Raw genomic sequence first — 246,753 nt, 5'->3', positions numbered from 1 at the left:
TTTCAGGATGACTGTTGGACCTGAGTATGATTACACTTTAAAAATAATAGGGAAAAAACCCCAACCAGATTTAGTTTGAACTGGATCTGAGTGTTTCCAGAATTATAACTGCAGCAATGCGAGGACAACAATTCTATTTTGCAGAATTTGTGATCTGGATGAATCATCATAGTCCACTAAGAGTGTCAGATAGCCATGCCAATATTTAGATACATCTCTAAAGCCAGATCTTATCATCTCCCCATGTCTAATAATTCCACCTTTGTTTTATCATGTTAAAATCCCATTTCTTTCTCTCTTTATTTACACAAATTTATGCAAGATGCATATCTGAGTATAGGAACTAATTTCTGGCAAAGGGCAGGACTTGTTGCAGAGATTTTATTATGGATCCACCCTGACATCATTTGCTGGTAGGACCTCATCTGAACAACAAAGTCAAGATGCTCATATTTTTTATACATCCACCATTTGTAGCTTAAAACAGAAATTCTGTTTGTCTAATCTTCCACGTGTGAGGTATACAGAAAGTGGAGTTATAGGGAAAAAATCTGTAAAATAACAGAGCCCAGAAAAAAAGTGCTTGTCATGAAGCAGAGCTGAAATACTGCAGTGTATTGACAGCGAGCCTTGTGGCAGAAATGTTTGGGTGTGTGGATATCAGAGAGGAAGGTCAGGAAAAGCAGTCTGTTTACTAAACCAGGTCTTTGCTGGGTTTTGGTGCAGCTGCTGACATTTAAGAACAACAGCCTTAGGTAGAGAGCCTCCCGTATGCTTTGGCAGGTAACTGAAAGCTCTGTTTGTCTCACAGCATGGTGAACTCCTCATAGGTGCACTCCACGATGGAGATTTCTTTGTGGGAGTCCATGGTCAATCGTTGTCCAATGTGTTTATGTCGCCAAGCACAGACGAAAACAAACACAAAAATCCATTAATGTCGGGTTTTTTTAGTGTAAACAAATCAACAGGGGATTGAGAAACGACACAAAAAGTTAGTAAACACTAACGTGTCTCAAAGAAAATGCCAATATGAAAACATCCTAAAGAAAAACTGTGATGATATGTTCCCTATCTGAGCTGTCTCCTCTCACAACACCTGCTTCTTCTGGGGAGTTCTACATGTTTGGTGGAAGCAAGATTTTTACTGAGTTGTATTAGTTTGTTTCCCACAAACAGGCTGATGGAAAAAGAGAGCAGAAAAAGGCTTTCCAGGCAAGTAATGAACACAGTTTTTTCTTAAAGAGCAACTCTGATTTGTATCTTTTCCCCTTCCCCCATCCCTGTTCTTATATTTGCCACTTTTCCCTCCTGTGGTATGTTTGCTGTTGTTCTGGCTTTCAAGTTATTGCAGGAAATGTTACTTGCAGAATTGAAAGAAAGCTGTTGCCTCAGACTGATCTCAGTCTATTCCTGGTATCCCTTAACTCACTAATGCAGAGTGGTTTAGAGGTGTTTCATTATTGTGTTTTACAGCCCTATTTCTTATGCTACACTCATTATTCCGTGACAGGTTCTTCACTCCAGAGTGATTTACTGAGAGATTGTGCTAATAAGTTATCTGGAAAAATTACATGATTTGACTTTGAGGATGGTATATGTTGTTTATCCTCCACGTGCAAAACCAGATAATACTTAAATAGATATTAAGATTCAAGATTTAAAACTCCTTTCTGAAGCATAATTTCCACTGAACTCAAAGGAATTTTGCTTGAGAAAGACCCCAGGTTTTGGCCAACAACATACCTTCCTTTGAGGAAATATAATGTTTAGTATACAGGAAAGTTTTTATTATCCTGCTATCAGTTTAATTATTGAATTTCTTTCCTTATTTTTTTTTTTTAATATTGCTATGAATTCTGCTAAAGTCTTCAAGGACTTACCCAGTTTCTTCTCATAATGTCACCAGTTCTCCTCAGTAATGTAAACTGAAAAATCACCACTAGTTCTTGTACTGTTGGTGTTATTTAACCAAAATTGTTACAGCCAACACTACTGTTCTTACTCCAAGGTGGTGTTGCAAGCAGAGGCTCTGTTGCCTGTGCTTGGGTCAGGGACTCCCACAGTGCCCAGGATCCAGGCAATCAGTAAGGAAGGGACTTCCAGCTCATCTGCACTTCCTCTAACAGAATATGACACCGGGGACCAGGTGAGTGGTGGCTTTTGCTCTAAAAAAAAAAGCATTTATTTTATTCCAGAAGGCAAAGTATTGGGTGGCTGTCACAGCTCTCTCCAGAGATGAGCTGGGTAGGCTGCAGTGCTGTGGGTAGCTGGGAAGGGACCTTAACAGGGCTTCTGCAGGTCTGCTTTTGTTTAAGCCTAGCAGCTAGCACTGTACAGCAAAATGTCCCTAGCTCAGTGCAGGGTTCCCCTCCTCATATTTTTTCTCTTGAGACATGTTTGGTTTATGAGGGACCTTATTCCTGTAGTACATAAGGCATTGTCTCTCCTCTAACCCTGGGGCATGCTGTTCAGGGACATGCTGTCCCTCAAGACCCTCTTTCTCCCAGTCCTATTGCATCCATGTTGCTGCTTAGGCCCATAGATGTTTCTTTTCTTTCTTTGTTTTCTCTTCAGCTCAGTGCAATGGTGAGCTCCAGAAAGAGCCTCAGTTGTTCTATTGATTCCTGATGTGCAATTACATCTAACCTTTTCATGCACAGCATTATACTTGGTAACAAAGTGGATGCTAAATGCTTTGGTATATTCTCCCCTTTGTCCTCCAGTGAGGACAGCAGCACTTTGAGCAAATCTCCAGCAAGACATTTTGCACCCTCTACTAATCTCAGGCCACTTGGTAAGATGCTGCTAATCTCCAGTTACATCAAGGAGGGCTGATGGAGTTTATACAAGCTCAGTGCCCATATTCTGCTACAGATTTTTTGTTTTGTTTTATTTCTTAAGTAATCTTGGGTTTTTAGGGCAGAAAAATTATTTTGTAATACTGTCAAGACAAACATACTCTTTCAATTTTGTAATAACTCATTTGCCTAGTATATACTGACCCTTAGTGGTAAGTTGAGATTTTAATTGCATTGCCAAGTTCCTTAATTTTGCTTCTCTCTTTGGCCCAACTGTTCAGAAAATGGCAGGAATATTTGCTGTGCATCAGGGTAGTCTATCTATGTAAATAGCCCACAATGTCTTCAACAGACATTAACAGGCATGTGAAAATAATGATGACAGGTGTTATTAGCTCTTCTGAAGGAAGGGCTGTGGTAAGCAGGAGTGTCGAAAGGTTATTCCAAAATGCAAAACAAAAACGTTGTCATTGAGAAGCAATACTCTCCACATAATGAGAAACAAATAAGAACTCAGTATCTGGCACTAACGAACACCTCAAGCTAACTGTGGAATGGGTATTAATTAGGTTTCCAAAATAGCATCTTTCTGAAAAGCAGCTGAGGTGTAATATTGCTCCTTATTAATCAAAGCAATGGGACAATGTGAACCCTGCAAAAAATAAATGGTTTGCAGATGGCTGTGTGCATCTTTAATAATGACAGAAGAACACAAGTTACAGCTTTAAATGCCAGGGAGCCTTTCTGCATCTTCTCCTTTTCAGAGAGTGATATTTGCAGTTTTCAAGGCAGTGAGGAAAGTGTGTTGGTTTCTTATTACATTTTCCCTGCAGCATAAATTCTGTTGATGTGCTTCCCTAATCATGCTAATTATACTGCCATATGTTGCTCTCATCTTTCTTTTTCTCTCCTAATGGGACATAGATTCTCTCTTTTGAATATGTCATTTGTTTATTACATTTATCAAGGGTTTTAACATTATATGGGACTTTTAATTGCTTTTTTAAACACTCAGCAGATTGAATATTAAAAACAGACATGAAGGTCAATTATAAATAATATTTAAATTGCACATGACATTTTTATTCTCTAATTTCACTGGAAATATCAACTCTGTAGCCATGCTCCTGTACCTACTATTTACTTGAAAACACACATGTCCTTCAGAACTATTCTGGCTGCAGTCACAATTCTGTCTACCCCAAACCACCTTGTGCTTAGCAAAATAGGGGTCTTTCCCAGATGGGAATGCTAAAATAAAGAGGCATTGTGCATCATATTAAACGCTTGACACAAATATGCTGCTGTTAATTTTGGTTGTGAACTACTGAAGTACCCCAAGTGATACAGGTGAGTGTTCATTTCTGACTGGTAAGAAAAATACAATTCTCTCTCAAAGCTGAGCAGCTTTAAAAAACCAGGAAGAATAATTTCAATGAATGAATTTAAGATGGCCTAAAGTTGAGTAGTGTTTTGTGCAGAGATATTAGACCCCCAGAGTACCCTCCACTGCAGAAAACAATCAGTAAACCAGTTGAATACAGAGAAAGCAAGAGACAACCAAATACTATTCAACGACCAAATAATTTCTGTTATAATGACATTATCTCTCCTGGATTTCATGGAAATGCACCATAGGTGAATTCGACCCTTTGGCTCACCGAATTTGGATTGAGATAATCACATCAGGCTTTATATAAATAATAGCAAATACTTTCGTATTACTTGATATTTGTTCATGGTATTATTATACAAGTTCTAAAGTCCTTCTTGCAGGTTCAGGAGTGTTGATTGTAGGTCCTATATGGTGATGAGACAGCTTTATAACTACAGCCTAAATAAAAATGAAACAACATCTATTCTGCTTAACTGGTCCATCTTAAAGTCAAGATTGTATCTACCATTTTGATTTAGACCATCTTATTTAGGTATAATTTTATATTACTTCAGGTTTGTAATAATGACCTATATAGGATGTTGCAAATGCATAAAACTCATCTGCTTTTAAGTTCATATACTACGTAATGTGTCAGAAAATCTTATTTGGTTAAGATATTATCTATCTAAGCTCATCTAATGTAAAGTTCTGTAACAATTCTCCCCACAAAGGCTATAAGCAAAAGACTTGCCCAAATACAAAGGAAGTATTGTGCAGCAAAGTTAAGTCTAAAACAGTTAAAATCCCATTTTTTAATAAGATATTTTTCCCATTTATAACTCCATATTTATGACTTGCTTCTTTATTCTCCAGGGAATACTTAGACATTCACAGTTTGATAAAACTTCTGAATGTTTGCCCTGGGACATGGAAAAGGAGTCTCTGGAGACCCATTAAATACTTAAATGACCAGGAAAGGAAAATTATTCCAGGGAAGCAGCCTAAATATTTGCATAGTGTTTGACAGAGGGCACTCTCTTTTAGTCATAGTATTAAATACCATTTCCACTAATTTTTCCATACCATTTTTCAAGGATGTGATTTTTCAAAACATGATTTAACAGGGATGCACTCCCCTCTCAGACAAACCTGTGTTTGCTAAACTACTGTAAACACAAATCTCTTTAAGCTGCTGTTGAAGAATGTCAGGTATACTTACATTTTCGTCTTTCTCATATAATAACTCTATAGTCTGTTAAAGATATCCATTTTAGACACTTACTACTAGTGATCTTGATTTGTTAATTTCAAAGCATTTGGGTCACACTAGTGGCTTGTTTGACTTCTGGCATCTCTGCAATAGAAGAAAGTCCTTTGTGCATGTGCTGGAAAAAAGGAACTGCAAAGAACGAGGTATAAAGTAGTTGTCTTGATTTATTCCCATCGTGTACCTAGTCAGGATTTGATACATGTTTGAATCAATGGGATTCTTTCCATTTATTTCCAGTCAGAGTAGGAAGGGACCCTGTTTAATCCCAGTTACACTTGTAAGGTAAAATATATGCAGGTATCTTCCCCAGAAATGCCAAAGCAGTGGAAGGGATTCAAAGGGTTTATTTCGGAGGCAAAGACATTAAAACTTACAAACTTCTTGGCACTGCAAGACAGCACCAGGCCTCAGAGGAAAAGGCAAACCTCCCATTCGCTCACAGGCTTTATCATTGTTGGCCCCCCCGACTCTCCCCTGGCCACAGCAGCCCTGTAGCATTTCTGTAAATGTTCTCTCTCTCCTCTCACATATCAGGGAGAGAGGTTGAGAACTTCTCTTGAGGAGAAAGCATTGAAACTGCCTTTGAGAGAGAGCTGCCCTTCAGGTAGAAAGCCTTCCTAAGCAAAAACTCTATCTCCTAGTAACAAAATCTTCCAGAAAAAAAAAGGGCATTTTATACTCACAACACTGAACTTGGATTATAAAATTTACACCAGGTCATGGAGGTGCCACTGAAAGTCGTACTCTTCCTGACGACCTGTTGCTAACAAGAACAGTCTCAGTGGTTCCTTCAATTTCAACCCACAGTAAGATTTTTTTTGTGTGTAAAAAATGTACTATTGGTTGTTTTTCTTCATGCGAGGGCTGTTTTAGCCATAAAGGCTAAGAATTCAAGACTCGCTTAAAGGTACTGTTTTCAAGTGTGCTATGAGGATGTAAGTGATTTTGTATGGCAAACTGATACAGTTACAGAAAAAGTGTGGAGTCCCAAGTGGGTGAAAGGGTTGGAAACAACCATATGTGCTCTGTCACTTCTCAAAGACAATCTTACACAAATGAGCAAACATGCTTCAGGAAAGCAGATTTGTAACTAACACTCAGGAGCTTCACAATCCTTGCCCTCAAATCAAATTTATTTGGGAAGATCATCATAGGAAATATGGACATATATAGCAGAATAAAACACACAGTTGTAGATTGCCGTGTTGAAAATTAAATTAAAAAAATACTGGCTAGATCATAACCTATAACAATATTACATAATATATCTCTCAGATATCTCAAGATAAAAATGCAAAATAAAACTTTTGAGGACTCATCTATAGCTACAGCTCCTCAGTGTGCTCAGTGCAGGGTACATGCCCATAATGCTGTGGGAGAGATGCATATACAAACACCATTTCTTATGGCCCCATGCAGTGTTTTGGTAAAGCAGCCTTACAGGTTTCAGAGATAAACTACCACTCAGGGAGAGGCTCTCTCAAGAAACCTTTCTGCCATCCAAACACAAATTTTACCCCATGTCAAAGCCTTAAGTAACACATGTTGGCTGTATCAGTCTTCTCCACCAAAGAAAATTTCTCCTCATCCAAACAACACACCAAGCTTTGGGTCATGGCCAGGTAAAAACTTGCTAAGAATAAAGGAAAGAAGGAAGAAAGAAAGAGAATCAGCTGGCATTAACAAAAAACTAAGCACTCTTTTCGTATTTCAGTAACATCTACCACAGTGATTAAAACTGAATACAAATGAGCAAATAGGATTATTTATACAAAAATCACACTTCCAAATTAATGAATGAATTCTGCAGGCAATGTCTGGCTCCTGTGAGATTAGGAGTTCCTTCTAGCTTCTGCAGTGGGAGATCTTGGGGCCAGCTATGACAACAGGACACTGAGACCCCCACAGGATGTTTCAAGTTCTCTGCAGAATCTGTTATATTTTCTGCTTGTATTTCTAGGTGAAAATTTTTGCAGAGTAATAAATCACAATGGGATAGAGACACAGGAAAAAAAGTCAAGTTCAACTATGGTAAAAGTCTGGAATTGAAAATACAATATAAAGATTGTTCCAGACTTTCAGTCTCAGTGAATCATAAATTACAATGTTGAAAAACAGTCAGTAACAAACAAATACCTAACTGGCCTAGTTTTTAAAGATAGCAGTCATCTCTTGTTCTTTTCAAATTTGATGGGAACTGTAGATGCTCAACTTATCTGAAACAAGGTCCCAAGTTCTCCAATCTTAATGAAAAAGATTTTCCACTGCCACGGCATATGGCAACTTACAATTAGAAATGTCTGATATGACCATTATGTTCCTTCTCTTGTCATAAGGACAATAAGAAGCCATAAGATGGTTTACATTTTATTACAAAGGAAAAAAAAAGAGTCCAACATTCCGAAAAAGGATGCAAAGGTGCACAGAGTGGTCCAGGCTACTAATAATTTGCTCAAACACTAGCAGAGAATATATAAATTCTTAACTCTTAGCAAAAAATATTGATTGCATTATAACATATATGATACAATTTCATTTGTTAACATTTCATTCATTAACTTCACTGTACAGAAATTTGTCCATGCTAAATACAAGCCCTGGACCAGATACACAAAACAATTTAAATGCATTTTTTACATCCTATATGCACAAACATTTCTTAAGTTAAGACTATGCATACTACTTATGCATAGCACGCATATGGCTTACATATTCAATGACAGGAATCCCACCTTTTGGCATGCTCTTATCCCACGGCTCAGAGTTTACACTGTTCCCAGCTCAGTTTTGATTGCTCCGCTGTCAGAAAAGAGACAGTCAACAGGTATGAACATGTAAGGGTCCCTCAGTCCAGGGTGATTATTTTACAACTCCTTCTTCAATTGGGACAAAGCGTGCCCTTTTTGAAGTTGAGCCTGATGCCTGTTGAGCTCTACTCAGACCCCTGAAACAGCAGATGAATGACACGTAGATCTCAATCACTCTCTGCCCAGAGAGGAGTGCCACTGCCCCATGAGTCCTCTTCAGAGCAGACCATGGCTGATTATAAAGACTTTTTGGTCAGTGAGATAATAACCACAGGGTTCAAAAATGAGAGCTGGGAGAGCAGCAACCTGAGCCACCCAAGAGCCTACAACTTGAAGGGGAGCCTGGAAGTTTCCTGGCAGGTTCCAGCAGAGGGAAATGAGGTTGGCTGCAGCCACACAGGACACCCAGACAAGTCTGGAGGAGTCATGTGCAGCTTGAGGGAAGTGGAGATGAAAATGGAGTTTCTTTCTGGGCTCCTTCTGAGGCTTCTTGCAAAGGTGACTGCCCATGTGCTCTGTTTTTGCCACCCCTCAGAAAGAAACTGGCAAAGATTTTGCAGGATGCATGTTGTTGACTTTGCATGTGAGATAAATCATAATATAAGGCCTCAGTGTCACCTTCCAATTCTGTCTGAGAGGCAACACATTATTTTGCTGAAGTGAAGTAATTTTCATGTATTCCTGTTGCTGTCTCTTCTACCCTATAAAACAATAAGCACCAGCTTCATGGTAGGGCTGACAACATTGCTGATGTCTTCCAAAATACTCAGATATTTCAAATACTTCTCTGCTCAACACCAGTTCTGTCCATATGGCAGCCACCACAGTGGAGAAAAATCATCATCTATGCAGGCTGGTCAGTGTAACTCTGCAACTTTTCTGTACAGTCTACACACATTTATTTCCAGATATTTTAAGGAAACTAACAAGTAAGACTTTTATGTTGCATGCAGTATGATTGCATGAACAAGTATTTAGAAACACATTTCATTTTGACTTTCCATTTTCACTGGATGCCAGCAGCAGTGACATGTAACAGCAATCCCAGGCAGATGATAAATGTCGCGTTTTCACATATCTCATGGTTAACTGGAAATGTTTGATGCCAGTGATGCAACAAAGCAAGGTCCAACTTTGGCTGAAAAAATTATTTTGGCTAATTTAAGAAAGCAGAATAGAAGAGGAAATAGCAACAATAAATACAACCGAAATCTTGCAAGTTGTTAAGTGCCTTGAGTTACCAGCTCAGTTTTACATTTTACACTTTTGAACATTTTGTCCATTCACTTTCCACAGAAACAGGATGATCCAAGAACAAGTTGACAGATAACGGCCTCTGAGAGCACGAGGTAGGAACAGCTAGAGTGCTTCTTTTCTCCTGCAAGAGAGGTTAAATGAAAATTCATAAACAATAAATTTTTGATACTACAATTTCAGTATTTCATAGGATGGTTTATTGCATGATCATTCTGTCTGACATTAAGGATTGAGAGATGTAAAAGTACAGTTTTTCCCTTTTTTATATTGAATGGTTTTATACCTCATATAAAGTGGGGTATACTGTGTCCCCATTTCAAAATTTTCTAATAAAACCACAACTGAGATGGAACAAAGAGGTTAATAATAGCACTAAACAAGCCTTTATGGTGGAAAACTCCCCCCATTATAAGAAAGAAATGACCAAATTACCTGTCCTGCCTGAAATGTCAGAAGCTTTTAAGAAATAGAAAATCTAGTTTTGTATCAGTGCTTCTTTCTGCTCTGTGGCTTTTACCATATCTTCTGGCTTCTTACAGTGTTTAGGTTCACCTGGAAGATAAACAAATGTGACTGGAAACCTGAGTGAGGAAGTTAACCAAGAGAATCTGCACAGCTGTAGACAGACAGAATCTTGTTCTTTAAGACTTTTTTAAGGTTAAAATGAGGTTTCAATCACTGCTTTCTTTAATTGTTTTCTCACCACAGTAAGCATCAGATTGAATCAACTAATCATGGTTTATCTACGAGGCAAAAGACAGAACGAAATCAATAGATCACATCATGAAAAAAACATGAGTGTTAATAAAGTGGGTTTGGTTTTGGTTTATTTTTTTCTTCTGCCTTACTGAAAGTCAAAATTCACCCTCTGTAGAGAAGTGCTGTTTAAATCCTCTTTTAATGTAGACTTTCAAATCAGAGTAAGCTGAGATAATGAAAGATGCAGTGTCAAGTTCTAAGAATTCAATTAATTCAATCAAATTGGAGGAATGACACAGACCAACACAAGCAGTTTTCAAACACAAGTGATACAACATGAATTTCGAACCAACAATCATAATATTAAGCTGTTGCTTAAACTATTCCTTCAGTAACTTTGAATGAACACAGCTGAGGAAATTACACACTGAGATGGTAGGCATGGGGACAGTGTAGCAAACTTACAGTGTTATTTACTATAATTAATTACTATACTACATATAGTAATTTCTCAATTTTATCCAGTTAATCCAAGTGATCCCACAAGAGAATAGGAACATTGAACTGAAAATGTGAAAAAGGAAGAGCATAGAAGCCTCAAAACTTGAAAAGATGAACTGGGAGAAGCATAAAATTTATAAAAATAAAAATAGAGAGGGGAATATTTTTGAAAGCCAGAAAACAAAGGTACAAGTAGCCAAAAAGAAAGTAGGTGATGCGTGATCTGAAAGGGAAATTGAAAGCTGATGGCGAGTTGAAGAAGAGGCTGAGAGTTTAGAAAAGAGAATGAGAAGAGAGGAAACTCAAGAGAACAAGAATGAGGAAAGAAAAAAATTAATACCTATGTATCTACCATGGCTTCACTGTAAACAAGTAAGAATTGCTACTGATTTTACCCTTGTTTCATTGCCTTGAATGGTGGCAGAGTTGGTGCTGTCCACACTGTAATGCAGCCACCAGCAGATGGGCCATATCCCCCCAGGCAGCATCCTACACCATCCCCCTTATTCTACATAAATTTAGTGTAGGTGAAATACAGACTACCAATATTCCAAAGACTTTTAAAAGTCTCAAAATTAGACTAACATGAATTAGAACCAGATCTTTCATCCTGTGGCTGTTTTTGAAGGGATTTACTAAAACTTTATTATCATTATCCATAAAAACAAAAAAGGGGGGGAGGAAGTATGAAAGTAAAATCTATTGATCTAAATATTTAAATTTTATACTTAATGTAGAGTAGTTTTCGGAGTGGGATAGAAGTGGTTTGAGGAGGCCTTTAAAACAAAATCTTTGTACATTTAGATTTCATAAAACTTAATATAAACTCAAGATATACAGCTTTCTTCCTCTTAGTTCATCAGGTTTTTTGTGTGATAAAATCTGCCCTTTAAATGGTTGCTTATGGCTGTTATCTTATAAACCCCATCCTTTTCATAAACACATTTGCTTTTTTAATCTAACCTTCCCTCCATCCTTATCCCATGCATGAACACAGATGCCTTCCCTCAGTACCAGGATCCTATTGTCCCGTTGAGCCATGCACTGTGCCCAAGGAATGCTCACTTATCAAGGCAGCACAGCACTCTGTGCCCGCTCTGCACAGCTGCAAAGGGTTCCCCCCTCGGCTGAGCCCCACGGAGCCACTGCGGCACTGAATGGTCAGTAAGCTTTTGCGTGGCATGGATGATGAGCTGATGCCACCTGCATTCCCATAAATCAAACTGGCATGTTGTTGGTGTGGATCTGTCCACTGCTATTTAACCTGGTTACTCTCCAGAGGCTCTCAGTTACTGCCTGCTGATGACGTTGAATGTTTCACACACCTGATGTGACTGGGCAGTCCTCTGCTGTCATACAGAGCGAAATTACTGGTAATCTGTTTTCTCACAGATTTATTATCTCCCTTGCATTTTGATATTAAGGATTAGTGTGGCTATCACTACAGGTGAGAAGTTAAAAGTGTGCCAATTAGCATTTATAAATCATTGAAATGTGGAGTCATTTAATTAAACATAAGCAGTTTTTAAAATTAATGTTCTAATTAATAAATCACTCAAGAGAAAAAGAAAATTATCTCTTAAACCCCACCTTATAATAGTTTCACTTAATCTTGTACCATTCAATTAAATGAAAATGGGATGATGGAAAGGACAAAGGTATTGTGGAGAAAAACAACATTCAGTCACAACTGCAGTGCTTCTTACAGTGATCCTCCAGTTCTCCCTTTGCACTGACCAGGACCCAGGGCAGAGCTATTCCTGTTACTAATTACTACTAATCTACAAGACTACACCTTAAAAGAGATGTGATACGAGGCGAGTAAAACAGTCCCTTTTTAATTTTTTTAAATGGGGAATGCCCTAATTATACATATCCAAACATTCATTGACAGTGCCCAAGAACGCAGACACATCATTCTCCCATGTTCCCCATCTCTGTTATAATTGAATCACTTACTCACAAAAAACTTAACTGAATTTTCTGTGTTTTATAAAAGACAGAGCAATGACAGCTAAAATATGACATTTCGACATGAATAACCATGTTTCTTTTCCTCTTCCTTCCTATCTCATTCTCCCACTCCCAGCACCCACAGGTGCTCACTTCCCCACCCCAGGAGTCAGCAAGTGCTCTGGACATCACTTTAGCCTTGTACCCCCCCATCCGCAGTACAGAAAGTACACAGGTAGAAGAGTCTAGCATGGAGAGTGCCAATAATGTCCTGATAGATGTACAGTGTCTCTTAGAATACTCAAATAACTCTAATTCGTGAAACAGATTAAAAATGTAAGGTCATATGTATGCTGCCTTCTGCTTGTTTGAAGTGACATTCCATTGAAAATGTCTGACCTGTCTAGATCCACTGGCCACCAGCAAGAGTGAAAAGTGGGGATGCTACCCATGCTATATGTCCATTCTGCCCTGAGTGCTACTGCATCATGCACAACACACTCACCCTTGACCATCCCAAACATAGCTTATACTGAAAAAAGGAGGGGCGAGTGAGAAAACACAGGCTGCTCTGCTGTTTGAGGCTATGAGGCTTCTACATACACTGCAGTAACAAAACTTCTTCAATAATACTAAGTACCTACATTTAGACAACCACAATGCTTAATGGCTTCCCTCCACTTAGAATGATATTCAAGCATTTTACCACTGTGAAAGAGAAATTGAAACATTTTAGCCTGACTTTTCCCTTTGGTATGGAATATTGTCAACTCTTCCAGTACTAACTGCCCGCATAGACTTTCTTTTCTGTTGTCTCTTACATGATGGCACAGTTTCTGCAGCTGCTGAAATCCAATATTAATTTAATACTTTCTCAAAGAGCCAGGACCTGGGTCTCACCATGAGTTTGTAGAAAGTCTGGCTGCTTCAGGCCAGTGTCAGTAATGCAACTCACATCAGCATTGTGATGCATTACAGCTGCTCTGTTTTGCTGTGTAACCTATATTTGTAGTGTTCTTTCAGTATATTTTGCATCACTCTGACAAAACAGAAATCCCATGGTATGAGCAGTAGCCTCTACTTTTTACACATTTTCACCAGCAGGAAAGCTTTACAAGCACAGTTTGTAAAGGACTTGACATAGATGATTAGTTTCAGTGAAGAAACCTGCATTTCTATACTAAAACTTTCTGTGGCAATCAGCAGCAATGCGTGCTGCCAAACCTACAAGATGTGCAGATGTAAGTTGGGGGATCCCAGTAAGGGAGCATTGGCTCATCACTCAGCCTCTGTAGTTGCCTAAAGAATAAAAAAGAATGCTTCTTTTACGATGTGATTAATCCTGATGCAGTTATGTCTCCTGCTATACGTCCCTGTTTACTGCTGAGCAATGTCCTCTGTGTATGTGCCCTGGCTTTTAGTTCAGGACCTTATCAATACTATTTTTCTTCACAAAATAGTTAAATTAAACTCTTATTTCTGTTTCATTATTAATCTGAACTCTTTTTGAATATTGCCATCTCTAGTGAATGAACATCCTTGGATTAGTGTAATTTATGTTAATAAATCTTTTTCACTATCTGCAAGAAAAAAAGATTCCAAATTATAGTTACCTTTGGAAATATACTATTAAAAATTTAATTGCTTCTTATCCTTTTCATAAATTTTGCAGTTTGAAGTTTTAAAATACAAGGCATTCTCTAGAAAATTACCCTCATTAAAAAACAAATGAAATTAGCATGTTCTCAGATAAGAAGTCTCTGTTCTCATTGGAGAGGTGGAATGTAAAGATTGACAAGGTAACAGAGTGAACTAATTGCATGCTGAGTTGTATCTGATCTCTCAAATAGCATTTTTGTTGGTCAGCCATCTAAAGACCCACAAGGACAGCTATACCACCACTGCCTTCTGCACAGTCTGCAGTTTTCCCAACTGTGTTCCTCATCCAGGAGATGAAGAACTTTCCTAAGGCACTTTAATTTCAATTTGGGCTTTAATACAAAAACTAGTGTAAAAAATACTTGTCAAAAGATTAAAATGTCAGTTATTAGACAGCTTCAAATGCTGTGAAAATAATTTTAGTGTAAATATTTTGATATAGGACCCTAAATTAACCATCTGTTATTTCTGATGGAAAAGAACTGCCAACAATAAAAGCATGGAGCCCTGGAATACAGAACTCTAGAATAAGTGGGTGTTCTCCATAAAAAGCGTTTATGAGAAACATACCAAGTCATATACTCATGTCTAAGCTAAGCCTTACAAGCACTTCAGTGTTGCTGCTCAGACAATGCCATACTTCTGGCACAATATTGCAAGGCTTACTGTCATAAAAGCATTAATGAGATTAGCATTTTAATGAAAAGTCAGGAATAGAAGTGTCTTTATATGTCTTGTCTTATAAACCTGATATCTCAAAGCTTATTCTAACTATAAGCAAACTCAGAAAATAAAATGAAAATGCACAGTGTCTTTCTCTTCCTTTGATAACATCTATTCCTATTGCTTGGGCATCTTTTTCTTGATACTGTATTGCAATTACCAGATACTAAACATAGTCATCTTGCGATAATATACTTACACACTAAAAACATATTCTGACATTTTAGGGATTTTCTGGCTGCTCCACTTGTCCTGCAGCTACAGTCAGGAGACTGATCCTCCTGATTAAGAGAATGACACAGTCCCATGACTACTACAGTTAGCAAATTCCATCTACCTTAACTCTAAGATTCACATTTAGTACAAAGGATGTGGTTTACAACATAGCAATCATATTAGGTGCCTAAACTAAGGGGAGTATATTTTAATAACATAATTACCTATTCAAAGAGAGAATGTTTGGATAGCTCTATTTTGAAAGTTTTACCTTATTCTCCAGTAGCAAAGGGCTATTTAATTGCAAATATGCATCTTTAAATTACTCCAAAATCATTCTTCCGGTTCAACTAAAGTATGTTATGTAAAAACTTTTCCAGTGGATACTAAACAGCTGATATCAAGAAGTTGATATTTGTTTATATCAAACAGCTTCTTGATGGTTTTAGGACGCTCATACTTTTACACATGCCCAAAGAAACTGTCTTATGCTGGTGGTTTGTACAACACCTTATTTCAATATTTTACATTACTGTTGATGTTTGACAGGGAGATACCAGACACTGCTGCAGCTTCGCCCTGGGCAGCTTCATTAGACTGGCTGGTGCTGTGTGATGAAGCATTACCATTCAGTGGGTCTGTATTCTGTGTTTCTTGCTGGGCATCGGTGAGATCTTTCTGGTTCGGATCAGAGTTAGTGCATTTTTCTGAGTTGGATTCATCACTCAGAGAAGTGTCGAAAGAGACTACTTGTAGGACGATGGATCTGGGAGGACAGGTTGTACCATCACTTCCCTGACTACTCTCATTTTGTATCCTTGTTGTCTCTTCCTGTAACTGTGCATCTGTGGAATTTCTGCTTTGGTCTTTTTCCTGTTCATCAACATTTTTCACAAGTTCTTCTACAAAGAGGGAACAAAATAGGTGAATTAGATAAGAAGGATATGCCACAGTTTTTTGATTTCAGAGTAGTGACAGATAGAGCTGCACATGGGAACACTGTGAACATGAGGGCATGCCCACTGCTGTGTTTAATACGGCTCAGATTCTGCTTCTGCTTGCACTACTGCAACTGAACCATAGCTGTCCTCTTTCTGGTTTGATGTACTTCTATTTTTGGCCATAATACAGAGTAAGGAGCATCATCAGACACACGGTAACCTGAAGGATGGAAGCAGGAGGACCCCATGCTGCAGGCATGTCCCCCTGCAGGAGTGTTTACCACTACAGGACTAGGAAGTGTAGAGCTCATCAGTTCTGCAAGAGAGAGAGGGCATGGAGGGGAGCACCTTGGTCAGGATGCACATTCATCAGAATTGAAGGGAAGCCCTGAAGGAAATGGGCCTGTCAGCCTGGAAAAGTCCAAAGCATCAGCTGATACAGAGTTTCAGCTGGAACAAGTTATAGGGGTTACATGTGCTATCCAGTACTGCTACCATTATGCCCAATGGGGGAAATTGCACTTCAGGGGACAGCAGCAACCCAAAAAAATAATGTTTGTGGAAGGCTCTACTCCTTGCTGTATTGCAGAGATTTGGAGAACAGAAAAATGAAATGGCCCAGAGTAAAAGGAGACAGAACAGAATAGAACAGCACAGGGAGATAGTACAAGGAGTAACTAAAAGATGAAAAAAACCCAGAGAATGGAAAACTTGTGATGGCAGTTGAAGAGTCCAACAAAAAAAAAAATGTACCATCTTCATGGAGGGCCTATTTCTCTTGCTATTATAACCTGTATTTCATAAATTTAGATTTTAAAATCAGTATACTCCTATAGAATATACCAAACACTATCAATTTAAAAAATGAAAGCAATTGCAGTTTGAACAACACTTGCACAAAGCAGCTGCATGATATTGCATAAAATTTCTAACTTGGATGTGCACACTGTATTAAGAAAGGAAATCAAGCATTGGGATACTTATTGAGTTCAACTGGCAGCTCCCAGAAACTCTGATTTTGAGTGACCAGTCCAAATCCAGACCAGAAGTGATTGCACATGACAACTCAAAGATAGCCCAAACTGTAAGCATATTTTTACCACATTAGTATTTGGCACCACCTCACTTTTCTGAATCCAGAGAAAAGTTCCCCCTGAATTCAGAGAAAAGTTCTGTGAAACAGGATGGAAAGGAACACCTCCAAACCTGATCTGATGCACAGAAGCACGGAATAGCTAAATAATTTCTTTCTTTTGTCAGTTATACTTTCTAGCATATTTTTTAAAAAAATCAAGAACTTTAAAATTTGAGCAATTTCTAATTTGTTAAGCCATTTTCCCCCAACTTTAGAGACCTGCTTGTTTTGGATTTCAAATCCTCTAAAACTTGGACAGGTACACTTTTTTCTATAGATTTCAATGCAGTTCTTACAAAGAAGAGGTTGGGCTAAACCCACTAAGAAATATGCACTGATAAGTTATACTAGTAGTGTAAGAGAAATGGAGCTGGCATAATGTTTGATCCCCACTGCTGCACAGTAAGAATTGTAATAAATACCATGGTAGCATCTACTTCCAGACAGCTACTAATGGCCAGGACCCTCCGAGAGCAACGGCAAGGCACTGGGCTGCTGAGAAGAGCAAGCTCCTCTTTCCCTATGGGCACATGTTGTCATGGCCAGCCAGAAATGGAAATGGGGTATATGAAGTGAACAAGGTAACCTGGCATTTACAACATTGCCAGTATTCAGTAAGAGTAAATATATGAATATGGTACATAGGATTAAAAAACCATCCATCTTGGCCCTAAGAAAAATTCCTCTATTTTTTTAATTTTTTGGGGGGGGAGGAAGGGAAGGGGGGCCTGGGTCAGTTAGGCACTAAACAGCTTAGGGATTATCATATCCATTCAGATGAAGGCAGGCAGAAGTGTATTGTTCAGTGCAGTGAACTCAGGGTATGTATTACTGTTGTTTTCTCTGTTTTAACTCAGTAACTAAGTGCCAGAAGCCAGGAATGTTTACATATATTCAACTGTTTGGTAATGTTTTCTTTACAAGAATCCAAGCAAATTCAGAAAAAATTGTGTCAATTGGCTTCTCCTAACTTATCTGTTAGGGGTGACTCCATCTTATTCCTCTCTTCTGTATTTCTGTGCCATTTCTGAACTCCAGCCTTAAATCACAGTCTTTTATGAGAAGGAACAATGGCATTTGACACATAAACATGATAGAAGTGGTGCAGTTCTTCCCTTGTGTTTAGGCTGGGCTGTTGGCAAAATAATTGTTATGCATTGCTTTGTTTGGAAAACTGGCAGCACTCGTAAGGCAACAGCCAAACTTCAGAATAGTTGAAAAATGCTGGTATTCTAGCACTGTGCTGTAGGGCTCTGTGGTCTCCAAAGTGAGAGTGCTCTGCTGCTGCAGAAGCTCTGGAGAGTCTGCATTATCAGCTATAACACTGCTTGCCACCAGCTCTGCTCTGTTACCGCCTGTGTCTGCAGCAACACTTTCAGGACATGGTCTAAGGGGTGAGGAAGCTTTTCTACATTTTTGAACTTTCTCTTCTGTCCATCATCTTTCTTTTCCTCATCTTTCTGTGAGGAAATAGAGCATTCAACTACTATCACCTGCACAGTACAGGGTTTATAAATCACTTTTCTATTTACAGCAGCTGCATCACTTGAGCATGTACTGACTTAACAAGAGTGGAGAGGAAGAACAAAAGCCATGTGTAATTAGGACATCTCGAACCAGCAGTGACTGCTGCAGCACTAAACTCCAGTAAAACAAGTATCTGCTGAATCACATTGCTATTTTCATTGGCTGTGTTTAAAAATAAGCTACCATAACTTACCCTTACAGAAAGACATAATGACATGGAAGTTTTAACAATTAGAAAACTACAAATTAATGAGGAAAGTTGTTCATCTTCACTAAGAATTAAATTATTTGAGGACTCTGTGAAAGAAGAATGCTGCTGGATATTACGGACTCTCTGTGTATATTACCCCAAACTTTGATTTCTAGTTTTGTCTGCCTTCTTTTTTCCTGTAAAAAAAAATTCCAGGAAGCAGTGACAAACAACCAAAACCAGGACAACATGGGAAGGAACTGCAACATTCAAAAAGACATGTTCGCACATCAGCCATTTTAAAGAGAAGGAGAAGACACCAGCACAAAGCATAAAAATTCTGCAGAAAATGAGAGGACTTATCCTGTTGCCTCTGGAATTTCCAAGTAAGTTTAAAGACATGTCCGAGAGTTCCCAAACAACTGTGGTTTTTCCCAACTAATCTGCCATTTTCAAACTCAATAAAATACAGCTTTATTTAGACACTGATTCCTTCTCCTTTCAACTCCCCCCACAAGTTTCATCACAGATATAGGAGTATATAAAACCAGTGCAAACCATGTAATCCAGTGGCACTTAATGTTATAGCATTATGTCATATAGAAAAAGTAGCAAAGACTTAATTAGCTATCAAAACTTTTCACTAAAGGATTTGATTAAAAATAATTTGTGAGTTTATGGTTTCCTAAGGTTGCTACCTCTGCTTTATACTTCTCTTTTGCAGTTTAGCTGTAAGCACAGGGGCTTGAATGCTGGAACTTTCAGTACAGGGAATGGAAGGGACATGCAGAAGGGACATGGATTGTCATGTGCAGAGGTGGGCCAGCTCTCCATTGTGTACTCCAGGGAGATATAAAACAGGTTCCATTATTAGGTCAGTTATCATTCTTTAGTCTGCAATTTACCAGATATTGTCAATCCTGAATGTTTCTTCCTACTCTTAGCTCAGCCTGTTCATTGCACATACTCAGACAATGCTCCTTTTCTCACTGATCTTAACACATTTCTGAATTAGCTCAAAAACTGCTTATGACCTAAGCATTTTAGCGCTGTAATTAAAATCACTGTCACTGATAGTAGCCTCCTGAATTGATTTTTCTCCAACAGATTCAAACAGTCCATTAGGGTAGATTTCATGTGCCAAACTGTCAGTCAGTTTCTGTGACTGTCACACACATCCTCCCACTGCCCACCCTTCCTAGCGACTGCTAAATCACATTAACATGCTATCAGATCATCACTCTCGGATTTTCACATTTCAGCAGCTGCTGCTCTCTTCCTATTAGTGAGTCTGCAGAGAAAATCTTTCAGACAAAATGGAACTGAACCCCGTGGTTATTGTGACTGGAAGTATGCAGGACTGAAAGTGCCCGAGGGGGGCCTGCAGGTACTATGCAGAGGTCTTTCAGAGGAGACATTTGTTATTCAAAATTGCTGCCCATGGGTGAAAAAAAAGCTGATCTCTACTCCAAAGATGCAATAGTTGTCATTTTTTCATATTTTTGCTATCAAAATGAGGCAGAGGATAGTGTGAGAGACTCGTTCAACCTCATATTTCTCATCCCACCTGGATGAGGTCAGTCATCCCAGGCACACATTTTCAAGCCTTGCAGCCCAGTGCACTGCCAAAGGGTGTTGAGGACGTTTGTCACTGATTACTTTCCACACAAATAATGCAACCTTTGGTCAGGTCCTGTAATACTTAATTCTTTAGAAGAGTCACATAAGTATAAAATGAGAACAAGTAACACTGTTGTTATATTATCCTGAAGATGAATGACACACTTCAATGATGGGCCCATTTGACTGGCAGCTGAACACTTGGTGTGCATGCTGCATTCCCTCATGTTATTATATGATCTCAGGGGAGTGTCCTAAGCTGCCTGTGTCTCTTTCTGTTCACTGTAAACTGAAAATAATTATACTTATTTAATCCCTGTAACTATTTACAATGATATCTACTGAAGAGATGGTAAGCATGATTACTAGTCCATACACTTACAATCTGTTAAGAGTACCTGAGCTTGCTTTATTAGTAAACTTTTGGAACACTTTTATAGAACAATCTAAGCATGAAGAAACAAAAATTGTAAGCATAGGGAATAAACACTGTATTTTTAAAATATTAAATAATTGTGTTACAATCTCTCTGTGTTCTAAGAACTGCACCATAAAGGATCTTACATGATAGTTAAATCTTTCCCCACGAGTTTTGCGTTTCTTATAGCTTTCTCAGTAGGCCTATAACTTTCAGACCTTAAAATCTACTTATCAAACATCTTCTCTAATGAAAGAACCTCTCAGATTCATCTGAGCAAATTTACTGTCTATTTGCTACAACTACCATAATTGCAAACAGCAGCACCCATCAACAGTATGTGATGAAAAAAGTGCAAGATGGAACAATATCTTTATCACTGTGCTGAGTTGAACAAAGACAGATTATCTGGTGATTGGGGTTTGGAATATTAATTAAACATCAAGGCTTTCAAATTAGAATCCAAATGTTTGATCATTATGGTAATTCCCTGTTAACAGCATTCCCTGAAAGGCCTGAGAAACATTCCTCTAATTCTCCAGTGGTGAAAGGTTGAAGACCCTTAGGCTATAGAGCACTGAGCTCCTCTGCATCAATTATACAAGACATGGCCCTTTTAGCAAAGTGGAGCCATCCTATTTATTGAGCCTTCTGTTAAGGAAGCTTTCAAATAGCTGTCTAGGTAGATAAATGCTTTCCTTACTAAAACAGGACTTCCCAAAAACAAAGCATGCTGTTCCTTGCACAAGCTGCTTACTCTGAATCAACACTCAACAGCAACTGTCTTTTCAGGGAGAGGTAGCACCACCATCTCCTGGAAAGCTGCCCTGTCAACAACACTGTCAGTGGGGATTGGTCTTCTGCTCTGGATTGTCTGGGCATAAGAGTCAGATCATCTTCTCCAGCCCTTGCTAAAGAAGCCTTTGCTCCAGTTGAACCACCTCCCAAACAGTGCTACACGAGTAGCCTTATCCCGAAAATGTGAGAAGCTGGAATGAGTTCAGGTCATCCTCAGGAAATTATATGGATTGTTGCTAGTTTCCTTTCTATATTCCTTGTGCATCTCTAGTACCACATCTTATAGAGCCAACTTTTCCTGAGCCTCTGAGCTAATCTGGGAACAATATCTAGTGTTTGCAGAGCCCATCGACAAGAATGCAGATGGTTCTTCTAACAGCACAACTTCTGTTTGTCACAGTCAGTTCAGGAAGTGTGTTTGAAGATCTACACTAACAGCCAGCCTGCTTACTATCACAGCACACTATTCTAGTACATGTGACCTCCTCAGTGTGCTCAGCAATTTGTGATTTGTCATAGATTATCTAGCTAGGAACAACAACAGCAATAACAATACTCTTTTCACTCTGGCTTATCCCTGGCATCTCTTCTTCAGTATGTGCTCCTACTAACCTATGAATAAAGCACAACTCCATACATATGCCCAGAGCAACCTAAAGACTTTTCATAAAGTAATAGAGTCAGAGAAGGTAAAATGAGATCCAGAAAGGATGAGTCTAATCATCTGAAGTTCAAGGTCTCAGGTTATTCACTTACAAGTTTAGTCTAACTTGATTGTAATCTGAAAAGAATTTCAAGTGGCAAAGCGATATATTGCCATATTTTTTATTCTTTGCTAGATGTTCATTTTGCACAGTCTGATTAAGGATTTTCAGACTTTGCAGGTTACAGCTTCAGAGCAGATATACTGGACGAGCTAGGGAAGATTCCCTCTCCCATTATTGACAAGAACTTGTGTGCAACCTCAGATAATGCTCTATAGATGGTTGCATTCACCTAGAGAAAAACTCCTTTCCAGCAGTCCTTAAGGCCCACATATGGACTACAGACCCAGATGTTCCATTCCAAATGAATGAAAAATGTAATAACTTTCACAAAACATATATATTCCCCCCCAACTTTTATGAAAAAAACCCCCACTATCTGTTTACTAACAAAATATAAATGTGTACTCAAAAGCATTTGCATTATTTGCAAGGTTCTTCTTAGAGTCTAACCAGGCACCCTGGAAGTTTCTATGTTGCGCTTCAGTCAACTGCAGATGTTGCTGCAAGTAATCTCTTTATGGGAGCAGATTTCTATTAATCTCTTCCTTATACAGAGGTTAAAAAGAACAGATTCAGCCACAATCACACAGAGACAATACTGTTCATCAGGCTCTGACCTCAACACCAGCTATTTTCATTTACCCACTAGCTTTCCTAATGTACATTTTATTGTAATTCCATAATTCTTTTCAGGAAATACTTAGACATACTTCATTAGTCAATTTGATGGAAGGAAAGAAGTTTAGGACAACCACAATCTCAACAAAGTCCATGGAGTCTTGAACATTAACATCCTTGTTTTTCACAGTAGAAATCATGCCCAGAGTTTCAGGATTTTGCTTGGCCTCACATTAATATTGACTGCATAGAGAAACAATCTTACCCAGAAGAATTCTTAAGTCTCTTGCTGTGAGAAGCTTTGTGTTTTCAACGGCTGTCAAAAGCCCAGTAAAACTGGGCTAAATATATTAGTAATTTATAGAGCACTACAAGGCACTAGGAATGAAGGAGAAACAACAGTGCTCATTGATAGCACTGTACACCTCCAAAACAATACACCAAAAAGCTGATGTACCAGAATCAATCTGGTTAGTTACGTGTAACTGGAAATGGTAAACTTCCAGATAACAAGTTCTTCATTCTTCCATATTGAAGGACCTTGCTTGTCACTAGCTCAGGGCTCCTTGATTTCTGCAGGCTATAGCTAAGTGGCCTTGGACACTCTGATGGTCTGCTGTTATTATTGATCACTGTAAATTAGCAGCTTTCTCCTTTCGACCAGTCAGTATTTGGGCAAGTAGTTGGGCAAGACCAAAGGAGACAATTGGTTTTATGAAGCTACTCATGAAGAAGGGGCAATATTGGTCAAGTCTTCTCCTCAGCTGCGTCTTCTATCTAACTCTCAAGTCTTTGTCACAATAGATATATGGAAGTTTGTTCTTAATATTCTCCTAATGAGAATATTCATTTGCAATTTAGCACTAAATCAGATTTTGTCACTGTTCAGCACTGTTTTTCTGCCTTGTCTGGCACCTCTGAGAAAAAAACATGTTGATTGGGATGATGGGATGAAAAACAAGGTTGGCACTGGGTTTCAGGATATCATTCCCAGCCGTCAGTATAAGGTCATGTACAGCAAGACCAGTCTCAGCAGTGAAATGTTATGCTGAAATATTCCAGGTACTTACTCAGAAACAACATAGACTGTGGACAACATATTCCCAAATGGCATTCACTTAACCTGGATCAAAGCTATAAATTCTGTTCAACAATTATCACAAAACATTTCACTTAGATAACTGTAACTCCAGAAAATTTTCAGGTATGGCTTATGAACTAAGATGCTTGATGCAGGTTTGGCTTTATTAACTGTCTACTGGCAAATGAAGAGTCCCTTTTTGCCTTGTTTGGGCATAATACATGCAGTGATTGCTCAAATCTTTAGATCCACTGGGTCATTTAAATAATTGCCTACAGCATAGTCCAAAGAAGCCTGCAATACTGAATTTTGTTCCATACATTGGGGAACAAATAGCATTTCTAATAGCAAAGTACAACTTTCACATTTCTAAAGAAATGTGGTGGCACACACTACTTTGAATTGTTGATTTTGGCATTTAAAGCAGATGTCAGTATCAGTTACAATTAAATGTGCAAGAATGCACATTTATAAACCAAATCTCTAAAGATAAGCTGAGCAGCACAAAGCCTTATTGTACAGGTTATAGATTTACTCTCATACTCTAACCACCTACATCTCCTGAGAGAGCAAAACAAGGCCATCTAAACAATCATTAAGACATAAAATATATGAATACAAGACAACTATGTATTTTTACGGGTTAAATGAAATTAAAAAATGCAAGTAGGTGAGATCTTAGGGAGTAACCTATAAAAACATTTCACCTTAATATATCATACCTTCTGCTGCTAATTCTTTCCATCTTTCTTTGTTTGCTTGAATGATCTTCATCAAGTTGTCCTTAAAGCTCCTTAGGTCTACAGTTGCTAGAGAATTTTCTGCGTGAGTCCCTCCATCACCTGTGCTTTTAAAACCAGGTCGTCTTTGTGCTTCAGCATTGCTTACTACTCCCAAACTATTTTGACTGTACAAGGGAAAAAACCCAAATTATGAACACAGTCAGGCAATTTTAATAATATACAAACAGATAATCTGAATCAAGTTGCTTAGGAACTAACTTGAAATAATAGTTTTAACTAAAGAGTGCCTAAGACACAAGATGTCTTACCAACATTTACAAATAGTTTTCCATTAAGCAGGAAATAGTTTCAGTGAGAACTTCCCAAGAAGAGCTAACTGTAATTTCTGTGTGCTCCAGAGATGTTGAATGGGATAGAATGGAAAGAGTAGACTATAATCCTAACGTTTTCCAGGCACCACTGCACCACTCATGGTGTCCACTCAGTAGTGTTTGTGCAACTGTCCTGACTCAACTTTTCTGTATCATGCTATAGGCTCTCCATTCTCTTCGTAAGTGTGGCTCTTGATTCCATACTAATTAAAAGTCCCTTTAACCTCCACTTCACACAAGGAAGTTTTACTGGATGATAAGTCTTTGTTGATCTACGACTCAGTCATGAACATCAACCAAAAGTGAAGCACAGAGCTGCTAATCATTTGCAGCTGCTAATGCCTCATTTGTGAAGAAGTATGTAAGCAAATTTATTATCAATAATACCTTTGTTTAACACTGCTTCCCAAAAGACTAAAAACACTGTCATAGATACCTACTTCTAGTAATTTCTACTTACTTCTAGTAGTCAAAATAAAGAGGTACGTTCACCATTTTGTTACTAAAAGTTAACTAATGCCCAGCGAATGAAAAATTGCCCAGCAGATTCATCATATTAATAACCTCAGTGAAAGCTCAAGTTACAGTTTTTAAGTGAAAAAAAATGTGGTAACAGAGCAAGTATTTGTAAGGGCAGTATCTGACTATCCAACAACGCTTTCAGCACAGAGTCACTCAGATTATGCTGTCTGTCATAGCTAGTTTGTTTTATATACAACTTCTACCATGATGAAAAATCATGAGCTTGATGTGCAACACCCCCCCTTCCCATATCACTTATTTAGTTCTTTCAAGTGGAATATAAGTGCCACCAGTTCTGTCTCAAGTGTATACATGAAATAATACTAACATGGAGAAGTGAAGTGGGCAAGTGACTTGCCACATAATAAAGAACAGAAAAAACCTGAAACCACCTTCATCATCACCTCCACTTCCGATTGTCTCTCCCAAACACAAGAATGACTTTTGGTACTGTCAAATAAAATAATACTGAAAATGGTTTAAGACAAGAGACCCAGGAATTTCAATAATCTACTGCAAAGATTATATTAAAAAAGTAGAAAATCGATTTCTTATTTTATATGTGTTTATTCTGATCGCTATTGTGGTTCTGCCTTTTTATGCACACAATCATTCAGTCAATGGAGTAATAGCACATTGCAAATACAATGTAGCACCACAGGGTGGCAATACCGTACAGCTATTTATGTTACCTTCCTAACTGCTAAAATAATTGAGATAACTCTGAGAATTACATTATTAAGTGACCTTATGTTAGTTAGTTCAATAACTAAGCAGTGTATTCATACCTGGGGGTCCCAAATGCAGGACTTTCAGATTTTGATGCTTCCTCTATAAGAGGCATAACAATTTTCTCCATTGAGTCCGTGAGAAGAGAAAATGTTGGTTCTACAATGAAATCAATGAAACCTAAAGAAGAAAAAGAGAGAAAATCAGATTTTACATTTCCACAAGTCTCAAATCTAAAAATAAATACTTGCTATCAGGCTGATTTTCTAACTGTAGTCCCAATTCAATATACTAGATACCACTAGTATAATCTTGAACAAAAAAGCACAACTGAAACAAAAACCACCTAAAGCTGTATAGATATAACTAGATATTAATAATTACAGCTTTTCGTTCTTTTTTCTTGTAGATTTTATGCACTGCAAAATACATCAACCATTTGAAATGAATATTAATTATTGAATAGAAGGGAAGCTACTGTTGAGCCAGAGCACTAGAAGTCACGCTGTCTCTTTTACCATTCAGAGCTTCTTGCCAAGGAGTTAATATTTCAAATTGCTGTTTATTATTCTGTGGAGGTAAAGTGTTATTTCACAGTGTGTAGGAGGGTTCTGTCAAATCAGTGAAGAGAACAAGTAATATCCTTAGGAGACAGCATTTATCCCACAGTTCTGAGATGTCAGCTCCGAACAATGTCTTTTACATTTTAAAGTGCTCATCACGATACGGAATGACACAGTGAGAGAATGAAGCATTATTCTCTCCTGAGCACTTAATAGAAAAAAAATATGTTAAAACATGAGCTAGCAACAGATTTCCAGATGTCTTCATACTCTAACCATGCAATACAGCACAAAGGTTAGCAACAGTGATTCAGTCTAGAATTCAGCTTCTCTCCTGCAGTAGGTATGATGCTCAAGCATGTTGCCTTTAAAATCCCAGGGAAATGGAATGAAGGACATCATGAGTGACAGAATGCAGTGGTCCTTGTCAATTCAGGGAGGCTTGACCCTGTGTAGTTTGACCCTGACACGCTGACAGGCATAACTGCAGTCCAGAGATCTGATATGTGAATTAGCTTTTAGTTGAGACGCATCTACAAACTGGTACCAGGCTTTCAGATTATAGTAGAGACAGACCTGCAAGTTCCTGATAATCAGTTTGAGGACATGATCTACCAGACTCTAAAGTGTGTACAGTAGAAGCTAGGCTCATGTGCAGTACTTTGGTTAATCCCTCTCTTACCCCTCCCTGGCATCACATGTAACGAAATTACGTCACATTCTTTTGAGATAAGGAGATTTCTGCTGTAAGAGTATAGGAATTTGGTAAAGAGAGAGGTGCAAAAAATACCTTCTATATAATGGAATTTTGAACAATTAAAATTCAAAAAGAGATAAAAGAGTATATGAAATGTTTGTGTGAATTTAGATGCTCCTAACACACAAGAAAAAGAAAAACACAACTTGTCGTTACCTATTTGGGACTGAGCGACCAAAGTGGACTTGCGGTCACAGAGTGGGGAAAACTGAAGACCTAAAGCAGCTTCCTTGTCTCCCTGCAAACAACAGTGTTTAATATTACAAGCATATATTTGATAGGAGGACAGAGAGACAAAGGAATTTGAATGTTCTTATTATTTATTCAGTTACTTTGTTAACTTATATTCCTAAGTAAAAACAAGTCACAGACAAATCTTCCAATTTTCATTAAAAGTAGTAATCTAAATTCTAACTTACTTTTGACAATTTTCATATAAAGGAACTTACTGCAATCAAGTTCTCCTTAATACCAAGGCATCTGCCAGTGAAATGTAACATATATGAAGTCCTTCAACATTCACAGGTTAGTTCTGCTATCTCAGGTGTAATAGACCTGGACATACTTCAACATGTTTGTAATAGTATGCCAAATGCAGAATGTTTCCTTCTATTACACTGGTTCATCCAACATGTAAAATTCCTTCAATGGATTTACTCAGGTCAAGGGTATGAACTGACTTGAACTTAGTACCAGGCATGTCTCTCTGCTGCAGAAGCCATAAAAAAAGTATAAGTTCAGTTTCACTACAAAGATGATTTGCACAACCCAGTTCTGAAAACATTTCAACATTTAACTCATTAGAAGAGTATTTTTTGTTGCAACAGTCAACAGGAGGGTGTGTCTCCGTTTTCAGCACAGTAGATCAACCGTTTTACAAAAGCTCATAAAAAAAGTCTAGTGGCACAAAAAAAGCCCTGAAGAGACATCTTCCAAAGGAGGTTGTAATTTGTGTTTCTGGACAAACCTGGTCTCCAGAAACACTGCCATTATAGACATAGGAAAACTTGGACTTTCAAGTAAAATGAACTTACATTTGTTAGGGAGAGTGCTGTTTCATGATCATTCAGTGGGGAGCAGTATATGAACAGGCCATTTTCTAAAGATCTTGTCAGAAACTGATGGATGAAGGGGGTAGTATCGACCTTCCTTTGTCTTTTTATCATGTATCATTGAACAATATTTGAGGAAGGTTTAGAACCATATTACCAATAAAACCAATTCAGCCACAGGAACAGATGTAGTTTGCAGATTGCATTTCATGTGAAAGTGGAGAGTTTTATTACTATGGCTATTAAATTTTACACACAAGTGTTAATAATTTGATATCAGAGCATGGAAGAACACATGAACCCTTGCTACTAGGAGAAGTGCTAGCAGCATGGCTATGTAAATACAGGAGCCAGATTGTAGTATAATACAAACTGGGGTAGGTCTTACAATTTCAGTCATTGTTGGATACAGAATTTCTAAAGTAATATTAATTTTGTAATCTTTCCTTCACTAGGTATTAAAAAAGAGAAATTCTCACACTAGTAATGAATGAGTTTGAATTTTTTTTGTTTTCAAGTAGCTCTTTACCCCAATTATGACTTACTTTGCGATTAATAAAATAGTAATTAATACTTAAATGTCATGTAAGTCCAAGCCTATTGTAAATTGTAATAATGAACACAGAACTAATACTTAAATTAATTGTTAAAATTTAATGAGATTTAAGATTAAGATACAGATCAAAAACAGTAAAAAAATTTTTTTGTCTAGGTGCTGAACTCACTTTTAACTCTCTTTTAGTGTTTTTGGATCTAATCAGACTGAGAGAAGAATGCTACAGGAGCTGTGATTTTTTTTTTACTTGAACTATATATTTCTTCACTTTTAAGGGTCTGAGATGGGTGGCTGTATTTCTATTTTAAACAAGTAACTCAGATTTTCCTTGGCATTATAACACACTTTCTGTAGTTGTTGCTTAAACTTGAAGTGTTGTTCAGCTTTTTTCCTGTAAGTTAACAGTGGTACATATTTTAACCATTAGCTGTATTTAACAAAGTTTTTATTAATGTGAATGTTCATTTTTTGCTGATGATCACTGTTTTAAAAGCTGTCTATGAAAGCATTGGATTTGTATCAGCTGTTTCAGACTCTGCTGTTTTTCCTGTAAGGCAGTAGAAGTAGTTGAATACTAGCTTTAAAGAAAAGAAGAGAAGGAATCAGTGGGTTTTATATACATTTGGACTACTTTACCTTGGCTGACACACATTTGAAAATTCCAGAGATTTCTGTCACAGAGGCTCAGATCAACAGACCAGAGGCTGCACAACAAGCCAGTGCATCTAGGAACGTGCACCTACTGCTTCTGCACTGCTCAGTGCATTTATATAGGTACAGTTGCTTCATGACACTTTAAAAGTGTTGGACCTACTCCTCACACACTGTTCTTAGCAGTACATATAAAGAGTGATTCAGTTTCTTGTATGTTCCTCTGCAGCCTAGAAGACTTTCATATTTTACTGCTGAGTTGCAGACATACATACATGGTTGCATGTTCTATTGTTAAATGCTTTCTCAAGTCTTTTAGCAGCTTATTTGGGAACCAGTTACTTCTAATGAATGGATAAAAGATTAACTAAAACATTAGCTGATCCTATGCATTCAATGATCAGTGTGGTACTGTTTACTGCTAATGCTACCTCCACTTGACTGGACACATTGCCTCACTGTCCCATGGGCTCTGTCTAGTCTGTCTCTCTATGTCTAAAATGTTTTTACAGTTGGTCATTTTATGATCTTTTTTTCTGGGGTAATCTGCTCCTCCTTTTTGCTCTCAAGTTCGAAATCCTCACAATTTACATTTACAAAAGCAAACACAAACTCATGACTCTACTCATTATTTCCACAAAACTCAGTCCATTCATTATTTAGATTAAGGCACCAGCTCTCCAGTCTGCTTCCCCAGTGCAAAGCCCATAGTCAAGGATGCCCTGATGCTCCCTATTGAGAACTTGTGTAAAGAATCTCCATGAACTGAGCAAGAACCTTATAAGGTAGATGGGCCTAATAAACTCGTGGTTTAACACACTGTCTTTTTATTCTCTGATTCTTTTTTCCAGTGTGACCTATCTGATTTGAAAATGTCATCATATAGCACAATTAAGACAATCAAGCTGAGCAAGACACACACTGTTCCCTTATCTGTATTAACCATTTTTAAAACCTGTGCATAACTACAGAAACTGTATAATACCTAAACTGGATTTTGATTATCAATTATACTTCAGTAACTGTTATGTTGACAATGTGTGTGGTCACAAATATTGGTTACAGGGAGATATGTTTGTTTTCACCTGCTGAGGGGAGTTAAAAAATGACAGCAGTGACACCAACATCTACTGGGTTTTCTCTTTGAATCCAGTACCTCACAGAAATGAAAAGACTTTCACAAAGGTGTGTCTCTATTTTTGGTTTAGGATGTATGGCCACAGTGTTAACAGGATGGTACTGTCTAACCTCTGGTTTTAGACCAGGCTATTATGAAAGCAACACCTTCACATCTATGTGGCATATGGATGTCAAATACTAGGAAGGAAAAAAATACTAGCAAGGAAAAGAAATGTGAAATGGAGACAACTTTTTGCCTTCTCTGAACATGAATTCTTCCTATTTTCCCTTATCCTACCCTGCTGGTGCTTTTTTTTTAACACAAAGCATATATAAATCTCTGTTACAGAATGCAAACAGCTTGACAAGTTATATTATACTTGAAAGAAAAAAAACCACTACAACACTCAGAATTCTGATATCAGCTGAAATAGATATAAAGCTATAACCATTTCATCTTATTCACACACACAAAAGTTGAATTAATGTCAGTGGTATGTATGAAAAGTAAAGAATATATGCTACTGACTATACTTGTCAATCACAACCAACAGCAACCTCACTGGTAGACTTATGGAAATATTTAGCTGCATAAGCATTGCTTCTTGAACTAGATTTATTAAAGGATTTTAAAAATGGCACCTGTCGAAAAAATTCTTCCATCAGGGCCATGGTCCACCGGTAGTGCAGTTCCCAGGATTTTGCTGGATGGCTTATGTCTGCTGCATGTAGAATCAAAGACATGGCTTTGGCTTTGTCTACCCTGTCAATTCAAGGACATGCTCCAATTATCTCAAAACAAAAGCAACTATTTAAATTCTTTTCTTGCATATGAGCTCATTGAAAGACTACAGATAATGAAGAGAATGGAAAATAACCTACCCCTGTGTCTGCTGTAGAGTGTGTCGCATCGTTTTAATTTGTTGAAAGTGACCTGACATATCTGTAGACAAGACCATCTCAATGACCAAGCTACGCAACTCCCTGAGAATAATTAAAAGCAAAATGACTGATTAAAATTCATTTATTCTACGTATGGTACATTTGTTTAAGTGGCACTTGTTAATTTATAACTTTCAAAACAACATCATGGGGTTTATTACGTTTTAAAAAGCATTTAAATAAATTATTAACAACTTGAACATTGTATCCTAAAGGGATTCTGTGAAAGCAATGTACCTCAGAAAATGTACTCTTCAATCATTATTTCAGAGTCACACTGTTTTGTAACTCCTATTTGCTAGTGCATAAACCAATATTACATCCAGTTCTCTCACCCATTATAAGTCTTTCCTTATTTTGTCCAGCAGTAGAGTATTCAAAAAACCACTTGGTCTCTGGCTTACCACCACAAAAGAGGATACATTTGTGTCTTTTATTACTGCGCTTATATTAATGAAGAGTGTGTGTGTGTCACATTAAACCTAGGAAGAAGGCTGTGGAAACACTCAGAAGAGCAAGAGGTATTATATCTGAAACATTATCAATATTATATCACTATAAGATCATTACGACAAACTACCTTCCCTCTCAAAAATACTGTAATGCCTATTTAATGGTTCAGAACAAGTTCAGGACTTATAATTTATCTCTATCTTGGTATTATGGTCAGAGTTGGCTTGTCCGTCAGCTTTCTATTAAATGACCATGAAACCAGTAAACTATGAATCATGAATAATGTAAGAAAGTGTATTAATTCTGATTACATATTAAATTAAATTGAATTAATTTTGTCAATAATAATTACTGACTTTGAAAATTCAGTTTCCTTGATGTAGAAGGATTATATATAGACCATGCAGGAGTCCACTGGGTCTATATTTGCATACTTTTTAATGGCCTAGAAGGACTTACGTGCAAGTATTGCTTGTACATATGTGGGGAACAATTCACCACATTAAAACTTTGATTATGTAGCATATACCTTCATGAATACACCCCCAATCTTAAGGATGTCCAAGTATCAATTACAACAGTAGAATCCCATTTTAGTAATTTTCACTGACCTTTTATATTGTATTCATATCTTTGATATACTTAACATGTAGTTTTTTCAAAGGACTATGTTCTAAGGAGGTAATTTGCAGTTTTCTTTAGGGCTGCTACAATACTTTGTTATAAAGATTATCAAGACTGCTTTCAAGCCAAATTAATTACATATTTAAGCAGATATTCCTCATTATGTATTTATTCCTGATTTGCTTTGATGTAACTGGATAAAGACTCAATCCTCTCGCTTCTATTCAACAATATGAAGCCATAGCAACTTGTGTTTAGAAAATGCCCTACCTTATCTGACCTCATAATAATTTTGCACCCCAGCTGCTCCTCCTCCACGTTGCTTTGAAACTGTACCTTTCAAACACAGTCAAACCCATTAAAAAAAAAAACCACAAAACAAAAACCAAAAAAAAACCAACAACAAAACATAAAAACCAAACCAAACAAAAAAACATCAAAACAAACAAAAACCTGCTAATACTACATGAAAACTGATGGCTTTGCATTATTAAACCCTGTTGTTTGTAAGACTGAAATAATTAGCACTTCTCCTTTCTATGGAAGATTTTCCTAGGAACTTTAAATGTCTGAACTTTTAAACAGTGATCAGAAATAAGTTCACACCTACTCACAAAACACCTCATTCCAACTACACAAGACACACAGAGAAGTAAAACACTGTTTTCAGTTTACTCATATTGTCATGGCAGTGGAAAAACCCTAATTCTTACCTCCATCACCTGAATAAGGATCAAACAATGTAGCACTGCCCTCTCACGCACTTGTGAAGATTTTAGGCCACTAAAAAGCTGCTTAACAGCAAAGGAGAGACTGTCCACCTACAGTTGTTTCCTGCCTGCACCCACATCCATGATAATTAGAGAGAGAGAAAACTGAAACCTGACTGGAAAATGTTAAATAAAATTCTACTAGAGCTAAAAATGCTTTGTCTACTAGCATTGCACAGGAGATTACTCTTGGACTGATACCATTACCAAATTGCTTCCCAGGGAAAAAAAAGACTGTCTCAACTTCCGTATTGAAGAAGACCTGAGCTGGTCTTGTAGGTAACTCATGGACAGAAATCTCTCCCCATGATCATCAGGCAGTCAAGAGCTACAAGCATCAGGGTAATATAGTCAGCATTGCTCCTGCTATCTTGGCAAAAAGATATGCAGATATTGTCTTACTATGAAGAGAAGTGGTAACAGTATTCACGTATAGCACAGAATGTTTTTTTGGGCCCCAAATCCGAAGATTACTGGTTTTGAGTATACCATCTCTGCTTTACTTAAGCAATTGTCATGTCCTGTGCTGTCATGCTACCTTAACCTTCCTATAGCCATAAGTCCTATGGATAGGATACTGTAAAAAGACACAGATACAAGACTACGTGAAAAAATTACATGAACAATGGTGTAATGAAGAAACTAGGAGTGGCTCATGAATTTCTTGGAAAAGTAGTTAACCTGTAAACAGAAACCTGGACAAATGTTTGTGATGAAGACATTTAGTCAGTTGGAAATTAATAAAAGAAACACAGAAACAGACTAAGATGAGCAAAAGCAAGTTGGGAACTGAAGAATGAACTGAAGGTTCATCTTCAAGTTACAGGAATCCGCACACAGAAGAATCCCAAGGGAATTTGTGAAAGAAATGCTATTCTTTGTGCATTACATATAATATATATTGTTTTATTAGTCTTTTTTGTATCATTGTATGCCTTCTGACTGGAATGGTTTAAGACATTAATACTGCCTCACCACCTATAACTGTTGACATTAATGCATGTGGTGCTAGGACACTAGAAGTCTGGTAAATCAAAGGAGAAAGGGAGACAAACAAGTATCCCTCTTTAGTTTTTTAGGGGCACTAAGTGAGAGAAACAAGACAATATCAATGATTAGGACATAATTTCAGAGCTGAGAAAAGACTGAGAAATTACTGTGAATGTCCCATGCATTACCCATGAAGGACATCATCCTCAGAATGCTGGCAGTGTTTCCCTGCTCAGACCCAAAGCCTATGTTTTAAACTTAATTAAAGTTGTCAGTTTATTAGTACATTTATCTTCTTAAAGTTAACATGCAGAAGAGAAATGTAATACTATAAAGTCATTCTCTGTCATTTTGCTTCATCTTGCTGAAATAATTAGCAGAACCTCCATTTAAATAGTCAGCAGTGTTAAATTTTTTAAAAATTAAATCCCTGCACCTAAGAAAATAGACATGACAGTAGAAGAGAAATTAATCAGTGCCAGGAAGTACATCAAAAAGTTGAACAAATTATCATTTCAATTTACTGCCAACTTGATGCAGTGCAAACTTCAAAACTGTTAGTTTAACAGCATGAATTTCAGTATAGATCCAAAAAGCTCACTACAGTAGTAATTACAAAATTGAAGAGCTTCTGTTAAGTGGCTAACAGATCCATCACTGCACCAATGAACAACTGCATCTCATGACAGGGTTACAGGAATTTCTGGGTATTAGAAATGAATACCAGGAAACTATAATTTCCATGACTGCCGCTCTAAATTGAAGTCTCAGACGTGAACAGGTTGTGCAGGTTGGCACAGACTGGCATTTTGGAATTTACTATTTGCTTGAAAGTACAGACTGTAATTGCTTAGCCAAGTGACAAAACACAGAACTGAGTGTTCTGGTTTAGTTGCTTGAGCTTATTAGTCAATTAATAGGTCTCTTCTAAGTTGTACTGAATAGGCCCAAAAAGAGATGATAAATTCTAGTTTCTCTGGTTGCCATATCTCACCAACTTCAAACTGTCTGCATATAATAGGATCTGTGTGGCCACTTTATAAAAACAAAATTTGCAAAATTAAAATAAAATCCTCTAGAAAAACACAATTGGGTTACAGTGGGAGAAAACTATGGGAGAAAAGCAAGTGTAAACAGAGTCAGTGTCCGATCAAGCAACATCCAAAAGAACATGGTAGTTTAACACAGGTTAAAAAACCACAGAGAAATGAAATGCAACAAAAGCTAGACAAAATGGTCCATAACTGAACTGAGAAAACAACTATGGGAAACCCAGACCAAACAATCTACGCAGCGAAGAGTGTGCTTCACAAAGTGGAGAGAGCCTGTCACATTTCCCCTTTATTCTGTTTGCAGTCCACCTCAGCAGTATGTATAAACATCACACACCTGGAAACCGCAGGCTCCTCTTTCCATTGGCAACTATTTTGTTTCCAACCTATTACTCTTTTTCTCAGTGATATAACAAATGGGAATGACTGGGATAAACTCTACTAGCTGGCAGCCAGATTTCTGTCAGCTGGAATCAGTGTATTTTGCTTCACGGATTCCCAAACTATAATAATTTATGGTGACCTCCAGTGACAAAGAAGTCAGGACTAGGGATGCACATAAGTGTTTGTAAGCCATCCTTGGCACAATCTTGAACTGAAGTTCAACTGAAGAAGACCTGCTCCTTTCTACCTGAAGGAGTCGTGCCCTGTCTGGCGGGACACAATATGAAACAGCACCACTTCAAAAAAAATACTCAAGGCAACAAGCCTGAAGATTTGAAAATAATTTTCTCTCTAAAATGCTGGTTTTAAAAGACAGAATACCAGCTTCTGATGGCTATCTACTGGCACAATGACTGTCTCCACACTCAATAGTTAGGACAAGCAAAAATATGGTCACATAGACCTAGTAGCCCCAAAATTATCAGGCCCAAAATAGTTTTAGAAGAAGAAGGCTCGCTCATGTTGGCAATGAAAATATAGGTGTATAGACAGTTATTGCTGAAGTTTACAATTTACTTCTGGAGGTATTTCTCCAGAACTAAATTTACAGAACAAAAGTTCTGATAACTAAATCCAAATGAGTATCCTCTGAGAATAATTTTTTTAAAAGAATGAAAACCTGTATGCTTCCTCTCTCACTTTGTATTAAATAAAAAATTAACAATATTTTTAATATTGTGTTTTAGAAACAGGTACAGAAAAAGAATAAATTGCAAACCAAAAGGGCCAGAAGACTTACACTCAGTAAATGCTTTACTTAGGAGTGTTCTCGTCACATAGATAAGTAAAATCATGTAAATCTACCCTGTAAAACAGTCCTTCATCTGTAAATATACAACACACCAAAATTTGATCTGACATTCCCTCATAAATGTATGGTTTCATGAAAATATAAATTAAGCAGAGTATAGTTTTGTTATTCATGGTAGCACCATTCACAGCGCAAGACTTCCTGGAAGCAGAACATCTCTCTGGCTTTACAGTCCACCTGTTTGAAAGGGTTTTTTTAGGATCCCTGAATAATAGCTATGTTTACAGAAACACAGAGAAGACTTATATTTTGAATGTTATATGTATCAAACAATGATATACAAAGATAACATGTCCTTTTGAATAATGGGAAAGTCTTAGTCTAACACTTGTTCATTTTAGCCTTACATGTCTTAGTATTTGTGATATATCAATTATGATCCTTACTCTTTCAGCTGGGTAAATTTTCTTCAAGAATTACACTAAAATTAAGAAGAAAAAGAAGAGCTTTCTGTAGCACTTCTGGGCCTTTACCTTATTATTTCTGGACTCCCCACATAATAAATTTTTTACTGCTTAACCAAGATGTGACTACGGTGAAATCCCAGGGGCAATAGTGCTCAAGTTGGCAGTAGTGTGACTCGGCACTGTGGTTTTAACCCACTGTTAGACAAAGGTAACCCAGCTCCAGAGCAGCACTGTGGTTTTCCTGAAGATCTATCTCACCTGAGACACTGTCCACACAGTCCAGCACTGTGTCTCATAAATGTACAATCTCACTTGGAAAATTTGATTTTGTTTGGAGTCTCCCAAACAATATTTCTTAGTACTGCAGCAGCCTTCCCTAGGCTCTAAATATCCATTACTCTTTTCAGTGACAATGTCGTTTCCTGTAATTTGAACTCTTAAAATAGACTCCACGGGGAAGGCTTGGTGGTTTTTTTTATTTATAAATACTGGAATTATGTTTGAATGTCACTGCAAGTCTTACCTCCAGTCATCTTTGTTTAAATTACCCAGGATGTTCATCTCTTCTTCTTGCATGAGTCTATAAGCAGCACTTACATGATGATTTTCAAGAACAGAACGATCATTGTACAATATAGCAACATCTGACCTAGTGTTGAAAAAAAAAGGTAGATTTGGTAATAGTGTCCTAATGATGGCACTGTAAAATGTAGACCTATGTATTCTCTATGAGAATTATTGACTATATATGTGTATATATATACATATATATCAAACTATGTTTATTTGTTCCTATTGTATTGAATACTGATAAATTTTCCATCTTAGATGCATAAAAAATTGTCATTATACCATTGTATATACTATTTGTGAGAAAGTCATATTTTTAAATGTGTGATGTTTTATTTATATGATCTAAGTGGGACAAAAATTTGGGAGATCTTTGAGCTTCTTGACTGTAGACAGGACAACAGGACAACAGAACAACAGAAATGATCCAGTTAGGCTACCCAAGAGTAAACTTTGGCAATACAACCATTTAAAATACAATGCCTTCACCAACAGCATGGGTGTTAAGAAGTTACTACTCTTGTTTTCGGAGATGTGCTTTGGCCCATGTTGCTCATTATCAGAGGGAGTTGTAAATAATAAAATATTAAAAAGTTTCAATTTCATATGTTTTAAACAGACACCATCTTTTGTCAGAAACACAGCCAAACTTTGAGCTGAAATTTGATTGTGTTCAAATGCTTCCTAAAGAAAGACCCATACCATAATGATAGCACACTTGACACTATCCTTTCCCTCTTAATTAAAGACTAACGTACAATTCCAAAATTACATTGAAATTTTCACAAATTTCAATGCAGTGTGGATTTATCGTACTTAGTTTAAAACATGATTAATTCTTGGGGAATTTATTTCCCCAAGACCTGACCTGACCTGCTAAGCAACCTCAGGTCTCTCCTCTTTGCTACACTTCCATTCTGATAAAACTGTTACTGAATATTTCAACTGAAAAGTCTGTACTAGAAGAAAGGTGTGATGATTTAGCAGTGCAGCTCCCTCTGACATAAATAAGCTATATTGAACCTCTTGTTCTGTTGAGCAATATTATATATTGTCATATATGGTACTAAGGTATCTAAAGAATTAAAATAGGATTGGAAACTTTATTTAGAGGGAATGAACCATAACCTGCTAAAACTCAACATGTTTACATCCATAATCCAACTGAAATTGTGGGAAAATCTGTATTATGCCAATCACATATGTTTAAGAAGCACACTTTGATGGACATAGCTACTTATGGATAGGTTTAAGAGGTACTAAGATTTGCTATGATTCTGGCAGCAATTCCATCAACTTTTCTCAGAAGCTTGGAATTACAGCCCTGGGATGCCACATCAGGGCCAACTTACACTAAGAGAGAAGAATGAGCTACATTACAAAACAAATACCTGTTTGCAAGTAAAATTCAAAGGCTAACAGCTTAATTAATTTTCCACTCTTGCAATACTGCAGAGGAAAATATTAAGGACAAAAATAGAAAAGTAATATAAACTTGGAACTACAAACTGGTTTATTTTTAGCCAGATTGTGCTGAGAGAGAAAAGAATTGTGTCCTTACTTCAGCTGCAAATCTAGAATTTGTTCATTACTGAAGGGCACATCTTGGAGTACAAGTATGTTACAGATTTAATTTAAATGTTACCTTTGGGCACTTTATCCATATCAGTGAGTGTGAGGATGCTTCCACTCAAAGTATTTATTTTTCTAGCACTGAGCTGTTTTATTAGAATATGCCAGTGTGATGCTGAATTTATTTTTTTTTAAGACCAGCTAAAGCAAACTCCTCAACTGAGGATACTAAAATCAAAGTACAGCCTAGTGTAAGAGAAAAATAAGATGCTTTGAATTAGGTTAAGTATCAGGTGTACCATTTATCACTTAGTAATGTATTGGTCAGGGATTTTCCTTCAGTAAGCTGAAAATATTTTAATGGGAAGAGATATATGCTGTTGTACAGGACCAGCAGCTAGAATGATATGCTGCACCTACATGAGAATACAGCTAGCCTAACTTTCAAACTGGATTCCTCTCCAGATTTCTTTTTCATGCCTACTGCAGATGCTGTCAAAACATGCTAGGAGAGGGCTCATGGTAGGTATTTCTAAAGCTGTAATTGAAGGTTTCTCCCTCTGCACCAGGACTTCGTAAGTTTAATATACAAAATGAAACAAAATGTAGCACCTGAAGTATGTCTAGGCACATGCTGAAAGAGAGGTAGTATTTTTATGGGGACACAGTAGAAGAAATTTTTTACTCAGAAATATCAGAATTTAAGTGAACAAATAGAGGGGTGAGAGGTTTTCAAGTCCATGTTCTGAATATTTTTGAAATTTCTCTTGACATATCAGCTCCAAAATAGAATGATTTCAAATGTTATGGAGCTATCTCCTTACTTTTCCACTGTCTGTCCATATGAATGGTCTCATTAACTGTACAGAGGTCAAGGAAGCAATCATAAAATCAGGCATGACCTGGCTACTTCCTGGTTTTACTAGTAAGAGATATGAAACAGCTCAGACCAATGAACAGTGAACTCCAGATATGACTCTTAAGAGATCACTTTGCTTACCTTGTCTGAATATGAAAATTGTTTGTGGTCCCAGTATGTTCATAATCATGGACGGCAGCTGCAAAGATCATTGCTAAAATTTCCAGTTCTGTGAGCCAGTGCTGGTAAGTGAAAAACAAATCCTAGTCACACTTACTGTAACAGCCTAACTCAGATTAAACAGTACAGTACTGAAAATATTTTGCACTACCTTTAACTTAAATAAATTTTCCACTTGTCTTATTCCAGGCAACTATATATCCATAACACTTCAGTATTATACAGTAAAATAAGTCCTTGTACTTGTTATCATTTCTCTGAGACCAAGTTAACATCCATTTGGTCACTAGCAAAGTAAATATTGGCAGCTGAAAATATAAGAAGTTATCAAGAGAATTATATGGTGTACTTTGCAACTGCTATCAGTATCCAATCTGTTATCCCACACATGACACTTGCCAAATTATGCCATATTAATCTAAAAGCTTGATATGAAGTTAAGGTTATAATTTATCTTTTAGTAAACTATATATACAGTTCATAAAAATTCAACATACAACATCAGCATTAACTATACTTTGCCAGTGTACATGGTACTAAAATTAGGCCCATGGGAGACTTTTCTGTTCTAAATTTTATCATAGTTTGTACTGATTAAAAAAAAAGGGTGCATGCAGTTACACAGAACAAAAGGTAATACAGGTCATGTATACAAAATAATGCAGACCCTGGAGTTTTGTGCCCTTTTATAACTTGCTAACTGAGGCTGTTCTGTATCACTCAGTTTGTAAAATAACCTCTATTATCTTCTTTTAATTTCTGTTTCTTGAATGCTAAATCATCCTTGAGGATAAAATTTACTCCATCTAAAAATGGGGGCAGAAAAATCATATCATAATTAACCCCCACAGTCACAGGACTGATTAAGTCAAATACCAGAATATATTTCAGATGTTTTTGGCATAAAAGTAAGCTTCTATTCTAAAGGATCAAAGAATGATCTCAAGTTTATGCACCCGAATATGCACATACATGTGTATGAGTGTATACGAGATATATAAGCTGCCAGATGTAGTAAAAGTTGCCAATAGTAGCACTTCTTTCGAAGAAGAAGAAAGGGAACCGTCAAGATTCATAAGTAATTTGAGAATAATAAAATAGGCCATTCAGCAACAAAATAAGACTGCTGAGGAACAAGTACTGCCTGTTGGTGAAGCAGTACAGATTTTAAAAGGTCACAACACAGTAAAGAGAATGTACTGTAAGCAGTTCTAAAAATGGAAATGATGACCTTCATAGTATTGTGTGTCAGAAGAAACCAGGCCATGACAAGTCCTGGCTTTCACAATATTTTCAACATACCAAATAGAATAGAAACACAGAAATTATTAGTAACTAAACATAAACTTTTTCTTTTAGATGTCTTTTTAAGGTCAGCTTTTCCAGCAACCAAAATAGTTGCTACACAATGCATTTACAAGTAGAAGAACATTCCTTACAAACAATATCTATGGGTGACGCAGAGACTTCATACAGTAGCATATACAGACACAAGCTGTACAGTCAAAATTGAGATCAGTATTCAAATCAGAGAATCAGAGTACTTTAGCTGAAGCATTTCTAAGGAAGTAGGAAAAAGTTCTTAGAGAGACAGTTAACAAGTGTTTTTACTCAAAGGAAGAGGTAAAAACAGGTATCTGGAAGTCTGCAAGACTGTGAAGAGTTGAAACCTGTTCCCTCTCAAAAGATACTACAACATGCAGGTGTAATGCCTAATGTAAAATATCTCTTCTATTGAGAACTGTTTTCCAGTGTTATAAATTGCTTATAAGTAAATAGATACATTTCAACTCAGCTCTGTTTGAAACTAATTGTTTTACAACAATGGATTAAAAACTGAGTAAGAAATGGAGTCTCAAAATTCACTTATTGACAGTAAGCTTCTTTACTTTGAGCAATACAGGTACGTGGGAGGAGAAAAGAGATGGTGGGAAGATGATCGATGACTCAAAAGTTCTTTACGAGATGTATTCCCTGGGACTTGGATTCTTAAATCTTTATAAAGATGAAAACTTCATAAATGCAACCTTGAGTTATACATTTCAGTCATATCATCTGGGATTTAATCTCTTGGGAAGGTTAATAAACTCTGTGCCATCTGTGATATCTAACTTTCTAGCACATTGATCTGAGGTGGCTGGATCTTGTTTCTTAAGAGAGACAGCAACTTTTGAAAAATATAATGATAATTTTATTTCTTTAACTGTGACTCTGAATATGTGTTATTCTTCACCGGAATCTTTCTAAGGGTTTGTGGAGAAGCATAAACTCTGACCAGCCAAATTTTTTGGCAGTTGCTGAAATATGGCTGTTTTCCAGCTGCCTATAAAAATACAAAACACATGACCTCAACAACATGAATTGTGAAACAGATTTTCTAAAACCCAGCTTTTTGAAACATTTGCTTCAGTATGTCTTTTGGAAATGAACAAAGAAGACAGCAAATCTTTGCAAGTTTTTGGAGTCAGTATGATTTCCTGATACAATAAAAGCCAATTAACTTCAAATTGCACATCAACCTGCAAAAAAAAAAAAAAAAAGACAAACACCACTGGAATTTGATCTAGAATTGCATCAAATTGACTCCAATCCAGGTATTTGCCAGAAATACTGCAGAGTTAAAAGAGGTGCAGAATGGACGTGCTCTGAAAATTATCAGCTTGAGAAGCAAATTTCAAATTGTTAATGAGTAGGGTTCTGGAGAGTAAACCAGGCAACAGGGAAAAAAAAAAGTTAAATAGAAAAGTCGCATGATACTGATGCATTCTCAAATTGCAAGAGATATTTGGGACAGAAATACTTTACAAGCTGCAGAATCACTAGGCCCTCTTTCAAACACCAAGTTCCATAAATGTTCCCTCTGCCTAGCAAGCTATATCTGTTTGAAGGCACTCTTGACTAAGTGTTGTCCTGTTTTATCATAGAATCGTAGAGTCATAGAATGGTTAGGGTTGGAAAGTTCCAATCCCCCCTGCCATGGGCAGGGAAATATTGCAATTCAGTATCATAATCTGGCAATTAAAATGTGAATTAAAACTGGCCTAATTTTATAGAAATATTTTGTAGAGGTTTTGTAGCATTAATGAGGTTTTACAGCAGCAAAGTCTAAACTTTTTTGAAAATAGTTGTCCAAATCACATCAAAGTGCAGTTAAAAGATTAAGATGCTAATAATGTAAAACTAGTGTTGGTGAGGTCTTTCTCATACTTGTGTGCACTCAGTGAAATAGCAGATATTCAAATATGAAACAGATTCCTTCATTGAGTGTTCAGAGACACACAAAGTGTGTTGCAAAGCTGTTTAATCAATGGCAAAACATCCAAATTGGCTAGGACAGCTTTGGAAGCTGGAACCTTGTTCTGGCATCGCAAAGAAAATCTGAATGCTATCATGTTTTTTGAAGGGCAGAGGGGCACAGATACAATGGGCAAAAGGGATGTTTATAGTATATAACAAAACACAGGGATTTTCCTCCCTGTTAAATTGCTGACCCAGGTGTATATCTGCAACAAAGACATGTCTCACATCACTTAACTTTTGCTGTTAACTTTACAGTAGAAGACAAGGGTAGGTTAGGAACCATGATTTAATCTCTTCAATATTTTTCTTTCATTAAAATACTATTTTGATAGATCAATATTGTATACAAAAACTTTGGTTTGGACTCATCTTGGCAAGAGCTGTCTAGGCTCTGCTTCAGCCTGATATGAAAGTCATTTTTTTCAAGAAAACATCTCAATGTGAGTAGGAATCTTGGCTGGGGAATACTCAGAGCTTAATTCAGGAAGTAGCATTGGAGTTAAAACGTAGCTTTAAAAACCCGATACTTAGAAGCAAATTACTTCCTTCAAACAGTAGAATAAAAACCTGCAATGCCTAGGGACGACTTCTTGCCCCCACTACAGCCAAAGGCAAAGTTTTAAGCGAGAAAAGGCTTAACATAAGCGACTTACTGACATTTATTTTGTATATATATGAGCACAAACATCTAGAATCAGTCCTAAATTTTTCCTTTCCAAAGTCTTACGGAATTGTTTCATAGCTCTGCAAACAGAAATCAGATACTATCTCTTTCAAGTAGTTTTGTTTGTTGGTTTGGGTTTGTCTTCTTTTTTTTTGTAAACAAGTGTATTCACAGTGAAGACGAATCATCAAAAGGCCATTGATAGCAATGTCCCTTCTCTTTCAGTCAGTGTTTACTTCTGCCTAGCAAGCTGATAGGGAGGAGACTCCCACTGCTGGTATTAAATATAAGTGTTTAGAAATAAAAATGCTTGCACAGACTCATTTCAGTCCCCAAATAAATAATAAAAAATACTGTGACATCGCAAGACAAATGCAATATCCTGCCTACTATAGGCATATACAGTATACAAGAGTAGTCCTAAAAAAGGCAGTAATCTAAAAGAAAAAGCAGTTGCAGAGTGCATGACTGGGCCAGATGGGACTTTGAGTAGCTTGGTCGAGTGGAGGGTGTCCCTGTCCATGGCAGGGCAGTTGGAACTAGATTATCTTTAAGGTCTCTTCCAACCCAAAACATTCTATGCTGCTATAATTCTAAGCCTGCACTGATTCAGTACATCTTTCAACAGCCAGGACCTCAGCAGATACTAAAGCTTCCTTGCCTGATCACACCTCCCATGCTGTGATGTGAAAGTAAAAATTTCTCACCTGCCCACTCCTGCAAATCTATCTATTCTAATATGATATATAATACCCAAGTCCAGGCGACAAAAAGAAACAAGATTTAAGAAGGATTTTTTCCCTCCCTTTTCCCTCCACATAGGGAGAGCTTCAGCTCAGAAAATCTGTTAAAATGACAAAGTTCACAGCCTGAATGGTAGTTTGGAATCTCTATCTGCACAATTTTCAAGGGAGATTTTTCCTTAAGAAAAGACATATGCACACATTTATCCAAAACAGTAGAGTCTGAGAAAAAAAGTAAATTGAACTTCACAATATTTCTTACCATGATACCAGTGTGAATCATTATGTAATGCACAGTTTGAGTAACGTCAGCTGCATGGACCAAATTGTGATATGGATTTTTGTATTTGCTGTAACCAACTTCAAGAGCTTCAGCAAATGAAATAAGATTGGGAACAGGGATCTAGGGAGAATAAAACATTAAAATAACTGTTTTTTTCCTGCAACAGCTGCAAAAGTCAATCATGCAATAAATAAACCACAAGTAATATACTACAGAATGTAGTTAGCAAACAACAAAAGAAAAAATTCAAATGTAAAGGTCAAATATCATACATGCATCAGTGAGTCTTCATCCAATTTTTGTAGATGTTATATCCCTCTACATACACCATGCACAAGAGACTGCAGAGCTATCAACCAAATGGTTTTCAAGACATGCCTGTCTGTCTATACCGGGATAGATTGCTCATATAATACAGGCATGACAGATAGGAGTCTAAAAATAGGATTATCTCCTTTTCTTCACCAGTTTTACTTGCTTGAGGCAAGGTTTCCTTTAATCTCATAAAATGACTTTCCTTCCTCCAGGCAATATGTGAAGTACAGGTACTATCTAGTCCCACTTATTTTCCCATTGTGCTGGTTTTGGCAGGGATAGAGTTAATTTTCTTCATAGTAGATACTATCAGACTATGTTTTGGATTAGTGCTGGAAAGAGTCTTGATAACATGTTTTAGTTACAGTTGAGCAAAGGTTATTCTGAGTCAAGGCCTTTTCTGCTCCCCATCTCACCCCACCACTGAGTAGGCTGGGGGTGCACAAGAAGCTGGGAAGGGACACAGCCAGGACAGCAGGCCCAGCTGACCCAAGGGATACCCCAAGGATGTGGTGTCAGGGTCAGCAGCACAAAGCAGGGGAGGCCACCTGGGGGGCTGTTGCCTGGGGACTGGCTGGGCATAGGTCAGTTGTGGTGAGCAATTGTTTTCATTTGCATCATTTCTTCTTGGGTTTTATATCTCTCTTGGTTATTTTCATTAATTTTCTATATTATTATTGAGAACATCATTCTCATATTATCGTTATTAAACTGTACTTATCACAACCCACAAATTTTCTCACTTTCACGCCTTCAATTCTCTTCTTCCATCCTGCTGGGGAGAGAAGTGAGCTTTTTTGGTGGCCAGGGTTAAAACACATCACCCATATAATGAAATTACATTTGCCTTAAGAATTTTTTCTTTATTTAAAAGCCCTGTAAGGTAAACACTGGAACTGAGAATGGGCTTAAACCCACTCTGCCGGTAACATTGTGTACTTCGGGTCTGTGTTGTTAATGGTAGCCCGGGTGTGGTTCTGACTTCAAGCATGGGAAGCTTGTTGTTACAATTAAAAGATTCAGAACAACTTCAGGGTGAAGCAGTCTTTTCAAAAGGACATGGAGTTTTGCAGTGGAGAGATTCTGAAAGTATAAGAAAACTTTCATTTGGTTCTATCATAATGATAAATTTGGCATTTTGATCCATATTTTTATCTCACCCTTTCAAAACTGGTTATAAGTACTCCATATTGTATTGTAAACCCCCGCAAACACCATGGAAAACCAGTTTTCTCTTTATATATCCCTTCAAGATGGTTAGGAGAGGAAGGTTCATCTGAAGCCCCTCGACAGTAGTGAGCAACATACTATGATCTAGACCATGAAAAAAGTACTTGAGACTGACTACAGTTTTCTGCATTATTAGTAATCTTTGTTCCAGGAAGCTGGGTCACTGATTCAGTCCTGCTGAGTAAATAGGCTGTATACATAATCTATTTATGTAGTGCTTACAAATGACATGACAAGCCATTTTTTGGCTTGCAGAAGTTCCATTTGGTAGAACAATTGGAATATTACAATATTTGATGTGCCATATTCTTTGCATTGCCTTGTACAATAAAAAAAGTCCAACTTATGCTGTCATCCTTGCATTTTAAATTTGACATATATATATTTTTGCATGCATTATTTTATTTGTGGCTAGTTCCTGACCTTGAAACGGCTCAAAAGGTCATATCGGGTAAACAGCTCATACATCATAAATTTCAGACTGTGCTCTCCACTTGCTTCATTTAGGGTAAATACGTCAAAAGACCATTTATCAACATCCTGTAGATGAGGGGAAAAGAAAAAACAAAACACAAAAAACCAAAAACCATAACATTTCCATCTGCTTAAATAGGTTCCAGTTGATTATTAGAAAAGATATTTTGGAGGTTTTTTTGAGGGAAGGAGGAGAGTTTGTTGGGTTTTTTATTGTCTAATTCTTTCAAACTCCTACTGTAGCTAAAACATTAATGACTATTTCAATATTAATGAGGAAAACAGTTGTACCAGTTATGAATAAAATACTTGTAACATGACCTAGGCAACTTTGCATGCTTTGAGTCAAAGGTCTTAATCTTTCAAATTTAACTTTCTGAGTACAAATCATATAAAGAACCTTATGGAGCAATGGGAATACCAACCTTTAAATAAGTCATTAACACTGATGTCATTAACCCTAAAGAAATTTGAGAATAATGTAACAGTGTTTGACTTTTAGGGGAAAAGCTGAGGTTCTCAATTCTCAAGAAATACCAGCTTTTAATTGCTCACATAGACATAGGAACTCAGCTCTCCATAAAAGATTGTCTTTTATGTGAACTGAAGCAATACCTTAAATTCAGAGCAAATATTGTACTTCTTCCACAAGCTTTGGATTCTTTTGTTAGTTCTATCCCAATACTATCTCCTTTTTCTTTCCTGAAAAGGAAAAAATTACTCCTGTCTGAGACACTGATTACCATACCACTGGGAGCTGATAAAACTACACCTCACATTTCTATAAAAATGTCTATACAAATTTCATCCTATTGTTCTAATAATGTCTAAATGAAATCACAATTAAACAGAATCATATGCTGGTTTTGAATTTTTAACTACTAATTTCTCTGTTCTGTGTGTTAAGTTCTGTAGTATGGCTAGGGTATGCTCAGTAGAAAAATAACTTCATTTCACCCTAAAAGTCACTAAACATAAGTACAAATACATTCAAATTCCACAATGATTAGACTTATTTCACCTTAAATGTGACTATCACTTCTGATGGGTATGCCAAACCAACCATGCTTGAAGTTCTTCGATACATCCTAAAGAAAACAAATAAAATATCAAGACATAGCACTCCTATAAAAAGTACCAGAACAATTGATCTTCTTTTAATTCATTTTTCAGAGCTTTTGAAATAACATTAAGCTATTAATTGGTCTGATCCCAAAGATTACATAAATCTTTTTATGAACTTATGAGAAAAGCACCTCTTTTATGTTAGAGCAGTCTTTGGTACAATTTACTGCAGAAGTTGCAAAGCCTTTGAGTTCATCCCCAGAATTTTCCACCCTTCAGGAGATTTTACAAATTTAGAGGTTTCACCTGGATTTCTACATACAAATATAAAGTGATTGCAGAAACTCAAGCATATACCTGTCTCAGAGATTTGGTTCAGGTTCATACGATCTCTTAAAGAATCTTCAATGGCAGACACTGTGGTTAAATGCTGCACTTGCTGCGATAAGAAAACCAAACTCTCACCTTTCTACAAAAATCCCAGCCTGTACAGCATGCACAATGCTTCGGAATTTGGGCTTTTCTTCAGATCTCCTCTTTGCTATTCCCATTTCTCTTGTGAATGTAGAAGCTAACCAGTCCCGCACTTCCAGCGGGACCGAATCCGACTGGATGTCAGAGAGTTCATCCTCAGTGTCCAAAAGTTTCCTACAAAAAGATTAATACAAAGTAACCAACAAGATCTCAGACCAAAGCAAAGAGGAGTACAGAGAGGTGAACAGCCAACAAAACTTGATTTCAGAGGAGCCGAGGTAGTCCGTAAATTGACTCAGCACATTACTAAATGTCTTCTCTGGTAGAGGCCAAAGGGAAGCTGCACACAGCAGATCTCTTCTCTCTCCCACTGGTCATGTTCCAGAAGGTAAAAGATATTAAAATGGAAGATATTCAACTGAAGGCAAAAGAAGATTTTTCGACAAAGTTATCAAAGCTTTGGTGGATTGAAGTGTAAACAATGAGCTATAAAATCTAAAAGATTGACTTACAGGAATGTCTATAGAAAGAGGGGTTGCTGCTATAACCAAGAACACCAGTGGTCCACCCAAAATGGTGCAAAAGTTGTTTTGATACTTAGATGCAAAGTAAATGATATTACATAGCAATGCTATGGTGAATGCATGCCAGTGAAGACCCTGTATACATGCTTGTCTTTTTATTGCAGTGCAATAAAAGTATTAAAGAGAATTAATTCCTTTAATAAAGAGAACTCCTTCTGTGTGGAGATCTGTATTCCTATTAAAAGCATGGTAACAAAATCATAGCAATAAAGATATTATACAAGATTGGATTGCAAGTCAGCTTTCACAGTTCTAAGCAGTTCAAAAAGCTAGAAAAACTTAGGTATAGATCTTGCAAAATAGAAAAAGTATTAAAAAGAAACTTCACTTAAACAAAACTGACTTGAAGGTCATCAGTTTATTTAGAAGAAACATGTAACTAAATATTCTCTTAAAACAGACTCAACACTTCCAATCCACACTTCTATAAACCTTTTTCTTGCTGTTATTTGCCCATATCACTCAGACTGCTGAGATTTTCCAAGAACCTAATCCCTTATTTAGTCAGCTGTCAAGTTTTCTTTCACACAATTATGAAAGAAATCCCAGAGTTAGGATGACCTGAACACATGCAAAGCATGCCACTCTTCTAAAATGTTTTGTGGAAAGTGGTACCAACTGAATTGCAGATACTATTTGATTATATAAATCTATTTCTCCAGTGCTGCCGTTCTGAAACTCCTCGAGTTTGTGTGAATTGGACATAAAGCAATGATGGACAAAATATTGTTGAGTGTGATTTTTTTATGAAACAATCCGCTTGTCAAGGTAAAACATGGGCCTCTTCTCCTGAGTGAACAGGATTACTGGGAAAAAAATTTGGTGGGAATTCAGCTAACATATTTGTGGATGGATATTTGGGAGAGGAAAGTTATCACTTTCCTATCCATTTTCATGTTTACACCTCTGCCATTGTCTTTTCTTTCTACCCTTAGCAAAACTGTTAACTCCTTTCCCTATTTATGCACTCTCTCCTCATATTAGTTTGATGTCTCTTTCACACCTTTCACTTTCTCTATTTCTCTTACAGGTTTTCAAAACCTGACCAAATCAAGGTCTTCTCTGGCACATACAGAGATTAAGCAGCAACACAGATGTTTAAGAAAAGCCTGAATACGGTGCAGTTCAAAGGAATCCCTATATAAATCTAATGCTATCTGAGGGATTATAGGACAATGCCTAGTAGGAAGCATGAAGTCAGAAGATTCATATAAATTATTGGTGAACAGTGAGCATAGTGTAGTTGTGTACATCTGCTCTGTTCTCAGTTTCAGCAGGTCATTTGGCTAGCAGGCTATTTTGTAAGGTTTTAAAACTGGATCTAAAAAAAATTCCATAAAATGCACCCCTCATCCTCCCCCAGGTTACTGAAAGATCAGCAGAAACTTTCCTATTTTTCAGAGACATAGAATTATCAGTCTAGGAAAGTTCTTTAACATGGAGTGCAAGAAGAGCAGAGTGGAGAAGAATTATGAAATTTTCTGAAAGTGGGACACAGGTCAAAAATCAGTAATTTAAATTGGAGGAGCAGGACTTGTGTAGAGGAAAGAATTTGGGCAAATTATCTTGCAAAACTGATTGAAGGCTGAGATTGTGCATAGGCCAAAGGATATAAATTGGCTTTATTCCCTACATTAAAAACAATGCTATAGTCCACTGAAATCCATACCAGTCTAACACCATTATTATATATCCCTGCAGAAATCAGTACATTTATATTTCTGAGGAATATTTGACATTTGATATATTTTTAGTACAGTAAGGGATAAACCTTATAATCCCTAAAACATATTTTTGTAACTATTCCAACTGTTACTCAAATTAGATGAAAACATTCCAGCAATAAAAGGACCATGGGCATTAGGCTGCCTCATGGCATGCAGCAGGGATATTCCACATCACCTGTGCAGCATAAAGCAGAGCTCTACATCAGTTTGCTACAGCCTGATGCAGACCTGAATTTGGGACCAAGTCCTGAGCTCTGCAGATATGAGCCACTGCAGTACAAATTAGGGCCAGCAAGACACACTGAAGTTTATCTAATAATTTTAACCATTCACCTGTAAAGTAGGAGGATTATTCAGTCTGTAAATGACAGTAACAGAACTTACTTCATGAAGACAGATCTGAGAAAACAGTATTTGTAAAAAGGGTTTATTTAATCAGTTATTTTCCACTGCTCTCTGACAAGAGATGACTGAACAACATGCCAAGGGGGAGAGAGAGTTTCAGTGTCTCTGCTTCCAACTTCAACAGTAGGAAAGTAACTGCAATATAGAATTACGTTGCAAGTACAAAATCTTGCAGCTCCCTCAACACATAAGCTTAACAACTTCTCAAAAAGAATTAGTTTCTTTGAGAAGCCTAACTGGAACTACATTCAAGGAGAGGAAACAAGGGCTAGTCATTCATCTCACAACTGTCTATTTTCTAGACTTTCCTGACCTTTTGAAGAATAAGAATTATATTGGGGAAAATTACTCATGGCATATGCATTGCTAGAAATGGCCTTTGAACAATTTCACTAATGACTGCCATTCTTTTGTAATTACAGGGACAGGGCTCCTATATGGGTCTACACATCTGAAAAAATTGATGGTTCCATCAAATTCCCCAATTTGATGGAAATTTTATGTAGGAAGGAAAATAAATTAGACTATATATTGCTTCATACAAAATATGCTTAATTATAAAAAATTCTTAGAATCCAATTTCAACTAATTTCACAGCTTCCAGCTTTTGTCAACTTTTATTCATCTATTTTTACTTTGATTATAAAATACAGTCTTTCCATTATATTTCCATGGCTCTAGATATATAAGTACTGTGAAATACATCTAATTGTTCACCTTTTACTCACTGATTGTGAAAGCATTTCTTTAACCTGGGGATACCTCACTGCAGCCTTTCAGTACTTAAAGGGGGCTTAGAAAAAAGAGGGAGAGCATCTTCTTACACAGTCAGATAGTGCTAGAACAAGAGGGAACATTTTAAACTAAAAGAGGAGAGATTTAGATTAGATGTCAGGAAGAAATTCTTTACTGCAAGGGTGGTGTAGCAGTGGAACAGGTTACTCAGAGAAGATGTGGATGCCCCACCCTAGACATGTCCAAGGTCAGTCTGGATGGAGCTCCGAGCAACGTGGTCTGATGGAAGGTGCCCCTGCAAATGGGAGGAGGGTTGGAAGCAGATGATCTTTAAGGTTCCTTACAACCCAACCCAACACATTTTATGATTCTATACCTTTAAAAAAAAAAAAAAAAAGGATGGAGATGAAATAAAATCAGAAAAGCAGAAGACAGGATCAAAACAAAGACACACAGTTAAACCACTGAACTTCCTATCAAATATTACAAGGATTTTTGCAAGATTTTGGAATATAATTTATAATTGTATATAGCAAAATGTAATTTGTAAATTGCAATATAATTTTGTGACATTCTCCAATATGTAAACTCCTACATAGGTTCAAAAATGTCGCTCTGTAAATTAGTGGACAAGCGACCATAGCTGTCAAACACAAGGCTAGAATCTCTAGCTTAGAAAATATTTGGAATGGAGTGACTGCAAGACCCAAAGTCTCATCTCCAAATCAATCATCCCGAAGATCAGAGATTGTGGGCATTTAAAAGCTACATAGTTGTTCCACAAAATCAGTCTTCAAGTAAAACTCACTGAGATAAACTCTGTTTAACTGGGAGGCATGAACTCAAATATCCTAGTTCTATTAAATAAATATACGTTGCCTTGGAGGTTTTTGATTTTTTTAATTTTTGTAGATTTTAGAAGTAGCTGTATTTAATATATTCCTCACCCTTTAGCACAGTAGTTACACATACCCAACCCTATTACCCCATTCCATATCAATTCCCCCTAAATTCCAGTCACATATTTAGTCTCTTTTTCAAGGTAGGCCTTCATTCTGTTTAAGAACATCTGCACCCTGGCCTGGACAACAAGATATCACCAGGGCAAAGCAACCTTCAAACCCAGAACTTTGGAAAGCTTCCAAGGACTGTACGTGCTCCAAAGAAGATGAAGATGAGAAAGAGGGGGTTCCAAAACTCCCCCAGACTCAATTCCCGAGGGGCAGAACGGGGCAAAGGCCGGGGGTTGGACAAACACGGATTGGATAGACATCATTACAAAAATTGTAACACCTGAGTCAGGGAGTGCACACATGGTTTGTATTCCCAGAGCCTGAGAGGCTTCATTAAAACCTTCCCTTATCTTACCTCCTACTTAAATTGCCCTGGAGTTTTTTTCATCCTGAGTCTTTTAGGCAAAAATATATACTAATATATACCAAGGCACACACACCAATTTTTCTTCCATAAAGCTAAGGAACACCCAAAAATGCTAAGAAACGAAACAAAAAGGCTGTAACAAAATGTGCCACAGAAAGTACATTTTTTCAACATGAAGTCAGAATTTCAGGGTTACATACATTTATTTTGCTCATATATCATTAGCCTGTTAAGTAGATGCAATATGAGGAAGAGATACGCGTGGGAAGGAGAGGGGGAGGCTGGGTTATTTAGTTCTATTCATTCCATGAGTAGAACTTCCATTGACAGTTGTGGGAATAAGTAAGACATGGCCCATGGCATTTCAGCTTAGCAATCAATTAATATTGCAGTCATAGTAACTAATAACTTGATCTTCTTGTCACAGTACTGTGGTTTTTGCCAAGAATAATTTTTCAAAATTCAAGCAGTGATAATTTCTTGCTCTCTTTTCATTTAATCAGAATTTTAAATATAGTAATGGACTAGTCAGAAGTATATTGCTTTTCCCTTAGGAATATATCAGATGTACTACCGAGAAAAAGAAAGAAAAGAAAATTAAAAAAAATAAAATTAGATAATAGCTATGGGGGAAAAAAATCCATCAGTGCTGATCAGTCATGCTGCCTAACAGAGGTGGTAAAAGATTTCCAGAGGAGAGATTGAGAAGGAGGTATTAGCTCTTTGCTGATTAGTGAATTAATCAAGCCCTTAAGAGCGAATTGAGGAAAGTCCTCTTCTAGGTTTAAATGCAGAAGAATTTATAGCCTAAATAGTCAGTCCACATTTTTACAAGTTGTTTAGTTCTATTATCTCACTATCTTCCTGAATGAGCATAAATCAATATATTTAATCAATATTTACATCCTCTATAGTCCATTACAATTTCTACAATTAAAAGACTCTCTTGACTCCCACCGAGGATAAGCAAATTTCAAAAATGAATGAGGTGCATTTTTAGTACATAGAGGTCTTTCTAAAGGAAATTATGAATTTACCAACATGTTGTACCCATAAAATTAGCACATTCTTAGAAGAATTGTCCTCATATGAAGAATTACCAATCAATTAAATAAATGGAAAATAGTCTGGATGAAATATAGGTATTACAACAGAAGACAAGTAATGTAGGAAGGACCATTGTTACTGGAAATGTTCACTTGTTGACATGTACTGCCTATTTGGAAATACAGAGGTATATACCAAAGACAAACAACATCTTTAGTTTTAGGTCAGGATACTCATGCCTAAAAACAATATCACTTTTCAGGAGTACAGCTATGAGCCAATGTATTTACTTTTACTTTTCTCTTCTTTTCTGTTTTTTTTTTTATTTGGCTGCTTTAACGCGGTACTCTTAGAGTTCAATAGGGCTGAGACTAACTCGGGGCATGATTCAGAACTAAAATAACAGCAGTAACTTTGAGACAGAAAAGGCATGCCCTCCATTTATTAAATATGCTAAGTGAGCTGAGGAGTTTTAGTCAGAATTTAATAGATTTTCAGCGATTTTAAGTGTATTTTTTTGTATAACTTTAATACTGTTGTAAGCTTTCCTCAGAAAAAAACCCCAAACCTTTAGCTTAATACTAAAGATTTCAAAGGCTTATTTTAAGCTTTTATAAGGGTGAAATACACGGTACTAATCTCAACACAATAAGCTTTTTCTCAATAGCAGCTTTTAAAAAAGCAGCAATTGTAGGTGCCCTTAATGGATAAACTGAATGGTTTACTTCAAATGGTACATTTGTTACTGACAACTTCAGGCAAAGTACATTTAACCGCAGGCTGGCTGTGGAGGACAGCAATACACACTCACAGCAAACTTGACTGAATATTCAAGATTATAATTTAACTTCATGCTTAAATAATTGCCACTTCAAATCTCTCCTCAACTAAGTCATCTCAGAGAGGAATCATATAGACCATATTTTACATCTGGCAAATTACTACCAAATAGGGCATCCCATTCTGCCTGTTTTATCCTTGTATCATTAGGCAGAATATTTTCTTTAATATTCATAGATTTTGCCAAAAACAGTAATTTTGAGGAGAAATATTTTCTAGATCCTTCAAAATAAATTGCATCATTAACCGAAGGCCCCACTGTTCAGGTAGGAAGACTAAAAATATATTTTTAAAAGCTTTAAAAAATATCTACGTCTCTTTGATGTAAAAGAATTTAACTTTCTCAATCCTTGCACCATCTAAGAGATTTGCAGTGTGATAATCTCTGCTGGTTAATCTCAGTAGATAACAGTGTCTGCACTGGCACAATTTCTTCCATAACCAGAGCCTTACAGTCAGTGAAACTATGTGAATTAAAAAACCCGCTACATCTCGTATGCTACAGCTGAGAATAGAATGTGAATGGCCCTGCAAAACCAAGTAACAGATTCCTGCTGTGAGATGCTCAGTAGCAACTTATGTAGCGCTAGCTTAGAGCCTCACAACACTGATAATAAAATACAGCTTATGAAAATTAAAAGAAACATGAAAGGAGGAGCCTTTACTGACTTTTGCTCCCATTTAAAATAAGAACAAGCTGCTAAACATATATTGATACCTTGAAGAGAGTGAAAGAAAGCACAGGGTTATCAAATAAGTATCCCAGCTTATTATTTTTTGAGATATCAATTCCTAGCCTAATATGGAGTAGCCGCCATGGACTCAGGTTCTGTTGCAGTATTGAAAAACTTGAAAATACCAGGGAACAGCCTTCTCCAGCTTGCAAACATAACCAAAACTGAGAGCTGGCCAATAGCAGGCTATACTGACTCCTCACCTCAGCAGCTCCCGGAAACAGCAGAATTTCATTTAGTTGTTGGCCTCTTGCTAAGCTCCATTCACACCTCCACAACACAGAGCTCTCTGAGCACCAGTATCCAGTCAAGTATTTGCTCCTTAGAATCTTCTTCCTTGGACTCCACACAACAAAGATACACATGTGCATGATTTATAGCCTAAATAGTCAGTCCACATTTTTACAAGTTGTTTAGTTCTGTTATCTCACTATCTTCCTTGTCACGAATATTTCTGTGGTGCACTTCAAGGCTCACGCAGACATTTGGTGGCATGAAACGACAAAAGTCTTTGTCTTGCAGTTTAAACTATTTCCTTTTTGGATGTTTGAGGATGTTTGTCCCTATTTAAATAAATATCTGAAATATCTGGAGCATTACTGGAGTAGTACACTGGGAATTCAGTGTAGTCCAAGGTGTTCATTACAACAGCAAAGTTTGGATTTAATGACCTCCTTTTTAGCTAACATTATACATATCACAGTGTGTACTTTTTTTTCTAAATAAAAACTTTTTATCAAGAAGAACTGTGTTTGCCATGATAATATCATTGAAACACCTGCACTATTTCCAGAGCTCTCATGCAAACATATATTGTTATAATGCCACTTACCCTTAATGACATTTCCCTTCACTTCATGAACCTATGTTTGTTATTTTGTCTTGTTGAATCAAAGATGCTCAAAGCAATTGCCAGCTATATACAACAGAGCTACTTCATACATTACTGAAACACAGTCTCATCTAAGTCAAAAGTTCCCAAGGGGTTAAAGGTTTTCTAGAAGGGCATTATACAGCCTGAAACAAACTAAAAGCCCCATATGGAACTTAAACTGCTCAGATAAAAATCCTCCTGAAATCAAGTGTATTTTCTAAAACATTAAAGCATTAAAAAATAAGACATAATTGGAATAAAATATTCTGATTTTACTCAGAACAACCTAAAAGTATTCTCCACAAGAATTTTTTTTTTTTTAATTTATCTTTGGAATACATACATTTTTAAAATCTTGTAATTTCCATCTAGATTTTATTAGATTTATTTTCTTCTTACTTAGCATGAATGAAGAGTTGTGTTTACAAGGAACGGAACAGCTGTCATGACTGAATTATCAGGCTGTATTTATTTCCTGTCTGAATCTAAATATCCTTCTTCCATTGCCTTGAGCCAAGTGGAAGGTACTAACAGAGAAAATTCTTCAAGATTTGTCAGAATTATTTATAACACCTATTAAGTTTGAACTTCTTCCACAGAGCAGATCCGCTGAGGGGCTGAAACTGTGAGAGTTTCACCGGTTATTTTTCAGCTGACAATAAACCTCTGCTTCAGCTACCAAAGTGTTAGATCTCTTTCATGGGAGCGTTTAGTGCACCTTACAATTATTCAGCACTGACAGATGCAGCAGTCCTGAAAAGGACCTGTTAAACAAGCTTATTAAGTGACATGGGGCCACAGATAATGAAGCTCACGGGAAAGCAGCACTTCTCTGGTACCTGATGTCTGTGCTTTCCAGCTTTCCGTCAACTCAGAACTTTTTATATGGGATATTGACAGCCACTGGCCCAAAACAATTTTTCCTCATTTTGGAAGGTTATCCCTGCTGCCTATCCCTGTTTCTAAGAACACTATTCTCTTCTTCTCTGGACTTCATAAATAGAATCTGTTGTGTTGTTTCTCTGCCTTTTCTCCAACCCAGCTATATACAGTTTTAGAAAGCTCAAGTACGGAAACAAGTATATGTACATAGTTATAAAAAATGCTCAGATAAATGACTATAGCATAGAAAAACATGGCAGCAGACAAAGGGAGTCAGAGGACCTGAAAAAAATGTTTCATCCTCTGCTAAAGGGTGTGAATTCTACAGCTACTTCCAGCTGATTGTTGCACTATAAATAAAGATTCAATATGCCATCAGCTTACGCGTTTGCATGTACTTCTATGTGCATGCACAACTTTATAGTATGATACAGGATTTCAAGAAACTCAAAGTAACAGTATACAGGGGGAAAAATGGGTGTCTTCTACAGTAAGAAATTGGAACTGATCACTGGAAAAAACTCAGGCTTATAAAGAAAAGTGTTTTTTCCAGAACAGTGCCTGAGATTTAATTTTTAAGTAGCACAAATGGTTTCCCAGAGCTGTGGAACAGACTGGGCTCTTCCTTGATCCTTGGCTACAGTATTGAACATCCTCAGTGAGATATGTGATACTTAGGTCTCTTTATTGACTTTAGTTTTGACTTGTCTTTTTGCTTTTTTCATCTCTGTTGCTGTGAAGAATTGCAGAAGGTCCTTTTGAAATAGGTGAGCAACCATTGGCGGGAGCATTTATTATCCTGTGTAACAGGATATGCATCATAACAGAAACATGAGTTAGGATGCTTATAATGAACCCTCTGTTGCTATTCCTATTCTGTCTGTAGAGATATTTAAGAGAGCTTTCCCTCAGCTGATATTGAAGTCTGTCTCCTAGAAAGGTGAGAAAGAAGAGACCACCGCAGACAGGATTAAATTTTAGACTGCTGGTTGAAGCTGTGGTCTTCCTCTGCTTGGATACCTAAGCAATGGGTCAGTAAATTCATCAGGACAAAGTCCAGGGCTCAAGAATGGGATTAAAATAGAAAGCATGGGTATTTTCATGTGAGTTGCAGACACTGACTGAACAGCAAATCATATGTAAGAAACTCACTGAAGTCATTTGAACTTTGTGATGTATAAAATTACATGTTCAGGCTCAGCAGGAATAGGCCGTTTTGCTTCTGATCTAAACTATTATTTCTAATCTACTAGAGAGACCAGTTAACTCAGTTCCAGGCTCCCACAGAGGTAGCTCTGTGCAGGACAAAGAACCTGTATTCTTTGGTGGGAACAAGGACAAATGCAACCACACAAGCTAATTCAGCCTCCACTGGCACTTGGCTCAATGATACGCTGCTTTTGTTCCTTTATGGCCTCTATTATGGTAATATGAGCCAAAAGAGAAGTTTGTCGATAATTTTAATATACGTAATATATTTAGATAGATAGATAGACAGATAGACAGATAGATAGATAGATAGATAGATAGATAGATAGATAAAAAATCTGGCACCCTAAGGACCTGTACCAATTGAACTATAAATATGACTGCAAACTAATGTAAATTCACAAATTAACCCTTGATTTTATATAAAAGAAGCTGGAATAACTTTACCAGCAAAAATGACATAAGTATACCAATAGTGGCATATTAATTACCAATATTTTAAAATATTTACCTTAAATTCATTCAGTTCATCTTCATAACACATGTGAGGCCTTTGGAAGTCACTGAGGTACCTATTGTTTTTCAAATTGGGATCAAGTTGAAAGTGTCCCCTAGAACATGCAGCTGGGAGGATGATCAGAAAAGTTTTCCATGTCACCTTAGCCTGTTTAGTCAGCTTTTTACAGAATTGGATATGCATGCACTCCAAGAGCAGCACACCAGTATCAGTGATCCTGCCAACCTAGTCTGTCATATAATCTCTGAAAATGGATCACTAGCACCAGCTTCATTTGCTATTGTTTTCATTCTTCTGTTTTCAAATGGGTAGGCTTTCTACTGCCCCAATAGCAAATGCTCCAAACTCTGGACTAGCAAGTTTTAGTGTGTAAATCACAAGAATCAGAAAAATGTTGAAGCAGTACTTCAAGCATGATATCAACTATGTAGATTTGTAAGGGGAGGGAGGGCTGGGAACACAACACAGAGAGACAGTGTTAGGTCCATGAAATAAGTCTTAAATGCAGTATAGAACTGAGACATACACTGCACACTCCAACAGTATTGCAGTTTTGGCAGACATCTTTACAAGACCTTTCTGCTTAGAAAAAAAACTTGAAGAGATCAGCAAGCAGAAAGAAATGCTGTAAGTTAGCTATTTAACTTCAATATAGTACATATCTTGAAATTTTTTCAAGAAGCCAAATACTTAGGATTTCTAATTTAATTGAGGTCAACCCATGGTATAGATGATTACCATTCATACTGGCAGTAAAAATGATCATAAACAAAGCATGAAACAATATAAAATAAATCACAGCTTTTCAAGAATGTATGTATTTACTGACCAGATTATAGTATTCTGACTCATTTCTTTGAGCATTTCTCCCCAGGCAACAATTACATCTGACCTTTGAAACTTACTTGCTTTAACCTTGTGACTAAAAGATCTAAGAGCCACATAAGCTTCTTCTGATGTGCACAGACCTTCAGCTCATGTCAGTTACAATTGCATGCAAAAACCAAATTTCTAAAATGCAGTTCACAACATCTTTTCCTTTTTGGTTTTTCCCTTTCACTTACCTGGTTTCATCAATATAAACAGCTTCCAGAACAGATGCTGCATATTCAATATTCTTTTTTAAATCCACCACATTAATGTCACCCTTCTCCAGCTGCTTTACCAAGCATCTTAATCTGTGGGGAAAAAAAAAAAAATCAGTGTGATACTTTTATCAAACTTGATTGACTTCATTTTCTGTTTGAAATATTGGAACCAGCACAACAGCCAATGCAGAGGCAAGAGACCATCACTCCATCTCTTGTCTTAAGGCTAGTTTAGTTTTTCTAGTTTTAGAATGGACAAAACAATGACTGGTTGTATGTTTTTATAACTTGCTAAATTTGTAAGATCTATTAAGAAAAGGCATATGCATTCCAGAAAGTCAGAGGGGACTCATTAACCACCATCAGAGTACTTTCCTATTCATTTCTGACATTACTACTATGCCTGAGTCTCTAATTTTGTTTTAAATAAAAAATAAAAGTTTGCATATTGTCTTACTATATTTTTTCTGTGCTTAGGTGGTTAATTATATTTTTTTCATATTCACTGTATACTTATTTTGCTTCATTTAGATATCTTTTACTTTTTTTAGGCATCCAGTATGTTTTTGCTGCAGAATTTGTATTCCTATTAGTGTGAGATAATGTGGAAGTCTGTTGTTTCTGTGTTTACAAAAAACTCATCATTAGGCAGTGCCTATGTCACCCGAAAAATTCAGATTTTCCCAAGTGTGCTGTTACTTTTAGTTTTGAGAACTTTGTTTTACAGTACAAACATGGATACGCCCAAACGGGATTTCGTAATGTATCAACTCATGACTCTGTAGCAATAGACTTGTACAGATAAACTCCTTGAATATCAGATCTTTCCTAAATTCTCTGTTGACAAGAAGAGACTTCTGACACTTCTCAATTTAACCATACAGAGTGGTCAAAGCACTGGAGTGAAATGAAAACCTTATTGATAACTGTACAGAGCTGTGACTTAATGGGTATTTTCCTTCTTTCTGTTCTGCATCTCTCAGTAGAAACAATCTACAGTTTCGTATCATATACAATAAAGATTTCTGTAATTAAGAATTCATCATTATTTTAACATAACTTTCATTAAATAAACTTTTTTATGTGCATGAAAAAAATTGTGAAACAAGTTTTTAGTTAAAAAGTTTATTGAAATTGAGTCAGCATTAAGCTGACTACTTTCAGAAAAGATCACAGTCATGATTTATGAATGAGCATATAGAAAATTTGGAATATGCTACCTGTTTATATATATGTATATATAAACACCATATATTATTTTTATTGAGTCCAATATTTGATTGGACCTAATTAAAATGTATAATTTACAAAAATGCAGTGATATTCAAAACAAATATAAATTTGGAAAGTATTGTTCTGTCATAAAACCACTTTCATGTTTTTCTTCATATTTCGTTGGCTAAGTACAATTATGTTCAAGCCTGTAAGGATAATTTTAGCAAATGGAGTTTCAAAACGAGCCTCTTCAGTTCTCTAAAGCCTTAATTCAAATTAGCATAGAAAATGAAACAAACAAGGCTCTTAGCAACCTTATTTTACAGTCTTTTACACAGTGCATGGAATGGGAAATGTAGTGTTAAAACATTTTATCAGAGAAAGGAAGTGGGTGCATGAAATACTCTGGGAACGCATCTCCTACACACAAATAACCACATGCATGGGAGACAGTCCCAGTACATAACTTCTTCCACTTCAGAGGTACCTATGGACTGAAGAAGCTTATTCATAGACACTCACCTCTCAGTACCCAACACACACACTGTTACTGTTCTGGGATGTCTGCTCCTCAGTCATACACACAAACACACATGCAGCCCCTCCTGAGCACCAATGCCAAAATGCTCACGTGAGTCTGGCAGCATCATTGCCACTACTTGCAAATAGCCATAGGGTGTTTCTGCCACTTGCACTGTTCCCTCCATGTTTGACTGAGCACGTCTCTGAATCAAACTTTCCAAAGTAAATTTGAAAATGTGTTTTCAAATATACAAAAATACACAAAAAAAATTGTAACACTTCACAGCAGGGGGCCAGGCTCTGGTAGAACAATATTAGTTCAAAACAGCTTCGAATTCTATGATTTCCAGTGGTTCCACACTTTCTCAGAGCAGTGACCAGATGGCAAGTATTTGAAATTACTTTTGTGCTTGCAGGAGGAAAGGAGTCCCTGGGGGAGCCTTTAAGCTGCTCTGACGTTGCAGTAGCTCACTGTATAGGTGACAGCTAACAGATGTAATGTGCCCTGTAGGTATAGCTCAAATTCTAGGAGAAGTGCAGAGCACAGTCACAGACTGAGTGATCTGGAAAAGCTGCTCAAGCAAAGTTAAAGTGATTCTGAAGATACTACAGAATCACAAAAGGACACAATCTGTGTCACCAGTGAGCTTATGACCTCATGCATCCACACTTTGTATAGATGTCCTCAAGAGTTCTTAGCTGCAGATCTACCATAGAACCAAGGGATAATTTTGGTTAGAAGGGACCCCCAGCTGATAAAAGGTCTTGATCAAAACAGGGTTAACCTCAAAGACAGCTATAACTTCAAAGTTACATAAAATTATTGAGAGATATTTCTGCTCAAGCTCTGAAGGCACAGATTTCAAAAACGCTTTGGACAACCAGTTTCAGTGGTGAACCAGCCACATCAGATATTTTCCCAATATCTGACTGGAATGTCTACTTCAGAAGTTACAAAAATGGACTTCCAACACAGCAAAATTAAGCAGATTATAACAGTATATGAATGGTCTGAATATACCCAAGATCTTACACATTAAAGTGAAATAGCCACAGAGTTTAGGAGCTGACATTTCAGTAATGAAACAAATACTTTAGCAAAGAATAAATGTGTCAATTTATAAGACAAAGCAACAAGTGTTAAAATACTCATACCCCAGTATTCCACAGGACAGAGAAACTTGTAAAAAGGACAAGGAAAAGTAACAAAAAAGAATTATTGCTCCAGTTGTATTGGGCAGGACTTTGTTTATCTGTTTGTTTTCTTTAAGTGTGATAAATTGAAAATAAACATTAGAGGTACTATTAGAAATGCTACTTAAAATTGGAACTAATTGTATTACCCTGCCTGTGAACTGTGCTACTAAGAAATAATAGACAAAAAGAAAAAATAACTAAGAAATAATAGCAACAAGAAAAAACTGGAGGGGCTATTTTATGAAATAGAAAAATTGATTATTTGAACTGCTTTAAGGTACAAAGAAAATTGTATGCAGAATTAATGTTATATAACATTGAAAAAAGAAATTTGCATAGTAAAAAGGAACATTATTTCTCTCAGGATACCTGAAAATTGCATCTTACAACTAGCAGCCCCAATTTTCAAGGGAGAAAGAGACATCTGCAATTAATAAAAGCAGTGGGTGGAGAACCATCTTCTGTCATCTTGGGTAAACACCACTTACAGTGCTGTGGTGTCCGTGCTTTTACAGGCTCCTGCCTCTCTTTAACAGTGCCATCTGTGAGGTTACCAGGACCTGTGTTTCCCTGGTCCTCACCTCTGTGCAGCTGATGCCAGTCCAACTGTGGGCAATAGGCTTTGAGGTCCACCCAGCAACACAGGAAAATCAGAGGTAACAAGGTTTTTGCTGGGAGATGAAGTAGCATGTTCCTGATTAACAATATCAAAATCACAACTCAGTTGTTCCCAATTTCCTCATTGCAATTCTCCCAAGCTTGAATTAAAGTTTTCCTAAATCTAATGTAACTTTCTGGGATTGTACTAAATTTACCGAGGATAGATTTGGTGATTTTATGTTATTTGAGAAAACTTCCTATGACAGTTTCTGTAACTATTAAAAAAAAAAAAAACATAGTTAAGGAATCAGATATCAAAAATCACTTTTTGCAATGTCTTCACGAAAAACTGGTTTTTTCTATGGAATCAAGCAAAGTTCAATGAGACAAATTTTTGGAAATACTAAATAATTGTCTTAAACACAGGCTAAAATGACAACAAAGAAAGGTGCAGGGTAGAGGATTACTTAAGAAGAGAGATCTTAAAGTAGAGAGGCAGACTAGTTGGACAGTTTCAATCTCAGATTAAATTTAAAGGTTGCTGCCTCTGTTTCCAAGGGAAAATAAATTACTAGTGATCACTGCTATAAATGAGAGTCAAAGGTTCAGCTTATGAGCCTTCAAGAACAAGCAGAGGAAAATTCAGCCTGAAGTTAATTTCTGAACCTGAGAAAAAGACCATTTATCTGTTTTCTCCAAACTGTCTTTATTTGCCACGTCAGTCTCCCCACCACCAAGCACTGCAAAAATACAGCTTTCTAACTTGCACATCTGGACTTCACTTAAGACTGTTTTGGAAACTTTGTACAAAAACAAAGCTGGCTTTTGTCACAGATCCTATTAAAGGGGAAGTGAAATAAACTGTAAAAAGTAAATTGTAAACTAACCCTGCTTCCTACTATATTTTGAAATTAGTGAAAGTCACTGTTGAAGATGGGCAATGAATACACAGGTAACTCTTTGAAAGTAATAAACACATGCTAATGCTAATTAGAGAGAAATAGTTATTAATATTACTATTCAGCAATCACGATGCCAGTTAAAAAAATTATGTGTTGGTTAAATCAACTCCAAGTTGTAAATCATTAATCATTATGTTCCCATGAACTAGTTGAGAAAAGCCTAGTTGTGACAATCGTGACAATGTGTGAAAACGTTTAAGAGCAGAAAAAAAAAATTACTTTCTGTAAACAAGTGTTTCATGTTCTGTTTGGACTATTTAATATTGAATAATAAAATAAAGTGGATAAGTGTAAACGTTATTATAAAAGTTATTTGGCTCTCTAAATGAACATTACAAGGTAAAAATGGGATGATATGTAATGTGAAATTAAAATTAAAGAGGAGAGTAACCATATTCTGACAATATGATGAATTAATTTAAATACCACTAGTTTTTCAAAACTTTGGGGAAGAGGAGAATTTTCCTCTAAAACTATTTAGAATTAAAACCAGAAACCAGTTTTGCTACCAGTAGTGATTCTTTTAATAATCAGTTGAATAATTTTCACCTGTAGAAAGCACTCCTCACCCAGCAGTTCCTCAGCTTTCAAAGGCAGACGTTACGTCTTCATTTAAACACGAACACTCAAAAAAAAGGACAATTCCACCAATTGTTTTGCATACCTACATACTTGAGAATTAGGAAAGTATTAGCTCAGTTGGTTAGAGCCTGGTGCTGATAATGTCAAGGTTGTGGGTTCCATCCCTCTATGGGCCATTCACTTAAGAGTTGAACTCAGTGATGCCTGTGGGTCCCTTACAACTTAGAATATTCTGTGATTTGAATATGAAGAAATTCAAAATGGGAACAGCAAATCCTAATCTTGGAAAAAGTCCCAGCAAATTAAACATACCACTATTCACTTGAATTCTAAAATTCCCCACATGAATTGCCCAAAATCCATTTTTTTTTTAATGCGAATCGGTATCATTTGTATTTTACACTTTTCTATTAAGAACATGCATATATAAAATAAATCTTTACCTAAACACAGCATTCCCTCCAACAAATACTTTAAAACAATGTAAATAAGGAATAAAAAAATGTAGTAAGAAAAATCAACCATGCACAAAGTCCATGCTCTCACTTTTTCAAGTAAAAAATTAAATATACAGATTACAAAAAATCTTTGATTATTCTTGTGTTTTCTGCAAGATGGAAGAAAATACTGATTATGAAAAATTCCAAATACAGTTGTATTTGGAATATGGCTATAAAACACTAGACTTGATCACACAAAATGATGAGAGATACTTGAAAAACATACATAACATGGTAGTAAAGATTCAGGACTGTTCTCATTGGGTTGCCACTCCTGTTTCCCTGCTCCTACCTGCAGTTACCAAGTGGCCAACTGTCATGGCTTCAAAATGGCTAACCTTTACTCCAAGGTTTTTTACATTATGGTAGGGGAAAACGAGCTCATTTAGGGACATTTTGCCAGGCAAGACAAGGCCAGCATATCAGTGGGGAGTAAGGGTTAGAACTGACAGCTCTTGACTCAGATCTTGATGTGTGTTTTACTTCTCTGAAATCATAAAAAATGCAGTTACCTAATATTTCTTCTAATTAGAGGTGCTCTCAATAAATTCTGATACTGAGAAGTGCAAGATATATCACATTTTCAGTGCTAGAAATGTGTTTTATAAAATTACTTCTCAGTCGTTGCTGTGTCTGAGCATATGCACAGGAAGCCTTATGGCTGCTGAGGGCTTCATGAATCACATGTATTTCATGATTATTTTAAGCCTATGAGTGGTACAGGCTGATCTGCAATTATGATTCAGTCATTAGAAAATAAATATTGAATGTGCTGGTAATTCAGCCAACATTTTGATATACCAAAACTTCAATCTCATATTGAAGAATTAAAATACAAGTTGTGCAGCTATATAACAACACTGGAAATTACATTTTCTTAATGATAAAACTCTGCATTTTCATGGTGATAGAATTGCCTTGGTTGTTGAAATATTGATCATTTTTATGCAAGATGGAGTGGTTTTCCTTCAGGGAGGCATTCTCTAATAGGCATCAATTCATTTTACCTTACTTATCCTATAAATTTATTATTTACCAATCTAATACTGTATAAATATTATCCTTTGTGTCTCATTTAGTAACAGGTTCAAGTATGTATAAAACATTTAGTAAAAATTCATAAGTTTTCTTTAGCATCTAGCTAGAATCACAAAATGCCATGGAGTTTTACACAGTTTCCATGTGAAACCATAAATCCATCCAAGCTCTCCAGAGCATTTTTGAATTTTTGCATAATTCTCAACAAACCTAATCAAATAAATTGCAAATGCCTGAGAAGCCTTGACCTCATTAATACTAAAGGTCTTCTATTTGCAGGCCTGTAACGTTTCACCATCCTCCATCATCTCCACCTGCTGCTCTAGAGAGACATTCCAGAGAAGGAGGCTCACCTGGGATCCTGCTGCTGCTGCCCTTCCCTGTTGTTCCTCTTGCCTCCCCAAGTTACTCATCCTTCCCTGAAAGTAACTTTCACTATTAGATTTAATATATGTCATCATCATGAATTCTCACATGTGAATTTCTCTCACCTCCCTTTCTTCACACCCAAGCTGCAGAATGAAACCCATCTCAGGCAAGCTTTGAGTATCTTTCAAACTTCTCCCTCACTTCTACTAAAGAACCACCATCAATACTAATTTGGGTCCCCGTTCAACTTCTTTCCAGGTCAAAGCTTAATGAAAATCTTCAAACTTCAAATTCCTTAGTATGTACATACATTCAGATGTTTTATCTGTTTTCTGTTAGATCTAACGAGTAATCAACTAGTCTTTTCTTATCCTAAATTCTATGACTGTTTCTATTGCCTCAATGTCCATGTCCATTATCTGACATTCCCATTTCACAATCAATCCATGAAAGTAGAGACAAATAATAAAAATCTATAGGGCTGATTTATATATTGCAAATTATTATTCTAATGGCTTTCGCTGAATATTTAATTGGCATTTAATCTGATAGGTTCCCATGACTTCTATATACATTATTTAGAGTTCTAGCTAAAGCTATTTCATCTTGAATTTGCCAAATACTTCAAGATGTCTAAGTCTTCATCATAAACTAGCTGAATCCATTATCAACAACAAGCTGGGAAATAAAATGCAAACCCATAAATCATGCAGCAAAAATCATGCTTGAAGAAGATGGCAGACCTTCAGTATGTTTAACTTGTTGGAGCTAATGTGATAAGCACACAGAAAAGGCACATAAGCCCTTATTTCCCATAGTTCCTTAAAAAGCTTTATTTTTCCTGCAAACAGCAGCTTTGAGCACTGTGATCGAAGAAGCTCCTAAAAGGCAGAATAGTCCCTTCACTCCTTGGGACTAGAAAATGTGGGTTGACAAATGCTGGTACTCATCCTTTGAAAACAGCATGTGAAGAGGTACAAAGTCCTTTTAGAAACTTTAAGAACAAGCTATCATAAAAAAGTCAACAGATGTTCTTTGATTTAAAACTGCATTAACCAGAATTGATAACTTTGTACTGAAAATATTTTCTCTACTAATACTAAGAAAACATGTTGCTGTCATTGCTTTTGAAAGTCTCTTTGGTTCAATTTCTGCAGTTGATAAGGACAGAAGATTGGTAAGTGTTCAACACTAAAAATAATATCATTGCCCAGTGATCAAAGAATCAACTATGACAACATGAGTATCCTTTCCTCTATTTGAAAAAGTCACACATGAGCAAAAAAACCAGGAATATTAAAATAACACCAGTTTACTCCATTATTTCTCTGTGGAATCAAACTACAGTAAATACTATATAATCTGTATATAATTAACATTTTTGTTTTCCCAAGATAAAATTAGATCCAAGACAGAATTTCTTTGCTGCGTACCACAGTTCAATATACATAAATGTGGCCAAGCCTTAATATTTCTGGTAACTGTTAAATTAGTTTAATTAATAGTTACAGATTTTTTTGATGCATCAAGCTGTAGAATCTGTATCCTGGTAAGTAATCTGGATCCTCTGTGCTTATTTACAAACGATTTTTTTCTTTTTTCAAGAAGTTATTGCCCCCCTGGCCTCCTATCTGATAGTACATGTGCATGGGTAACAATGTCTTCAACCTGTACAGTCAAAACAATCTCATCTACCTTCAAGACACTTTACATTAGTTCAGCTGGACTCTCTACATGCAATTAGATTAGGGGCCATCCGATGAATCAGGGTAGTTGGTTCAGCTGGACTAACTGGTCAACATGACTACCAAGATAACTGTATTTGGATCCAAGCTGTAACTCATCATTTGATTCAGAAGTCCTACTTTTTCTACTTATAATTAAATTCTTGAAGTACTAGAGCATTAAAATTTTACTTTTAATATATAATCACACCTTCTAGATGGGATGACAGAGCAAATTTATCTTAAATTTTGTTTCTAATGTGTATCCTGGGTTCTGAGGAACAAAGTACAGGTTTGTATTTTGGGGATAAAACTGTGAAATGTAAAAAACCCAAATATTTGCATTATGAACTACTATAGACTATTGCACAAAATATTAAAATAATTTGTTATGTTAGTCTGCCTAAAATGTTGTAGAAAAAATACCATCACCTTAATTCAGATGTACTTTTACTGAATAATTAACATCTTCGACAAATCTATTTTCACTAAAAGAAGTTTTGATTCAAAAGACAGAGCAAGACATAAATGCTTTAGCACAACAGCTGTAGTAATTACAGTACAATTTTGCTGTAAAATCATTACCATCTGAGTGGTTCTGAAGAAAGGATATAGTACATGTAATGTATATGACATTGTAAAACTGTGAATAGGGTTTTTATTTAAAACCGCAATACTGCAATTAAAATGTAAAAAAAAAAAAAAAATTAGGAGATGCTAGAATTCAGCACTCTATGTGTGAAACTAACTTCTGACATTTGGAATTGTTAAAAATAAATGTTCTGCTGAAGAATTGCCAAATAAAGTACTTCAAAGTAGGTCTTGGTAATAAGAAGTAGAACATTAGAGTGGCTTAAACACACTTGAGAACTGTAGAAATGTTTTAAAGAAGAAAGAATAAAGCAGGTGAACTTTTTCCTTATATTCTTTAAGAATGGTCATAAATAGGATGAGATGTAACATGGCTATTCTTATTGACACATGAGACCTTGATTTAGGATTTGTCTACACACGAAATTAAATTTGAGTTAAGGTGAAATAAGAAACTGAAATTCTCTGTCCTTGAATAGCTCCATCTTTGAATACTTCAGGATTAGTAGAAGTAAACAGAAAAAAAGTCCCCAGAGCTCATCGGGAAGAATATTTCAAAAAAAGTAATTCTTGAACAATATTATGTTAATTCCATTATCTAGCATACATGGTGTATATGCATATTGGTGTTCTGGAAACACTTGTGACAGGAATTGTAGCAAACCAAATAAAAAATCATTTGTAGTCAATGCTGGTATGTAGCTGCCATTTTCCTCAGCCTGCAAAGTGCCTGGCACGTCAATAATAGAGGGTTCAGGATTTTTAGGCCTGGGAAGATAAACTGAATTAGAGGCCATTTCTTAGTTGCTGCAGTTTTCTTTGCCATAACTCACCCTAAACATAAGAGTTTCTGCTACAAGGCTGCAAACTTTCTTGTAGAAAGAATGTTCTTGAATTAGTTATCACTCAGTACTAAGGACCAACATCATTGTACAAGTAGTGCTGCTAACTAGAGCATCAGATCCAGCATCCTATCCTAAGGCAAAGTACATGGATTGTGCCTTATAAAGCACCTCTCATATACTTTTGGGGAAAAAAAACCCAAACAACCTAAAATAGTTCTCAGAATTTCTGTCCAACACAATGGACATCTTTCTTAGTTGCTAAGTGATATGCTGCCCCATTACTTTCTAAAAAAGGCCCACACTGATCTCAAAATTAATCACATAACTAAATTCATTGGGTTATATTTAACTACTTGTGAAAATGCTTCAAAATGTTCTGTTTGTTATACACGCAATACAAGAAAGTGATTTTAGCTGGGAAATTACTGGGCTTCTAGAAAGCATTTGTTTATAAGAAAACTTCAAACCCAGCTTCAATAGCATAAAATTCTGTCCTTGATGTCTGTCCCTTTCTAGGACTCAGAAATTAAAATCTGACTTCTTCAAAGTGATGACAGTACAACATCCCTAAATGTACTTCTGCAGGGATGTGAAATCCAGCCTCGAAAGTTCAGCTCTCTTATGGTCATGACTAACATAACTGCCAAATTTTGCTTCGTTTTTCATACGTCTACGGAATGAATCACTAGTCTTCAGTTTCTCTGCAAAGCCTTGACATTCCTTTCAAGAACCTGGCTACATTTTCCTTTCAAAATAGAAAACTAGTAAGTTCTTGATTCAATGTTACAAGATAATGTTTGTTGACACACTTACTGAGGAAGAACTCTGTGTGTATAAAAAAACAAAATAGGCAGTAAACCAGTTTGTTAGCAAGTGTAACTACATACTATGATTTGCTTGTCATATTCTCAAACAATACATTGTTTTGTTTTCTCTTGCTTTTCATATCCTTTACTGTAGCATATTTTTAATTGGAATTCTCAGTTTTGAAATCAAGTTATTCACTTTAATCTGAAGTAACATTCCTCAGAGAAGGAAGCCGGCAGTTTGCCCACAGAAAACAAGCCAGTTTTATTACAGTAGTGAACAGTCCCAGCAGTGATCACAAGGGAGTGTTTACCTGAATAAAGACCACAGAGAAATTCTATAGCAAAGTATACAGCAGTTTAATTTCCTAAAATTAATGCAAATGAGAAAGTGTCTTGTTCAGTAGTCTCCTACCAATATATTGCTTTCACCTGCAGATATCAACATGATGTCTTGAATATGCAATGCAGGATATTCTTGAATGGATAATGGAGAAAGGGAGACTAAGTGCAATGCTAATTAACAGTTTAGTTCTGGAGAATGTGGTTTTGCATGTATGCCTTAATCAAGCAAACCTCAAAAATAAGAGCTCAGAGTTAATGAGAGTGTTTACAGCCTCTTTGATTGTGATCATTGGCATAAAAGGTCTCTAAGATTTTATTGCCGTAACAGATTGAGAATAGTCATGTCAGAGTACAATTTCACTCTGGAAAGATAATGTGCAAATGACAATGAATCAGATGGATATCACCTTTTTGGGCAGCCAACACCCTCTCCTAGTTCAGCAAATGACAGCAACTGCTGAAGACTGTCTCTGTGCTTATATGGCTTGAACAGCAGCGTAAGGACCCTGGCTGGCTATCTGCTCTGCAGTGTTCAATAACACTCCATTTGACCATACTAGGAAGTGAGCCTTCTAAGCCATTTTATATATATCCCAGCTCATTATTTCTGTGGGTTTTGAGGTTTCTTAATGCCATATTTCATGATTATTGATGACTAAAAGTTCAATTGTAAGCACTTGTGGACTCTATACGATTTTTGAATTTATTTAAAGATTCATGGACATAATTCAGAAAACCGTTTGAGAGATTTCAGCATCAACATTATCCAGAGATTTCCATTTTGTGAAGTAACACAAAGAAAGAGGAAAAAAACCCCACATTTCTTACCATTGAGAGGATACACCTAAAAAAAATACAGAAAAGAAAATCAATTGCAAAACACTCAAATGAAAGGTAATTGAAAACATAGCTGAAAACTTTGGTCCAGCTTATTAAAAACTTGGTAGTGCTGAAGTTATTAAAAGTAATTTCATCTATTAAAAAAATATATACACATTGAAGTAAAAAGGGCACACTCCCCATGATGTTGGGGAATAAGACCAAGCAATGAAGAAATCTAAATCTATCTTTTTAACGTATAAGGCAAATGCAAAAGTTGTTAAAATTTGGATTTCCTTCCTTTTTAGAAAACCTGTGATGAAATGCCTGATTGATTAACTGGGAACATGCAAGAAAGTTAGGTAAAACATCTCCTCTAAAATAAAAAGCCGAGGAACATGAATGAAATGTGAACAAGACAGAGTATAGACACTGACATTTAATACAGTAACTACACTAATACTTCATATTTTTATGAAGAAACTTGCTCAAGGCTCAGTAACATTCAATTAAAGTGAGATATGCAGGAATAGCTAACAGTAACAAAAAAGCAGGCATATGTGCACCCAAAATAAAAAGATACGATCCATGGCTTAACTGTTCGGAGAACAAAGCAGTATAAGTAGTTTGTATAATTAATCTTCAGTTTTTATTATCTTTGAATTTTGCTGCCTGACAAATGTGATTCTAACTCTGCATATATCAGAATAGATCTTAAAAACCTGCTAATGTTCTACTCGTGCATACACGTTAATGTATTTTAAATGAAGAAAAAATGTAAGTAAAAAGCAACATAATAATTTTCCTCCTGTAGATTCTAGATCAGGTATTAAAGCAAGGCATTGGTATTATGGTGAATTGGATTTAATGTGCAGTTAATCCAGGGAGTAATTTAAAGTATGCTTTGCCACAAAATACCTGTTTTTTACTCTTGTTTTCAAAATGCACTAGTATTTAAATACTTGATTAGGCTTTTCATGCACTGTGATTCTTATTGTGAGGTCACATCAGCTGTATTTAGTTTAAATTTTAATCCAGAATAGTTAACCTCAGACTCTTCTCTGGAAAACCTTTACTGAAGTTCAAATGGGAGGATCATTAAATGAACACAAAACAGCAGAGTAAGATATTCTTACAGAACAAAGAAATAAACCTTACCAAAATGATCTCATGAAATGACAACAATAACTCTCAAAGAGGATTCATCAAAATAAAATCTATTTTGTGTTAATAGAGTTGGAGTTGCTTACTCAATCACAGGTATTCTGCTAGATTCTGATCTATTGAAACAGAGATCTTGGCACCTGCACCACAAATATGATTACAGAAATGACATTAAAATTTACTAAACTTTCACAACTTCATTTATACTATCTAGTTGTCTGACATGGATTGAAATTATTTTTGCAGTAGGAGGAATTAATTAATTTCATTCAGAGGCAGAATAGCTTGACACGCAGATACATATTTGATTATACTTGATGTGAGCCCCCCAAATCTGACAACGTACAATTTAATCATAGGAATAATTCCTTTGAGAGAAGGATTTCTGGCTTTTACTCCAGTGACTTACCTCCTCTTATCACACCAGACTATCCTAACATTTTAAGGCTGAAAATCCAGGCTGTGATTCTTTTCCATTAATTACCTTAACCTCACAAGTCTAGCTGCATTGTGCTCCTAGAGTCCCTTTTCTTCAGAAGCCTATGAAAGCTTCCAAGCTAAGAGATGCAATTTTTTTTTTAGACACCAGTACTCAGTGTTTCATTTATCTCAAGGATACATAAATACAAGCGCAAAGATTACAGCAATAAAACCTGTACCTTTTAATCTGCTTTACCATTCATCTTTCCATTCATTTCCAGCTGCCTCCAGCTCTGACCAAGCATAGGCACTTCTCTGCTCTCTCCACCTGTTCCTGTAATGGCTCATGGATGCCCCCCATCCACTTTCATGTTCTAGTTGTGCTCTTTAACCTCTTTAGCATTCCCTCTAATCTTAGCGCCAGGCATGTGAAATACAAACTTTGCCCCCATAGGCTTCCTTCACTTAGGTCCCTTGACACTTGTGCTCTAAACTGAGCCTGATCCTTTCTGGTTTTATTTCTTGATGTTTGGTTGAGGGGTTTTTTTCCTGCCATTCAACTCCCTTCACTCAAACAGGCATGCCAAAAAGGTGAACTGAGGACTACCATCATTAGGAGGTGGAACTCTCCCTCACCTTGCCTTTCATCTACAAAATATACTACCCATAGCTGTATAGCTCCCATTGTGAAGAATTTTATTAATGCACAGCTGCAGTTTAAGTTTAGAATGCACCATTTGATCAAACTTTTTCAAAGGTTTACCTGTAATGCTAGGAAAGAAACACACTTGCAAGTATATAGCAGTCAAGTCACTAGGCTAGGCAGCTTCCTACAGATTTGTCTTATGAGTCCTATTCTAATGATGATGCAGGTATTCATTTTCAACATTTAATTGATGCAAAACAAGTAAAGATGAATCTCCCTTTGTACTGTAAGACTGAAGGCAACTGTTTCCTAATCCCAATCACTCTACAATATAATGCTGATGTCAGTAATAGTGTTAGTCATCACACATTAGAATTTTAGGTGGCATGAATCTCACAGAACACAGAGGAGTTACATTAGTTTAAAGAGCACATATGTTTTCCAATGTTTTGGTATAATGGCACGAAAAAACAAAATGAGTGTTTTCTAAGTGAAGAGTATCTGCATTGATTTTTATTTTTTTTTTAGTTCACCATATATTCAAAATTTCATTACAAAGCCATTGAACAACTTCAGTTATGAAGACAGAGTAATTTGGAAATACACGAATACCTCATACATGTAATAAAAATGCATGGATTAACAGTTCACGAAGGATATTTTACTGCTGTCACCAGTGATGCACAATTCATGCTTTAAATGCACTTAGTTCATTTGCAATGCTCTTCAGAAACATTTCAGTCCTGAAAAATTCTAAGGCAGCTGAGCCAAGCAACTGGTGTCAGCAAGGTAGGACTCTGGGACTTGCAAGACACAACAGCTCTCCCACGCACAGAAGGATTCATTACACAAGTATTTCTCAAACAACATGACTACCAAGCTGTCTCTTACTATATCCATAGCTACATATCCTGGAACTTGTGACTTAGCCCTAAACTTCGTTGGGAAGAACCTTTCCTTCCCTCATCCTTTCATCTTGTTATATACCAAGAATCAGCTTGATGAAGATAGTTGGTTTCTGTTGAAATGTTTGGTAGCCTCTTCCAAGCTCCAAATTATAAATTTGGCACATGCCAGAATGATTTTAAAATTACATTAAGTATTCTAAAAGGAAAACACATAACTTCTAAAAAAAATAATTATTTGATTTTGCAAGCTTTTTATGCATGCTTCATTAAACTCCAACAGATTTCTACTAGCAGAAGGCTTAAAAATTATTTTAAACTACCAGTATAGGTGTCTTAAGAAACAATCCAAATTTTCCTTTCATTGGTAGTGGAATAAATGCTACCTTAAGCCTCAATGTGTTTTTCGGTAGCAGCCCTTATAACACTGTAAATTTAACACATGCTAGGCCTTGATGTGCTTTGGAAATTATAATTACTTTTTCTTCAGATTTTCTCCAGTGTTTTCTTGTGATAAATAAGGTTGGGTTTGAGTTGCCTTTCTCAATCTTGTCAGCACTTCCCAGTCCCACATTTGTAGAAGTGTGGCACTCTTCCAAAACATATTGTCTCATAAATCTTATTAAACAGAAAAATCTTTAAACAGTATTTTGCAGACCTACATCAGTGAATGAACATGGAAACTTTTCTTATATAAATAGTATTATAGGAACTCCATAAAAGTCAGTTAAGAGGTTTTTCAGACCTTTTAGAGATTTTTAATTTTAAAAAGAAACTAAGATAAATATGTCATGATAATCCTGCTCACGATGCTTACAGATTCTCTATTTATTAGACCTGTCATTGCATTTAACTAGCTGCTCACAATAATTAAAGAGATAAACCCTGCTGTAAAATGGATTAATGGTATTGCATTCTCTCTATTAATAAAAATAAAGTCCCAGCAGTTCCTTTACTGTTTGATTAGACAGTATAATTATGTGGTCTGTAAGCTCATTTACAACATCCTCCTATAGAACTGGACTGTTTTTATTTAGGTTTTAGATTTAGCTATCCTTCTAAAATTTAAAATAAGAATGTCTAATTTTGCAATAATGTTGCAGACGTTCTCCTAAAGTCCCAAATTCTATTACATATTCAGATTTAACATAATCTCAATATTTCACATTTATGTTTACAATTAATGCCATAGGCATCCATATCACTTCATACAGAAAACAAAAGCACAAAAGTTTTGCAGACCTTTCAATATATCCCAGGAAGAAAACAAAAAAGCTATTTCCAAACAATGTAGATTTTATTAAGTAGGCTATGAGTGTGGATGTTTTTCTCAAGCAAAATTTCACTGGAAATTGTACAGTATCAGAAAACCTTTTGGGTATGAATAATGGGCATTTTCTTATGAAAAGCAAGCCTGCATTTTGCCAAAAAGCTTTTATCAGTAGAGCACAGAACAGTGGAAGCATTATGCTGTCACATTACTTTTTTCTGAATGTTCAGAGCGGTACATGACAGAACAGCTTTATGTTTTCAGCAGTTGATTCTCACATGCATCATCTGATAAGGATCATCTGATAAGAACTGTTCTGTTGCTCTGCATCAGCAAGTACACTAGACCTCTGCTTAGCTGACGTAACTATAGATCAGCCAATTCCTGAAGGCCTGTTTTATCAGGGGAACTCTCAGCAGCCCAACAACAAACCATACTCTGATCCTAGTTCCTAGTCTTAACGATTTTTGAATCTGCTTCACTCATGGACTCTCAGAGTAGGACACCAGAATGGAACAAGGATACCCAACTATGAAAATAAGCATTTTAACTTGTGATTCTGCCCTTTCTTTGTGTGCGTAATTAAGGCAATTAACTCATTTTTTTTCAGAAAGGAGCAGGTAATAAAGCGCTGACAGAGAAGGAGGAACAAAAATCATATATGTAAAAATTCTCAAGAAAAATAAATGAACCTATTAAGTTCCTAATTATGTTCTAATCAATAAATTATTATCAACATTATTTTAAATCACTGTGAACATGTCTTCAGCTCCAACAAAGGGTGGCAAATTCCATATTTTTTAAGATCAGACCACCTAGTAAGAGCTATTTGCACATAAATATATGTATTATAACTATAATATCTAAGCTAGCTCCACTTTCAAGAGAAAAGAATAATTACCTACTTATATCAATAGATTTGAAATTTAATCTAGTGATCCAGTTGACTCTATGGAGCCAGCTAGACCAGACAGAAAATTGCCATCTCAGAACAGGAGAGATGTCTTGTGCAGGACACTTTTGTCTTCTACAAAAGTACCTGATCTAAAGATTTGCTCACTGCAATAGATTGGGATTTCTGCATTTTATACCTCTTTCTCAGAACTACAATAAATATTACTTATTATATTTAGCAAGTATTATTTCCATACTAACAATGTAGGTTTAGAAGTCAAGCTTTCTAGATCAGATGACTGGATGGATTAAAAAAAGACAAAGCTTCTGGAGAACTGGAGCATATTGTGTCTACGAGATAGAAGATGTAAAGGTTCCTCAAGGCAGAATGTAGATTTTTGTTATTGTTTTGTTCAGTCATTTTCTGACTGAATGATAGAAAATTTCAGCTTCAGTTCTTTGTCTTTCAGGAGGCACACGTCAATTGAAAATATCTATAAATGTCAGAAAGAAACACTGCTTGAACATTAAACTGCTTGAAGAATCATACCTCAAAAGGTCCCTTGAACTTTAACCTGTCTATCAATACAGATAGCTGGCCATTGGTACCAGCTGGAGAGCTCACAAAGCTGAAAATGTCTGGGACCTGTTCAACAAAAAAAAAAACATGAAGAAAACTACTGCCACAGTAAAAGAATAATTTTATTTTCATGCCTTTTGTTTGAGATGTATTTCTACATATTACTGTACAGGACACACTTCCAAGGAATTGCATATACCTGGTGTACTGGAGGAATTGGCTTCCTCCCATTGACCCAACAAACAGTGCCAGATGTCACTCTGCTGCCTGTGTGCTTTCTCAAATGAGGTCAAGGGAAAGGAGCCAACCTACAGAGCAATTCAGTCTATCTTCATATTGGAAGTTTGGCATACATTTCAGCTCTGATATTATGTTAAAAGAAAACCTTAAACAAGACTTGGAAAAGTATTTAAAAAATGGGTAATCAACCATAGAAATGGGGGGAAGAAAGAGCAGCATTGATAATAAAACTATCATGTACCACAAACCAATGCCCATCTCAAGCAAGGAAATGGATAAATAATAACAGAAAGGTCCCTCTTATACTGATTTTGCTCTAAACTCTCAGCATTTAAAGCCATGCAAACAGTTCAAACTGCAACATTTGTATGTTTGAAAGTCATCTCATTGGAAATGCTTTATGTCTGTTTTTCTGTCTTGTTCTCTGAAATAGAAGAAAAAGCAATATAGGCACAGAACTGTGGAGGGGATTACAAGTTGATTAAATGTACACAGAATACAATAAAAGAGATAGATTTTCCATTTCCAACAGCCAAAAAAACCAAATCAACTTCTTAAAAAAGCTGCTTAAGTCATCTGTGAAGCTTTCTATATAGTAAAGAATTGAATTATGGTTTCCTGTTCCGTTATTTGTTGTCTTTGGTCACTACCCAGGTGCATGGAAAAGTTTTCAAAGTAATGTTTATCCCTGAAAAAAGAAAATTCTTGATAGCTACAAACTGGCTAGCTCCTTTAGAAGGAAGAAGAGGATTTGCTTAATGTGGTTCTGGCACACAAAACATAAATCTGGTCTCAGAAATAAATGCTACATATTCTAGTCCTTTGCTTCTTTCACAAATTATATGCTGCCAGAATTGACAGAAGATTTTACAATCCCCAAAATGCAACGCCTTCTGTGTAAAAATATACATCCTCATTTTCAGTTATCAGCTTTAAAAGTTGTGTGGTTTTGCTTCTTTAGTACTGTGAACAAGACAAATTCTGAATGGCATACCGTTTATTAAAGTCCCTGTCAAGAACAGAATCTGCATAGCCAGAATGTGAGGCTGGAGACCTCAGTTATGTACATTTTACCCACAACAGTAAGCAATTTCGGGTACAAGCAGTTCCATTAGCATCCAGAGGAAGACAATGTAAATACAGATTTGTACAACTTGGCCTCAGAACAAAACAAAAACAAAAACGGGAGCGTAGTTTCTGATCGGTCATTGTATATATTAAATTCACATTATGCCCAGAAACAGCAGGCTCAAATCAGTTATCTAAGACAGGCATCCCCCGCCATTGGATGCCCTGGAGTATCTCACCTGATCGCCAGCTGCTGCTCCAGGAGAGCACAGGTGTCCTGATGGTCCTGTGTCATATCTGCCAGCCCTGGGTGGATGTCTCAGGCACCCTTAGGTGTCTCAAATGGCACTAGATATTTGTATTCAAGTGACTGATGTAAGCCTAGCCTGCCAATTCTTTACAGGTAAAGCAGACAGAAGATATTCAGTTCAGAAATCACTGAAATCTACTCAAAGATAAACAGGAGAAGGGTTACATTTCTTCAGAGACAGAGAGTGTGTGGGATGGTGCTACTGCTGCAGTATGACATAAAAAGCCTGGTCTCGTACGTGTGTTGTAAGGAGAACAGAAAAAAGAGAGAAAGCCAGAGAGACAGAGAAAGCACACATATACTGCAGTCTTCTGAGATATTTTGTATGATTTTTCACCTTTTGTGACTGATTATAACCTGGTTTAGCAAAGGAGGCCTCATCATTTACTACTGTGCCCAGATTTTACCTCACTTCTCAGTCAAGCGTGACACCTAAGTAACATTCATAGGAAAGCAACAGACACTCTTAACACCACCGTTTTTTACACCACCAGAATGGTATTAAAGGAGCACAGATTAAATCCCCTTCCACTGCTGGGTAAATGATGTACTGGCCATAACATAAATGGGAACTAAATCACTCAGGTACAATGTATGGTAATATTTTTGTTGTTCTCCTTTGAGGTCAACTATGTTCTGCAGTCCTAGCTTGGACTCTATCCTCCTAATCCAATTTATTAGTCACTAGATCTGACTACCAGGTTACCCAGGGAACATGTGAATGCTCCAGTGTAAGAATATTCCTCCTCCCCTTTCCTGTCTCCCAGCACTAAATCTTCCTAGTCGCTTCCCTTGCCCTTCCAAACCGAGGACACACTGTGGTTGCCTGGGGAGAGGCTGGCTGAGATGTTTTTTCTCATTCAGCTGTATGAGCTGGTACCTGCACCCAGCAAACAGGACTGACATTGCTGCTTATACAAATGAAGCTGGAATTCAGTCTCTCACCTCTCTTTCTCATGGCATCAGCTCATTCGACCCTAAAGTCCCTTCAGATAATATCCAAATATTTTTATGTGAGGACAGAAAAGGAGCTAAAGAACAAACTTGTTTAAATCTGATGGTTATCTTAAAGACAATTTTCAGAAATGAGCTAATAATAAAAAGCTAGATAAAATTATAATATCTTAAAAGATAGTTTATCAGCATATCCCATTTAAAAAACCCAAACACAATAATGAAAAAATAGTTTATCATGATCAATAACAATTTTTAAGCTCTACAATTCTATGTGAGGTCTAAAGCATTTAATTTACAAAACAAGAATCTATTTAGAGAGTTCAAATTGTACAAGTAAGATGGATACTGGACATTTGAGACATATATATTTTTATATTAACCTAACACTTATAGTTGGAGAAAAAGAATCAGCACCTGACAAGAAACAGCTGAATTATCATTTAAATGGCTAAATACCAGAATTCTGACTTAGTGAATCTGCATCTGCATTCCCACTCTAACTAGGACCACATGGAGTTCAAAAAGTCTGTCTGAGAGGAGATACCCATATTAACTTCCTTAATTACAGTTTCAATTATACGAAAGTACAGACTATAATTAAGGTATGATATACCACAGGGCAATAAGAGGAGCTTATTAAACCAATCACAGTAACTTTCCTAGGCAGATTCTGTATGTAGATTTTACAGCCACCTCAACAGTCTCTCTGCTATTTGTCATGATCATAGTACAAATACTATCCTTAAAGGGATCAGTAATAATTATGACCTTTCCATTTAAAGAGGTTCTGAAAATCATTAGAAATGTATGAACACCATTATGCAGGCATGAATGGACTCAGGGCCATTGCACACAACATCCTTATACATAAAGTCTTAGTATCTTTTTCTTTTTTAAAGAAAACACAATTTGTTAACACAATTTCACTTCATCTACTACAAACTAGAAAACTAATCTGTTCAGGCTGTGGAAAACATCTGTCATATGTATGCAAGTAATTAATGTAGTAGCTCTATATGTCCACACAGAGCCATTATTCTGGTTTTGAGATTCTCATCAAAGAAGATGGCAGTTCTGTTCTTTTACCTCTTTTCATTCAACACTGTAAAAAATGAGACACAACCATCTTACACTGCTTTAGAGAGCATCCAGCTACTACAAGTTCTTTGATTTGTTTCTGGCCTATGGCATGACTATTGCCATATAGAAGTTTTCTCCTAAAAAGTCATTATAAAATTAATATAAATAAACAATTCCTGCTATCTTTATACAACCTATTCCACTAAAATTAGACTACTCGCTTTATATTTTAGGAAACCATCAAAACACATAAAGAGACAATAAGACGGGTCAAAAAAATGGCCTGGCAATAACTGAGACACTTGTTTCAGCTCTTTTAAAATCCCAGTGACCTTCTGATACTTCTTACCCACTGAAATACCACAGAAGTACCACTGGCCCCACACAGCACAGCATCTGGGGTAGCTGCACAGAAAAGACCAGAACACGGCTGTCCCAGAAAAAATTGTTCAGCCTGCACTTCTGAGAACACTGGCATTGGCTCTGGTGCAAACCCTATAATTGTAATATTTACAATTTTCCAAAGGAAAGAAGTCCTATCTGTTAAATCAGAAAGCCTCATTTGTGAACAATGGAAAATACTACTAAACTGTACTTTTCAAATAATGCCAGCTATTTTGCTGTAGAATTGCACAGCATACCATAACACGTCACTGAAGCCTAAAATAGAACCTTCCCAGAAACCCAAGTGCCCCATAATACTAATTTTAAGAGATTCCAAAGTTATTCCAAGCAAATGGTTTTATCTAAATTTGGCTATTAACCCCTATAGTCAAACTAAATTTGAAAAACATTGTATGTTTGCAGTAAACATAAGAAACAACATGGAATAATTTGTTTTCTCTGTGCATCACATGAGCTGTATCTCACTGTATGTCAGCTAAAAGGTAGAGCTAAAGGTTAAAAAGATATTCTTTTCTTCTCTTGTGATTCTACATTGGCACAAAACTCTCAATAACTATACAAACCCTTATCACTAAATGATCTCTGAAAAAGATTCTCCATAGAAATATATCTCTGAGAGGTTAAAAAGCCAATTGTCAGTCACATAAGATCAAAGGGCTCGTTCAGGGCTCATCTACCAGTCCAGTATATTCATTTTATATGTTTTGCTTATGTACTTGATTCTGCACTTCACTACTGGCATTAGTGAAATTTTATCATAATAACAGGTACAAAAAGAAATAGAAATAAAAGACAGGGGAAAAAAACAGGTGCATCAGCAGAGGAGCATAAAAGTAGTAAAAATGTATGAAAGTTCCTATGACTTTTCCTATTTTCTAAGAAAAAACTGAAAAGATCAAAGACTCATCCCAATGTTTCCTGAGACAGGAGTAACTGCCACTGCTTAGTTAATAGTTAATAACTGTTCTGCCACTTTCTACATAGTTTCTGCTGAGAGATGCATTTATTCATTTACTATGGCTGAGACTGTTGGATTGTCTAGAAGACTGTTCAATTCAGTTGGGACAGGGCAGCTGCAAAGGCCTTAGAGTGCTGAATTCTCATGAGTCCTCACAGAGGAATTCCCTTAAGGTCAGGGACAATCATACCCTGCACATTCCCCAGCCAGAAGAATTTCATAACAGGAAGGTAAGATACGAAAAATTATGTTGGGAACAAGAGAAAAAAACCTAATGTCCATATCTTGTATTTGCTAAGCAAGGACATTCAGTGCAAGGGAAATTTTTATCCTTCTTGTCTTCGCATCATGCAATATTTATCAATTTGAACAAGAAGAGGTTGTGACATTAAAACTATGAATCTGACTGATGATTTTCAAATAGGAAGACATAAACCTGTTTTGTGTTTGGTTTCAATTTAGAAAGTATTTATGTGAATGTGAAAAACAGAGATAAAAATATGGTGATTTTAGGTTACTTAGCACTTTTAGAAATAGTCTATATTTTTACAGGAATGTCAAATCTGATTTCTGAATTTTCCAAAATCAAAAGTAAGTTTGGACTTAAAAGATGGTTTAAAAAAAAAAAAAGGCAAGCACATGCTCATATAGGAAACATATGCTATATGAAAGAAACCATTTTGTTGAAAACTTTCATAAAAATAGAAATCTAAGAAATGGTTTGAAAGAAACACATTTAGACGAAATCTGTAATTTATCACATATCATTTAGAGTTACAAGTAAAAGGCTCAACAGAATCAGCAACAAGCTATTTGATCTCCTTTTATAACCTACATGTTCTGCTCTGTCATCACCCTAAAAATGTCACCTTGGAAAGGGTTACTTTATTGTCAATATAATATGAAAAATGAAAATCTTTTAAAAATTTTACAGAATTCTACCGATTTCATATCCCCAGGTAAAAAAAGTAAGAGGTTTTTTTTAACTTTCTGCAATTTCACAGAATCACAGAATATTCTGGGTTGGAAAGGACCCACAAGGACCATTGAGGCTAACTCTTAAGTGAATGGCCCTTACCGGGGATAGAACTCATGACCTTGGCTTTACTAGCACCAAGTTTTAACCAACTGATCTAATTGCAGGGTCAATTAAAAGCTTCTATACCTACTTGCCTTATGTATTCAGTCTTGAGCAAAATGCATCAATGCATATAAATGTAGTATTTATATGCATATCACATTTTATAATGAATACATGATTAAGAGTTTCTTTGTTAAATATATATGAACAGTAGTTTATCTAAGCTTTCTTAATCTCTTTTCCTTTTAATTGTTGGACATTTAAAAATAAAAATTTATCCACTAGAAGTGGTCGAATTCCAAGGTATCCAATCAAAGCAAGGAGTAACTTAAGTATAAACCTGTTGGTCAGAGATGCATGAATCACTATGATAATTTATGACAATGTATTTAATTTTTTGTGAGTTGACTTCTTCATTTTTGTAAATATGGATTATTGGCATAAAAATTAGCTGTGCTAAAATGTTAAGACACAATGCAGAAGAGCCTGGTAATGTGGGGTTGTATTTAGTAGAAAATATTATATTTTCATAACACTTTCTATCCAAGGATATTGTGACATTTTATAAACAAGCTGAAACTTTCACAACAAATTTTATCTCTGATCTACAAATAGGGATACTGAGGAATATGAGAAGAGAGGTACCAGGGGTCATGGGAAATAGGACACAACTTTCTTGGCTCACAGGCTTATTTTTGCCACTCTGTGCCTTGTGTTTCTCCTGTCTGCTGAAAAACCAGCAGGTAGTTACATCACCCAAAACTACAGCCTCCAGACACCACAGTGACTGACCACTGAAAACCACCAGCCTGGCCAAACCTAACTTTTAAACAAAGCTCAAAATGTTTCCTACAAGTTCCAGTCCTGATGTTTGCATTTTAGCCTTTAAATCATCATTCTACAGTACTCTCTATTTTGTTTAGTATGGTTGTACTACTCTCTAACTTAAAAAAACATAAATAACAGTTTCAGATGAGTTGATTGCTCCAAATCTATGAGATGGTTAAATGAGAATAAAGAGCTAATTTAAAATGCCACAAGACATTGCAAAATGCAAATATTTCATTATTTAGGAAGTTACATAATTTACGTATTTTCTTTCCTTTCCCAATAGCTCAGGCAAATGACAAAAACTGGTCATTTTTTAACTGTTACAATACAATGGATCCATATTTGCAGGGAACTAACTTATTTGCTGAAAGAAGAAACCACCATACTAATATTAGTTATGACAAAAATGAGAAAAAAGGTTGAAATTTTGAGTAAGGCACTTGATTGTAGCCATTATTCACCCCAAAAGGGTATTGCTTAATGCAGATTTCTTCCAGTGAAATCAAAGATCAATGAACATAGAAAGTGCACCCACTTGCAAAAAAATTGTCATTTTTGCTTTGACTTTGCTCATTGTCTTTTTGCTTTTCTATAAAATGCAGTAGTACAAGTAGCTCAAGTAAGAAAATTTGTTACTCAATGCAAAGAAATTTGAAGGATATCAAATGTATATGTCAATAATCTTATTGGAAACAGTGGTATATTTTCATTCAATATATTCATAATATTGAATAATCTGCCATAAATCTACTAAGTCAGTCTTTCACTGTAAGAAAAATACCTTCACCATCTTTCCTAATTCTTAAATTAAAGCTAGATGATACTAGAGTGCCAAAATACATAATCAGTATGATAAGAAAAGTATTGATTTTCAGCTGCATCATGTTCAAAATGATCATGAGGTGGCGTTTCAGTTCTCAACAAATTCATGTAACCAGTGATAGCTCTCCAATATTGTAAAATTCAAATTACATTCATGAAAACTGGGGTCATTTGAAGACCATTTGGAAAATATCCTTGTTTCCATGGGACATTTAGCCGTGCAACTCAGTGCTGCCATTTGTTACCAAACTGACTTTTCTTGCTAGTAAAATAAGCAAGGATAGCAGGATTTTTTTTCATCTACAAATCATTTTATAAGTATTATGTTCAAAAACACAATAATACTTAACATTTCATTCTGCTCTAACCACATGAGAATAATTTTCTAATGTTTCAAAAGTTCTTCCACAGGATGAGATACATACTTCAGTATCACTAAATGACACATATCCTAATTTTGTTTCATCTTCTTTTCTAAATTTGTCTCTGTTACACAATGATTGAATTCCCATTGCCAGTTCTACTGCTTCTTAGCAAACAGCAACACTAGGGGACCATTACTGCCTATGATTTATTAAGTACTTCAACTGGTTGCCATATTTTGGGGTAGATGTTCAGAGATGTATTGATGCAAAGATTTCATAATGTAGAAAGCAATTTTGTTATGTAGAAATGGAATTGCTTTGCAAGCCACTGGGAGAGAGACCACATACAATATTAAAAAACGTCTGAGAAAGAAAGAGCCAGTTTGCTGGACAGTTTTACAGACAAGAATGGAGGGATGGTGTTTCCTATGTGCAATATTTACAGTGTTTAAAATTATTTACTACTAACCTCGAGAGCATTCTCAAGACATAATTTTAAAAACATTTATTTTCCTTGTAGTATTTACATGCCAATGATAGGAACTCCACTGAAAAGTACTCATGAAGAAACTCAGATTATTTAGCTACATTTTTCTTTTGTAAAGTATCCACAATTTATTTCTCTCAAATCTTGTCCCCATCTATAAATAAACTCCACAGAACCAAACTGAAATATCTATCTTATTTAACTATGATCTTGAAAAGTTTTTGTGCCTAAAATAGATATTTTTCAGCTCAGTTAAGAACTGTGAACTGCTCAGTTAAGAACTGCTTGTACAAAATCCTCATCTGCTGCGCAGATGGGGAAACTCCACTCACAAGCAATGGTAAAGGCATATGAAGCCACCAGTGAAAAAGTAGTTTCCTGAAACTATCAGAAGCCTAGGGATGAACATTCAAAGCATAAGCAGATGCCTTTTGCCTTCTTTTCTCTAATTCCATCTGCCCAGATGCTAAACACATTTTTTCTGCTATGTCAGAGGTGCATATTGCTTGACAGAGAAGTTCAACATTACCAAATGTTCAACTTAAATCCATAACTTCTTTCTGACATGTAAATCAGAGCAGCTATCAGCAAGCTAAAGACAGAATCAGTCCTTCCATCAGCAGGTTCTTTAAGCATGTAACTGTAAAGTCATGACCAGTCCATTTAAAACAACAGCCTACTTCCACGTTTAAACTTCACAGACCTGAGTGTTAGAACAGAGAGCTGAGCTTACCTACTCTTATGACTTGCATAAAATTTTGCAGCTGCTCTTGTCTAAACTAAACAATAATCACCTACTCTTTCCAGCCTATCTCCTCCCCCACTAATTTTTTTCAAGCAGTGATACAATGTGGATTTTCTTGGTAACGTTCTGCAGAGCCCTGGGAGACAGAGCACAGAACCCTGTCAGCTACTGACCACAGACTCCAACACACACGCTGGCACACAAATGGACCTGGTGGCATGGCGCAAGAACCTAACGGAAAACCTTGTCTGCTTTCCATTTGCAAATCAGAACTGTACCTCAGTGCCCTCTCACTAGACCCCCACGTAAAAGGATTTACAGAATCAAGTAGAATGACACAAATGTCTTGATTTTGAGAGCTACCCAAGAAAAATCAGTGGTGATTGTTATTTTACATCCCTTTCTGAACTATAAAAATACCGTGCTGTAACTGTACAATATTTGATTGAATTATTCAGAATATGATAGGAGAACTATATGCAGATTTTGGAATATTTTTAATTTTTTCAGAATTTTTTTGTACAACTTGAACTTTTGGAGGATTCATTTCAAAAACTGCAGCATTTAAACTTCATTGATTTACAATTTATGGTGCAATGGCTTTTGCCCAGTTGTGTTTTTTCATTATCACAGAAGAAATAGCCAAGCTTTTTCAACACAATGTTACATTATTTTCCAGAAAGAGAACCACTGCACTTCTTCCAGATGTTCATGCCCCCCAATTCAGTAAGCATGATGCATTCTCTTTTGTAAGTATGTTTCATGGCACTGTATCAGCTAAAGTACGTGTATTATCCCTGTGAAACAGGGATAAAGCCAGTTCTTTAGCTATTGAGAGACTTTTTAAAAATAATAACACTGAATTACATTATCTCCATCCTTGAACGCCGAGAGTGGACCCATTTCTTCCAAACTCAGCTGAACAATACTCTGCAAAAATCTCATCAAAGTGGGCCCTGCTTTGGGGGCCAGGGTAGAGAAGACCTCCAGAGGTTCTTTCCAACCTGAATTATTCTACACTTCTATGATCTGCAAGCCAATAAAGGCCATTAAAAAAGTATTTCGTCATGACTATCAGATCAGTTGCTAGATTTTCCTTTCTCACACTGCAGTTACCTTTACTGAGGGAAAATCATAACAACAAGCTACAATAACTACAACAAGCTTGGAATCTTGAGAAAGAAAATATGAAACACCTATTTATCCACTTAATTGAATGAAGTTAAAGATGTTTTAGCTAATGATAACTAAGAGTATGGGTTAATTTCTAGTTATCAGTCACAGTGGACTCCTTAAATCACCATGTGGTTCTTACTAGCTTCTGAAGACTTTAAAGAAAGATGTATGAATTTTGCTCACATGAGTATCCAGCTGGGTAAATGCTTTGGGTCTTCATGAGTTTTAGATGTTGTATCAAACATATTTTCTTAACTAAAGCAACATTGGTCTCTTCCCTTCTCTTTTCCTTTCCTCAGCCTTTCTAGTGAAATACTATTCATTTATGAATTCAGCAGCAAAACCTGACATCATATGCTTTTATTTCCGTTCCTGGTAACATAAGCACATCTACACTGGGTCACAATAGAAGTCCCTCTAGCTCAGTATGCAGCTTCGAAAATGGCCAAAAGCAGATGTCCAGGGAAGAGAAAAAGAGCATAAATAGTATACAGTGATATTGGATACTCTCCTAGCCTCTGGCCATGTAGGGATCAAGGACTCCCTGACACAGAGACGGTTTCCAAAGGACTAGAAATGTATAACTCTTTTATGCAGTTTTTCAGTCTCCTTCTGCACCCATGTAAACTTCTGGCATCCACAATGGCCTTTGGCAAGCAATCCCTCAGTATATCATGATGTTGTGTAAAGAACCATTTACCATTTATTTATAAAATATCATGATGATCTCTTTTTTCTTTCTTGCTCATTTTGTTTCTTGCTCCCAGTTATTCTGAACATATTTATAATTCACATTTTGAAACCCTCTTGGCACTATATACAAGAGCAAAATACTTTTCCTTTTTAACCCACAGTCACCTATGCAAGTTACCAAAAGGTTTTATCTACAGAATACAGAACTGTGTGTAACACATTTAAGAGGGTTTGTTTTTGATTTTTTTGCACTTAGCTTTCAGAGAAGGGTATAAAGCTCACTACACTATCCTACAAACTGTATTCCTACCAGAAAACTGTATGTTCCTTTCTATTATAAGAAATGAGCTAGGATACCCTTAAAAAAATGAAGGTTTTATGTCTGTCTTGTGTGTGTCAGGAACACCTCTCCCATAAAGATCTAGTTGCTCTTTTAAGTCTGCCTTTCATTTGTCTACTTCCTTTAGTCCCAAAGTAGTTCCCTTATACTTTTTTCAGATGCCATCTTCTTGAAGAAACTACTTTGTTGTCCATACAGGCACTGTGGTGACTGCTACAGCCAGTGCCCTACCGAGGCAATCCCTCCATGCTACACACTTTCATCAGGTTAAGAATTAAGAATCTAGCCAGAGGGTATCCCTTCTGCATCCAAGGAAGTATTGACTGAGGTATCCATGCCTAATAAGAAGTGATCAAATACATCAGAGATTTGCATAAACCCTAAGTCCATTTGTGAAAGCTCACTAGGTCCAAGAACTATGTAGACAACAAATCCCACTGCCCAGCTGCTTGAATTACTCCAGTACTAAGATAATTTACTTCTCTGCGTGCTCTGAAGGTAATATTTACAGAGGATTTCTAGGCATTGAGGTGGTTCAAATGTAGCTGGGAAAGGCATGGTCTTAAATTAGCTGATTACTATAAATGCCAGGATACAAACAGATATATCCAAATATTCCCTTAAGTCTATAACTACCTCTAAGCTTGGCTGATGATTGAAGTCAGTCCAATATAAGCACTTCCAGAAAGCAAGGTGTTTAGATTTTCTCTGTTGTTAAACACAATAATCATCATGAACAGATTTACATAGGAAAGAGTTTCATAGGTACCAATGAGGGCTCCAACTATGCCTATGTAGGAAATAGAAAAAAAAAAACCCAAAACCAGAAACTCCAAAAGCCTGCCAGTATACTGACAATATACATATCTAATAGCAACTGGAGACCTGAGAAAGGTAAATGTTATTGCTGAAGGAAGTAAATTGTAATGCTGGTGGCTATCAACAAGTCATTTGAACTTGTATGTCCCTAGTAATGCAGAAAATGCATTAAGAGAATAACATACTGATTACCTGGGGAATTATGGAAACATCAACAATTTACCTTTTGGTTGTTATAAGGACTGAACCAAGTAATCTCAAGTGCCCTGTTGAAGGAATACTAAAACAAGTAGATTAATTAAGTAGAGTAGAAATTATATCTCCGGATTTCCAGAAAGATTTAGACACTGGAATACCTGGAAATGTAATTCAAATTGGCTCACATAGGAGATAGTTTTGGGATTGAAAATTGGCATGAAAACCATAAACAGAGAAACATCAGGATGAGATGTTGCATTTTTGCTAATATCGAGGACTAGAACTTTTTTTTTTAACTTATTATTTAATAAGGGAATGACATTAATGGAATTTTCAGATTTCAAGTCAGGTGAGAACAAAGAGGATTTAAAAAGTATTGCAAATGCACAGAAAACACCACTATGAAAATAATTTCATAGCACTGGAGGCTAGGAAAAATGTGAGAGAATGTATTTCAATATGCATTTCAAGGGGAAAAAGAGATGAAAATAAGCACTATTAAGATAGTGCCAAGATAGGAGACCAAATATTCATGCTAGCATGTAATTAAAAAGAATCTTATAATTTGGAGATATTTAACTACATCTTGGAAACAAAAGAGAAGCATTACTTCTCATGTTACTTTGGTATAAGAAAAAATGGAATAAAGTTTTCCTATAAGAAAGCAAAGCCATGGAAAGTAGAAATTGCTCAAAGAGAGCATTAACTGGGAGCTTTAAAAACTCAATTGAAGAGGAAAGTTAAAAATAATTAAATATAGATTGGTTCACATATGACTAGACTCACAGCATCTGCAAATATTTTAAGATCATAAACAAAAAGTAGAATGGCTATTCAGTATGAGACTCTCATATTAATAGTCTGAAATTAAACATGGAAAAATTGAGGCTGAGTATCAGAAAAGCTTCCTGGCAGTGAAACAAACTGGGCTCCCAGGGGAAACAATGGAATCTACATAGCTTTAAACTCTTAAAACTAGACTAGACAATAACAATCAGTGTAGGGGAATATTTTTGTATTGGCAAAAGATAGGCTTGCATGACTTGACACTGGTAGGTCACTGCCATCTCTGTTTTCCATAATTCTGTGAAGAAATATATAACTCCCCCCTGCAGACAATCACAGATCCCCAAAAAAAGACCTGTCTTCAAATGAAAAGGTTTTAGTTATTCAAATGAAATTCAAAAAAATCATTCAGTACATCGGGCAGAGACTGAGATCATGTCTGTTGTGCTCTACAGCTTGTTGCTGTATTTAGATAGAAAAAAAAATTTATTTTAGGTGAAGTGGGATAGCCTATGTTCTGCTGATTTGATGTATTAGCTTGTAAGCTAAGTATGCTGCCAAATAATACTATTACGTGTTTTGTGAATTTAAGTTGTCATGGTGACTACAGTTGGTCTACAGGTGTCTTTTTCTCATTTCAAATCTAAAGAGATATTTCTAATAAAGCCAATGGGAAAATGTTTTTAGCTTAAAGTTTAACCCTCCTGTTAAATATTTCCTCTTAATAATACGCCAAAACTTTTAAAACCCTCTTGATACTCATTCCTTTCTGCACACATTGTTTTCTTTACAAACAGAACATTTCATGTTTAGTGCCAATTACTGATCTTGCTTAACTTCCATATAAACCTGACTGACGTCAGCGAGAACTCACAGGTGTAACTGTGCACAGAGCAGCAACTCGAAGTCAGCTGGAGTGAGCTGGGGTGTGCTACATACTAATAGGCCATTAAATATCATCATTATCCCAATTCAGAATGTTTTAACAAGCTGTACAATTTATTGATATGCCTTTGCAGGTACTTACTTTCCCAATTTAAGTCTCTGAGTTTACTTTCAAGAAACAAGCTTATCTTGTTTGCCCTAAACGAGAAAAAAAAAATGCCTGGAGCAAAGTCATTCTGCCTGTTATTTATGTCACAAAGAAACAAAAGTTAATATTCATTTACTGGCTAATCTTTGTAACATGGAAACGTTTTGCTTTCCAAAATTAGGTGGTTGATTCAGGGTGAGTTATAAAAACCTCCTGTTTGTTTGAGAAACAAATCTGAGCTGGCAAAATATTTAAAGCAGTGTTCAGCAACTATCATGAAACAGGATTACAGAAAAAACAAATCACATAACAGGAGTATATATTCCTTAAAAGGAAAAAAGTTATTTAATAAGAAAGAGCTTTACATTATGAGGACAATTAGGAGGTAGAGTGTTGTTGCAATACAGTGATTTTTCTACCTTTTAAAACTGTTGTAATTAACTCTGACATATTAAAATAGTATTACTGGTGGAAAAAGTAATAGTGAGAAAGTGCTAATAAATCCAAGGAAAACATGATACTTATTTGTGAAGCAGAAGGTTTGATGGCTCTGTAGTTAAGAAAGCCTTGTGGCTTTTAGAGCTCTGTTTATATTTCCAATACACTATGCAAACTTGCTTCAGCTAAAAAAAAAGTGCAGGAATGAAACCAGGGGGAACAGGCTATACTGTGAACAACAGTTCTGTGATACAACCACTACAGGGTCATGAATGGCCAAGAAATGTGCAGTCCATCTTCCAGATTTCTTTCGCTGTACACCTCTCTGCACAGGACAACATAAACTTAGCCCGTCATTTAGGGGTGAAAGTAGAATTTAAATGGTAATAGGCCTACTTCTGACTCTAATTTCATTGCAAATTGGCATTTCAGAGTTCTCAGCATGAGTAAATACACAAGGGGAGTTAAATAAGTGATGCAGAACTGATAAAGCTTATCTACAGGGACCAATCCTTGAGATAATTTCCTAGCCTTTACTATTAAAAATACAGTGCATCTATGTAAATTATTGACTATAATGATTAATCTGGTATATCAGGGCCAACATTTGCACAACTGTTTTACATAGAACTGCTCTCTATCCTTTCTAGCAGATTTAATTTCAGATTTCACCAAATGAGGGTAAAATGAGTGATATCCAGTGCAGTGACCATACTATATTCTCTCGTCATCCACATGGTCCCTTCAGTTTCTTTGGAAGGGACCTGGTAGGGCGGACACAAGGTGAGTCACTTCAGCAACCTGAAGGAAATGAAAGCACTCTTCACAACCGAGGTAAACAAAAAAATGGAATGGAGCTTTCCCAGCTCACCTGCCTAGACTGACTCACCTCTTGGCTACTGCTGCATCCTGCTGTGACCAGGAGGGGAAGGAAACAAAAGCCAAGAAGACCTCAGTGTAGTGTAGGTGTAGCCTGAGACTTTACTCTTAATAGCACCACAAGGTGTTATTCCAGTCTCAGTAGAATAACATAAATAAAATAGGCTGTTTCTTACCAAAGTTATTCCTATAACAGCACACAGACAGGCTGTGTTTTTCTAAGCACAGCATGATCCCTCATTACATCACAGGGAAGAAGCTCACTCACAGGTAAGAAGCTCACTTGGCATTCTCTGTGTGTGCGTGCGTGTGTGGGTGTGTGTGTGTGTGTGGGTGTGTGTGTACAACGAAGGTCCCGTGCATGTTGTGACCAAATAGTTGTTTTCTTTTGGGGAATTATGTACCTTCCAAATTTGTATGACAACAAAACAATACACTAAGAAACCAGGAGGTGTTTCTGGTTTATGGGCCACCCAGTTTGATACCTCATCATTTTCACATTTACCCATTATAGCAAGCTTGTATATATTCTCAGAAGTCTGCTTACTTCCAGCAACAGGTCCAAATTACTGTAGTTTTTTTGTTCAGTTCGTCTTTACACAAGGACTCAGAGAGGAGATGCCAATAAGTTTAGATACAGTCAGAAACTATATCTTGAAAGGAAACACAACACTTTGAAAAGGCCTTTGCACAAGGTCATACCTAACGTCAGAATGAGAAAATAGTGCATTAGCTGAGTAATCTTTGTGATCTCAGCAGAGGAAAACTTGTCAGTGAATGTTTTTAATGCTAGTCTTGACATGTTTCTTTTCCGTACCTATATTTGTATAAAGATTGTTTAACTAAACATTAGAGTCCTGAGACGTGCTCACATGCAGGACTGTCTCTGTGTATGCTGTAGCTTAGACTAGCTACTAAGCCATTTCTGCCACGAAAATAAAAGGTAACACTAAGAAATATAGTAGATTGACAAAGTTGTGGCAAAAGAGAAATTGATAAATAGATATACTGTAAGGAAAAAACCCCTAATATTAACAGAACGTAGAAAACTTTAAGCAGAGCAACAAGACTTAAAATATGGACATAAAGCTGATTAAAATCAATGTGATCAAAGGGACACTTACAGTGAAGTTTATATAAATTATGTAAGAAACAGCAGAAGGAGGCTGTCGTACAAATTTTCCTATAAGAAGTCTTTTTTAGTATATGAACCATCTTAACCCAGTGGCAGGAGGAGAGGGTGTTTTGAAGTATGGGCAAATCTACAAGTAAATCTGCTTCTTTATCCATTTTGTACCTTTCTTGTCTATTCTGGGAAAATTTCAAAACTGCTGACAGGCCCAGCATGGAAAATCATTACTTAGTAGAGTTTCTCATGCAGCTGTTTTCTTACCTGTGCATGCACTAATGATCAAACAGAGTTCTTGCCCACACTTCTTTGAAGAGGGCTGCATAGCACTAGAGGCAACTTGGTAATGTTATATGAACTATTTGCAATCTTGCACCCTTCATGAGCAGATATTAGCTCAAACATAAAAAGAAGAAAGGTAGTGGAATCAAAATCTTCAGAAAGCATTAAGTCAAAAAATATCTACTTTTAAAATTGTTTATCATAATGTTGTTCATAATGCTGTGAATGATATTATTTCTAAAAGCGTATCTGAAGACACAATCGACACTTGAAAACCTCAATAACAAACCGACAACTGAACATGAACACCCATGTTTAATGCAGAATAAGAAGTAAAGAAGAGAGTTTCAGGCATGTTTTTAGGATAATCAATTCTTAGGTCACAACCTTAGTCCAGACACGGTAAGACTTAGAGATAACAAAGCCCACACTCCACACCTGTTCATTCACTATTTTTTGAGTACTGAGCAATCAGTAGCTTTAAATGAAACTAGAATTCTACTTGAGTGCTACTTTGAACACATAAAATGAATGTTTTTCTCTCCTTTTTCAGAATATATCAGAATCCCAAGGGACCCTGGGCACACTCAAATCTGAATAATAAACAAAATATAAAGATGGTGAGGAACAGCCGGGGCTCCAAAAGCTTTGTGATTTCTCTAAAATATGCAGTTTCACAGAATTAGATACATCAGTCAATCAAACCCTTTTTATAGAATGTGGTTTAAGAATACTTCATTGGAAGGAAGGAAAATTAAATATTTTATATATATATCAAAAAGTAATATGATCTAAACAAACTGCGGGCTGATCATGAGTTCTGTGTCAGACAGAAATTAATTCCCAGACTACAAGGCTAAAATGTCATAAGAACATATTCCTTCCCTATTAGATTTTTTTAAAGAAATCCAAGTTCCCCTTTTTCATTAAACAGAAACTGTACTGAATCAATTTTATGAATACTTGTACTCTACTTTCACAGCAACTAAATAATTAAGAGTTTATATATTATGGCAGACACATTTTACACAGATGAGAATGGAAGACTAACAGTCAAGAAAAATAACAGAGAAAAGGTTACAAAAGGAATTTTCCCATGAGCTTTTTGCTCCCTGCATGCTATAAACCTTCTCATCTGAGAAAACTCAGATGGTCACATCATACCAAAAATTACCATGTGAAGTGGGGGTAGGATAGTGACTTTGCCAAGCAAAGACACTGTTTGTGCACTCTTGTTCCCTTGAAGACAGTACTGGGTTTGCATAGTAAAACAGACTTTAGAGGTTTTCCTTGAAGTAACTGCTGAGAAAGAAGAAAGAACTTTATGAACTCAAACAGAGAGAAGCATAACTAAAACTAATACTAAAAGAAGAATCAAGTATTTCTTCTCATTTTTCTGATTCATATACTCCCTGAGAATGCATGATATTTTTGTTGTTTAGCAGAAGTCCCTGGGTATATTTTATTTTCTTTTTTTGCTTCTCTTTAACAGCAAATTTTTAATACCTTTTTGGCATGACCAGAACAGACTGTGGAAATATTTAATAGCACTGGTTTATGTTTCACTTTGTTCTATTTCTACAAAGGTTTTAGGGGAAAAAAAAAAAGGAGGAATGTTTGCTTCTGCAGCAAAAATAAATAGGTAACTACTGTTTTATGAAAGCTGTGCATGGCAGGACTTCAGTTGTAAGGTATCAAAAGAGAAAAACTTGGCTCAAAAAATGGGCCAGCATTTCAAATTTCTGCTTTCTGGACTAACTGCACTATATTGTCCATGGAGCTGTCAGGAAGAAAGCAATCTGAATACATGCTAAAATTGTGCTGGCATCAAAATTAAGATGTTTTTCTCTTTATTTTTTTTTCATATGCATGTAAATAAAGCCCAGAATATATGAGGACTTTTAATTTGCTTTACCAAGCAGATTCTTACTCAGCTTTTTGCAGCAGGTGTAGCTCTAATTCTTTTGACAATGTTGAATTTTTGCCCTGAGCTTCAGGTCTGCAGGAACCAAGAATCTCATAGACAAATCGCTAACAAAAGCACCCTGGAGAACAATGTGACTATCTTGGAAAGTCCCCCTAGCATAGCTGCTTTGGAATTTCAAACCCAACCCAGCTGGCACAGAGGAGCTGTGAAGACAGAGTCCCTCTCTGTGCTGGACAGAATCCCCTGGGGACTGTGCTTAACAACGCTAGCAAGCTAAAAACCCAGTCTATTAGAAGAAAAATTTGAGATAAATTTGAGATAAAAATTCATGAAGTCAGTAAAAGATACAATGCAGATGACAAAATGATCTCTCTGTCACATTTCAAGTACCAGGGAACCTGAGAACCACTTTACAGTAAAATCACCAGGATTTGGTTCACATGGAAAACAGAATTTTGCCTAGCTTTAGAAATAGCTCTACTTTTCTGCCTAAAATAAGAGAAAATACTTTAAAACAAAAAGTATTAGCCTGGGAAAACCATCTAGCCTGGTTTGCCCAGGTTACAAATGAAGGAGACAGGTCTTTATAACCAAAGTGCAAAGTTTCAGGAAACTTTCACCCAGCTGCATTTTGCAATTTCTATTACTTCTACTGCATTTATATCTTCATTGTCTTTATTTCCCACTTGAATTGTATTATTGCCCAGAGGCCTGTCTGCATGTAATAGTTTATTCTCCTTCTGAAATACTCACTCCCCCCCACCTAGCAGTGAGCTGCATTAGCACTGAACACAGCACAGCCACAGTATTTGGCTCCTATTAAGCCTGCAGATGGGGCACCATTATGTTAGCAGATTATGACTTCCCATTCAAGAAATGGCATTCAAAGGATATAAATTTGTTTAAAGTTAAGATATTTTTCATTTCCCTTGAAACACTATTTTATTACTACTTGTTTTCCTGTGCTATTCCAGCTCATATTCACATTAGTGGCTTGTTTCTGTAAACGGTCTCCAGCTTGCTAAATTTTTATTGCTGAATATTTTGATTAGGAGACAGAGCATCTCATCTCTAAAGCAGAATAGAAACAATAGCTTGTATACTCTTTAAATGAGACAAAGTTTCCCTGTCCACTTCAATCAGTTTATCACACCAGAAATTACTGTACTTTGCATAATGTTTCATAAATATTGAAAAAGAAGCACCTTACTTATATCTACACAGCATTTAAAACTCATGGATAAAAAATTTTCCAGGAAAAGATAAATTTACACTACTTTTCATATAAGAAACTATTTTTATACATCTACATTTTCACTTACCCTTTCAAAAACTCACTTTACCCAAGGTCAGATACTGTCAAAGATTTCCATACTGGGACTCCAGCTTAAAAAACTACAGTGTTTTGAGATGCCCATCTCCAAAAGGGCAATAAAAAGGAAGGTTATTTATTTGTGTTGAGAGGTATTAAAAAGAACAAAAGCTCTGAAAATAAAGACTACAGACATTCCTAGCCAATTCTATATGTAACTCCAGAGAGAGATTACTTATTTTAATTATGACTTGACACATTTTAAATTAAAATGCAGTGATAAAAATAATCTATGATTCTCCATAATATATATATGTATATAAATTTCAAGTTCTGAACTTGAAAGTTCAGAATGTCTTTCAAGTTCTCAATGTCTTTACAGTTTTTTGTAAAGCTACATTTCCCACTTTTATTTACTGCCAGGGACACAAATTTCTGCAGGAGTTACTGAGGGGTAGGCAGTAGAGGTTTATTTTGGAAGGAAATGTGAAATATATTCAATAGCCAGAAGGTCCTCACAGAAATCACCTGTCAGCTTCCTCTGCTGTTCCTAGAGTATATGACTCTAACAGAGATAATCCTAGAGGTCTCTGGGATCAGATGAGGGCTCAGCAAGTAACTCCTTTATATGAACAGAGTTACTGATCTATGTTTAATTTTCTGTAGGTTCAATCTTTTCACTCATGGTCAACAGGGTACCACTTCTATACCTTGGTAATGTCCTACCTTATGGCTATCCACATGTTTATAATCAAATATCTACGAAGAGTGCTATACCTATGAACATTTCTTTAGTTGCCTCCAGGGGATCCGTCAAGATTAAGAAAAAATTTTAAAACCTCAGAGTTCCTATGTCTTCCAGGTTTTCATTCCAAAAGCTTATTGGCTCTCTCATATCTTCCTCCTCACATCTTGTATCTGATGCCAGTATTAGATACTGGAACATTTTTCAATTTTTCTTGAAATTCATTGTTCTACAAACAATTCTAAAGAAACATTTTCAAAATCCTTAAGGAGTACTTTTCCTTTACACCTTTGAAAATCTCATATTCACACAGCTCAGTAGAAACATAGTACCAAAATGTCTGAAATAAGCCAAATATTCTCAAAGCAGAAAATGGAAAGAACTCCTAAAAATTAGTAAGTACATTTTACACAAAATGAAGTGCACATTTCTAAGCCTGATTTATGAATTCCTAACAATGGCTTTTAACTTTTATCTTGCAGATTTATAACTTTTTCTTATCCTAAAAGGCAACTTTACTTTCCAATATCTATGATTTTGTTGGTTTCTGCTCAAATTAGGAACACTTTTAAATTTAAGTCTTAAATATCAAAACTTCATTGACAAATTTTAAATTACACAAAATAGACCTCTGTTATAAGATTTCCAGGAGGCAAACCTCTTGTTGCTAGAACTGCAAGTCAGTAGTCAAGTTTAATGACCACTTTGGAGAAAAGAAAGACTGTCACAATTTTGCCTAGCCTTAATTTACATCTTGAACATTGAACAAATTAAAAACAAATAAACAAACAAAACCACAAATCCCTCTTCCTACAGTTGACAGCAGGTTTATCTAGCCAGAGCTAAAAAAATTAAATCTATATTTTTGAAGCTGCAATAATCTGCTTCATGATGTCAGAGAGAAATTTGGGATCAAAGACAGTTTTATTTACCATGAAACATTGTTTGCATACTTTTTAAAAACGTATGTCAAACAAAACACGTTGCTATTTGGACATTATGTTGCACACATGCTATTTCTTGATGCAATTTGGGTCTGTCTGGTCAGATTTCAGGTTTGGCAATACTGGAACATTCTGGATTTTCAAAGTATTGTTTTGAAAGTGGTAGAATGGTAGTCCTTGTAAGAGCTTTTTATCACTTTGTCAGAAGCATTTCATAAGGATTCATATCATTGATATGAATAGCTAATATCTATAGCTGACATACTGGAATATAGTCCCCAGGAATTGGTGCCTGTGTTACTAAGCTGAGTAGATGCTTGGAATTTCCACACCAATGGAGTAAAACTGCTCCACGAGTCCAGTGAAGGGCCACAAGATGATTAAGGGACTGAAGCATCTCTCTTGCAAGGTCAGATGCAGAGCCTAATTAATATTTGTGATATTGTGTTCCCAACTGCCACTTAATGATAAATATCTGACTTTTAATATCCTTACCATTACACTGGAATCTTTAAATTGTAAAGGTTCATATTTTTTCTGCAGTAAAACTGCAATCCTCAAAGAACTCTCTCAAATGCTGAAGAATGCCTGACACGTGTTGCAATGGATGTGACAGTCTACTGAATCCCCACAAAGTATCTTCAGTGATGTTCTGTTCACAAGCTGAGCATCATTATTAAAGGACTTGAAACTCCCTCAGGCCCTCATGAAATTAATCTGTGAAGGGTGTCTGGGAATTTTGTGTTGGAGTTTACAGAACAATTACATTCGGACTTTTACATATGGAAGAAATTAAAACTACTTCTTGTTTAGAATTTTTGCTCACCGCTTCTTCTACCAGAAAGTCCAGCAGAGGACAAATAAAGAGCTACTCACATGAAGGCCCACACTAACGACAAGCTGCTCTCTTGGAGACTGGTGGTAGAGAATCTCTTTGCTTGCGAACGGAATTTTACCATGTCCAAGAAAGAATTCTTCACCGGTGGGTAAAGCTATCCATCTAGGCACAGCTGTGCGCAGTACATCCAACACTGTAAGGATTTTCCTGGAGAGCTTCCACATAGATGTCAAGCAACTTTTCTCATAAGATTTTTGGAAGGATTTTTAATCATCTAGGATAAAAGATGGCTGGTTCAGCTGGTGCTGACAAATATACTGACATCTGCTATACCTCCTCCTGAAAATTCTTTTCTGAGGGAATGAGATCTGTAACAGACTGAGTAATAGGAGAAATAAATATATCTTTCATGGTCTTTGTGGTGAAACCTTATGGAGTTTTGAGGTATCCCACTTCAAGAGCTGAAGTCCAGACAGAAGGATTCCTGTAAGCAGGAAATTAAGAATGTCGCTTGCAGGGAACTTCAGAGAGGCAGGATCCATGTGGCTTGAAGTGTAAAATCTCTCTGTTGCCTTGCAAATCTGATGAGTATTGCAAAAAAACTAGATCCTTTGGAGAGTACCAGGGTAGGCACCAAGAAACTACATAAAAGAGTCCAAAATCACTGTGTGTGTTTTACAAATTGGTGTTGATTGTCACATGGTGTTAGAAGGCTGGATAATAAAGTCACAGAATCACAGAATATTCTGAGTTGGAAGGAGGATCTGAAAGAATTGATTTTTGCTCTTGGAGCAGTGAAAAATTCCTAAAGCCATTTCTCATTTTTTTAAATTATTGCATACTGTGAAACTGTAATATTCAGATTCCTTCTGCAGTATATCATCTGATATTGAAGCACTGCAACATGTATATGATAAGGCAACATTAACAATAGTGTACTATTTCTCAATTGATTTTCACAAAGAGCAGCATCAGTCTCGAGAGATATGTAGCATCTGTCTCAGCAGTTGAACTAAAGCTTCTGTAGAGCTATGTGATAGAGTTTTAAAATTAAACTATTAGCATTAAAGGAATGTTATCTTGCAAACTGAATCAACAACCATAGTATATACCATGCTTACTCAAACTTTTGACTGTATGCTTTTTAAAGAGAAAAATTTATGAATACATTCAGGTTGCTGACATTTTCTTTACCTTCTAACTTCTCACAAATATGACCCTTTTTTATGTCAATGCTATGTTATCATCACTCCGTGTACTGCAGGTATTTAATGTTTTCTTTTCCATTACTAGGAGAATTGAAGTAAAAATAACTCTGTGTTGAAACCAAATCGGGGTTGGATAAAATGTTTATTTACCCTGTATTAACTGGTACTGTGAAACCCTAAGTGTCAAGTACAGTGTTTTCTTATCTGCAGTTTCCTTGATTTCCTTAGACTTACAGTGACTACTAATGGACAAAATTATTTGCAGGACCACATTTTTGCTTAACTAGAGAAACACCATCAAAGGATAATCAGGAAAAAATATGGCTATAATGAAATCAATCCCTTTTACCAAACCAATTTGCAAGTTTCTATAAGTGCATACTTGACAATCTCAGAAGGCCACTTCACTTGGAAGTTTCAAACATCTGTGCTGCAGCCTACAAAATACCACATTAATGGATCTGTTCAGGACTCACACAACATCTTGGGACAGTGATGATAGCAATCCAATTAATCCAGTCACTCTATATTCTATGAATATTCTCTATATAAAATAAGGAGAGTTTTCCATATGAATACCTCCCCCCTTCTTATTTTAAACAAACACTTGTAGAACAGCAGGTGTGCTTTTAAACATCTAAACATGAAGAAATTTAATGTATGTAATCCACACTGTCTGTCTACTGGTTTGTATTTCACTTAATTTCATAAGACACCTCTCTAGAGAATCTTCAGCATGGTTAATTAATTTTGCTTTCATTTTTGAATTTATGCACAGCTTCTTTGCTAGCACAATAGATACAAATTTGCATCTGGTGTGTTAGCCCATGCTATGCTGAGCTGGAGTCACATTCCATCATTAAATGAGAGGTGGTAACTCATGGCTTTATTGCCCATGTGAGCAGTTGTTCCAGTGCCAAGTTAAACACTAATTTCAACCTCCTTTGACAATTATTTAAACTAATTTATTTGACTGCACTATAATGAAGGAGAAGTTACTGCTACTGGGCTTCCTCTGGGAGATGATTCTCAACAGCAAAGACACAGTAACCCCCATGTAGTCTTCCCAGTCTTTTGACTAGAGACCTGGCTCTACGCTTTTGCTGACACTCAGTACTGCAGCCCTGATCTACTTTCTCCACCCGGTAGGTGAGCTTTAATACATACTAATTTGCAATGTGTGCTATAAGGTATGGTTAGGCACCGCTACAGTCTTCAGGTCATATGAATATGGTTGTGTAGTAGTAATCTAATGAAGCTTGGAGATAAACTGAATTGGCCTGCTAAATTCATCTATTGATAATAATAACAGAGGCAGGTCTTTGCATTGCTATTTCAGATGCTACAGAGGAGAAAAATCACAGTGGGTGGAAAGTAAAATGAGGACAACACCACTATCTCCTCTTCAGTCTGCATCTGGTGAGTCTTGGCCCATAAAATCATCTTGACACAGGGGACATCCACCCTGATGTTGATAACCAGACTCTGTATTCCTGCCAAAGAAAGCTGCACAGATGTACCACTCAATCCGGGAAATGTCTGCCAAGGAAGTCCCTCCATAGTTCAGGAGAGCAGCAGGAGAGCATGTTTTGAACATGAAATTTCCTGGAACAATGGGCTTCATAAACAAGATGAATATGAAGCATGGAGTGAGGAAATTAGCTAACTAGGGAAGACTGCACTTAGATCAGCAGCCACATAAGACCAGTCACTGCCTACTCACACGTCAGACAGTGTTCTGGTTTCACTGCAAGTCCTCTATCCACCAAGATCCCAGATCTTCTATTAAGAGAGGTGTTTCCTGCTGGTGAGAAAATTCACACCTCACTCTTCTGCTAGGAGGAGTCAGTGCAAGATGTCAAAAAACATTCTTCTGCCTGAGGCACGTGATCAATTCTCGCTTGTTGCTGTTCACCCTTGGTCACTGATGGCACTGCCAGACACAATCCTCAGAGCCATGAAGCAATCAGCAGCACAGCAAGCATTCTAAGTCCTACTAAAGTCCCAGAAGAGATAAATAAATATGCAGACAAATGGCGTCAGGCAAAATGACTGGAAATATACAGAGCCTTTGGGAAGATGTAGCTTTATTAAATGACTACCACAGAGACCAAATGAAGCAAATTAACAGAATATTACCAAGATGAGGAAGTACAGAAAATGCCAAAAGCACAGAAAGATAATGAGACAAGAGCTCTGAGGTTTTTTTTGGTGAAGTAATAAGGCAGAGCACATAAAGTATATAGGAAGGACAATTGTTTCAAAAAGTAGAAATATTCACAGAAGGAGAGGGATAAGGGGCCAATATTTTAGTTTTATGCACAATAATAAAAATATGACAGGAAAGTGCAAAAAAAATCTACTTAAAATGTTGAAATCTTTGGAGGTTACAGGTACAGGAAAAGGAAGGAAAAAGGAAGGAGCAGAAGAAATACAGTACAAATGGGAATTAAATCAGAGAGGCTGAGGCATAAAATGAATGAAACCAGCATGGACTTACATAGGTAAAGCCTGATGAAATTCACTGTTATATGCTTAAGGAACTAACTGAATCTTCCTCTCAGTCATTAGTTAGAGCTTCACGAACTAATAGAGAAGGTTTGTTAGAGGGATGAGGAAAGGCACATAGTACCTATCTTTGAGGAGGTAAAGAAGAACCTGGGAAATATATCTGTCCATTTACTTGAGATTCACCGAAAGAAACAAATCTCATAGCTAATAAATCCGTTCATAAGAGCATACATGTTTAAAAATAATCAAATACAGCCAAAATGAATTTGTCCAAAGCAAATCATGTCTAAATGCTTTTATTTTCTTCTTTGCTTAACTAAGTGGTCTAATGTGTAAGGAGGAAGTGCTTATGTAATATATTGATTTTAATAAATTCTTTCATGCTGTCCTAATGAGACACTCTCATAAAGAAAGAAAGTAAATACAACTTTGATCAATTACCTAAGATTAGGATATGTCTGGTTGAATAAATAATTAAGAATGTTTCACTGCTAAAGAAGGAACACATTTCAGACTATGTACCATAAGACACCAGCTCACATATTCTCTTATATAAAGAAATAAAGCTCAGTGGTAAGATATTGTGGAAGTCACCAGAATGGATAAAGCTGCAGGCACCTAGGAGGTTAGGTAAATATTTCATTTGGAGTAATGCACCTTACTAGACAATATAACATCTAAAATACATAATTGAAAAATATTATAGAAGGAAGATGGAGACATTGATAAAGCAGCAGCAACGCAGAAAGTAATGTGGAAACTATATTGAAAATGACAACATGAGTATGGATGGATGATAGCACAAAAATGCAAGTCTTGCTAAGGTGATTTTAAAGAAATTTCTGTATACAATAAGATATTTTTCCAACAACTAGGCCCTAAATAATTTGTGGTTGGAATAATCCATCTATTTGAGGAATCACAGTTTGAACAAAGATGTGGATATACCACAGACTGAAAAGGAAAACAATAATAAACCGTAGAAATTTAAGAAACACCACCTGGAGGACAAAATTCATAGAATGGAATCATAGAATAACCTGAGTTGGAAGGGACCCACAAGGATCATCATGTCTAACTCCTGATTCTGCACAGGACAACTCCAAAAATCACTCCATATGCCTAAAAGCATTGTCCAAACACCTTTTGAACTCTGTCAGGCTTGGTGCTGTGACCACTTCCCTGGAGAACCTGTTCCAGTGCCCAACTACCCCCTGGGTGAAGAACCTTTTTCTAATATCCAACCTAAACCTCCCCTGACACAACTTCAGACCATTCCCTCAGGTCTTTTCTCTGGTCACCACAGAGAAGAGATCAGTGCCCACCCCTCCTCTTCCCCTCACAAGGAAGTTGTAACTGCAATGAGGTGTCCCCTCAGTCTCCTCTTCTCCAGGCTGAACAGACCAAGTGACCTCAGCCTCTCCTCATACAGCTTCTCCTCAAGGTCCTTGACCATCTTTGTTGCCCTCCTTTGGACACCCTCTAACAGCTTAATATCTTTCCTATATTGTGGTACCCAAAACTGCCACAATATTCAAGGTGAGGCAGCCTCAAAATTGATGAGAAGCTATTCCTCCATAAACTTAGGAAATTAACTTTTCAAACAGGGCATGTTTTTACAGCATGTCTCATTGTAGCGTACAGATATTGGGAGAATATGCAGAGAAGCTGAGTCAGGGCATGGAAGCAGTCAGGAGCAGAATGGAGTTTAGACTGTGCCAAGGCACAGACCTCAGGATTCCTAAGAAAACCTTTACATAGTCTGGTTTTACATCAGGTAATAGAATCATTAAAGCTGTTTTTCACATTCCAAGAGGATGGAATGTAAAAAGGGAGACCTGGTAACACAACAGTACATTTTAATTTAGGCCCTGAAGGGGCAATCATTCTGGCTAGATCAGTCTTGCTGAAAATTGTTTAAAATCTATACGCACTCTTATAGGAACTCAGTAATTTGTTTCTATTCAAAAGAACAGCAAAATACTGTTAATTATTTAAAAACAACATCACGGTTATTCAGTTACAATATTAATTTAATTTTAATTTCTATGAAACATGTTATAGTGCTGAAATACTTTCTCCAGCATTAAACTATTAATTCAGTTCACAACAATGTTTAAACAATTACTTGTAATTGACCATTATCAGTAGAGAAGGTTAGTGCAATACATTAGTTCTACACCAATGCATCTTACCTGTTTTACATAAAACAAAAGTTCTAGTCTGTGTCTATCCAAAGCTGCAAGAAAACATTACTAGTTTGCAGATGAGATGTTAACAGGACCTGTTATTCTGGTGGTGAAAGCTAGATTTTCTAGAGTTAAGGAGTTAATAATTTAAGGAAGATCAGCTCAGCACAAACTGCTTCACCGTTAATGCCACCAGGAAATCAAACTAATTTTCTGAAAAAATGCAAACATTTACCCATAAAGTCTATAGCAATCACCACGACATGGCAAGAGCAACACTCTTTAAGGTCTGAACCTGGACTGGAAACCTTTGAGCTTCAACATGCAGAATGACCATACACAAGAATAGAATCAAAGAATCAAATAATCATTTAGGTTGGAAAAGACCTTTAAGATCATCGAGTCTAACTGTAAACCTAACACTACCAAGTCCCACTAAATCATCTCTCTAATTGCCACCTAAGTTCAGAACTAGACTTAATTTCTCTGTGTTGGGCAACATTTCAAATACCAGACGAAGGTCTGGATGAAAGTTGTATTTCTGATGATCAGTAAATTGCTTTACTTAATTTTTGTAAACTGAAAAAACCCACAACCCCAGCAGAATCTGCTCCATGAGTGGATTTTTCAGATCCCTTAAAGTACCTTAAATAGTCAGGCATTTCTAACAATGAGGAATACAACAAAGCTCACTCATGCCAGTTGGAAAATGACTCAACAACTGATATTGTAATGTTTATTGAATTCATCATTAACCTTGTAAAAGTTTGCTTGGGAATAGTACAAAACAGCACACCAGCAGTGTCCCAAGAAGACCATCAGGCCAACATCAAATATTTAATATACTTCACTGGTGTCACTATCTGTAGTCTACCTACAGATAACATGAAGTAATCACGACAATTTATGTTTTAGTGTATTAAGGGATAAGTAAGCACGTAAAACTGCAAATGACCATATTCTCATTAATTTCTTTGTCAGCTCACCACCTGTTTATCTTTACATTTCCACATTACTCATTATAGTCTGTTACTCATTCTCTTCCTCTTTTAATTTTGCTTTAACTTCTTTATTTTCCTCTTTTCCTTTTTTGTCTTCTTTTTTTTTTGCTTCACATTATTCATTTTTATTTGCTTCATAAAGTTTCTCATCATCTTCCCTTTCTCAATTCCAAAAACTCCTATCCAGCTCCTAAGTGTTCCTCTGCCACTAAAGCCACTCAGTTTTGTATGGGTTTATATATTTACATATTCCCCACAATCAACAACAAGTTCAATTCTGACACTGACATCCTTTATTTAAAAATCTGACTCTTCATCTGCAGCTCTGAGCATCCATCTAGAGCGAAAGGGCCAGATAACAGCAGCTGTTAGAATAGAAGCATGAGTGTAAATAATGTGTGAGGATGGGATACACAAATCTCTCTGAAAGGGTGCTTTCACAAAACTGTTTACATTAAAGAGGAAAATAACCATCAGCCACATTAAAGATTATGAATTATAAAGAGACTTGTGACTTGGAAAAAAGGTATAGATGAAGTACAGAAATTTGAGGTAGCAGGGAGAGACCTTGGAATGGAAGCAGCAATACTCAAAACCTTTTTGACAGTTGCAGAAGTTACCATCCAGTCATCCCAAGCCCTGCATTGGTGCAAGCTTGTGGGGCACCTCAGTGGCTCCCAAGGCAGCAATGGGCACACACAGCACTGGAGAAACCATGTCTCCATTGCAAGGTTTGTGGAGGTAAGGGGATGAGATTTTTCAGACTTAACTCACAATGTAAACGTACCCTAACTTGCTTACTCCATGCCCCATCATCTGACTTGTCCCCTTTTCTATGTCCCTTCCAACTCAAAATCACCAGCTATTTCTTCAGCCTTTCCCAAAACCCAGGTCTCTTCCCCTCCCACTACCAGTATGCAGTTATCACCTCAATTTAAAGCCAGCAAGGCTTGACTCCTCCTCAATTTGTAACTATAAACTGATCTTCACTTTCAGCATCAGCTACATGCCTGACTTTCCCTCTCCTTAACTCACTGAACATCCATCCATGGCAATCCCCCTGAGTTATCTTCTCCTTCTGATGACATTACTAATATTTTTCCCTTTTTATTAATCTATTATCAAAGTGCACTAACAGTCACTATCAGTACACCACTTAGCATAAAAGGGTCTCAGTCTGGACCGATCTTACTAAATAGTAACAGTAAATAAACTAGTAATAGACAATATTGGATTTACTCTTATTATGGTAAAGCATAATATTCAAGATTAATAAATTGAGGGCATGCTTTTTTATAATAGCATAATGATTTAGAAATATCCATGCTCAGAATGCACTTCTTAGAGTAATTTACTATGGATGAAATTTTTACAAATATTTCATCAATAAATCATATTTCCACAATTTTCAATTTCTTTGCTTGCTCAAACATTCCTGACTTATGTCTGCTAATATTATAGTCATAATTTCAAAGCAATGGAAAATATTTCTTTTTCTAAATTTCCATGCACATATCTTGTTAAAAATAAAAATTTTCTTAAGTCTCCCCAACACAACATAATATCTTGCAGAGACATACAGAGAAGATGAAAGTGAGTTATGTTTGATACAAGAAGAAAATCTACATTTGTCTGGTTAGTTTTACATTGGATAGGCTAATTTTACCCTGAGACCACAATACATAAATGAAAAGCCAGGATTTTATCAACATGTAACTACAAATTTATGTATACTAGTTAAGATGTTAATTAAGGGTAACATAACTGAACTGCTTGTATTAGTCAAGTAATTATTTCTAGATGATCCTGTATTATTCATGAAGCCCTTTGTATTCACCCCTCTTTCCTGCTGAATTTCAGGTTTCCAGTGTCTGAATAGAAACAGATTGCCAAAAAAGAATATAAAGTCAAGTGGTACCAATTTAAATGTAGTGTTGCAATGGCCAACTAAGTTCTTATCAGAGAACATACCAACAAATTCATTTTTGCACACTAGTAGCTGAGTTCAGAAAATCACAAGTTTATGCCAATGCAGCCTACACAGTTGTCTATAAAGGTGACCCAAATTCACATTTTTAAAACAACTTTAAAATCATTCTTGAGTGGATAACTCAGAAAATAATTTGGTATAATAGTTTCAAAATTTTATGAAAACTATTTCTCAGTCCTTATTTTGGTTTTGCTGTTTCTTCATGATTTTGTCATTATTGTCTCATAAGGAAGCACGGTCATGTCAGAAAGTTTGAAATATTTAAAATATAAATTCTTTTTAATGTCTTGCCAATTCCTGTTTTCACCTTCAGATTAATTTGAAAAGTAAATCATATAATTATTATTCTTACGTGGGTAGACAGTTTCCATCACTTTTTTCTATTATGTGCATTCAAATGTACATAAAAGGAGAAATTTTGAAGAATTAAAATGAATGCTTGCAAGTGTAAGCTTGTTTAATGGAAAATTAAACATTTCAGAAGTTGAGATTCCCATAGTATCCAGTAATAAACAGAATATTTTTTTGGATTGTTCCTTACTGTTCTCCCTTGGTTTGGAAAACTATTTGAAATTACATTATCCAATAGGTCCTTAAGGGTGAGCCAAAATATCATAAATACAGAATGTACTGAAATACTAAGTCTACGACAGGAAAAAAAAAAAAGAAATCTTTTAAATGTCATGTCTTCCTGACATACTCTGTTCTCATTCTCCTATTTACTTCTTCAATCTGCCTCCAGAATATTTTAACTACACTCCAGAATAAAATATACTTTCATTCTTGACTTTTCAGAGAAAGGTAGAAGAAAAAAAAATTTCCTCACCAGGGAAAAAATTCATTCAGCCTCAGATCTCGAATTCAGTTTCTTTGCTGTCTGTTGACCTTCTTGTTTTCTAGGATGTCCAAGAGAGTCACTGCCTGCTTTTGAAATTTCTCTGGTACCTTCTTCATTGCTCTCTCCTTTCAAAGCAGTACTACCACAAAGCCAGGTAACAGCTGTGCAGTTACTGCTCATCACTCCTGCTTCTTCAGGAACAGAAGTTACACTCTTTTCTTCTTAACTCTTCTGAAAAGCAACCAGCTACACATCATCTGCTGCTGCTCATCTGCTACTATCTGAAAAACTACCTCCTTGTTGAGGCATAACCTGACTTCCCCGAGATTGTCCTTCCAAACCATGCAAATGACACTTTTATTCCTTATGGAATTAAACTAAAATAATCCTTGTGGATGACACTATTGATCTCTGAATGCACATCAATTCTCACTTTAACGTTTCCTCTTCAGATGGCTACAATGAAAGTTAGTGTTAAACAAGTAGGTGTTAAAGAAGTTCTTGATTAAGTAGGAACAAAGTAAAGGGAAAGTTGTTAGAAAAGGCTTAAGATACATAGGCAATATTGTTTTTCTTATGGTCCGTTCCCATATAAAACAAAATGCATTTCACCTAAATAAACAAACATGCCCTCATTAATCAACTGTCTTAAGTCAGCAAGTTTAGTAGACCAAAATCTACAAAAAAAAAAAACAAAAAACCAGCAATCATTCTTGTCCATCAAAACCTTTTGTTTTCAGCCATTGAAAGGCCCAGAACAACTGGTCCTTTCATAAGTCTGTTCTCAAAACCAGTAAGGATTTCCCCCATCACAGGTGGGGGATCTAGTAATCTAGCATTACTGGCATGGATATAAACATTCTTCTAATTTCCCATCTCAATCTGGTTATGGCCAAGCTACCTCTGTCATAAACCGTGCTATGCTATAACATAGTACCAATTCATTTAATTCATTTAATTAAGGTTGTTCTTGCTAAAATTTCTAAAATGTACTTATTCACTTTCTTCTGGTATGATTAATGCATTGAATACTAACATATGCAAGGCTGTTCAAACATATCTGAACAGTTTTAAGTTACAAAAGCAACTGTAAGACACTTCCTTTTCTTTTGCATTTCTAACATGCTTGGTTCTGCCTCCTTTCAATCTAACTATTGAATAAAAGTGTATCATCTGTCTGAAAACTGGATTCTCCCTGTTTTTCCCCCTACTGTCTCTCCTGCCCTCTTAATTAACAAAATACCACCTGCTGTCCATTTTTTTATATTCCTTTACATTTTATCTTTCTTTCCACTATCTTCTAGAAGTCTCATAGCTGTCAAAACCAGTGTATTTTATTAGTCTGAATTTCTAAGAACTTTTCAGATGCTTCATAACGTTCTGGATACTTCTCAAAAATGTCTTCCCTTATTGTTCTGATCAAATTCCCTTTTCATAGCTTCTCATCAGGGTAGGAGCACATGCTCCTGTCCTCTCAGTTCTCCTCCTAAAGTCCAATTTTTTATTATTGCTTTTTTACACTACCCTCTTTCTCAATGGCATCTGTAAGTCAGCTCTTCTGAGGTACTGCCATTTTAAAAAAAAATATTGATTGTTTAAATCAGCAAAACTATGTAATATTTTGGGGCATTTACCCATCAGTGTAAGCCATTAAAACCACAGAGGAAGAAGTAGAAGGAAGTACATAGGCAGAAAATTCCTTTAGCAACCTCACTAACAGGATGGTCATGACTATGAACTATGTGTAGCTTTGCAGAAGTTGCAGCAAACTTTGCCATTAGGGCAAGAGGCAATCAAGAAACAGACTGATCTCAGGGTCTTCTTGTGACACTGTGTTTTTATATTCCAGCCTCTTCATAGAGCAAGAAGCAAAGGACAACTGCATCGTCTCTTCCTTGCCCACCTTCCTCCTACACCACAGGAATAAATTGTCATTCATTAAATTAATATGCTACAATGATTTACAATTAAGTTATCACTAGCAAAAATTAAATATAATGTATATGCAGCGTAATTGCAGTGTGCAATTCAACATAAACACCTCAAAATTTCCTATATATCTGCTTATTCCCTACATAATTTATAAAGATGATGGTAATTTGGAGACACTTGAAGGCCTCTACAAATAAAGGGAGAAAACATCCTTTTTAAAAAAAAAAAACTTCTAAGCAGCTAAAATCTCCTACTTTCCAGGTTGCCCACAGGCATATAATTCTTTTCTTGTTTACTGAGTAAGTTGCTTCCTCTTCATATGTTATTATGATTTGGTACCTTTTCTACAGACAAATTGAAAAGGTGTCAACAGATTCTATACCTATGCAAAAAACAAATATTCCTGTTCAGTATATGTTACATTGAAGCCAGAGGATAAAGAGGGTAAGGTAGATCTCACAAATATGGAAAAAAAATAAGGCATTGGCATAGTACGAGGATGTATCTCTTGTACTTGTTAAAACTGCTGAATATATTGAGCATTCAAGAGAGGAAAAAAAAAGTAAGAAAAGAAAGGAAAAGCTATGTAAGGGCATTACGTTGATGGTTATTTTTTGCTAGAAAATATTTGTCAGTATATTTTTTCAAGAGGAAAAGAGTCTCTGACAAAAACTTATAAGATCTAGAAGTCACAGAATATGCTGCTTCTATATTTTATTATTATTTAATCTATTTATTATTAAAACTCAAAAGTTATTGATATGGATTATTCTTTACCACAAATTACAGTAGTATAAACATTTTCTGGAAATTAGGTCTTTGTAAACTTTTACAATATACTGTACACTATGTAATAGCTCTATGGTGGTGAAATTATCATGCTGGAATAGTGGGCCATGCCAGTGGATTACAGTAAGCAATGGCATTTAGGTTTTAGACCTGATCTTAGTATCAAATAAAATAATTAATCAGCTATATATATATTTTAAAGGTCTGGAAGCAAGAGACCAAAGGACTGGACTGGATCATTTTCTTAGTAAAGGAGAACTCAAAGTTACAGAGAGATCCAGTCAAGTTACTTGTGTTAATACAATATTGATACATATTCATTAACATACATTTCTTAACAAAGATACTGGAACAACAGCAACAATACAATAACCTCTTCTCTTAGGCAGACACTATAGAGAAGATAACAACAGAGCTCCTGGAGGAGCAGGAAAACTGTTTTTCACCTTTATCCTTTCTCTGGCTTTCAGCACCATAACCCCTTATTTTCCTGTTCCTACTGCTCTAAGGGAAAACCCTTGATCCAAAATTGCATGAAACCACAGAAAATGGGCAGAACAAAGGAGAGGTATTTTGAAGGTAATGCATTAATATTTTTTAAACACATTAAGAGCCTTAAATCAAAGACATTATACAGCAAAGACAAATTCTTTGTTATTATCCAGCTGTCATTGATCTGGAAATCTCAAAGCCCACAGGTTTCTTGAACTAATTCCAGGCTTTCTTGGATCCTACCAAGGCAGAGATACTCAAAGAACAACTTGTCTTCTGACACTTTGATCCTTTTGCTTCCATTCACAGACAAGACCAGGAAGACCAAAATCATACAACCCAACCCATTCCCTAAAGACTGAAGCAGAGTGCAGAAAAATGTTAGCTTCAGTATAACCTTTGATTAATCACTGTGTAGATTCTTATGTTAACAGAATTCATAGAAATTTGAAACTAAAACACCTATTATGTCATCCAATCTAAGCAGTTGGCAGAGAAGGACTTGTTCTTTAAAGTATATTTTGGATGGTTTTATTCAGTTCAATTTTAAATGTAGGAGCTATGCAGCTCCCACTGCTTTCTTTGATAAAGCTGATTTATTTATTGTTTGAATTAATTTCACCATCTCTAGTCATAGCAAATGCGCTCAAGATGCTGTTCTTAATAAAAATATGGAATGTCCTCAGTAATTTATGTTAGCTTTAAATAGCCAGTGAATATCCAAGCTACAAGTTCTGTTGAAATATATCTTTGCATATAGCAGACTCTTCTTTTTATATTAATGAATGCAGGAATCTCTAAGTACTTGGCAGTCATTTCTGATGCAATTAAAAAATGTTATCCAAATTGATGTGCTTTAGTAATCAGTAAAATGTGATTCGTAAGCTTGGCTTTTTCTTTACACAGTTATATTTCTGAATGAATTTTTTAGTTATTCCCAAGCACTACTGGGTAGCAAGTACCAAAATTACACTTGGTTCCCAACTTTTTTTTAAATTTTTATTTCTTCATGAATTCAGAATTTAAAAAAAAAAAAAATGTAAATAAGTCAGAAATATCTTCTTGTTATTGAGTTTTCCATCTTGAAACATAATACCTATCCTACTCTTCTGTAGAGTATTAGTAATATTGAAAGAATTATTTAGGATAGATACTTAACCTAATTTTTACATTACTGGTAGGGCAACTCAAGTAAAAGTACAGATCTACCGTAAATGTAACTAGGCTAAGTAGAAAGAAACTCATAGGTACTTACTAAGTTCTAACATAGTTCCCAAGACCTGGGTTTTAGAGTAACTATAATTAGTGTTGGCTATAGTCAAAACATGGGTAAATATAAATATATAAAAAACTTTGGTAATTTTATATTTTCTTTTTTTTTTTCAAGGAAAATGTTTGATAGACTGCTGACTCAGTTACCTAGACATAAGATTTGTGCCCAGTAAAACCATTTCACCTACATGGACAGAAAATAACAGGATTAAAAGGACTGAGGCTAAGTCTTCATAATTCTTGCATAAGAACACTTTTTCACTAGAGAAATATTTTCTGAAGTCATAAGGAAAATGAACACACATTAAAAAAACCCAGCTCTTTAATTCAGTAGGATAGCATCTGTATTTACTGCACGATACAATCTTTATGACATACAGAGATTGTCTTTCTGTTTGAGCTGCCTAAAATATTATGCTGGTCGCGACCTTGGAAACGTTTCTTAAGCATTTACTGTAGTATTACAGAGATCTTTTGCCAGAAGAGTCACTGAAGAGCCATGGACTCTTTGGGGGCTTTCCATATTAGGGGTTTTCTTGCTCTGGATTAAGCATGCCAGCAGTATTTAGTTGCCGTTCTGTATTTAGAACTGATTTGCAGGAATGGATTTGGTAAGAAATGTTGAAACTTCTTGTATTTCATTGAGTTAAGTTCACTCCCACAAGACAATTTAGGGAAACATCTGTTAAGAAAGCTCTTGCAGACTATCCAGTACTACACCAGCTACAGCAGATTTCTACAGCAGATTACCAAACACATCAGGAAATATGCATTTATTCACCTGCAATTTTAATAGCCCCAAAAGACTGTGAAGAACGTGCATTTCAAAGATTTTGTTTTTTTTAAATTACAGCTTATGGGATAATTATCACAGATCCCTGAAAATAGTTATTGATGTTTAAACAGAAATATATTCAATTAAACGATTAAATTTAAAAAAAAAAAAGATATCCCTTGAGGAAAATATCCAATGTCTCTTAACTGCCAGTCATAAGCTTTCTGTGAAAAAAGTTTTTAGCTCCTCTTTATTAAAGTACAAAATGTTTAATTTAATTTACTATATAAATTGCCTAGCAAATACACACAGGACATTCAAATTTAAGGTTAAGAGTTAAGTCATTTCTCTTACATAGTAACCTTCTAATGTCCAGATTCTCTTTCTGCACTGTAACTGTAACACTACTGAAAGATTTCTCCACATGTAACATTAGTAGGACATAATCCTGGCACAACTACCTGACTGAACTTACTCTGGAGCTGAAATACCAACTCTTACTGCACTTCCATAATATATGACATCAGTAGTGGTGATCCAATAAATAACAATCTTGTATCTGCTCTGGGACCATTTATAATCTTATATTTATTTGTATATCAACACTGTGGTTACAATGTCCTACTAATCTCCCCCAGTAAGAGTTGGGGTTTTGTCAAAGATGTCAACAGCCATAAGCAGAAGTGTGAACTATTGGGGGTTTATTTAATCTTACAGCAACTGCGTCCTTATTCATAGTAGTTTGAGAAACATTATTTCCCACTCAAGGTGGCTTGGTCTGAAGCTAGGACTTGACAAAGGAAAGAAAGGGGTCTCTCAAGGTAGAAAGCACAACTAAATTTGATCTAATCCTGATCTGTAAATGAATTTTAAAATTTACTTCAAAATATAAAATAATCAGAAATATGTTTCATAGATGAAATTAATATATGTAGGACGCTGTGAAGAACCACCTCACTAAAATTCCAACTTATTGCTCTTTAAACTTGAACCCTCCTATCAGAAGTGACTTACAGATTAATTATACTTTAAGCACTTGTCTGCATGTCCCAGCAAGCAAGCTACTTTATTCTGAAAGATGTAGCGTTTCAAGTATTAAAACTCTACCATCCAGACATAAACCAACCAAGAACCATGTTCCACTATTAAAGTTTTACAATTCCAGAATACACTGAGAGACTTTAGAGCTGTAGGAAAATAGAACACACAAAAAAAAGTTTTCAAAAGCTACTCTGCTTCTCTTTCATAATAAAGACAATCCCACACAAAACTTTAGAGAATGCAGATGACAGAGAGGAGAAGAAAAATAACTTCTACGAAGTCTCAGTACAAGTGGAAAAAAATATATTCTGAGAATCAAAATCACCTAATATGTTACTAGACTGTGCAATATTAAACTCTTCATCTTCAACAAGTTTTTGTGCATTTGCATACAAACTTAAAGTTAACAAATAGGACGTAGGGACTGAAGTTCATAACATTTTCAGTTCAAAGTAATAGTAGCATCACTTACCTAAAAATTGGTCTTTGGAGATGCTTTTTCTTGATTGTAACACAATCATCCATTTAAAGTGGGGAAAAAGACTTCTTCCAGCAAATAACTCCAAAAAAACCCAGTGAGTAATCAGAAAACTTGTTCTTAGCTACTGTGCTGCAGAGAGCACACAGAATGGTATTTTGGTCCTGGGGGAAGCCTCCCTCCCTCTTTCTGACAGTGGAGCAGAAAAGGGCCATAGAGGCCACATAAGCAAGGCACAGCCGTGCACTACCAAGCAGGCTGCGCAAAACTGGAGTTAAGTTGATTGAAGCACAGAATTGTACTGGATTCCTTTCAACTGTGCAAGAAAAGGGGGGAGCTTTGCCAAGTGCTACCCAGGTAAAAATATGTTAGATTATTCCAGCCATGACAGTACTTCTTACACATACTGGTCGAAGTCTTAAATGCAGAGTCACTCTCTCTCTCTCTCTCTCTAAAACACACTGTTCCGAGGCTCAACTTTTTTTCTTCAAAATAAAAGTTGTGCAGCTGTTTCAGCATTCCCATGCGAGTACCTTCAGAAAATTTGTTCTGGTAAAAAAACTGTATACAAATTAATGAAGACGGATGGATCTGGTCTGTGAGGTTGGCTCTACTTCAAGAGATTGTAATTATTTTACAATCTGGCTTTTATTCACTAAGGATGATGTGTGGATATAACTATGCAAATTAAAGCACTGCTTATAATTTTTAGCATACATAACCTAATAACCTAGAATTGGCTGGAGCAGAATATGGTGTTTGCAGCTGGTAGGACCACAACTACATGAAACAAACCAATGCTACATCAGTGAGGAAAACAAAAATGACCAAGTTCAGATAGTGACAGTAGCAAACAGTTACTGTTTGCAAGATAAGGTTTCAAGAGAGATCCAAACTGAAAAGCTTGCTCTGACATCACGCTGACATAAATCAGGAAGAATTCAACCGCAGCGAACTCAGGCTGTAAACAAAGCAATAAAGCAGAAGCGGCTGACCATGGCTCTCAGTGAACTGGGAGTCATGAGGGGTTCAGGTGAGACACAGTTGGGCACGTCAAAGGGCCCATTACAAAGCTGTGCTGGCACAGGTCTTGACGGGAAACATGGAACTCAGCCAGAGCAGCAGCAAACTAGCAGCAAGCCATCACTGTGTGCAGCTGCACACTCTGGAACCGTGTGCCCCCTTCCTGCTGAGGGTGGAAAGATCCTGCCGAGTTTCTTCCCTATGTCCCAGCACTGGAGCTCCTTTACAGCTTCTTGCAAAGCACTGTGTGTGTGGAGTTCCTGATTTGGGACAAGTAGGATCAGGATGGTTGGGATTCTTCTCCAATTCCATTAGTGGTTGGAGGGAGAGGAGAAGAGGAGTAGATTTACACAGTTAAGTGAATAACACTGGCATCATCAAATTAAGTTTGAGGGACAGTGTAAGGGTACAGAAAAGGCCAGATAAGGAACATTGGGATGTGTCAGGCTATATATGACCATGAAAGTTTCCATTATATTATGTACAAATTATTATTAAATTAATGATATTTTCACAAAATAATGCTATATAACAAACAGAGAGATGCTAAATATTGCATTAATATGTATTTTCACAAAGGAAAACCTAGCAGTTTAGTGTTTTCTATTGGAACAAGCAAAATCTCTTCCTAGAGTTAATATATACTGCTTATACAACAAAGTGATGGTATCAAGTTTGGTTAGTCTAATAGAATCCTGCAAGTGATCCCCACACTTTATACAACTATTTCCTCGACACGACAGTGGAGTAACTATCTAAAGGGAAGATTATCAGACTGTCATCACCAGTTATTTTGTGTCAGTTCAGTTTCATATTCCCCCAGTATTCATTCCTATTTCTTTGAGAAGTAGAGAGGAATACATCTGCATCAGGAAAACAATTATCTTTATCAGATTACAACTAGTTTTATCCAAGATCTTGAAGGATCTGAAGATCTTTCTTCAACAGTATGCAAAGTGTTGTCATATTTTTAAAGATCTTCCTGTAGTCATGATCTTACTTGTTCTTGCCTGCCAAGGTTTACTATTTCCTTCATGTAGTTTTCTTGCTCTGGGTTTTCAGCATTTCAAAATAATTTGCTGCTTTTTGAAGTGTGCTCACTCACTGATAATACAGAAAGCTGAAAATCACTTTTCCTTTCTGTTTCACATTACGGGTATATATTGTTATACTGCTGTTATTTAGAGGGATTATCTGTAGCTCGGGGTAAAATTCTGAAAGTTACAAGAAAGAAAAAAAAAATCTCCAAATTCTCAGCAAAAGCTATACCAAATATGTGTTTCCACTGAACTCCCCAACCTTTTATCTAGCAGTTTATTGGTCTTGAAACTAGAACACATCTTAAAAGTATATTTTTCTGGGCCTAGTCCAATGCACATTATTGTTCATGGGACTTCCATTCAAGTATGGCACTGTAAAAAGTATCATTTGGGGGAGTTGAAATTCCTGCAGTGCAATTACTTTGACTACAAGGAATTTTTGAGCTGTCAAAAAAAAAAAAAGGACATGGAACGAAAATGTCAATAGGAAACAGTAACAGAATTTCAGGACTTTACTTGAAATTGCATTAGTTTTCATCTTCCAAAGAGCCATGTTTGACCATTTGTTCTATTCAACACAACAACTACCCACTGACTTCTTCTTTATAATATTGAGAAATCAAGTCTACATATTAAATAAGTATTCACACAAACCCTTCAGCAGAGGGCATTACAGAAAGATATGATAGATCAACTCAACTCAGGCCTGAAGCCTGAGTTCAGTGGAAAAATCACATGAATAAAATTCCCCAGCATGTAACTTTTTGCAGATTGCAGTATTAGAGCCCATTAGTCAATTGTAGGCTATACCTGTACCTTCTACACAGAATGCACTGAAGAGGTGCATTTGAATTATAATGAGGAAGTCTTTTGCTTGATAGCATTATAGTAATTTTAAAAGTCCTCTATAGGTAAGCTTCATCATATTTCTTACTTCAGACTAATCCTTTTAGGAATAATTAGAATGGTAGAAGCCTATTTAAGTGATGCCCTAGAGATATCTTATTTAATTTGCCAACATTGGATGAAACTCAAGCAGAAAACACCTGAATTTGTTTTTCTCAATTTATTTTCCAATTATTGTTGTTATTGTTTGCCCATTGCAGCCAATGACCACTGCTCATTCTATGTAATGCAACCTATTTTATTTCATCTCCCATGCATAAGTTAGTGCGAACAAAGACTTTTTGAACCAAAAGCCTGTAGTGATTTAATGCTCTCAGAACCTGAGTTTCCCAAACTTCAGGGTTTATAGCTAATAGTTAAGTAAGATAGTTAAGTAATTTGATATTTAATACTATGTCTCAAGACAAAAGACTACATATGAGGTAGAACTAAAAACATTTTATTCTGCTTGTTTTAATGCCACATATTTCTTAGTGATCTGTAGCTCTTTGCCAGAAGTCTAGAAATGTAATTATTTTTCCTAGTTTAATTTCAAAGCTGTGGGCAATTAAGAGGTAAATTTAAGAACCAGTAATCTGTATGTGTCAGACAGTTGATATTTTCTACTTTCTAGCTAAAATATCTACTGCTATGAAGATATGTGTAGGCGTTGCTGGTTGGGGTTAAGAGCTCTTTTACCTCTGTAGAAAGATAGATAGGTGGGAGGACCAAAAGAAAGGGAAGATAAAGAAATTACAAATGCATGATCAACCACATATGGGAAAAAGAAATTACCTTTATGAAAACGCTGAAATATTGGTGAGAGAAATAACGGGTAAACCATACTGTCAGAGTAGTAGTTCTGTCAAAGTGTACAGATAATTTATCTAAGCATCTTGCTGTCTGAAGGCCAGCACTATTCGATGTTTTCTTCAATAGTTTGGATGGAGATAGGTGATATGCTTATTCCAGAAAAATATTAAGCCAGTAAGCTTTTCTTAATGTCTTTGACAAACTGCAGAAATGTTCAGGGAAAAAAAAGTATGTAAAAAATACCAACTTCTACACACAAATGGGAATAATTGCTGGCCCATTGGGTAGGCAGCATTTCTTCAGAAAATGCACGGGAAGTAGCAGTGAATCATACACTAAACAAACTATCAGTCTTACAAAAACCAAGCATGATCCTGGGAAATACAAAAAGAAGTATTGTCCAGAAGAGCAACCTCTCATTCTCTGTATTCCTAGGGCTCACCTGAGGCACTGCTTCTTGTTTTGAGGCAACACAATTCAGCTGACACATACAGGACTAAACCTTGATGAAACAGAAATCTAGAAAATATCTCGTATGAGTAAAGGCAGAAAGTCACACTTAATCCAACCTAAAGAAAAGGAAAAGGAAACGTAATTAAAAATATTACAGATTATAAATATAGCTGTGTAATTTATGGAAACAGATTATTTTACTTATTCCTGTGGGCAAGAAATAATAAACTGCAAAAAAGCTTATAGGGCTGAAAGTTGTGGTAATAAAGATTGAACAGTGAAAAGAATACTTATCAATGGAAAGTAATAAACACATTAATTGCTGAGGGAATCTGTTCTTGGAATCACAAGGAGTAGGTTTCTAAGGGTAGATTTTTTTAAAAGACTATATAAACACACTTTAGAAATTATTAGCCTTGCCTTGGAGGAGAAAATAGAGTAAATAGTCTCTAAATACAGCATCCAACCTCATCGTTCTAAAATCCTTTGGTAGCCAACTGCTACTATCAGCTTCTAACTGAACCTGCCATTTACTTTGAGATATTTGTGTGCATGAAACCATTTACCAATCAACTGTACCATTTAGGCTTTTCAATTTTTCACTTATTTGCCATTCATCCAAACTTCGAACTTTGGTCCTTAATTCTGGCAACAAAGTGTGACACTTAAAGCTTTCATCCATTAAATGCCATAATTTCTGTCTTGCTTCCATAGTAAAGCAAGGGGTCAGAGGCTTTCCCCTATTGAGCAATAAGAGAACAAGTGGAGAGCTAAGTTTCATGCATCCATTTATTTTCTGCACTAATTAAGTAGATTAAAAAAAAAAGACTTCATACTTCTACATCCTCCTCTTCTTAGAGGTCTGAAATATAAAAATCTAAGGTAGGATTTATGACAAGAATGTTATTTTACTTTTGGGTACAATATCTTGTACCAGTTCACTGCTTTGGAAATTTGTAAAGTAATTAAATCATTAACTAAAGCATGAAGAGGAAACCTTTTACAGTAGGAAGTCAATGTATGTTGTCCAACTCCTAACAAGATTTTTATTGAAATATTGAAAATTGCTGGATGCTGGATTAAATTTAATCCATAAAGGCTGTATACAGTGCAAGGATTCAAACTTGATGTATAAGAAACTGGAGGGGATTATGTGAAATCTATCTATACTATCACTATCACTTCAGCAATAGCGTCCTCCAAGGTTCTATGTAAGACAGAATAGCTTCCATAGCCTTTTCATTAGAATGAGAGGATAAGTCCCTCAGCATGCCTTTTACCAGTTTCTAATCTCCATGCAGAGTCTCCAAATCTAACTGTCTATATCAAGTTAATAAAATTGTCCAGGTGTCTGATGTCCCCAGAAACAGGTTAAACGCTAGAGGAGATGCTGTGATTGCCTGCCATACAAAAGGTAGTGTTTATCACAAGCATGTCATGCTTAATATATAATACTACCTGTTAGACCCATGTTTGTGTAATGGTTTAAGAGCTAAATTATGGGTGCCCACATTCTTCATATAGATACTGTCAAGGATCAGGCTGAGTGCTTTTTTACCCAGCTGCCACACCAGGTTTGCATTAAGCTTACTGCACTCTGAGCAGTGTAGGACAGCCTCAATTTGGTTCTTCGTGTTGACGTCAGCAAAACCCACTCTCAAACTTAACCTACTGACTTCTCCAAGCTTGAAAAACTAGACAATACTGAAGAGAATTGTGACTCATTAAGAATGCAGAGAGAAAAGCTGGCAAATGTCACTAGATTATTGTAGTACATGTGGTAAAGCTCTGTGAAAACAGTTGTGCAGGCCTTCAAGTCCTGGCTTTCTGTTTTACCTCTCCTAAGTAAGAATATTTATAAAATTATTTTATTCTCTCTTACTTTCCCTGTTTACATGCACACACAAATTGAGCGGAGACTTACGTCAACACTGTCTTGCAGGAGATTAATTTCCCTGCTAAGACTCTCCTGCTCAGACTGGAACACAGGAACTTGGCTTAAGAAACTTCCCAGTCCTTTACTTGTGCTTTTATATTTTACTACATCTTAAAAGTTCTAGTAAAACTCAAGCAAATAACAAAAATAAACAACAACATTGGAAGTTTTGGAAATAAAAAAAATTACAAATACCAATGTCTCATGAAACATTAATTTTCCTGATTAATAAAACTCCTCTGAAGAAAATGACCAGTATCACAATTGTATTTCAGTGGATTCTGCACAATATTACTAGGATTTTATATCCTACATCTTCAGTGAAGAAGAGGGGATGAGAAGGAAAGGAAGGGAGGGGAAACAAGAAGACAGAAATTCCTTTGGGATATATGATGCTAAACTAGCACTGAGATACACAAGTCAAAACATGGAATTCTTTGGGTTTGAGCCAGTGCAATATTATTATTGGCCACAGTTGATGGAATTTCAATCTGTATTGGAAAACACTGTAATTGATGTGCCATGTGTTTTCTAAATGTATACATATAATGGCAACTATATATTGGACAATAGAGAAAATACCGACTAAGCATATTGCTCTTTAAGGTGGAAAAGGGTAATAAAATCTGCAGGATTTAGTACAGATGGGCTACAGAAAATCAAAAAAAAATAATGGCTAAACACTTTAAAGGTAATGATTAAAATGTGTCTTAGTGTAACTGTTTGGTACAATACTTAAAGATAGCAAAAAAAAAAGTTTATAAATTCAAAATTGTCTAGAAAAGAAAACAGGAACAACTGTGTCATATGTTAAGCAAAGTTATTGGACAATGGTAAAAAAAAGAAAATTGTTCTGCTAACCTGCAGTTCCTAATGGAAAATATATGGGCACTTAATAGGACAGAGGCTATGCTATAAGGAATAAAAAGAGATATGCTAGGCTGCATTAATTTTCTCTGTATACAATAGTTCTCATCTGGAAGTCTGGAATAAAGAGGCAAGAATCTATCATAACTACCTCTTCACTACACAGATTTTTACTCTTAACTGATGTTCACATCTGGGTTTAGATTTCTGTGTAGGTGGCAGAGTTTTAAAACTTTATTTTTTTGAAAAATTTTTTTTTTTCATTTTAGATTTTGAAAATATTTTGCCCTGTCTTTCATCATGGTCTTCAAGATCAGATATTTCATAGTTTTCTGATACTCACTTCATTTTCATTGCTTAAAATACCCTGGTCTATGCACAGTTACTGAGATTTTCTGGTTGTCATAATTAGATTTCTGATATCCAGTTTGACTGACACAAAACTATCTGGAATTATAAACACATGCATTTCCCTAGGGAATTAGCAGTATCTGAGACTCGTTGACATGTCTTTTATATCAACTGTTCTTTGGTCACATTACCATTATCCATTGGGTAGGTACAAAAAAAGCTGCAACAGCAAAAACTCTACAGGTCATTTCATATCATCTTACAAAACTATTTCTCTGAAATAGCAACACTAATAATACCCAATCTTTGCTTTCTGATTGTGAAATATTGCCTTTAAATTACAGTTTCCCCATAGATGTCTTGAAATCTGACATTCATCATTTTAAAGTCTTACAAATAGTGATAAATTAAATTCTCAGTTCAGCTCTATCCTCACATATGTAACATGGCCACAGACAAAAAATGTCTTGTGCATGAGTCAGAAATCTATTATTCTAACACAACAACATTTTGATCATTCTCGTCTTTCTATTACAAAGATATTCACAAAATGTAATGCATACAGCAATGATCTCAATTTTTTTTCTTTCTATCTAGATTCTATTATGGCCTTTGGAATACACAGTACTGTCTTTAAAAGATAATAAGACTCACAGAATTCATTTTTTATTTTATATATAAGTTATCTACATTATTTTCCTTCTTATACCAGCTCATCATTTCCCCAGCACCCCACACACTTTTTCCCAAGTCTCTATTTACTGTGATGACAGTTTTCCAAGCGTGCCAAGTATATGTGTACTCATGACAGAAGACTAGCAGGAAGTTTATCTCTTCTAGCAAAACTTTACAGAGACTCAGAAGGAAACTCATCCTGTTATTTGGCAAGAGCATTTCCAGAGAAGTAAAGCAACAAGCAAAGGAGAAATATAAATGTTTTGTATATCAAATATTTCTCTCTCTCCCAACCACATGAAGTTAATTCTTAGTATTACTAAGCTATATAAAACAATGCTCTCCTGGTAACTGTAGTCTAGATATGAGAGAACTCCAAAACTATTTCAAATGTATCAGCTCACTTGATTTTAAAAGTATGTGTGCAACACCATAAAAGAATCCTTCAGCCTCTTGCAAGAGAAAGTAGGTACAATTATACAAGTGTGCGAAATACAGTATATTTCCCACTGAAAACACTGGTAATAATCCTAATGATAATGAAGAAGGGTTCACTAGTGTGTTCACGTTCAGGAGTCCTTTGGATAAATTTTGACAGTCAGCTAATCTACAGTGACCTTATCAGTACATCACTTACCTAGTCAAAAATTTTAAAAGTAAAAATGGTGCTCAAAAACCTTTCAGTGCTTATACTTTTTATCAAGGGTCAAAAGTTTTCCAGCAATATGAAATAAAAAGAACCTGACGAGAGAATGTGAAACACACCAAACATTACAGTTTATGAAAAAGGAAGGAATCATGGTTTCCTTCAAGGTATCTGCTTAGATTTTTTTCCACTTGCCTTTCTTCTTGGAAATACATCTTTCTTCATTCATACATTTAGAACCTCATTTCAGAAAAACATAATTTCAAAACTTCACTAGAAACACAAGCTAAAAGAAATGGAACATGCATTGATTTTATGCCACTATCTGTCTGAACTTCAGGCTGAGGCAGATTAATTTTGCTAGTTAAATTCTCCAACATGTTTGAATGTGAGTACAATGTACTTGGCTTCATTATTCATGTAGTTATTCTATATATGAATTTAGCATACATGTAACAGGATGGGCTCCCAGCCCCAGAGAATGCACTGTTTTGTTTATCCACTAAAAAGACAAAGCACTCACCAGGGCATTTTTAAACTCCTTATCTATCTGGTCTGTGTATAGTCCGACCAAAGAAGGAGTTATTTTTTATACTACATCTTAAAATTGAACTAAAAGAAACAAAGAACAGAATTTTTAAAACTTTTTTAAATTTTTTAAGTCTGTATACTGATGTCTTTCATGGAACTATTAAACTTCTCATGAGTTACTCCTGAATGTAAGTTAAAACACAATATTTAGTAAGAAAAAGGTTTTCCAGTATCTGAAAACCCCTTAACAACATCTGGAAAATAATTTTAATTACATGTAGATTAAAACTGGCTACTGTGTAATATTTTATGTTATCTAAACTGAAGACTGGGTGTATTCTCTCTCCTTCCAAAAGATGCCAATTTTGTAGCTCTTACTAGGATTTTACCACTCAGTTCCACTCATTCCCTAATGGAAGGAGTTTTGCTTCACACGCTATCTCACATTTTCTTTGAAACCTGTCAAAAAAATAAAGCTAAATTATGTTATTTGTTATGATTCTGAACTATGTTATGTGGGTACCTTCTGACTACAATCATATACCATCAGCTGGCCATTTCAACTACATGATTGAAACACAATTCAGATGAGAATCACTTATGCAAAGATGTGAGATTCTTCTGTTGTGTCTGAGGAGCTTCATGGTTCCCCTTAGTCAGCACACTTAAATATTGTGCACTTTAATCATTTATTATTTACAAATTCTCATGACAAAAGCAAAAGTTGTCATTGCATTGTGCAATACAGTGGTCATTTTGACATTAATTTCTTCTTTGACCAGTACATTTCACACTATTTGTTTCCTTTCTCCTACCTATTAAATGTTTGACAGTAGTAATTAATTTCTAATCTCATTTTTATAAGCAATAAAATCCCCCAATATTTAGTATGTTCCCTTTAATATAAAATGCATATCTTAACAGCTTTTGAATACCACTGCCATGAGCACAGTAAGTCTCTTCTATTATACAGATTATTGTCAAGCAGTAAAGCATAATGAGACCAATTTTAAATTAATTATATAAATAGCCAAGTGGAAAATTTTTAATTATCTTTTGCAGAATTTATTATTAAGAAGAGAGATCCATACATTCATTAAAGCAAACTGCTACTATCCTGACAAGACAAACTAGAACTTGAATTAGTATATCCAAGATAACAACATCCAATCCAGACAAACAATGTGTAACAGATACTACCACGTGTATCACAAACTCATGTTTTCACTGAAGCCCAGTATGTTGCCCTGGGGAATGCTAAGCATTTAGTGGCTCTGTTATTATCAGATTTTACTTTGTCTACTGCTCTATGTTTTTGAATATTCAGACCAGACACTTGGTACAAGAATTAAACCCATGCATATAGAAAAAAAGAACATAAGACGTACTGGTGATGTAAGCAGCCCCAACCAGTCACAATGGCTGCAGCTGAGCTGCAGTTGAGCACACTTAACACCATCAATTCATAGGATAATCGTAGAACTGTTTAGGTTGGCAAAGACCTCTAATATCATTGAGTTCAACTGTAAACACTGCCAAGTCCACCACTAGACCATGTTCCTAAATACTATACCTTCGTGTCTTTTAAATCCCTCCAGAGATGGTGATTCCACCGCTTCCCTTGGCAGCCTGTTCCAATGCTTGACCACCCTTTCAGTGAGGAAACTTTTCCTAATATTCAATCTAAACCACTCCTGATGCCACTTGAGATCATTTCAACTCATCAAGTAATCGGCTTGTTACTTGGGAGAAGAGACCAACACCCACCCCACCACAACCTCCTTTCAGGTAGGTGTACAAAGCAACAAGGTCTCCCCTGAGCCTCCTTGTCTCCAGGCTAAAAGACTGCAGCTCCCTCAGCCCTTCTTCATCAGACTCATTTTCTAAACTCTTCACCATCTTCATTACCCTTCTCTGGACACAGTCCAACACCTCAAAGTCTTTCTTGTAGGGAGGGGTCCAAAACTGAACACGGGATTTGAAGTGCAGCCTCAGCAGTGCTCAGTACAGGGGGACAATCACTTCACCAGTCCTGCTGGCTACACTATTCCCAGTACAGGTCAGGATGCCATTGGCCTTCTCAGTCACCTGGGCATGCTGCTGGCTCATGTTCAGCTGGCTGTTAACCAGCACCCCTGGGTCCTTTTCCACTGGATAGCTTTCCAGTCACTCCGCCCCAGCCTGTAGTGCTGCATGGGGTTGTAATTGTAATTCAATAAAACTAATCGGCACAGCTAAACAAAATTCGATTAATTCAGTATTCCCCACCATGAGTTGTAGAAGTCTGATCTTGTAAATTTTGGAAAACAGATCACGTTTCCTTCACACTGGAGAGAAGTTGTTATAACATCAGTCCCACTGATGTCAGTAGCATTCAGTACATGACTAACTCACCCTCAGCGTGGTCCTCAAAGAGTAGATGTAGTTATAGTCATTAAATATGCTGTATGTGGTAAATCATACTCCCAGCAAACAGACCTATCAAGTTATGGTAGGTCTTAACTAATCAGGACATCTGCAGTAGAAAATAAGGAACTACTTCTATTCCTTTAAAGAAACAGGTTTTGAGGCTCATGAAATAAACCTGTGGGAAAACACACTCTTCACTGAATTTTAACATTTTTCACCCCCCAAGAGCCCTGAACTTGGATATGACCTATATTCTTCCAGATATATTAGCAAAGCTCAGTGCAGCTTTTCAAATGAGGAATTACACCCCTTTAAGTAACAGCAATATTAGCCATGGAGACACTAAACATCCCTCCATACAGCCTGATGGCAGTACTAGTACTATTCAGAAACACAAATGTTAGAGAACAGCCTCTTGTACTATCTCACAGCCCTTAGCAGGGCACTTAGCATGGTATATTTTCCAAGCCATAGTCTGAGATAACCAGGCATGGGTCAATCAACCCTTTAGTAGCTGATGTTCACCTGACAGTGCCCTGTGACTCACTGCAAACTACACAGATTGAGCTTGCACCCTTTATTCTGATACTGCTGTTCACTTTCTTAAGGCTCATTGCTTGAACTTCTTGTGTTAAGTCTTGTGTTCAGCTCGAGACAACTGCTCCTATTCTTCAGTTTTATTTGAAGTAACTCACAAAATTTATTGTGAGGCCACTATAGTATATTAAAGACTTTAAATTCAGTGACATAGAATGATTCTGGTTTGGTTCAGTGAAATGACTTCATCCTAAAGATACAATTTAAGTCACATGTAAAATGAAATGAGTTTGTTATAATTAATGACTCTATGACAGGTGCTAAAATATAATTGTTCATTTAACAGCCTTTCTTAAAGAGTGTTTGAGGCATTTATGAACCTGGCTTTCACCCTGACTCTATACAACCAAGCATCTGTGCCCACATGTTATATGTCAGTAAAATGTCAATTACGACTACAAATTTTTCTCACTTGGATCAGTGAAATGCTATTTAATTATCATCTATCCAGATTAGTTATATGAATTCTTCCATTATACTCTTTGACCTTCAGGAAATGCTTCTTTTAAATCTTTAAAAACCATGATTAAGAAAAACATTTCATAAAGCGTATAGCCTAAGGAAAATGTAATGGGCCACTGAGGTCAATTCTGCCAAGGCTGTTTTGGTGTGATCATTTTTACAAAAGAAACACAGGGAAGACCATAGAAATGCCAGGAACATTTCTATCAAAACCAAGTTGTTTTCTGTTTCTGATAGTGTCTGGCTTTCCTATCCCTGTGGAAACATTGGTTTGGATTTCTCTGGTTTGGGGAACCATATCTTCAGGGAGGGGTTCAGCAGGAGTTCAAACAGTGACTGTGTTGTGCAGAAGCTCATGTTACATATCCATGGAGGAATAAGGATCTGGAATAATTACGAATTAGACTTCTGAGTGGCTCAAGGTATCAAAAGCAAGAAACATGACTGCAAGAAGGGAGCCATTGAAAACTCCCAGAGAGCTGAGGCTTCTTGGAAACATCAGGAATAATAATTGCAGATTAGAAAAATGCTTCATTGGCCTCTTCCAGCAATGGCTGCCAGCCATGAGGAAATAAGACAGAAGGTAGCTTTATTTCTTAGAATTACTGGTTCTGATGCACTTCACATCTCAGCACTTTCCTGTTAGATCAGACAATGACACTAACTATGAAACTGTATTTGCAGATTCTGAAAAAAATTGCATTCCATCTAAAACTGAAAATTTCAAAACTGCAAACACATATTCTTGAAAAGGGTAAAAAAGTGGGAGACTTAATCACTCATTAACATAAACACACAGTCTGACTCTCTGAAAACAAAAACAAACCAAAACAAATTATGATGGTAGTGTGGGACAAACATCTCAGAATGATATGGCTGAAAGACTGTATTAGTTCTTCACAAGTTGGATTTGCAAATAAAGAACATTTTGCACTTCAGGTTGACATTGTGAACACTAAAAAGGGTACAAAACCTCTCAAGAATAACACTGTCGTGGACATGTGGAGCTCAAAATCAGGTACATAAGTAGCATTTAGCAACCAACAGAAACAGTACAAGCCAAGACAACGATCAGTGTTTGGAAAGAGATGCACAAACTGCAGAAGTCAGATCCCTGTGACAGTGTTCACAAGTGCTAGCAGAGATTATATTCCCAGCATGATACTTTACCTGTTTTCATAACAGCAGGATACTGTTGATTTTTCTTCAACTTTCTGATTACCTCCTGGATCCTTTCCTGTGGTATTGCAATGCAGCTAGTTTTTCCCCATACTGTGTTTGTACAGCTGATTACTGTCACCTTAATGTGGCAAAAGTCTGGCAACTTTAATGCATTTTTGGACAAGTATCATATTGAATTCTAATTTTGCTCTCACTGTATCTGCAGATCCTGCGGTAAAGTAACAATACTACAAATTAAAGAACCAAAATGCACCTGTGTCAGAGGTACATGCCATCTCTTCAGAGCCAGCGGAAACACCTTTCTATTCTGAGAAAAGACCTCTGATAACTTTGCCAAATATACTTTCCAGCCACCTTATGATTCTTAGAAAGTTGCTCCAAGCCCTAAAAGCAGTTATATGGATATGTTTCTCAAGGAACCAGAGAACAAAAGAAGTGATGAAGCAAGTCACTGTATTCATTCCAAGTGACCACAGCAGTGGAAAAACTACGTCTAAAAGACAAAGCTACCACAGAGCAAACAGATCACACTTGCACTCTAATTTCAACCAAGTAGTATCAAAAGCATACCTTCAAATTTGCAGGAAAATATCCTTCTACTAGTAACTGTTTTAAGGAAGGATCCTTCCTTGGACTCCACCTAAATTGATGTTGACAACTATAATTTAAATATAAATTGGATAAAAACCAATTTAATCAACTACAAAACCACCTACAGAACCTACATTCATTGTCAGAGGTAAGTACACTATCCTCACAGTTTTTCTTACCTTAATATAAAGTTATGATGTTGAAGTGATGTTTGAATGCATAGGAGACAGCTTTGATTCTAACCTACAGAGATTTAGCTTGTTATTGCTAATACTATGCAAAGTCTTGTACGCTTATGCCATATTGATGGTAGAAGCTGATCACTTCATGGAACGTCCTTAGTTAAGTGAAGTGAGTGGTATTTAAAATAGATTAATGGCAAAAATAACTCAGTTATTTTTCCTTCTTGTATGAACGTAAACGGTGTGGACTGATTGATAAGACTCCGGGCTGGGACCTAAGAGCACTGAACCTTTCATGAGTCCATTGACTTATCTTGGACAGGTCACTTTTAACTCAGACTAAGTTCAACATTGAGCACTGATAAAATTTCTTCCCTTCAAAAGGTGTTTTCATTTTTATGGACTAAAAGTCTTTGCAAGAACTAGGTATTTTTTTCTACCCCTTTTTTTTTTCCAGTATCAAGTAAATTTTCATTTTAGTGATTTGATAGCAACATCTTCTTCTGAAACCCCTTTCCTATGCAGTCATATCTAACAGTATCTTTTTTGTCCCTCATATATCAGGTGCCCCAGCCTCATAGAGATCTTGTTAATTTCTGGATATGTAACTCAATATTTCTTACTAGCACTTGCCATAAATTCAGTATGTCCTCTGGTATAAGCTTTAAAGAACTGCTTTAAAGTGACAAAAAGCAAATATCTACTTGTTCTCAAGGTTTCTGCTTTGTTACAAAACCATACTTACTATTTGGAATACTGCAGCAATTTCCTGCTGGTACTTTGATCCAAGAACATTATGAGCTATGCAGGTGGTTTCTGTCACACTGTCATTCATATTTTTGACAGATTTTGAGTCTGCATAATATTCCCTGATAAAATTCTTAATGTTATCTGTGCCAGGAAAGGAAAACTTATGTTCTGCCAGCTTGCTGACAAACTCAATCTATGATATCAGACGTTTGCTCAGTCAGTAATGCAAATAAACCTTCAAGTCACAGTGGGAAACACTAAAGAACCTTGAAGAAGGCCACTGCACTTGACCAGGCTGACTCACTAAACCACAGGGTCACACGTAATTTGTTGCATATACATAATCTTAGTTTTTACTAAAAAACAGCTTTAGTCCAGTCTGAATATCACAATACACAAAATATCCATTTATTTTCCTGGTGTAAAAGTACTGAAATATCCACACTTTGACACAGTCCTCCCAGACAGACTGAATATATTCACTCGTTCTAAGGCTGAAACCTGCTTTGAAATGCTGTTTTGTCCTAATATAATTAATCAGCAGAAATCTAGAGGATAATATGAGTTTGGGCCATTCCCACAGCAATCAGTTCTATGGAGTTTTAGGTCTTTTCTATTCACTTCCATGGAAGTAATTTCCTCCTCCCCTTCTGCCACTCTTAAAACTTCTTTTGTTACATAACATTTGATTCCTCCACTTTTAGTAGTATTCCAGGATGAGATATGTTTTGGGAAGGCTTTGATCCTAACACACAACAATACAAGGTTACTTTCAGCTAGAGTTGAATGCCTGAAAATAAGGGAAATAAAAGCAGCTCTTTGTGCCTAACCTCCCTGAGTATGAACAGAGTTCAGATGACATGCAAAAATAAATGCTGAAATACTAAATAACAGCATTTAGTTGTTAGGTAAAGACTTTTCACTAACATAGCAATCATTCATGACAACTTGGAAAAAATTTTGATGTACTGTAAAATTTTTAAACAATTTATTTTAAACATTTGTTTGCTGTGATACTACCAAATTTTGCAGTGGTAGATAAAGACAGCAGTGTGTAGTTGCCATACAAACAGAACAAAAATCTCACTGCTACCCCAAAGATCTCACAACATATGTTATGTGAGAAATGAGTACATTGATATGTTACCAAGTCTGAATTTTGTTTTAAACTTCCAGCAATGACTGGTGAGAATGCATCCCACAGTAGTTTACTTATAGGCAGAATTAATTATGCTTTGAGTCATTTTTATAAGGTTCAAAATACAGAGAAATTACAACTCTACCTTGTTAAAATAACATTCTTTGGTTATAGATAATTGCCGGAGAGCACCTAAAGGAGTGAAGCTACAGGTGATTTGCTTAAAAATGGATAAAAAAATATGCAAATGGAATACTAAACATAACTACTGTATCTCCAATGTCCCAGTCTAGGCAAGGAATAAATGCTGGGAGTCCTCGTTGATGGTAAGTTGAGTATGAGCCAGCAGTGCCCTGGCAGCCAAGAGGGCCAACTGTGTCCTGGGAGGCATCAGGCAAAGCATCACCAGCCAGGTGAGAGAGAGGATTGTCCTGCTCAGCATTGGTGTGGCCTCACCATTAATACTGTGGCAGTTTTGGGCACTGCAAAATAAGAAAAAAATATTAAGTTCTTAGAGACCATCTAAAGGAGGGCAACAGAGATGGTGAAGGGCCTTGAGGAGAAGCCGTATGAGAAGAGGCTGAGGTCACTTGGTCTGTTCAGTCTGGAGAAGAGGATACTGAGGGGAGACCTCATTGCAGTTACAACTTCCTTGTGAGGGGAAGAGGAGGGGTAGGCACTGATCTCTTCTCTGTGGTCCCCAGTGACAGGACCCAAGAGAATGGCCTAAAGTTGTGTCAGGGGAGGTTTAGGTTGGATACTAGAAAAAGGTTCTTCACCCAGAGTGTAGTTGGGCACTGGAACAGGCTCCCCAGGGAAGTGGTCACAGCACCAAGCCTGACAGGGTTCAAGAAAGGTTTGGATGATACTCTCAGGCACCTGGTGTGACTCTCAGGGATGGTCCTGTGCAGCGCTAAGGGTTGACTCAATAATCCTTGTGGGTCCCTTCCAACTCAGGATATTCTATGATTCTGTGATAAGACGTGAAACTGGTTTCAAATTTGAGCAGTCAGCTTCCAACAATGACAAATACAATAGCTAAACCAGTTGAAATATTTTCCTTTGTATAGGCACTACCCTCACCTTAGCATATACCATTTTCACACAGATGCAACACATTTCTTATAGGCTATTGTAAGGAAGGCAGCTCTTAGAGGCCTGGAGATCAGTATCATTTCCTGTTTAAAGTACACACCTGTGATGTTCTAATTTTTTTTCAGTTGATTCAGTTGAAATGATAACTTTCAGACTTACAGTAATATTTAGCACCTTTTAAAGGGTGCAAATAGATAGGGAATGGTGATTGTAGTGATAATTACACTTGCCAGGAAGTGATGAATCATTTCATACTCTTATGCTGGTCTTATTTTAAAACTAAGAACTTGGTGCTTATCCTTTTTCTTTTATTTTGGCATGTGCCCAAAAAGCTGCAGCATTTTTTTCCAGAACAAGGGTTAAAACAGACTCAGAGAAAAATGAGACTTTGTTTTAACTGCCAGAATATTAAGCTTTCCACACTGGTACGGGGAAGAAACTTGGAATAAAGCATGAGGAAAAAAAATGCTGAACAAGAACTGTGAGGAATGTTAAGCTATGGGATATGATGAAAGATCTGCAGAGACCCAGTTACATGTAAATGGACTGAAGAAGAGGAGACGGGGCAAGAAGACAGTCACATTTTTTTTTTTGCAATAAATAGATACTTCAGTGAAATAATTAGTATTGTGTCCATTATTCAAGCAGAATCTTGTAATGGTGGAATTTATTAGCATCACAGATTGAGGGGAGACTATCAAAAGTCTTATTAAAAGTCCCATTAAAGTTCTCTGCTTAGTTTCCATCAAAAGTTCAGGGCTAGGCACTGAAACACCCTAATTACTTCCTAAAAGTTCAACCTTCATTTCTCCATTTTATCTGGGATTAAATTAACAACTGTCAGTCACTCCCGAGCGTAGTTTCTTATGTCCTGCACGGAGCTATGCTCTTCACTGAGGTAGACCAAGGAAATAGTTTTTATAAAAGCAAAGAAGCATTTTCTATTTTATACAATTATTGCATTAATTTACAAGTAAAAGCAGCAGTATCTTTTAAAAAGGAATAAGATATAAGATATACTTTCCTCTCCATGCTTTTTCTGAAAGCCTTTGAGCGCTGAGGATCACATGAACACTGAGAGATGTCTGGTGAACATTTGGTTTAAAAATTTTCACACTCATGTTCTGCGACTGCCACTGAAAAGAAGGTCTCTGAAAGGTTTGAAAGTAGCAGGCAGCATTGCTTGATTTTTCCATGCACTAGTCCAACAAGAGATTAGAAAGTTCAAGCACCTGCTCCTGACCCCAGCACAAAAATCCCACAAAACTACGATAAAGAACTTCTTTTAAAAGTGTCTGCTTGCCATAGCAGTAAATGCTAAACAAAATGAGTACTGGCAGGCTGTACATTCACATATGAATTGCCCAAACATCTTGCATTTAAGTTCTGGCTTTGGTTTCCTTTTCCATTTATCGGTATTCTGCATTTCATCACATTTGTCAGACTTTAATTCCCAGGAAGAAGCACCACTAACAGTGTAGCCTAAGAGCCACACAAGCAGCCTGGAACCTAAAAAGTCCAGACAATACTGCCCAGGAAACTCTAAAATTTTTTTACATGCTGTACTGTAAATAATAATAATACGCTCTTTTACAGGAGCTTAATGATTTTACTTTTTCTTTGCTACAAAATGTCTTTCTCTGATATTTTGTATTAACAATACCTACCTTAAATGTGGAGACTGCACCTCTCTACTTTTGATGCCTTTTTAGTTTCCATTTTTTTGTCAAAAGTATCAATTTCGTGCCATATTTTTTTATTAGTTTTGCACTATTTATTATAGATCTAACAGTATTTCAATTTGGAAAACTCGGAGAAAAATCCAAATAAAATAGTGTATTTTAAATTAATTATAGCTTTCCAAAAGTTTAGATGAGTCCAGCCCCTCAGATACATGTTTAGCAATGGCATGTAGTGATGCTACCACTAAAGATTATCCTTACATTTTGTTAGGTAAAAGAAAGTATCCAATTAATTTCTTTCTCCACAGTTTCTGAGAGCCATTTGGTGTTGGTGACTTGAACTGATATTGGTGTATCCAACCCTTGCATACCTAAATTCTCTAAAGCATTCCAGTTCACCTAAGTAAGAATATGTGAAAGACTATTGGTCAGATTTGACAAGTATTTTGAAGGAAAAAATATCACTATTAGTAAGAGGAATTTTCACATATATATATATACATATATGTTCAATACAGCTGACTGTAAAAAATATTAAGTATTTATTCTATCAGCCAAAAGTATAGTTACATAAGAATCAGCAAAAAGGAGATCATAACTTTCTGTGATACATGAAGGCAGCATGCTTATCATGACATTTACGCCTACTCAGATGTTCATCTGGGAAAGTCATACTGACAGCTTAGTACTTGAAGCCATCATTGTTCACAGACACATACAACTAATAGCTAGACAATAATGAGATGTAAGTCTATGTGAGTATGCAGAGGGTGGAAGGTTGTGGTACACCCACATATACCCACTACAAAAACTCCCTATTGCAAGACTGTCTTTATAAGCAGATCAGGAAATCTCAGACGAAAACACTATTTTTGTGAACCCTGTAGAGTTACTTTCCAAGTCTGGCCACTATCCAGAATCTTTCTTTGTAGGTTGGAAGGAAGAGCATGAGGAGAGGTTTCAGAACTTGCTCTCCCTGCATATCATCATCTTTAACAAGATAACACTCCCATGCAGGGTGGACTTGGGCAGGTCCCATTGCAATAAATCACCTGAACAAATCAATAGTCATTTGTCTGGGGTTCTTACTGAGTTCCCAGATTAACTGATTGCATAACACATAAGAAAAAGATGCATGAATTTCCCCACCTTGAAACAGTTTACAATCTGGTAAGAAGTCTATAGAATTTAACATTTCTTTTGGGATAGAGATTTTAGCTTTTAATCAGTTGACTCTGGGTTTCAGAGGCCTCAGAAGTTAGTCCAGAAAAATGAGCTGTCATGCAGGTATATATCAGGGAAACACTGAATAATCCAAAACTGCAGAGATGAGCAGGAGTAGAGATGAAGAGAATTCAATATAACTTTCTCGTCAAGTGATTTGGTTTTGCTACACTTGAGATGAAAAAAAAAATAATAAAAAAATTGTAAGTCCCCTTAAGATGAAAACCTAGCACAGAAATCAATCTTGACATTGCAGATACAGGAATTATCTAGAGTATGCAGCCCTCAGCTATAGCTCTCATATGCAAACTCAAGAAGTGGGGACTGGATAAGTGGACAGTGAGGTGGATTGAGAACTGGCTGAACAGCAGATCCCAGAGGGTTGTAATCATTGGCACAGGGTCTAGTTGGAGGCCTGTCACTAATGGTGTTCCTCCAGTTCGCTACTGGGCCCAGTATTGTTTAACTTATTCATCAGTGAGATGGATGAAGGGGGCAGATGCCTCCTCAGCAAGTTTGCTGTGGACACAAAGGTGGGATCGATGGCCCAGATGCTGTGCAGCCCTTCAGCAGGACCCTGATAAGTTGGAGGGATGAGCAGAGAGGAACCTTTGGAAATTCAACAGTGGCAAATGCAGGGTCCTGCACCTGGGGAAGAACAACCCCATGCACCAGTATGGGCTGGGGCCCAACCTGCTGGAAATCAGCTCTGCAGAGAAGGAACTGGGGGTCCTGGTGGACAAGCTGTCCATGAGCCAGCAGTGAATCCTTGTGGACAAGAATGCCAATGGTATCCCAAGGTGCATTAGGAAGAGCATTGCCAGCAGGTTGAGGAAGTTGATCCTACTCAGCTGGAATGCTGTGTACAGTTCTGGGCTCCTCAGTATAAAAGAGACATGGAGCTCCTGGAGCAGGTCCATCAGAGTGCTACAAAGATTATTAAGGGACTGGAGCATCTCTTTTAAGAGGAAACACTGATGCAGTTGAGCCTGTTCAGCCTTGAGAAGAGATGACTGAGAGGAGACCCTGTCAATGTATATAAGCATCTGAAGGAAGGGGGCCAAGAGGATGGAGCCAGGCTCTTCTCAGTGGTGTCAAGCAATAGCACAAGAGGTAACAGGCAGAAACTGGTGCACAGGAAGTTCCACCTTGAGTATGAGGAAGAACTTTACTGTGTGGGTGACCGAGCACTGGAACAGATTACCCAGAGAGGCTGTGGAGTCTCCCTCGGTGGAGATATTCAAGAACTGTCTGGACACAATCCTGTGCCAAGTGCTCTGGTTTGAGCAGGGAGGTTGCACCAGATGACCCACTGTGGTCCCTTCCAATCTCACCCACGCTGTGAAAATGAGCTACAGTAGATAAAAAACACAACATTAACAAGAAGGTGGAACAATGAACGTGGAATAATTTTACCAAGTAACTGCAACTAAATATGAGTTCAGGACTTTGCAACCTTATAACTCTGTAACAAGTAGGATAAAAAATGCTGATCAGTTTTTTAGTGGAGGGTAGTCTGGGCATATATTTCAGTATATTTTTTAGAAGGTGACTATTAAAAAACATTAAGTGAAAAGCTTGGCTTTGGGTTTAGCTTGAGTAAGAAGCATCAAGAGAAGTCTTGTGTATCACAATACTTTGTAATGCTAATGAATGAATGTTGAGAGAAAATTTATTGGTATCATTAGGTCTGTTTTGCTAGAACAAACTCATTTCGTAAGGAGTCAAGAGAACTTGCAATCATGTCAGGATTTCACATTGTATTACAGTGACTAAACACAAAAAGAATGTAGCATGCATCTTTAAGTAAAAATAGATGGGGATGACAACCCATTTCATCAATATTGACACAATCTACCTTTAAAAAATTGATGTCATCTACCTTTAAGATTAATTTTTTGAACATTAATAGTAAAAGAATCAAATAACCCACTCAGAAAGAAAAACAAGTGCATAACCTTGTAAGTAAGTGAATGGTTTCATGAAAGGAAAAAAAACCACTCTCTTTCTCTGCTGCTTTCTCTTTGTGAGTCATGCTCTGGGAGTGGTACCAGAACGGCTTGTTGTCCTAGTTCTATGGAAAAAATCCTTAAGCGAGTTCATTCTTGATTAAGTTAGCATGGTGCCAAAGCAAATGTAAAACACTGCATCTTTGATTCTGTTTTCTATTGTTCCGATTGCGCTGGGGGAGGGAAGCAATCTTAAGGTTTTAACAGCGCTTCAGCACTGGCATTGCTGTGAACAGCACTGGGGTAACATTTCCCTGCGTTTTTCAGCTTCACTGAGGGAAAATCTTTTTCGTACAATTTAGGGATTTTGTTTCTCAATACATCAGTTTCAGCAGTGAATTATTACTTGCACCCCAGCTGCGACAGTTCAGTCCCACTCCATGCCACATCCATTATCCGTTTAACTGTGCCAAGAAGCCAGATCCTTGAAATTATCTGGATTTCTACAAACAATCTGGATTAAAGGTAACTCTTCTTTCCAAAAAAGATTGGAGAAGTGAGAAGAAAGTAGCCTGACTACCGAAGCAAGCACGCGTTACTGAATCCAAAGCTGTGAACTGCAGCTGACACAGATAAGTGGTATAACTTCTAGTGTTAATTTTTCCCACAGTATAAATGTGACCCTTTTAAGCTTACTAAATCTGTTAGGAAAGTGTTAAAGCGAACAGAAAAAAGCTACCTTCCATTGAAGTACAAAGGCCTGAATAGAAGTGTTATAATTGTATAATCACATCACTGCAATTGGTAATATATTGTTTCTCAGACAATGCCTTTGCTCATTTTCACTTTCATAATTAGTTTACAAAGATAAGGCAATCTGGGTAGCTGCAATCACCTACATAAGCACTGGTGCTTAGTGGATAATTAAATTAAAAATGGTAGCCCACATTTGCTTCTTAGCAGTCTACTTTTGGTAAAGTGATAGTTTACTGAGTAAAACATCTCTTTTACATGTGTAAATGCTGAGCTTAATTCTTTACACATGAAGAAATGGCAGCTTCTAGACTCACAATTTTAGGCTTTCAGTGTTAATTATGAAAAGAAGCATAGGGAAACTGAAATATTTGTGATGGGAAGAGACGTTTTGTAACAGGGTAATAATGCAAAAGAAAAGAGTTCTTTCAGTGGGGAAGGCTGGATTTAATCATGAAGTGAAGCAACAAAGGCTTTTGTGCTTCTGACACTTTCCTCCAAGGCAACTCAACAGAGAAAAAACAAAACTTCTAACTTTTGCTAAACACTTTTAGAACTGCTGAGTGTATATTGAGAAGCCTTTGGCTACCCATAAAAATGCAAATACAACATTTAAGACTTCATCATTTAATTTGGTGGATATTTCTACTATTATACCAAATACCGCACAATCTTGTGCCTGTCGTGCTAACTGAATGCTGCACTAGAAAGGAATGCAATGTAATTATTTGTTTTGAGGGGGAGTGGTATTAGATAAAATTGCCCTGTCCCATCTATCTCTCCCTTTTCCCTGTTCCCATTCCCCAAATTACTACAAAAAACCTGCAAAAATAAAATTTTAGATGATGCTGTGCAACTGTTTTTTCTTTCAAGTGCTAACTTCCCTCATCTGCAGTCAAAGCTTCACAGTTGCATTAAACATGGTGAGATCTGTTTGAGATAATCAGAATACAAACTACAATCTGCTGATTTTATTGTTAAAAATAAATTTAATGACAAACTGGGATACAATCAAATGCATGTAAGCTGAGGAGCCCATCCTTAATTTGTCTATCTGTAAAAACATAGCTCATTAGCGAGAGTGGCAAAAATCCAAAATCAGAGCAATAAATAGCAAATTTGATGCAATCTGTTTCTGTGTTACTACTATAGTGGCAGCCAAGCGATAGACAAAGGGAGGTAAACATGTTTCTTTCCTTTGGGAAAAGGAAAAAAAGGGGGGTAGGGGGAAGAGAAGCCTCAGGGAATCATTCTTGTCCTATCAGGTGCTTTGTTCACTCAGCAATTAAGAATATAAGAATCATATTCAGTAACAACTAACTCTGAGAATTATAACATACTTGACATAGCCCAGTGTTCATAAAAAAGAATGACCAATAAACCTTAGCCAAATTCCACTGCTTCCATGAAATACTGTGCTCTTTTGTCACATTAAAGTAAATATGTTTTGAGGTCTCATTTATTGTGTTGTAATTCAATAGCGTCCAATTATACTGGTATAACTGAGACCAGAACCAAGCTAATTAGATTATGGACTTGGCTGAGAAATCACAGGCTGAAGTTCTATGTTTTATGCTCTATAGGTACAACATCAACTGTATTATCTTAATTATTCCTCAAAAACTATACGTATCTTATATTTTCTTCATTCAAAAAATCCAAACCTCTTTTACGCTGTTCATTTTCAGAAAAATCTGTAGAAAAACACATGTTGTACCTGAAAGGAACAAACTGATTCTTGGATCCTAAAGTTTTCTTACATCTCTGAACTGCAGTCTTGTAAAGCTACAAGATTCTCAGATTTTTCAGGCTGATCCACAAAGCCCCTGTACAGCCAGGAACTGGAGTACCTTTAAATATTATTAGATCCTAATGGACTGAATAAAAGCAGATGACTGAGCAAGTAGAACCCATAGCTGGGCCATGAAGTACTTCTTGCTGAGATACAGAACTGCATTATGCAGCAGCCCTTTTGTGAAAATCATCAACTAATTTTCAGAAGTGAAGCATCATATGGAGATTTTTGTACTCGTGCCCATGTAGAAAGCTGGAATTGATCCCATGCATGTGGTACTCTGCCAACTTCAGTAAGGCATGGGTGCCAGCTAAAGACAGATTTAATATAGCTTGTACAATGTAGAAAAATTTCAGTTCCATGCCAACAGGATCATCATAATGAGAATCATTGTCAAATGATAAGAATGCATTTTAGTGTGAGAAATCACATCTGTTATCACTTTACATTGCCATTATAGAGCTTTACACAGTATTTTTTGAGTCTATTTCAATTCAGAGTTACCATATGTAAAGTTGCAATACTGTTTTTCATTACTGGGAACGAAAAGAATACAGTTAATCTCTAAAACTTCTATGAATTCTACCTTTTCCTCAAGATTATTCCCCTTGAAATCTTCCTCTCCTGAAGTTAATGTCTTATAGTATAAAGTTTCATTCTATTCCCTTGGTCATTGAAACTAAGAATGCATTTGAGATTACATTTGACATATAAAGGTTGAAAAGTATTTAAAAATCAAATTCTATTAATAACCATGTTTCCCTAAGTAGTAACATGATTCAAGGACTCTGCAGCTTCTGTGTCCTCTCTCCCAAACCAACAAGATGATTTTAGCATTGAACTGATGATGAAAATGTTCTGAACTTTCAAACTAAAAGTCTTAGGGAAAACTCATAGGAACTTAGGTACTTTCCTTAACTCATTATCTACTCTATATTTTGCTTCCATACTTCTATGGGAACACATGGACATTTTTACATTACATACAACGCCATTTTGGATACAGCCCTTTCTCTTACGGAAAAGAGGATGAGCAAAGTACTAGAAGGCTAAACATGCCCTCATATTAAGACAAGGTTGACTCTTTCAAGTATCCAGAATTTATCTGGTCAAAGCTGACTAAGTCAAGGGAGAAAAACAGATGACAGTGGTGGTTCCATATGGCTTATGTCCACCTGAGCCAAATATTTTTTCCAGGAATTGATAATATTAAAATCTTATGTCATGTTTGTTACAATTAAAGGATCAAATCAAAGTAAGACTTTCTATAAGAATTCTAATACCATGTTTATTTTTCCTTTTATATTATGTGAGTACACACACTGACATAGTTGTATTAAATCTATCATAATTTAGTCTTCTAAAAGGCTTTAAGTGTTTGAACAAAAATTTTGGGTTTGGCTCTAACAATGATAGGAGTAACTCAGAAAGTTTAGATTGAACTATAAAGTCTCATAAACCCTCATAATCTTCTGGGATGCTCTATATTCTGTGTTTACCTTGTATCCAGCTCCAAAACAGACTTGCAGCTGGTTTACATTCACAGCTTTTTGTCCCTGTCTGCTAAGTAGGTAAACCATTTTTCTCCTAGCTAATGTTCAGTTTCATATAGCATATGAACCACATTCAGTACATTAGTGGTGAAGGAAAAAAAAAAGTTTTGATACATGAAACCAGAATTAAGAATCATATAGCCTAGGACATAAGTGTTCATGAGCTGTCCATTTGGCATTCTTGGAAATGCAATTTCTCTTTCACAGGAGAGAAATATATTACTAATCTTTTATTTCTTATCAAAAAGTCTCTAAGTATGCACCATACTTTTTTTAATTACAAAACCAGGAATATGAATAATTATATAGGTTCATAAGTGTATTGAACCAAAATGTTTTAAGACTTTCATGTCTAGTTACTTCTACACATTATATATTTAAACATTTCTGGAACAGTAGGATTTTCTAGTGATCAAGTGGAGAAGGAATCTCTTTTTGATGTGTGGTTCACATGAAGTAGAAAATGGTTAATGGAACTACTCAAGATAATAACCAAAAATAAAATTAAATATTCCTCTCTTGGAAGCAAAGCTTCCTCACAGTTATCACTAAACTATTTACATGTGTATGTTATTACCATCCTTCATTTTGACATGTCTCTGACAAATATTTTTTAATATTTCTAGAGAAACAAGTAATATTAAATCAATCTGCTTAGAAAGGAACTTCAAAGTCAAAAGGCCCGAATAAGCCAAATTTCTATTTACCACATTTTAAGTTAGGAACAAAATTTACATCAACCAAAAAATATCCAGTAGAGATAGATTTATTTTTAAGAGTAAAAATTCTTTTCACTTCTTTCACATATACTTCCAGCACTATAAGTAATGCTTCCAATCATCTAATGATTGCAGTTTTCCTTCTAGAGGTTAATGTACTGTTTCACTCAATAAATCAAGACAGACAGGTTTGAGTAGTCTCTGTAATGGAGACATCAGGTAAAAACATTATTATATGGCACTTCCAGTGCCATATAATAATGGGCCACTGTTAAAAGCATAAAAGAAATTCATTACATGGAGAGAGGGAGACATAAATTTAAAATACTCAAGATAAATTAATTTGAAGTCTCATCTTTGTTCTAATTATTTAGATTGAAGACTTATAATGTCTGTTCAAGAGAGATATAATACTAAAATAGAGTTTCCTTGTCACAACAGTATATGGCAGGAAGAAGGCTACCTCCATCTTACTGCCATAACTGCTACAAGACTATCTCATAAACCTGTTTTGTAAACTAACGACGATGGTTGGTGAAGGTGTCTTGGTAGCTACTGAAACATAAAACCTTCTCTGATACTTTAGCAGTTTTCTGTGAGAAACATCTAATTTTCAACTACCTATGAAATCCAATGTCTTCTTGTTAAGTTGAAAATAAGTAAATCAGAGTTGGTCAGTAATTTTCGAATTGAACTTCTCCAATGGAAAATTTCAGATTTCATGCACAGCTTACTTTGCTTATAAAATTATATCGATCTTGGAGATTTCCTGACTATAGGCAACTATTCCTCTGTGTTGCTCAGAGCTGTGCTCCCAGGTCATCTTTGGCAGCACAGGGACTAGGACAACTGGTTCTCAAATAATGAGGTGGCTGGCACCTCACTTTAAGGTATTGGAAGTAGAAAAATTCAGAAAGAAATATTTATTCAAAATTTTTAAAAGAAATTTCAGGATACTCATTTTTCTGAGTATTTAATCTTGGGGGCATTTTTCAAGGGTTTTTTTAATGTATTTAGTTTTCTTCAGAGCAGGAATTCTGCATTCCAGCCCACCCTAATGGAAATTAGCCCACCCTAATGGAAATAGAAATGATGTAATGCTTTTTGCAGTGCAGTTGCCTGTGCATCAGAAAATAACACACTGATGATAAAAGGGACTGTCCAAAAGGGACAACAATTTGCAGCTCCAGCTGAGCCTGGTATGTTTGCCATCTCTGCCAAACAGGTGCCTCAGTTATCTTAAGTGAATATATTTGAGGTTAGGAAATACAGTGATATTAATAAAAATCTTCCGTTGAGAGGAAAAGAAAATCAAACCTTCGTCAAGCCTCCAGTAAAAAGGGAAAAGAAAGCTACTGAATTAGACTAAGTGGTGTTTGATATTTTTGTTTTATTTTATCACAAAATAAAAACAAAACAAAAGAAGAAATAAACTATTCAAAACAAACAGTAAATAAAAATACGAAACATTTAACTGCAGTTAAGCATAATGTTAGACATTAATTCTTCGATAAATTCTGCAGACAACACAGAAGAAAAAGAAAAAAAATTAATTTCATTTCAAATTTTCCAGGCAGAAGAATAGTTCAGTATTGTAGATGAACTAAAGAAAGAAGTAAATTCTACCCAGTACTTGTTTTCTTAGTGTCTTTCTGGCGTAAATTACACTAACAGTGAATGATTCAAATGTAACTGCCTCCAAACACTATTTATCAGAGAAATTCACAACAATTAAATGTCTGTATAATATTTATGGAGGTTACTTGTTTTCCTGGGGGCGCCAAAAGTCTGGAGAATGGTTGGGTCAAACAAACTGCAGCCAATGTCAAACAATAGATAATGGAGCATAAGCACTTGCATAGACAAACATCTTCCTTTAGATCACTCCCTGTTAAATAACACTGCTTCAAATAATATCTACATTATGCTTGGAAGGTTGAACTGCTGGAATTCAACAGTCTCTAATTCAAAAAAACTCACTAAATAAATAGCAACAAAATCAGACAAAAATGCTAAATAATAAGGATTACAAAAACTTACTTGTGCCATCATGCATCAGCCATGAAATCAGTGAGGAAGAGAAGAAAAAGCACATTTCTTTTTCTCTTTTCTTTCTTAATCTTTTTTAAACATCGGAAGGATATTTGTAGAACTACTAATTCTGGAAAAAGCAAAGCTTTAACATACGTCTCATTTTAGTGTTCTCCAGCAAGGTATACTGGTTTCTCTGCAAGGCCTAAAATCAAATGTATTTGCCTAAATTATAAAACAGACAAGCAATTTAGGAATAGCTTTTGTCATTTTATGACACTGACTCAGATGGGCATTACTTCTCATACTCATTCAGAAGAACCCATAGTAAATCTCATTACAGTCCAGCTTTGGGTACAGACCACAACAGCACAATGGCAGCTCATGAGTACTCATTCTCAGGGCATTCACATCAAGAAGAATAACAGTTTTAATAAAGCACTTTTCACCATTTTTCCGATTTGCAGACACCCAAAGTATTGCCAGTAGTGACAAAGAGCTTTATACAGCAAAGGCAAACAATAGGCCTGGGGGATTAGATTACAGTTCTGTAACTGCTAGTTATAGATTACCTAGCAGTGCTTAACTGATTCAGCTGGGGTGCCAATACATGATTACAATGGTCTTGAATTAGCCAAAGTACACCACACAGGTGTTTAGATTGGCCTTCTTTCAGGCCAGCTTTCTATAGGCTACAGAAGCACCATAAAGCTGGACTGACATGGGTAGCACTTGATCTTCATAAAACTTGCTATTTCAAAGTTAACATTTCAAGAATACTGGAACAAAATTGAACCCTCAAAAGTTCATATTGGATCAACATTTTCTGTCATGTTTTGATACAATACTAGGTACCCTAATGTTGGATTTACAGTATCACAGAATCAAGGACTTAAAACATGAGAGATTCAAGACTACAATTGTTTCATTAGAGACCTGCTGAACCAGGACCCTCTCCTTTCACTTCAGGTAGTCCCATCCTCAGACAACTTCCTCCATTTTAAGGATGCAACTAGGTATGAAAACACAGAAGGAATCCAACCTAGGAATTGATGAGGTTTAAATTTATAGTAGGGGAAGAAAAAAACTTATTGCTGGTTTTTTCCATAGAAGAAATGGCATCAAAACCAGTCATCCTGAAACAGCTAAGAGCCAGCATGGAGGCAGCAATGAGAGTTAGGAGGTATGAATGAGTCATGGGGAACAACTTAATCCATGATGGTTGCTGGAAAAGGTCATCTTTTAGGGACCCTGCATCCAACAAACTCCCTCAGTTCACAGAAAATCTCTCTAGAAATCACTTTTCCAGCAGAATCCACAAGAATAAATGCAACGTCATTTTAACAGTATTTGACTTCACTTATAAAATTGCATATGCTGGCAAACAGCCAGCATCCCACAAACTTTAAGGAGCAAGTCACATAGTTCTTTAAGATCACTATTCCTTGCATATATGTGTTCAGGAAATGTGTGTCTATGACTGCGCTGTAACCAGCAGCATCCTTTAACAGAAACTGAATATAGTTCTTTACAAGCCTAACCAGTTTTCTAAAAGAGAGGTCGGGGAGAAGTCTGGCTTCTTCAGTCTGCAACGCTGCCTGACTAATTGCAAAGCTTTATGGACTGTGAAAACTGAGTCATTTCATTGTCAGCTGTAACTTTATAACTGATGTACTCAATTTCTGTTTAGCTTCCCTTAACCACAGCAGAGTGCAGTTCTCTCTTCTTTTAGTCACAACTGCTCAGTTTTCCCCACCTCCCTGGCAAAATTAAAGGATTGACTTCATAGTAAGTTCTGACTGCCTCTATAGCTCCTCTTTACGAGGCCTTGTTTTAAAAGTTCCATAAATTGCATTGATGACCTCAAGTACATCATGAAGTTGTACGGGAAGGCAGTAAAGGAAAAACAAAAATGCTACCAAATACCTGCTGTCGCCAGAGAATGAGTAAAGTACTCCATCACTCTGCAGTCTGTGCATCAAGCTTAGCCCATTTGGTCCTTGGTGGGTTGATGGGTTGGTTAATTTTCCTTCCTTTTGGAAGGCTCTGGATGTCTTGGGAGATGGGGGCGTTGACAAAAGTAAAACTTACAGGTTAGATACAACAATACAGAAGCAGTGTAGGACTCACTTCCATAGTAGATCTCAAACCTTTTTTGCAGTCCTAGTTGTGAAATAGTCTCCAGTAAATGGCAGCAGAAATAATTGCAATGGTTTTGTTCTAGCCCTCCTCCAGACATGATACCAAAAGTAAACCAGATCTGATGGCAAACACAAACAAAATGGAACTGTACTAAATGGGTTCACTCCTAAATGATTATTTTGACATCTTACAGGAAAACTGTCAGATGCAATTTTGATAAACCTGAGGTTATGTTTGCCTTTCAGAAGTATGAAATGAATGTCTATTTTTATTACAACTTCCACTGGTAACTGTGTAATTTCAGTATTTAGGCATTTGCATTTTTCTAACTCTAGATAATTAGCAAGAGAAAAGCCTTTTTTTCTCTCCTATCCAGGTATTTTGACTTCACTCTGTTATGGAGGTGGAGCAGAATCTGGGAGTTATATGGGGGAGAGCAGTATGAATTCTAAATTTTTGACCATTAGCTCTCAGGAACTGTGGCAAGCTTCAACATGCAACAGCTAAATTGGAGAATGAAGTTTTTGAAAGAAATGTTTATAATTCACCAGTCTGCAGGGCAAACAAGGGTCCCTGCACAAGGAGCTGACAGGAGTTCAAAATAGGAGGAAAGTAATTATTTGTGCAGTCAACTATATACAACCTCTTTCTAGGTAGAGATCTGAACAGAACACTTATGAGGTAAATAGTCACAGTAAGCATATCTCAGGAAATTTTAAAAGTGTTGGATGTAGCATAAGTAGAGTCAGAAGTCTAAGCTAAACAGAAATATAGAATATAGAAGTTTGAGATGTCATTTAATTGCAGTTTAGCAGTCAGATTCATAAAATGTTATCTTTAATCTCTTTCGCATTGCACTAAGATACAATACTTAACTCAATTGGACACATATGTCAGGGGTGTATGTACATGTTCATTTAAAGCTCTAATAGAGAATTTCAATATTTTATTGTATTATTTGCAGACCATGAGACCTGTAAAGACATGCTGCTACTGTTCTTACTGATATCATAGGCAAATTATGGTTTGTGCACCACTTCTTAAATCTGTAATCATTCCGAGTAGAGCTTTCTATGAGCACAGCAATTCACCTACCCACAGTAAATTGGAGGATTAGCATTTACTCTAATCCATCAACAGCACTGGAACATGCCAGAAATTGCAGAAAAAAATTAGTATGAACCTGAAAATTAATTCTATACCTCCTGTACATGATAATACCTTTCTAATAAGCAAAAAAATATCAGTATTCTAATATGACTGGTTAAAGAGTTCTCTAAATTGCTAATACTAAGTAGTTAAAATATCTAGACTTATTGAAAATTCTAAAATTTTTCATATTATACATTTAATTAGATACATATTTATTAGCTACAAAATTGTAATTATAAATTGTTTACCTGACTACTCAGGTGCAGAAACAGACTTTGGTTTTAGAATCAAAAAAAGCTGTTCACAATTTATAATTAAACTATTCTTACTGTAATTATAGCACTAACAAAACACATATCAATCAACAGATATCTCATTATATAATTTCCTCAATTTTCTGTTCAGAGCATTTCTGAGATCAACTTTAGTTTTGCTTAAAGTCCTCTTAGACATATTTGTCATTTGGATGACTTTTAAGAGTTTATGATTTTCCTTTAAAGAAAAGTTTTCACATTAAAAAAAAAAAGTAAAAATAGGCCAAATTACAAGTAAGAACTACTTGAAATATATATATCCATTTGTTCCTGATGTAGCTAGCAGTAAGTGACAATCTGGCCTGCTATTTTTTATCGTAGTTATCCACCTGTAATTCTACCTCTTCGATTTTCATTTGTTCAGTACTCACAAATTTATAAATCTTTATATCATAATATGTTAATTTTTGATTATGATAATCTCTTCAGTTAACCTTTACTAAACTATCACAGTTTAGGCAAATAGAGCATAGAAAAAAGGGCAATAAGTAAACACAAGCATCAAATACTGTATAAAATAAAATTGGAACAAGAAACCTGGAAAAAGAACGGAAAGACCTCTTTGTCATATCTGGTTCTGGAAACTGTTCTATAGCTCTTACACCAGTATCCACAGGCTCAGTGAAAAAACGACTGGGTGTTCTGGTACCTTTTGACCCAAGAGGTTGCTAATCTGGATTCTATTTGATGCCTTTAAAAGAATTCTCTCTTCTGATAATTCAGCATTGAGGAGGAAGCCATTTGTCTACTTTCCTTGGCATCAAGCCAAATTTCCTCAAATCAATGACTAATGCCCCTTTTGTCTCTACAAAATGTGTATGCATGCAGTTTGTCACTGCAGCATTGCAGGATCAACAAACTGGGTCCACAAGTACATCTCTTTTAGTGTCTAAAAGTTTAGACTCTCCTTTCTGCAGCAGTTGGGGTCTGTTATGTTGGATATGATGGAAAAGAAAGGGAAGAAGGTAAGGAAAGAAGCTTATGCTTTTCTTCAGATCCCTTTTGCCATCCAAGTTAGCACAAATTAGTTTTAACCAGTGACAGCAATAACACATATTCTCTTTAAATTAGTAAAAATTTCATAAACTAGCCTATACTAGCCACATGTGAACTCCAATTTCCCAGGCTCTTGGGACCTTGGATTTTAAATTTTTCCTTTCAGAGATTTTCTGGCTTCTTAGAGACAATTCTAGCAAATATGCTTATCTATGAAAACCATTTTTTCACAATGAATTTAAAGCTCAGAAATGGAACCCACCCCTAATATTATGTTTGACAGTGAGAGGGATACAAGAAGCTACTCGTAAAGATGTCTACTTGCAAAATAAAATAAGATGGCAGGAGATGTCTGACAGTGCTGTGTTAACATTGAGTGAATTGTCAGACAGACAACATATACCACAAACAGGTAGTTTCACACAATGAGGAACAATACAGAATTAAGTCAAGTCTACCTGCAGAAGAAGGAGAATACCAAACCCCGCAAGGTCAGTAAGCATAAAGAGCTCTGCTTCATGTCTGGTTTTCTGCTTTCTGAACCAAAATTCTTTAAAGAACTGCTTCTCTTTCTGACCTCCCTACCATGCTCTATCAGCATGTGAAGACAAACTCTCCTAGGCAGCAGATCTTCTAGTCCTCTTGACACCAAAATACATGTAAGCTGGAGATTTAGTTACTGTCCATAATAAGATTCCATCCAATAGAGAATAAAAGATTGAGGGAGAAAAGGTGTAATCAGTAGCATTAAATGGCCTGAGAAGGAGTCTCCCTTGGCCGGGCTGTGACAAGGTGTCTTCTGAAGTGGAAGGTGTACAACACTCCCCTTCAGTCAGGCAGCTGGAATTCCTGCAGTGGCTTGAATGGCTTTTGTTTTTACTCCTCTGCACAACAAAGAATTATAAAAGCCACAGTATTACATAAATTATTTAGCAGTCCCTCATTATTTGTTTTTTCTCTTTCCATGAAGTACAAAACATTAGAAGCTTTCAGTCTGCATACTGAAAATATTTAATTCAAAGACCAGAAGCTACAGTCAAGACAGAAACATACACCACTCATTTTCACAACTAAGTCTTGTTTCAGCGTGCTTGTGTTTTACCCACTCAGGTATCAACAAAATCAGTACCAATGCTAGGGATCAAGTTATGAAATTCAAATTACTATCTTCTCTGCCAGATAATGTCTGTGATTGCAGCATTGCTGCAATTGCAATGTAAAGAAAATCGAGTTGGATTTTTACTTACCATACAGAAGACAGATTTTGGCTGTAGGGCTGCATATATTGTTTTAACTACTTCTAACGCATGAACCTTATTTCCTGAAGCTCTTATACTGAGTATCATTAATGTTTAGTTATTTACATTAGTGTAGTTTAGTTATTACATTAGTTTAATGCTACCATCCCAGAGGCAGCTGAAAGGAAATGTTTCAACTCATGAGTCCAGTGATAACAGAGAACTTATAGAACAAAAAATGCAGTAGCTTAGACCCTACACAAATGGAAATCTGCACAAACTGATGGAGGTCTCCAGCAGGGGAAATTCAGAGGCAAAATGTGTGGCATCAGCAAATGATCAAAATATTTGCTCTGCTTTGTGCATTTTGGGGTTTCTAGTGGAAAAATTGTTCCCCAAGTGTGAGAAAATATTCAAAAGCATATCACAGAGAAGACATGATAAACTCCTGACCATAACTGAAAAGTGACTTTCCAATGAAGCAAACCAATTCCTCTTGAAAGAAAGGAGATGGTGGAAATCCCCTTCCCCACAGCCACTCTGAATTTCTACCCAAAGCACGGGGGAAACGAGCAGTGCCATAGCCAATGCATCATAATCCTTGGCACTGTAAATAACCTGTTTACCTTCAGCAGCAGAGGCACTATATAGCATCTGTGGAATACCTTTAGAAACCCAGTATTTCAAATCTTTCCAGCAAAAATAGGAGTGCCATTTCCTTGCTTCCAAAGCAACAAATGTAACATGTATTTATTTGTAACATCCTAACATCAGCTTTCAGAGCAAAAATCAGGCAAATACCTAAAAGAAGGTGTCAAAGTTTGAGTGATTTAGGATACACTAGTTTGACAGAGTTTCTCTCCAACAGCCTGCAGATATTTATTTATTGATTCAAAAGTCTACAGTGAAAACTGCATTTGAGAGGAGTGGATTAGACACAGCAGGTGCATAAGTGGTCCCTTCAAATAGTCCTTCAATCAGTTTCTAGCATTAGTGAACACCAAAATAATTGACAAAAAAACAGAGACACAGCAACCTCCTAATAGCTAAGCACCTTTTAATATGGACTTCTTTACTGGTACTCTCAAAAGGCAAGGTACCAATACTTCCTATAGAATTGCAGTAATTTACTTACCCATACATACTGACAGGAATGATGAAACAGCTCCAGAAATGCTGATTCTGAAGATAACATTTACAAAATCATATCAGAGCTATGGAAGTGTTAACCTGAAAGGACTTACCTGCATTTTAATTTGGATAATAACTCTCATTAGTTATACATCTTTTAAATGAGGTGGTTGAACCTTATACAGTCTGACATTAATTCTAAGTACCATTGTAAATGAGAACGATGTACTGCATTATGAGAGCAAATACTCTTCACCGCTTAAAAATAACTCTCCCATTTGCTAATTGGTCATTTTAACAAACAGAGGAAAACTATCTTTCCCAAGGAACAGAACAAAAGCCAAGGAGAAAAGCTACTCACATTCCTTTGAGCCGTTGCCACATTTTCTCTGCATGTCCTCCTATTTGATACTTTGCAGAGGCGCTTTCCAGTTCCCGAGTTGTTTCAGTCGCTCGAGCCCCCATCGTTATTGTCCTACAGCGATACAGTTACAGTCAGGCTCAGCAGCAAGTAAAAGCAGTCTTTAGTCCACTACAAATTTCAGAAGATCCACGCATGTTAGACAGTAGCTGCTGTCATATCAAAACACATCAGAATTACAACAGCTGAGGGACGATCCTGCCTGAATTGCTATTCACTGACAGACAAATCCACTCTTCCCCCCCAAGCACAGAGCAAGTACACACAGCTCCTCTGACCTCACGAGTCTAATCCATACGGGTGAGCCAGCTACTATACTACTGGCTGCTCAAGCTCCTTTCTCATGCACTTTTCCTGCTGTAGGAATACACACAGCGGCACAAAAGATTCCTTAAAACGGACTATGATTCACTGCCATGAAGGATAAATGTGAATGGCTTTTACAATCCAGAAGGAAAGAAAGGCTGGTTTCTGCTCTGCAGGTTGGAGAAACAGGCTGCAATAGGAAAGCAGATGGTAGAAGCCAGTATCAGTCACATCACCCTACAAAAAGAGTATATGTTCAAATGTCAGAGCTTTCCTCTCTTTAGTTGATCCTGAATTGTTTCTTAGTGAATAAATATCTAGCAGCCTCTCAAAAAAATATGACTGTACAAATGCTAAGTCTGCAGCAAAGACATATATAAATCCCTGCAGAAGAGAAATCAGAGAGCGCTACAGGTTATTGAAGGAATATGCTGTAATGATGACTGTTCACCTTCTCCTAGCAACTCCACACAGTAGGTAACTGTCAATTTAACTGGTGGAAAACGCAGCAGCTGCAACACAGCCCGCTCTGTGAATCCGTCGGGACAGCAGCATGTGTGTCAAAATCTGATGCTGAACTCTGTGTGTCTGCCAGCAGAAAAACAATTCAGTGCATGCAAACAGCAAAAGGGTTGAGGGCTAATCAGTACATCAGTCGTGCAGCAGATTGCCTGCTCTGCCTTTCAAATGCAAACCTAAGAAGCTAGCTGTTCAGCCAAAGTCCGGGTTTGGAGAGGGCAAAGGAGAGGATTTCCTTGCTGCTTGCCCAGTCACAGACTTGGGTTTGCAGAGCAGCTTCTCCACTCTGTAAATAGCACCTGTCTTGTTCGGTGAGTCAGTAACAATCTTCATTTCTGAAGCAGCAGCCAAATAATCAAATATATCCAGACTTATCTCAGTGATCATGTTTGTTTCAATCAGACTAAGAGCTGTGCAAGAAGCCAGGCAAAGAGGAGTGTGCCAAGTGGGAGTAAATATGTCTGAGCTTTGTCAGCTACTGGTGCCACTGCCAGTTGGGAAAAGGAGCTTTGGGTCCACGATGGAAAAGTGAGGATGAGCATCCTCAGATGGTGACTGGAATGAGCCTAAGGGTAAGGGATGGATATCTCGATATGATTTGAACTAAACTGCTTTATCTGTGTTAAATTTTACAACAATGTGAGATGATGAGAGGTTCCCATCTGATGCAATTGGCAGAAATGGATAATACTACTAAGTACTGAGGTTCTTACAGAAAAAATAAAAAAGAATCTCACTGCTTTGAAATAATCTTAGCACTCCAGAATTTCCTAATCAATTTTCTTTCTCTAGGACATCTTTTATGTACATTAAAGAGATAAAATACACCCTATGAAATTTACAAACCAGTATGAGATGCATCTTTTGTGTGATGATTTCAGGTGGATAATTAAACATGCCCACTACTTCTATGGGTTTAACACATAGATAATTTTAAACTGCTATTAATTCATGGACTTTCACTGCATTATTCCTGACTCTGACACACAAGAGTCAGTCCCATAAAATTCACTAACAATATCCAAAAAACAGTCACTGGAAGAGCAAAATCACAGTTTTTAAACAGCATCATAAGACAACAATAAAGAAACACAAACACATGTTTTTTCAAAAACTCTAAGGCAGTTATTTGGTCAAAGGCAGCAGTAGTATATTTGAACCACTTAAAAGCTCCAAACTTTCCACTCCTGTTCTGTGTGGAATACAAACAAAGTTTGTAAGAAAAAGTATAAATATCCTTCCATGGAATAATTAATGAGAACATCTCACATGAATCTGGGCTCTTCCCTGACTTTTAAGTGTCAAATATCTGAAGCAACGCAAAGAAATTAAGTATTTATAGAAACCACATAAACCTCCAGGGACAGAGGGAAATTTTAAGGGCCTCTTTTTTTCTTATGAAGTATTTTCAGTTCTTGTTGTCTAATTCTACAATGACAAAAAAAAAAGTGGTGTTTGCAACCTATTCGATCTCCCTCACAAGGAAATCAGTTTTGAAAAAATATTTCTCTGATTTTCTGGAGAAAAGTATGAGAAGGCAATATCCTTCAGGAAGGAAGGAAAGTGCAAACTGCCCAAACATCACTGTAAGTGGAGACACATCTGCTAACGTCACCAGAACTTCACTAAAAAAAATTGTAAAAACTCCCTGAAGGACCATGCCACTGCAATAATAAAAATTCCTACAAGCAAAAGCACCTGGCATGGCTTAAGCAAAGGACAAAGAAAGCTGCCTCCACCCCAAAGGTTTATCCCGAGAATGAACAAAGTAAGCCATCAGAGATGACACTGAAGGATGAAAATGTATCTCTGAAAATGAAAGAAAGAGCAGGAAACACTTAAAAAGAGATAGATAAGGCATTTGAAAGTCAAGAAAGTTGCCAGAGAAATTGTCCTGTGTGTCCCTAAGGAGAGAGAAACAAACCACCTAAAACAAATAAAACAACAACTTTTAGGTATGCCATTATCTTGAAAACATGAACAAAAAATCCTTATTGAGACACTTGGAAAGGAGAGACCTTTCTTCCCCTGAGCTTCTGTGAATAACACTCAGAGAATGAAGCAGCTGAGCCTACTCCCTTCCTCCAGCTCAGCAGAAGGCAGGCACGGCACCTGGGAATGACAGACCCAAAGCAATGCCTACACACCTCTGGCTGCAAGTGGTGATCTGGGGCAGAAAGCACAGAACTGTGCCACTGGAATATAGAACAACCATACATACAGTCTGTACATAGCAATGAGGGAAGCAGAGGAGGAATTACAGACAACCTGACTTGCTCTGAATTACAGATCTGTGCCCCTGCAGTACAAGCAGGTCTAAAGAAGATCCAGAATACCAAACAATGAGTAGCTACTTTAGGAAGCCAAGCCAATCAGAGAGATAGCACCTGAAATGAGAAATTCTCCTTAATAATTTTCATCTTTGCACTTCCTGTTCTTGTTCCAGTTTTCTATTCTTGCCTTACCTAACCCATTGCTTGTGCTACAGTCCCGGCAAGTTATTGTTACAGTCCACTTTCCTCCTAAAAAAAACTAAAAAATAATCTTTTTTGCCCTTTGCCCACAGCTTTTTCTATTTTTTTAGATTTCATCTTAAAACTCTCATATTAAAGTCAACACTAAAGGAAAGCCTCTGTTAGTCAACATGGAGATACATTAAAATGGAAATCATTAAATTCACCCTTAATTATGGCAATCATAAAACTATCCCAGTGCCACTTAATCCTAAGATAGGAAAATTTACACTACACTTCTCTTCTTTCATCTAAAAATAATTCGCTTCAGTAGTAACAGCAATGCAAAAGAATAATTTTACAATACACACACCAGTAAAAAAAGCAAGTTGGTTTTTCAGTATTGAGAGACCTTCACAGTTATGCTAAAATCCACACAGTTGCAATGAAAAAAAACTTACCTTGAAATGGGGAAAATCCTGCAGCTAGATCAGTTTATTAGCTATAGAAAAAGGAAAGGGATTGAGAAAGGTTTTGATGAGGAGAATTAGGGCTTTCTTTAAAATAAATTCTCTCCTCCTGAAGGGAAATTAAATATGCTGCTTTGTTTAAAATTAATCTTCAAAACATCTAACTCACGACACATGGAAAATAAGGAAGTACCAAGAGACCTGAGGGGTGACTTGTCAAACTAATACTCATCCTTCCAAACCTGACAACACAAACCTCCCTGCAGTGAAACTGCAGGAGAGCCATGAACCAACTAAAAAAATCTGAAAACATAAGTAAAAAACCAAAGTAAAACAAACCCTAATAAAAGATAAGATAAATTTATTGTAAATAGTGACAGTAAGTATTAGGTTTGTATACTGTATGTCCTGGCCCTGATCTACCAACCACAAATATACATTTAATTGTAATCAGGTATAGCATTGCACTCATTTGCTGGGTAAGACAGAGTTCAACAGCATTGTAAATAACAGAGTTAAATCACTGAAGAACTGCCTGCCAGTGCACTCGAGTGGTAGTTACATTGTACTTTGGAACCTAAGATAGGACAGAGATCCCATCACTCAAATTCTGCTGTTGCAGAAAAGGAATGGTTTGCTGGACAGTGTCCTCATGCTTCCTTCTGCCCTCCTCATTGTCTATTATATTCGTCTTTGTGAAGTGACATGCAATCCCCTTTTGCAGAAGCAGAGTTTTTGGCTTGCTTGCAGTGCCCAAATTGTTAATCAAAAAGAGGTGCAGCAGAGGAAGAAAAAATACTTGGTCTTACTAAAGTTCATGGACTTTATTTAAATATATAGATCTTCAGCAATCTGGTGATGGTAAAATATTGATGTTACAGTAATCTTGGATTTTCAGATTCTCCACAGAATATATTAATAAAATTAGTACAGTTACATAATTGAGGAATAGCAACTTTAAAGAGCTATGCATATGGTCTACACAGTGCATTGGCATTGACTCAGTTAAGTAGGTAAAAGAGTTGATTGATATATTAACAGTGCTTAGATGACCTAAATAAGGAGACCCAACAGGGAACATTTTCTCCTTCTTTTTTTTACTTTAGTAAACTACTTTCGTAGTTTTTGCTACATCTGATTTATTGCATTTGAGGCTTGTTCATATAATCACTAAGGAATTTATATTCATTTATGTGTCCTCCAAGTACCAATTTAAAGTATAGCAGGGAGAAAAAAATATCTTCTATTTTTGCTATGTGCATGGCATATCATACTGGTAATGAACATGGTGTCAGATTCATCAAAGCTTTTAGGCAACTAAAAGTGAAAACAAATATTCATGAAAGCTTGCATACAAATTAGCTGATAAACCTCAGGCCACAAATAGATATATATTTGCACACCTACTTATGATATATTAAGACCTTGTCACATTTGATTGTTCAAATACTGCCCCTTACTAGAGGTCACCAACACCAAAAATCTGTCATGACTGTGTGTGAGTGTTCACAGACCAATTCTGTGCCAATTCAGGTTCATTAAAGCAGATGTCTCAGATCTGCACTCATGTTGTCTAGGAACTCACTGCAGTCCACAGAATTTAGATATCCAGGCGTCTTCTTAGACAAATCTATTTTCAAGTTTACTTTGAATGTGATCTTTCACTCAATTTAGGATCATATAATCATTCACTTAATTCAGTGAACCAAACAATCTGAAAAAATCTAGGAGATAGAGATATAGAAAAAAATGAGCAAATGTAGAGATGTGTAATGCATGAGAAGTGTGCTATGAATAATCCAAACAAAAAGAACTGCAGAGGAAGACTTGCTACTGCATCATAAGTAGAAAAACAGAAGAAGATAAAGAGAGTAGTTTTTGAGCAGCTGGACCTGGAAAGAGGACTTAGAATCAAAGTTTGAAAAACATTGAAAACAGATGCTCATAAAGAAATCAAATGTTCAGTAGAAAGTGTGTTGCATGTCAGTGAATGAAATGAAGCAAGAGGGTGGTTCAAGGTCGGGTGATTAAAGTAACATCTTGACACGCTTTGTAAGGTAGATGCTCAGTTGGCAGTTGCATGCTACATCTTTCTCCAGGTATGTCTATATTGATCAGCAGAAATTCACTGGTAATTTAAGCTAAACAATAACTGTTTCATGCACAGGGAACAAAGAAATTGTAGAATGAAGAAAAGAATGGGAAGTACAGAATAGGTCTGAGATTTTCTTTGGTCTTACTTCCCCTTAAAAGTGACTCTTTTATAACTGTTCAGTTTTTAATTGTAGTACTTCAGGAAAAAAAATGGGACTATAGAGAACAACTGAAAATTGGATTCAATTTCCTGAAAACAGCAATTGCACGTGGCTCATACAGGGTCACGGGGCAATTGGCACAACCTAAGAAAATAGGGATCGCAGATTTTTAAGGTTTGGTGACTTTTAAGTTCTTTATTTAGAATGAATTGGCCAACTGGTTTTGAAAAGCATCAGTTGAAGTTGAGGAGGAACATTCATGAAACAAACACTAACTTTTAGGAACTCCTTAGGAAACAATTTGGCTATGAAACTAACATGCTACTTTTTGCTAAAAGAGGAAACCATTCTAAAACTGGCAGCAGCGTTAAAATAAGATGGATTGAAATTGCCACAGAAAATCACAAGGATAATGGTGTACTTCATAACAACACAAAATTGGTTACTTTACAATGTCAAAAAGGTCAAGAATGACCCCATACTGAAGAATAAACAGTTGTAAATAAATACAAATGTTCCAGGCTAGTTGTGTTCCTTTTATCAGAGCCCACTGCCTATTTATCACATTTTGGATGTATTCAATCCCTTTTTAGGAGGTATTATACTTTTGATAATCATGCACAGAAGAGGTACTGGTAAAAAGCCATTTGAACACAAAAGCTGTTGTTAACTGCGAAAAATTGTGACTCCCAATTTATTGGTGTTTGCATATAACTACAGAAAGAAAGAGAGAACAAGGAATATGAAACAATAGGAAATAGGAAATCTAGATTTGGCAAAGCATTTGCCAGTTTATTCCACTGAACTACATCATCTGTAAAGAAAATAACTAGTCCATGGTGGCAAGATGTATAGACAAAGACAACATAAAACAAAGTTGTTTCAGCTAATTATTGTCTATAAGAGGTTATTTCAAGCATTAATTTTGAGCAACTCCAGAAAGAAAACAAGAAAATCATTCCTTTTTGATAAAGGTTACTTACACAAGGACCGCAGCAACAAGAAAATGTTTCTTGATATTTATAAGAGACTATAACAGAACAGATGCCAAAAGAGAAAAAAAGTCTCTTCATCTCAAATTGAAGAGGCAAACTTGGGAATCTACCCTGACCATAGCTATTTTTACTGTACAGAAGCTTTCAACTAGTTGCTGAATCCAAAGAAGTGGAATCAAATCATCACACCGCACATAGGATTCCTTCCACACCTGAGTTGCAAATCTGAGCTTTCAGGAGAGAAAGGCAAAGACACTGTCTTTGAGACATGAGACCTTCTGCATCATAACCCCAAGTATCTTCTGTACATTTGGTGCCGTTCTCCTGTAAATGTTGGAATATGCACAATAATATCTGATTCAGGATTAGTCTATTCAGAACCTCCACAGTTCGGGGAACTGCCACGGAACTCAAAATCTAAGTGCAGTTGAAAATGCCCTTTCTTAACATATTCTGCATTTTAATCTTAATTTCAGTAAGATGTATTCCAGTTTTTGGTTTTTAAATATCTTAAAAGTCGAGTGGAGTATTAAACTGATGGTAAAAACTGGCAGTATGTTTTAAAATTAGTTCAGCACTCTAGAATGCAAAAAGATTAACAACAAGAACAAAACTCTACTGACAGTCAGATTTTAATATCACTTAAGCATGTTTGATATCATTGGAACATGCAAGTTCAAGCAAAGTATAAAGGTAAAGATTAAGTTTTAAAATTGTGCTGGCAAAATATATCTCTGTCAAGTTTTTCAAATCAACCAATGATTTGGTCTCAATGTCCATGCAGACATTTTCCAAACAGAAATCAGGAGAGAAATATGTGAATTCAAACATAGAAGCACCTAAAATGTCAAGTTTTTAAAAAAATGTTTGTTTCTTTTTTAAATGTTAGACTGTATAGAATGACAAATTCTAAAAGCATGATTTAATTACCTAGCTTACTAATTTTTACTTTATTGACCTTTGAGCAATGGAAGATTAAACATATGTTGAAAGGCTGATTGTTAGTGGAGGTCAGCAAAAAAAACGACATTTGCAGTTTCAAACCTGAACAGCAATTGTACTCTTAATTGAATTCTTAATGCTAAATGCATTACTGATGGAGCACTCCTAATGTACTAATTGCTAATAGTACAAAGCAATAAGTTCTATCTGGTACTTCACTCAAAATAAAAATATTTCTGACTCTCCAGAAAGTGGCTATGAAAAGCAGCATATGCATGTTCTATGAGCTAACAAGTACATTGTTTCATGCAGTAGTGGATAACATAATTTCTAATACAGTTTTAATATATACTCGCCTTGTATAAAAAGGCAGTTGGAAGTTATACAAGAAATTTGTACCTCACATTCTGAATTTCATAAATAACTTGTGCTGGTATGGGAAGTTATACTAAACTATGAGGCAAACAGAAGGCAAATAGACAAACAAGCAGAAATATAAGTTATCCAAGTGCTATGATGAGTATACAAGACAAAAAAGTAGGAGTATAAGAATAACAACAGACCATGACATAAAGACTTCACCTTACACTTGTGTTCAGAAGTCAGACCAACAGTGTTTCTGCTTTTCTAAGACAGCAAAATAACTTTGTATAAGCAAAAGTCTGGAAAGAGAAAGATACAACAGTAGGATAAAGACTACCTTTGTTCCTCCTTATTTCAGCATTATGCACCTCCGGCATCAATATCCCACAGAACAACAGAGACTAAGGCTACATATGTGTAACCTAGCCAAGCTGTTTTACAGCAAGAACGACAAAGCTATTCCCCCTGCCTTATCTGACTGGTCTCAGCAAAAAAATTCTCACAGTACTGAGACAGTTACTAGCATTGGTGAAAGAGAGGTGCACACAGAGGTGAAGATACGATCTGGAAAAAGAGGAAAAAAATGGGTGATAAAGATTCCCAAGTATCTTCCTTGGAAGGCATTTAAAAATAATAGAAAAGAGCATTTTATTTTTCTGTGGAATGGCTTGTCCTGAGGTTTTCCAAGTCGCTAAGCCTTCTAGCAGACACTGTGGGAGTGAAGCAGTGTGCACCATAGAGAGATAAAGGGAAGGAATCACTTAACCAACTTGGACATGAGCAAATCCATGAGACCAGATTGGAGGCACCCATAGGTGCTGAAGGAGCTGGGCAAGGTCCTTGTGAGGCCGCTTTCTATCATCTGTGAAATATCAAGGGAATTGAGGAGCTGACAATAGAGAAGGCTCAGGGGAGTCCTCTTATTGCTCCCCTGCTACAACTACTTAGTCAAAGGATAGAGAGGAGATGGAGGTAGGTACTTCTCAAAGGTACACATTTATAAGACAAGAGGCCATAGGCAAATAGAAATATGAGAAATTCTGGCATAGGGGGGGAAAATTACCCCAGGAAGTTCCAATATTCTGAGAAGAATTTTTGTCATGAGTAGATAAGTACTGGGAGAGGTTGCAAAGAGGGGCTGTGGAATTGCCATCCCAGGATGTGTCCAAGGCTCAGCAGGAAAATCCCCAAGTAACTCAGTCATGTTTGACTACAAGAGCTCCAGAGTTTGCTTCCAGCTAAAACTGGGGCTCTAGGACTCCAACATACATCAAGTACTGCCACCACGGATAAAGCTGTATGAATAAAGCTGTGCTTTGCACTCCAGTAAATTTGAACTTTTCATTTCCAATTACTTGAAAGCTCTTTTAAATAAGTACTTGAAATTTGAACGCTTCACGTTATTTCCAGAAGCAGGATATAGACAATATAATTTACCTGCAAAATTCATTGCTGCAGGATGCACTTGATCTAATTATGTTATTAAGATTTTTAGCAGATTAAGTATAAAAATAATTACAACAGTTATTAATGTGACATAGGATACAAATAAAAAGGCTAGCAAATTTCAGGCTTTAGTCAGACCATAAGCATATCACCAGATGGAACAAAAGCAAAATTACCTTGTTGTAACAATATGAAATCCTGGGCAGGTATATCTAATACAAAATACTACCAGAGATGGAAAATTGAATTACTTCACTATTTTCCTGCATGTTATATACAGTTTTTAACATTAAAGGACTTGACTTGAAGAACTATTTTGCATGTTTGATTTTTCAGGATAAGTAACAGACTATACTGCACATGAGTAATTATTTCTCTGCTTTTCCCTTTACCCATTCCTTCAAAGTATAAAAGACCAATTGTGACAGTATGCAAAAGACGAAAAATAGTGAACATTTTACTACTTACAAATCACTGTTGAAACACACGTCTACTAAATCCATGTTTTTGTATGCAGAGGTATTAGAAAATAGATTTAAAATTTAATATGTAATAATCCAAAATATAATGGTTCATTCAGCCAAAACAAAGGCTAAAAACACTAAATGGCAAAAGCCTGGAAGAATTATCTGCTTTGTTTTAAAAACACATTCAAAATGAAGAGACGTTAGCAAATTTAATCTGCTATAGTTGACATCATTCCCGGGCATCAGTTCAAATTCCAAATTTAATTTCGGTTGAAGCTTTAGTAAAAGTAATGTCTTCTGCAGATTCAGACCCATCTGACTGAAGTTATGTGCTGATGACAATAAAAAGTAACTTAACAAAATATGGTTTCTGTAAATAGTTCTTAAAATTAAGGATAGACAAAATATATGTTAAATTGGCTTAGGACAGCATTCTATTGGATGTTGCTTACTATTAGCATGGTTTATGCCTTCAAAGTAAGTATCAGCATAGACTTTAGAGTTCTTTTGAATGCATTTTTTTTGTTTGGATAGACACATGCTTCACATCACAATTTGTTGACTGTTCATATATTGGTAAGGTGAAAATGTACTTACTACTGAAAATGTATGACATGATAAGCAAAGCACAAAACAGGGAAAAAGAAAATCCAAGCTGGGAAAAATCTCTGCCACAGGTTTACCTCCATGACATTTAGCAAGATTTTAAATTTGTGACAATTTTAAAAGGAAGATTCATCACTCTGATCACTCTAACATAGAGATTTCTTACACAAAAAACTGTCTTCCAAAAAAGTATTACTATGTAAAAAGTATTCTACTGCTTTTTATGGTAGATATCAAAGTGTACTTGGTTTATCCCTGCTACTGACTTTGCAAAATTGGCAGGATATTGCATGAGTTGAAGCTTTCTTGGGAAATCTTAGATTCCAAATTCACTCAGAAAAATTATCTGAAAGTACACTTGGCAGAGGCTTCTATAATCTCACAAAAGACCACAGTGGAATTTGCCGGGGATTGACAGAGCTCCAATCACACACATTTGCATATGCAAAAAACATGACTTGCATAAAAAAAATTACATTTCTTCCTACACACTGATATTTAGCCAAATCAATTAAATACCAACTTACATAACAGCTCATTAATCCTCATTAGTGTGCATTTATATAGCTCCTATGATATCTATTTGTAAGTATCTGAGAGGGTAAATACTTTTCAGTTCCAATGAAACATGCACATGCTCTATTATCTTCTTTTTTTAAAAATTACAGTATTTAAAAACTCACCCATAAAGGTGCCAAGCACATAATATTAAAATCCTTCTCCATATCCTTTTCAGTTCCTCAACTCCTTCTCTCACAGGAGTAAGTGCTAAAGAAATAAGTACACGTCAAAAATAAAACTTTAAAGACAAAATCCATATCCAGGAACTTTTTTGGAAATGGTTTCCTACTCCTTAGACTAGAAGGTTAGAGAACATGGGTAAAAAAACCCAACTTTGCTACCTCACTCAGAGCATCAGGTTATTGAACACATTTGAGGCCTTTGAGCTGATCACTGAAAAAATAGTGCTCATCAGTGAAAAATCTATTTACATGTTTTCTTAGTTTTACACTGCTAATCAATAAATACCTCCACATTAAACTTCTGTTTGTAAGAATTTACTATATTGACTATATACTACAAAATGGTATTTTAGAAAAAAAGATCTGAAAGATACAATAATAGATACATTCCCTTTGTGGACTACAAATATGCCCTGTGTTAACAAAGTTGCTGAACATAGTTAAAATGAGCACTGAGAAGGCAAACACAGTTCTTAACTTGTTTTAACAGAATCAGTGTGGAATCACAGAATATTCTGATTTGGAAGGGACCCACAAGGATCATGGAGTGCACCTCTTAATTGAATGGCCCACAGAGGGATTGAACCCACAACAGTGGTATTATTAGCACCATGTTCGAACCAACTGAGCTAATGCAGTAATCTCTCAACATTGCCCCCCACAATTACTAGCAAATAAAAGCAATTTTTCCCACATTACAACGAATTTCTAAACACTCTGGGGCTTCTATTTTGATATTTTTTTTTATTCTGTGTTACCTTACCAATACCAGTAATAATGCGAGTGGGTTTTTTTGTTTGCCTGGTTTTCTGTGAGTTTATTGGTTGCTTTTTGTTTGAGGTTTTGGGTTTGGTTGTTTGGTTTTTTTTTTCAGGGGGTGGTTTTTTAAAAGGGGAAGAAAAAGAAGATAGACACATGGGTTTAGATTTCCTCAGGAAATCATGAAAGTTAGGAAGATGATAGTTGAAGTTGAGTTTCGAGAGCAAGCCTGATCTACTTGATCAAGTAGATTAACTGTTTTAAAGTGGGTTATAGTCTTTGTTGAATATAAATGAACCCCAGAAAGTCATCTTCCAAGTTATTTTTCCAGACATCAAAGCCCAAGCATGTCAGGCTTGGAACAACCAATTTCCTTTAAAAGTTCTGGATTTAGAGTTGTAAGGATTTTAAATGATTATAGCACCCACCTTTTAAAAGTTTGCCAAATACAGATTTCTTGGCAGCTGGAGGCATGTAAAGCAGGGGGTTTTTACATGAGAAAAGGCAGGGAAGTTGCCCAGGGGACACACTTGTAGGCCATAAATGGAGAAGTTAACCAAGGGCATTACGGATAAACACCCAATCTGTAATTCACCGCTTGTTTGTGCATCTGTAAGACACAGTTCAGGACAGGGAGACAGTATAAGTACCTCCTTTAAAACCCTTTTCTAATGCTTTTTCATAACATCTATTGTAGGTGAAGGCTTATTATTCTAGTCTGAATATTTATGACTGTGAAATACTTGTTATCCCATAGTTTACATAAAGCTCAGGAAAACGTAATAGATTACGGCATATGATAAAAGGGCTGCTTCTGGCACAAAATAATGTAGAAGAGATGATGGCCAGCTCTATGCCCTGCAGAGTAACCTAACACCAGGCCAAGGCACCAAGGACTGCACAAACAAAATTATGTTTGGCACTAATCTAAGTTCCAAACAAATGTGGCCTTTTATAAGAAACAAATATTTTGTTCTGCAGAATCCTTTCAGTCTGGAATTTTGAGTCTTCCTATTCTCTGCATACTTTTAATAGCAAGTATCTGGTTGATTAAACAAAAAATTTTTGCTAAAACATTAAAAAGTATGCAGTATCTCAAGTTTCTCATAATCTCTGTGTATTTTCCAAAGCAGCTTTTTGTTTCATTTTGTGTATACAAGGTTTCAGCCACTTGTGTGAAGACAGCAGCTTAGAAAGGTCTTCTGTAATGCACTAAAAACAATAGGGAAAAAACTCTGTAAGGTTTATGTTCAACATTCTTGCTGCAAATTCAGTCTAAGTAAAAGTAGACCTAATCCAAAATCCGTGTAAACCTCTGGCATCCCAAAGGATGTTTCAAAACATTTACAGACATGTTGGAAAGCTCTAATTGAAAACAAACAAAGCAAAAATAAACTGACAATGGCAAAGAAAACAAACAACAGGAGACAAAACCAAAACGCTCATCACTCTACTCAAAATAACAAAGAATTTTTTAGCAGAAAAACTGTCTTAAAAAACAAACAAAAAAACCCACCCCAAACTCTAAAATCCCCAGAAAACCATGCAGTTTAAGTCTAAAAGTAACTCTTCAATAAAGAATTTGTGCTGTCTAAGTAATGACTTTCTAATCGTATGAGGTATTCTTTTTAAAAAGCCAGAACAACATCAAGAATAATAATGAACTTAGAAGATTGTCACTTTAAAGAAATTAAATCTTTGCATTTTATCCTCCTACTCATTTCATTTTTATCCTTCTCATATAGGTACATTTAGGACTTAATAATACAGAAAACAGTTATTTGGTCACAAGCCAAAGATTTAGAAAAAATATACTTTAGATTTTTAATTCACTGACAAAACATCCTGGAAATGTGCATGGATTACACACTGAATTTTAGAAAAGCAAATAAAAAAAAGTGTCATTTGTGGTCCTACTTCAAAGTATTTAAGACAGAGCATGCTTTGAAACCCATTATTGTCCATTTGAAGATGCCTACATAGACAAGTATCTGCTTATTGTTTGAATTGCAGACCTGCTAACCCAGCAAGACAGCCTTGCCTGCAGTGAGGTTTCAGGGTAGCTGTTCACTGAGCTACAAGCAGGTGCTGTGGCACCAATGGCCCTTACCTACCACTGCCTGGACATGCACAGTGACCACTAAGTGGGCTTGGACACATCACCCTGATGCTTCGTGCTGAAGGCAGCCAGCACTTCGGATGGATTTTCTGAAGCTCTGAGTTATCTTTACTTTCTGCCTCAACCTGCAATGCAATCAGAGCCACTTGTTGGCGGGTGTAGCTGCTGACCCCTACAGAAGGAAAAAAAAAAAAGAAGTAAAAGAACTTTTTAGTTCTTTAGATCTTAGTTACGGATTTTACTGGTTGTTCTTTGTAATGTCATTGTAACAATATTACTGTTGTTGTTATTATTAATCATCTAATTAATATGCTGTAAAACTAGAAAGTAGAAATTCTTCAGAGTTGTTGGTTTTGGACTTGTCTTTAAATCTGAAGGAGCTATATTTTCAGTGGGACAAGTCAGGTCCTTCCTGTGCCCGTTTATGAACCTGTTTCTTCTTGATCATTAAGCATCTAATGACAGCTGCAATGATTTCACAGAAGTAGGGGTGCATATTTATATAGTGCACTCATCTGAGGCTCAGTGCTCTGTGACAGACACTGTACAAGGGAGTGAACCTGAAGCTGACTTGAGAGTTTCTTCAGTTAGTATAGAACAGAAAAATATTTTTTACAATTTTTTTACATGGAATATGCAGCATCTACACTCTGTTTTGTTTAATTCCTATTAAAAAAATAATCTACATGTAATCTTAGTACAAGCCATAGCAATCTGGGTCCTTAGCTAAACCTCTCATTGTGGGAATTACTTTTGATTCCTTTGATTGCGGGATTAAATCTCACTGATTTTTGGTATCATTGAAGATGCTTTTGCTTCTGAAAATCATTAAAATTGGGTCCTATACTTCTGGGGTTTTATATACATAAAAAATAGATCACCTTTTTGTCACATAGAATTTAAAACTGGGAAGGAACACAGATGAGAAGAATCCTCAAAAAGACATTACAGTAAAGCATTGAATATATTCAATGTATCTTTATCTTAAAGACAGCCTTTAGGATTCAAAGTTATTAAATTAAATGCATTCTAGCAATGGGACACTGATATCCAAGTTTATTTTAACTGCAGAGTTGTCACTCTTTCCTTATCTGCAGTCTCATTTACATGACTGAATAGTCTCCATGTTTTCCAAGTACTAATATTGTAACACAAAAGTTCCATAAACTTGGCCTTTTCAGCAGCAAATGCATTATATTCAAAACGTTCTTAGATGTAAGTTCTCCCTTATTTAGTCTTCAGTGAAGACCACAGATGGGAATAACATTTGCTCACACTTTATTGCAGAGCAGACTATTTAATAATCAACGTGTTGGAACACTTTGCCTAAAAATAAGTAGCTCTTAAAAGAAGTAAGTTCCAGTGGATAAAACTCAAAGAAGTTTCTTTTTCCTTTAAACACACTATGGAAGTTCAATGAATGTGCAGGCAAAAATTCTAAAAGATTTCACAGGAGTTGCAACTAAATATATATGTACTCATCACTATGAGCACAGTAAAGTTCTAATGTTCTTCTGACTAGTTAACACAAACACAGTGTTGAGGTTTAACAACAGCAGAAATTTAATACTCATTTGACAACTGAAAAGTGAACAAACTGATGCATATACAGGGACAGAAAATCATCCATGTGCTATTTTTTTATACATAGTATATGTAAACGTGACCTGAATTAACACATACCCTCTCCCTGCTATAACAACAAAACTGCAAAGCAAAGCTAATGTGTGTCAGGGGAGGTTTAGGTTGGATATTAGAAAAAGGTTCTTCACCCAGATGGTGGTTGGGCACTGGAACAGTCTCCCCAGGGAAGCTGACACAGCACCAAGCCTGTCTGAGTTCAGAAAGCATTTGGAAAATGCTCTGAGGCAAATGGTGTGATTCTTGGTGATGGTCCTGTGCAGGGCCAGGAGTTGGACTCAACTGACTCTTGCAGGTCCCTTCCAACTCAGCATATTGGGTGATTCTGTAAGATGAACCTCTCTTCCAAACAAACCATTAAATATTTCTTCTACTAGCAACAGTAATTTGGCAACATTTTAGTACTGTGCAAGAAAGGCAGTCTGACAAAGGAAATAAATTCTAAAATCATAAACAGCTGCACACAGCAAAACTTGACTTCAGCAAGGTAGTATAAATAATAAAATATGTCCTAGATTAAAGTAATTCATATATTTCATATTCTCTCTCAGCTGCAGAAATTTCTCTGTATAACCAAGACCAAAATGGCTCATGTAGTATTTTAAAGGACATTCACATAACAGGACACTAGTGTTCTGAGGTTTGCTTATGCATTGTTTTCTGTATGATCACCTATTGAAATTGGTGCAAGATGCAGCCTTAGAATCTTAGAACATCCTGAGTTGGAAGGAACTCACAAGGATCATCAAGTCCAACTCCTGGCTTCTGCAAATACAAACCCAAAGCACCTGTTACAAATTGCTTGCACTCAATCATCCCAACAAAGACTACTTGAAATTAGCAAAAATATGATTTTCATGGGTTTTGTTATACTGTACAGAAAGGCATGTTCTACTTAAGTCCATTCTTTTTAAGTACATTTTTTGTTGTGATGTACAGTATATAGCTTGAACTGCTGTTATACTTCACTAAGAATTCATTCTGGCACAGAGAAACCGGGTGTAAGGATAACTATGTAGATGTTAAACCTGTAAGGAAAATGTAAAAGAATTTCTGTATCTACTCATACTTGAGAGAACATGAAAGAGTATCCCTCTTCATTTTTAATAACTTTTTGTAATATTCAAGTCAAATGGTTTTGTAACAAAACTGTGATTTTGTAATCCTACTGTGTGTGTCTCTACAGACACTAGTCATTCAAATAAAATTCCAAGCTAAACTATTCTTATATTCCTGTACCTATCTTCCCTTTACAAAAAGATGCTTTTTTGAAAGAATTCCAGTGTTCTCCTTTCCAAATTACAACTAAGACTTATTAACTTCACAGATTTATAATTAACATTTAAATAAAACATGTCACATAATATAGTTTGTTCTGCATTATGTGAATACAAAGGGAAATATACTCAAGGTTCAAATGAAGAGAAGTTTATCCTTAGAGCAACACTATGAAAAAAAAGGTGTGTCTTTCTTGAAGTATGGCTTTGGCAGATGAAGTTTCAGTACCATTTACCAGTATCACACTAACTGTACAGTTATAAACTATTCTAATTCAGATATAGATTCATACACACAGTTAAGAGATTTTGAAACAATTTGTTGAATAGATGTGATATCCCAAAAATATGTTCTGACTAGTTTTTTTCATACAGAGACCTAAACTTGGAATTGCTGTGATTCATTTTTCTGAAAGGAATAAATAATTATTATAATGTTATATTAAATTATACTGCAGCAAATTGGTCAAATCTGCTAGATTTAAAATAAAGTACTATTTCATTTGCAGAAGGTGTTACAGAAACACCATCAACTTACAAGGACCATTTTCAAGAGTCTTCTCAAATACTTCATAATTTTAATTTTTGCATGTTACCAGTGATACTATCTTCTCAAAGAAATTTTTTTTATATGAATACAATGGAATAAAGTGTTGCTGTAAGCACACCAATCTGAGAATCTGGAGGAGGATCCATTTTTTCACACACTGCCTTGCATGACACGACCTTGCTTAACTTGCTTAGTCTCCCCATACCTCAAAATTGCCTTTAGTAAGTGAAGATGAAGCACATATCCCCTGTCATAGGTTTGCTGGTGTAATATTTATCATTTTCATCCAGTCCTTGGCATGTTTCTAAAAGAGTGAGAGGTGAAAGCAGGATGCTAAAACAACAACAAAGAAGGTATTTTTGCAGCTATCTGGTATTACATTTGGAAGGGGTTTTGTTGCTGTTTTTTGGTTTCTTGGGTGGTGGGGATTTTTTTGGGGGCGGGTGTGTAGTTCGTTTCTTGGTTGCTTTGGGGAGTTGTGTGTTGGGTTTTTTAAATTCACAGTGCTAGAAATCTAAAGACTCTCTATGGTAGGATTTTTCACCAAGTTTTTCCAAATTTCTGTAAATTAGTTATAATCCAGTCTGTGTCCCTCCAAGAGAATCCCACTGCAAAACTAATCTATCATTGTCTGGAACATCCAGACGCATTTGTAGACATTTGACTTTCCAAACTGCATGCATAGTATAGCTCACAAGGATGATCTGGAAACTCTCCTGCAAATTTTCACCATATCTGAAAGTGAATGGAAACAAAACAAAAAATCTTTCTCAAGAAAAACTCTGCCGTATCATCCACTAAGGACCTAATGGTTAGCTAAAACACAGTGTATCCTTCACAAAGATTTTTGCAGATGATGTTATATCACTTTGTACTGCCTCTACATGAATGTCATCCAAACTCAGCTGCCCATAAATTCTAAAATACTACTCAACTGCAAAAATATTTTAATCTGTGTAAACAATTCTTTTGATATAAGTGAAAAGGTGTAAATTCAGCTAGAACTGTTGAGATATACTGGAATTCCTTACTAAGCTCAGTTTCTTTTCAAGTAAATAAACATTCATAGTCCATCAATGCAATAATAGCAGTTTTGAAATATCTGAAGTTTTATGCCTTATATGGGCCTTTAAAAAGTACTAAAACATTTAAGGGTTCAGGTATTTATATTTTGGCAATTAATGTTTTAATTATATCTTAAACATATATTGAGACATATCTTAAAAGTTTATTTTTGTATGCCTGTTCATTTATTTTGGTTTTCTGTGTTACATCACATTTTCTTTTTCTTCCTACTTTCTATCTTTGTTTTGCTTCTCACTAATTGATCCACTACTGTTACAAGCAGGTCTAAGCCAGGTCAAATTAAGGACTGCAAAACTCTAAATAAACATTCAGATTCTGTTTACAAGATGGACCCAAGTAAAAGCTACCAAGGTTGACTCCTACCAGTAGTATTTTACTTCTAGAAGATTCTTTTCCCCTAAAGCACAGAGTACACACAAGAGATATGAGTTTTTAATGAAAACCAAATTTTGCAATAGGTCTAAAAGGGACATGGTCGCAGAAGAGCTTCTGCAGCCTCTCTCCTGCTGCCAGCAAAGGCTGGTTTCACAAGAAGCACGAGGGGCTCTATTACCACACTGCTCTTGTACCTCATTTCAACTTGCATCATACTCAAATGCTTTCACTCGCCCCTGAGGAACAGTATTTCACTGAAAAAAAAAATTGGAGAAACCCTGTTCCCTTCTGCTCTTGTTACCAAGTATTACCCACTGTACTTTGGACTCCCTCTCACCTCAGCCTAAAGAAACTTTTCCCCTTTTTAATATTTCATGTCACCCAAGTCTGCCAGCTACAGCTGGGCCATAGTGTACATTGTGAAAAGCTCCATTTTTTTACCTTTACCCAAAATCTTTGGAAATTACTTTGGACACATCAGATCCGTGTCCTGCTTAATGCAGACCAAGATAAGATACACTAGATAAGCTTTTGTTTATTCTTAAAATTTAATTCTTTTCTTTAAGCCAATCAACAGCCAAGCCCTTTGGCCTAACTGCACATCAGAAACAGTTTACAATAAAGGACATGAACTATAAAATATGTTATACTAATATATTACTAACAGATTTGAATAGTCTGATTTTTCATTCACAGTAATTTGCTAAAGAATATTCTTAATAAAACAGTGAAGGTAGTGAAATGTAAACTTCACTTGCTCCCTCAGCTCCTTTTTTTTTTTCCTAAGGAAAAATGCCCTGTTCAAAGTTATTCTCTTGGGAGATATGGATTTTTACTCCAGTCTACTCACAGCTCAGTTAATTACCTCAATAGATTGCAATAGGAGCAAGTCAATAGACCTGAGGTAGTGATGTCTCCTCTCCATGTGTCTCAGTGGGATTTACTCTGGAGAAGCTCTGATCTAGTCCTTTGGATCAACCACCACTTAGTGGCTGGAAAGCAGCGCGTGTTCCTGGAGCAAAACTTATTTTACCTTCACCCAAACGGGATCCAGTTCATGTTCTCCAAGACGTACTTGTAATGTGAATGGAAGTGTGATAACTGAGGAAGATATGACCTTCTGTGTCCACCTAAAGGATCAGAGGTGAGTAAACTCAGTCACCCATTTTCGTTTGCCATTAAAGGAATGCAGAAGTTTCCTGTGTTTGCTGCGAAAATGGCACATGAAAACAGATGTTTTGAGCACATCAAAGAGTAAATTCTAGGAGTCAATAAACTGAGGGAAAAAGACATCTTAAAGACAGGACCATTCCCAAAATTGTCATTTGTTAGCCAGCACTTAAGGCTGGAAAAATTAAATGAGAAAGAAATTCCACATAGAGGCTTCCAAGTGAGCAAAACCAGTGGCAAATTTGGTGCAATTACTGTATATTATCCTCATGTAGAAATTTTAATTTCTTTTAGAACTAATCTAGTAGCAATTCATTAATAATATCCATGATTTAAATCTTCTATGGGACATCTCCTTAATTGAGACACGGCAATTCACAAAAGCATCAAGAAAAAAAAGCAGATGCAGCAATTTTCATAAATACAATTTGCTAAAACAATGTTTGATTGGAATACAATTAAAATGTTAGGATTCTACATTGCTACATATTGCTACAATCCTTTTTATGTGAGCAATGCCCTGAGTTTTGCTCTGAAGACAGCTGCTATAATTTTTAAGGCCACCTAATCATTTTCTTTGAACATTCCTCATAGACGTAAAAGCTATTTTCCACACTTTGTTTCCATAGATACAGCAATCTTTTTTATTAATCGGAACGATAGCCTGCAAATTGCTAAGCAAACACATCATCAGCAAGCAGTTAACATTCCATGCTGTGTCTGTTCAAACAGGGTCTCACTCCCATCACATTTAATTTTGGGCAATTAAGGCAGAGTGGGATGGGACACCACGATTCTTTGCAAATGGAGATTTTAATGCTGAGGTTCAAGACCTAGGTCAGTTAGCACTTAATACCACAGTTACAGAGCACACTGAGAAAAGCAATCAGTTGCTGCTTCAGGGAGGAAAAATCTATGTCAGGAAGATCAAATTAAAGCATCATTTCATCGAAGTATTTGACTAAATTGAATTTTAATCCAGGAAAGCTAAACAGATATACCAAATAGCAGAGGGGAAACAGTGTTCTCAATCTATTAAGTTAAACAAAACTAATCTGGAAACACGCATCCAAAGAAAGGCTCCAGCATCTTTTGCAGACAGTGATTTCGGTTTCTTTCTGTCTGAATAGGCCAGTGAAGCAAAACAGATGAGCCTATAATTATTGCTGGACTAAAGTTGCTACATTAGTTTTCCGGGGCTGTAAAATTTCAACGTTGCAACTGTAGTATATACATTAAAGTATCTGAAAGGCTCTGAAGAAGTGGGAAAACTCAGAAGTATTCAGAACTCAGAGACATTTTAAAATAAAAAAGATAATTTAAAATGATATCCACAAACATTCTCTCTCTCCTTTATCTTCTCCAAATATTTGAACTTCTTTAAAAGAAGAATGAGATTATATCAAGAATATTTTCAACAAGTTGAAGAAATAAAATAAAGCATGGCTCCATAAAAAAAAAGAGGGAAAAGGAAAGGTGTTGCAGAAACACAGTATTAAAACTGGTCCTCCCTGAGCAATGTTCGTGAAACAAGTATATGATCCTCATATTTAGTGTCCAATACTGAAATATTCCACAGTATAAAGCACAAATGTAAGGTGCAAATTGAGTTGACCCTAACCAAGAGGCGACAGTGGTGTCATGGATAAAAAGTAACTCTGTGGACTCTTCTGTGCCCATCTCATACACTTATATAGTTATATTTATCAAATAAAGCAGCAGAATGATGGACCTCCCAAAACAGACACATAACTAGGGATGATCCTAGGTGAGATTAAGCTTCATTTATGTTTGTGACAGAAATAATTTCCAGTTTCTTGCTGTTGCTGTGGCTACTGTATCTGTCATTATGTTAATCTGACAGTTGTTTTTACTGCGACTTCTCAAGCAAGTCCACCACCAGTGGGCAGATATCACTATGGCAACTCAGCACAAGTGGAGAAACTGTTCTGAAGCTGTTAGGCAACACAATGCCATCAGCTGCTGATGTTGCTTAAGTTTAGTACAGTTCATGTTGTCTGGATCATCTATTTAGGTCTACCAAAAAAAGAGCATTCCAGAGAGTGATGTGGAAACAAGCCATCTTTGTGATAAAAAAAAAAATAAAAATTACAATACAGAGTGAAAAAAAAAGAATAAAACAGAAAGCTGGCTTACATTGTTCCTTTTCAAAACTCAATCTAAAACAGAAAATTGGTTTAGTAGCTTTTTTAAATGTAGGGTGTATAATTCTGAATAACACTTATAAAATTAGTTGAAAAAATATATTGCAGAATTTTAAAAAAAATTGTAAAACAAAAATTTTGAAAATTATTTTTGCTTTAGAACACTTTCAGTTCATATCTCTCCAATATTTTTAATTTGGCCTGCAGTGGGCTATATAAAGCAAATCTTAGCAACTTTCCCGATGAAGAAAATGCTTAACATAGTTTGAGGAGTGCAAATCATCAGTAGAACTACACTTCACTTTGGCCATCACAAGCGCTAAGGCAGCTACAGAAATAAGTGCTTTATCTCACACAGGGGATGGCTCCTGCAGAGCAGCAAAGTACCCTGCAAGAGGAGTGTGGTCAACTTAATGCTGCTGCAGCTGCCTGCCACGTGCTTGCTTTGTGGAGAAAAAATACCTTCATCCTTTCTTTTTAGAGCAATGGAGCAATAAATTCAAACACAACTTCTAAAGCAAGGACTAATCAGTGAACCACAAATTATTATCCAAAGACTGCCTGTTCTATCTGTCTTCTTTATAGCGAGTTGAGCATAGGCTTACATGTTTGGAAGGAGGACAGAGACACTATTAATACCTTGGAGAAGAGTTTCTGTACATCTAAAAGGAAATCCCTACTGACAACATCCAGTTTACTGTTAAATGTCAAAGGTAACAGAGAACAGATAATGCCACAAAGATGACTGAGAAAAAAAGATTACTTCAAATATGCACCTGCAAAAGACTGAATGAAAAGTTTGAGGGTTTGTTGGGGTTTTTTATTAGTTTCCAGGCATATAAACAATTTTAAACTACTGTAAGACATATCAGGTCAAACTATCATACAAAAACTTGTTTGACACTTCTCATTAAACATGCAGGGATTTCTTTGAGCCTAATACAGTTGGAAACAGTGAGTGGGTTATATCCTGAAGGATCCTAGCACTACCCTTTTGCAGAAGTGAGCACACAAGTACCAAGTGAAGACAACTGCAGATGCACCTGCTTAACTCTTTAAAGTAAAAATTAGATCACTTACAATAGTTTTAAGAATTATTTCCTAGACTAGGTGTAACTCTTACATATTAGAAGCCTTCTGTCCTTAACACCTTGAGAACTCCAGCTCTCCAATGCTCCTAGTTACTCTTGCAACACTACTTGTGTTAATTTTACCCAAAATATCCATTCAAAGGCTCAGATGTCCCTGCCTGAATGGTTGGAGCTCTTTAACAGGAGTATCTCACCTGATAAACCCAGGACATTAATATTTCAGTAACTACTTTTTAGTTCATATTTCATTAGTGATCTTAGTTATGATGTGAGTCATGTAAATTTATACATGTTTCATTGATGACAAAATAATGTAAAAGCTATGAGAATTTTGGCCCCATTTCTTTATTGCATCATTTATTCCAGCAAAACAAATAAAAGAAATTCACGTAATAAATCTTTTCAAGCTAAATCAACATTGAGTCTAAACATTTATTACATTTTGTTTAGAGTACAAAAAATTAATCCAGGAGGATTCATTGGCATAGCCTGTTACTGGACACTCTCCAAACACTTATTTTGCAGATGTACTTTTACTTGGCAGCTTGTGCTATAGAAAATATAAGTGAAGAATATAGAATGATAAGCAGTATGTGATATTAACTGTTGTCTCCTACCTTTCCTTCTAATTTAAGTAAAATTACAATAAATGGCAGTAAAATTACATAGTTCAGAGACCTTTTCCTCTTATCACTTCATGAGGGAAGTAGTTATTCTTGATCAGTTCTGCAAACCAGATTTTCCAAAGGCATCTGCAAAATGCTAGACACCAATATGGATATTCTTGGGTTCCTTCCCGATTCCAATAAAGTCTATAATTAAATGTAGATCTGTTTAGTGGTAGATGAATCAAACTACTTAGTTGGAAAACCACATTTTAGAGAACAGTCTTCTTCAAGCTATAAAATCTGTAATGAATAGCATTATCTCCAGTGATGCAAAAACCATCTCTACACTCACTAAAGGTATGGAGTGACAGTCACAGAAGTATGTAATCTATATACATTGTTTAGCATGCTGAATTTAAGAGTTACAGTTTGCATTCTTTTTTTTTCCTCTGACAAGCAAGGCTTCAGTGTGCTGAAGCATGTAAGGATTAATCAGCCCCTTGTTCAACAGCTTTGAACATATTTTTGGGTATCCATCTTTGCTGCAGTGACCTCAGCCAATATGCTTCTGGGAACATTTGTTTTTTTCAAAATTTTATTTCTTCTTGTGCCTCTTAGTCAACTAACAGTCTTGATCGTCTCCACCACTTCCAATTGATGGGCCTCCAGTTTCTAATAGGAATATTAATCCATAGAAGCCTAGCCTTACCTTTCCCAATATTAAATTTCCTATTGCTATTATTTTAACAAGGCCATGAAATGGCAGTATGGCACTTTTTATGCAGCAGGTTTATGATCACCCTCACTCTTTTGTACCTCCTAACTTTGTGGCATGGATAAACTGAAAACAGTACTTTCCTACTTTTTGTGTAATAGCTATTAATAAGACCAAAGCCCAAGACCAGGCTATAGGATGATGTTGGGAGTACTACTTAGTAACCTTATGACACCCTGACTGTTTTTACTTTGCCCTGGTTCATTTTTGTCTCTCTTTTCCATAACTGTTTGTCCCCAAATGTGATTGTTTAATTATTGTGTCCTTCAAAAATGTGTTTAAGAGGATTTTTTATTATTATTTTGATAACAAAGGGGTCTGCAGTCTGTTTCACTCCCTTCAAGTTCAGTTATTTTAAACATCAATTGGACAAAAAAATAAAAAACCCTTCCACATTCCATGGTTATAAAGTATCTGAAGAGGAAATAATTTTATCCCTTTCAGGTGATCATATTAAAATATTTTGGTTTTCCCTCCAGATGTAGAAATACTCATTTTCATGCTGTTATTTCTGTTAACCATCCTTTTTTTGCCTCTGCATTCTTAATAAAAGAAGAAGCCAAGTATTAGTTCAATTTGGGAGCAATATCTACATCATCTTCAAACTCCAATTAGAACATATCTGCTGACAGAGGATAAAGTGAAACAGAAAATTACATTTTTATGAGGTATTTAATTTCAGATATACATGGTGAAGCAAATGTTATTTCTGGCAGTGAACCCTTAAACAATCACAGAACCATCAGGAACGGATGCTATTGAGATGTGATTTTAGTAATTAGTGAGGACATGTAAGAAATTGCTTTAGGGACAAAAGAAAGAGCTGAGAAGAAACAGCTATTTAGTTCTAATTAAATGGAAAGATAAGTAAAAGGAGTTATAGTACAAAGATTCAGTTTTTAGTGTACAAACTGATTATTAATGGAATGATCTGAAAATTAAAAGTTCATATATGGAAGAGACTTGACATTTCTTTCAATTAGTGGTTCTTAATTCCCTTTCCAGTGAACAGTCACGCATCGCTGAAGTTTAGAACTGGGCCTCTCTTACATAAGGGGCACATCTACAGGACTGGCCATATGGTTGGGAAAACTGTAAGAGACATGAGTTGCTATTTGCATCTCATAGATGTACTATCTGCATTTTTCTCTACAGGAAGTGTACGTTTACATACATTTTTAGCTGCGATGTCAGGAATGTGCATATATACATAAGAGAAGAAGTCCACCAAAAATTCTCTGCCATCCCTTTAATATCTCTTTATCACCTATGGACTTCACTAGCAACTTTAAAAGAGTTACTTAAACTGTCTGCACCAAATGCAGTGTTGTTGCATACTTGGGTTAGAGTAGTCACCCACAGCATTTATTTATATTGAACTTGCACTTCAAACACGTACCCAGCATACAAAGATGTGTCCAGAATTAAAACAGATTTAGTATAAAAGGCAAGACCACCTCTTCCTATTCATTGTGCACAAGGGAAGGAATTACAAACTTGTAACCCCAATTGTTCCTATGCATGTCCTCCAGCCTGTACCCATGCTGCTGAGGCTCTGGATTAGACAGCCCCAAGCATGTTCATCCACTGACATTGCTGGACATGGCCACCAGAAAGGGCAGGTCCTGTCCCTGTATTAGCACACCCTGCAGAAGCACTGTGTGCCCCACAAGTATGGACCACCTCTAGGAGGTCCAGTACCTGGGCTTTACCTACACTGCCTAATTCATATAATCCATGAGGCTGATTTCCACCTCACACAGTGACATGCTGTAGACAAAGCTTAAAGTCATACTTAAATCAAAAATAGCTCACTAAAGCAGCAATTGCACCAATACTGAGTTTCAGGTAAAAGTATTTTGCTCTGGAAGTTAAACTGCAGTCCACAGTATGGTAGAGATGAGAAGACGAGCAGTAGAAGTGAAGTGCTCTCCAACAGCAAGAAAACATTCTATGTGAGTCATTAGGAATTATTCTTAAGCCAAGTGGAGAAAATTGAGTCATAAGTGACTCATCCACTTACCAGATGGGAGGAAAGCATATATGAAATTTGGGACAGCCACTTAGTGAACACCATGAGCCACTACTGCTTAGTTGGCTTCACTGTCTGCCACAGAACAGGGAGCATACATAGTGATAGATGTAGAAGCAATACTTAACTTTACCTCCTGGCTATTCCCCTTAGCCTCTCACAAATGAAAGGTGTTTAGAATACACTGGTGCTTGCCAAATTTCAAGATTATGCACTTCATCTTTCAGAACTGGAAATCTCAAAAAGCAGAAAGACTAACTTCAGAGTGTGGATTTACAGTGAATTCCAAATCTCTTAATTTGACCTCCCATTTTCCATACTGAAAGCCTCTCTGAGTTGCCTAGGTACATTCTGGAAAGTCCATAACACTCAGTCCAGTCCTTGAAGCCCTAAGCAGTTTGCTCTGAGACTGGAAAGCTACTATAAATCAGCTTCAAGCTGACATCCAAAAATACAAAGCTCATAGTTGCCCATTGTTTTTCTGGCCTGACATCTGACAGTTCAAGGTTAGTCAAGGGCCCATCAGCCCTACCCTACTTATTTACTTACTAATATCATAAGGAGCTTAGTCAGACACAGCTGTAAGATTTTTGTCTTTACTCTTATAGTCCAAACATTCCAGATTTCCACCTGAGTGACTGCAGCAGCCTCCCTGGCACTGTGTTATTCTGCAGCTTTAGCATAACAGTATTCATATACTTGCACTGGAAGTTGAAGATGAAAAGCATTTGGAAATCAGGGTTTGCTAGATGCCACTCTAGACCAGAATTTAAACCTCAGCTGTAGTTACCCTACAGATGGGTATGTCCTTCCAGTCATGGTACAGTTACTCTACTATAAGCATGATACCAATTTTCATAATTCCACAGGCAAAATCTCCACATTATTACTTGTCACAGACACAGAAATTAGTTTGACCAGTATTCCAGCATGACCTAATACACCATAAATTTCACAATACTTGCAGGAATGCCTTATGCAATTCCTGATAAACATATAAGCATTAAATAAGTTCAGCTACGGAAGATGTTTTCACAGCACCTAAAAAAATTCAGATTAGAGTTTTTGCTGATTCATGGCACTAAGTAGCACTTAGTGCTATATATTCTGACCAATCCAAATTACTTCCCATAGAATATTGGCATTGTTACATGTCACTTTCCTCTTCTTCCACTGGAACATATGCAGAAAACTGGTATTAGTACACACTGGTCCCTTTGAAGGTATAATATCACAGCAACAAGGTAATGGGCTTCATTATGTGAAAACAAACCCCTCATAGTACCAGGCTATCATCACCACCTAACAGGCAATTTGTGTACAAGAATTTAAAATAAGAGATTAAATACTGCCAACCATAAAATTATACTGCTTGGGGGATAACTCTTTATTAACATTTGAAGTACAAGTATTGCTTCTACCCTACATTTAATAAATAAAGATTGAGGTCCAAAAAACACATTAGTATTATTATCAGAGATCCAACCATACTCCTGAGCCTTCTCTTTCCTTTCTTTCATGGGGACAAATCCAAACTAGTGGTTTCCATGCCAAATATTTGAAATATTGAGTTAAGTTCAATTCAAATGAACTCTCCATATTTTTATGTATTTATTCATCATGTGTGTTAAGGGGGAAAATAGACATTTTCACCCAGAACAGCAATTTGTTGAGAAAATATAATCCTGACTGAATTATTCACTTTCATTCTTGAAAAAAGAGTTTTAGTACTAGAGTTCTCTCCATCGACTTCTTTAAAAGATAGGATTTCACTGTAGCTACAATTGCAAATCTGAAGCTTAAATTGCAATTAATTAGTTCTGCATTTCCTTGTGAATGCTAATTTAAAAAATGAAATATGAAAGATCTGATGGGAAGAAACATCTATAGTAATGGTACTCAAACACAGCAACCTTAATGAGAAAATCACAGGTAATTTTTCATTTTACAGTAATTGGACTCATTTCAGCCTCTCATTCCAAGTCTTTCTGGCCTAAAACCCACAAAGGGACATAGAAATATGATCTTCATGGGTCATACTTGTCAAAAGTTTATTTTGCCATCAGGCTAAGAGGAACAGGTGGCCCCAAGCACTCAGTCAGTGCTTTTCTTCAAAGATGTTGCCTTCTTGGCATAAAAGAAGGATAAACATAATGTACAGAAGAACAGCCTAACTTTATTGCAAAGTAGCTGGCTAGTGTCCTAGGACACAGACAACTGTGTTATCACCTGTGTTCCAATATTTGTTTCTGGTGTTTTGCAATAACATAACAAAACAGAACATGCTGAAATATTAAGTGGAGAAGTGATTTCATGCAGACCTTGCTTCCTCTTCAAGGACCTTGATAGTTCCTGACTCCCTGAAATGTGATTTTTCAGCCATTCCCATTTGTGTCAGTACTATTGTCTCACCTTGTGTTAAACAAACATTTAAACTTTTTACCTTAAAAGACTTAGGAATCAACCTACCAAATGTGAAGCATTAAAGCTGATTATTCAACCTTAGATTCAAGCTATAAGTTCCCCCAAATTGGAGTTTGCTTAGCAGACTACTGCTAAATTAACCAGAAGTATGGTGTCTGATTTAAGCACAGTCCTGGGGGTCAAAAGATCTGAAAGGTATTGCTTTTGTACTCTCCCATTGAGCCTTACATTAAAGTAAGTTGTTATAATGTTTGTGCTTTGGCTTCTTTATCCCTGGGAGACTGAACTGTAAAGCAATTCAAAACTGCATTCAAGAATTTCAAATCCATGTAGCTCTTGGGAATGGAATATGAGGAAAAAGAGTTAACACTGTTTGAACTGAATTTTTAAAAATACTAGAAATAGAGATTTAAAGAGACTGTCATATTAACAATTAATTTCTTTTTGCTCAAAACACTAACTTAGTTAAAATTTTCAAAGATTCATTGAAAGACATAATTTACACCTCAGAAAAGTGACCCCTCTGGCAGAACAGGGGACATCAGAAACTCTGGAAAAAACTGAAGTCTGGCTTCCTGAGTAAGTCTGTTCCTCTCTCTTATACCAAAGACACTCCACTCATTATTGTATTTTCCTCAGTCTTACTTTAAGGTACCAGGAACTGAGTGACCCTAAAATGAACTGGAGTTTCTTTAAAGCCTGGACTACGTTTTACTAGAGAGCAGATACTACAAAACCATACAGTGGGAGCCAGGTTGCCTCCTATAGCTATCTGGAGCAAACATAAGCTGCTCAGATTAAATGCAGTCCTTGATATGGCCACAGAAGATGGGTAAAGCTACAGAGATCTAAGGTCTCCTGCTGTTTGCAATGACTCATATCCTGTATTTTTCACATAAGACTGCAAGTTCCAGCTATTTATGGTGCAACCCATTAACAATTTCTTTTCATGAAGAAAAAATGCTGTCACTTGCCATTCAGGAGTTGATGCAGGAGGCCAGCTAGCATGTTACAGAAATTATCAGAGAAAAATACTATAATCACAAAGAGCCAAATGTTCCCTCTTGAGCCCTTTGAGATAGCAGATGCATAGTCATAAGCAGAATCTTTGGTCTCTGAAGATTTTGTTCATACACAGATCACCCGAGAAAAAAAGAAGAGTGGAAAAAAATAGTATGAACTATTACAGTCTACTCAGTTCTGTGCTGTGTATCTGATAGACATATAACTCTTCCCTCCACTCTGCCCCAAAATGCAGGATGTGAACACACTTACACCATTGTGGAACTGAGTGGGGAAGGAGCAGAGTGTGTGCATGTGCCTGATGCTGACTCACATTGTACTCAACATCTGGCAGGAAAAAAAGGGGAGGGAATACTCTTTCAATGCAAAGCTACAATGTACATTTTTTTAACTAAAGCCTTAACAGTCTAATCAAAGAATTATTTGTCCCGTTAAAATATGTTACTAACATTATGGTTCAAATTTTACTGGGTCAAAATTGATACATGCAAGCCTTCTACTATCCACCCATTTTTCTCAGATGCTATGCTCAGCCTTTCACTGCCCCTTTCAGTCCTAAGGTCAGATATTTCAGTCCACAGGAACATAATAGTGAGATCTCAGTGTCACAAATCTTCACTGAGAGGAGCATGGTGGTGGTGAGATGATGCTGATGTCAGAGAGGAAGGGGAGAATCCTCTCTTTTTCAAGGAGTGTGACATTACATTGATGACTTCTTCCTCCTCACCCTACGGACCAATTCAGATTGATTTTATACATTTTGTAACATGTTTTTATACCTTGTTCTTTCATCAGGTGTTTCTACCTAGTAGTTATTTCCTATAATAATTTTATACAATGGGAGGAGATCAAATACAGAATTACTACATTATAGAAACTTAAAATAATACCCACAGTTACTGCTGTCAAATTTCAGTTGTGAACTGACTCAGCAGTGTATTATAAAGATTAAAAAACATTTTTAGGTAAAAGTGCTGCCTTTTCCCCATGCAAGTCGAATAAATTTTAATAGGTGCCTTGTTTTTTCTGTTATAATTTTTGACTAATTTATTGTACCCAGATGCTAAACACTTCATATTTCACTATACATACAACAAGAGCTCCCAGTTGCACAATGTAATTTGTTTCCAAGTAGTCCCTGATTGCTCAGGGATGGTTTATAAAATCAAATTGGTCCTTTAAAAATATCACTAGGCAGTAAATTTTACAAGTGCAGAACATCAGTCATGTAGGAAATTAGGGGTTAGGAGACTTGAGTATGATACTGATTGATCTCTTCAGAGCCATATTCTGCCATTACTCCCCTTGGAGTCAGCAGGAATTTGGAATGAAGAATCAATAGCAGGATATTATGTTGTGATTAAATGCCTTAGGGATGATGTATACAGTGAGAAAAATATTGAGATCATTCAAGACAGTATTATTGACAGTATAGCCACAATGCAAAACAAGAACTATAGCTCTCTTGTTGAAAGGAAACTTTCAAAGAATCGCAGAATAGTCAAGGTTGGAAGGACCAGTCAACATCATCCAGCTCACCTACAGCAGGTTGATCAAAATCATCTCCAGATGGGATTTGAATATCTGTATGTATTATCTTTATAACCTACCTGGGCAACCTGTGCCAGTGTGTGACCACCAACTTCATGACGGAAGTGCATACAAAACTGTCTATTCTTATTAAGAATTGATCATTACAGTAATGCCAAAGAAAAACAAAGGTATTTTTCAAGTAAGATGAACTACACATGCCTTTGCTGTCAGACTTTTGCCCATGCAGTTTCAAAGGGGAAATTCTGATTCTTCACTGTAAAGTAGTGAAGGTCAGTTCTGACATGCTGATTTTTGGAGACATAAAGGAAGCATCTGCAACCTATAATTACAACCTCTGATCAAAATATATATACCTTGAAAGGATGGAGACAGGAGATGAATGACAGGAGATGTCACTACCTGCCTTTGGTTCCCAAGGGATGGTTACTTAATGAGCATAAAACACATGCATTGCTTTTATCTTAAAAAAAAAAAATACACACATACTGCAAACAGGACAATGTAGAAAATGCCAGTGTGTAACCCAGGATCCTCTTTCCTGACTGTGATTTGAAGCTGAGATTATTCATGTCGAAAGCCACAACGAAAGACCAAAGGAAAAGGCAACTGCACTATTCAGTGAAACAAATACTTCCATTGTCAAAGGGGGTAGAAATCAGTTCTCACATCCACCTATGTGATCACTCCAGTTCAATATTCCTGACCCTGGAATGATCCAAAAGGAAAGAATTTCCTAAGCCTGAATTCCTGCAGTCCCATTCTGGGGAAAAAGAGATCAACAATAAAAAAAAAAAGAGGGCAAGAGGGAGGGGCAGCTTCAAGAGGACTCTAGTCCCAGTTCCTGCTCAAAGCAGGGTCAGATCTGAGGTTAGGTTGCTCAGAGCTTTATGCAGTTTAATTTTTTCAAAATTAAATTTGCAAATGACTCCTCTGAGGTTCATGTATATCAGCAGAGAAACTGGCAAACTACAGGAGTATAGCTAATTTACAATCTACTGTTGAACTGGAAAAAATACGTGGAAAATGATGACACCGAGGTCAACAGACAACTCAGGATTCAAGACACTTCTGAATTACAACGAAACTTTCTGGATTATTGCTACAGCATATAAACATGGGACAATGAACCCCAATTAATTTGTACACAATGCTGGACTCTGTGGGACATAACAGTTCTGTGCTTTAGAGAACTCCATCCTCTGTCATAATAAGAAATTTTATTGCAGCAATAAAGTAATTATATGGCTTTGATTTGAAGGCACAGACTTTAAGGTTCCTTGCTGCAAACAGATGTGCAATCTGACTCAAAGGGACTCTTAATCTGATACTCTTCTGCCACACTGGTGTTAATCAGAATAATATCTTTAGTAACCTTTTTCCAAATCATGTTTTTGGCCAAACCATAGTCAGTGCAATAGGAACACAAAGCAGAAAGCAGGAATGAGACTGAGATGTTCTGCCCAGGGCCAGAAGTGCTTCTGCTTTTGGCAAGATTATTCTGGAGATGTAAAACAAAACTATTGCATAACATCTGGGAACCCTAACATATACCCATATCCTACTGAAGACTAATCACAACAATTTCACATTTAGAGAGAATCAAGTAAGCAGAGACAGTAACAAGTTAAAGAGCATTTAGTAAAAATCCTCCAGAAAGTTCTATAACTTAGAATAGCCCCAGTATGAAAAAATCACGTAGCATTTGAAAGTTTACAAAAATCAGTAGGTAGGAAAAGAAAACTCAAAACGGGTTTTGAAATAAATAAACAAACAAAACACCCCAAGCAAACAAATAAAACACAAAGCACACACTCCCCCAACCCCACTCAGAAAAAAAAACAAAAAACCAAAAAAACAACCCACAACTCACACCATTCACTAGTCACTGCAATGTTTCCAGATGCTAGCTCTGGAAAGCAGGTTTACCTGAAAAACTTACAATTTTAATGTTAAAAATCAGAAAAATAGCGATGAGTGGATAATTTGATTAATTTCATTTATTTCATTTGTTCTTTATTATGTGTACTTCATAGAAACCATTAGCAATAGCTTAAGTATTACCATGCAGAATTTCTACTAAGAAACCTGTGCTGATGTGCTTGCAATGAAATATGCCAATGCAACCATGCCTCCTGGGAGCATGTAGCCAATGGAAACAGTGCAGTGTGAAAAATTGTCTATGTCCTACACTAAGTGCTTCTGTTAATCTTCTGCCTATTCAGTTAACTTCTCAACTATCTCAAAATATAATTATATTAATAGTTCGTACATTTACTGATTATGTAAATAAGGATCGAACAAATGGCCAAGGAAAGAATAGTCCATTAGTGCATTTCAGAGGCTCCAGCTTTACATCTTGCTTGGATCTATCTTTGTCACTCCTAAAGGCTAGTGCTATGTCAACACAAAATTTAAATCCCACTAAGAAAATCATGAAGTTGGGATAAAATGCTTCTGAAGCAGGAGCAGCAGCAGCAACAATCTCTACTGGCAGTTGGACTGAAAGCCCTGATTTGAATGTGCATCTTAGACCATGGAAGATAATTTGCATGTCTAGAACTCAGGTACTAAATTACTTCCTTTAAGACCTAGGTACTTTTAGAAGAAAATCTTTCTGAGGATGGCAAGGAGTAATAACTAAACAGGCAGGAAAAATGTCTAATACAGGAAATCTGGGTATCAGCAACCAATGATTGAACTACTGATATAAACAAAAAAATAGTATCTACAACAGCACTAACACTGTTAACAGCAGAGCTTATCTCTCCTGGAAGCCAGCTTGCTTTCTTTCTCTCATTTAAAGCTCCTCAGCATCACTATGCTAGTGGCTAACTGTTGCTGGACACATAATGTAATATGTGCCTGTGCACACAAGACCACTCTTTCCCCTCACACAGCAACAGCAGCAGATTTTTATTTTTAGGGGAGGAAGAATTTTTCAACTGCTGTGTTTAACTGAGCATCAGCCATACAGTCCTGGCATAATGGACCTGCTGAGAGAAGCAGGGCAGTGAGACTAGAAGAGGTGAGAGACACTTCCAACACTTTGAAGGACCCTAGACATAAGTGATAAGAGTCACATAAGTGCAACCACTTTAGTCTAATTCTTTAATGCCAGATAAAGAGTGTCCTTCAATGGACCACATGAATCTGATCTAATATCACATGGATACCTAAAGGGGTAAGCTCCCTCCCCTAGGTAGTTTTGTACTGCTGCTTCCCTTGTGTTAGAACCAGTATTCATGCAGCTGCATGGTTAGCTTATCAGAAAACTGATTTGGATGGAACTAAGAAGCAAAAAGAAAACCATAAAATCTGGTTCACTTTCAAACAGCTTGGCTCCTTGCTCCAGTAGAGTGTGTGCTCCCTTGGCAACAGCCCACAGGACAGGGCAAAACACATGGCAGGGGATGAAACAGAAGGCAGGAACTCTTTTCTTAATAAAAGCCTGGCTTAAGAACACTGACTTCAGAGACACAGTATAAATTAAACAGTCTGAATGGAAATTGTAGCCATGGACTATACATCTTCCATCCTCAATTAAGATGTACTGTAAAATAGATCACCATTTCCTTAGTAATTAAAACCAGAGATATTTGGTTCAGTAACACATCTTTGACTACAGAGGAGTGCTTATGATCTTCTTTAAGTACATCAGTTTACTGAACTAACACTGTTCTTATCTTTCTGGAGGTGAAACTTTGTATAAATGGTGCACACTTCATAAAACAGAGAGCCTGCTTTGGAGACCGAAATAGTAGCTCTGCAGTCAGTGTTCCAAAACATGAAAGCAATGGCTGGGTATGCTATTAAATGAATCATAGGTGGGGAGTGAATTAATCAGTGTAAAAACCTCAATGCATAAAGTAGAGAAAGTAACAATTCAAATTGCAGATCCCCTAATTTCATTGTCTCTTCAATATATTTCCATGGTACAGCCACTCTTTCATATTATCTCTCTGAGGCATCACCACTGCTCAGGGTTCCTCAGGGAAACCAACCACATCTGAACTGCACTTGTTTCACATCATTTGGATATATCTGCAAGCAAAGCTTTGCAATTTCATTACTGACCAAAAAACACAATCTAATTTCTTCAATTCTATTTCTTACGCAGTCACATTTTTATGTGTATTCAAGACCAACGTGATAATTTATCATGCAGAAGTAGTTATGCAAAACTGTGTCTATTTCTACCATAAGGGGGTGCGGGTGAGGGAACTTGTGCCTTTCAACAAGAAACTTTAATGCAGAAAAACATAGTTTATGTTAAAATGTCATTCCTATGACATTTTTGCCTTTTTTGGAGATGTGTGTCTTGTTTAAAAGATACGAGCACTTCGGAGCCCACAGTTCCCTGAGGAAATGGAAATGGGAGTCTGATTCCTTGCAGTTGCATAAAAGCACAAAATCCTCAAGCATTATATCTTAACTTTTTGATTATTGCTGAATGAAAACTTTAGGACCTTTACTCCTTGAATGACTTCTTTTCCTAAACAACTTCCTTTCCTAAAGCATCCTATCAACTAGACTTCTCATTAAATAAAACCCTCTTGTTCTACTGAACTTGCAAAGCTGCAATGAAGTATTCTCAAATCTTGCAGCTGATTTAGACTGCTAAAAAATCCTTCATCAAATGTCACAAAACATGCGATTACACCAACTCCATTTGTAGATGCTTGATTGCAACTGAAATGAAATTCAGGAGGTATTCAACTATGCATAAGGATTTAATTAAATCCTTCCAATACTTGATATTATAGATATTCATAACACTGAATTTTGATCCCAGAACTTCTTACATTTCAGTTCTCGATATCTTGAATGTAAGTTCAGTTACATATTCAGCATTCGACATGAAAGAAAAACAGGAAGAACTACTATTAGAAATGTCTGGGTATAGAACATCCTGCCTTTGAAAAGAATGCAAAAGGCATATACAGGCATTACTGAGCTCTACAACCTTGCAGGACTGCTGCAATGTCACTGCCTGTACAATGAAAGGGAACACCTTGAAGGAAATGCATGCGTTTGAAACTATTGGATAGCATATCCCTATTTCCTCCCGTTCTCTGACAATGACATTTACTTGCAACTGGAAGTTTCTCCTTTTAGAAAGTGGCATCTCCAACATTATAGCATCCACCCAGCACTCAACAGACAAAAGAATTGGCACCTAGAGCACCATATTTATATATTCTTTCCAGATTATAAAACTCTATTGGCATTTTGTTCTTTAGTGCAAAAAGGGCATGGTTTTCTGTTTTCTCCCATCAGTCTACACACAGGTTTTCTCCACATCTTTGCCCCGCTCACTCTGATTCAAGGGTTCGTAATAAAAAGTGGCCTTGGTTTCTCCCATAATTTTAATCTCACCAGCCCAGTACAAACGCGTTTTTAACTGTAGGAAGTTCCCACTTATAAAAATACCAGTTTCTGGTAGTCTCACTACACAACACACAAGACACTAAAGATAACTACAGTCACTCAGTCCCAAGGGGCAAAAAGGTACACCTAAAAATGCTTTGCAAAACTATATATAACCTGTGTATTAACCAAAAAGAGCAATTTTTGAGGAATGTTTTTTCTATACCTATTCCCTTTTTTTCTTCTGAGTTACAGAACTGTGTATAGTATACAAAACTGAACTTCTACAAGAAAATTAAACAGATTGATCTTATCCTATTAAGAACAAAATGGTGGAATGTTAATGCCCACGAATCCATGATAGAAATACAGCTGTTTTCCACAGGTACAAAAATATTTTTAAAATTCTAAAATTATAAAATAGCCTTTACCATTGCAGCACTTACCTAAAAGAAGCAAATTAAACACTGATTTCTGTCACCTGTAGCATCTAATGCAGCAATCCTCTCTTCTAATTTAAGCACTCTTACTGTTCTCTGCTGCACCACTCTGTTAACATTAACTTCCATGTGATTTCTGTATCTACAGAGACATGCACTCATGTTACTGTGGTTACTCTTGTTAAACGAACCTTGATGCACACCATCAAGTCACAGGTCTGTAAATGGTGTTGTAGTGCCTATTAACACCAAGTATATTTAGGAAGAAATATCTGTTCAAAATCATATGACAATTGAAACTATAGCTAAAAAATAGGATCTCCTTTGGAAAAATAGTATCAATGATTCTACAAAAAGTAGAGTACAAAAGCATCATACATAGTTATATACATATATATGTAAATGCGTATATACACATATGTGTATGTATATGCATTGCTACATATTCCAATTTTTTATATCCAGTTCAGTTGGGACTCTCTAGCATATTCCACAGATGAATAAAAGGGTATAGATTCCTTTCATTCAGCATTTTTAATAGATTGATTCTATTTTTTGAATGACAACAATGCAAAGAGATCAAGTCAAGTCATCCATAGTTTGAGGCTGGACTTACGTACATCACATTAATCTATACTTGCTAGACAATGCTACAGTCTCTAAAGAAAGTACTTTCTCCACTTCTGTAAATGCATTAATCTCACTTGCAACATATTTGAAAGGTCAGGTTTTATCTTTAATGGTTGCTTTTTGAAAAATAGAACAATGATGTGAATAGCAATTTAGCTGTGATGATGTGAATAGCTATAGCTCATGCTGCAAGTGACACAATCTATCTGCCTTTTCTAAACAAACACATAACACATTTAATAAAGTAACCACTGTTAATCAGCACTGGAATATAATTTATCAGTACCCATTTCCTGTTTAATTTGCAGAAATAATTTATTAGCTTATAGAATTACAATTATATAAAGGAAAAACTACGTCAAAAGTAATGCTAGGCATAGCTCTTACTCATCTTTGTACATGCAGATTCTGAAAGACTTTCAAAAATCAGACATATGTAACATGACCTTTCCTGAAGTGAACAGTTAATCAATTAATGCTGAAACTAGGCAAAGAGATCTATTTTTCTAAGACTTTAAGACAATCAGTCAGAATTTTTGCAGTGCTCCACAAGCACATGCTAGCAAATAAATGACTACATAAAACACACACAGCAAACAAAGATTTGGAAAAAAATACTGTAAGTTTTGATCGCATAAGTAGTGATGGGATATTTCCTACATGTGACAACAGAGAATCCATCTGCCAGCACTAGCACTGGGGACATGTGATGAAGGATATAAAACACAACACATTACAGAATGTTAAAGTTTGAAAGGTTTTGGTAATTTTGTGTAAATAGGAGACTTGCTTTAGTGGAATCAAGATTCCGCATGAGGGAATAAAATCAACAATCTTTTTGACCCCATGAGTCATACTGATGTTCCCAGAGAGTCAGAGTATTTGCTAATAATATTACCTCAGCTTACTGTTACTGTTATGCAGTACACAGTAACTCATGCTTACAGACAGCTGAAGCTACCTTTCAAAAGAGTTCACCCAAGTATTCCTCACAACATGAGGCATGAAAAGGCATTAGAAAAACAGAAGCTGATCATTGTTTAGCAGGATTGGGCCTCTGTTTCTTAAATAAGAAAGCAAATATTTTAAGTAAACAAGACATAATCTAATTTTCAAGACGGTCACAGAAAATGTTATTTTTGCCAGTTCCTAACTTCATGGGAGCCCCTACCTTGTCATATATCTCTTCCACAGATTCATCACCCTCTAGCTTAAAGCAACTTCAGTTTTCATGATGGTACCCCTTTTCATTCAGCTTAGACCATAGAATTTTGTCTTTGTACAATAAGAAATTAAGTACTGTTCAGTAAAGCATAACAGTGTACAAAAAGCATCTGCATAAAGGTAAAAGAGACCACATCAGGTTAAGGAATCAAGAGAAAAGGAAAGCACAATTAACTTGTAAATTCCTTAGGATGGATCAAATATGTAACTCAGATCTAAATCGCAAGTATTTGCTTTCTTCTTTCTCACAAAATATGAACTAATCCTCATATGAGCCATACTTCATTGCAATTTACTTTGCATACCTCTCGTCATATGTCTTCACAATTACACTGACATCAGTAACAAAAACAGTTGAGTCTCTCAAAAACATTGCCCCCAAAAGAATAATAAACAATTGTTGTAGTGTAAATAATTAGTTAAAACAAGGATATTATTATGGAATTAATCTTTTATTATAGATATACAGTGAAAACATCTAGAGCAAGCAGCAGTCACAAGTACTGAGGCCATGTTGCTGCAAACACAGCTGTGTTGGGCAGGACACGTCTCAAGGATGAAGTACCACCACACCTCCCTAAGATCCTGCTCTATGGTGAACTTGCCACTGGTTGCCACATGAGAGGAGCCCCGAAGAAAAGATACAGGGACTCCCTGAAACAACATCTCAGCCTTGGCCATATTGATCACCATAACTGGTCTATTCTGGCCTCAAACTGGGAGGTCTGGAGACACACCATCTATAACGCTGCTGATGCCTTTGAGAAAGCACGCAGGATCACTCTCGAGGAGAAAAGGCAACGCAGAAAGAACCGAGTCTTGCAGAATTTACCACCTAAGGAGTCTTTCTGCTGTGCATTTTGCAATTGGACATGTCTATCTCATATTGGCTTCATTAGCCACCAGTGTGCTTGCAAGAAATGTGGAAAGAGCCTTTCCCAGATCTTCATTCGTGAAGCCTAGCCATGATGACAGTGAAAGCATCAGTCTATATTCACTCAGCCTCTGAAATGCAGGCCGTGGATATTTTATTGTAGAAACATGTGTCCCTATCACTTGAATTAAACGAAGTCCTTTACCAAATCTTGTTTCTAGTTTGTGAATCATCTAGAATAAGACAGACACCAGACCAAAGCTCATCATCTGTGCATCTGCTCTTCTTTAAACACAGCCCATTCTTGAGAAGCTGTGTTTACTCGCAGCAGTAAAAAAAAAAAAAAAGAACCCACTCCAATTCATCAGAGTCCATCCAAACAAATTCAAGCCCACATAAAGTTTCCAGTTACATGGGGCAGTACAGACCACAGGACATGCTATTTCCACCACATATGTTTCCATAGCTACAGTTAAATACAGATTTCAACCAGTGTATTATTTCTCTTTCCACACCATCAGGTCAAGATAACTAGTTGAAATAACACAAGGTTCTACCAAGAGACCTCTTACTTCCGCTGCAGCTCCACCCTTTCACATATTTCACAAAGCAGACAGAGGGAATGTAAACAAAATATTCCTCAGAGTTATTGTAAATACAAAAGAAATGCCATATTATGAGTTTTCTTCTTTACATAAGAATAGACTGGAAAGTACATGGAACAAGTAGGCAAGTGCTTGGGACTTGACACACATCACCACCACCACCCCTTTCTAGCAAGTGGAAAAACCCTGCTAGGTTTACTTCTGCAGATTAGCAATCACCTTTAATTCAAAAATGTAAGACAATTTTGTTTGAACAGCCCATCAAAAATTTATCTTGAAATAGAATTGTATACATGACTGGTAGCAGAGTCAACAATTAATTTTCAGTTATTTTCTTTCAAGTTTGTTATTCAGGTAAGCAATTATAGAAAACTACTTATTTTCTAAATGCATCAGTATGATGCAGGACTAGCATATACACTTTGCTTAGTCTAATGGAAATGTGTAAATTGCTACTGATTGACTTGTCAATCGTTCAAACAAGTAGTTTTTGTCCTCCAAATTATGCTTTCAGAAGATTTTCACACCTACTTAACCTCAGTCCCTCACTATTTGTGAGTTGTTACTTCTGTTAAAGGTCCTTTCTCTCACTCGTGTCCAGAAATTTTCATCTCCAGCTACTGGGAAACTTCTGAGATCCACGGGTTTGTGTACTTCTCCAGGCCCATCTGAACTTCAATTTCTGAAATCTGGCAAGTACAGCCTTCCACCAACACCTGAAGACTGTTTAATACATCAATCCCAGCCAGGTCAACTGTGGTTGACTCCAGCCAGTCCTTTAGAGACAGACTTTCTCCCATTTAAGCTTGTTATGCTGCACATCTAACAGAAATAGCTACTTGAACAGTCCTACCAGGTGCCTTTTAGAGCCAAATCCCTCATGACAAGAGGTAAGTGAACACTGAGAAGGCAGGGAACTGAAAAAGTCAAACTGGGATTCACATGCCTTTGTGTAGCAAATACAAATTATTTTGTTAATGGAAAAGTAGTGGGTAGTTATAAAAGATTTCCTAACATGACAGTTTGTTAAGCTGCAAGTAGCCTACAAACTTGGGACTATATTCTCTTCTTGGTGTTGCTGTGTTAGCTGAAACGTTTAACAGGTCATTCTGTCTCTAGCTGCTTCCTGAAATATGGTGTCACATCTTCCAAATCTGATGCCTATTTGCTGCATGATAATATACCTTGGCCTCTTTTAGTAAGAAAGAGAAGTTGTATCAGAAGAACTATATTCCTACTGTTTAAATTAACTCAGCTTATTTTTATTCTAATGGGTAAGAACCTGCTTATGTCACAGACCTTCAGGAAAACAAGAGTGCTAGTAAGCTCTGTCAGTACAGGTAGAACTAGAAGAAGATCTAGACTTAATGTTCAGTTATGGAGGGCTACGAAGTTTTTGCTTTTTCTTTTCCTTAGGGGTGCACATAAAGTTACTTGTTACTTCAGTATTGATCTGAATATAATATTTGCCAGCTTTAAAACGAGAATAGAAATATCCCTTTGCTCCAGAGGCATGTTGTGAAAATCGGTTGGTATTTACAAACCTTTTTGTACATCCATGCTAAGCACCACAAAGACCTATAAAATTAATCAGTTCTGTGTTCACTCTGTGCTATGGACAGAGAGCTTTAGAAAAAACACTGAATACTCCTCAAACAATGAAAACAATATTAATAACAGCTTTGCACTACATGTATACAATCTTTCAATTAATGTATTTTGATATATTAAAACACAAACATCCATAACAGCTACTAATTTTAAAAAATTGCACAAGCGACTCAGATTTTTAATTATTAGGAGTAGTTTCCTACTAATCTTAGCAAAGCTACTTCAGTCAAGTTCTTTGTGATTATAAGGGCAAAACCACAATAGCCTGGGAAAAACAGTCTGGAGCAAAGCACAAGTATAATGCATAGTGACAAATGGTATATACACTGAGGAAACATGTTTGGGTTAGTATTTTCTGTTACAGAGCATTTTTAGGAGCACAGTGTAACAGATGGATAGAGAGAGTGTGTCCTGATAAATTGCATACACCTCTGCTCCTATTTGAATTGTAAATACCATGTTGATACTAGTTACCCTGTGAATAAGTTGCAGTACACACTTACATAATCTTCTGCTAATGTGAAGTGTTGGAAAAAATGCTTGCTGTTAGCTAGAAGCATGACAAAGGGATCTGAATGCAAGCAAAAAGCAGTTAATAGTGAATACTGCCTTTGTCAACAGATTTTGATGGATTTAGCTTCAATGTTTATCAACCTAGAGACTAAACATAAAGTGCAATTAGGATATTGAATGTCTTCAGTACTGAATCCCTTGCAAATTGCTACATGAAATATGGAAGATGTCTTCAGAATTAATAAATACTGTCTTTCAGTATTTTGTAAAAACAACAGGTTTTTCTCCACTATTCTCTATTAATACAAATTTTGGAAGCATTACATCTCCCAGTTTCTTGAAATGAAGATATTCGTCACAGTGAATATAAGGTTGGGCAGTTGAAATTAAAGACTGCTTTTAACTCTCATTCAGACTTTCACTCTCACTTTGGGCAAGCTCAACTGCATCCAGACTTAAACTGGGAATGCTTCCCATCCTGTGGACTTGAGTGTGCATTTTGACTATATAACAGGAGCAGGAGACTGGGTGGGCACCATCACCTGGAAGAACAGTCACACAGGATGGAAACAATGTCATGCAGTGCAGGTGCAGCCTTAAGCAATCCATCTTGGACAAAAGCCTTGCTAAATTCTAAAGCCTCTTTATTTAGTGAGGAAAAAATGCAACAGGTCAAGGACTGCAATTATATAGTTACTACAGCCATGACCCCTAAGCTGCTATAACATTACCCAAGGTCTTTCACCCAGTGTCTGACACACAGCCAGCTGTTTAGAAACCATGACTAAAAAAGTTACTTCTGCATGAACTATATGTGCTCACTGACACGTGGCAGGAAGTTATATGCAATATACAGACATTCACAAACAAACATAAAATTCTAACAGATTCTCAAAAATCTTGTGTCTCCACATTTCCTGAACAAGTAGAATGCCACAACACAAACGTACTTAAACCTTTCCTCTGCGTTACTGCACTCACGGGGTCTTGAGAGTTCTTTAAAAGAGAACTGCCATAAGTTGTTTTCTATTATGTAAGCACCAGAACAAAGATGCCTCTACTGTACTCCTTTTCATAGTACTCAAAAAACACAGATATGGTAAGGTAGAACTGACTTTATGAATTGAGACATTTCTAAAAACGTTTGCAAATAAGTGTCCTACAGTCCTGTGATATTTTCTTTTGTAGTAAAGCCAGAAGAAATTTTACTTTAAATTACTCATTAGTAGAAATAGTTCTATTATCTTTGCAAAGCCATTTCTCTCAATACAGAAAACTGTGATATGGGCTCCCTCTAGAGTCTGATCTCTGACATAAACCTGGAATTGTAAGATTACATAAGTCATTTATATGTGTCAACATCTTACTTAGTTACTTTCAAAAAAAGTCCAGTTAGTGCAAAAAAAAAAAAAAAAGACACATTCCCAGTTAAATAGGTTTATGTATTTGTACAGATCAACTAAATTCTTAACAAGTGTAGTAAATTTTGCTGTTCCACATAACTATCACAAGTTCCAAATATGTAATTACACATGCAATTTTGCACTGAAGTATAAAGAAAAAAAGACATCATATTCATTTTGAGATGCTTCAAAAACCTGAAGGTAAGCTTAGAAGCAGAATCCTCTATCTCTATTTAAAAAAAAAAAAAATCTTTAAATAAATCCCTTATGTATACATAAAAATATCCCTTTCCCCTTGAACATCTCTTTAAATTGTTTCAGTAATTCAAGTAGTACTCACAGCAACCTGGAGTTTGACCTTGTTTGATTCAGGTCAGTGGATGCTTTCCCACTGATACAAGCATGACAACGTGCAAGCAGATTATTAGCTCCGCAGTAACTAGAGCAGGGCATCAAAGTTGTGGATGGACAACTTTTGCCATCAACTAGTGAAAATTGTATTATAACCCATACTAATGGAAGACACATTCTTGTCTTCCACCCAGAAGACTGAGCTGTCTTCTTTCTCCTACCAAATACACCAGAGAAGAAGAGCTGAAGCAGCAGAGATGAGGGAGTAGGCTGAACGAGGAAAAAGAATGGCATGGTTTCATTTTCTTCCCTAAGCAAAAGGAAACCACATTGTGAATCTCAGAATACAGTCCCTGACAGTGTCATGAGCAGCTCCACACAAATATTTAGTACCTCTTCTTCTACCTAATACAAGCAGCAGTGTTGAATCCTAGGGATAAGGCATACAAGAATTTTACAACAATTAGCTAACTGCTTCATCATATTTTCTATAAACTGCTAAAACAAAAGAAACAAACTGAGGGGAAAAAAAACAAACACCAAAACTTTTAAATGTATAAAATCCCAGTGTAAATCTAGCACCTTCCCAGCCTTGTGTTTTTATATACTTTGGTTTCCCCCACTCACTGGGAAAGAAAACACAAGACTTTGCCTTCAGAAAAATATATTATATTGTAAATGTGACAGCCTCTTCTAGAGCAAAGAGAACATTACTTCTTCATAAACCTGACATGTACATAATTAACAGAGCTGCACATATGTTACAACCAAAATAAACACATGGATTAGAATCTCTCATTGACAAAGATACAAAAAATCATAAATGCTTCCCTCACTTCCTAATGCTAGGATTCACACCCTTGTTTTGCTCTACAGTTCTCAATCTAAGTCTCACACTGTACTTTAAAAAAAAACAACTAACACAAAACAAATCATCTAGCACATCTTTTGATTAAGAGGGCTATTAAGTTTTCTTTAGAACAGTTAAGAATATTTTTTTTCCCCACTGCAGATTATTAGTTAACCTACATTTTTCCTTTGCAATGTGCTAAGTGTATTGCATCTCTAAGGCTTGTATCATAGTCATCCTCTGCAAAGTCACAGAATCACACACAATCAGAGAGTATTTTGAGTTGAAAGGAACCCACAAGGATCATCAACTCCAGCTCTTAAGTGTATGGCCCATACAGGGAAAAGGCACAACAAGTAGAGTCTGATGCCTTAACTATTTCAGTCTTCCTTAAATTTACTGGCTGAGCACAGAAAACTATCTGTACAATCTCTTAAAGAGTAGCAGTGCTTAAAAGAAGAATATGTTGAATGGACCATGCAGTCCCTTGGGCTTTTGGTATGCACATTCCACAGCTCAGTCAGCTGACAGGACTCCTGGCTTGGAGATCAACCATATTCTAATAAAGTTTCTCATTTTTTTAGATTACCTTATATTAGTGAGTAAGAACCAAGACAAATAGAAATAAATGCATTATATCATATTTTCCTTTCTTGGTTCTTCAGCACAAAGTACATCTGTAATTACATCACATTGATTTTCGTTACTAATGCAGTTAAGACTTCCTTTTAGTTTTAGCTATTACAAAACAAGCTAGTATCCATTATTATGGGTTGGAAAGGATTGTCAAATACAATATACAACATCACCTAAGTCTTCAAACACAAAATTAATTCAGGACCTTCTACAAAGCTCACTTTGCCTTGAATTCATATTTGCTTCCTTATGTCTTTCACAGGTCCTACAGCTTCCCACAAGCTGGGTAAAAGTTGGGGTTTGGGGTTTTTTTTAAGAATGCTTGGAAGGTAAAGTTCTGAAGAATAATCAAAGGAATTAATCACTATAAATTTAAGTTTGTTCAGGGTGAACACCTTTTGGTAGCTCTTTACTTTATGTAAAAGGGTTTCAGTCAATGTTCATCCCCAAATCTGAAAACATTGCACCCCACAAGATACCAGCAGAAAGCACAGTAAAATTTAGTCTTATGATTAAATAACTTTATAAAAACATCCTATAAAAAAATAAGTTCAAACATGAATAAATTAAGTAGTTACTCTAAAGCATGTGTGCAGAGAAGGGCAATGAAGCTGGTGAAGGGTCTAGAGCATGAATCTTCTGAGGACTGACTGGAATAGTTCAGCCTGGTGAAAAGGAGGCTCAGGGGGCACCTGCCTTATCACTCTCAACCACTACCTGAAAGGAGGTGGTAGAAAGGCAGAGGTCAGTCTCTTCCCCCAAGAAGAAGTGAGAGGACAAGAGGAAATGGCCTCGAGTTGCACCATGAGAGATTTATATCAGATATTAAGAAAAATTTACAGTTGGACTTGATGATCTTAGCAGTCTTTTTCAACCTAAACAATTCTATGATTCTAAAGCACTTGTCTACTGAGTTCCTTAGGAAATCAGCAGCCACAACAGCCATCTCCCTACCCTACCTCCAACAGGGTAACTTTGCAACTCCAAGCTCTTATTGCAGCTAGGCCAGCTGACTGTTTGGCTGGGGCTGAGCCACAGCTAATATTCCTAACCCAAACCGCGCCAGCACACTTCTGGGAGCTCTGATTTATAAGGTACAGGGGATAGAGTCAAATCAGAGGGATCTGAGCATTACATTGCTGCATCCTATCTGAGATAAGCATCACATTTTCTCCCTCCTTAGGAAGCAACATCTCTTTCAGCTGCACCCAATACCTTCTGATCCATCACTCCTCATAACACTACTACCGCTTTCCCCTCCCATCACTGAGCAGTGAATTGCAGCTTCTCTGTGCTGCAGTCCATTTCAGACAAAGTCTGCAGTCTCACATCCTTGGCACAGTGGCAGCCCCAACTGGAGTAGGGAAGCAGGTCCAGGTGGGACCTGAGCCCATGGTGAGACCCACTCCACACACCAAATGGGCCCAGGTTTCACTGCAAGGCCACATACACTCGCAATGCCCTTCTCCAACAAAAGTGGGATCTGCACACATCCCAGCTCTGCTGTTGTTTCAGGGCAGCCCATTGCTGCTTGAGTGCAAGCCCACACCTGCTGTGTCCCAGCACAGCCAGCTTAAACTACAGCAGTGGTTGAACGCTGGTTGTAAAGTTATTTACTCTAAAGGCAGCCACCAAGCTCTTAGTAAATATGGCACTTTTGAACAAATGCCAAGCAACTAAAAATTGCTTACATATTTACAATAAATACCAAAGGCAGTCAGCATTGAAGCACATTGATTTGCAATGCGTGAATGATAGTTTACATAACAAAAATGAATCACAGTAACTGGCTTCCACAGTATTCTCATAAACTCTTGGATCAAGCAAATGTTTTATGGCATTTCTGCAGTTGTTAAATCTATGACCTTGATTTTACAGACTTAAGTTCTGCAAACATTCACACAAACAAACATCCTTTTTTTTTTTTTAAGTATAAAGCCCTTCAGTGCAATCATAGGTTTGGGGTTTTTTTAAATAAACGCACACAAATGCAAAATGCCTACAGAACTGAGACCATGTGTGCTGAACAGTTTCCTCTTACTTTGAATAGCATTTCTTTCATAATAGTGCTACTAATATCCTTACAATTTGCTTATATGAAACCACATATTTTATTACAACCTTTCACATTAAACATAAATTAAGGACAGAGTTAAAATCAAACACAAGCATTTTTTTTCTTAATTCGAATAACACTTAGTAAAGAAGTGACAGTTCCCAAGGAGTTCACTAAAACTACACCAGTTCACAACACAAGGAAAGCAGGTCAGGATCCAGCCCAGCAACCAGACTGGGCATTTAGAACACTGGTTTTTTGACTCTAGCATATATGTTTATGCAAGAATCTCAAGTGCTGACTGAATTGATCGATGCTTTAAAAAGTTAGTGTTTATTAGAAATCTTTACTTCATTACAATTTCACCATTGAAGTTATAACTGTATGATGATTCAGAGCATGAATTAGGAATCTATTTATGGATCATGAATTTAACAGGAGCACAGGGAACAATTTTAAAAGGAATACAGATAAAAATAATGTCATTAACATCAGTTTTAAATTAATGAGCTCAGTTTAGTTGACAATCGTTCCTCAGGCTCATTAAAGATATCTAAATGTGAATCACAAGAAATTTAAAATAATATATTTCCTTTATCCATTGGGGGTTTTAAACATTTTCTTTTCATCACAAGTTATAAATACAATGTAAATAAATGAGCAATGCAAACAAATCAGTTTCAAATTCTCTGTACTATCTCATAGGCTTAAACTGTAGCATCCTGTACAGTCAGATATATAAACAATGATATATGACATACCAGTGGAAATGAATGTTTTTTTCTCACAAGGCTGCCTTCAGAAACCAAATTAAGCATGATACCTAATGCAAAAAAAACCCATTGTACTTTAAGACAGCTACAACATAGGTAGAAGTCATGTTAATACAGAATATAAATGTATGCAATTTAATGTTTCCTTTGTTCTAGAACATGTCCGTAATTAATAAATATCTACTCCCAAAGTGGAAAGGGCAGTATCATCACCATAAACAACAGTAGTCAAATATCTATTTCATTATTCTTCAATAGCAAAATACTAAATAAAACCAAGTGAATGACCTATGTGTCCAAAGGGAGGATGATTTTAATTCTCAGTGAAAAGAGAACAGTTGTGTTTCTAGTTTGCAAACCAGATACCACACAGTTTGCTCCTAATCTGCATTAGAATACATAGAGATTCATTGAAGAAATTCATTGAATTTGCCGTTTAAAGGCCATAGTATATCATTTATGAATATAGGAAATCTCGGAAGTGCACTATGAATGCTTTGTTTTGCTTGCAAACAGGGCTAGACAGCTCAGAATTGCTGAAAAGGGGCCAGTAAAGTATGCAAAGTGGCAGGAAGTCAGCAGACCTAGAGTAGGCTGCTAAAAATCTGAAATGCCCAAAAGGAATTTTAAATGATAAACGAGAAGAAGCAAGCTCATCTTACATCATATTGACTAAATACAGTGAATATTAAGAACAGTTTCCATTTTTTTGTTTTGGTACATTGATAAAAGACTGCCACTGCTTTCTCTCCAAAGTGACACATCTATCATCATTTTTCAAAATTTGTGCTTTAGTTTTAGACTTTCTGAAGAGCTGCACTTTTGTTATTTTTCTGTTTCCTTTAATAAAAACTCCTTCAAGGATACTCAGACATCTCCATCAGCTGCTACACTGTTGTGGTTTGCATGCCCCTCTATGTGAAGTCTCACTGCAGGAGATATGGAGCTTTTTAATATCCAGTCAAGTTTACGGATGCCTTGTATACAAATTAGTCACACCCATCCTTAAATTATTATTGAATTAGGAAAAACTGTTAAGCCATGACAGAATAAAGGAAGACAGGAGTTTTGGAATCAAATCTGCCCAAATTTTTAACCTTTTTGTGGAGTATAGTAAAGCCATCTCTGAACTTCTCTTCACGTAAGATCCTATACATGCAAAATCACCTCTGAAAATCCTATAAAATTTTGGATCTCAAAGCTCATTAGTACAAAACAATTTATCCTATTTAGACTTACAAACGCACTGATGTTAACACTTTAAAGTTCTCATTACAATGTCTGTATGTATTAAACTGTGCATCAAAACAGTTATAAAGATTTCTGTGAGGCACAAGTCCCTGGAACGTACAAGGGAGAAAACACTTTATAACACCATAATCAGGAAATTCAAAAGATTAATGAGTGGCAGACCAAGTCAGACAGAAAGCACATTTTTGTGTTCAAGATCTGTAAAGAAACCCCTAGACTGGGAGGTATATGTTACAGGAAACTTCTGCCCCCACAGCGATACCTCATTTTATATCTCCTCATCTTTTTGAAACTGTCAGAAACTGCCTGTGAGACAAGCACCTTGCAAATAGCTTCTCAATTGCATCAGAGAATCTCTAAATAAATCTGGAAGTTCCAGACAAATACAGGTCTGCCTGTTCAACACACCACACTCCACTTATAGGAGATTTTGAAAGTCTGTTAACAAGGCTACGGAATTCCTGGTGAGCTCCTTTGAATGCTTAGGGTTTAATTTGGATTTGGCAGGTGGCTTTCATTTGTGAAAGGGTTCCTCAGGAATTCTGCCACTGGGAATGACTGAAGAGATGTATTCCTTCTGCCCACATGCCTTCTCCTGACAGCTTCACATAACATGAGTCATGTGATTCTCAGGAGTTCATGTGGATTCTTCAGCAGCCTTCAACAGGAATTAGTTTGCAGACACCATGGCCTGAAACAGCTGTATCCCATGACACTTTCAGCTACTAAGCATCGATGAAATAGTTTGCAGAAAAGGCCCCACTGACAAATGGAATAAAATAAGACCCAATTCCTCCTAAATTACCCACCATACATCGTACAGAAAGCTTCAAACTGCAGCAGTCTACTTTAGCTTTTGATCTTCTTTAAACTGATCTTCTTTAACGATATGTTAAAGTTCAAAATGTGTGAAAATGAACAGAATTTCTGTTCAAGCCCTCTTCATTAACAATCGTTGCATATTTCACTGCAGGAAAAAAATAAGCAAGTCCTTAGGAAAGCTGAATGCTAATTTTAAAGCAATCAAAAATGCATAGATGTTTTAAATTACAAGAAATGGCTTTCTAACATCTTGACTATTTAAACAGAAGCAGATGGTTTACATAGCTTTACTGCTTAATTAAATATTTTATATATTCTATAAAATGGTATTTGATGACATTCTTTCTGATTGGCTTTCTAAATTTAAATTACAAAGTAATTTTATGTATGCACTGTATTAACCAGATAATTAATATATTCATATCCAACACTAACTTACCAACCTAGCTTCTAACACATGTGAAAAATCTAATTGTCCACTTCTTTCCTATTTCTTCTTCATGATAATACTAATGTTTTTTTCATAATTCTACTGTGTTCCTTTATTTTAAATAGTCCTAATTTAAAAGCCAGTATTTTAGATTTTCCCTTTTCATTCCCTTCACAAAAACGAAAATAGCAAAATAGGAAAAATAAGTTGAAATTATTTTATGAAAACCTTAAAACCAACTCCAAACAAGATACAGGTATGGATGCTACTATGACAGTAAGACACATAATTGTAAGACACAACTACTGATGAGTGTGAAAGATTTGAGGTAATGATGAAGAAGGTTTAACAAAATTGCTTAGGAAGCATTTCACAGAAGAAAGACAACTAAAAAAAGGTATGCTGACCCCAAGTTCCCAAGGGGAAAATAAAATCAGGTTACATAGTGGTTACATAGTGGCTCTACAGAGCCACAATCACACAGTTGGAAGAAAAAAAGGGATGAAGAGACTGAGCACAGTGAGGAAAGTAATCATAAAATCTTTACCAAGTATAAATTTCATGTGGTAATCCCAGCAAAAGGAAGGGTTTCACAATTATTTTAAGCTTCTGTCATGACTTTTCTAAAGCTGATTCAAAATAAACATCGTAGAAGGAAGAAACAGACAAAACAACAATATAATCACTGAGCCAGGGCCTTGTTTAACTGTGTGACTACTAAAGACAACCTTAGATTAGAAAGAACTTAATTCAGTTCTTGGGATCTATAATTCAAATTGGCAAGGAAAGGTAACGTACTGTGTGCACAAATGGCCCTGTTCAGTGACACTTCTATGCAATCCTTACACAAGCAGATGACAAATGGCTATCATAAAGTGAAGTGTGAATTAAGTGACTTGTGAGTCCCCTGAAGCCATTAGGGACACGAGTCATTGCACCCTTCACATAAACCAAAGGCTCCAGTTTTAGGGCACGTTGCACACTTTAAACTACAGCAGCTTTTCCTGGTTCTTTCCAGGCTTTTGTTCAGCACTTTGCAGCTCAGAATTTCACAAACCTTTGAAGCCTCTCACCTGGCTCCTCTTGACCTGACACAAGCCCACATCAATGAGCAGGGAAGAAAACCAAAACTTTCACAGATATTCTTTAATTGGTGAAATGCAGCTGTGTCACAGCACAATTCTTTATATACGACCAGTACAGTGTACAAAGAGAGGTAACCCTATTTTCCCATCTAGATATGAACACATGTAATTTGAGAAAAAACAGAAGTTGCCAATAAAACCCCACAACAACAAAGAAACAAAAAAAACCTGAAGCATTTTATTGAACATTTTATTGATTATTATCAGAATATCAACTTGAAAAAAAATGCAATAATATGATAAAACTAAGATAGGTAGCTGCTAAAATGATCAGAATCCTTAAGACTATACAAAAGTATCTGCTCACCACCTCCTTTAATTAGGCATTCAAAGCCACTGACAAAAAGAACAGCAGAATGACTCATGGAATTCACTACCACTAGGAATTAAAGCAAATATTTGAGTGAACATTTTCAGGCATGCACTGTTTTCAAAAATATAACATTAATTTAAATTAAGTTAAACTTACTATTAAAGTTTTAATCATGAGTGAAATGCCTATTCTTGTATTCCTCTAGCTCAATAGGAGAGCTTTTACCCGTTTCACGATATATAGTTCACTGCGAGCTCAGAGGGAGAACTGATTTCACCTACCTATCAGTTATTTATATTCCTCTAAGTGAAGCATAGGAAAAAAGGAAGACACATTTGGCAGTTAGTTACACTAAACTAACTTCAGACTGACATATTTCATATGTTTTAGCATGCATTCTTTTCTTAATACCCTTGAGAGACTTTTTGTATCATCATGCGCTAAATGAACTTGCAAGATAATATCTCCACCCCATCTGAAAGACTCCAAGTCACTGAATATGCACATAGAGAAACAAATGTTGCAACAAAAAGTCAGTCCTTCTATACGCAGTCTCATTTAAATTCTGAAAATTGAAGATTAGAAACAAAGCTACCATCCACTAACCTACTTTGTCACATAATCATTAGGAAGTAAATCTGTTTCAGCACATATGTTTTTCACCATTAGTTCGACAGATTTTTTGGTTTCTGCAAGTTTGTAATAACATGAAAATTATAAACTAATTTCTCTGGTACACTACACTTGAATACAGTTTTGTGTTTGTTGACTAAATAGGTTTTTTTTCCCCCAAATATTTCACAATGGAAACATTTATTAAGGTAGCTGAGACCAAGAAGCAAACACGAAAGGAGTCAATTCCGTTCCAACAATGAGCCTTAGGTACTTCTACATCAGTTTAACACCGTCTGAAGCAGTAGCAACTAGAACTCACGATAGGTTCCACCTACGTAAATGAGAGCAAGTTCAGAGAGTGAACCATAAGACTTTTTCACATAATCTCAAACAAAGGAAGTGCACAGAGGGGTAAACTGCAAGAAATTCTGGATTATAAAAATTGCAATATAATTCAGAATTATCTTCGAAACAAAAAATTCTTGCAAAGACTTCTTACAATATATATGTATTTGAGAACCTGCTTTCCGGGCCCTGGTTATAAAATCATGTGCGTTTTGCCTCCATAAACAGCAACAACTGGTTATTGAGAGCTTAATAGCTCTCAACCCTATCTGAACTTGTAAAAGAAGTCCTCCCCAACCTCCAGTCACTGCTCAGTCCCTTCATAACCCTCGTCTGGACCGGGCTGTCAGCCTGATCCCAGAGAGGCCAAGCACACAATGCCTTCCAGCAGGGATCCAGCATCCCCAGTTACTCTTTGTGTGTCCTTGGTCCGCCGCCCTCTGCCTTCACCGAGAAGTCTCTGGCAGTGCCTTAGGCCTGTTTGTTTGCGGACATTTCTGCCTCTGTGGACCTGTGCCGGGCAAGGCAAGTGGGCCTGCAGAGGAGAGACCACCAGGCCCTGGCCCCCCCGAGGGAGCCTCTCCCCACCCCGCCCTGCCGGGCCGAGGCAGCTCCTCGGAGGACACGGGCCCCTTCGCTGTAGGGACTCGTGAGGCACCTTCGGGTGCGGTCTGGGCTCAGGGCACGGACTGGACGAGAGCCTGGGGGCGGGCTCTCCTCACTCCACCACCGGCACCTCTCTGTTCCCGGCCCCCTCCACCGGGCTGGTCCCCGGGGACGCTGGCCACAGCAGACACGGCCGCCGAGGGCGCGCGGGCTGCGGCAGGGGCGGGCCCGGGGGCGGGCTCAGGCCGGGCGCCCCCGCAGGGGAGCGGCCGGGAGGGGCCGGCCCCCGGCCCGAAGCGGCGCGCGGCGCCACGTCACCCCCGGAGCCGCCCCGCCCGCCTCCGGCCCGGCAGCCGGATCCCGCGCCCTTCCGCCGCGCCGGGGGACCGCGCTGCCATCCCATCCTGCTCCGCGCCCGGCCCGCTCCCTCCGCAGCCCGGCGGACGCCGCATCGCTCCCCAGGGCTGGCCCGGCATCGCACCGCGCCCGCGGGGAGGGCAGAGCGCGGCGGCAGCCGGCCCGGCTCCGGTGCCTCCCTCCGCCCCGGTGCCGCCCTCCCGCACGCCCCGGCCGCCCACGGCCCCGGTACCTCCGGCGTCGGCGGTCCCGTCGCGAGTGCTCCGACCTCCGGCGCCCGCCCGGCTTTCTCTGCAGGGGCGTCCGCTGTCTCCTTGGCGAGCAGCCCCCGCCCCTCGGCGGGCTCGGAGCCACCCGGCCCCTGCAGAAGAAATGCCCCTCCGCACTACTGAAGGTGAGTTGGAAGGGAAAGTGAGCCCTGCTAAACCCGCCTTTTTTAATGTGATACAGGTGAGTGGCAATTACTGTAATTGAGTGAAGCTTTGCGTGATTACCTCATTCACAATGAAGAGATGGTTTGTCACTTGTGTGGTCCTCAGAAAGAAGGTAATTAGCCGTCAACAATGTTCACGTGCAGTCTGCACAAGCTGGGAGTGAGGCTCGTTACTGACCTGTATTTATTGAATAAGTATTATTTGATTATTTTTTCTTTCCTCTTCTTATAGGTTGTAACTTTTGCAAGTTATGACATGAAGTAGAGCAACCAGCATTTTGAAGAGCTCTGCTGTAAATACACCTGTATCTCTGAACATTGGCAGATTACTGGAGCCTCTTCCCAAAGCCTGCTCGAATCAGAACGTGTAAAATTTCAAAAGGCTTCATAATGGAGTTCTTAGCATCTAAAGGAGATTATATTAGATATTTCAAAAGATCTTTATTGCTGGTTTTAGTATGTGTAATAGTTCTTGTGTGCACTGATCAGGACTACTATAGTTTACTTGGAGTGTCCAAAGAAGCAAGTAGTAGAGAAATACGACAAGCATTCAAAAAGCTGGCATTAAAGTTGCACCCTGATAAAAATCAGGTAAGTTACATCTTTATCAAGTCAAAGTTGTAGAGTTAATGGAGCTCAGTTGGTTAGAGCCTGGTTGTGGGTTTGATCTCTGTATGGGCCATTCACTTAAGAATTGGATTCAGTGATCCTTGTGGGTCCCTTCCAACTCAGAATATGCTGTGATTTATTCTGTGATCTTAATGTTTAAACAAAAAGGACTGTTATCTAAAAGGTTTCTCTGTTGTTGTGAAGTAATGTAACCTCTTGATAACATTGTTCAACTCAGATTTTCTGCAGAGAAAATTTACAAAAAGGGATAGACTTGTCATTCACAGTTGTGTTGAATTTGGGCTGTATTAAACTGCTGTAGTAAAGAGAGTCAAGATTCTTTAATTCTCAATTATGTTTTTGTAAATAGAGGAAAACTTACCTGTGTACTGTATTACCTTGTTGGTAATGATCAGTTTCTCTTTCCATTTAGCTTAGGGAAACTTACTGTTTCCCTACCATCCAGTCTCATCTAAATAGCAAATAACAACAGCCTGTTCTGAGACATCAGTCTCCAAGTATCAGATAGGACAAAACAGAAATTTTGGGACTGACAAGGCGTAATGATGGAGGTTATAAAGAGCTGTAGACTAGAGAGAGAGGACTTCAAACAGCTCAGTCTGTGCTACCATATTTCTGAAATGCAAAGAAATCACTTTTAAACCTAAACAGCATCACCTTTTCCTCAAAATGACTTGAAATAAGCAGAAATTCACAGGAATATGAGGGTTTAGATCTTTATATGTACAACTGTACCTGCATGGAGCCCTAAAAGACAGCAGTATTCCATATAAGCTCAGGGCCTGCCTTCATAGTCTATGTTGGAGCCTCTAGCAGAGCTTGAAGAGAAAGGCAAATGTCTACAAAGTTAGAAATGCCAACTTGGACCTATTAACTGCAAATTTTGTTTTCCTTACCTTGATACCTTCAAAATAATGACATTTTGTGTCAGATTCTGTAGTTTCCAAGTATGCAGATACTCCTAAAGATTTTTCAACAGGTTATTATTAAAGATGATATATAGAAGAGGAAGCTATTAGACAAATTCCATAATGGTAATTAATTTCCCATGTATCTTAAAGAAAAGTGTCTTGTGAATGAAACATGTAAGCAGAAGTTGAAAGAGTGGGAGAGTGTGGCAGATTTTGCACACCACTGTTACACTGCACCGGCACAGAACCCAAACTTGGGTTCAAAATATGTCTGCAGATTTTTCACCATTCTAATTCCAAAGCTACCTAGAGCTAGAACGTTTTTTAAATAAAAAAAAGGGGCATCTGTCTACACTGTAAGACCAGAAGGGATGAATCTGTCTTTATAGCAGAGATTTTGAACTGGATGAGTGGGGATTCTGGGGGAGTGGGAAAGATTATAGAGCAAATGGTAAGTCTTCATTCTTGAGTACTTTTTTCTTCCATTGTAGAGAGAGAGTTGAAAGAAGAGGGATCACTGGAGAATGTTACAGCCTCCTTCCAGTTCACTTTGTATTTCAGTTGTAGTTCAGTGAGGATGAAGAAATAAGGCGAGAACACATCTGTCTTCAGGAAAAGAAAACTGTACTGTAGTTTATTTGGAGATCGCTGTGCAATGTCTGCTTCTATCACAACTGACATCATTAGCAGGGATATAAGTCAGATTCCCAAAGTTTATTTTCTCAGCATTACACGGTTTATTAATTAATTACTAATTATAGTTTTCTTTACATAGAATGATCCAAATGCACATGAAAATTTTTTGAAAATAAATAGAGCATATGAAGTACTTAAAGATGAAGATCTACGGAAGAAGTATGATAAATATGGAGAGAAGGGTCTTGAAGATCAGCAGCAAGGAGGTCGTTATGAAAGCTGGCACTTTTATCGCTATGATTTTGGTAAGTTATGATGTATGTAAAACAGTCACCAGTGAATGTAATATCAGATCTTGTTATGTGTTTCTGATGTATCCTCTCCAGATTTCTGTCTGTTCTGTAGCTTTCATTTTCTCTCTGCTGACCCAATATTTTATTTACCCTGTTAATGGCTACTCAAAAATGTAATAATCTACTTACCTAGCCTTTTGTTCTTGCTGCTTACCTTTTTATAGGTTATCTAACTTCTCGTTTATTTTTTTTAAAGTGCAAAGATTTTTTTTCACTTAAATTTCATCAGGATTCTTTTTAATGCAGAAGGACCTTTTTTGTTTAGATAAAGTATTCTTCAAGTGGACTTTGAGAGGAGATTTTTGCACTGTCCAGCCTATTTTATATGAAGTTACACAATTAGAGATCAGTAAAGAGGTAGCAGAAAATGAAAAAAAACCAAACCAGAATCATACCTAAAATGATCTTGAGACAAGTTATTTAATGTTTGTCTCAAAAAATTTTAGGTAGTCGTAGGGAAAGGCTGCAATAAACAGTTCTCAGAGCTTCTGTAACACAAGTAATCTAAAACAGGAAGCTGAGGAACATGGTTTGATTGAGATCAAATAAAGAGCTGAAAGGAAACTCCACCTTGGCAATAATTTTTTCTGGTATAGTTCGATTTAGTATGTCCCAATCTCTAAGAAATTCATGTCTGTGAAAATTGAAATTGAATAAACCAATGTTGCAGCTATCACAAAAAAATATGGAAGTTATCCTGAAAGTTCTTCAGATAAACAGATTTAAGAAATTTTATCTGCTTTAAGTTGCACTGCTTGATTAAAAAACAATATACTTAAATGTCTATTAACCAGTCTTTTGGAGAGCGCCTATTTTTATATTTTATATGTCTGTGTATATATTAAAATATAGATTTATATATATACTTTATATATATATATATGGGTGAGTATATGTATTATATTACAGGAGATATAAATGGATAGTAAAAAGTACCTTGTCACTTGTAGAAATTCATTTCTCTCATTATTTATTTCTATTTAATCCTTGTATACCTCAGGTGAAATGACATCTCACCATGTTAGGTACTGTAAAAGATCTGTCACCATAGTAGCATAATATAATATGGTGTAATAGTATTTTTGGTAACTTTGTGCTGCCCTTCTTGTGTAGTTGAAGTAGTAGTGTTTTGTAGTGATGCCCTAGGTGGGACTGGTTAGCTTTGCCTTCCTTGCTTTTATTTTGTCCACTTCATTCCACTGCATTTATACATTCTGTCAGAGGAAAAGCTTGTGGCTGAAACACCTTTGTGATCTAAACGTTTAAATAACCAGAGGCTGAGAGAAAATGTGAAGGCTTCTGGACACTGCATAAACCTCCCAATGAGAGCTGAAGCTCCTTGAATTTTAATCTGACAGCTGGTTGATGTTATTTCTAATACTCTTGCTGTAACAGCGGTAGTTATAATTCTCTGCTTGCTCAGTGGTTGGTCTGCTAAAATACCAAAAGAACTGTTCTGTTCTGTTCTGATAGTTGCTTTTGTAGCATGAGAATGCAGGAGTTACCAAGAGGTTAAACTAAGGTTACGTATTACTACACAAATATAGCATTTTTGTAAAAACTATCTTTGTCAGCTTAGTATTTCAACTTAAATCTAGTGTCTTCTGTTTTCTGTCTTGTGAATAAGATGACAATTTGTTTCTTTGTTTTAGAGATGGAAAAATAAAAAGCAGTTGTTGTGTTTTTTTAACAGGTATTTATGATGATGATCCTGAAATTATAACATTGGATAGAGGAGAATTTGGTAAGTTTTAAATAAATGGCTGTCTGCTTGACAACATGGCAACCCAGAGTAACAATTTTTATATGTTGAGCTGTGTATCTGTAGGCTTCTATTACATATCTATACAAAAACCTGTCAGAAAGTCATCTTCACATGAGAAAAAAAAAAAAAAAACTCCCTCAGTGCTTCCTGATAAATGCTAGTTGGCAACTAGATCAGTATCGATAAACAATTTAGGTTAAGTTTGAAAGATACTTTGTGAGATCTGTAAAAGGACATAATTTTAATTAAAATTTTGTTTCTCCTAATTTACCATTGCTATTTCTCTTGTATAAAAATGCACTTGATAGAACTTTTCTGTCATTTTTTTCTGCGAAATCCAGTCACTTGTGCCTTGCCCAAGAGGCTGCACAAGAGGTTCAAAACCAGAAGGGGATACCAAATACAGAAAACACAGCTAAGTAAAACAAAGTGTGGAAAGATAAGACTTTCAGTGAGAATATCGTCCTTTTTTTTTTCTTTTAAAATTAAAGCTAAGTTGTTTATAAATAAGAGAGACTAGAGAGAAAAAATATTCGATTTTTATGTGATTTTTCATCTGCATTTTGAATACAGTTTCCTTTGTATAGACTGGATCTACATGTTGAACTAGTTTTGTAAATTCTTCTATTAGCAGACCCTCATGATGCTCTTCCTGGGAACCTGGTTTTGCTTTGGTTAATTTGCAGAGCCTGTACATTGCTTCGTTGTCTTTTTTGTGAGGTTATTTTAATATAGGCAAATACAAATTAGAAAATCCACTATAAAAATTATGTCCAAAACTGGAAAGGTTGAAAGCTGTGTAATTCAAGCTGATAACCGCTCTGGGTATATATTTTGTTGCTGTTGTTTTCTTTCATAAGAAAGAGTATTTAATTATGTTTCCCTTGACTTTTCTAGTAATCATATTAACTTGGATTTTTAAATTGGATTTTTGCATATTAGACACGAATTCTACATAGAAAGATTGCCAGGTGGAACCCACTAAATACATAAAGTGATATAAGGAAATGGAAAGTTTCAGTGGGTAAAAATCTTCTAGAACTTGTATTTTGTAACCAGACTTGAACTATCACACATTTCATCTAGATTAATCTGCGGAGAGCACTTTTTTTCTTAATTAATAGAACAGATGCTGAAAGTCAGGGTGCTGATAGCTTCTCAAATGTGACTTTTGTGCACCTGCCTACAACAGTATGTGCAAGTGAGATACAATCTTTATCTCATCTGTGTTACTGTTACTGTGCCTGACATTTAAATACTTAGTACAGCTTTTGGGGAATACAATATAGTAAAAATGTACAGTCTAGATATAACTATATTGTGGATGGGCATGTCTTACCTATAATTTTCTTCTCTCCATCTAGATGCTGCTGTTAACTCAGGAGAACTATGGTTTGTGAATTTTTATTCTCCTCGATGCTCCCACTGCCATGATTTAGCACCTACGGTATGTACAAGTAAATTAACTCTGAAAATTCATTGGTTTTAGTAGCAAAAACTTAATGAAGTGGATATTTACACTGAATCTGAAACCAAAGACAACAGTTCAGAATGCCAGAAGTAAAACATGTGCTCGATTTTCATTATATCTTGATAGGAAAATAGCCTCTATTTTTACTTTTTTTTTTCTTTCCAGTGGAGAGAATTTGCTAAGGAGATGGATGGAGTAATACGGATTGGAGCTGTCAACTGTGGAGATAACAGAATGCTTTGTCGAATTAAAGGGATTAACAGTTACCCCAGCCTGTATGTTTTCAAAACTGGAATGGTGAGTGATAAAATTTCAAGCGTTTTTAGAATGAAATCTGGAACAGTATTTCTTTAATACTTGTTCAGTCATAGAGATTTATATAAAGAACTTCCTTTTAATGTCACTTCCTCTAATAAATTTAACTTTTAAAGCGAACTTTAAAATATATACTTATTAATATATATAATTTATATAATATATATATAATAAAATAAGTGATAGTATAGTTTTAGAATGGTTTTTCTGAGTCATTTTTGTGTGAAACATCTCACTTCTGATTCAGGAAGCTAGTGTGAGCAGCAGTGCTATAGCAAAGCAACAAGTCTCCTTGAACAGTTTCTCTTATAGTGTTGTAATGGACTTTTCAAATATGAAGCATAGTCTGTGGTTTTGAGACTAAAGAATATGACCATATGCCTAAAGAAACTTGGAAATTCCTTCCCTGAGGTTTCCTCCATGCTACCTGCATTATCTATGTTGCTCTTTACAGCTGCTTGTTAAGTAGTGGTGCTGGGCTGGTGTACAAACTGCACTTGAGTAGATGGGTACATTTTGACAACGAGAAGTTTTGAGAGGTTAAACGCTAAGTGGAGTGATGCAAGCAAGTTTTATTTAAATAGAAATACAGTCATTGGGAGTTGGTGTTTCTAAGGCTAAATTATCCTTATGTGGCTGCATTTGGAAAGAAATCACATTACAAAATTCAAATTAAGGTTAAATTCCAAACATTCCAATATGGGAGGGAGAGAACAGTTAGAGGTTAGAGAGGATGGGGGGAGTGGTCCTACAGTTGCATAAATACAGTTATAAAAACACAGTAGGTTTGGGAATTTTTTTTTTTTCATTTTCTTTTTTTCTTAATTTTATAAGCTGTACTCTTTGTCTTCTATAGCAACCAGTGAAATATTATGGAGACAGGTCAAAAGAGAGCTTAAAGAACTTTGCCATGCAGTATGTTACCAGCACAGTCACTGAGTTATGGGCAGGTAATGTTCATGGATTTTGCTTGGGGGGCTGTTCTTGAAATTACTTCTACAGTACCAAATATGGCAGAATTTATGTATAAGACTGAATCTTTTAACTGTTGCTAAGTCTTATTTTTGAGTTTAAAAACAGTTTATGTAATTTGCTAATATAAACCTTGTTTCCTAGTCACATTTAACTAGTCACAAACTCATGCAAATTGTTTCACTCTTAGGAAATTTTGTTAATGCTATCGAAACTTCATTTGCTTCTGGCGTTGGTTGGCTGATCACCTTCTGTGCTGAACGTGGGGGTAGGTATAATAAATACTTTTCAAATAAGGTGACAGAAAAAGAAGTACTTTTATTGACAGTGGCATAATACCTTTTGCTTCCAAAAAAAAAGGTAAAACATCTTAGGTGACCACAGTGTTTGGACTGTGGGTCATTTAAGTTCCGTTTTAGAGGCACTTTGACAAAAGGGACATTAATAGAAAAATTATGCTACTGTGCTTCTGTAATGTCCCGTGAGTCATTAAAGCAGCACTCAAGTGTAACCCATCAGGAAGGGAAGTGGCAGTAAAAACTTCTACCTTCAGTTTCCAGCTGAAGCTCAAGTGACAGATATTGCATAGGTACATGCCAGCTTGTCATGATAGCTGAGTAGAAGAAAGGATGTATCTTCCCTTTAAACCACCAGTATTCAAAATTTAGCTGAATAATTTCACTTAAGTTAGGTTTAGACATAGTAACTGGCTCTTACCACTGGTTTCATGGCAGAGTTTAGATTCACAATATTTTTTGTAGCCATTTGTCACTGGCTTTTTTGGGATCAGTATAAAGTATATGAGAACATTTCCTTGGTTAGCTGGTAGTGCTAAGTAAATGCACTACACCTTTCACAAACAAAGATTTCTCAGCCATATGAAGAGACCTTTGTTCTGTGAACTGAATAACCAGAGCTGCAGTCTTGGATTTACGTTTGTAAATAGCTTGATTTCAAGTTGCAGCCTTCTTGTTAATAATTTTTCAGCCGTGGTTCAGTTAAGGAGATGCATCTTCTTATTTCAAAAAAAATCTGCATCCAAAGGTAACTGTTCAGTCTGAATGGGTAATTAAAGCACATGATGTATTTATTATAGTGGGCGATTATTTGTATCACAGAAAATGGATATTTCTATTGAAATATCATTCCAAGACAGTGTGTAGATACCTCTTGGATTTATTTTTTATAAACACTGATTAACAAATTTTAAAGGTCAGTCTCAATATAGCAAATAAAATAGTAACATTTTTAAAATGAGAATTCTATGTTGAAGCAAGAGAACATTATTCATGTTTTTTTCTAATTTAGCGTAGACAGTCATTAAGTGCTCATTACTAGGTGTTACAACTCCAAGTCACTGAAATACTGGATGAACAGCTAGGAAGCATGCCTTTACAAATGGTCACATTTGGAGGGAGGAAAGGGGTAATTCTAAGCAGGAGTAGGTTTATTACATTAATAAGGCAAAGTTTTATGTTTGTAACTAAATTGTTTTTATTTTACAGATTGCTTGAGTTACCAAACACGCCTTAAGCTAGCTGGCATGTTGGTAAGCAGTGTTTCACTTTGAAAGCATTACCTGTTATATTTAAAACAAAATAACAGAAGTGAAAGTGTCAAATTGTAGCTAAAACTCTCACTGAGTGTAGTGGAACCAAGATTTCACCCATTAACTTCTAGAAAAGTAAAATACTTTGACTTAGTAGCTATTGAAATAACATTAAATTTTTTTAAGAATTTTATAAAATATGAATGAGTATAACTAATGAATTACAGTGTGGTTTTCTTCCATTTTCTAAATGTTGTATATAATTGCCTGTGCTGGGATTTTCAAGAGCATTTCTGAACCTGAAATTAAAAAATACTTTGCTTTGGTTTTGCACTTGTTTTTGGTTTGTGTTGTTTTTTTCTTAATTACAGGAAGGTCTTGTTAATGTAGGCTGGATGGACTGTGGCACCCAGGGTGAGCTTTGTGATAATTTAGATGTCTCATCTAGTACTACTGCATACTTTCCACCTGGAGCCACCATAAATAACAAAGAGAAAGGAGGTGTTTTGGTATGAGTTGTTTTTCATTCTGTATTTAGATAAAGTGATAACCATGTTAAAGGAATGTCTAAATCATTTTCACACTGATTATATACAACTGAAAAGATATTTTTTTCTTATTTCTTCTAAGCTTGTTTGCTCTGCTGTGAGTTTACATCCCTCCTGTCTTCTCAGGCAGTGATCCTGGAGGTGGTCTCCAGTTTGCTGGTATGCTGGGAGAGGGCACAGGAGTACACTGCAGTAGCAGCAGCCTGTAGCTCTGCCAAGCCACCTCCTCAGGAGCCTCCCTGAGCAGCTGTGGGAATCAAGGGGTAGGGTGTGCTGTGTGACAGGCCCAAGAGCTATTTCTAAAGCTGTTACCCAGCTATCCTGGTAAAAAGGATAGCTTCTGCCAAGTAAAAAGTCATAGGACAAGAGGAAATGTCATCAAGTTCTGCCAGTGGAGGTTTAGATTGAATATTAGCAAAAATTTGTTATCTGACACGTGTGATAAAAGTACTCCTACAGTGTCTGTCAGTACAGATTTTTCTGCTCAGCTCTATTTTAATATTACAACCTCCTCCTACATTTGTATGGTAGTTTTAACGTTCTTAATTGATGGGAGACATTTCTGTTTGAGGCACGGTTGTTCCTTTGTTGTCACTACTGTTATCTATTTCTTTCAAAGGAGGAAATTGTAACCTACCTACTTTGAACCTTGTAACTTACCAACTCTGACTTACTGATTCATATTACTTCCGAAATTTTAGAAATTACAGAAACTTAAATATCTGTACATTGCAGTTAAGGAGAGCTGTAAAACCAGACTGGAAATTTTATAAACTTCACTGTTGGGTTTGGCGTGAAATTTGAATTTCAGACTTTTAGTCCTTGTCTTGAAAAAATACAATTTTTTGAGTTTAATATTGTAGGCAAATGAGCTAAAAAGCAGTATTCTGAGAGTGATGTTTGTGAAGTTATTTGTATGGAAAAGAAATTGGTCAAATAGCATATTATTAACTGCATGCTCCAGTTGATGGAAAGGAAAAAATCAGAATAATTTCCCTGACACTTTTAGTACTGATCATCAACAATTAGGTTGATGCTTGTAATTCCTTGTAATAAAGACAGTTAACTTTCTGTCCTAGTTTCTTAACTCCTTGGATGCCAGAGAAATATATCAGGAGGTAATGCAGCATCTACCAGACTTTGAAATTATTTCTGCAGCATCATTAGAGGTAATTTTTTAAAAGTGTGTTAAGATTTCATAGTATAAATAGTATAAAATTATATATTAGTATAAAAATATATCATATATATATATGGCTTATATATTTTATTAGTATTTTTTACAGTTTTCAAAACCTGTTGACACAACAACCTAGTATTTAACTGAAAATTACTTCTTTTTCTCTGTACCCAAAATGATTTAACATTGTTTGTCTACATTTATTTTTGTTGTTTAGCAAGACAATGAAAGTAAGGGGGGGAAATTTCATAGGAAAATAAAAACCACAGAAATTGCTATTGCAACTCACTCTGCAACTGTAACTTTCCTGGTTATTTTTTAAATTTACTACATTGTAGAGAATTTTGTTTTAAATGTATTTTGTTCGCAGCATACTTTACAATAGGAAATGCACATGGAAACAAAAAGTATAGAGGGTAGCTTGTAGCCAGCTTGTTCTTAGATTTTTTCCTCTTTCCTGATTGTGATACAGTAAAAGGAAGTTTAGTGGAAGGAGTACATGAAAGAATTTATTTAGGAGGTCACACGGAGATTAGATGAATAACTGGGCATTTGCCTTTATAAAACACAGAAGAATTTTACAGGTTGGTATAATTGGGATTAATTTTTTTTGTCTTGTGTTTTTGTTGTTTGTTTTTTTCCCCTTGGTTTAAAGGACCGTCTGGCTCATCACCGGTGGCTGATTTTCTTCCAGTTTGGGGAGGGTGAATCAAATGTACAGGAATTTAAGAAACTTAAATTTTTACTTAAAGATGAACATATCCAGGTAAGACTGCTCACTCGTTTAATGTTAAATTCCATTTACATCCTGAGAACAAGTCAGTATGGTTTTTACTGTTATTAGCAGTTGCTACCACCTGCCACCTCTGGTAGTGAAAGAGATGCAGTATAATATGGTAGCTCTGTAATAAAGTTTTTTATTTAAAGCAAGCAATTAAGTTTCCCATGCAGCTTGAATATTTAAAAGTAATTAGGAAAGATTGTCTTTTAAATCTGCTCTCTAATGGGAAATGTTGCTGCAGATCCCATTCAATTAACAATTCCAAGTTAACACTTCAACATCAAATTTATGTATGTATGTATGTATATTTTTTAATTATTCAGAAAACCCTGTGATCATGTTGAACATTTTCTTAAAAAGAAACCAAATTCAAACTTCATACTAAAGGACTAGGGCTTGTAGTATTCTAGAAGATATGTATTTTAAAAAAATTGTTGCTTTGAATAGAAGAATTCTAATGTCACATTTATTTTAGATGTCTTTCTGCTTCCTTGCTATTTTATTTGGGGGGGTAAAGGGAATTAAGTTTTTATTCCCCCATTGTGGCCTTTAAATTAAAAATTAGCAAGCAACCTAATATAGTTGTGCTAAGTAGTTTTCCTTGAACATCCTAGCTTGTCTTAAGACCGCTGTTGTTTATAAAAAGGCTACTACTTTTCCATATTTTTACCTTTTTTCCTAACTCTTACTGCCTTTCAAGATATGTTAATGTATATAAATTAGGCTACTTTAATTAAAATGGCACTGTCTGTTAAACAGGTTGGCAAGTTTGACTGCCTTTCTTCACCAACCATCTGCAACAAACTGTATGTCTATCAGCCTTGTTTAGCAGTCTTCAAAGGAAAAGGAACTGGAGATTATGAAATTCATCATGGTAGGGGAAACTTTCGCAATTTTAAATCATTACATAATCCCTTTGGGATGACAGTATCTTTGGCAAACTGCATTCTTTTTCCCAAAGAACAGTTTTGCAGCTTTAATATTTGCTGGTTTTGCTCTGACTGTAATGTAGCCTTGCACAAACTTACAATTTCCTTTGGTTTTCTTTTTTCTATTTTTCCTGGGTAAGCAGTTATCAGATGCCAAGAGATGTATTTAGTCCTTATTATGATGTCTGTTTCAACATCATTTACATAATTACCTACAAATGAAATCTCAGAAGCTGATCAAGACAGCTCCTGCTTTGGGTAGGATAGCCAAAGAATGCTGTAAGGCACACCCTTCATAGAGGCTTAACATGCTAGTTAGACAGTGCAGCCAACTTCAGAAACTTGGATTTGTTTTCATGTATCGCTGCAGTAGAACTAATTCTGTGCTTTGTTAACTTCTGTCCAAAAGAAAACTGAGACTTTTACCACTTACTTTCATTTTCAACACAGCAGTTTCCTTTCAGGAAAAGTTGGGACTTTGTTACTGTTTAATGCTGAAAGGATTCAAAAATGCTGGCCGAAGAAGGGAGCCAGAAGCAAAACTGTAGTTTGCAGTAATTCATCCAGAATGTGGCACAAGGCAGTAACATAAGATGAAGTTCTCATTTTTCAGCCTCTGAAGTATCAGAAACAGCTTGGTAGAATTAAGTCAGAACCTCAATACTGTAATGAACAAGAAAGGAAAAAAAGTTTTTTACTACTTAGGAGATATTAGATTTACCTAAGGGCAAGAGATGATTCCATACATCTAATGATTGCTGCCAGGAAAAGCTTTATATACTTTTTGCAATTTCCACTCCTGCAGGGAAGCCAGGAAAGGTTCATATCCATACAGCATTTCTATAATGGTATAGATTACAGTGTAAGAGAAGTGCATTGGACTATAGTACACCCTTTTTTTCTGAATGGTTTTGTTTATTGTTTACAAAATAGATGGCATGTAGAACATTTACCAATAATCATCTCACTCTAGTATTTGTGACAAAGTAATACTCAAAAGGATCAAGCTTTCTTATAAGCTATGTTGAAGGGCTTCAACAGTTTAAAATTACTTATTATGAGTAATGTCTTATAAAGTCATTGTGCAGTGACTTAAGATTTGATCACCCTGAAGTTCTTATTCTCAGTTCAAGACAAACTCATTTCTGCTGACAACTGTGTATACAAAGGGTATGAAGATACTTGATCGTTGCCCATTGGAGCTGTGTGAGCAGGAACTTCAGTTACACCTAAATAGCTGTGATTTATCAATATTACTTATTTTGCTTGAAGTTTTTACTGTGTCAATCCCTTTGCCAAGTCAAGTGTATCTAGAATAGTAACTTTTTAATTCCAGCGATAGTAAGACAGTAACACAGCCACAAAATTCAGTCATTTTGTTTTATCCAAGACATGTTTTGTCTTGGAGAAAACATTTATTTGGCTAATATTGGGTAACTATCCAGTTTAATATTTAGCTAAATATCAACTATCACCTACAGTATGCCTTGCCTGTGTAGGTTTGGACAGTTTAACCTTATCTTCCTGAGAAAAAGCAAGTCAGTACCTGTTAAATTTATTTAAGCAAGCCATGTTTAAAGATCAGACAAGGGAACTGAAAGACTCCTGTTGCTTTCACAGAGTTTTCTAATGATATTTCTCATAGGAAAAAATAAAATTCCCTTTCTACATTGTTCTTTGAAGGAAAGAAGATCTTATATGACATTGTTGCATTTGCCAAAGAAAGTGTGAACTCCCATGTCATCACTCTGGGACCTCAGAATTTTCCTGAAAAAGATAAGGAACCATGGCTTGTGGATTTCTTTGCACCGGTAAATATTTAATATCTACATTTTTCTTCTTCTAAAATCTGTTCTGTATCTATGTAAAGAGGTACTAAGGAGTATCTTAGAAGGATACTCCTTCAGGATCATGAGACGGTATTCTAATTCCTCATTCCTTGGCAGCACTAGTTCCTAGACTGAGCTTTGTATTTAGTGGAGTCTGTTGTCAAAGTAGCATATTATTAATCTTAAACATTCTCCTGAGAGCCAGCTGCAGGGAAAGCAATTGAACTTACTTGCATTTTGTTTTCTAGTGGTGTCCTCCTTGTCGAGCTTTGTTACCAGAGCTGAGAAAAGCATCAAAACATCTTTATGGTCAGCTTAAATTTGGAACACTAGACTGTACTGTCCATGAAGGGCTTTGCAATATGGTAAGCTGCAGGAACTAAAAGTAAAGAAATATAATCCTTTTAAAGAATATTATTTTCTTGTAGCTGGGGGTAGAGGGATAAGGGCAGTCCTTATCAAGGACTTATGAAGGACAATGCTTGTCCTTTAATGTCACTTTCTTAAAGGGTAGTAAACTAAACAGGCACTCTTATCATAATCCTTTTCAAAGGAGCAAACTATGTAACCACTACAGAAAATATATTAACACAAAATACAGGTCACATTTTGTTCTGATTTCATAGTGTTACTGGAAGACTCTAGAAGTGTTAGAATTTACTAATTCCTGTGGAGTTTTTTTTAATGTCTTAAAACACATGGAAAATGAGCAAAAAAGGACAAGCTTTTTCAGGTTTTATTTAGATGTGTTCACACACATCTAAATCAGAATTCAAATCATGGAGGTGTCTGTGTTCAATAGTAAAAAATAGTTATTCATACAGTACAAACATTTCCACCTGTGAGGACTGGGAATAGCTTTAAACTTAAGGCTTAGAGGGCCCATGGATTAATTCTTGTATTTGTGGAGCACAGCAAAAGAATTACTGGCTGGTTTTTAAATTGAGAACACACTATGCCATCTCTGAATACAACTGGCATCTTCTCTGACTGATTTTAATGGTGTCAGATTCCCACCTGCGTGTAAGTCTGAGCACTGTACAAACAGAATAGATGAGCTGAATGGATGAGCCACCAATAGCAATGACAGTTAGAGGTGAGTACCAGAAAGCTAATCATTCTGTGCAATTTCTTATTGTGTGTTTTGTTAGCATAACATTCGAGCTTATCCAACAACGGTTGTGTTCAACCAGTCTGATGTTCACGAATATGAAGGACATCACTCTGCTGAGCAGATCTTGGAGTTTATAGAGGTATGTGAATTATAATGCTTGTTGCAGTCCTGTACGCAGCTCATCCAAAAAAATATGTTCTTTAGTTGGAAGATTCTAAGATTTCTTTTTTTTTTTTTTTAATTACTTAGACTAGGAAGATAAAGGGTGAAAAAACATTGGGCAAGAAAAGTGACCCAGCAACTGTCAGTCAGGGACTTGACACCTAATGGACTCATTCCCCTACTCTGTCAAGTAATTTCTTTGAGATCATTAGCAAATAAATTAAGATCTCTTCCAATCTGCAAAGTAAGAGTAATGATTTCCATCTCACAGGGAGGGTAGAGGAATTAATATTACAGCACTTCATATTTTTAAGGTGAAAATGCTTCACATACACACCTTGACATAGGATGAGGTTCACATTTTTGTCAGTTTGCTTGCTGCTCTACGCATTTCTTAGCTGTCCTTGAACTTTCTTAACCCACAGAACTGCAAATCACTGGTACTGGTCATTGTTGCTGTTGGAGTTGTGGCACCCAGCTTTGCTCCAGCACTCAGGTTCTCTTCACTGCTATATCCACGGGCTATTTTCCACTCTTTGAAGAGACCGTTCTCCCCAGATAGAAAAAGCAGGTGCAAGAAACACATGCAGAAACAGGTGGAGATTAGTCTTTTACAGTTGATATTCAGAGGCCCATAGTGTGCCCTAGGTATTCTTCTGCATTCCAGCCTAAATAGCATGGCTAAGTTTCATAATGCCTGTTCTTGCCATGTAAGCTGAATTTCTTCCCTTTTACCTCTTTTTATTGAGAAAAGGCAGAAAACCTCCCTTTTGGAGCCTGGATGTATTTTTTGATAGCTTTTCTTAACAAATCAGGCATATGATTTGTAGGCTGAAGGGATGACTTTCAACACTTCCATGCTTTTCAGTGGTGTGGAGACTTCCCTAACACAGTAGCAAGCAAATTTCACATTCTCAGAATTTGGTGCAGTCTGTTTGTACATGGTGGGCCTAGATATGGGATAACTTATTGTTGCACAGCGTATGTCCATAAGCTGTCTTTATTTAGGATCTTAGGAATCCATCGGTTGTCTCCCTAACACCAGAGACATTTGTTGAATTAGTTCAGAGAAGAAAACGAGAGGAGATCTGGATGGTGGACTTCTACGCTCCGTGGTGTGGACCTTGTCAGGCTTTAATGCCAGAATGGAAAAAAATGGCCAGGGTAAATGACATTCAAATATTTTTCTGCTTTTGTTTCCTCTTCTGGGGAACTACTGAGATGATGCAACTGGTTTCTTAAGAACTGTCAGCTGAGAAAATCTAGAGATTTATATTGCAGACAAAACAGTTTTATATTGTTTCAAATACAACGTTTTTATTTGGTTTTTTAAAAGATTCAATACACAGATACTATAATCCAGTTTTTCCTGTGGGTTACAAGTGTATTTTCCAATATCTAAGAAAATTTATAGAATAACTAGCTTTACTTGGTGCTTAGTGCTTTATATAGGCAACAGATCTGCATTTGTTTAAAACAAAATACGACAGAAAGACTTATAATAAATTAGGTAAGAATTGGTGGAAATAATTTGCCACTTTGTTCCCAGTGTTCTTTATGATCATGAGGAAGGAAGCACTGAGACCTTGGTGAAACCTCTGACTTGAATTTCAGATTAAAGGAATTCAATCGTGCCCAATTTAATTACTTCCTATATTAGGAAGATTTTTTTTTCCGAGATCTTGTTTTCTTCCCTGAAAATAAATGAATGTTAAATCCCATACACTTCAAAGCTGATTATCAGTTAGGTGAATTACATGTACTTCAAATATGGAATTTTTGGGACTGGGGAGGGTGTTTCTCTTTTGCAAGGTCATTACAGTGTTCTCTCATTTGAAAAAGTAATATTACTTTACTGACAACCTGGTGTTTCCAGGAATTTGAACTAGAAACTTTTTGGAAAAAAAATAGAGCTTTGGAAACAAGTGATTAAGACTGAAATTCTGAAGAATTACTGAAATTGTAGTAGTATTGATTAACATATTTGACTGTAGGTTTTCTTCTTTCTTTTTCAGATGTTAAATGGATTAATCAGTGTAGGCAGTGTGGATTGTCAAAAATATTATTCTTTCTGTCACCAAGAAAGTGTTCGGGGATATCCTGAAATAAGACTCTTTCCTCAAAAATCAAACACAGCTCATCAATATTAGTAAGTACATTGCTTCCATTTGGGAAACATTACATGACGTGGAACAAGACAAATACTGTTGTGTATTAAAATCATCACAACTATTAAAATAGGCTGTTATGATATTACTGTACTGGATGCCATTGGTTTTGTTACTTCAAACTACTGTCATTTTATTTTGCCATTTCAGTAATTTGAAGTGACACTGGAATCTTAATTTATATTTCATGTTCTTTATTAATTGCCTAATTTGCCTGTTAAAGTAGATGATTTAAATCATATAATATAAAAATACCACTAGGCGTAATTGATTGCAGCTTTATCTTTAGAGAACAGTGATGTAGCTGTCTACTCATCCTCCCTGTCAACAATCTGTTAGCACCGTTGCAAAAATTGTCCATTGCATGTAGTCATCCATTCATCTCTGTCATTAGTGTGGAAATATTATTAATTAACAAAAAAAATTCTAATGGAAATAAAATCTGTCCACAAACAAACAGCCTGTCCCTCCATTTCACAGTACAGTTTGAAGATCCAGGGATTTCAGGAAGCACATACATATTTTAAAGACAGATAACCATCTGAAAGAGCAGATGTGTTGCTTCATTATTTCACAGATTGGAACTTCTATTAGATGCTGGCAGATAGTAAATTGTAATGCCTCTTCATCGTAGTATGCAATAGCAGACTTCAGTAGCTTTCAGCATTGCACTGCTTGCTTTTATTTAGTTCTTCTAGAAAAAATTTCTCTTGAAAGAAAAATTTTTTTTCTTGTTTAAAACAATTACGTTGGTGAATATGACTGTTAAGTGCCAAATTTCTAATCACGAGCCAGCTATTTTCTGCAAAGATAGGGAAATTTGTGTCTTGAGACAGAGATCACCAAGAACTATCAAATCAAATTTTGACCAGGCAACTGTTGACAAATACTTTGCTAAGAAGTTGTGGATCATAGCAGTGGATATGATATCTTTCACTGATATCAATGATATCAGTGGATATGCATCCTGAACTAATCTTTTTTTTCTAACCTGAGACTGAAATTTCAAAACTAAGCAATGCCTGGAAAGTCATTGTTTGTCTGGCTTTTCTAATGTTAAATTAAGGGAAATGTATATATGTATATAATTGTTTTATTGTAATGAATGAACATAACATGAAAATATTACACTATTCTGATTTAGTTCTCATGTTTCTTAGAGCTTGCAGTTTAATCTGGAGTATTACCAAGGATCATTAATCCTAAATACTTCTAGCTATCAAAGGTTATGTGCTTCCTTGACATAGAATTTTCTTGTCTTTCTTCTCTTGATCATCTAGTCCTTCATTCTGTAGCTTTGAATTGTATTTACAAGACTTTCATTCATTCAGATTTCAAAGCAAGGTAGAAATATATCCTAAAACATATGCACTTACATTCTTTATTTGTTTATCTTCACTCTTCAGAATGAGGTTGGTTTTTTTCCAGTATAATTCAAACTACTGTAATAGTTTTCTCTTTAATACAGTAGCTACAATGGATGGCACAGAGATTCCTATTCACTGAGAGGCTGGGCATTGGGGTAAGTTACTGCATTAAACTTTGTTCATGAGCTGCTTATATACTTTGCTTGCTAGGAGAAATAAATATTTAAATACTATGTGAATCAAGAATTAGAAACACTTAGGTATATGTATTGCTTAATTTAAGATGTTAAAGTTCCTACATCTTTTATCTTACTTTTTTAAAATGTGCAGAAATAGCATACTCCTTGCTGTCTACCCATTTCCTGAAGACCATATTATTATTTTGTCTACCACTTTTAAAAAGGTGATTCTCTTATAGTACAAAGTGTGAAGTAGGGGTTTCCAGACTACTAATATTCTTAATTTCAGAATCTTTTCTTAAATGGAATTTGGATATTGTTTAAAGTATTGAATGTATTATGACTGTTATTCCTCCTTTCCACAGATATTTACCACAAGTGTCTGTAGACCTCACTCCTCAGAGTTTCACAGAAAAAGTTCTGAATGGGAAAGATCACTGGGTCATTGATTTTTATGCTCCTTGGTGTGGACCTTGCCAAAATTTTGCTCCTGAATTTGAGATCCTTGCAAGGGTAGGTTTTTAACTGTATTAGCAGATTGTTATACTTGTAAAGGTTAAAACGTTATTTATCAGCACTTTATTTCTCAGCAGTCATCCAAAAACTACAGCACTGCAATGAGCCTCTTTCTCAGACACACAGACCCTCTCTTGAGACAGATTTCAACTTATGATGGGGTGACCTTTGGAGCTGTGATGTGCTTTTGTGCTTTGCCCTGAACTGGAGTGCTCTGCTGAACACATAGAGACTCCTGATACGAGGTTAACAGTCTGGGAAGCAAGCAAGCAACTATGCTGAAATATTTAAAAGATTTGAGAAACAGGTTTTTTGTTTACTTTTAGCTGCAGTTTAGTTGTTTACTTTTATTGCTGGCTTATTCCAGTTATTTACTTACACTCACCGGTGGAAACTTGAAGTTTGTTTCTAATAAGCATTTCTTTTTAGGCCGTTAAAGGAAAAGTAAAAGCTGGGAAAGTAGACTGTCAGGCATATGGTCAGACCTGTCAAACTGCTGATATCAGAGCCTATCCTACTGTTAAGTTTTACCCCTACCAAGGAACAAAGGTAAAGTGTCACCTGTTGCTGAGCAGGTACTGTTAGTAGATGTATTTCATTTCACATTAAAACTGAAGAGAATATTTCTGTAACATATTAAAGTACATTATTTATATATTTTGGAGAAACAGTAATAATCAGTTTTGTAATACTTAACTGCAAATTAGTAAAACAGTAACTAAGATGTGGGCTTAAACAGACAAGGGTTTGATTTTGCAGGGGTCTTAGGTGACAAAATGTTTTTCAACCTTTACCAATTCTATCACCAGCTACCCAAAAGCAGGCAGTCTCTCTCTAAATGAAATGTGGACAACTTCATTTTGGCTAAGGAAAAATATAATTTTGGTTAAGGAGAAATCTGATTATATTAAAGGAGTAATTCTGACTTAAATAATGTATTTTAAGCTTAAAAATATATTAAATTTCAAGAATATTATAGCCACCTTTTTAAACTTATTAATGCTAAAGAGAAAGTATTCAATGATTTCAGTATTCGATGATTTCTGATAGTTAAGGCAATTCTCTTAATTATACTTTACTGTTTTTTTCACTGAATATTTTATGGGAAATTCTAGAAATCCCTCCTCACACAATCCCACCAAATTCAATAAGATTTTCTGTAATAAAGAGTAGAGGCTTTATAAGTCTCAAAAAAGTGGCAGACTTGGTAATAGCTGTCTACCTTAAGTACTTAGCTGAATAGGTGAGCAAATTGTAACTATTTCAGGTTCCTTTAAGGATCAAGACAAAATTTGTGTAGTTTTGAAAATTAGGAGCTAAGAGTGGTTCTTACAGTAAAGACAATTAGCAATGTTTAAACAGAGACAAAAATATATCCATGAATCATAAATCAGCCTACCAAAGCCATTGTATTCTGCCCTGCATTGCTCTTGAATTTTCTCTGAAAGTACACAGATTTCTATTCAGTGTAAAATTGTGGTATATATTACCCATGCTCTGTTTTTTTTTTTTTTAAGAAAAATGTTCTTGGGGAATATATAGACAGCAGAGATGCAAAAGGTATTGCTGACATTTTGAATGAAAAATTAGAAGCAATGCAAAATAAAGGAAAAAGAAAAAAATCTAGAAATAAGGTAAGAACACTTACTGTGGGGCCTCTTGCAAAAGACTTGCTGTAAAGAATAACTGCTTAAAATGATGTTAGTATTGGTTCTTTATCTGTAGTATTAAATGCTGTATCTTCAAATAGTACCAGGTACATTTTACTTCCAGTCTTGTTTTTGGTTACTGTTATTCATTCAAACTCAGTTCTTGATGTCTACAGATGTAACAGAGAACACTGCAGTTGCAACATCAGTTGTGGCAGGACTTTATGGGACATGGACATGTCCATGGCACAGCTACCTTAGAGACAGATGGTTGAGCTGCACTGTATCTTCAAGTGTAATCCTTGGACTAGATTTAGTAAGCAGACACCAAATTACAGAGGCTGATCATTGCAATATTGGGATTGACATTTTAACTCAGAAGATATTAACACACAGCTATTAAGTAGCCTGAATTCTATTTAAGAAACATTTGTCCAGTTGAAAAATTGGTACTACAGAAAAGTTTAAAATCACAGGAGAAAATTATTTTTATTCGTACGTTGAGAGAAACTCCACTGTTTATTTTCTTGTCACTAGGATGAACTCTAAGTAGTACCGAAGTTAGATATGATTCAAGATATTCTGAAGCTGTGAATATAGAAGACACCACAAGGAAAATATAAGGATGGTTACTTTCCTGACAGGACAGGAGAGATGAAAACAAGTTTGAGTTCACAGGCATATGTGACTGTATGAATTCTGTTAAACTGTGGGGAGATTAAAGCATTTTGGTTTTGGTGGAGGCATTCAATGTTTCTGCATGTCCCTCTTCTGATATACCAGCTACCTTCTTCCTGGCCAAACACCACAGTTGACCAGCAATGTGAACTCTATTACTTTTGCCTACCCATTTACTAGTTCCTTATATTTTTTTCTGTCTCTTTTCAAATGCTTTTTGAATGTGGCACTCAGCCTGTGGCTGAATATGCACTCAAACCACTCTGCAATGCAGAAACATAATGAGGGGTTGTCTATTTGAAAGACAAACAATTGTACCTGATAATTATTCTGCTTTGGGGTTGCAGTATTGTCTAGTCAATTGTTAAGAAATAAAATCAAGAAATGGTAGCAGGATGTTTATTGAATTAAATTGCTCTTGCCCTTGCGTGGATTACTCTGCAGCACTGGTGGTGCTGCCTGGATGAACAGAACTTTGAAGAGCTTCTTCAGTTGTTTGGTTTGTTTTTGGGGTTGTGTTTTTTCTTTTTTTAAGTAAGAAAAAAAAATAAAGTAATTCAAACTCTGTGTTTCATTGACTTTCAAAGATTAAGTTATGCCATTGAAGCATCTGGTTAAGTCATTAGGTCATAACTTTTATTATTGTCTTTTTAGATATTTAAATATGAATGTATTCTGTGGACATAGTTAACCTCTTGGCATTACCACTGTCCCTTTCTCTGGAGATATGTTTTAGGTGGTTTGTTTGTTTTTTATATAACCTTTAGGCAAGCAGGATAGCAAGTGCCTTCTTTAATAATGAACAATGTATATTGCAGTATCTCCTCCTAGTTTTTAATAGAATTCCCACTCTAAAGAGTAATATTTTTCATAGCTTCTCAATAGACAAGAAAAATTACAGAAGATGACAAAATGTCTGCAAACAACTGTTTCATGTGTTCAATAAAATGCTGCTGAGAACTTGTCAGATGAACTTCTCTCCCTGCTCTCGATATATTTAGATCTGGCATGACTAGTCAGCTTAGTATGAGTATTACAAATTTGTAAATACATTGTTATCTACAAGTAATTTTTTTCATAAAGAAGGCAGCAAGAAAGGAAGAGGTTCAGATAACTTTGGGACATTGAAATGTTTCTTCCCCGATGGTCAGAGTTGCCTCTACTGATTTGTGGGTTTGCAGCACATTATTCTGAGAAAGAAGAGAACATAATGCATCTATTTTTAATAAAGTACACCATCCCCCATCCAAATCAAACTTCAAACTCAATCACAGTCAAAAATTACAATTCTAATACAAATTCTGTTTTGGTCAGTTTTTGCGTGTCTCTGTAATTGCAGTTCCCATGCTGTACTGTAATGCTGGAGAATGAGGTCATGGTTACATACTCTAGGATTCTATTGTTAAAAATCTTCTAAAAATAACCTAGTGCAGACATTTGTACAGTTTCTTCTTTATGCCTGTTTATACTCAGTTTCTCTCTTATTACTGCTTACTGGAACAGACTAGTAGAACAGTCTCCTCCATAAGATGCCGGTAACTTCAGACCTTTCTGGTTTTGCTATGGCTTTAGTCATACTTCAGTTCTTCATAAACAGTTACTGTATCACTTCCTTCTCAGTCAGTCATCTGAAGCAATATAGGTTAATACTACGAGAAGACAACACTGCTGCCCACATCAAAATATTCTCTACTCTGACTTACTTTGTCTTGGCAACTGGTTTCAAAATTCATTTAGACTGTGGGTAAGAGGATTTAGTTTAAATATCAATAAAATTCATTTTTAAGATTTAATTCTGCATCATGATATTCTCTTTGCATCCAGAATTTTAAATTTCTAAGCTAGAGCCCAAATGGATGTGTATGGGGGAAAATGATCTTCAGAACAGAAAAAAGCTGTAGGTGATGTAAGTTTCTAAGATTTTCCAAGTTTTCATGTTTGGTTGTTTTTTTTTTTGCCAGCTGCCCTTTCTGTGTTTTCAATAAGCAGCCTGAGGGGAAGATGGAGGGGGTAATAACATCTTGCCTTTATTCCATACAAATAAACAAATAAAAGCTTTTATACATAGCTGTATCTCCAGCCTTCTCTAAGGACAAATCCATATATTTACATGATCTGATTTTTACTAATCAAGGGTTTAAACTGGTTATTCAAGACCAGTGGAGCAGCACTATTACAGAATAAGAACATCTTGAATTAACCAGGTCCCTCAGTTTTCTCCTGTAGAATCATGGAGGTGCCAGTATTGCCTCATTCTTCAGAAATCAAATTACAATAAAGAAAAACCCAACCAACTAAAAAAACACATTAAAAAACAAATATAAAACCCCACCAAACCACACAGAATAATCCAAATCTTCTCTAAATGGAATGACAAGCTGTATTGGTCAACAAATATTTTAACATATACTCCCCCTACCCCCAAAACCAAAAAGTTCAAAACAAATTATAGTTGTGTTAGTAACTGTTCTGATACTTAAATTTAATTTCATATTTTAAAAGAAAAACCTTCAACTTCATGTATCCAAGCAATAAACAAAGTGAAGATGAATCTGAAACAGTACGTGAGTGAATGCTCCAATTTTAAATAATGCTCCACCATTCCTTAATCCCCCTCTCAAATCCCAAGGGTGAACAGCAATTTTACTCTCACTGTATAACCAAGATTGCTTCGCTTCTCCCTGTAGCTACCTGTAGATTGTGTTTATCACCCCTTATTCTTCACTCCTTTCCTCACTCCACTCTAGTGTAACTTGTTCAACTGAATGGACAAGTGTGAGGACCTGTGGGTTTTGACTGAATGACACAAAGTGGCTCAATCGAGTCAAAGCAGGGCAAGAACACTCTCCCAGGGCCCCTGTTGCTTAGGACTTGCTGAGGTATGAAGTAAACTGGCAGCCTTGGCATATTCTCAGATGACAAACAGCAGACCCTGAGGCTCATCGCTGCCTTTTCCTTCTAATGTTACTACGCACTCATAAAAAAAGGGCAACACAGAACCAAACACAAAATACATGTATGCTGTACAACAGGTGGAATAATAGATACAGAAGTCTAATGGTTTTTAAATTTATCTCTAGCATCCTATTTTAATTAAAAGGAGGACTTGAATGGCTGTTTAAGTGTCACTGAATTGATTAGCTATCATGCTCTATCCTAAAAACAACAAATTTCCTAAAAGACATTTAGCTCATTTAGTTTCTACTGCTGCTAAGAGGTATAAAAATAGAGAGAATATAGCAAAAATTTCAAGCAACATACTGGTTTTATACGGTCAGCAGTTGGAAAGATCATGTTTTGATCAAACTTGGCAAATTTGATTTTTTTCCATTCATGGGCATGCTTCACATTTAATTAGTTGTGGAATTTCAATGTATTTTTTCAATTTATAAAGAGACTTAAAATGTTTTAATATTTAAAGTTTTCACCAGGAATGCACAAAAAGAACTTATTTCATTTACTGAAACTTGGCATCTGAAAACAGTGACCTTCCAAGCTCAAATGCTTTCAACCTTGGTCTTCTCTCTGTGCTAGAATTGGTTACTAATTTTTAAATCCACCTACCTGTAAGCCACCACACTTTCAATAATGAACAGTCGAAGTACTTATCCCCAACATTGAACAGACTGCTCCTTGTACTGCTAACTTTCTAGGCTCTAACAGACTTCTCTATCTGTCAACAGATATTACTTACAGTTAGTTGAGCATAAAGAAGAATGTTTCCTAAATCAATGTATATGACCTCTGTATTCTGCAGACTATTTCTTGACTAAGACTACAAGAGCCACGTCGCCGAGTTAATGAGCTGACGCATCCTCTAAGAAAATGGCTACCTTACTTAAATGTCAGTTTCAAAAAACACTCAAGAGCTGAATTAAGTAGGGGCTGGGTTGTGTTATTGTCAAAACTTATTAGTTCTGGTGAATTCTTACTATTCAACTGAGCTGGAATGCGAAATAGGGCCTTAAAGATGTTCTGCTTTCTAGGGCTTAATTGACAGAAAGTAGAATATTGTTTTTCCATAAGGCAGCTCAAACTAACATGAAGGAAATATAATTTCTGCATATTATAGGCTACTGTGGAGTCATATAAAGTTATTCTCTTTTTTTCTACCTTGCCAAGTACCACACATATCAGTAAGAATACACTTCAATCAGAATTGATTACAGATCAGCCATTAGAAATTTATATGGCTGACCTGGCCCTGTTTCCAGAAAATACTTTACTCCCTATAGCATATGTTTTAAATAGGCTTTACTTTTGCTATGTCAGAAGATCCCAGCTAGTTCAGTAACAGGAGCCCATATCTAGGATACTATGTGTTTCATTTTTGCTGAGGCTATATTAGAAAAATATCCTATGTAAACAATGGAGAAAAGTTCTCCATATTATCATCCTGTCTCTTCAACCATAATTCAGTGCTTTTTTCAGTAATTATGTTCACCTACTTTATTATCCTACCTTTGATCACTGGATCATTATGTCTTGAGCATCTTATTTATTTCAATTATATGCTACAGCGAGGGAACTTTGGTTGCAGTGCTCAGTTTTTCTGTTCAGGCTTGAGGCTAGAACAGCATGCAGGAAGCGCCTGTGTACCTCACCAGCCATAGAGCAAAGAAGTGCCAGTTAATGTTCTTGCAGTACCTCCTGTTACACTGTTCTTCTTTAGCATGAGCACACTTGTGCAGCTGCAGCTGTAAGGTACCCCTGTTCCAGTCACTGCTGTGAGAAAAAGGCTCATGGGGAGAATTACAGCTGTAGCAATGTACGTCTTCGTGTTATTCTGTTGCAGAACCTTTAGTAAAGCACTGGAATCTAACAGGCTAAAAATAAATAAACACTGCAATGTACGTAAAAGTATTAAACAAAATGCCTCCGAAATTTTGGACAAGTGAGAGATGCAGATTTGATTATGAAATCAACTTTTTATGAAGTACATATTCAGTTATTATGGGACTTCAGTCCTCTACCTCTTCAGAGGTAGATTCACAGCACATTTAGAGATCGGGAAAACAGTACAGAGCTGTCACTAAGATCATATTTTCTCTTATACTTTTTATGTCCTGTGAGACAATTTAAGCAAACACATAGCCAGCCCTTGCACTAGAAGAGCTGAAAACCTGGATTACCAGCAGACAGCAGCAGTCCTTTACCAAGCGCTGGAAGTCCCACTTGGGTTACAGGAGTGCTGTTCTGATAACCCTGCGTTTGTGCTTTTCCACGCAGCTTCTGGCTTCGTGCCAGAAGTCCCTCAAGTCCCACCACTCAAACTTACACAGCATAAGGCAACACTGCCCCTGAATTGAGTATCTCACCTTTTCCTTGCTCACAGCCCCATGGTGGGACAGCTTCTGATGCCGTTTCATACTGCAGCAGATAAAAGAACTCAAACTCACCTGGCAAAAACCGGTTATGGCACATAAGACAGGTAAATCCTTACATTTTAGACTGAGTTTTATATTCTAGGAACCAACAAATCCCCTTCCCAGAACTAGCCTTAGCAAGGAAGTTACTATATACCAGGTTAATATGAAGCAATCAAGATATGACATTTATTTTCAGACCTCTTTGGATTTTTTTATTTATCTAGTCCACCTAAGATTATGGAAATACCTGGAATGTGCTCTGCATCTTGGAAAAATTGGGCAAAGGCACACCACCATCTGCTGGACAAAACTGGATCAGCACTGTGGTGAAAAGCAGCTGGGAAGAAGACAGATTTGCATGAAAGGTTATTTGCAGATTCTACTGCCACTGCCCTGGGGAGCTGCCCAGAGGTGCTGCTCCATTAGAGGAGGAGCTGCAAGGCACAGAGACAGGCATGTCTGCACTGCACACAAGGCTGGCACTCTGCAGCACAGCATTTCTGCACAGCAAGCAGCAGGCTTCAGCCTGGTCAAGAAAATGGGGTGCTATGAGACCTAACTGCTCCACACACGGAATAGACTCAAGTATATGTATTTTAGTCACTTTATTTGTATCTATATACATTACATTTTGATTCTCCAGGTAGTCAAGGCGGTTATTCTCAAATAGTTTAGTACATCAATTTTATAAAATACAGCTGAACCAAGGTAGAATAGAAATACATACATTATGGTACATTAAGTGCTTTGAATATTGACTAGTCTGGCCACCAGCTAGCGAGCAATTCATTTGGTTTTGGTCATTCTCACAGAGGAGAGTCCACAGATAACTTACTCCCCTGAGCCCTGCTGAACTCCTTTATCAGCAAGAGTCCCCCGTGCTTTTTGGGGACAGAATGCACCCCTGGGCCACTACAAGGCATTCTGCTGTCTACATGATGACTCAAAGTCATTGCTTCTGACTGGGACAAGATTTAGACATTTGTCACAAGGCCTCAGATCAAAACAACAGAAGAAAAAGAGCCAGTGTAGCTCTGAAGAAACGCAGTCTTCATGTCTGAAACTGAGATTTACTTACACACATATATACTAAACCTGTGTTGTAAAGAAAATAAACTCTGACCAAATGGTTCATCCTTAGGTGTTCTACAGGGACACAGACCTAACACAGCCTCACAAGGAGCTCTCTCCAAGATCTCTTCTGCATGAAGCACTGCTCTCCTGAGAAAGTCAACTTTGTAGCAATTGAAATGCCAGGACAACTCTTATTCTGAAAAGGGAACATTTGAGGAGACCCGTTCAGCTGCTGGGATTTGAACTAGAAATGCTTGCATGTCACATAGCGCCCAAAGATGTCCCAATTCCAGTTGATACTGCAGCTACTGTGTTACTCATGATCAGTAGTTTGCTATTTACTCCAGTCTAGTCACGACTAGTCTATCAGCCACATCCTGGCCCAACATCAGCTGTTAATGCCAGTTCAAAGTCACTCCTGCAAATCTCTCCAACTGCTGTAACTTCAGCCCAAGAAGGTCACAATTCACACATTTCTCCACACACTGGAGAAACAGTGGAAGGTTCTCTCACCTCTTACAGTGCTGAGGGCCTCATGCTGTCATGTACAGGGGAGTATTAGCTACCATCAGATGATCAAGTTGCTTTAGAGCCAGCTGCTTGGGACTCTGGAAGACAAGCAGTGTAGAGGAGCCACACATCATAGGAGTAAGGGCTACTAGTGACAGGACAGGGCTAGCATGTCACAGCTCTACATTAGCCTAGTGCAGATGCCATGATGTGCTCCATCAACCAATCCACATACTGACAAAGGTGGAAGCTAACATAAATAGCTGCTGTTGGGTCACCTTAGCTGAAAGTCAAGATTTTCCCTGTAAACTTTAGGAAGGGAAGGAGGAGGAAATATGTAAACTTCAACAGAGACTGGAACAGATTCAGGCTGCATGGCTTGTTCTTTCACATCGATGAACCAAGACAGAAGGTAGAGGCCATAGAAGTGAGAGTAGCACTGAGCTGATGAACTGGTTGACCTCATTAAACAAGGCCCCACACACAGCTAGGTATCCTGTCAACAAGTACACGTCAACAAAGGAGGCAAGATGTATCCCAGAAGTGATCAGCTGTACCTGATGCACTATGTTGGACTTAAGGAATTCTGGCAAGGAGTTCTGTGTCATCTTTCTACAGCACACATCACTGCACCCCCAGAAACAACTATTACATTTTACTGAGGAAGTGAGAATACTTTAATTTCTGCTGCTTCAAGCATCTTTGCTCATCCTCTAGTACGGTTTTGCAATAGGGTGGGGAAGACTTCTTCCAACACAAATGACTGTTGCCTCTGGCAGCTCAGATGTGAGCTGTTTGGTTTTGGAGCCAACAGCTCAATTCTCACTGTGGCCTTTTTCTTTCTCAGTGTTGCCTAGCTGTCATTCCTGAACAGCCACCAACATCTGCTGCAGAAGAAAATACTGAACACAGGAGGAGTGACTAAAATGCACATTCCAATCTGTAGTACAGTGAAGAAGGCATTATCAGGCAACTGGTTAGAACAAGCAAGTGATCACAAAGAGCTATCCAGTCCCAGATTCCATGTTCATTTAAAGTCCTTCCATTAGAAACTGGAAATCAAAGGACAGTATTCTTGCCTTTCAAACTCATAAAAAAGCCTCTTGTTTACTGGCCTATATTATAATGACACTAAAAAGTAAACTCATCACCTACAAAAGCAGGTAAAAATTAATAAAAATGGAAAGAAGTGCTTATTGTCATAACATAGAGGTTCACAGATCTCTGTAACTCTTATCCATCATACAAGACACCTGTTAGTACAGGTTTTTCTTTTTACAGAAAACAACTACCTTCATCTTAGTGACGAAAAAAATATTCATGTCATGAATGCAAGAAAAACATTCTCCTGGCAAAGTTTCACAATGAGGTAAATGCATTGCTTGAAAGTCCAGAGGAGCTGAAATGGCTTTGAAGTGATCTGCCAGGAATGATGGTTGCATTAAGGAGAAAGTTGTTGTTCTAAAGCAGTATGCTTCACTTTGTCTAGCAACTTACAGCCTTCTACTAAGGAAAGGGTTACTCTGCTTCATAACTATAATTGATCAAGTCTTGTTAAATTAAAGGGTTTATTTTTTTGGTTACCTGTTTCCAGGGATTTGGGCAACATTCAGATCAAAGTACTGTTTAGGACTGACAGGATATGTTTTCGAGTTTGCAGTATGCTGATGACTGACAACCCATTTTTATGGGATTCAGCTAAAATGAAATTATGACAGATAAAGACAGAGTTGTACTGCAGTAATACAACTTAAAGGATGGAGTCATAGGGCATCATAGATGTGGAGCTGCCTTAAAAAAATACTGCTCACAGAACCCAGGAAAAATTCAGACTACGGTGCATAAGCAGGACAAGGTATTAATGGATCCTAAACAGGTCAACTACAGACCACTGCAACAATAGTAGAACTCATGAATTAACTTCGTTCTTCTCTCACCCATCCACACACAGGGGGTTTATTTCACATTTGCAGTACCATGCATCTGCTACAGAAACGTGAGCTGCACATATTCAACACCATTTTGGCAGTGCAAGTCTTACAGAGATCATGTACTTCTACACCATAAGGATCTGGATAGTATCTCATTTCAGTACTCTTGCAAGGAGTATCACCTCCCCTACTGACAAAAGGGATGTCTCATCAGTGCTGTTCTGTGGTATCTTACATCCTTACTGAGGCAGGTTTGCTTATCATCCTCCAAGAGAGGATTAAAGTGCAACAAGCAGATTTCACACTTCCCAACATGACACACACAGTCCGTGTAAACAAGGAATTGCAATCCTCTGGACAGACCGCTGGACGAGAGTGGCCTATAATGTCACTGCCCTCTTGTTGTTTCCCAATATGGGCTTCAACTTAGCAATTCAGGCCCAGTCCTGTCCAATGGTCTGGCACCATCAGGAAATACTTGTCCATAGCTTCACAAAACCTGGTCCGGTACAGTTCTGGAGAGACCACAGTGGGCATCTTACCTAAGGTGTAAGAGTCAAGAGCAGTTAGAAATGGGCTAGAGAGTATACTGCAGTACAGACAGATGTCACATGAGATTATATCACTAGACAGCATAAACATGAAGGCAGCAAGACAGAAGGAAAAGTGTACAGTCTTGCACCTGGGAAAACAATCCAGGAGCATAGCTGGGATCTACCTGTCTGGAGAGAAGCTCTGTCAAAGGGACCTAGGGGTCCTGGTGGACCAGCAACTCAAAATGAGTGAACAGTGCTGCTATTGCTGCAGAGAAAGCCAGCTGGGCTGTATCAACAAGGGCATCAGCAGCAAAGGTAAAGAAGTCATTGTCTCACATAATCAAAGCATTATCTTTCACCTGGAAGGTGCTACTTCCAGGCTACACTTGGAATACTGTGGTCAGTTTTGGTCCCTCATACACAAAACAATATGTGGACAGGTTGGAGGGTCCAGACAAGGGCCACAGAGATACAAGGACTGGGAAGCCCACCACATGAGGAAATGCTGAAAGGGCTGTGTTTGTTCAGCCTTGCAAAAGAAGGCTTAGAGGAGACCTTATCACCATGTTCCAGTACTTATAGGGTGGCTACAAGATGGAGACTTCCTTTTCACAAGGAGTCACACGGAGAAGATGCAGTGTAATGGGTATGAGTTATTCCGGGGCAGATTCCAATTAGATATAGGAGTAAAATTTTTCACAATGAGAACCATTAGCCATTGGAATAATATCCCCAGGGAAGTGATGGATTCCCCAACACTGGACACTTCTAAGATTCAGCTGCATAAGGTGCTTAGTCATCTTGTCTACACTGCGCTTTTTCCAAGAAAGGTTGGACCAGATGATTCTTGAGGTCCCTTCCAACCTGGTATTCTACAATTCCTTCCCCTGTTCTGGACAATTTAATCTACTGTCGCAAATTTTCATGGTGGGGAAGCTGTGGATTTATTAGCACAGTTAAAGAAAGCTTCCAGATAACAAGAAAGTTTCACGATCAAAAGTTTCACTTTCCTTCTGGACTTACCTTGTCCTCCCAAGATGCCAGTTGACTTTACTACCATTTCAAGCTTTTTGTCCCAGGTAAAAGTGCGAATGTAGTCTGTTTCAACAACAAAAAAAAAACAATCCACACACAAACATGTTTTATCTGCTGTAACTCAAGTAACATTGTTCTAAAATGTATCTATTTTCCCCCAAAAAGGGCAAGAAAGAAGTAGCCTTTCATAGTCAGAGCTTCAGTGTTTTCCCTACCAGTTGCCTTACTATCTGTAGCATTGATAATATTTGGGTAGGGTGAATACAGTATTTCCAAAGCCCAGCAAGAGCACAATCAACTCCTCCCATCTCTACAAAAACAGACTGCTCAGGCATGTCTGTCTTATCCATGTTAGAGTATCAAGAGTTCATTTACAAGAGTCACTTAGCTCACCCTTTATCCCAGAAATCCCACTTTGCCATAACAGCTCCCACCGCCTTACTGCAACAGCCAGCAGCAAGGCTTGGACACCTCTCCATTTAAGCCAGTATTTCTCATCATTGCAGCCACCTACAGGTTTGATAACAGAAAGCAAATCCTTCCCTAACTTCATGTTAGGGAAGAGCAGAAACATCACCAGTGACCCTGACTGGAAGAGGAGGCTGCAAGAAGATGACTTCAAAATTGTTTCCAAGCCCCTTTCAGAGAAAGCACGCTTGGTCATTACAAGCACATGAACACCACAGTCTGCAAAGCTGAAGCTGCAATAAGATCAGTTTTTCATTACTGGATATCATTACCTCCTAATATTTGACTACAACTGTGATCATACGATTTTGAATCTACTGTTTCTATATTTACAGAAGGCCACTATCAGTATCTAAGCTGTGCTTTACAAGAACTCATCCAGACCTAGCAATCTTAACACTTATTCTTTTATCTGAATACTCTTTGAAAACACTCCTCGGTGTTTTGGGACTGATATCATCAGTTTGTGCACTAAATACTGTCAATTCATGCCCCAAGATCCAGAGTCCCACATAACAGGGGCTACAAAAAAAGTCTTCAAAGCTTTTTACAGACCTCTTTCCTGTACCACATTAGGATCTAAGATGGGTAGAGCTACTGACCTCAGATTCAAATGCAGACCAAGCTAATGGTTTTCAGTTCCAGTCCAATGCAAATTTAGCTTGAGTACTTTGTAAGTTCTTGGGGTATCATTTAGAGAACATTGTGATAGCCTGATACAGCAGATGTTCTCTCTTCTTGAACATATTTGTTTTCAACAAATTCCTTCAGATAGTTATTGTTAAACAGTGAAGGAACTGTTAGCTTTAAACATCATATAAAATATACTCTTAAATCAGATAAGACTTGACACAGGACAACAAAAAGCCACATGTACAGAAGGAGCACAATCTCATCCTATTTACCTAAATATTCAAGAGTCTACAAAACCCAAAAGTAATAATAACTTGCAGTTCTTTGTAGCTGGGACTTTAATTCTCAACTAGAAATGTTATTAAGTGGCTTTCAAGCTTTATCAGAATAAGAGTAATTCAGATCTCCTGGCTTGAGATCTCATCTGGAAGCATTTCTGAGCTAGGTTTCAAGACCAATTCATTTCCACATCCTTTATACAAGTCTCCAAGTCCTTTATACAACACAAGTTTGCCTGTCTAAAGACAAAGCTCTGCTTTTCCATCACAAGTCAGAGGACGCAGCAAGGTAATTACTGCATTGCCACCCATTTATCCAGGTCAGACTACATGATCACCAGTGATCCCATGACATTTAACTTCCCCCTTCCAATCCTACCAATACTGTTTCTCCTTAGATCCCCTCCACATGAGTTAAAATTTAAAAGACTCCGTAATGACTAAAGTTCAAAGATTAATTAAAAGCATACAACTGGATGTATGCATACAACTTCCCTGCTTCAACTGGAGTCAAAGGTAGGTTAAACACCAACTTGAGTGCTTTTTCACTACCTGTGAGGCTTCCTGTATATCCTCTTAGCAATGCAAATGCTAATAATAAGTCTATACAAGACTTGGAAAGAGGATTTCCTGTCCCTATTTTGAATACCCATAAACGGGTATTCCACCAGGGAGAAGATAAGATTTCCTGACACACATCTCTGTGGTGGTACAGTTCTAAGAGTACTGTAAACACCTAAGCCAGAAGAAAGCTGTTTCACCATCTGAAAGCAAGAAAATACAAAAGACAACCTACCAATGATCCCAACAACCAGTTCATTGTTGGTATCATCACGACCCACCAGCAGGGAATAGTCGATGATGAGATGGCTGGAGAGGAACTGGGAATCGCTGTGTATGGAAGCTCTCAGCACAGCTTTGCAATGGGAACGGATGTACAAAGGATTGTCCCGAACCATCTTCAGAAGGTTTTCATCCAGCAGGACTACATCACAAGTTTCCTTGCCCGTTTCAGTTTTAACATTTCTATTCCGGAGGGAGCCCTTCAGGTCGAACACCTGCAAACGGAGAACAGCACTACTTTGTTCCATTTTTCTGTAGAGTTAAAGACTTCAACACACCTAACTGTTTGAGAAGGCAACACAGCAGAGTAACTGTTTCCTCCTCTGCAGGAGGAAGACAGTTAACAAACAGTATTTTTGTACTACAAGAATTAGTTTCCTGAGTGGAGAGTAGCATGTAAGCCTAGGTGAAAGCTCTGCCACCTCAATTAACAAGTTATAGGCAAGTAATTTCATTAATATTTAGTCTAATTTAAGGGAAAAAAAGTGTCCCTATTTTTTATATTGGTTAGGTAAACTCAGTTTTCCACCCAGCTTCTACAGAGTCCATGCTGGCAAAAATAAAGCCAATTAAGAGGGAGGTGGGTCGTGCACGAATCATTGTTTAACATCTGGCAAAGTTAACCCTGGTAAAGCAAGAGACAGACTATCGTTAAGTTGGAAAGGATCTCTGGAGGTCTCCAGTCCAAAGTCCTGCTTGAAGCAGGCCCTGTTACAGAAGGTT

At 36.5% G+C, this 246,753-nt stretch overlaps 3 protein-coding genes across 5 annotated transcripts in view; 1 reads left to right on the top strand and 2 right to left on the bottom strand.

Annotated features, from left to right (window-relative positions):
- Nucleotides 1-7,800: 7,800 nt before the first annotated feature.
- Nucleotides 7,801-156,147, bottom strand: PDE1A (phosphodiesterase 1A). Its single transcript, XM_018071888.2, is given in 18 exon segments — nucleotides 7,801-9,631; nucleotides 9,943-10,062; nucleotides 15,888-16,163; nucleotides 25,079-25,263; nucleotides 26,781-26,901; nucleotides 28,198-28,279; nucleotides 32,062-32,182; nucleotides 32,302-32,403; nucleotides 38,436-38,561; nucleotides 41,055-41,155; nucleotides 46,063-46,203; nucleotides 48,052-48,168; nucleotides 49,124-49,190; nucleotides 49,633-49,815; nucleotides 61,640-61,753; nucleotides 155,728-155,841; nucleotides 156,066-156,108; nucleotides 156,111-156,147. Coding segments are annotated over 17 exon segments (1,992 nt in total). The 5' UTR covers nucleotides 156,133-156,147; the 3' UTR covers nucleotides 7,801-9,631; nucleotides 9,943-9,985.
- A 55,350-nt stretch (nucleotides 156,148-211,497) lies between these two features.
- DNAJC10 (DnaJ heat shock protein family (Hsp40) member C10) lies at nucleotides 211,498-235,146 on the top strand. The gene is made up of 23 exons (XM_018071842.3): nucleotides 211,498-211,612; nucleotides 211,884-212,242; nucleotides 213,968-214,133; nucleotides 215,875-215,925; nucleotides 217,311-217,393; nucleotides 217,583-217,714; nucleotides 218,589-218,682; nucleotides 218,895-218,972; nucleotides 220,210-220,253; nucleotides 220,625-220,762; nucleotides 221,881-221,970; nucleotides 222,637-222,747; nucleotides 223,522-223,636; nucleotides 225,375-225,502; nucleotides 225,769-225,885; nucleotides 226,672-226,773; nucleotides 227,805-227,960; nucleotides 228,812-228,945; nucleotides 230,433-230,486; nucleotides 230,876-231,023; nucleotides 231,456-231,575; nucleotides 232,544-232,660; nucleotides 233,213-235,146. Exons 2-23 carry the CDS (start codon nucleotides 212,042-212,044, stop codon nucleotides 233,222-233,224), a joined length of 2,391 nt encoding a protein of 796 aa, XP_017927331.1. The 5' UTR covers nucleotides 211,498-211,612; nucleotides 211,884-212,041; the 3' UTR covers nucleotides 233,225-235,146.
- Nucleotides 235,147-239,231: 4,085 nt separating this feature from the next.
- PIKFYVE (phosphoinositide kinase, FYVE-type zinc finger containing) overlaps nucleotides 239,232-246,753 on the bottom strand; it is a 63,373-nt gene continuing 55,851 nt past the window's right edge. For 2 of the 3 annotated variants that reach the window (XM_018071808.2, XM_018071809.2), the window contains 3 exons: nucleotides 245,984-246,245; nucleotides 243,797-243,871; nucleotides 239,233-242,779 (listed from right to left, as the gene is read on the bottom strand). In XM_018071808.2, the coding sequence (XP_017927297.2) occupies nucleotides 242,664-242,779; nucleotides 243,797-243,871; nucleotides 245,984-246,245 (453 nt within the window). In that variant the 3' untranslated portion in view covers nucleotides 239,233-242,663. Of the gene's footprint in view, nucleotides 242,780-243,796; nucleotides 243,872-245,983; nucleotides 246,246-246,753 lie in introns of all 3 variants that reach the window. The other variant, XM_018071807.2, reaches the window with a different exon arrangement.

The sequence above is a fragment of the Manacus vitellinus genome, unplaced genomic scaffold (genome assembly GCF_001715985.3).
Source record: "Manacus vitellinus isolate BGI_N305 unplaced genomic scaffold, ASM171598v3 scaffold_20_pilon, whole genome shotgun sequence".
NCBI classification, from domain to species: domain Eukaryota; kingdom Metazoa; phylum Chordata; class Aves; order Passeriformes; family Pipridae; genus Manacus; species Manacus vitellinus.
The sequence above is the reverse complement of the archived record's forward strand: the minus strand, read 5'-3'. Positions and strand labels throughout refer to the sequence as shown.

Bases quoted from the DNA above. Each gene is read 5' to 3' on its own strand.
- DNAJC10 (XM_018071842.3), top strand. From the start codon at position 212,042: ATGGAGTTCTTAGCATCTAAAGGAGATTATATTAGATATTTCAAAAGA. The intron at 215,926-217,310 runs GTAAGTTTTAAA...CTCTCCATCTAG, and splicing joins ATTGGATAGAGGAGAATTTG to ATGCTGCTGTTAACTCAGGA. The intron at 225,503-225,768 runs GTAAATATTTAA...TTTGTTTTCTAG, and splicing joins TTGTGGATTTCTTTGCACCG to TGGTGTCCTCCTTGTCGAGC.